The sequence below is a fragment of the Phlebotomus papatasi genome, chromosome 3, assembly GCF_024763615.1.
Source record: "Phlebotomus papatasi isolate M1 chromosome 3, Ppap_2.1, whole genome shotgun sequence".
Taxonomy (NCBI): domain Eukaryota; kingdom Metazoa; phylum Arthropoda; class Insecta; order Diptera; family Psychodidae; genus Phlebotomus; species Phlebotomus papatasi.
The window spans coordinates 25282298-25566881 of record NC_077224.1 but is presented as its reverse complement, the minus strand read 5'-3'; the positions used below and the strand labels follow the sequence as shown (position 1 = coordinate 25566881).

Genomic DNA, 284584 nt, shown 5'->3' with positions numbered 1-284584 from the left:
AATATTATTTATGGCTATAGCACATTGGACTTTTTTTCAATAAAACAAACATAAAATTTTTAATCATAGTAAATATTAATGCATAAAAGAGATAGCAAAGCATCCCAGCTTCGCGGAATGCTCGAACTCACAAGATAGAGCTCATCGTGAATTAGTTTCTCACATAATCTTTTGGTGCGTTTTGGCCTACTAGACCTAGTTGATTCATTAACCACAAAAGCATTTAAAAATTAAAAAAAAAATCAGCAATTTCCTGACCGAAGACTGATGCAGCCGTGTTTGAAACAGCAATACTTTTTCAAAATATCCAAATTTAACCAAATCGATTCAAATATGAGCCTTCCAAAGTGGTTGACCAATAATTTAAAATTGACTCAAAATGGCGAATTTTCCGGTCATTAGGTTTGTTTGGGCGAAATACTCGCCTGGACTACACTATCGTTCAAAACATTAAATACACCCTTCGTAAGTTTAAATACACCTGGTTTGAACCGGGAAAACGCTGTAATATCCAGTTCTATTGACCGAAATAGTTTCATATATAAACCTAAGAACAGTTTTAAACAAGATTTGAGATAATAAAAAGTAATTTGAAAAGTAATAAAAAATATATGAAAAAGTAGAATTTGGGCTGAAAATTTCAATATTCAAAGAAGAAACCCCTTTCAGAACACATCACACCGGAAACCGACCACAATCCGTACCAAAAATATTCCCTCGGCATTATTTTCAGTTTTTCTGACTCTTAATAATATTTACAAATAGTGTTTAGCTTGTATTAAATGATTATTAAAAGATTAGACCAGTTTTAGAATGTGGGGCTACTTTTGCATTTTTGTCCAAAAAGCTAATTTTTGACTGATCTTCAAATTACAAATTTTTTAGCTCATGTATTTTTTCAAATCTTGTTTAAAACTGTTCTTAGGTTTATATAAGAAACTATTTCGGTCAATAGAACTGGATATTACAGCATTTTCCCGGTCCAAACCAGGTGTATTTAAACTTACGAAGGGTGTATTTAATGTTTTGAACGTTACTGTAGCTCTAAAACATATCCGAAAATCATTGAAAAAGCTTGGGCTAATTTTGAGAAAAACCAAAAAAAACATGGTTTTTGTGGGGATAGAGGGGGGTGGATGGGGAGGGGAAAGAAAAAACGTCTAGAGATATTGTTTTTTATTGGGGGTCATCGAAGACTGGAAGTCGTTATCTCTTACCGTTTACACTCAAGAACGGTGAGAAGTTAAAAAAAGACGATTATATAACTGCTCTCTCTTTGAGTTCGAGCGGTAAAATAGTGGAACATACATATTCTCGTCCAAGAAAAACTAAGAAGTTATGAAAACATTTTGGTGATTTCATTTAAGGACTAGACTTTCCTTTAGCTAGATTTTTAGAAGAATTGGTCAAAATTATTTTCAAAAATTCTTCAACTGATCAAAAATGTTTATTTAATTTCTTATTTACCAAAATATCATCAACTATGAAATTTAAATCAAGATTTAAATAGTAAAGTCATATGGTTATTCTTCAGCTGCACTACACTTGCTCGTGAAAATCTAGTAAAATTCCAGTGGAAATCCAGTGGAATTTCTGTGGAAATCCAGTGCAAATCCAGTGAAAATTCCTTATCAATCCAGTGATAATCCAGTGGAATTAACGTGAAATTCAGTGGAAACCCAGTCGAATTCCCGTGGAAATTCCGTGGAAATCCCAAAAACCAGTAGAAATCTAGTGGTAGAGCAGTAATCAGCCCAGATAAGCTTATGGTAGCTGAAATTCTTTACAAGCAACTTCGAAGTGCTTGCAAATAAGGCTGTTTGCAATCCGGAATGCTTGAAAATTCGATGGTGAGATGAATTTTGGGGGTCAAGAATCGCGTCAATCAAACTGTTCTTGGAGGATGAAATAAATGAAATAAAAAAACGCGATTCTTTACTTTTATTTCTTTCGATTTCGATTTTCGAGAAGGTCCTGTTCGTTCCGTCCATCCCGTCTGGAGTACAAACTCTTCTGGAGAGAGAACGGAAAGAGATATCGATAAGCGGTTTTCGGATAAGGCTAAATATCGATAGATAGCTAAAAGTTGATGATGTTAAATCTACCCCCACCCTCGGCCTCTTTCCGCCATTTTGGAACACCCTCAAATTTTGTTTCCTCAATAACTCAGCCCCTATGGCATCGATCAGGCTTAAGTTTTAGTATGCTATAGCTGGGCTTAAGAGCATTCGATTTAAAAAATTTAAGTCCTTCCGTCCGCCCTGACCCGAGCTATAAGGGTTTAAAAATTGAATTTTCAAATGGTTATATCTCCGATCCCAATTGACAGAATTTGAAAATTTGTAGTGTTTAGTTAAGGTCTCGTGGAGCATTACCACCATTTTGACACCACAACGTTAGATACAATTTAATCAAAGGTCCGATTAATCGAAAAATTGATTTTCGAAATTTCGCTCTCAAGTATTTCGAAAACTAGATCTTTCGAACGATGGTCGTAGTCCTCACTCAATGTTCCCTGACCTGAGCTATAGGGTAAGTGTGCCAAATTTCGGCATAGTTTCATGCAAGTGTCAAAGTCTCAAGTTTGAAATGTAATATTTTTAATAAAAATTGATTTTTTATTCTTTCTTCTTAAGGAGTGTTGTTTGGAACCTTGAAGACAGTTTATCGTTTTTATTTACTCTAAAAACATTCTTAATACATTTTAAAATGAATAAAAATGTAGATATGGCTTTGATGTCCTATTTCGGCCACCTTCATTCTCATTGTTCTTTGTCATTCGGGAATTCTTCCAATGTCTTTTTCACGTCATCTCGTTTGTCGAAGCTACATTTTTTGTTATTCTTTTGCATTGTATAATCTCTAGAGTATGTAAAAACTAAAAATTCATGGAACTTCGAGGAACAAAAAAAGTGGCCGAAATTGCAAACTGGCCAGAATTTGGCACACTTACCCTAATCAAAAAAGGACAGATAATCCTAACCGGCTTATGTAGGTGAGATTCTTAACGTGAGCTAACTCGGAGTGCATGCAAATTCGATTTGATGCTGAAGTAGGGAGACGCCATTCAGTTATCTTGAATCAAATTCGTGAAATTATACAAGTTTTGTATTTGAACCAAAATATCAAGGATTTGGATGAACTGACAGAAAAGTGATATATGGGTGAAATGTAGACCAGAATGTTCTCTATAATTTTGCCGTAGAACTTGAACTCATCGATTACTCAGAAGCCAAGATAAGCGAGGTTTTTTGTTTCTTAACTCGTTTTTTCATCCAGAGTGCCCCAAGTGTTCATTTGTTGAACTTCAACTAAATCAAAGAATTGTTGTATTTTGCGGGACTTTCCATTTAAACCCCTATTTTAAGTGTCTTGGTGGAGTAGAGGCAGTCAAATTGGCATCTGAGTGATTTCAAAGCGTTATTATGGGAAAAATCAATTTTTTCACACTTAAACGGCAAAATCGGAGTGATAGAGTAGTCTGAGCGGAAAATGATGTATGCACGAAATGTAGAGACAAATGTGCTCTACAATTATGTTGAAGTAATCATCAAAATCGGTTCAGCGACAGTCGAGATAATTGAGGTTATGTGATATTGAAATTGGTTTCTCGACTGTGGCGCCCCTGGTGTTGGTCCCACAAAGTTCAAATATTCTAGAAAGTTGTAGCATTTGGTGAGATCTTTCGTTTAAGCCCTCATTCATCAAAATCGGTCACATAGAACCGGAGATATGATTTTTTGAATTTCGTGAACTTTGACCCCTCATATCTCCGGTTCTATTGAAACCACAGCGCGCATACGCACCATTTTGGAAACGTCCTAGACTGGACTACAACATACTAAAATTTCATTAACTTGCACAATGCCGTTTTTGAGAAAAGTGACTTTGAATTTCGATGAATTTTGACGCTATCACAGCGCCACCTATGGTGACTTTTTGAACTTCCATCTGAAAGTGCTCATCGAGACGAAACCAAAAAGGTAAAATTTAGGTCGCTATGTTAATTAGAACCGGAGATAGAGGCCGGTCAATGTTCGAACTTTGACCCCTTATAGCTCGGGTCAGGGGTTATGGATCGACTTAAGGTTTTTTTTGTTTGATAGGTATAATCAACGGCTACAACATACTAAATTTTCAGCCCGATGCACAATGGAATTTTTGAGTTATTTAACTTTTAAGATTTAAAAATTTTCTTTTTAAAAAAAGCGCCCCTAGCGGTGGTTTTATGAACTTGCGATGTTAGAAGGGGAAGTGGCATTTCACGAGAGCTTTCGAAAAAGCCCTCACTTTTTAAATTCTGACAATTAGAACCGGAGTTATGGCCATTTTAAGAAATTTTTTTTGGACCCTTATAGCTCGGGTCAGGGGGGTCGGGGGACCTTAAGTTTGGTATTGATGGAAAGCTCTAAGGCCTAGCTATAACATACTAAAATTTGAGTCCGCTGAATGCCATAGGGGCGGAGCTATTGAGAAAACAAAAAAAGGGGGGTCTTCAAAATGGCGGAAGGAGGGGTGGGGGGTGGGGGGTCTATGCACCAAGTTGCAATTTTCACCCGATATATAACCTTTGCCGAAAACCGCAAGTCGATATCTTTTTTAGTTTAGGAGCTATTAAGCTCCAAAGAGCGGCCGGCCGGCCGGCCGGGAACGTAAATTAGCCACATATATATTCGTGATCAGGAAGTGCTGAAACGCATTTTGGCCAAATTTGAGGTCGATCGGACGACATGAAATTTTGTTAGGATTATAGTAGGTGAGATTGTTAAGAATCTCACCTAATATGTAGGCTTTTTATTTACTTCACTTCCATCTTAATCACAAAATTATGCGACAGATATAAGAATTATTGGTAAAAGAAGATTGTATGAGGTCAGAAGAGTGCAAGAAAATACTTCACAAGTCAAAATGCAGAGTCAAAGGAACCACCCTCTTGAAGGCAAACAATCCAACCCTCACAGGAAGATGATTTTCTGATTAATTACAGCATGAGAGTTAAATTTTATTGCACAACACACAAGAGACAATTTAGAGCCATAAAATCAGATGAGAAATGATCATAAAATCCATTCACCCTCGAGATTTTCCCATCTAACCACTCCAGAAGAGACCCTTTTTTGCCTGTCTTTTCCCTCTAAAAGCATCCCCCTCCACCCTCTAAAAGTCCCAACAATGCCTGGAAAAGCAGGAGAAAAAAAAACATATTTGACATAGCAAAGTAGAAAATTAAATGAAAATCACCCACAACGCGAGCAATTGAAAATTTATTCAAGGGTGAGATGGGTTGATTTTGAAGAAGTTGTGCGTGGTATGAGCATCAAGTTTATTTAGATGCGCACAAATTGACAATTTTGAGATCATTTGCATGGAATCCCAGAGTTTCTGAGGGGAGGAGGGTGAAAAATTTGTATTCTCCCTGTCATTGGGCTCGGGGGTGGGATTCTGTGTGTGTTGGAGGGTGAATTTTGTGGTTTTTCGCACAGTAAAATGTTAACGAGGTCGAACATCAACTCGACAATTCCGAGATATGGAAATTATATGCGAAATTTTTGCTGGATTGAATGATGAGATGCTAGGACAATTTTGTCGTTTTAATCAAGAGACTTTTCAGGGATATAAAGAGAGCAAATGGAAGTGATTTTTATGTTTCCTGCAGAAAAAGGAACTGGGAAATTTTCATTAACCAGAAGTTTGGCTTTCATTACAATCCAAAATATTCTTACCATAAAATTTCTGGCGCTATTGCAATGATTTGGCGAAGTTTATTATACAAATTTTGGTTTTAAATTGAATTGGAAAATTAAATTATGGGCTGGACATCAGGAAAATTCTTATAAATATAATAATAATATAATAAATATAATTAATTCACACATTCATATTATAATAACAGTTCTATACAGACTTTTGTACTCTGGGAATGATGGAAAGAAAATTAAATTCAATTCGATTCTTCGACAAATAATTGAAAATTATCGGAAGCCACAGAAAAGTAAAAGTTTTTACCAAGTAAGACACTAAAAGAATTTAAATATTTTGCCATTTTAAGATAGCTAGACTTTTTTTTAAAGATTGTTTTGAACTACTTCAATATGATGGATAGAAATAAACCAAACTGTAAAAGTGAATACGCGATTTAGAACAATAAAGTCCTCCTTATAGCTCATTATTTCTAACATTAAAATTTTTATTTAATATTAAGAATATTTAAAAATATTTTATTGCTATACATCACCACTCAAAACCTAATTTATATATATATATTAAATCCTTAAATTTTTTAGGACGATTTCAAAACTTTTAAAATGTTAAATTTTTTACCAAAAATATTCAAAATAGTTTAAATATTATTATGTGATTTTTAAAATTAATTTTTTATATCTTTTACTTTATAAGAATATGGAGAACTTGTGCAGTTTCGTACGCAAAATAATGTTCAAGATTAAAGATTTTTTACTGAATGCCACAAACCGAATCAATTATACCACTATGTAAAAAATGTCTTAATTATTGGGTTCATAATTTCACCTCAACAAATTCCTGTAAATCTTTAGATTTTCTTCTAGAGGAAAGTAGAAATTTAGTGGCACGTTTTACGAAACTACTCCAGTTTACTCAGCTTCGTACAATTTTTTTTCACCTACGTACGCCTTATTTTCACCGACAACATTACACCGGGCATAAAAAATTGTACATCCTTGTTCAGATGCAGCTTTTGTCTACTTGCTTTAACCGTTTGTTGGAGTTACTATGAGTTTTAAAGTCAATTTAATGCTATTATTCTGACACATGTTTTTGTGACACTTAGAAATGCACTTTTCACAGCATTCTGACAGTCAGTCAGGTATGAAAAGGCCTACCCCATAGCAAAAGAAACAAGTGAAAAATTCCTCGGAATTTTCCAGTATTTTTCCTTGAAAAATTCCATAGGAATTTTCTATAATAGGTTCCAAGGAAATTTCATGGATTTATACAGGAATTTTTCTGTGGAATGCATCCATGGAAACGTTCGTGGAATTTATTGTTTTGTGTTATCCATGGAAACGTTCGTGAAAGCGTTCGTGGCAGACGCAAAAAATGGAGATTGGCAATAAATTATTATTATTATATATTATTATTATGTGGAGCCTTCCACATAAATAAAATGGAAAAAAATTAAGCTGTCACATACACCTCATGCTTTAATTTCCGAATTTTAAAGAAATAGCAAAGATTCCGAAGATTATAATATATTTTACTAAACCAGCAATAATGAATTAACACTTATAAAACAATATTTTATAAAAAAAATATTTTTTTCTAAAATATATATTAAATTACATAAAAAAGTCTTATTTTATGTTGGCGACCTATTTAATGTAATCACTTCACTATTATCTACACGAAACGCAGTATCGCATAATTAATTTATATTATAATTGTCACATGAATAACTAAAAATGTTTGCGGAAGGTTTGGAAACAAATAATCCATATTGTCACAACTCCATTTTATTTGCTTGACATTCGAGAAAAATAGTGGAAAAAACTATGTAAAACCCTGTGGAAAGATAGTGGAATCTTCCATAGGATTTCTCCAGCTTATCCTGCGGACGTTCCACGTGTGAGTTTCCATATAAATGTTCCGCGGAGCTCCGAGGAATTCAACGCTGGAATTCCAGTGGATCCTACTTGAAATTTCATGGAGAGCTATTATTCCAAAGGAATTTCCGACTCCAAATTCCATGGAAAGCTTATTGGAATTTTTGCGTCAAATCACGCGGATTATTGCAATTTGGACGCTATTTTTTTACTGGAATTTCCGCGGAATTTTGCTTTGGGGTAGGGACCCAACCCCATAGCAAAAGAAAGCGGAATAAGGAATCACAATGAAAAATTCTTCGGAATTCTCCAGTATTTTTCCTTGGTAAATTCCACGGGAATTCTCCATAGTATATTTCCAAGGAAAGTCCCATGGATTTATAGTGGATTTTTTGTGTGGAATATTTCCCAGAAAATTTATGTGGATTGAATATGGATTTTTCCACCAAAGAAAATGGAGAACAAATTAAGCTGTCACATGCATCTCATATTTTCATTTCCCTATATTAAAAAAAAAGTAAATTTCACGAGGATTTAAATATGTTATCAGCGATAACGAATTTACAATTTACAATTTAACCAAATCGATTGAAAAATGGGCCTTCCAAAGTGGTTGACCTTTGCGGTTATAGGTATGTTTTGACGAAATGTTCACCTGGACTACCTCTAAAACATATCCGACATCTCATAACATATAGGTTATGAGATAACCCAAGAAAATATGGTTCTGAATAGATTAGACGAGGGGGAGGGGTGGGAAGGAAAAAAAAACGTCTAGAGATTTTGTTATTTTTATTGGGGGTCATCGAAGACTGGAAATCGATATCTCTTACCGTTTAAGCTCCAGGACGGTGACAAGTTGAATAAAAAGACGGTTATAACTGCTTTCTCTTTGAGTTCGAGCAGTAATAGAAAAAAAGCCCTATTTGAAAGGTATCCCAAATCAAAGGTGTCCCACTTCTCCTTATAGTGAGTTTCAGAGTTTTTAACTAAAATCCATTTTGATTTTGAACCTTGAATATTGAACCTTGATTTATTCTGAAATTTAATCTTTTCTTTCAGGGCTAAAACCTGTAACCTAAAGAGGTCATTGGTATAAACTTTCATATGTTTAGCCCCTAATGACATTTTCTATTAATGCTGTTCTATGCTAATGCTTTCTCTTTAGTACTCCTTGTACCAATTTTTCCTAAACTCCTTATCTGTAAGTTATTTGTGCAAGTTAAATATGTTTTATTCAGTCATTCATGAACATCCCAACTCTTATTGCTTCCACCTCATTCCTTTGCCAATCCCATCACGTTTGGCAATTCCTCCCGGATGGAGCTCATTGGATATTCGGGAGCTTCTCTCTTGCATATTTTGAAGTCGTTTTTGGCAAAAGAGACGGTTAAATTCACTTTGATGATGGCAGCATTTGCATTTATGAGTTTTCCCCCTTTGATTGACGAACAATTTGAATTTCCAATTTCGAGAAATGGATTTTACCCAACGAACATCGCAGCATGAACAAAACCGTTCAATATTATATTGAATGTCTCTTGACATGGTCCAAAAGAGGTAAATTTATTCAATAATCACATTCAATTACGCCAAAACAATGTGTATGTCTTTGAGTCACGCCTTATCAATTAATTCACCAGAACCGTGGCATTTTGTGGTGTTTTGAAAGAATATGCAATCCTTTGAAATAAGGACTTATTGAAGGATTGTTCTTGTGGACTGAAAAGACGCATAACAATGAGAGTTGGGAATTAGTGATACTCCAATGGATGTTTTGATGAAAATATTGACAGAAAATTGAATTATTGAAATAACCCTTTTTCTCTTCCAAGAGGTTATTGTTTAGGCAGCATTTATTTCTCAATACAACACCTCTGGGGTGGTCTTCGTCTCAAGATTTAGCATGTGAATCGATGAGGTTTAATTCAATTGAGGGATTGATCCTTCCACCCATTCCAAACAACACCCTATCGTGCTTTCTGCGGGTGCCTTTTCACAGGGCAAACTTCCCACTGAGTTGCTCACTCTTGGGGGTGACATTTGTGGCTGGGATTTCCCTCCCATCCACGAGAATGTTCTCAATAGCACAGAAATTTAATCAAATGATTTGGATTTTTTTTGTACTCCGTCAAAGGAGGGGTTGGAAGCACTTACCAGCAACACAAGAACCACGAAAACACTCCACAGGAAAAACATCATGAAAAACTTCTTCTCAGTGTATTAAGCTGCTCGATGCGCGCGTGGTAATATTTTATTATTTATTTACCACCCAAAGAAGAAGAAAAAAAACAACACCAAGAATCGAGAACACAATAAAAAATGCGGTTGATTCTATTTTCCTCTCGCACATACGCTCTTTTTCCATCAATTTCCAATGTTTAATGTAAGTTTATTCCCTCAGCAAGAAGTCAAATTTTAATAATTCACAGCACATAAAGTTAAGTGGATGGCAATAAATAGAAGGACAAAATTGTTCAGTGAAAATTTATTGATTTTCATTCTATTGATAGCTATTTCAATGGAAAAAGTAATCCCAAAAGAAAATTCATCTACAGGAAAAATTCCACACCGCATTCATCTTAATTATGATTAATTTCTTTTTATAGGGTGTCAAATGGAAGAGTTGAGGAGATTTTTCATGCTCAACTTGAAATATTCATTTGATATTCGTTCCAGACGTGATATTTTCTGCTGCATTAGTTTCGTTTTCATTTTGGGTGAGAAATGTTTTTGGTAATTTGAGGATAAATATGTCGAAACCTCGTTTTTCACCAATTAATAATACACAATTCATCAGGAAATTAAGTAATGAAAGAAAGTTCTGAAGAAAGTTATGCAGAGGAAGGGGTTGAGTAATAAAAGTTGTTTTGGAAAATATGATAATTTATCTATTTATTCGACGTTTTTTTTAGAACTTACCCCTTAGACTCGAATAAAATAAAAGAATTTTCCATGTTAATTGTTTAAAAATAGTGTGTATGTAACACTACACAGAAAAAAATATTTTATAAAAATGTTCGTAAATGTTTGTGAATTCCGATGGGGGAGTTACAAAATGCTCGTGAATCGTATAACCCACAAACAAGTTCGTAAAAGTTTGTAATTTTTTCACAAACATTGTTCGTAACATGATCATTTGACGAACATTTTTTAAACTTTGACAAACATTTGTTCGTAAATGTTCGTAAACACACAAAAAATGTTCGTAAAATTTTGTCATTTGTTCGTAAATGTTCGTAAAATGTTCGACAGGAAAACAAACATTTACGAACAATTACTAAATTTTACGAACATTTTTTGTGTGTTTACGAACACTTACAAACAAATGTTTGTAAAAGTACAAAAAATGCTCGTCAAGTGATCATGTTACGAACGATGTTTGTGAAAAATGCACATACCTTAACGAACTTGTTTGTGGGTTATACGATTCACGAGCATTTTGTAACCCCCCATAGGAATTCACAAACATTTACGAACATTTTTACAAAATATTTTTTTCTGTGTATCTATTTTTTATGGAACATGATTCATTTTGGATGCAAACCAGCCTTGGATAGATACAATAGTTTACTCTACACACAAAAAATATTTTATACAGTTGTTGGTAATTGTTTGTGAATTCCAACTGGGGTTCACGAAATGCTCATAAATCGTATAACCTACAAACAAGTTCGTAAATGTTGTTTCACAAACATTGGGCGTAACTGGCAACTTACCGAACATTTCCTGTTCTTTTAAAAACATTTGTTCGTAAATGTTGGTAAACACACAAAAAATGTTCGTAAGATTTTGTCGTTTGTTTGTAAAGTTTTTTTTTCAGACAAACAAAAATGTACGAACAAGTATTTGCAAAAGAACAAAAAAAATTCTCGTCAAGTGACCATTTTACGAATAATGTTTCTAAGCGAAAAGTACAATTTTTTTGAACTTGTTTGTGGGTTATACGATTTACGAACATTATAAAGTCCCCAGTCGTTATTAACAAACATTTACAAACAATTTTACAAGATATTTTTGCCTATGTAAAGTAAGCAAAATTTTTAGACGTGGATAGGAGTTATGTTCTCTATTCCTAATGCCATTGTTTAAAATAATTTTAATCTCACAAAAATTCTTGGTGACCTTAAAAAAATTTGACTAGTAAAAAAGAAATATTTTACTCAATAAAATTCAAACATTAAATTTTGATCAGTAAAGAAAGAGAAAAGTGATTAAGAAACAAAAGAAATATTTAGTTTCTTAAATTTCACTACTAATTATTAATTAACAATTTGCTATTTTCACATTAGTTAATATACAGACGAAATTTAATTTTTTACTCACCATTTTTACCATAATACTGCCTAAGGAATATTTTTTACGCACCTTAAGGAACCCTGAAAGATTTTTAAATCTTTTAGGACGAGAGGCTTTAAGATTGGGGGCAAAAGATCACTTTTTTATACTTTGTATTTTGACTTTTTTTTAGAGAAAAACGTAACTGTACTGTACATGACCAAAGGAAAAAGCTTCTTTTGGGATACCGATGTTGCAATCGTTCTTAAAAGGTTAATTAGAGTGTCCTTATGAAAATTTATCTGTCTATCTCTATATAGCTTAACCCAAAACATTTTTCTCTATTTTTAATTTCTATGAGAAATAGTTCAGTAAATCCATTTGTAAAAATTTTTGTCCTACCCCTTTCTAACCTAGCTTCTTAAGGTCTTAGGCCATGAAACCGATTTTGAGAATATCCTGACAAATGAAGATCCTTTATAAAACTCAACCCTTTTAGCAGAATAAATAACTAAAATCATATCTTCAAGGCATTTAACATATTAGTTACCTATTTTATAAAAAAAATGAACAGAGAACATTGACACAAAATCCCAAGACATTATTAGCTGTACTCGTGGTTTTTTGTGTCCATTGCGATTCGTTTTATCATGAATAGGTAACATAAATGGATCCCGGTCAAATTCCCGGATGCAAAGATCTCAAAACCCTAGATGAAATCACCGCCAAAATTCCGAAAACTTAAATCCAGAAATCCTCAAAGTGTCATAGCCTCTTTCACGATTGCATTCGCGCTTGCTGAAAAGCAAAGGGGTGCCTTGGAAAATTTTCCAAATTATGGTTTCCATACTTTCTGTATTTTGACCACAATTTGGTTGCCACCGAACATAAATATACAGTTAATATATTTATATAGAAACTCTACTATTTTATCAAAATTTATTTATTAGTGTTTTTCTTAGAAATGTGGTTTTCTAAAATATTGAAAAGTATATACCCTGATCTGATTTATAAAAACGCAGCAAAGGTAATGCTTTAGTATAGTGGTTTAACCATTATTCCGAAAGTATTGAAATTATGAAAATAAAATATTTTTAGTGAGTCTCAGAACTAAATGGATCATTTTTTCAAATTAATCAAATTAATATCTAATTCTAAGTAAAAATGACATCAGACTGAAAGTATAAACATGTTCCCTAAGTTATATTAAATGTGTAAATAACTAGCAGTTGCAGTGATCTATTAAAATCTAATAGAGCAATTGCCCTTATCAAGTAATTCTGAATTATTATTTTTCCAAAAATTATGCATTTTATGAGAATGATGCTTTAGTGACTAATCATTTAAAAAAAATCATGTCTGAAAAAAATTTCTTTGAAAAATCTTAAACAGACACAAATTCCTGTCCAGTCGATCGAACTCATTCTAAAAATAGTCCTAAACTTAAAAATTTTGTAAAATAACTTGGTAAAAAAAATTAACATTTTTCTTTTAGAAAATTTTTCAAAAATGAAACCGCTAATTTCAATATTTGCCGTATTTTTTATCAAATTGAACTAAATAAAAATTGGAAAACCAGGTATTGTTGCAAATCACGAATATCTCCGGTATTAGTTAGCGAATTCAATTATCACCCTAGAAGAAAACATTTTTTTGGGCATGTCCAGAGCGGTTTCGATATGGACGTTTTTCAGTGGTCGACTGAATTGTGTTTTCCGGATTTTCTCGGAGATCGGTAGAATTTTGTTGGTCAGGATCAGGAAGATCATCATCACAAGTGATGAAAAAGTGTATCACTGTATGGGGTTTTCCTTTTATGGAAATTTTTTTCACAGCTAATTATAACAAAAAATTGGAAAATTCTGATGCGACTTCCTGACGGTTTCTATCCATCACCTTTTGTTTTATTGATCAATATGTTCCTTTTATTGACAAAAATGCAAATTTATTGATCTGAAAATATGTACTGTTGTTATTCATAGTTATAATTATTTTTTTTAAAGAGTTTTACTTATGCATTAGGGTGAGATGGGGCTACTTTGAGCTGTGGGGCTAGATTTTTATGCGACTTTTTCGCTTATTTCTAAATGAAGCTGGTTTTTACAATTATTTTATTCAGATCCACAATTATTTTGTCTATTCATATTACATTATATTAAAACCCAGGTTCTATTAGAAATACGTGAAGAAAATCGTATAGCAATGCAGCTCAAAGTAGCCCAACCTCCCCCTATATGTCCCTAAAATCGAATAGGGAAGGTATACGAAAAAAGAACAAGGAAGCGACAAAAAAAGTAGTTTAAGAATGAGAAATTCAAATGTGAATATTTGAAGGCATCTGTTAAACATCTTGTGGTCAAAAGACGACTGTCGCATATGTCGATGATTGTTGGTAATATTCTTATAATTATTTACTCCCAATTGTACATGGTAGGAAGATAAATACCCTTTAAAGTGGGGTAACATGCAACAGACATTGATAAATTAATGCAAAATTACACAGTGTCATCTTCAGTGTCATCATCAGATGACAATGAATGGGTGAAGTGCGTGGCCCAATAATCACATACATCTCCTTGGCATCTCAAATCTCAGTCCAGGAAACTGAGAGCATCCCAGGAAGCGTTCGATGAAAGTAATTAAATGCCTTTTATTCATTTGCCCTCAATTTGGCGGCAGAACAAAGACTCATCCTGGCTAAAAGGGGACTTTGCAATTGTTTAGCAGAGATGCAGCAAAAAGATATGCGGATGGTGTTGAGCAAATAATCTGAGCTGGATGGTTTCAAATGATGTCCCTTGATTTAGAACCCATAGAGAGGGTGGAAATTGATACTTGGATGGAATTTCACCGAGAAGACATCATCCATAAATTGCATGGGATAAACAAGCAAGGGTGAGCGTTCTTCCATGTGACTCATAATGAGATTTCGTTTCGATTTAACAACAATTTCACTAACTGAATTTAATGCAATGGCAACAATTGAGGGTTGATTGTCTCTCAATTGAGATTTATCGCACCCAACAGTCAAAAGTCCCCGTATAAATGGTGGAAATTATTTGCAGCACATTTCCCGCGCACCCAAAAATTTTGTGCAGGGAATTTTGATTAGGGATTTTGAGGTTTTATCCGGAAAATTTTACATTTTCCAGCTTCATATTTTGCTGCCGCAGTATTTTTTCTGCCATGGAAAATAATTTACTCGTTTAATGTCGTGTAACATTATGAACTGCGTAATCTGGATGATTTTGCAATTTGTGTTAATTTTCCAAATAACAGGTTTTGTGGATTTCGGAAATCTAATTTATAGCAATTTGTTAATATTTTATTTCTAAATTTAGAATGAGGACATTTTCAGCTGGAATTTTGGCAAAATGCTCTACTTTAGACTTTAAAATATAAGCTGAATACTTTTTTTTTAATGAGATCTAGAATTTGCTAACAAATATTGTCCAAGGGCAAGCAAATATTTTAGTGCTTTCTCAATCTTTGATTGGCTGAAGTTGCGGATGTCTTAACTTCCAGCCAATCAGAGCACGCGTTGGTACTAATATTTAAATAAAGTTTTCGGTTTAGTAAATTAGCATCTTGATCAGTAAAGACAAACATTTTATAAGATTAAAAAAATTAAAATTAGTGAAAATATTCCATTCTGATTACTAAAATTTAAAAGTAAAGTAATAATTCGTAAGACCGTCTTCAGACTAGAGGTTTAGCCTAGTTTCCGAAGGTCTCAAAATCCTAAAGAGCAATCAATTTAATTTTTTCTTCTAATTCAAATAGATTAATTCCCTTTAATAGTCCATTTATAAGTCAAAATTTCCCAAAAATTTTCGACTGATAAGAATCTAGAGAAGTTAAGCCTTATGGCTAAGACTTAGGTCAGAAGCCCGTATAACGGTCGTTCCTTCAATGCAAGAAAAACCAGAAAAAGCTCAAGATTCACTCAGTATAATTAAATATTCACTGAAAGGTATTACTTCCGTTCCTACTTATTAATTTGATTTCCATGGAAATAAGGGAAGATATTCTCAGAGATAGACAACTCCATAAATCCAGGATGAAAATTGACCATCCATTTATTCAATTCCATTCAATGGAAATGGTAGAGCAATTTTCCAACATAGTTGAAACAATTGACGAATGGGAAAAGTTAAGCTATGCAGAGTGAGAGAAAAAAGTTCAATATATTGCAGTGTGATTGCGCGTAAGAGAAAACAAATGGTAGTAGAAATGGTAGTAAAAATGCATTGGAGAAAAATACTGAGCAAAGAGAGAAAATTGTATGGTCTGGATATTTACCAACCACCGGAAAGTGACGCCCCCTTTTCTCCATAGTCGCAGAGTTGGGTATAGAAAAAAAAGTATATCCACGTATTAATTCACTTCTGCATTGAAATATATCCGAATCCATGACCATTCTTCAGTTTTTTATTATCAACCTCGTTCTTTTATTGTTCCTTTCTATTCTCATGGGATCACAGAAAATGCCGAGGTGCACGAAATACTGAGAAGGTGGCATAAGAAATGCCAAGGAGACATTTTGGCTCAAACCAATTAAACAAATACGATATGTACAAAGTACAGAACATTCATAACATTGTTTGTAAGTATTGGTAGCTGCCTCTAAATAGCTAGAAATATTAATAAAAGTAAAAAAAAAGAAGAAATTATCCCACCTTGAGGTACTTGTACTTCTAAGCGGTACCGGCCGAAATCGCTAATAAGTCGAAACCCCAAAATTCAAAGTCCTGAATACGTCAAAATCTCAAATGAGCCAAAAATTCCGAATGATCAAAATCTTGAAAGGGACGAAATTACATGAAGGATCATAAATATAATATGTAGAATAATTTTCCACAACACAGAAATTTTCCTTTTCCTCTAGCAAGAAGGGGTGCAATCGCAGGAGTAGCTATGAGCTATGACCCTACTAAGGTCCTTGATACACTTAGGACTTAAGCCGGGAGACGGCTTAGAGGAAAATGATAGAATAGAAATGTAGTTTGTAGTTGCAGCCAAAATCCCGAAAGCCAAAATTAATTTTCGAAATCCTGTAAGGGATGAAATTATATGGAGGAAAATGTGTAGAATAATTTCCTATGACACAGAAGATTTCCCTTTGCCTCCAGCAAGCTCGGATACAATCGTGATAGGAGCTGTGACACTTTTAAGAATTCGGGATTTTGGCTTTCGGGATTTTGGCGTTCGGGATTTTGACCGGGACCCTTTCAAATATGATTACGTTAAGCCGTCTCTCGGCTAATCCTTAGGTTTGTGAAGGATTTAAGAATTCAGGATTTTGGCTTTCGGCATTTTGGCCATTTCGGATTTTGCCGTTTCGGATTTTGGCGTTAGGGACATTGGTTTTTTGGGATTGCAACTTTCGAGATTTTGGCTTTTTCGGGGTATTGGTTTTTCTGGATTTTGGCTTTTGGGATTTCGGCATTCGGAATTTTAGCTTTCAGGATTTTGGTGTTATTCTAGAAATTTTCAAAATTCGGAATTTTGATTTCGGTGACTTTTCAGGATTTTATCTTTTCGTGATTTTGAATTTCGGAATATGGGATTTTTGTTTTTTTTTTGGTCGTATATGTTGTTTTTTTTTGGAATTTTGGCTCTTTCAGAATCTTAGCTCATTCAGTATTTTGAGGCTTTCGGGATTTTGGCGTTCGAAATTTTGGCGTTCGAAATTTTGGCTTTTAGAACTATGGCTTTCGCTCTTTTGAACATAACCCAATTTTAAATGATAATAATAATGTTATTCAAAAACCATCAATGCAATTAAATATATTATGACGTGCAAGGGAATCCAAGCTAGAACACTAGCATCATGTGACATGCACTAGGCACTACTATACCACTCTTGCGCGCGCGTTAGGATAAACAATTTTCTTGCAAGCTTTACACCTTTTATGTTTACTTTAAATGCAATAAATATTAGATTACTAGTTATTTAAAAAGATGAATTTAAACATATTTTTGAGGGAGATAAATTAAATGAGAATTGTTAGGATGGTCTAACGATCCATGCATTTATTGTAGAAAATCCCAATTATGATATAAGAGGAACTGCGAATAATATATGCACGATATAAAATAATAAAATATGAATATTAAAGAATGAGCAGGAAAAAATTAAATTTAGTCAAACCTAGACAAATTTTAGCAAAGAGAATATAATGAGTTTAAATTACATCTGCAACTGACTTAAATGTTAATTATATAAATAAGACCAATTTTTATGAAGATTTCTGTATTTTACTGACCCAAAAAAAAAACTTATAAACATAACAGCTCTCTCCCTTTAAGTATAGCAAATAAAATGGTTTTGGAACTATCTAAAAGAGCAGTAAGAAATTAAATTTGGTCAGAAAAAATTAAATTTAATTAGTTCAATCTGTTTCATCTGTTCAATCACTTTCAAATAAATTTAATTAGTACCCATATTAGAGCTTTGAAAGCAGAAAACTACTCAATACAGGTTGTATAGAATTTCCATTGATTGGAGATCTCTTAAAAATAGGAGACAAAAGACGGTTGGATTTTGAACATGTATGGAGGGAGAGAGAAGAAGGAAAAAGTGGTGAAAAAGATCAGCTGGAAAGAAAGTAGGGGAATGAGCGGGAACCAGTCTGGGCATTACGTAAGAGACTTGATGAAAAAGAGACGTGAGGAGAAGTGTATTAGATTTGTGTAATTATTATCAAAAATATTAACTTTAAAATACAGAAAAACGACAGTGACGTAGAGTTAAACTGTGTTCAGTCTAGTAGTGGAGAAATTGGTGTAAATAAATAATTGGTGAAGGTGATAATTGTGTTTCACTGCCTCAGTGGATTTGGAGAAGGGCATTTGGCGGTCATCGAGGAAACGTCTTCTGGAAAATCCAGCCGCCTACGTTCCGGATCACTGTTGAAGACATTTACTAAAGGAATATATATTTCCAGGTACGTGAATATCACAAACGGTAGAAGGAAGCCCAAGAAACACACAGTCCCTGACAGATTTATAACACCACAATATATTTATAGGTAAACTGGGCAGGAAGAAGAGGGTATTAGATATCACAGAATCCTATCACAGAGAAATTATTGTTTACCACAGGTAATTCTCCACACAGGTTCTTGGAAAACGAAAATAAAAAGGTTATCATATCAATTGCTAATTATCACCTTAAATACTAGTAACGTAAATTTTACCCGTTTTTGTAAAGATTCAAGTATTTTATTGATCAAATTTAATATAATGCTGACCTAACTAATTTTTATTCCTCATTTATATTTTGCTAAGTGTTTTTTTAATAAGCTTCAACAGCTGTCTTAATAAAAAACGAATTGCTTAAACCTAGTACAATTGTGATTTATAAATAACTAATTATTTTAAAATCAAATGTAGATACAGGAATATTTTCGTGAGGTTTAAAAATAACAAAAAAAAAAATTAAAAAACAATTAAAAATATCTTTCTAAAATGAAAATCAAGTCAAGAACTTTTCAAATATTTCAATATAAGAAATTTTCTAAAATAATAAATTATTTTGAGTTATAATTTTATCCTTTCCTAGGTTTTTATTTAATCTTTTAGGGGATGTACTTAAATTTTCCAGCTACGGGCACGTTTACTGGTATTTGTATTCTTAGTGAGAGAACAGTCTTCTGTTGGTGTTATTAAGTTTAACATAAAATTTAAATTGGAGCTGCAACGGAGTTGCAAGAGGCATCGAGCACGACAGTTGAAGAAACGACAAAGTTTCGCACAATTTGAAGTGCTTGAGGAATTCCTGGAACTTATTAATCCACCAGCCAACACCATTTCCTTCACCCATCGCCAATGACTCTTCCCTCCTCCTTCTTGCGCTTTATTTATTCGTGTCTTGTGGCACCTTCTTCTCCACCGACAATTCCATCATGTTCTTCTTGGAGCAGCAATGGCCGCGTAAGAAGAAAATTCCCTGAGACAATTATTGCGCGGCTGAAGATGGCATCATCACATCACCCAGAGGGCGGAATTCCTTAGATCTTCATCGCAGAAAATGGCACAAATTGGTCCTCATCAGATCATCAGACCCCATCAAGTTACTTTCCTCACAAATTCATCTTGACAGGTGCCTCCGAGGTTAGTTCTCAGGAGGATAAAATTAGCCAGGATTGAAACGCGATATCGCTCATGAACCTCCCACTGAGGCTTCTTTTTTTCAGCATCTCTGGGATCGATTGAGGAAATCCCAGGGGATATAATTCCTTTACAAAATTCGGGACAAAAGAAAAGGTTTTGAGGATCAAAAGTCGAAAGCAATCCCAAGTGTTCTCACACAGTAAGCAGTCTTCAAGCTGAGAATGTTTGTTTAAGAAGAATAAATAAATTTTAGAAGGGATATATCATCGGAATTGCAAAAGACTATCCCAGGAAGCAAAAATGCTCTCGTATCTTAAGCCAAATAAATGGTTGTAAAGCCATTTTTTTACTTTAAATTTCTAATGTAAAAAATGACAAATTTTTATTCAACAAACGTTACTTAGTAGCTTTTCGGATTTCTAATAAAATTCTTTACCCGAGGTTTTGACGAGCAGCCTTGGAAACATTCAATTTCAGAGAAGGGAATACTGGGGTAAAATTTGACAAACCGAAAAGTTCTAAATTTTAATATGCTGTAAAATAAAAGAGATTGAGGCTATAATTTTTTTTACTACAGATAGCTTTCACGTATCTTTTTCAAACGTTGCAAGGTTTTAAGGGATTTGAAAAGTGATATGGAAAAAGTTGAAATAATAAGGTCTATTTTTGGAATATTTTGATTTCAGAAAATATCAATACTTATTAACATAATTAAAGCACATTTCTGTTTAAGGGGTCCTGGGATAAATTCCAAAATTCAAAATTTCGAAAGCCAAAATCCCGAAAAGGCCAAAATTCTGAAAGCAAAAATCCCAAAAGCCAAAATCCCGAAAGGACCAAAATCCTGTAAAATAAAAATCTCGAAAGCAAATATTCTGAAAGCAAAAGCCAAAAGATCCCGAAAACTGAAATTCCGAAAATCCAAAATCCTTAACCCCAAAATCCAGAAAAAAAACAAATGCCCAAATTCCGAAAAGGTCCCAGAATCCCGAAAACAAAAATTTCGAAAGACAAAATCCCTAAAACCAAAATCCTGTAAAGATCAAAATCCCGAAAAGCAAAAATCTTAGAAAACAAAATCCCGAAAGCCAAAATCTTGAAGCCAAAATTCCGGACGCCAAAATCCCGCAGTTAAAATTCCGAACATCGCAATACCGAATTATCCAAAATTTCAAGAGCCAAAATTTTAAATTCTTAAAAAATGTTTCTTGGGTCGCTGCAAGGTTAATAAACCCATCTTTCACATGAGAAAAATTTTCAAAGGAAAATTGAACACCTGAAATCAGGATCAAATATTCAAACAACCCCCAAAACTATCGCAATCCGCATAAAAATTCCCTCAAAATGTCATGTTTGTGGTGCACGTTAATATAATAACAATAGAGAAAGAAGTAAAAAGTTAAATGGCAGTTTCCATTGTGACTTTCCTACTTGACTGCCTCTAAATGTGGGTATTTAGAAAAACTTAATTATACCAATAGGTACATGTTTTGTCGATTTTTCCGGTAATTTGCTCAAATTACAGCGTATAGATGTTTTGGGATTCGGTTGCAAGACATACTACTTGACAATGATACATTGTTAATAATACCAGAAAATATTAAATGAGACACTGGACTCAGTGGACGCGGGTCAGTAGTTTATTTCATAGCCATTCCTAACCTCAATGAGTTGCTTATTAAATTGTTTATTCTTGCCGTGTGCCGGGAATGTCTTTTTTATCGTAGTTAAAAAGCACAGATGATGAAGAATTCCGCATTGATAAGTGGCTGGGAATTCTAAGTTCTTGCTATTTTTCCCACAATTCTGCACAATTTGTTCGGTAGGTTATTTTCTCGCCAAAATCTCCAGTGAGATTTGAAGGGAGGGTCTCTGCATAAAAATATCCAAAAGATGTTACATAATAATGATGAAGCAGTTTTGTGGATTTTAATCAAATTTACATAATAATACCAAACATGAAAAAAAAATGTTCTATATACAAACAAGGTTACTTTAATTAAGCAAATTCAGCAACAATTAATTTGTTCCATTGCATTCGAAATAGAATAATTTTATAACATCTAAACAAATATACATGACATTTTGATATTTCATTAAACATAATATGAGTTTGACTTTACTCTGAAATCTGACCATTTCTAACTATATCACTGAGTGAGAGAAATCCGAAAAAGTTAAAATAACATTCTGGAAATGTTAATTTTACCCTGCAGTGTTGATCCAAAATCGGTGCAAATATTAGCCATTTTAGGTGTATTAGGGGTTAAAGGTACCCTTATTCATGTTAATTTTACCCTTAATAAGGTGTAAAATTAACATTAAAAAATATTGATATATTTTGTATATTTTTACACCTAAAAAGTGTCAAATTTCTGAGGAAAAAATGTTAATCGCTTCCTCTTTTTTTCTCAGTGATCAAGAAAAACGTTGCAGATACCGAGAAACAATGAAATAATTATTAATTATTTTTAGCAAATTGCCATTGTTCCTCAAATTTAGCGGTTATTTTAATTTTGAGTTATACAGTAGAACTCAAATAGTGTTGGCAAGTTTATTCTTTTTATTTTGCATTTTTTTAAATTTATTAGGCATAGCAGTTAATAGTTCACTTGTTAACAAATACTTAACAAAAGTAAGCTTGAAGGTGGAACATTGTCCAAGGAATTTTACATATTTTTCAATGATATTTAATTTTTTGTTAAAATTGACACATTTGAAATCGTACTGTACTATTCATTAATTTTTTAATTGAATCCAAAATCAATCCAAAATACTTCTAGAACTTAAGGATGGTTTTTACCAATAAGATCTCCCATGCCTGATCTGTGAGAACCGTTGTTAAAAATTGGATTTAAAGAAAAACTTACGAACCAAAGCCACTCGCAGGGGACAAAGTCACCCGTACTTACGGTACGCAGAAAAATCTAAAAATTTTCTAATCATAAATCAATAAACATCAGACAGCACAGTTTCGTCAACTGTAAACAAGTTCATGTATTTTAAATTGCTAAACTAAACGAGCATAGTTAACTGAAAAAGCATCGTAGTCAGCATATTTTTTTCTGATTCGATCAGCAAAAATGTGCTGACCGGTCAGCAGTTCTCGAATAAAAAGAGCTAAACAAAAGTATGGAAAAGACTCTGTTTCACGAATGTCGTTTTAATGTTAGCAGAATTCAGCTGAAAATATATATGTTTCCAGCTGCATTGAAATCGGTTATCAATTAACGTGCCCTGGGAACCCGTCTGACCAAGTAAGAGTGGATTATAGCCTCAATTAACCCCTATCTTTCATATCTTACTTTTAAGAAACTCTCATACAAAATAATTCTTACTAAATATATGTGAAGGACACTGTTTTGCGTTCATGGTGGTGAGCAGCGGAACTACGAAAATTATGTTGCCGGTCTTGTTGCTCAGCCGTCAGTGACAAGATGGAATATTTTCCAATCATTTTATTTGTTTTTAAAATTCTCGCAAAGATTCTCAGTGATTTTAGTGGTTTTTTTTATTAATAATAAATGTGCGTGGGTGAGTTTAGTCTAGAGAAAAGTGTCGTGGTAACTATAAACAAATTTTCAATGTTGAAATACGTGTTTTTATTTCCTTTCGGGGGTATTTTTTAGGAGACAATTTTTTTCAGAATAGTTTTTGCTTTTTAAAGTCTTAAATCGTTCATCCTCGTTAAATAAAACATATCCCTATCTTTGTGTAAACTTCCGGTCGGATTCTTAGGTTGGAAGGATTGATAGGAAATGGGCTCTCTTAAGCAACTAGCCGCCACACCTTCTAGTACCCAGCCAGATTCCCTCGAGAGACCCAAGTCCACACGTCCTTCTTCTCTGACGTTCTAGACCGGACTGACTCTCTCGGCTCTCCAGCTTATAGGTACAGTGACAAAGACCCTGAAGGCAATGACACCGCAACGGCTTAGAAGCGGCCCAGGGACGGATTTGAATAGTAACGTTTATAACTGCCAGGATTTTTGCAACGTTCACCATTCATTGGAAATAATAGGTTTACATTTGTAGCTTCTAATTAATATAAAATTTGAAGGTGAAATCAGGATGTGAAATTGACAGTTTAATTCCACCGCCATTGATATACGTGGCAAGATTCAGACCCTAATTTGTGCCTATCACTCGGATCTTGCCTATGAGGACTAAATATTATATTATAAAATAGTGCCTAAAGCTGGGTGTTAATTAATGGCTCGAGGCTGGGCCCCCTTATCCTGTGTCAGACGGGAAGTGTCGTTGTTGTTCGAAAATTAAAACTGAATTTTCGTATGAGGATAAATTTTACATAACAAGAACAAACTAGACGTGTTTCGCAATTAAATAGGGGTAAAATATGATGTAACCATCTGCTTATTCAATTTTACTTATTTTGATTTTTTTAATATTTATTTTATTTATTTATATTTTATTTTATTATTTTTCGTTTATTTATTTCATATTTTTTATTTTTTTGATTTCTTATGTATTTTAGATCTATGTTTTCTATATTTTGTTTATTTTATATTATTTTTTTTATTTTATTCGCAAAAGTGAAGAGATTACCATTTACATTTTGTTTACAATTTTCGGTAGATTACTGACGGAAATTCGTGTAAGAAGGTCAAGGAGATGAACTCCCTCCGGATGCGTCAGGGGGTGCAATCCTTTCAGGACAGGAAAACACAAAATTCTTTGCCAAAGCTTTCGACACTTCAACGCGTCTTCCTCAGTGGCTAAAAAGGCGGGAAATTTTTTATTTAGACAATGTTCTTACATTTCCTTGTCTTATAACTCACTCAAATCTGTGATTTGTCTCTGAAATTTTGTCCGCACTGTCTGTCTACTACTCCAAATGAGGATTTACTAAACATTAAAAATATATACATAACATAAATAATAATAATGTGCACGACTTTCTACAAATACTCTAATTTTTCACTACAATTACCAGGGAAAATCGGGAATTCGTCGCGGGTACTCCTTCTTGGACATTGATCTGAGGCCAACTGTTTTCTGTATGAATTAATTTAACAACTATTTTTCAAGCCTTTGTGGCAGTTGTTGACCTTCTTCAATTTTTATAATTCCCCTAGATCATAGGCAACCGTCTCAGCAACCATTCTCTCCTTGTCATTCGATCATCTGAGCAATCCTGCATATGCATTATGTACCCCAGAGATGTCGGAGCGTTTGTTTACAGTATCTGGGAGATGCCTTTTTATATGCAGTGATTCTAACATCATCCTCTTTGCATAGCATTTGTGGGAGTCAATGATTTTGACTTCATTAAAGTCAAAAGAGCGTCCGGTGTCGGCTACATGGGCATTTTGTTTTCAATTTTAAAACTTCGAAATTCGAAATTCGAACTGTTTTTTTGTTTACAATTTTGTTTACAATTTTAAAACTTCGAAATTCGAAATTCGAACTGGATATTATACAAGAGACATCGTGGGAACCCAACGAGAAATAAAAATATCTTTTTATCTAATTGGGAACTGATATTCTAGTAGGGGAATGTGGGGTACTTTGAGCTGTGGAGCTACATTGTTATATGATTTTTTAATAAAATAATTGTAAGGACCAGTTTCGTTTAGAAATAGGCCAAAAAAATCAGAGGTGACCTGATAACTTATTTTCGATACTATCGATTGTCGATTCTGAAAATTTAAACGATACCTGCACTTCCTGTAACTAATATAAATGTTTATCAACAGTCTCATTCTTTTAAGAATATCGCAATGAATGGCCCAACAATCCGTCAAAAGTCGACATTCACTTAATCTAATGGATATAGATTTATCAATACTATCGATTCGATAGTGTCGAGAAGTTATCATCCCACCCCAGATATCAATGTAGCCCCACCTCCCCCTACATTTATTTTGGGGTAAATGATATTTGAGAATAGGTCATGACTGACAATTTGTTAATACTGAGGACTTTTCGAAATTAGAGTATAAAATTATTATAAACCTACATAACATACATTAGAATGAAACGAAAAATTAAAAGAATTTAGATTTTTTAAAATCTTTTTTTAAAGGATTAACGTTGCTTGTAACAAGACGACATTGAAAATCTGTGCAATTTGTTGTATTTAGAAAAAGAGTTTTTTAGGATATACAATTGCATTTTTTGGATACAAAAGAGGCTTCGTGACATTTCGAAATTCGAAATTTGAACACAAAATCACAAGAACCATCATTCGAATTAAACTAAACCTAAATGATGAATACCTTTTCCTTCCATTTTAGAATCAGTCTCCGAATGTACGATATTTTACTTTGGAGAAAACAAATCCTCTTAATAAAAATACTTATTGGGGTAAAATGGTACAAGTTGAACCGTGGTCAAGTTGGACGGGTTTTTTTTTCTTGATAAATTTAGTACTTCATTTTTATTTGTATATTTTTAATGCTTTAGTTTTATAACTTGGTTCCTTGTGCTAAAAAAATTAGTACTGTATTTATCAAGAAAAAATCCCTTTCCAACTTGTACCGGCGAATTGTCCAACTCAGACCAACTTTACTCTATTTAGAAAATGAATTTGTAAATATCGCTTTTCATTTTTAAATTAATTCAAGCAAGATCACCGGATTGCGTGCAACCAAAGAGATCCTCCCACGTTCACCTGGAAAAGGTTGAACTTCCAGGGATAATTCAAAGAGTTGAAAAGGAAGCCAGAAGAGACAATTGTTGAATGTTCATCCTTTCTTTTCCCTTCCTCCTGCTCAATTTAGTCTCATTAATATTGTCTCACCCTATAATTGTGGGTACTTCTTTAACTGATCATCTGCCCGAACCCACAACTTCCATCCCACTTTTTTTTCCTCTTCTTGGACCCTTCTTGGCTTTTTTCCAAAACCGAAAGGGTTGCGCCTTTCTCAGGACACCCACTTGATGGTACGTTGGAGGATTGACATATGTCAAGTGGATGATGTCTCGCTGACTAGATTGCAGTAATTAATAAGTCATTACAATATGTTGCTAATCATAGGCATTTGTTCTTGGGAAAATTCCTGGTGCACCAGTTGAAGAACAGAAGCACCAGCGGCAGACTTGAGGATGCCGATTGTGGAATGTAATTGCTCTTGAGACAATGTTGCTGATGCACGTCCTCTGAATCTTCAGATGGTCAACTTTGGATCAAGGGATGGTTGCTGCACAGAGGTGATGGAGAGAAAATTGCTGGCAATGGAAAATTCTTGGCAGCATGGTCAAAAAATGCGACTACAAAAATCGTATTTAAAGTGGATGATGATGGGTTGGAGGTTGTGCAATTTAATTTTATAGTTGCTCAGTGCGTCGAATAATGATGCACAAATTATTTGAATTACTGCCACAAATTCACCTCAAGCCACACTTTTCAGTCCAGGGCTTCACTCCTTGAATCTCGCGTCTTGATGCTTGAGGCGGGAATCTTCATATACCCAGAGTATCTTGCTCCTCACGATCCTCAAATCTGTCTGGACTATTTTTTTCGCTGCCGCAAAATTGATTGCAGATCGATGATTTTGGGATGATTTCTAGGCAATGACCAATGGACGAGTTGGTGAAAGATGTTGAGGAACCGCGTGTCTGAGACAATAAAAGACAATCCCTGTATAACGGAAAACTTTCAAAAGAAATCGATCGCATCGATTTGGTGCAATTTTGCCAAATTAGACAAGATTACTCATCCACTCTCATCAAATTACCCCAAGATTTCAGGCCATGGAGTGGAGCAAAAGGGGGATAATTTCACAGATAATGATGCGAGGGTAGATCTCTGTCGTCGTCACTTTTCTCCCATCCCATCAATCACAGACTTTTTCTGGGTTACACGAAATTTGATGCCCATTTCTTCCAAAACTCGTAATACACCCTCTCACCCGAAAAATCCCATTCAATTATATCAATTTTCTTGGCTGAAGAAAGAGTCCTAACATCCTAACTTAATTTGAGAGATGCGAATCAAACATCTCACCTATTAATTCTTTTTGATAGAAAACCTACGATTTAGCCCCAATTTCAGTGAGTGGCTTTTTCTTATCCACCCGTAAATTGTCCTCTGAATTGCCAATATGTTTGACCTCGTGCCTCCCACTTTAGTTTAATGGGATCAATTTTTGATTCTTATGAATCGATAATATTAATCTCAAATAATAAAATTTTATCACCATAATTTTCGTGTGTTTGGAAAAGTCCCTCTGGGAGAGTATAACCTGATGATTATGCGTGCATAATACAAGTTCAACCATCTCTAAGAGACGATAAAAAATCCTAAGTTATGAAATAATAATCTTAATCCAACTGCAGGTTTATTTTAAAGATTTTTCGCAAGAATAAAAATATTATGTTTATTAGCAAAACTAATATGGCATGACTCAGCCTTCACACTAAGTACTTAATTAAGTTATTTCTATAAAAACCCTCAATTAAGTAGTTTGTATTAAGGGCATGAAAAGTATTTTCACTAAGTACTTAATTAAGGACTTTTGACTAAGAACTTTTTAAGTAGTTACCCTAATACTCATAAAACGCACATACGAATTGTGACATAATATCACATGCTCATTAGGATCTTTAAAGAAACGCCCTTACTACAGAAAATACTTTTGATTTTTTTTAAGTATATTCACTCCAATTTTATCAGGGTGAGGGTTATGTTAATGAGAAGCATCCTGGCTAACACAAGACAAGTTGTTACTTGCACAATACTATAATTAGTGGCATTGTCCATGCTCTTAAAAAAGAGCTTTGTGAAAGTGCATAAAATAAGTACTTATTAAGTCCTCACTTAAGGCATTTATTTGACCGAAAGTAGTGACATCTGGCGGCTACAAGTGACAACTGGAAGTTAGGGCCAAAATATACTTATACGGGCTTCAGACCTAAGGCTTAGCCATATAGATCAACTGTTCTAATTTCTTGTCAATAACGATTTTTTGGAAAATTTTTTACTTAGAATTGGATTATTAAAGATAAATGACCTTTTAGACTCACGAGAAGCAATAAAAAATTCTCGCTATTTTGGATTTTGAGATCCTCGGGAACTGGGCTAAACTTCTAGCCTGAAGATCGCTTTAGGCTGATCCTTGAGAATATTTAGCCTGTAAAATTTGGAGGCAAAGGATTAGGTAAAGGAAGTTTATGTAAAGGACCTCTAATTGATGATCCTAAGTCCTCAGTGTATGACAGTTTGGGATAAATCTTTCCTGTTAAATTTTACAAGCTAAATACTCTCGAAGATTAGCCTGAGTCTATTTGGGTCATTACGCATGAAATTCCCAATTTGATTGAATCTTATCGTCAGTCCCACCAGCATGTAATCCGGAAGCAGGGAGTGCATGACTTTCCTTGAATCCCATAAACTTGTGTTTTAGGAGTTTATATTTTATAAAATTTTTAATATTTTAGACTGGTAATCGATGGTCCTACCCAAGTGGCAAAAATTTACTATAGGGCAAAAATGAGGTAAAAGAAACGTTTGTTGCACGTCACTCAAGTTACTTCAAGTTGCAAAGAGCCGAGGAAACCTTATGACCTAAATATAACGTTTTAGCTACTTAAAATATTAACGTCAGACTTGCTGTGTTATAGTAACGTAATTTTTTCGTCGTTTTTTTCTCAAAATATTACGTAACTGTTTGTAAGAAAATTTACGTGCAGATAACGTAATTTTGTCACCTTTCTCTTTCAATACTCTCAGCCCTATAAATAGAATATCTGCAGCTTTTTAAACGTTTAGAAATGACAATACAAAAATATTAGGTTATGGAATAGCTTAAAAAAATAAAATGTAATATTTGATTGTCTTGAATTTAATAAATGTGTGATAAAATTTTTCGTTCTTGCAAATAATTTGCAAACGAATTATTTAGACTATTTTTACTTTTATATTAAAAATTAAAATTTTATTAAAAATTATTGTTTGCATTTAAATGAAATTTAAATAGATGATCTTACTTAAACATAACCTAATAATAGGAGATTTTAAAATTCAGTGATAAAATAATTATTCGAAATACGTTTAAAATGAATGATTTCAGATTTTTTCTAACTTACAATCTCTAAGGTAAAAAAATCGTGTTTGTCTGAATGTGTTGAAAAAATATTTTTCTTATTCTTAAATATAACGATACGATTTTTACCGATTTTTTCGATAATTTTCATTTCTTTAAATTGCTTAATTGACTTAAAGATGAACAAGTTTAAGTTTTCGATGTATTTGTCCTATTTATCGGTCACTTCATGTGAAATTTATGATCTTTTGGGATGAAAATCGAGAAATACATTCTTTTAGAGCGAAGCGTGTTATACACTCATGTGCATAAAGTATTTCTGAGATTTGAATTTGAAGTCAATTTAATATCTTTACTACAAAGCATCGACGACAATAATGCCATCTATTGGTCCACAAAAAAATAGTCTGAATATTTGAAGTCAACTACCATTTGGCCACTCCCTTAACAGACTGTATTGTTCAAAAAGTATAATATAATCTGACAATTTTCAATAATGACACTACGTTGTTTATTCGAGCAGCGGTATGTTTTAACCTAAGAAGTTAGAGATAGTGACCTGGGGCTCTAGGAGGACCCTCATAAAGTCGATTCAAGCATTGTAGATATTACAAAATATTCCAGAAGTTTAATTTAAAGTACATTTTTTGTAGAAAACTAAAAGATTTTTTTTCACAAAAATGTAAGTAGTTTCTTTTGCAAGTTTTGTTTTTAGAGTTTGTGGACAAATTGCTCTCAAAACAACGCTTTTTAGTTTTCGGAAATGGCATTCCATTACGTTTCTGGACGAAAGCGTGTTCTTAGCCTTTCACTAACGAAGAAAAATTTAAAATAAATTTAAAAGATAGCAATTGTTTTCTTAAAAATCGAGAAAAAATTAAATTGATACAACAAAAAAAATATTTTTAACATTTTAAAAAATCGATCATATTTATTTTGTATAGTGGTTTTAATAATTTAACACAAAATTGTGAAAATTTATTCTTATTTTAATTTATTTAGAAAGAAAATAGGACAACCTGTCCTGTCTATTTAGGTTTCTTCCAAACATTTATGATTGTGATGTTGGATTTGAGGACTAAATGTACGCCACATGATTCAAGCGGAGGCAGCCAAAATCTCGAAAGCCAAAATCCCGAAAATCTAAATCCCGAACGCCAAAATCCTGAAATGGGATGAAATTATATGGAGGATAATGTGTAGAATAATTTTCCAAGACACAGAAAATTTTCCTTTGTCTCCACCATGCGCGAGTGCAATAGTGGAAGTAATGAAAAATTAAATAATTAAAAATTTGGGATTTTGGCTTTCAGGATTTTGACCGGGACCCGATTCAAGATAATCCCTTCAAAATAAAATATAAATTAATGTATATAAATTTTCCCGTTTTCATTAAAATTTTTTATAATCATAACGTAATTTCCAGAAATTATCCTTATCTGCAAGTGCCCAAAAATTATTTTATAAAAATCTATCTTATTATACTATGAGCGTTAAAAGAATCCGTCTTTGGAATTCAATAGATGTCGTATGACTATCCGCGGACGCGAACACACTTTTATTGGGATGAGGGCGCCATAAGATTTTGTTGCGCGCGAATTCAAAATTTTCACACTAACTTTAAATTCTGTTTTTCATGAAATCTAATTCCTTATGAAATTTATTTTTATGACCAAGAAGTTGTAACAATATGTCAGAAATTATAGGGAATAGTTAAAAAAAAATTCAGAAAATTTTTAGAATTATTCCATTGAAAAAATATCAAATATCAGTTTTTTTGCTGGTCGGGAGATATTTTAAATCGATACTTGATAATATCTCTATCGGTAAACGGCATCGGCATTTTCAATATAATAAATAAAATCAATGAAATCCCGCGATATTTGCGCGCTGATTATTGAAATATTTTCAGTGAGAGATTTCATGATAGAATTATGCGTCATGGAAATAAAAAGAGAACGAAGAAAAAGAATGCGGTGTAGAAAGAGACAAATAGAAAAGAGGTAAGAAGCGACGTTCAACTAACGTGTCACTATCGTTAGTGAACTTACCAAAATGGTAAGTTGTGTCGCTTCGCTTACCTCTTTATAACGTGGAGGTTATTCCCCACTTCGAAAGTATGACGTGCGGGTGCACCAAATAATTACTATTACCATACGATAACTACAACGTCATACTGACACATTTTTGCCACTTGGGTATGGATTTCTTCTTCCAGTTGCATCTGAAATACTTCATCTGAGGGATTTTAGGACAACAACACTTCCGTCCGGCAACAGCTGCAGCTTGCGAAAAAAATGCATATTCGAACAACTCAACAGATTTGGTAACAACGTATTCATCTAAATAATTAGTCAGAAGTGTTATTTTCTTTTCAAAAAATAAAAATATGTGGACATAAAAACGCGTTTTATCAGAATTAGGGTAACCACTTAAAAAGTTCTTAGTCAAAAGTTCTTCAATAAGTACTTAGTGAAAATACATTTCATGCTCTTAATGAAAACTACTTAAATAAAGACTTTTAGAAACGACTTAATTAAATACCTAATATAAAGACTGAATGATGTTATATTAATTTTGCTATTCACCACAAAGCGTTAGCGTTTATCTTATTTTCATTAATTTTTAAGTTGTTGAATGTTCCACAACTCGATTTATAAACAAGACAAAGGTGAAGTTGTAATTAATATGATGAATAAAAAAAAACCAATAGACTGTGTTTCGAAATACATAAAAAAAGGAAATGGCAGTGAGGAAAAAATAAACTCTTCAAAAAACGTTTTAATGAAATTTTGTGCATGGAAAAGTGATTTTTTAGGAACTATTCATACGACTTAATAGGAATATCATTACAAATTTTAAGTGGAATCAGAAAATTCAAGCACAGTAAAAAATAAACTAAACCCCACAAAAATGAAAACATTAAGCACATTAAGCATCACATGTTAATTTGGTAAGAAAAATTTGGTAAGATACAAAAAAGAACGGAAATAATAAATTGTATATGCCTAAAAACAGTGCAATACTCTTGGTAAAAGGAAAATGAAGGACTTAAGGTACTTTTCCAATGGAAAATTAACATTTTTTTTTAGTACTTTACCCTTCGCAATTCCTTCTGCATTCCCAACAGCTGAATTTTAAAATTTTAATATAAAAATTTTAGAGTATATAGTTTAAATGTTGTACTTTTGTATATGCTTAAGATATTGATTTTTCATTATGAAAAAAATTAAAGAAAATATGGTGCTTCAGTCTTCGTAACCCGTAATACAGTAAGGGGTTACATGGGTCTCTCAGGTCAAAAAATAGACCTTTTTTCTGATAATAATTTATTGTGTCAAAAATATTTTAGAAATTCCAACTTTTGGGATATGAAAGAGTAACTTTAGAACAAAATTTAAAAAAAAAAGTGAAAAATTTTGAAAATTCGACCGGTAGTAGCTGATTTTCGGAATCATTCCTCAAAAAAACAGACCTTGCGGTAGGCAGGGTTTCTGATAGTAGGCAGGATTGATTTTTTGACATGAGAGATACATGTAACCCCTTAAGAAAATAAAAATCCATAAAAATCTTTTAAGGAGGCTTCGGAAGTTCCTATCAAGCATACGTTTAAATTGTCACAAATTTAAATTATTTACATTAAACCCTTACAAACACCATTTATTAATAAAGTGTGACTATCTAAGAGATGCATTCGCTACTCATAATTTAAATTAGGAAAAGGAATTAAGGAAAATATTATAAAAATCAACGCGATGTCAAACTTTTCGTGTACCATTTAGTGATCTAAACTTTGCATGATTTTCTGCAAAGCGAAAAAAGAGCAACACAACGTATTTCTATTTCCGTCAGGCTATTTTTCTGATGCGATTGAAGGTCAAAAGCAAATAAAAATCCTTTTCAAACATCAATTCAGGTATCAATTAAACGGAAATAAATTAAACCAAAATGCGATGGTCTCTAATGGGTTAATGAGAATCTAATAGTAGGTGTGCTTTATTTAGAACTTCTAGAAATAAAGTTAAATAACTCAATTGTCAATGGAGTTGGATGCTTTTCAATTTTTAAAAATTTTAAAATTGAAAAATTCCAACTTAGGGGAGGCCGGAGCAGTTAGTCAGAGGTAAATTAGACAGTGGGGTGTTATTATAGTGTTCCTTAAAAAATAATATTAAACAAATTATTATATTTATTTAGAGTAATTAACTCCCTTTTTTAATTGAAATCTATAATGCTGTCTGATTCGAATATGTTTTTTTTAATAAATTATAGGCAATGAAAAATTGCATTTTCTGGCTAATCCTGCCCCAATTTCCCTCAATTAAACGCTTTCCAGTTTCAGTTTCCAGTTTCAATTAAACCCTTTCCTTTATTTCAAAACTATGTCACACTTTGTAAATAATCTCTTGAAACACTTCCACTTTGTTCAAATTTTATTCTACTAATTCAAAAATTAACTAATTATCATGGAATACGAAAAGGATTTTGCAAAAAAATATTCTAAACTTTAATAATAAGAATTTGAGTGTAATTTTAGTAAATTTTGAAACATTTACTTTTGTCACAGAAAATGTATTAAAAATCCCAGCTAGAGATTACTGAGTGTCTGTTGAATTTAATAGAGTTCCAATAATATTATTCAAAAGGAGCAGCTGTTGGATTTGTGTGAGATTTCTGGGCGCGAAATATCCTGGGATGGAGGGTACTAGGACTGAGCCTTTGGAAGGGAATGGTCTGGGATGCAATACTGGGCGTGACGAGTCATTTGCAACAATAAAAAATCTATTATTCGCCAGTGGAAGACCCACCGAATAAATGTTACAGGGAGAGAGGTTCATTGTGTTATTTAATAAATTAACATGAAGCTAGAGGAATGACTAGGTACACAACGAGACAAACACCGAAAGAAAGGGAATCCTTGTGCATCAGATGTCAGAGATCGAGAGGCGGGAACCAGAAGTTGTTAATCACAATCATAAATTTTATATGGTTTTATCCGCTGCCTGTGTCGATTCCATTGACTATGGAAAAGTGGGAAAAATTGTTGGGTTTATAGGAAATGTATTTGAGGTAATATTGATGGAACAAAAAAAAATCACTTCTTTTTTGCACCATTTTTAGCTCGCTTTCAGTCTTCAAAATTGGCCAATTTCGTTGCAGTTTCCTCCGTATTCCCGGGAATTTCTCACAGAGGCCAAATTACTGGCCTCAAATATGCACAAAAATGCTGCAGCACAAGAATATTTCCTTTCTCGGCAACCCCATTTGACCAAAAATAAAAAGCCATGGGTCGAGGGGAAAAATCCGGTCAGCCATTTTGCATGTCGAGAAATTTGCATAAATCGTTTTATTTTACATACCCGGCTGACCACGAAACTCTTTTAAGATTAACCAGGTACTAACTCTTCGTCATCAGTTCTCTTCAAAAGAAAAAGATGTATTCTTTTCTAAAATCTTAAGAATATGTTTTTGAATGTGTTATTTTCACTAAAATGAACATATTTTCTTTAATCTTTTTTGACATTTGAACTTCAATGTTCCTAAACGTTTTGTTTTATCCTTATATAGGGAGTTCCGGCTTAAGTGAAAACGGATTGAAAGCATTTGACATGGATTGCCTACTATTGGGAGCTCATCTATAAAAGAAATTTTGAAATTCTCCCAAATGTATGCAAATATTTTTCACGCAGTAAATTTGAAATACATTTCTTATGAATCGTTGGGGCTGCAAATAGGCTGAAAAATTGGCGCCGAAAATATATGAATACATCACGGCGTTTCCGTAACAAATTCTAAAGACCTCTCCTGTAGGTATGCAATTTTTCTGGGCCACTGGAGTGAATTCGCGGTTTTTTTTTCATTCTCGAGAGTTTCTTTGAAAGCGGAACTCCCTGTATTCGGTACACTTTAGTGATAGAGTAAATCCAATAAGAATATTCCAATTTTTGGTAAACCTAATACAATATTCTCAGAAAAAAAATAATTTCATTTCACTTGAAATGGAAACGTTTTTTTTGCTGTATGAGGGCGCTTCTTTCTCACGCGGGTGGCGCTGGCAGCTGTTCACAATTTTTAAGCTAACCAATTCACAGATAAAATTTGCAGAATTATTATTTCAAAATAATTCAAAATTGAAATAAATACAGAGTATTAGCCATTATGCTTTTATAAAATCTTAATAAAAATTTTAGAACATTGTAGTAACAGAAAATTAGAATAGGGTCGAAGGAATACCCGTTCGATAGTGAACATTTAATGGCAATTTCGTCAAAATTTTGAAATTTATTAAATGTATAAATAAAATATAAGAAATATTGCAGCAAGATTGCTACAGGTCTCACACCAGAACATGCTGGAGCACCCTTCATCGTTAGCCTCCCGGAATTAAGCACAATTGTCCATTCCAAGACAGCCACGAATCTGGTGTCCTCCTCGCTTCGCTGGTGAAGACCGATTCAGGAGCCTATTCGATTGTGCCTTCTGAATAACACTTCGAGCACTCATAACCCTATCTAGATAACCTATAGCGATATCGTAACTTGAGGTTAGTCGCCGTTGTAGCACCACCACAGAATTACTACCCCAGTTGAATAGTGATTGGTACCGTTGGCTTAGAAGAGTCTTCGTCAAGACGAGCTTTCTCCCTCCAACTTCTTTTAGCTCAACAGTCCTACTACAATATGACGTTTTTCCATTAATCTTACTTCTTTCTACGAGGATAGCGGCTAAAATTTCATATCATAGCGAGGACCAAATGCTAACCAATTTCAATTTAGCTGTAAACATATGCAGGGGAAATTGGGGCACCACCAAACACGGGGTAGCACCAAACACTAATTTTTATTTCTAGACTATTTGGACTATATCGTATCGACCATTTCTTCAGTGGAGAAGCATCCCTATAATGCTTATAATTTTCTATAAGTCTTGTCCTCTGAAGTCAAATACCTGATTAAAAGATCACAGTGTTTGGCGCTACCCCTGTTTGGTGGTGCCCCAGGTTCCCCTATATATTCAGCTAAATTCTGCTAACCTTAAAACAGGACTCGCGAAGCAGTGCCATTTCCATATATTTGGTTAGCACTTTTCATTCGAAAACTGCAGACGGGTCAGCATATTTTTGCTGACCGACTCAACAAAAATATACTGAAAACGTTGATTTTTAGTGTAAATTTCGTATAAACGATGACCCCAAATGGTACAAAGGTAGGTACGATACGATTTCTTAAAGTGCCTTAAAGAGGTGTTCTTTCGAACCTAAGCTAAATTAAATCAGATATGATATAATAATGCATTTAAAACTAGTTTAAATCGACAATTCTACTTTTTGTTGTGAATTATTCAAACAAACGAAACGTACAGTGATACTCCTTTAATATAAACTCATTGACAGATTTATGTTTCTAGAGAAACATAAATCATGCTTAGAAGAGTGTACAAAAGTATTCTCAGGCGTTTAGTTAATAAAATTAGTTGATTAATTGTATACTTTTAATAGGTTTTAAATTTTATTTTGTAATTTATAATTGAGAAATTCTCTAACACTCTGGGACCACCATATTCCAAATTGCGTTACAATCTCAGGAAAGTTTTTTTTTTTCAAAAGAAGAGTGATTCTGTAATCGTGAGATTGTCACGTGGCATTGCCCGATGTCATATTTGAGACTTTTGGTAATTCAAATGACAATAATTTTTATTAACCAAATTAACCAGAAGGGACTGTATTTGCAAAATATTACTAATTTGAAGGATTTCATTAAAAATCAATTAATTACATTTACGAACTAATGTGATATCACAAAAAAGCTTTATTAGAATTGTTGAACTCATTTGTGGCAATGCTAAGACATTTGAGTCAATAAGTAATTACAAATTTTAAAAAATTACAAAAATGCTTAGTACAGTTTCGAAATATTCAATATATATTTTTCGAAAATCAATTTTACGAATTATGAGCCACTAACGATGCTCATAGGAGGTTTCGATGTTTTCAAATATGACATTTCCCAAGACCTCTTATTTTCATAAGTCAATTGCCCATGTCCAGCCGGGTAGCTGCAGTCCGAAAAAATTGCTTCTGCCCAAGAGGTTGGGTAAGAAAGCGAAAAAAGAGTGGTCAAGTGAAGAGAATCCCTGGAAGAAAATTCGCCATCATCTCACTTATATTCCAAATTACTGTCGATTTAATATGCAAATTAATCGTGAGTTTTTATTGTTGTTTCGCGTGATTTTTCGTATGGGTTTTGAAGTTGGTTAAAAAAAAGGCCAAAGCAACGATGAGGACCAATTTAATGTTATTCACAAAATTGCTTGGAATAGTCCCCCCTTTCACTCTCCGTTTTTTCGGAATACTCCTTATCTATATAATACATCTTGTGCATATGGAATTCATGCGATTTGCTTATTCCACGAACCAATTATATGCTCAGCAGCGGTGCACTCTATTAGTTAGCCGTTGCAGAGAAGCCAACTGAAAAGTCTTTTGTAAGCATTTTTCCATCTCCCAAGCCATCATCAATTGGAGAATCTGTAGATCTGCAATAACTCATTATTCCCCTCTTTTTTTTTGTAATGATTTTGCATTGCACAATCGTATCATTTTCATTATAACTTCTATTGCTAATTAATTTCTTTAAATGCTTCACGACCAATCGTGGCATTGGTTAATGCACCATATAGGCCTCTATTGCAGAGACACCAATGGCTCAACTGATCAATTTTAATTAAAACAATCTCATGGAATTCCAAGAATTCAATTAAGTACTGCATTTAGTTTGGGGTCAAGTTATGGGAGCTCGTATGAGATGAAAGTGGCCAGAAGAATTGCATCTGGGCAGATACCACTGAAAATTTAAATGCTCCCAATTGATGCTTATTTAATAATAATCGCAAGTATTTTCCATTGCTTGAGGGAGTATATACTTTCAAACTACTAAACAACTACTTTCAAAGGCAATGATTTGGAAAATGCGCGTTACTTCCACCACCAGGCTTAATTTTCTACGATAGATACATATTATCATTACACTATTTTAAAAAATTCTACTTTAAAGTATCATTGTTTAAATTCTTAATTAAAAATGGAAATAAACATATTTCTCTAAAAATTAAATCACTACGGAGCAAGGGCTATGAAAGGCCTTAAAAGGCTCCCGGAAAGGCCAGGGAATGAGCGCATCCGCGAGTACTTGGATTACCGAAGTCAACTCACTTTAATGAATGATTTGGGAAGTTTCCGGGCTTCTTGTGACATTCTACGTATCCCTTACATGAATAGGAAGAGGACTTGGTAAGATTTGTTTATGAAATGAAGCACAATGGGCATCCTGTTGAGGCGGATTAGCTGTCCAAATTTACAGCCAAGTTGTCCAAATTAATAACCAAGATGTCCAAAATAAGAGATAAGAGATAAGAGATAAGAGATTCATTTTTAAACGTATTAAGACTAATTTTAGTAAAAAGGAAGACAATAAACCCTTGCCAAGTTTCTAAACAACCCTTCTGAAAAGAGAGTAACAAAAAAAGTCAATTAGTATTGAAAATATCGCACTTCAAACTTGGAACATCGATGCTTATAAGCAGACTGTACAAAATTATGAGCCTTTACCCTAATCATACTCTGGTCAGTTAAAAAAAAACAATTTTGCTCAGTAAAAAAATTACCCAAAATAATATTTTGACTGCCCAGAATTATATTTTTATATTGAGTAAATATTTTTTTTTTAAATAAAAAATTAAAAAATTTAAATAAAAAATATTAAATAAAATTAAAATAAAAGAAATTAAATAATTAACTAGTCAATAAATAAGTAAAACATCATATAGTTCATTTTCGATTAAGCCTGTATTTAAATAAATTAGATGAGATTCTTAACAATCTAATCTATTTTTTTTAAGTTGAAGGGTCTAATATATTCTTGCTACTAAAATAATGTAGCTGTTCTAAAAATTCTTAAAGGAATTAAAAAACAAGTAGGGGAGACCGGGGTAGAATTAGCTACCAAATGAAATTTTTGATTGCGTATAATTTATATAAAAAAATGTTTGTATGAGGTTGATAAATATTTCAATGAATGGTAAGAGAAGTGTATAAAGGATAGTTTCCTCAATATTCCTTCGAAGGCAAACTATAAGATACCACTATCTAATAACTATACGTGGCTAAATCTACCCCAGACTTCCCTAATATTCTGTAATGTTCTTCTTAATTCCGATTTTTTTCTTGTTCATCATCTCATTTTGAGAGAAAGAACCACTAAAATGACATTTTGCAATTCTCGGGTAATGCTGATGCAACTCATGTTTGTTATTTGGGACGGCTTATAATTTTGGACACTTTGAGGGTAAAGTTGGACACTACAATAAATTGACTAAAATTTTAAAATTTTCTTCGAATATTTAATGAATAGTGAATTCCATCAAATAAATTCCTTTAATTTTAAATATAATTTATTTAAAGATTGTTTTGTTCAAGCTTTATTTTGAACAGGTCTTACGAGAGATATGACAGATCTTTGTATTTAGGGGGAAGTGGGGCACCTTTGAAAGTGGGGTACCTTTGAAATTGGGATTTTTCTCCTAAGTTTAAGTGGAACTAAACCATATCAAAATGTAATTTAGCTTCTTAATCTGTTCGTGCAGCTAAATCATATCACAATAAGGCTCAGTTTTATTTAAAAATAGGTGAAAAATCCCAATTTCAAAGGTGCCCCACTTTCCCCTACACTCAATCTGTTTTAGTTTTCGAGAACTATTAATAATTTTTCTCTGATGTTTCTAAGAGTTATTATGAAATATTCATTTAATATTGTGCAAATTCATGTTAACACTGATTTGTTTATTAGACTTGAAGTGAAATATTTAATTCAAATCAATTCAATTTAGTTAAATAATCAAATAAGATAATCTGTCCTGTGTACAATAAATGATGTCCCTATACAATTGATTGTCTGAGAATTAAAGAGTACGTGACATTCACAAATCTGAGGATAAGCTCCTTCTTTCGCTCCTTGCCTTGAGGATATACCTTGAAATATGCCTTACGAATTACATTTTCCATGTGAAAAACAAATAATTTTGTCAGACGTTGTCCAGTGACATGTTGCTTATTTCGGTCAGTTATTTGTTTCTTGAAACATCCTACAATTCTTTCTCATAGGAAGATAACTTAGTAAGTTGGATTCTTGAAATAGACGGCACTGGGCATTCTATTGAGGCAGATTAGCTGTCCAAAATTACAAGCAAGGTGTCCAAAATTACGGACAAATTCATGTCTATATTTTTATTCATTTTTAAGGTATCATTTTTATGTTTTTAGAATCGTACAAAAGTGCACAAAATTGTTTCACTAACTAGACTTTAAAATCAGCTTCAAAATTTATATACTTAGATAGAAGTTCTTGTATATCGAGGAATTATCAAAAATCACGAAATGTAATCGCATGAAATCCTCTGAGATGTATTAAATGCTTGTCCTTAGTAATGCCACCCCTTTTTCAAAGAGGAAGCGTAAGTATTTGCTGGCAAGAAGGGGATTGAATGTGAATTCTACATGAAACACTGAATATTTCATCCAAAGAGAGCATTCAATTTTTTGCATGAATAAATTAAGAGTCTATCATTAATTGGGGTTCATTAGCAGCAATTTCTCAGCACAGAAGCCTTCAATTGCACCACCTTTTGCAACATAATTACTTTGGCGTATTCAACATTAATTCTTTGGCTTTTTCATTGACATTGACCATGCGTAGAGAGAAGTTTTATGCCGATCCATCTGGGGCGGTGCTATTTAATGCTGTTTTTTTTCCTCTTTTTAATTTCACATTTTGCAAGAGGCTTAAACAAATAAAACATCATGTTAAAGACATTAATAGGGCTGATTGAGACGTTAAGAAATATTCCTTAGGACTCCTAATAGATAATTTCAATTTGTTGGATGCTCAAAGAACTGTTGCTAATTGCGGTGTAACCCTTTTGTAAAAACTTGCTGATTTCCTTGACTTCTTCGGGGAATGTTGGACAAGAATTTTTTGGTGTGAAATAGCATGTTTTTCAGCAATTTAATGCGTAATTGAGGAGTCAATTAGAGAGCGGCTTAATTGAATATTCCAGGAGGATTAACAGGGGCGGAAGAGGACCTGAGGAAGGGTGCTAAGGGTGTGTCTGTTGGTACGAGAGGGTATAACTTCCAAACCGCCCATTTGAATTCAAATTGTTGAGGGATGAAAATCAAAATTAACCGCCTCCAACGAGCAAATGTTACACAATCTCTCTGTCTTTGAACATTTCTCATTTCTCTCACATTTAATTTATCTCTGAAGACGAAATGTACAGACAGAGGAATATGGGTTAAAATATGAAGTGTACGAATCCAGAGTATGTGTGAAGCCTGAAAATCTTCCCCTATAAAAGACAAATTATTCCAAAACGAAAAGACTTATAGAGACGAAATACAGCAAAAACGAAAAGTTTATAACAAATACTAAATACGAAAGGTTGAGGACAAAGCTGAAATGTTAAATATTAGACCTAAACCCAAATGCACCAAAAGCGAAAAGTTTGGAACAAGGTATTCCCAAGACGAAATATTCAAATACGAAAAATTTAGAACAACGCCGAAATGCGATATATTTCAAGCTGAAAAACTCAAAAGAAAAATCAAAAAAGAGATCTCCAACACGCAAAGTAACCAATTCGGAAGGATTAAAGGTCAAATTTCCATCTTCGTTGGCGATCTTTTGGTTTCAAGAGCCATTTCTATCAGCATACAAATTAACAAGAAGAATAAAATTAGGAAAAGAGCGCAAAGTGATAATAATGTTGTGTGGCAAAAGTAAATCTGTGAGACTTTATGGTTTCCACATGTCAATGAGGCCATCGTGTGAGGTCCCAGGGAATATTTGCTCCACTTGTAGTACATTAAAAGCCACTTGAAACAATTATGAACAGATACTCAATCCACAAATCTCTAAACAGCAACAACAAAAAAAATCCCAAAGACCAAAAGCATAAAATTCCTCTAAACCATCCCCTCTTTGATCTTTTCCCACCCAACATTTATGTTCCATGTCATCGTAATTTGTCACATTTTCACAAAAGAAAGGAAGGCGATGGGTAAAAAAAAAGTCCCAACTAGAGTAATAAAAATTCACATTTTTGCTAATTCTGCTCAATTCATTACATTTTTCATCCAAATGGAATATCTTTAGTACTAGCAAATGGATATTAATGATAGATTTTTATGGCTTTGACGGTGCTTTTTTCTGGCACATTGACATCAAACCGACATCCTTCCTCCATCCATTTCGTCCCCTAATAAAAATTCATTGAAAAGATATTACTTCTGATTCGGTGAGTCTTTTCTCAATTAAAATAAACCCGGACACCAACAAGAGATTTGACTTGAATTGCCGGCCTAATCAGATGCCATTTGATGGATCTAAGGACAAGAGGTTGCTCAAGTGGTGTACACTTCAGTTTTATTTAAATAATTTTATGATAATTATGAAGAATAAGTGATAAATAATACTAAAGGAAATATAAAGAATATAGAGAAAATAATAAAAAATATATATTTTAAGTTTTTTCGAACATTGTTTTCTAGGAGCTCTTTTATTCATTATTGAAAATAACTTTAAAAAAAACCAACCCCTAGGGAAAGCATGACCAAAAATTAATTTAAAGTTTAATTTACCTAATATCTGTGAAAATTGGGTTTTATTAAAGGAGAAGGAATTGAGAGGAAATTTTTGAAAGCAATACTCCAAAGGTTCTTTTCGAAATTGAGAAATATCAATATTGAAAATTCGAAAGCTAAAATTTGAAATCCTTTAAAAAAAACACCTTAGATCTGCTGGCTCTTCGAATACTTTATCTTATAATAAATCTTATCTTATATGGAAAATCTTTTTTAATATTCACCGTTACATTTTAAACAGTTTTTTTTTAAATTTAGATTCAACCTCCTGCGTGTAATCCTACTACAGGTCTTAAGCTAAAGTCAAAAAATTGAAAATCCTGAAAGTTCTATAAAATCAAAAGTTCCAAAATCCTGAATGCCAAAAATTCAAACGTGTTAAAATTTCGAAAAGCCAAAATCTGATATCGTATATAGATAGATGTATATAAACAAAACGGAAATTTTGAATTCAAAATGCCTAGACCAAGTGAAGTATTTTTGACCAAGGGAAATTTAAGAAATTATCAAGAATCTAGGCATATTTTCGTTTGATTTAGAACAATATATTTTTTTTTAATTTTCAGATTAAAGGGATTTTGTCCCAACAGAAACCACTCCAAAGCTCTTTCTGTTCTTCGCATTTTCTAATTTTCGGTATTATTTATATTTAATCATCGAAAACGTAGAATTTCAAGATGACACATATATTGAAATATAAATTTCATTAAAATAATTGTCCTTTTCATGAACTTATTCACTTTTTTACAATTTGCCAGTTTAAATTTTTGAACTTCCAACGGATTTTTAAGTACGCTCTCTCTCTGATATACCTTCGAATCGGTACAGTATAAACCCCAACCGGAGAGAGCTCTCAAATAGGGAAGATTATTGATACTGACCGTAAGGATTCGAGATTTCAAACCCTTTGGGATTTTGACCCAACCGGTGTTTTGTTCACTTTGGGATTTTGGCTTTTCGGGATATTAATCTTCTGGATTTCGATTTCGAATCATTTGGGATTTTGCGTTTTAGTATTGTGACCTTTAAGTATATTGATTCATTAGAGATTTTGTCAGTTCAGGATTTTGATTTTCTGGATGTTTTGACCCATTCGGGGTTTTATCTCTTCGGTATTTTGGCGATCAGGATGATAGTTTCTGGGACTTTAGATTTCAGAATTTGGCACCGAATTCTACTATACGTTGATTGATCTAACAAACGTTAATCCTACCCATCCTACCACTGGCAGATCTACTAACCATCAAAACGTGACGCTCACTGCGACAACTTTCGTTTGCGGTCGTATGTTGGTGGTCATGTGCTGGGGATCATTCAGCTATCTTTTAAATAGACCAATACTTTTTTTTTAATCTTGTTCCCTAGAACCAAAACTATAACGGATAATATGAATATTGCAAAGCAGAAAAAACACAAAAAATCATTTTAAAATCATGTAACGTTATTAAGCGAAACCAGAACCATATTCCCAATCAAAGGACTTAACTCTGAACATATAATACGAATTACAAATTTACAAATTCAAAAATATTTAGAACATGCATGTACTAAATGTATAAACTCAGAAAATTCTTTTATTTCAAATTTTAATGCTCACTTTTTTAATTTTCTGTGATTTTTTATCAAGTAGATACCAAAAATATTAAATATGCGAAAATGAGACAATTCCAGTAGCTTTGAAAAATATAAAAATCGGTTGCAAGAACAGCCAAGAACTTTTTGACTTTGGACTTTTAATTCATGCGATTTTTAATTTCGAAATCGTGTTTTATGTGTTAATATCGTCACTATGTACTTGGTTCAAAGATCCAACGAAGATCCTGATTTACATATCTGAGTAACTCTTTTATCAACTTTTTAGTTAGTGTTTCATAAATTATTACAACTTTGCACGAAAATTTAGTGTGCAATGCAAATTCGAAATTCACTTTGAGTTTTTCGAACATCAACAACATTTTGTGTACATAGAGTGTATTTAGTTTTTCGGCCGACAAATTTTTAAGCAACAAAACTCCGGATGTGAACAATAAGATTCGTACGGCACGAATGGGTGTACCTTCTATTAACTAGCACACTTCCCCTTGCGCTTTGCTCTGTATTTCCCATGGACAGTAGCTAAAGTTGAAGATAAAAATTTCCGTGGAGTGGGTGAAAATTTAAAAGTTTGCACAGCGTTGAAATGAGAATGATTACCATGGTCTTTCATCTTGGGCTCAGGCAGAAACATTAACACTATCAATTTGTCACCCCATCGTTGTCGATGCCATTGTCGATCTCGACAAATAGTTGCTTGATTTATTGCACACTCCAGCATCAAACTGCTGGGAACTTCTTTGTTGTGACCTCTTGCTGTGCACACTCCTTACACATTTTTGCCGAAATGTCGGGGGATGTTTTGTGCCATTGTACGTAATGCATCCCTTTGACCGACAAATACATCCCTCAACGGTCAGACCACATACCAGAAATTAATTTATTTATTAATGGAAATTGCCGCCAAAGTGACTCTCTCGCAAGGAAAGTCATCTCGATGAATTAAAGGAAAATATAGCATAATTGCACAATTTGCATATCTTGCGATAAGACGTGGTCTCCTTATTTTGTGGAGGTGGTTCAAGAGTGACTCTTTGCTTTTATTTTCGGTAGAACTTCTAATTTCAACCATAATTATTCTAATTTCAAATTTATGCCACTTTTAGTGTAGCTAAATAGCCTATGATTATAGTGTTTTGTATGGATTTAATTCACTCTCACAATTATATAGGTTTTTTTTTACCTACTTTAACTTCTTGGAGCATAAATTGCTCATTCTACACCATCATTGCTATAATTAACGTGTGACAGGTGTGGTTTCTATTTATTTATTTCTATTCAGATGTCATAGAAGAAAAAAAATATAAAACACCCAACGCATTTTCAAGCTTCCTATAGTGCTCTTACATTGGAAATTAAAAATTAAAAATCAATTAGTACATACCTGTGCTAAATGAACTAATAAGGGAAATTTGTTACTTTTTAATTCAAAAGAGGATCTAAAAAGGAATTAAAATAATTTGTTCAGGTTACAACTTAATTCTCAATTTTGCTTGTTCATGGATTATCTGTAATTATAAAATATAAAATTATTTTGCATATACATGTACTAAAAAGTTTATTTGAATAAATTGTGTGACTGATGGTATATATACAATTTGTCTGTATAAAAGATCAATAAACTCTCAAATTTAAAATTTTAAATTAACGTACTTCTTATACTTGACAAATTAAAATTAATTGAACTTTTAGCATATGTTACTACTCATTTGTACTAAAACTACCCATGTCAAATTGGTTCAATTTATCCGTTCAAGAAAATTTTTAAAAAATTTTCAAAATACCAACCTGATTCATAAATTTGAAGTTATATGTAATACATAAATTTAGAAAAAGCATTTAGCACACACAACCTAAAAAAATCTTAAACTTAAAATGTTTTCAAAGTGTTAAAAAATTATATTAAAATAGTAACAATAGGAGTTAAAAACTAGTTCAAAGGCCAACTTTATTCTTAATTTTAGTATTCCATGTGTTATAGATTATGTTTCTTGAAATAGAAATTTAAAACTCAAAAATATTTAGTACAGACTTGTACTAAATCAACTATTCGTAAAATTTATTTATTCGGCTGAATAAACTAATGAATACCTGAATTTAAATAGCAAGTTTCTACCTGTTGATGTTTTAGTACATGCATGTACTAACATAAATAAATGTGAGGAATATGTGATATTTTAGTAAAATACTTCATGAGAAAAAGATGAATGGTGAATCTATTTGATAAATATCGATGGCCCATATTCATGATGTCCTTCAAACAAAGATATAAAATCCTTGATTTCTTTTTTTCTAAAGAAAGTAATACACTTATTTCAAGACTAGAGCCATGAAGGGATGAGAAGTTGGTGAGACGTCTGACTTTGGAAAAGAAAAACCTTATTAAAAATTCACTGCGCGTGTTCGGTCACGGACTCTGAGACTGTCCAGTGAGCAGCCTGGGGCCCCAATTCGCCCAAATGCCCAGCAATCATTTAATTTTTTCCCGATTTTTCCTCCTAATTAAATCGTTAAAGTGACTCTGTGGTGCTCGCCCATCCAATGGACGCCATGGAACTCCAGATGCCCCGAGGGTTTGGACTTGTATGCGGATGTGCATGCAATTCTGGGAGCCCCTCTTTGCCCTTTTCTTTTTTTACTGCCCGCCGCACCATTTCTTGAGGCTGTGGCGGCGGCAATCGCCAAAACGGAGGCGGAGTATATTGTATTTTGTGGTCTCCTCGCGCCAATGAAATCGACGCCGCAGAATAGGGCCAAACAAATAGCCAGGTAAGTTGGAGGCAAAAAAAACACGCGATTATCTCACGATTTTATCATGCAACAGTGGCTTTTGCGAGGTGGAACATCGACAAGTGCTTCGGCGCAGATCAAGGGGCTCATCTTCCCTCAATGGAGATCTTCTGTCTGACCAAGAGACACCTTCTTTTTGCACCTTCCTTTTCTGACTTCTTTTTAACTATAAAAATTCGCCATTTTTCGCGCGCTTCTTGCGCCCATGTAAAGTATCCCAGGGCACCCACTTGGCTTAGTCATGGCGGACACCGAATTACTCTTTAGAAGTTTTTTTTGGAGGGAAATTTACTAAGCCCTTGCAGTCTAAATATTCTAGTAAAAGTGCATGATCTTTACCCAAATAGCAAATATTAATTACAGACTCAAGTATGATAAGTACGTATGGTCCTAATATTGAGCTGCCATATATTCCTTAAATCGTTTTCTAATCACTTTATTAGAAGATAGATAAAATCAGAATTTATTGTGTAGGATGGATTGTAATTGTATTAATAGAGGGGATGGGGAAATTTTGTACATTTATGTTCAAATAGTATGCAAATATGCTCTAAATATTGCTTTCTTATCGAGCAGTTCCTGAAATACACATAAGGGAACTTTTCAGGGTATATTTTCAGATAACCCATAATTAAGTAACACAAATAGGTCATAGTTAAATTGAATATACTTCGTATTTATATAAAAACAATCCATAAAAATTTTGAAGTAGGTGAAACTGTCCGATTGTCTCCCATCGATGCATGTATCGACACGTGCATTTATGCATTCTACTGGACATGATAATATTTTTAATCTAATTTTTTTCCTAAAAATTAATCTAATTTGCAATGACTATTTCTTTAATTAATTAAATAAATAAATAAATAAGAATACCAAAGTGAAAAAAAAACATAGGGAAAAGTGCCCATGCTTTGCACGGTTGCAAGCTTCATAATAACTAAATTTTTCCTATGTTTTTCAACAAATGTAACTCATAGCATCCGATAACATACATATTTTAAAAACTAGGGCAAAGTGTTATTTATTCATAAACGAAAAATTTGGTCACTATGGAGCTTGGAACCGTGCAAAGCATGGGCACTTTCCCCTAATGGCTCAAGATGAAGCATTTTGCAAAGAAATAGTGTGACGATTGTTAATACTATACAGAAGAACTTAGAATTTTTGAAAATTTTTATAATATTTTTTTCGTTGAAAAATTTGATTTCGTGATTAAAATCTTAGTAGAATTCTAAGCCGGAAGGAATTATAGATAGAATTTATGAAAGAAAGAAACTTTTTTAAAGTTATATATGAGGAGCTCAAAGCAAAAAACGCTATTTTTCTGTTTTGAGCTTTTTTGCGCTATTTTATACGACTTAGAGTTTTTTTTGCTCTGAGCGTCTCATATAAAAGACTATCTTATTATTATTCTCTTTTCATTTGTTTGTCTAAATGATAAAATTCATCTATTTTTTGGAATATTTTTTGGCCCTGTTTGAAACAACTTAGAACGCTTTTTTCTTAAGTAGGGGAAGTGCTCATAATTTTGGACAGTCTATGCTTATAAGCATCGAAGTTCCAAGTTTGAAGTGCGATATTTTCTATACTAATTGACATTTCTTGTTACTCTCTTTTCAGAAGGGTTGTTTAGAAACTTAGCAAGCTATTTATCGACTTATTTTTATTAAAATTAGTTTTAATACGTTTAAAAATGAATTGATAAGTAGAGGTGACACTGGCTCTTATTTTGGACAACTTGTTCATTAATTTGTCCAACTTGGCTGTAAATTTGGACAGCTAATCCGCCTCAATATGATGCCCATTGTTCTTCATTTGATGAACCAATCTTACCAAGTCCTCTTCCTGTTCATGTAAGGGAAACGTAGAATGTCACAAGAAGCCCGGAAACTTTCCATATCATTCATTAAAGTGAGTTGACTTCGGTGCTCCAAGTACGTGCGGATTCGCTCATTCCCTGAGCTTTCCGGGAGCCTTTCAAGGCATTTCTCACTGCATCTCTTTCGTAGAGATGATGCTCCTTTGTTTCTCCAGGCATTTGTCCAACCTAGTCATCACAAAAGCTAAAACTTCACGAAATTTCGTGAGAAAAACACCTGTCCAAAATAAGGAGTATCACCTCACTGGTAAATGTTTTAAAGAAATTCCCAGTTTTCACACGAAAAATATAATTCACAAGGCAAATCTCACTTCAGGTCAAATGTACAAATCATCAGTAACGTGAATCAACACAATATTCAATGAATATTCAATAATATCACTCAAAAACAGCGAACAAACTTTGTTAGTACTTCACCAAAACTAAATAAGACTGAAGTAAGCCACGAAGTTCTGTCATATTTCTCGTAAGCAATTGCTCACACTGAATTTTCAACAAAGCAATTTCAACTCAAATCATATTCAAATTTTAACGTATTTAGTGTTAAAATCTTCCAAAAAGAACAAATATTTAGATAGAATTCATTATTCATCAAATATTGGAATAAAAATCCATCATTTTAATCGATTTATTTTTTGTGTCCAATGTTATCCTCAAAGTGTCCAAAATAAGAAACTGGACAAAATTATAAGCATTTCCCCTACTTATTTTGAAAATGCCTGATGATAATTTTTCAAAAATAAATAAAACACAGATCTTTTGATATTTCTCATATTCCTTCTAGATAAGATTGATCAGTATAATAAACCAGGTGCACCTAAAAAATAGTTAATTAATTAAAATAATACTATGTCTTTTTTCAAAGGAATCTCCGGATCTTCTAATGGCAAAATTTTATTAACCCGAAATACTATTTTAGAACATATCTTTTTAAATCTTGGTCTTTAACATGGTTTTTTAGAGTTTCACTAATCATACATTTATGAAAATAAAAATAGTGGAAATATGTTAGTTAGTTTCCAAAACTCATTTATTACCCTTAGGGCCCAAATAGACTCAGGCTGATCCTCGAGAATATTTAGTATGCAAAATCTGGCAATGAAGGATCCGGTAAAGGAACTTTATGCAAAGAAGTTGTAATTTATGATCCTAAGCCCACAGTGTATGACACTTTGGAATAGATCTTTACTGCTGAATTTTACAGGTTAAATATTCTCAAGGATCAGCCTGAGTCTCTTTAGGCCTTTACACTGGTTTTATATTAGAGGTTTAGCCTGAAACCAGAACGTTTTAGATTTCTTTATAAAAAGTTGTTCTTAAAAAAATATGCCTGTTAATGTTAAGAAATTTAAGTATTCTAATATTGAATATCAACTTAATTAAAAAAATGTTTGGGTTCACTTCTGACTGAACCCGCTTAACCGATCACAAAATTTTAGTACACAAATGTTTGGAAATTCTCTTCAATTTTATTGCGTTCTTGATTGTTTTTCTAGATTTTCTAAATAATCTAGATTTCTTTTAAATATGTATTTTTATGTCTTTCGAAATTCAAAATCTTATATCTATGGTCTTAATTATCCAGTAAATTATCTTTAGTCAAACAATGGCATAACTTCATCCTCTACAACTCTTTCAAAATATCAAAGACACGACTAATTTAAAATACATTTATTTTTTATTTTTTTCAATGACCGTCCTGAAGTGTGTTCTTTTTTTTTGGTTTCATCGATCCATTTTTTAATAATTCTTCTGATGAATAAATCGTTTTATATGCACATTTTAGGGTGCATTTTATTAAAATAAAAAATAATCTTTGTAAATATATTCTTTAATTTCATCATAAGTCCTTGACATGTTCAAAACCTTAGATACAGTTGTAAAGGGTGAATTTGCGCGTGTTTTCGACTAAGGATAATTAAAATCGGATTTAAGTCTTTAAGTCTTTAAAAGGGCCAAAGGCGATCTGTTGATCTTTGGCTCCAGATAGGCACTATTTTCCGATCGCCGCTCATGGTTCACTTTGAGAGCCACTTATTCATCCCTTGACCGAAGATAATAAAATTTAGAATTTTGAAAAATATCAGAAAACTAAAAATCCATTTAAAAAAAAACTGCGCTTGACCGCGATGAACAAATTTGAGATATTTGAATCACAGTCTAACATGTTTTAGCACTCTTGTTTAACCCTTTAACGACGAGACAGTTTTCGCAGACCGAAAATTAGCAATAAAAATGAAACCGATAAACAAAACTTGTGAAGCGTTTTACGTCTAAACTTTGCAAAGTCAACAGAGTTTGATTTGGTATAGGTTTTGTCTCTATGAACAATAGGGACAAAAATAGCTCCAAAATTTAAATAATTTTTCTGACGATATCAATGACAGATAATTTTCACTTTAATTAAAAATATAATGTTTGAGTATTGTAGTTTTCTATTCCAAAACGGTTTTACTTTAAAAAAATTGGAAGTATAAAAAATAATTAAAATAAATTCTCTATATGAGAATTTAAAAATTCGTAATTTTTTAGCTTAAAAAATTACTATATAGCAAATAGTTGTAGACTTTCAAGAAATATCCTAGATTCCGTCACTCTTCTACTTTGCAATTACGTGTAAATAGAAGAAAAAAAATAACTTTAGGTAGTCAGGAAAATTTATTTTCTTTATGGGACACCGGTGTTCCAATCGTCCTTAAAGGGTTAATACACCTACCCTACAACGTGTCACATTGCCCTACAACGTGTATAGGTAAAGTGTCCTGGATTAAAAGGAAATGGTGTATAGTACATGATAATTGATATAATCGATTATTGCTATTTTTGTTTCTTTCTAACCAGATAATTACAGGATTTAATAGTATACAAAACACGACAAAATTTTTAATAAATCAATTCGTTAATTTAACGTCTTGTTTAAATATTGTTACGAAAGAAGGGGAGTGGGTACCCCTTCTTCATAAGAAAACACCCTGACCATAGATTCTCCTAATCGAAACAGTCAATGGGGGCTAAGTGGAAGGGAGCGCCGAAGTCCTCTGTGTGACTAAAACACCCAACTTGTTCTCTAGAGGGGATCCATTTATTTCTTTACCAAGTACAGACATCTCTTTTCGAACCATAGCAGCTTCATTCTCGTTACTCTTTCAACTTCTTCTCGGCAGCAGCTTTCTCTTTCATTCGGCAGCTTTCATCCTCTAGCCTGTCTCGGTTGCTCCACCCATTTCCTTTACTCTGGGGGGGGGGCTTAGGCCCGTATTGAGATCGTTCCATGGGGGGGGGGGGCAGATGGAGAGGCGTCTGCCAGCCTAGGGCGTCTGGAAAGTCTTCGTGTGGATTCGGCAGTCTTCGGGGGCCATGCGTTGATGATTTCTACTTCGGTACTGGCTTCTCCCTCTCGCTTCCTCCGCATCAGCATGCATTGACATTGCGTCCAAACGTCTGGAGATCCTCGCGTGAGTTCGGCGGTCATCGGGGTCCATCGGCTGGAGTTTGACTACAGTCCGGAATTCCCCTCTTCGCTGTAAAACTCGTGGAACGCTTTTAGCGGCTGGTCTCGACGTTTGATTCACCTTCGGTTAACCTCGGTGGTCTTCGGGCACCTTCGGATGGCATTATGGCTCTGTCCGGAATCTCCCTCTCACTAAGGTTTACGCTGCATGACATCTTGTGGCGGCTTCCGACGCTGTGCGGGCCCTCGGATGTCTTCGGCTGTCTTCGGGCAACGGGCTGTATACATGTCCCAGCGCGGACATCACCCTCGAGCGTTGACACAGGCTGTGAGCGTCGATCTTGGCCACCATCCTCTCCCTTGGTACGTGACGTCCCCAAGCTCGGCTGTTGTCTTTGTCTCTCCTGGGGCACAAGTTAGTGCGAGGAATGGTCCCTCTCGCACTAATGCGGTTGTCCTGCTTCCTCCTGTGGCGAAGATGGTGCGAGGAATCGTTCCTTCCCTCTCGCACTGCTGCACTTTGCAGGTCCCTTTCGGCAGCATTCCTTCTTGAGTCAGTCGAGCAGCCTCCCGGCGTAGCAACAGCTATTTCCCACGATGATTGCTGCTGCTGGAGTTGGTCTTCTTGGCTGCTGGCTGGTGGCTGCTCCTAGTCCTGGGTGCTGATGCTGGCTGTTTCTGCTGCTGGTTCCTCCTGGAGATCCCCCTCGGCCTGTTGGCCGGCGACGACTCCCTTCTGGAGCTCTGGAGTGCTGCTTATATAGCCCGATTCTAACGGGATCCTTTTGCACACGTCCCCACTCTGCACTTGGTGCGCTTGTTGCGCCACAACTTCGGGACGGGAAGACTGGTATTTTGCGCAGCACCACCGTGCGGTGAACACATACATTGTTTTTGGCGCGTAATTTTGGCGCGTGATTTTAAATTTCCTCCAGTCTGTGAAATGTGCTCATTTTTACCGCCTTGAGAGAGCCAATTTCGTTACAATATCTTAAAAAATATATAGAAGGGAAAGGCTTTCAGACATTCGTATTTACTATGGTTTCGAACACCATATTTTTTCCATATTCCTTTAATGAAACTGACCTAATGGCCCTAATGGCAATAACAGTCAGTTTTAAGTCACACATTTTTTAAAAAATAGGTCGGATTCATTAAAGGACCATGAAAGAAATATTAAATGTTCGAAGCCATGTGCGAATCCGTAAAGCATTCCACTACTATTCTACTATAAACACTCATAATATTTCTGGGAGTCTATCTTTATGAATTCACTTCTCATCTTCTAAAATTATTTAAGTTACTGAGAAATAATTATTAGGTAAATTTCAATACATAAGAATAAGAAATAATCAGAGGCCATATCTCATCTCCAAGTCAAATAGCAAATCATAAGCCCCCATTGTAGAGTCTTCATGTGTATCATTCGTACACCAACCAATGGCAAGAAGGCATTTATTTCCGGTTAAATTAAAATGCGAAAATGCACTTGTAGAAATGGCGTTTCTGTAATTGCGATCATGCGTAGATTTCCTCAGAACTCATTTAGCAGATCGATCTCTCTGAGCTTCTGGCGCATTGAAGTAGCTGATTGATCTGCCTTACGCGAGATCATATGTGTGTCCCATAGCATTTTCGTATCTCGCATGAATTCTTTTTTATCTCATAGTTTTTTTTTCACTCTTCACATCGGAATATCATAATAATTGATGCAAGAGAGAGCCCATGGTGAGTAAACCGCTACATATTCCACTTTTGCGCAATAAATTCAATCAATATTGGATGTGTTTTAATTCAGCAAATTCAACATTCGACCATCTGCATAATGAGCTTTGATTGCCCAAGTCCATTTAAATTATACTCTGCTGCTGAAGGCCCCTTTAGCTCGATTTTCATGTGCAAATGGAATTAGAAGAAACTCCAATGTGAGCCTACCAATTATCCCAGCCGAATTAAAGTTGATCCGGCTGGAAGAGGAAGTGAGACTACCAGTCATTTCTTGTTCCCATTTCGATTGCAATCTCAACGTGCAATTTACCACTCTGGGAAACATGTTGATATCTCTTGCAGTACCCCAAAATTGGCCAGGTTTAAGGTGTCGAGAGCCATGTTTGGAATCGAGGAAATGAGAAAGTTGCCCTAAAAAGTGATACACCTACCCTCACATCTGCCCCCATTAAGTGATCGTAAGTGCTCTACGAGGAATGAATCAATGAGGATCTCGGGCACACGCGGACACAAATAGGAGTTCTCTCTTGAATCCCAAAAAAGATAATTACAGTCATAAACTCAACGGGGATTTCTGGAAATCACCGTGGCAGCAGACAAATGTGCCAGGGATGGAAATTATCACCCACTGAGTGTCTAATAAGAGGGCTTCAGGGAAGGTTTTAGCCATCAACCCCTATGGATGGAGGGTCTCTCTGGATTTTGTCGCCTCATCTGCTCTGTCGCAAACGTCCTCGCGCAAATAACATGGAATTATCTCATCAATCCTAAACAATTCACAGAGAATAACCGATTTTTACTCTTTTATACTCACTTAAGAGTGAAAAAAAAACTGCCTCGAGAGTAATCTGATGCACGACTTCCGTTTTTAGATTTCTGTTGCAAAAACCATGAGGGAAGGGGAATAGAAAGGTTTACTGGAATCCTTTCAGTTACAAATTCTACAATAAAGTGTACGTGTTTGCTATATTACTTAAGATATGGCTTCACTACAATAAAATTACGCTAAATTTTATTGGAAATATAGCAAGAATAATTGCAGCCATTCTTGGTATTTCATTAAAGTTCTTTTAGGATCATTTTGTTTCGAGTGTAATGGTGCTTTTCCAATGAAAAATTAAAAGGGGAAATCTTTTTCCTTAACATATTTTGAACGGGTCCCGGTCAATATCCCGAACGCCAAAATCCCGAAAGCCAAAATCCCGAAAGCCAAAATCCCGAATGGGCCAAAATCCCGAAAGCCAAAATACCGAAAGCCAAAATACCGAAAGCCAGAATCCCGAATTCTTAAAAGTGTCAGAGCTACTCCCACGATTGTATTCGCGCTTGCTGGGGGCAAAGGGAAATCTTCTGTGTCTTAGGAAATTATTCTAAAGATTTTCCTCCATATAATTTCATTCCTTTCAGGATTTTGAAAATTCGGGATTTTGACTTTCGGGATTTTGGCCATTTCGGGATTTTGGCGTTCGAGATTTTGTCTTTCGGGATTTTGGCTTTCGGGATTTCGGCTGCCACCGATTTTTAACACATGACCGTTCTCAAGTGCTTCTGCATTATCGACTTTTCTTTGAGTTGATGCCTGTCGCGACTATTTACCCCAAACTTTGTCGTGCTCGAAAACCATTAAATAGTCCAGACAGAAACCAACACAAAAAAGTCGATAAAGCAGATGCACCTGGGATTTGTATACTGATAAAAGAAATGTTAGCGGGCCAGATTTTCATTTTTCGTTTTTCCTTGGAATAGAACCATAATCCGATATATGTGGATATCAAAGAACTTCCAGATCGTGCGATGTTTTTTTTTCATTTTTGGATATGTTTTAGAGATTACCCAGGCGGACCATTGACCATGTGCGAAAATGCCGTTGAATCATTTCTAATAACGGTTTTTCAAGGTTAAAGGTTAAAAAAGGTTAAAGGTTTTGGAATTTATGATCAAACTGAACTGGTTCCAATAGGTTCTCAACCGGTAATGAACCGGTTTATAGCCGATAACTAATTTTTATCTGAAAAACAATTATATTAGTCGTGAGTTATTTTGGGAAATGTTTTGAGTGATTCATAAATCTCAAATCGGTTGTGAACCGGTAATGAACTGGTTATGAAGCGATAAGTAATGTTTGTCCAAAAATCAATTTTATTACTCTTTTTTAAACTATTTTGTGGAATCTTTTGAGTTTAATCGGTTTAAATCGGTTGTGAACCGGTAAACGGTAAATGAAGCGAAAGTACTTTTGAGGGATAGCATAGTCACGAGTTGAGAGATAGTCACGAGTTCGAGCACTTCGCAAAGCTTAAGATGTTTTGCCACCCCTTTTTTGATAATTTAATTAAATTCTGACAAATAAAAATGATCATTTAATCATTATCATAAAATTAAAGTTCTTCCAATTTTAAATCTGTTTAAGATTTTAAAGTAAAGGGATTGTAAGGGTCGAAGTTTTCATATCGAATGAATAGAGCTGAGATGAGCAACAACGATTTCAAACTGAGAAAACGTCAAAATAAAATTGTACGTCAATCAATGGTCAAAACGGTACCTGGACAAACTTACTATGCCGTTTATTCGTTTTCAAACGGTTCTTGCTCACCCCTGTAGAGGAATTCTGTAATTTTAGTGGCATTGTCACACGTGAGTACGAAACCTGACAATGCCAATCGACCTTTTTTTGTCATATCACATGAGTTCAAAAATGCAATCAATTAATTTTTTTAATAAAATCTCTTTACTTAATGATATTATCCAACTTTAATTCGTCTTGGTTGATGCGTTTAATAAAATTCATTGTCCTTTGAATTGCCAGAAATATCAAATATGTGATTTTTGACAATGCCACGTGAGCTCAAATGGCTATGTCACGACTACAGAATCGTATTTTCGAAAATGAGATTCGAACACAATTTGCCATATGGCATTGTCAGAGTGTTACAGAATTCCCCTATGGAATAAAGGATTAAGGATGGATCCAACATTACCAATTTCTAAATATCTCTTGAAAGTAATCCTTTACCAACCTGTAAACTTACCATCCACTCGAATGTAACCGAATATCCTATTTTTAAGCAAATACAATTTTTTTCAGACATTGGCCTCAATTCTGAGACCAAGATCAAAATCAAGAAAATTTTAAGATTTTTGGTATTCTTAAATCAAAAAATCAAGATCAAGATGTCAAATCTGTCAAATGCCTTAGAATCTTCGAATCCAAGACACAAACGGTATGGATATCAAAATTTGCAATTCTGGAACCATTATTTCAAGATTCAAGACGTCAAATTTCTTGTTTTCTTGAAATACAGTGGTGTCTCTCTATATGCATATGCATAACGTGTCGATGCACAGCTTTTGTGTCGGTAGCATTCAAAATCAATTTGTTTACATTTTGACAAAGTAAATAAAGTAAATTATTTTCTTGGTAACAAATTTTTCTCGTTTTTAATTTTATTAATTTTATTTTTTCTGTCTCATATTATAGTTAAAATAACACAGAAAATTCTAAAAAAAAAATAGAAAAAAAATTTATTAAAAGAAAGAGAAAACCGTTAGGAATTTCAAAAAAATAGTTGTGTATATTCAGAGATCGGAACTGTTAAAAAAGTACCCAAACTATGCATATAGAGAGACACCACTGTAATTCCAAGAACCTTTCGGAGGTTCTTGGAATTTTCAAGAATTTGAAGAGTGTTATATGGAAATTGGAAATGGCTATTGATGAGGAATATTTCTATAAGAGATGGTACAAAAAGAGAATTACTTTGAAAAATACTCTATTTGACATTGTAATTAAATCGAAATGGTACGTATTTCTAGATGTACATATCGAAGTACACTACCCTGAGGATACCTGCAAAATAATCACGTCTTGCATAAGTATTTCTTGGTTTATCACAAGTCACAAGTTTGGTTTGCACTTCCTGCACTTCCGTTTATGGCCTCTCATTTATTCTTCAGTACGTCCTTAACTAATTTTCCTATTTTATATGATGAAATTTCAACAAATTCAACAGAGAAATGATGATATTTGTCAGAAGCAACGTTTCGTTGAGTGTGGAAAATCTTGAAATCTTTGCTCTAAGCTAAGACATTTTAAGTTCCATAAATAGGGGAAAGGCTCATAATTTTGTCCACTTTCTTATTTTGGACACTTTGAGGATAAAATTGGACACTAAAAATAAATTGATTAAAATCATGGATTTTTATTCCAATATTTGATGAATAATGAATTCTATCTAAATATTTGTTCTTTTCGGAAGATTTTAACACTAAATACGTTAAATTTTGAATATGATTTGAGTTAAAATTGCTTTATTGAAAATTCAGTGTGAGCAATTCCTTACGAGAAATATGATAGAAATTCGTGTTTACTTTAGTCTTATTTAGCTGTAGTGAAGTACTGTACTAACAATGTTTCTTCGCTTTTTTTGAGTGATATTATTGAATATTCATTGAATATTGTCTTGATTCACGTTAGTGGTGATTTGCACATTTGACCAGAAGTGAGATATGCCTTGTGAATTAGATTTTTCGTGTGAAACATGGGAATTTTTTTAAGACATTTACCAGTGAGGTGATACTCCTTATTTTGGACAGGTGTTTTTCTCACGAAATTTCGTGAAGTTTTGGCTTTTGTGATGACTAGGTTGGACAAATGCCTGGAGAAATGAAGGAGCATCATCTCTACGAAAGAGATGTAGCGAGAAATGCCTTGAAAGGCTCCCGGAAAGTCCAGGGAATGAGCGAATCCGCACGTACTTGGAGTACCGAAGTCAACTTACTTTAATGAATGATATGGAAAGTTTCTGGGCTTCTTGTGACATTCTACGGTTGCCTTACATGAACAGGAAGAGGACTTGGTAAGATTGGTTTATGAAATGAAGAACAATGGGCATCCTGTTGAGGTGGATTAGCTGTCCAAATTTACAGCCAAGTTGTCCAAATTAATAACCAAGTTGTCCAAAATAAGAGTCAAATTCACCTCTACATATCAATTTATTTTTAAACGTATTAAAACTAATTTTAGTAAAAACAAAGACAATAAACCCTTTCCAAGTTTCTAAACAACCCTTCTGAAAAGAGAGTAACAAAAAAGTCAATTAGTATTGAAAATTTCACACTTCAAACTTGGAACATCGATGCTTATAAGCAGACTGTCCAAAATTATGAGCCCTTGCCCTACATCGCGTCAGAATACGAAATCTTGATTTTGGAAATATTTGACAGCTTGAAATTTTGATCTCGATTTTGGTCTCAGAATTGAGGCCAATTTATCATAAAAATACCCATTACTCTGCAAAATGGATCTATCAATAAAATTATCACACACCTTACTTCATCTTTTACAAACTGACATAAAAAAAATAAACAGAAACAATATAAAACTTTTAGTGAATAACATAATCGTGGCAAGATAACGACCAATCCGTGAACAAGTTGAAATAATTTCTAACAGTGTACCAAAAAGTCGCACGCAACTACGGCAACTTCATAGCGCAACCAAATTATTCGATTGAACTTTTTCTCCATGAGGTTTGTGTCTTGGCTGTTTTCGTTGAAATTTTCCCTCCAAAAGTAAGCTTTTATCAGAAGCTAATCTTAAAAGAAAGCTCTTTAACAGATGAGTATATAAAAGTTTAACCTCCCACACCACCCATAACGCGCACCCCGTGGACTCTTGGCGGGTGTTCAACAATAAAAATCGAGAAAAGGCGCTAAACGAATGGTTTTTATTGAAGCAAAGTCCAATGAGGGACAATCAATAAATTGCCATGAAATTGATGATTAATCTAATTGAATAATTTCCAATTATTCTATTATTCTATTTTTCTGCCACGCTCCATGGGTTTTCCCGCTGGATGGGGATGATTATTTTCACACTTGCGGCAGCCGAGTCGTGAGAGAAAATCAATTGATGGAGAATGTTCTGAAGAGGATCTTGTGAGTTTTTGTCAACTCTCGAGGATTTCTCTTGGATGGGGGAGAATCCTTTGTGGCGGGAAATTGTGTTGTTTGCACCTGTTGCATGGGGTAGAAGCACCAAACTTTCGGCCAGTTTTCCCATCGAACTCTCTCTGGGAAATCTGTGGAGACTTGCGCAGGAGTTTTCCCACACTTTTTCACACGCACACCCTCATAAATTTCCACATTAGACTCTAGTGTCCAATATAAAACCATTATCGAGTGAACTTTCAAATTTAGTCTGAGCTTGACTGGCGCACCATTCACATTTCAATTCTGTGGTGTATTGAGAACCCAAGAGCTTTTCCACCTGAAGCACTTTCCCACTCGAGGTGGAAGGTTTTTCTTTCCCCTTCAATGACTGCAAAAGGGTTCGCCTGACAAACAGTGTAAAATTCTCTTTTGTGATAGCATTTCAATATCAAATTTATCGGTGAGTTTATGGAAAGAAACAAATCCTGTGGACTTAAGAAAAGGACTTTTTCAGGGAAAGATAGATTACAAGTGAGTGAGAAGGATGTGAAAAGTAAGTGTTGAGTGTGTGATAAGAGAGCTTTGAGTGATGTTGTGGATTTTCCTTAAAAATTGCAAACAGGTGGTCTTTTGCGGTGAAAAAATCTCCAATTGACAATTTCCACTTGGGATAGCAACAACATAAAGTCCCAACAAATGGAAATTGAGTGAAAGGATTTAATTGGAGAAGGAAGAAAAAAATATATAGAAGAGAATCCTCGAAATGAGAAAACTTATCTCGAGGCTTCGTGTTTAGAGAAATGTCCAAAAATTCTGTTCCTTGAAGGCACAAAAGGAATATTGTCTGTGAGAGTCACAAGAAAAAGCTACAGGAAAAATAATACAGCAGAGGATTCACCAAAAAAAAAAAACATTGTGTGAAGGAAAAGAAAATCAGGAATCACGCCCAACTCTTGAACTTTTTTATTCCGAAAAGAAAAGAGGGATACAATTGGTAAATACTCAGTGTGATGTTGTCTTTCATTTCCCACTCACCCCCTTTACACTACTCTCACGACTTTCACTTTTTCTCATGCCCAAGAAAATTCACACAAGATTAATGTAGTGGCACTTTGTAATTCTTAGAAAAGGGTTTCTAAAAAACTAAAGTGTAGAGAGTACTTATCAAAAGCTTATATCAACTTATTGTAAGCGATCAAAATGTTTATGGGAGCTTTTAAACTTTACAACCCAAAAAACCGAGAATTAAAAGTTGTATAAATCAATAATATTCATTGTAGATGTAATATTTTTATTAATATAACATCGCTTTTAGGAGACATTTTATTCACTTTTATCATTTTTTAGTGTTAAATAAATCCTAAAGGCAAGGTATTTCGAATTATAAATACTGAAATAATTTACACATAAGACGATAAGAAGCGCATATAATCTCGATAAAGTGCACTTAAGATGTTCTTAAAAGTTTCATCATTTAGTAACTTCTTTCAGTTGAGCTATATTTATTTTCAGTTGAGATGTTTATTTGAGCATTGTCATCGATGAGTTTCTAAGTGAGAAAAGTCAGATGAAAATCTGATTTAGTAAAAGAGAGAATATCCATAATAAATTTCGAAACCTACTCGTGGAAAAAACTAGGGAACTTTCTATAGTAAAGCATGAGTAAATATTTTGTTCTTAAACACTTCTAACTCTTTTGCCACTAAAGAGTATTGTCATGAAATTTATCACTTGTAGCAGAATCGCAATTTCAAAAACCTTTTATATGCACTGTCACTAAAAGTTCTTTTACGATAGTTCTTAATGGTTAATATATTTTATAAAAAATTGTCTCATTGCTTAAAAGAAGGGAAAGTTTCTCGGATTAATATAAGATGGAGTGTTGTACGAGCTAGGGTAAGTGTGCCAAATTCCGGCCAGCTTGTAATTTCTGCCACCTGTCTTGTTCCTCGAATTTCTATGAACTTTTATATTTTACGTACTCTAGAGATTATACAATGCAAGAATAACACAAAATATAGCTTCGACAAACGAGATGACGTGAAATAGATATTGGAAGAATTCCCGAAGGGCAAGGAACTATGAGAATGAAGGTGGCCGAAATAGGGCACCAAAGCTATGTCTATATTTTAATTCATTTTAAAATGTATTAAGAATAATCTTCCAGATGGACCCCTAATTAAAAAAAAAATTAGAGTAAATAAAGACGGTATACTCTTCACAGCTTCCCAGGAACACTGTTTCAGAAGAAAGAATAAAAATATCAATTTGTATTTAAAATATTACATTTCAAACTTGAGACTTTGACGCTTGCATGCAACTATGCCGAAATTTGGTACACTTACCCTAATTAGTTTTGGTCATAGCTAACTTTCCGATTAACCAGGCAATCGACAAACGAAATAGACAGTGACCACTAACCAGTTTTAACTGGTTGTTTTCAAAAATTTGACCTCTGGTATGAGAAAATCCTGGAAGAAGTTTTTTTTTCAATTTTATAAACCACTAAATCCATTCTGAAAGGTATTTCGGTTTAATCAATGATAAAGAACTGGCGCAATGTACTTTGAGAGGGACTTTCCGGTGTTCGCCAGTGGAAAAAAGGTCACCCTAAGATGAAAACACTATTTTCGTGACAGACAAACAAAGTAGTTATTGAAACAGACGCCAAAGTTTCACATCAAATTTTCCTTCCTAAAATTCGCGAAAATTAGTTGAAAAAATTAGTGAAAAAGTTCTCCTAAAAGCAAAAAACTAAACCCACATTGACATCCTGATAGTGATGAGTGATATGTACCACTTGAACGTTACGAACCCTAAGAGTAATTACGAGTCGTATACTAGTCGACCACTGAAGAAGGTCCACATCGGGACCGAGCTCTGGGCAAGACGAAAAAAGTGTTTTCATCTTAGGGTGACATTTTTTTCACTGGCGAACACCGGAAAGACCCTCTCAAAGGTATTTCGGTTTTTTATTATATCACTTCGTCACATAATACAGTAATATAACAAACTCATTAGCAAATTAAAAACCAGCAAAATCTTACTAAAGATATGATGTTCTTAAATTCTTGTAATTGATTTTACCAATCCCTGAAACTAAATAACATTAGGGGAAAGCGCTCTACTTTCGGACGACTCAAGCTTCGGATAATTCAATTTTTTCTCTATGTTCCTTATGGAATTCATCTATAGCTCTTTTCTGAAATTTTAAGGCATTTGGACTAGCTATTAAAGTATAATATTATAATTAGCCATATTCATTCATAACATATCGAAAATAATGATTTGTGCGAAGTATAAATTGTCCGAAGGTAGCGTTATTTCCCCTAGATATTATACATTCGGAGATAATTGCAATTTGTGATACGATAATATTTGATGTTACATTAAACAATCAAAATCACTAACTAAGACCCATTCAAAAATACAACATTTTGTGATTATATTTAGGAATTAGCACGACATAACTCTGAAATTATTGAATCTTTTCTGGGAGAAAACTGCCGTACAAAATCGTATGAAGAATAAAAATTGTCTAGGGGAATGTCGGCATGGTTCGCACAGAGTGAACCTTCAAACGATGCGGATTTTCTCTCTGTTTGCAAAGAGCTGACTTACCATTTCTCATCTAGTCCCATGAGGTTAATAATTGTCTATCTTATGACTTAGAAATGACGAACTAGCTCTTTGCAAACAAAGAGAAAATTTGCGATGTTTGAAGGTTCACTCTGTGCGAACCATTCCAACATTCCCATATATCGAACAAAGTTCCTTTCACTGAAACCTTTATAAATCTCGTGAATTAAGATCCATTCGGAAAGATTTTTTTATTCATATCAGTCTTTGTCATGCAAAAAAGTTATATGACAAACTTAACAATTAGGGGAGACTGAGGCAAAAAGTCACAAAACGGATATTTTATTTTTTTACAAACTATACCGTTCTGAAATATACCGTTCTGTGAAAGTCATTTTTCTCTATTTAGTAAGGAAATACATAGAGCCGTTGTCTTAAAAGTAATTTTGTGATTATTCTCAAAAATGCTGGGGCAAATAGTACCAGGCATGGGGTATTATCACATTTTCATTCGCTTTATTAGGGGCTTCCGTAAATTAAAAAAAAAATCCTAGATAACTTACTTTCATAGCAAATTTATTCCTCTACACCTTTATAGAACGGCATTTTCTCAATATTAACGAGAAAAGCGCTTTTCAAGCTATTTTAGAAAAAACCATAGGGGAAGTGTGCCAAATTTCGCCCAGCTTCTAATTTCGGCCATTTTGAGTGTAATTTCGGCCATGCAAATTAATTAATTAAGATTAAATATAATATTTAAAGAAAAATCTAATAGTCAATGAATTCATATTGCTGTTAAATATTTATTCATTTTAGAATGTATTAACACAGAGACCGTTAAATAATTTGAATTTAAATTCCGTTGTAAAAACTCAATGTGGAAAGTCTTACAAAAAAAAAACGTGACAGGTCGATTGTGTTTCTAGCAGTCTTTCTTGTGATTTGTGGTGAAGTGCAGAAGGTTTTCCTTCAGTGTTTTTTATGAAAATTGATTAGTTTTTATTAAATATCGTTTCTGTTTATGTTAATAGTGAATCAATCTTTAAATTTCGGGTGAAATTTCTCAGCTAGATCCTGTATTTCACGTAAAAAATTATATACTTTGTGAGCGACTTTCCGGTGAGGTAGTGTTGCCTATTCTGGCAACATCTTTTGCTTTCCTAAATTTCTTATTCATTTTGTGTTTTTTTTTCAATTTCTGAGTTCTACAATGTCCAGTGAAAAAAAACATTGCTTCTATGAAAAAGATGATGTGGAAAAGGCCTTGGAAGAGTTCAGAAAGGGCAAATTGCTACGGTAATCTGTGAGTAAATTTGAGATGCTACTCTTTAGGTCTTCAGGACAAATTACACGGAAGATCTCAGGGCTTGTGGGTCATATAAACGTATTAAACTAAATATTAAACTCATTCTGTTTGACGTTTTGAAATTTTCTATCCTTTGCGTTACAAAAGGTGATAAAAAAAAAGGTGGCCGGTATTTCACTCAAAGTGGCCGGAATACTACCCAAAGCAATGTCCATATTTTTATTAATTTTTCAATATTTTTGGAAGTGATTTAAAGAAAACAAAGATGATAAACTAATTTTCAAGGTTCCGCACAACCTTCCCAAAAAGGATGTAACAAAAAATATAAATATGAATTAAAAATATTGCATTTGAAGCTTAGGACTTCTGTGCTTATATGCAACTATGCCGAAATTTGGCACACTTACCCTAAACCATTTTCAAGAAACAAAAAGTCAAAATTGTGAATTTTCATGTGGATATCGTTAATTTTCCAAGGACCGTCAGTCCTTTTGCTTTTTTTTTTAAAGTTGTAAGCCAATACCTAAAAAATGGACCTAGTCCCATCTGTCACAAAAGGTTGGACCATCTCAAAAACATTTTTGCCCAATGTCCTTTTTAAAGAATCATATCTAAAGCCTTGTTTAATCAGTAGGAGAATTCTGTAACAGTGTGACAAGTTTTCAAAAATTTTATAAGATAAATTAAGATAAATTATTGAAAGTCAGATTCATATCAGTTACTTAAGGCTTCATGGAGGTCTTGGCAATGGTCATTCAATGCTCACAGGGCTTTAACATCATCCTGCCCCAAATGTACTACGAAAATTTGTCATATGACATTGTAATCGTTACAGAATTTAGGCATGAAATTAACTACGCTTAAAACTAACTTGAATTAAATGATATTAAACTCTTATGCAAAATTTTAATCCAATTTCCAATAAAACCAATAATTATTCAAGTAGGGTAGAGTCAGTACTTTTCGCCACCATTAAGCTTTAGGGGCCTGGTAAGGTGTGATATTTTTGTCAGACAAAAATTAATTTTTGTATAAAGATACTTTGAAGCAATATCTATCTATATATCTAGGATTACGTCTCGAGAATTTTAGAGAATCTCATTGAAAAATATGCATTTTCCCCAATTATGCTTGTTTCAGTACTTTTCGCCACCTGTTTTAAAACGAATTTCAATTAATTAAGAGACGTAATAACGTATTGGGATATTAGAATAGAACATATTATGAGTGCTAAAATGCTACTTATTCTTAAATGCCTTAAATTAGTTGTTTTATATTAGGTGGCGAAAAAGTGCTTACATGGCGAAAAGGGCTGACTCTACCCTATAATAGGTCAGAAGTTTTTAAACTTTATTCTTCCAAACTTAGGGTCAAGGATTTCAATTTGAGTTTAGTTTTGTCTTATTGAATATTCTATAAATGAAGTTTCAATTCAAATTTGGCAATTTACGATTCAACTTTACCTACTCTAAAGGAATATTCAATGACCTCCGATATTTTGAAATTCAAATTTATGGGATATAAAGGCTCTGTACAGAATATTCATAATTGAATGCATAGTTTAAAGTTTTTCATTGACCTCTCTGAAATACTAACTAATACTTTGGAAAATTTTGTATCCAATTTGAGAATACGAAAGTCTGTAACAACAATAGTACAGCAGATTATGGAGAATTTAACTTAATATCACTTAGAGCAAAATCCAATCGATTGCTCGTAAATATTTTCGCAAAATCCGAATTTATCCTCAATCCCATCATCCTTTATTGTCGCAATCTTGCACAAAACACTCGGCAACCCATCGAGGGCAATGTACAAGGCAATGTATGTGATAATTATCAAATAAGTCCAAAGTTATGAGGACTCAAGAAAAAAATGCTGACATGATCGATTAGGAGCCCATTCTTCTGCCACGAGACAGAAGGGTAGAAAAATAGTTTGGGGAAATTGTTGTAGTTAAAGCCCTACGGAATACAGGAGGGGGGCTGGAAATATTTTTAGGGTGTGTTTTCTGAAAGGTCTGCATTTTTCACCACTCCCTTAGAATCCATCCCAAACCATTGCTCTACATCAATAAATAATAACACTGAAATCTTTTACTCCCAAAAACAGTCATTTTTCGCCCCTATATACCCTTTTTAGCCATTCCCAAGTGATACTCTTCCCAGAGGTTGCCTGTAACTAATGGTCATGGTGCCGCAGGAGTTCCACATTTTCCCCTTTTCTGAGCTTTTCTGAATAACTTATTGGGGAATAGTGAAGAGCTTTTACCTTTCCCACACTCTAATTTTCTAAGAACTTTCACAAAACTTTTCTCACTAAATATAGTTTATGTCCCTTTCTGCATTGAATTACAACAAATAAATTGAAAAAAAATCAGTTTGTCTATATTAAAATTATGTGCATCGGAATTAAATACTAATATTTGTACAAGTGAATTGTTTTGTTACGAAGCTTACATGTATTCAAATAAATAGCTTTCATTAAAATACTTTCATTCAAGCACTCAAATCCGTTCATTTCTGTATTCTAAAGAGTAAATAAAATTTTTGTTTACCCTCATCACCCTTACGGATTTTTTTTAAATTAATTCATGTACACATACACCATGAATTTAAAAACAATTTTGAAGAAACATTAAAACAAATTTAAAATAAAGAAAGCTTTCAAGCTATCTTTATTAATGTGATTTGTGATATAATTTCAAGAATTCTTCAGTAATTTTAAAAATAAAATAATAAAATAAATGTCAGAATAATTTAATCAAGTGATGAAATATAAATAACTAAAACAAATTTAAAATAATTAAATTAAAATCCTTAATTAAATAGTGAAAATTCCACTTAGTGCCATATCGCTATAATGAAATTCAGAATTCAGATACGGTGGTATATATCGGAAATTCAACGTATTTTAATTAAATACACTCTCTTTTGTATCACTTCGATTTTTAATATTTGTAGAACAATTAAACAAAAAACAGTATTCAGTTCATTGATATCAAAAACACTCATGTATAAATCCTCCAGTTGAAAAGATATAAAATTTAAACAAATCAGAAGCTTTGCAAAGCAATAGTACTTTGCAAAACATGCACAAAAAATACACTTTTTGAGGATCTTTCTTTAAAAATCCGGCTAACCGGCTTATGTGGGTGAGATTCTTAACATGACCTAACTCGGAATTCATGCAAATTCGATTAAGAGCTAAAGTTGGGTGACGCTACTCAATTATCTTGAATCACATTCGTTAAATTATACATTTTTTTTTATTTAAACCAAAATATCAAGGTTTTGGATGGACTGACAGAAAAGTGATATATGGATGAAATGTAGACCAGAATGTTCTCTATAATTTTGCCGTAGAACTTGATCTCATCGATTAATCAGAAGCCGAGACAATCGACGTTGTTTGTTTCTGAACTCGTTTTTTCGACCAGAGCGCCCCAAGTGTTCATTTGATGAACTTCAACTATATGAAAGAATTGTTGTATTTTGTGAAATTTTCCATTTAAAACCCTATTTCAAGTGTCTTGGTTGAGTAGAAGCAGTCAAAATGGCATCTGAGTGGTTTCAAAGCGTTATTATGGGAAAAATCAATTTTTTCACACTTAAACGGCAAATTCGGACAGATCGCATTGTCTGATCAAAAAATGATGTATGGACGAAATATAGATATAAATGTCCTCTACAATTATGTCGAAGTAATCATCAAAATCGGTTCAGCAACAGTCAAGATAATTCAGGTTATGTGATATTTAAATTGGTTTTTCAACTGTGTCGCCCCTGGTGTTGGTCCCACAAAGTTCACATATTTTGGAAAGTTGTAGCATTTAGTGAGATCTTTCGTTTAAGCCCTCATTCATCAAAATCGGTCAAATAGAACCGCAGATATGATTTTTTGAATTACGTGAACTTTGACGTGGACTTTACGTGGACTTTGAACGTCCTAGACTGGACTACAACACTCTAAAATTTGATTAACTTGCACAAAGGAATTTTTGAGAAAATGAGTTTGAATTTTGACGGTATCGCAGCGCCAACTGTAGTGACTTTTTGAACTTCCATCAGAAAGTGCTCATCGAGACGAAACCAAAAACCCAAAATTCAGCTCAAAATGTTAATTAGAACCGGAGATTTGACCCCTCATAGCTCGGGTCAGAGGTTATGGATCGACTGAAGTATTTTTTTGTTTGATAGGTGTAATCAAGGGCTACAACATACTAAAATTTCAGCCCTATGCACAAAGGAATTTTTGAGTTATTTGACTTAGAAAATTGAAAAATCTTCTTTTTAAAAATAGCGCCCCTAGCGGTGGTTTTATGAACTTGTGATGTTAGAAGGAGAAGTGTCATTTCACGAGAGCTTTCCAAAAAGCCCTCACTTTTTAAATTCTGATAATTAGAACAGGAGTTATGGCCATTTTAATAATTGTGTTTTGGACCCTTATTGCTCGGGTCAGGGGGGTCGGGGGACCTTAAGTTTGGTATTGATCGAAAGCTCTAAGGCTCAGCTATAACATACTAAAATTTGAGCCCGATCGATGCCATAGGGGCGGAGCCATTAAGAAAACAAACAAATGAGGGTATTCAAAATGGCGGACGGAGGGGTGGGGGGTGGGGGGTCAATGCACCAAGTTGCAATTTTTATCCGATATATAACCTTTACCGAAAACCGCAAGTCAATATCTTTCTTAGTTTGGGAGGTATTAAGCTCCAAAGTGCGGCCGGCCGACCGGACGGCCGGGAACGTAACTTAGCCCCCCATATATTCGTGATCAGGAAGTACTCAAACAGATTTTGGCAAAGTTTGGGCCGATCGGACGACATGAATTTTTGTTAGGATTATAGTAGGTGAGATTATTAAGAATCTCACCTAATAATAATGGATGTCCCGAACTCCCCTTGTGGGAAGGCCTAGTTCCTCTATGGAACGTTGTGCCCCCATTATTATTATTATTAGATCCTCGATAGTAGCCTGTAGAATATGGCTGTAAAGGATTAGATTAGGGAAATGAAGCAAAAGACCTCTGATCAATGATTCTAAGGCCTCAGTGTATGACAGTTTGGGATAAATATTTATAAGACTAGTCTGAGCCTATTTGGTGGACCCTTAAGCCCAAAATAGACACAGGGATCGGCTTAGGGATCAGCCCGAAAAATGAGGATTGGTGTCGATACACTCACGGATCAGCCCATAATTTGGAGGATCAGATCTTTTAAATTCATGAGGTCTAGTGAAATTACGGGGATTAGGCGATATTAACGCCAGTGCTGAAAAGCTTCACTTTGGGGGTTTTTGGGTGCTTTTCGAAATGTCAATTGGGTGAAAAACATGGAGAGTAATGGTACGCAATATTGCAAAATCTTAAAATGCATTAAGATTGGAGTAAAGAGAAGATCAGAATGGTCCTTACTGTGCGAAAAATCCATTGATGTTGCACTTAAGAAGCCTTTCAGCAATAAAAATGTAGTGATTTAATAGAAATTTACGCTGAAAACGCTAATTCTCAGTGTATGATAGTTTGGGCTGATCCTTTACCGTCAAATATAACGAGCTGAGTATTCTCTAGGACCAGCCTGTGTCTATTCTCGGCATTACGCTCTAAAGTACTTCTTCGTAACTAGTCTTTTACCTGCTCAAAACAGAGATTAATTTTCAATATTCCAATCTATATTCGATTCCATTTTGGCCCACTACTGCAACCTACTCTGAATTTTCGCAGAATATTGAATTTTAAACAAATAATTACGATATTCTGTGATAACGTAGATTATATCTCTAAATCCTCAGTGATAAATCAACGCTGAAAAGCATCTGTTTTAGCACAATAAATCACCGTGCACAACATTTTATGAAAAGTTTTGCAAGATCTCAGATAAATAGGAAAGATTATTAAGAATCTCATCTAATATTCGGAAGATATTTAAATGAGAATTCCACTTAACATTTGAATTTAACTCCCACAGTATTTGATCATTTTTCACCTGACTGTGGCGGTGGGAAAAATTGCCCTTTTCCATCATCCGACAGGATGCTTAAGATAATAATTGGTGTGTTGAGTGAAAATTCTCAAGAATGGAGCTTTTCCCCATTAATCCGTCTTTTCACCCAACCTGTCTGACTCAATTCTTTTTTTCCCTCCACAACCTACACCAGAAAATCCATGCAACAGGGTTATAAAAGAAAATTTTTACAGTCTTTTAATTACACCCGAAACACGTTTTACTCCAAGAAATTTTTCATTTATTCTTACTAACTCCCAATGGCATTTAGAACGCAGATATAGCACTTGTTACACACGAAGGACGGAAGTATTGTAATTAATGCTCCTGGGACTCTAGAAAAAAAATCAATAAAATCTGAAATCTTCTGCTGGAGATGTAAATGAAGTTAGGGGGCAAAACTCCATTAAAACACAATGAAATAAATTCATAAAAATCATGTTTTCATCATTTACAACTGGGGCGGTGTGAGGGAGAAGGTGATATCAGAGATTATGAAAATCAATTTCCGATTGATATGCATGATTGATGGGCTTTTCTGTAGAGAGCTTTTTTTTATTTCCATTTCTAGAGCTTTGTCTGCAAAACTTTTTCAAACTTTTTTCACTGTAATATTGTGTGTGACATGAAATATCTTTTGTTCACAAGTGTTAAAATTACATTAATCTAGGTGAAATTAAATGAAGCACACATGGACAGAGATGAAGAAATTACCCTCAATGGAGGTCCCTCAACCGTGTCACTTAAGTGGCTTATAAATAGAATTTCACCTGTAAACGTATTAATTAGTTTAACTCAATCTCGTACCATGTATGGTTGACAATAATTTCGCATTCTATATAGATGGAATTTGCTCAAAGAGTTGAAGCGCTTCTAGATTGGAGATTTTATTTAATTCACTTAAAAGTCTCTTCTGAACGCTTCTATAAGCTACTTCAGTGAATTATTTCAATTATACAGCACAAGGATACTTTGAATTTTTCATAGGGTACAAAACCTTCAAAATTTCTCAAGCAGAGGCACACCTACCTAATGTTTGCTATATATAGATAATAAGTTATTGTGTTATAAAGAAAATTAGAGAAAGGCTTTCAAGCTTCGCACATATTACTTCAATGAATCTGTCCTATTTTTTCAGGATATGTTGTGACTTAGAACTAGCAATTAAAATACGCCATTGATATGTCAAATTCATTAAATGAATATGGAAAAAAATAAGCGTTCGAAGCTAGAGTATATGTGCGAAGCCTGAAAAGCCTCTCCGTTCTCGTTGAGAGCTAAGTTAAAAAATTAGTGAACAAAATATTAACATTCAAGAAGTTATTGGTTATTGCTACCTGGTGGGCATTTGACCATTTAACATCCTTCAAAGTCACCTATTCATCCATAGAGATGACCTACCCCTTGTGCGTTATGATGGTGTATTATGATAATTTTCCTTCCTCTTGCACTCATACGCGATTAGGGTTTGGCATCCCTAGACTATAACGTTTAGGGCCTTGACAGACTTGAGGATAAGTCGAGAGACTGCTTATCGTAATTATATTCGAAATAATGGTTAAACTTAATTTCCTTCATTTTCCACTAAGTCGTCTCTCGGCTTAAGTCGTAAGTGTGTCTAGGGCATTAAACGAGTAAAGACGTGCGCGCATTCATACGACAGGGAGGACTTGGTTAAAAAAGGAAAATAGAATGTAGGTTTAGATTTAGATCTCATCCCTGACACCCTTTCTAAGAGCTTACAGATTCTAATAAATCCTTTGGTACTCGGGTAAATTATTCTTATGGAAATAAAGTTAATATTTGTGAAGCCGACATAGAGATGGTGCCACTACTGACAAATCTATATAAGTTTTATAAAGCACCAAATGATTAATCTGTATCAACTTTTAATATTTTCAAATTAGTGATTTCGAAATTATATGTTGATTTATCATTAATTTTACTGCTCGAACTCAAACAGAGAGCTGTTATATAACCGTCTTTTTTTCACCGTCCTGGAGCTTAAACGGTAAACGATATCGACTTCCGGTTCTCGATGATCCGCAATAAAATGAGAATATCTCCCCCTCTAACTCCTCCAAAACCGTATTAATTTAGTTTTTCTCAAAATTTGTCCAAGTTTCTTCAATTATTTTCGGATATGTTTTAGAGGTAGTCCAGGCGAATATTTCGTCCAAACATGCCCATGACCGGAAAATTCGCCATTTTGAATTATTGAAAGTCAAAGGTCAAAAACGTTAGAGAGCCCATTTTTCAACCGGTTTAGTTAAATTTGGATTTTTTGGAAATGTTTTGAAATTTCCAACCAGACTGCATCGGACTTCATCGGTCATGAGTCCGGTATTGTACCCGTAATTGATGTATATTTCTCAAATAATTTATCAAAAATACTTTTTATTTGTTCGAAAGCTTGTGACACACGGCTAGAGGCCAAACAGTAAGAGATATCGACTTCCGGTATTCGACGAACCTCCCTTCCCCAAAAGTCAATTTCTTATTTTGAAACGGTTTTCTTTTTATTTCTCAATCAATTTAATCGTTAGTAATGCGGTATGTACTCAAAAAGTATGCAAAAAGATAGTACACTGATAGCTCTTACTCGTGAGTTCGAGCACTCCGCAAAGCTGGGATGCTTTGCGATCTCTTTTTATGGATAATACCGTCACAGCAAAAACTTGGATTGGTGTCATCCAGACATTGTCTCCTAAAAAAAAAAGCCTTATAGGGTTGATATGTAGACACTAAATTTTTTACAAAAATTGCCAGTACGAGGATAAAATAAACTGTTAGTGACACATTTGTATTACGCCTTGCAAAGAAGATACAGAATTTTTCTAGTAGAAAAACCTAACTCTCCTCCGCTTCTTAATAAAAATTATATCATTTACGACTACTTTACTGATTCATCACCGATTAAGACCAATACAACCGAATTGGAAATTTTAAGGCCTTTGGAAGTTATCCAAATTCAAGCAAATCAGTTGAAAAATAGGTCCTCCAGAGTGCTAGAATATTAACCTTCAAGAATTCAAAATGGCGAATATCCAGGTTATGGTATGGGAAAATGCATATGCTTCGTACGATCCCAAGATTCATAATGACTAAATTTTTCCTAGTAAAAACTAGAAGAAAGTGCCCAGTTTTTACAATATATTACGAAATCACAGTTATTAAGAAATTATAGGAAAAATTAGTCATTTGAGATCACAAAAACCATGGGCACTTCCCCTTTTGTTGTTTATGTATTGTACTTTCTATGAGTTCGAGAAGCGAAAAGTTGTCTCATTTTCTAAAGAAAAACTCAAAAAATTTTCGTCAACTTAATTGCAAGGCCCTTGGTGACGCTTTTAGAAGAAAAAAGAATAAAATTTAAATGTTCTTCTTTATCAATTCCCACTAAACCTAGCCCTCACCTGATATCCCATAATTAGAAAAAAAACAATTGGAATAAATGGGATTATTAGTCGACATATCAAAACCCGGATTCGGAAATAGGGGAGACTGGGGCAAAATTTGTCAAAAAGAAAATTTCAATATTCACTATTTTCTAAAATAAAAGTGACTGAAATTTTTAGCCTTCTGGAACGTTTTTAAACTTACAACATTTGAAGGGATTCGAGGAAGGATTATGGAAAATAAAAAATAATGAAATTTTGAGCCCTATTTTTGGAATATTTGACTTACAGAAAATATCAATACTGATTAGCTCAATTTAAGTACATTTCTCGTTAAGATAGAGAAAAATTATCTTCAACAAAGTTGTAGAGGAATAAATTTCCTATAAAAATATGTCTATTTGATATTTTTAACGTTTCCGAGAGTAAAACGTCACAAATTATCCGAAGACTGACAAAATTTGTCCCAGCAATTTTGAGAATCTCCACAAAATCAACTTTTAGAAAATGATTCGAAAATCACATTTCTTTCAAAATAGAGGTAAATAATTTTCTGCAATGTTGTAGAGCAGTAAATTTCCTATAAGAATATGCTCATTATAACACGTTTAAGCTTTCTCAGAGCTCGTGAAAGAATTAAATATGCGTTTTGACGAGTTTTGCCCCAATTTCCCCTACTAACGATGACAATACAGCGCGAAAGTTTTTCGATAATTCAGTTCTTTCATTACCAATCACGGGATTGGATCTCGAAATTTTAGAGAGGTTTACCATCATTTTACAAGTAATATCTTGCCCAGAAGAAATTAATAGTCAGAAGTTTCGTGAGTATACCATTCAAACCGCTCAGTTGCTTATTGACAAATACCCTTGGTACCCTATGTCCCCCACAGTCCACAAAATTCTTGTACATGGAAAGAAATAATAGTAAATGCACTGGTGAAATTGGGCAACTGAACGAAGAAGCGCAAGAAGTACTAAACAAAGAGTTTCGAAGGTTGAAATAGAACCATTCCCAAAAACTTTCCAGAATAGTCACAAACGAGGATCTTCTAAATAATCTCTTGATATCGACAGATCCTTTAATTACAACCCTTAGGATGTAAATTTAAAAATTATATACCTTTCTAGATTTTATCATTTCTAACAAAACCTAACCTTGCACCTGATATTTTTCATAACCCAAAATATTTCATATCTTGATTTCAAAAGCATCAAATTGAAATAATTATGCAATAAAAATTTGTCCTTTGAAGTTAGGTTGTCTTAAAACCAACTTTTTATGTTATTTTGAGGTTATCTTCCGACATAACCTAATTTTTCATTAAAACTTCTTTACGCTCTTTATGAAATTCCCTCCCAATTCTGTTTTTCCTCCAACAACTCTGTCAATACTGGCTTCATATTGCTCACAGTTTGATTGCTGGGGCGGATAATGCTGTGTTGAAAGTGGATGGGGTCAAGATGAACAAGAGCTTTTGATTGTTGCAGAACGACCCTCAGCACTCAGTCCCCAACTTGCTACACTTGATGTGCGCCATAATTGAATAAAGTCACTCGATATTCTTGCAACTAGAGTAATTTCATTTCTCAAGTGCACCTCCTCATCTCCATCATAAAATTGTGGCATATGCTTTAATTAAATATCGTCTAAATATCATTTTGGCTCATACAGACCCCCAGAGAGGATGAGAAAGGTTAATGTCACCGATGTCACCAATTTCTAGTGCTATATACATATCAAAGGTTCTGAAATATGCGGAATTTCATCTCTTGCATGTATTTTTAGTTAGGGTGTAAATTCCAGACAATCCGCCTATATTCAAATGTCACCCTCAGGAAAAGACAACACCTCCCGGAAACCCCCCCACAAGACCCCACAAAGCTTCTTTATGCCAAAATTTTCATCCTGTATTTCATTAAAATGCGTGTAGCTCGGTTATTATGAATATGACCTGACTTTGGTTAAAGTTGCTCACATCAATTTTCATTTCTTCGAGTCTGAAGGGAAAAAAGCTCGATATGAGAAAATTTTTATTTTAGGACTTTGCCCCCTATCTGATAAATTATTTATAAGCTTCTTTCATTTTTACCCCACCAAAAAAAGTTCCCAGAGAAACTAATATAAGGTGGTTGATGTTCTCACCATTTGAATTATAGACCAACAAAATCATTCATTCAATCACTCTTCACCCCCACAAACTATATACATTACCCTCTTTTCGTGAGAGATGAGCTTTTGGAGACAGAGAAAAATTGGGGTCAATGTAAGGGTGCCCCCTCATTCACACAAGTCACCCCCAAATGGGTAATTTTCATGAAAAGAGAAACTTCAACAGTTGCTGAAATCACATTTATCGATGAGTTGAAGAGAACCTCTTCACACATTGCTGCCTAATTAGGGTGGAAATTTATTTCCTAATAAGAAGAGGCAGTGGTGAGTACTTTCCATGGAAAAATTGCGTCATATTTGGCCCTTTTACGGAAGCCACATGTGAACCCCATTCTGCTATTAAGCACGGAAATATGAGGAAACCTCAGTCATGGGAAAATTGTGAAACAGATGCATAGTTTAAATTAGATTCCAAAAGGGTGGCACATTAACAAGTCCCTGTCCTAAAGTACTCCACAAAAAAGTTTAGCTTAAAAGCTTGTTAAGTACTTTGGAAAAAAATTCTTTTTTCGTTGATGCCTCAAAATTTTTGGGATTGTGGATTCAAGGATATCTTGTGATCTGTATCAGAAGTTAAACAGGATTTAGCCTTTAGGAAGGTTCATATTTTAAAGTAGATGGAACATAAATTAGTCTTACATGAATATACAATATTTTCCATTAAAGTACCGTCGTTGCGGGTGACTTTGCACGTTTTTTCGCTATTTTTCAACTTTGCTCTCTAAAAGTGGATAGTTAAAGTGAAGGGATGGGGGTTTTTGAGTAAAATTATTTGTATTCAGTTGTTAATGAATGGATTTTGTGCCACTAGCATTAATTTTATTAAATTTTACTATGTTTAAAAAAATCAAGAAAAAAGGCTTGCACTGGGGATAAGGTGCGGGTGACTTTGCACTTTTTAATAAATACTAAAAAATCAACAATTTCTGATAATAAACGACAATGAAGATCTTTACATCTAAGGGTAAGATGCACGAGATCTACAAGATGGCATGATCGCCATCTTGATTTGACGTTTCTGTCCGCCGTTTTGAATAACTGTCAAAACCTAAAACTGGTCCGATTGAGTTGAAATTTTAGTATGTTGTAGCTGATGTCAAGACCTTTTCAGAACGTATCTATGTCCCAGTCTACGTCAAGTATTTACCTAGATACAGAGGCTCAAATTTTAAAATTTTTTAAATCATCATATTTTGGCGATCTTTATTTACTAATCCTTAATTTTAAAATCTAAATGAAATGCCTCAGTAACCATTAAAAATGGTTGAGGCTTTTATTTTATATATTTATTTACTCTTACATAATTAAAAAAAATAAATGAAAAGTGCATTTATAATTTTTTTTATTTTTTCATTTTTGCAAAAACAGTTTTTCAGATCTTCAAATAATATGCTGTTATAAAGAAAAACATTACTTTTCTTTTTGTTTGTTATTTAGATCTCATCGCCTAACGATAGTACTGTCTTTTTTGTGATGATTTCGATAAAAGAAGCTCTCCGTAGTTCTGTATTAATGAAAATGACAAAATTTTTAACTTAGAACCCCAGTATCCAGACAATCGCTTGACCTAGGTCGGATTTTATATATGTTCTGAAAAGGTCTTGAGGTCAGCCAGAACATACTAAAATTTCAGCCCAATCGGATAAGTTTTTTGTTTTGACAGTTATTCAAAATGGCGGACAGAAACGTCAAATCAAGATGGCGACCACACCATCTTGTAGATCTCGGTCACTTTATCTTAAATTATCAAAAAAATTGGATAATTTTTAGCCAAATACTTTTATAATAAAGCTTTAAAAAGACCATTACATGCAATTTTATAACATAAATCATGCGTTCTTAGAAAGATAATAGGGAAAAAAAATATTTTAATAAAAATAATCAACAAAATCGAAGTGGATTATTCTAGCCAGATAAATTTAGAATAGATTTGGGCAATTTACTACTCTGAAATCGATTTTAAAATTGCACCTTCAGATAACTTTTTCACGGAGCCGTTTTTTGACAAAATACCTATATTAGCATTTCATTAACTATTACTGAAACCACAAGAATCCTTTTGAGGATCATTGTACCTTACTTGGTACTTAACATATCCCTATATACTTTGACATGGTAGACCGGATCGGCGAAGACTATCAATAAGTGCTAGAATTATTCAAAGTCTCACGAACAGCAGAGTGCAAAGTCACCCCCCGAGTGCAAAGTCACCCGCAACGACGGTATAAGCATGTGTAAATTTATATTAATTGGATTAATTAAATATAAATCTAATTTAAAAGTTGTTTTCATTAAAATTTTATTTAAACCGAGAACTTGAAATATTTTTTGAGAATTAAATTATTAATCACATGAGATTAAAAAATTGAGACTTAAAAATTAAGAGCAGTTGACAGCGCCTCTCACGGGAGAGAACAGCGCCCTCACGCGAAGAAAACAAGTTACCAACTTCACAAAATTTCCAAATAAATAATTGAAAATATTTTTTTGTACAATCAAAATAAGTTAAAATTTTCAAGTTGAATTTGCAAATAAAAGTAAAATTCGTTTTTCAATTGAATAATGAAACACTAAAAAATAAATATCCTGCTATTCTATTGCCTCATTTTTAACTGATTCATGTTTCATCTTTTTCTTTCAATATTTGGGAATGAAACAAAGAAATTTCAACTCATTTTTACTACGCACACATTTTCTACCAATTAATATCGACAAATAAATCCTACGAGAGATTGTAATATCAAAGATATAGTTGAACTTAGTTCAAATGTGAGCTTTTATGTAAGAAATTATAAATTTAGAATTTAAAATAAAAAAAAATAATTTTAGAAACTGATTATGATAGCAGCCATAGATCCACAGAATATTTTATACAAAAGAATAGTGATGATGCAAATCGAAATTTTCATACTTGACATATTTTCTTTTAATAATTTGACAGAAAAAAAAATATTTTGTAAAATTTTTCGCAAATATTTGTATTTTTTTTTACAAAAATCATTCGTAAAATGACCACTTAACAAGCATATTTTGTTATTTTACAAATATTTTTCTGTTAGTGTTCATAAAGAAGCAGCGAACAGTTCGTAAAATTTTGTTACTTTTTCGTTAAATTTTGTTAAAATTAACAAAAATGTAATGTACAAATGTTTGTAAAAGGACATAAAATGGTCTCTAAGTGATCACGTTACGATCAACTTTTGTGAAAGAGACAGATAATCCTAACCGGCTTATGTAGGTGAGATTCTTAACGTGAGCTAACTCGGAGTGCATGCAAATTCGATTTGGAGCTGAAGTTGGGAGACGTCATTCAGTTATCTTGAATCAAATTCGTGAAATTATACAAATTTTGTATTTAAACCAAAATATCAAGGATTGGGATGAACTGGCACAAAAGTGATATATGGGTGAGTGAAATGTAGACCAGAATGTTCTCTATAATTTTCCTATAGAACATGATCTCATCGATTACTCAGAAGCCAAGATAAGCGAGGTTTTTTGTTTGTTAACTCGTTTTTTCATCGAGAGTGCCCCAAGTAGTCATTTGTTGAACTTCAACTATATCAAAGAATTGTTGTATTTTGCGGGACTTTCCATTTAAACCCCTATTTTAAGTGTCTTGGTGGAGTAGAGGCAGTCAAATTGGCATCTGAGTGATTTCAAAGCGTTATTATTGGAAAAATCAATTTTTTCACACTTAAACGGCAAAATCGAAGTGATAGCGTAGTCTGAGTGGAAAATGATGTATGGACGAAATATAGAGACAAATGTGCTCTATAATTATGTTGAAGTAATCATCAAAATCGGTTTAGCGACAGTCGAGATAATTGAGGTTATGTGATATTGAAATTGGTTTTTTGACTGTGGCGCCCATGGTGTTGGTCCCACGAAGTTCAAATATTCTAGAAAGTTGTAGCATTTGGTGAGATCTTTCGTTTAAGCCCTCATTCATCAAAATCGGTCACATAGAACCGGAGATATGATTTTTTGAATTTCGTGAACTTTGATCCCTCATATCTCCGGTTCTGTTTTAACCACAGCGCACATTTGCACCATTTTGGAAACGTTCTAGACTGGACTACAACATACTGAAATTTCATTAACTTGCACAATGCCGTTTTTGAGAAAAGTGACTTTGAATTTCGATGAATTTTGACGCTATCACAGCGCCACCTGTGGTGACTTTTTGAACTTCCATCTGAAAGTGCTCATTGAGACGAAACCAAAAAGGTAAAATTTAGGTCGCTATGTTAGTTAGAACCGGAGATAGAGGCCGGTCAATGTTCGAACTTTGACCCCTTATAGCTCGGGTCAGGGGTTTTAGATCGACTTAAGGTTTTTTTTGTTTGATAGGTATAATCAACGGCTACAACATACTAAAATTTCAGCCCGATGCATAATGGAATTTTTGAGTTATTTAACTTTTAAGATTTAAAAATTTTCTTTTTAATAATAGCGCCCCTAGCGGTGGTTTTATGAACTTGCGATGTTAGAAGGGGAAGTGGCATTTCACGAGAGCTTTCCAAAAAGCCCTCACTTTTTAAATTCTGACAATTAGGATCGGAGTTATGGCCATTTTAAGAAATTTTTTTTGGACCCTTATAGCTCGGGTCAGGGGGGTCGGGGGACCTTAAGTTTGGTATTGATGGAAAGCTCTAAGGCCCAGCTATAACATACTAAAATTTGAGCCCGCTCGATGCCATAGGGGCGGAGCTATTGAGAAAACAAAAAAGGGGGGTCTTCAAAATGGCGGAAGGAGGGGTGGGGGGTGGGGGGTCTATGCACCAAGTTGCAATTTTCACCCGATATATAACCTTTGCCGAAAACCGCAAGTCGATATCTTTTTTAGTTTAGGAGCTATTAAGCTCCAAAGAGCGGCCGGCCGGCCGGCCGGGAACGTAAAATAGCCACATATATATTCGTGATCAGGAAGTGCTGAAACACATTTTGGCCAAGTTTGAGGTCGATCGGACGACATGAAATTTTGTTAGGATTATAGTAGGTGAGATTGCTAAGAATCTCACCTAATATAGTATCAAAATCCCTATGGGTCTAATAAAAATGAGACCCCTTAGAGATCTTATAGAATTAAAAAATTAAAGTCCTTAAAAAAACAAAAAGGGACAGATAATCCTAACCGGCTTATGTAGGTGAGATTCTTAACGTGAGCTAACTCGTAGTGCATGCAAATTCGATTTGATGCTGAAGTAGGGAGACGCCATTCAGTTATCTTGAACCAAATTCGTGAAATTATACAAGTTTTGTATTTGAACCAAAATGTCAAGGATTTGGATGAACTGACAGAAAAGTGTTATATGGGTGAAATGTAGACCAGAATGTTCTCTATAATTTTCCCATAGAACATGATCTCATCGATTACTCAGAAGCCAAGATAAGCGAGGTTTTTTGTTTCTTAACTCGTTTTTTCATCCAGAGTGCCCCAAATGTTCATTTGTTGAACTTCAACTAAATCAAAGAATTGTTGTATTTTGCGGGACTTTCCATTTAAACCCCTATTTTAAGTGGCTTGGTGGAGTAGAGGCAGTCAAATTGGCATCTGAGTGATTTCAAAGCGTTATTATGGGAAAATCAATTTTTTCACACTTAAACGGCAAAATCGGAGTGATAGCGTAGCCTGAGCGGAAAATGATGTATGGACGAAATGTAGAGACAAATATGCTCTACAATTATGTTGAAGTAATCATCAAAATCGGTTCAGCGACAGTCGAGATAATTGAGGTTATGTGATATTGAAATTGGTTTTTCGACTGTGGCGCCCCTGGTGTTGGTCCCACGAAGTTCAAACATTCTAGAAAGTTGTAGCATTTGGTGAGATCTTTCGTTTAAGCCCTCATTCATCAAAATCGGTCACATAGAACCGGAGATATGATTTTTTGAATTTCGTGAACTTTGACCCCTCATATCTCCGGTTCTATTGAAACCACAGCGCGCATACGCACCATTTTGGAAACGCCCTAGACTGGACTACAACATACTAAAATTTCATTAACTTGCACAATGCCGTTTTTGAGAAAAGTGACTTTGAATTTCGATGAATTTTGACGCTATCACAGCGCCACCTGTGGTGACTTTTTGAACTTCCATCTGAAAGTGCTCATCGAGACGAAACCAAAAAGGTAAAATTTAGGTCGCTATGTTAATTAGAACCGGAGATAGAGGCCGGTCAATGTTCGAACTTTGACCCCTTATAGCTCGGGTCAGGGGTTATGGATCGACTTAAGGTTTTTTTTGTTTGATAGGTATAATCAACGGCTACAACATACTAAATTTTCAGCCCGATGCACAATGGAATTTTTGAGTTATTTAACTTTTAAGATTTAAAAATTTTCTTTTTAAAAAAAGCGCCCCTAGCGGTGGTTTTATGAACTTGCGATGTTAGAAGGGGAAGTGGCATTTCACGAGAGCTTTCCAAAAAGCCCTCACTTTTTAAATTCTGACAATTAGAACCGGAGTTATGGCCATTTTAAGAAATTTTTTTTGGACCCTTATAGCTCGGGTCAGGGGGGTCGGGGGACCTTAAGTTTGGTATTGATGGAAAGCTCTAAGGCTCAGCTATAACATACTAAAATTTGAGTCCGCTGAATGCCATAGGGGCGGAGCTATTGAGAAAACAAAAAAAGGGGGTCTTCAAAATGGCGGAAGGAGGGGTGGGGGGTGGGGGGTCTATGCACGAAGTTGCAATTTTCACCCGATATATAACCTTTGCCGAAAACCGCAAGTCGATATCTTTTTTAGTTTAGGAGCTATTAAGCTCCAAAGAGCGGCCGGCCGGCCGGCCGGCCGGGAACGTAAATTAGCCACATATATATTCGTGATCAGGAAGTGCTGAAACACATTTTGGCCAAATTTGAGGTCGATCGGACGACATGAAATTTTGTTAGGATTATAGTAGGTGAGATTGTTAAGAATCTCACCTAATATTACAAACTTATATGAACTTTTTTTGTAAGTCATATGAATTACAAACGCTTCGTAAGTTCTCTGTAGAAATTCACAAACATTTACAAACCATTTTACAAAATATTAGGTGAGATTCTTAACAATCTCACCTACTATAATCCTAACAAAATTTCATGTCGTCCGATCGACCTCAAATTTGGCCAAAATGTGTTTCAGCCTCAGAGTAAATAGGGAGAGGACGCCCGAACAAAAATTTTGTGCCAGTTTTCATATAAAATGATTTTTCCCTCACTCAGTGTAAACTGAGTGAGCACGCCACTGGGTATTTGGGAGATGCTCGATCTCCTAAAATCGCCTTGGGGCTAATATTGTATTTAACTTGAAATACAAAATAGACGATTTTTCATGTCTTACGTTTTCTTAGCAAACTTTTTTTTCGAATCCATGGGTTGTTTTTTACGATAATCGGAATTAATTACAGTATTAATTGATATTAATTTCTAAATTCTAAATTTCTCGATAAGTCAAATTCTGAAATAATTTAATATTAATTCTTTCTAGTTTTTTCGTCCGAATCATAATCAGGTGACTATAAAATTTAAAATGTCGATAAAGAAAATTGATAATCCTAAGCCTAAATCAGCTTATTGGTTGGTGGTGAAATTTTGATGATGAAATAATAATAATTTTCTTGTCCTGAGAAGATAAACAACCCTGACGCAACCGAAGGAAGTGTTCGTCTTCCTATTTTCATTACCATTTCTCACGTCAGTACCTATACAATTGATGAAATAATGTACACCAACTCGGCATAATTTAGTTAGATAATATTTATTTAGTTATAAAAAAATAGTGAATTTTCGTTTTAATAGATTTTATTGCAAATAGTAATTGATGTTAAGTTTTTTCACATAATTTCAAAATGCAAATTTATGATAAATTTAACTTATGATTTAATTTATGATAACAACTCTTGTGAAGTTTCTAAAATTATCGACATTTTTAATAAAATCCATAATTTGATATTTTTCCCCTATATAATGTAGAGCACTCCTAACAGTTTCGTCGAGGTTCCTGAGCGTTGTTGAAATACACAATTTCTCATTCCTTCCCAAAAACTGGTCCATCCATTTCTTCTGCAGCGTCTGACTCCGCCGAAAAAATTTGATCTTTGATTGACCTAAAATATATTCAAATTTTTGCAAATTAAATTTCTTTAAAAGGTTTTAAAAGCCAAAATTGACGGTTTTTATGTGTTTTTGTGTGACTTTTCTAATAAATTGATTTACTTGAAATTTTTAGGGGTTATTACATATGGCTTGAGTAACACAAAAATATTTTTTATTTCAATTTTGAATGCAAAATGGCGGCGCGGCAATGTTCGCATTGAGGGTAGAATTTTTTACGTTTTCCGCGACAAACAGTAGAACTGTAGTAGTAGTAATTTTCATCCAATTGACTAGAAATTGTTGAGGTACCTACCTAGATATATAGCCTAGTACATTGAATTTTTAAGATTGATAAACAATTACATTTATTATAAATAATTAAGTAATTTTTTTAGATGAAAAACTATGAGTTTTTTTTTAAAGGTTCTGCCAAAACTGCAAAAAACAGTATTTCTGAATTATTCTATGTACTTCACTAGAGAATCTGTCTAAGCAGCTACAGATCTGTATAAGCAGATTTATTAGAAAAATCACTAAAATCACAAAACACACGTTTCTATTAAGCGTTCTCCTAGATATAACGCGTTAATTCATAATTTATTATTTATTTATTTAATAAAATTATTAATATGAAATATTGTAGCAAAGGATAAAAACAATAATATTATTTATTATTCCCTCCATTCCGAATAGTTTCAGATAATGTTTTTGTTACTGGTAAATATCTTATGTATGAACTGTCCTCCATGTTCAGGGATAATATGTTCCCACGATGGTAAGTTGAGGAGTCGATGTGTTGAAGATATCCTTTTTCGCTTTTTTTATGATCTCCGGTAGATAGTCCATTACTAAAAATGGACTGTGATTAGCATTACAGGATAAAATTTGTTCTAAATTTTTGGAAAGCGCAAATAGAACTCAACTGTTATTACCGATATTATATTTTTATTGCTCAAATTTTGCAGAATGAGCAATAAAAAGAACATTCTTTTTTATATGTTTGAATATCTGGGTGCTAAATCATTAAAGATAGGAACTTGGGACCTTCGGCGGACCCTCCCATAACTTGACCCTGGGACCAGTAATATGTTCCTTATTTTCCCCCACCACCAATGTTTTTTTTTGGGATTGCTCGAAAACATGTCGTGCGATTTTTTTTTTCAATTTTGGATTACTTTTAGAGATTACCCAGGCGGACATTCTACCATATACCGTTGAATTATTCCTAATATCGATTTTTCAAGGTCAAAAGTTAAAGAGAGTCTAAAGAGCGCATTTATCAACCGAATGGGGTCATGTTTAGACTCTTTGGAAAGGTCTTGAACTTTCTGAGAAGACTGAATCGGTTCCAACCGGTTATGAACCGGGTTATATACCGATAACTAATTTTTATGAGAAAATCAATTGTATTAATCCTAAAATATTTTGCCCGATCTTGTATAAATGAAGTTCTTCACCCTAAAATAGTTTTGCTTCATTTATCTGTAATTAATAAAGTAATTCAAATATCCAAGTTATAAGGAACATTTTCATGCCTATAAATTTCAGGATTTCACAACGTTTTTTTTATTTGATCCATATTTGAAATCTCACAACCGATTTAAATCACACAAGATCGCCCAAAATAACTCAGGAGTAATGCAATTGATTTTCTAATATAAATTAGTTATGGTTTATAAACCGGTTCCTAACCGAACCAGTTTAGTCTTGTCAGAAATTCCAAGACCTTTCCAACAAGCTCAAACATGACAACATTATGTTCATAAATACGCTCTCTAAAGCTTGATCCTGCAAATTCGTTATTAGGAATGATTCAACTGTATTTTCGTACATGGTCAAATTTCCGCCCGGGTAATATATAACATATCCAAAATTAAAAAAATCATACGTTGTGTTTTCGAGCAATCCCCAAAAGAAGGGGGAGAGGAGAGGGGGAAATGAAGAGCGTATTAATGGTCCCAGGGTCAATTTACAGGGGTCCCTCGAAGGTCCCAAGTCTCTATCTTTCACCATTTACCATCTAATTTCGATTGACAATAAAACGCGAAAAATAAGAATTTTTTAAGACATGCGTTCCTCAACTTATAAAAGACTAGACCTCAATTTTAGTTCTGAACATTAACAAGAAGTCTTTACAAGAAATAATTGTGGTACATAAAATATTTGCCAATAAACTTTCTCTTAATTCCAATTTTTTTCCCAAACGGCTTCATTCGGAACGGAGTATTATTTTTGGTTTTATAAGAATAGTTCTTGTCATTCTTATTGTTAACTAAAAAAAATCATCTGAACTGAAATGTTCCGAAGAAATTTCAGAATTAGTTATCAGAAATCAGAAAACTTTGCTAAAGAAATAAATTAAAATCTATAAATAATCTACTGAATGCTCATTCAAAGACTATAGTGTTATTTTTCTATTTGCAGACAAAAGAAACAATTAAAAAATGCATCTACCAATGGGATTGTGCCTTTTCTGTATGTAGTATCTTTTTCTGCCTTTTCTGGATTTTGCAAAAATTAAATCTTTTATATCAAAGTGCATGTTGCAGATTCGGCTTTTACCTATGTCTTTCGAAAAAGCCAATTTGAGAATGGTAATTCACAATTTTTTTTTTTTTTTAAATTTTTGGGTAGCTGAAAAATCAAAAAACTTTCAGCAATAATTTAAAAAAAAATAATATATAAAATCAAATAAACAATATTATTCAAATTAATAAAGCCAATATTATTACTGGAATTAAGATTCTAATACCAATAATACATAACTAGAAAGAATCTTGTGAAGCACACTGTTGAATCACACAAAAGTTATGTTGCTCAGGTATCACCAAAAATTGAAAATTTTCGTGACTACGTTACTGGATCACTTCACGGTATTTTTCACCGATAACTCGTTAAAAAATAGAATTCCGGTCCTGAGAGCCTACCATTTAATAGAGGATTATATCCTCTTCTTATTGTGGAAGAACTTTTTTTTTATGGCGGCCTTGGGTGGGCGGACAATTAAAAAGAATCTTCTTGAGGTACTCACCTGGGAACACTCTCATATATCCCAACACACGAGCTATTTTCACAATTTTTCACACAGCACTTCATTCTAGACTATAGAACAAGAATTCTAACTCTTGTTCTATGGTTCTAGGAGAATTATTCACTGATATTAAACCACACACCAACACGACAAGACAAAGAAAAACAATGAAAAATTCATTGCTTCAGAACACTTGATTTCATTTCAGTTTTTGAGGTCGCTTCACTGGCTCCTTAGGAAAATGCTCAACTTGTCCCATCCGTAGTATTATATCTATGGTTTCAGCACTTCCTGATCACGAATATATATGTGGCTAATTTACGTTCCCGGCCGGCCGGCCGGCCGGCCGGCCGCTCTTTGGAGCTTAATAGCTCCTAAACTAAAAAAGATATCGACTTGCGGTTTTCGGCAAAGGTTATATATCGGGTGAAAATTGCAACTTGGTGCATAGACCCCCCACCCCCCACTCCTCCTTCCGCCAATTTGAAGACCCCCCTTTTTTTGTTTTCTCAATAGCTCCGCCCCTATGGCATTCAGCGGACTCAAATTTTAGTATGTTATAGCTGGGCCTTAGAGCTTTCCATCAATACCAAACTTAAGGTCCCCCGACCCCCTGACCCGAGCTATAAGGGTCCAAAAAAAATTTCTTAAAATGGCCATAACTCCGGTTCTAATTGTCAGAATTTAAAAAGTGAGGGCTTTTTGGAAAGCTCTCGTGAAATGCCACTTCCCCTTCTAACATCGCAAGTTCATAAAACCACCGCTAGGGGCGCTTTTTTTAAAAAGAAAATTTTTAAATCTTAAAAGTTAAATAACTCAAAAATTCCATTGTGCATCGGGCTGAAAATTTAGTATGTTGTAGCCGTTGATTATACCTATCAAACAAAAAAAACCTTAAGTCGATCCATAACCCCTGACCCGAGCTATAAGGGGTCAAAGTTCGAACATTGACCGGCCTCTATCTCCGGTTCTAATTAACATAGCGACCTAAATTTTACCTTTTTGGTTTCGTCTCGATGAGCACTTTCAGATGGAAGTTCAAAAAGTCACCACAGGTGGCGCTGTGATAGCGTCAAAATTCATCGAAATTCAAAGTCACTTTTCTCAAAAACGGCATTGTGCAAGTTAATGAAATTTTAGTATGTTGTAGTCCAGTCTAGGACGTTTCCAAAATGGTGCGTATGCGCGCTGTGGTTTCAATAGAACCGGAGATATGAGGGGTCAAAGTTCACGAAATTCAAAAAATCATATCTCCGGTTATATGTGACCGATTTTGATGAATGAGGGCTTAAACGAAAGATCTCACCAAATGCTACAACTTTCTAGAATATTTGAACTTCGTGGGACCAATACCAGGGGCGCCACAGTCGAAAAACCAATTTCAATATCACATAACCTCAATTATCTCGACTGTCGCTTAACCGATTTTGATGATTACTTCAACATAATTGTAGAGCACATTTGTCTCTACATTTCGTCCATACATCATTTTCCGCTCAGACTACGCTATCACTCCGATTTTGCCGTTTAAGTGTGAAAAAATTGATTTTTCCCATAATAACGCTTTGAAATCACTCAGATGCCAATTTGACTGCCTCTACTCCACCAAGACACTTAAAATAGGGGTTTAAATGGAAAGTCCCGCAAAATACAACAATTCTTTGATTTAGTTGAAGTTCAACAAATGAACACTTGGGGCACTCTCGATGAAAAAACGAGTTAAGAAACAAAAAACCTCGCTTATCTTGACTTCTGAGTAATCGATGAGATCATGTTCTATGGGAAAATTATAGAGAACATTCTGGTCTACATTTCACCCATATAACACTTTTCTGTCAGTTCATCCAAATCCTTGACATTTTGGTTCAAATACAAAACTTGTATAATTTCACGAATTTGGTTCAAGATAACTGAATGGCGTCCCCCAACTTCAGCTCTAAATCGAATTTGCATGCACTCCGAGTTAGCTCACGTTAAGAATCTCACCTACATAAGCCGGTTAGGATTATCTGTCCCTTTTCTTTGTTGAGTGATTTTTCCTTCTGAAATTAGCAAAATATTGAGTTTATGGATATAATTCTATTTTCCAACGTCATTAAGATTTTTTTTTGATGAATACACAAGTAAATTCCAAGCTCTCGTATTGAGATATTTAACATTTTAAACTTGCTTCTTAGCTCAAAATCCCAAGTGGCACTATAGAATCCAAGGCACGAAATTATATTCCGAAGAAGTCACTTTAGCACAGTGACTAAAATTTTACTAGTTTCACACTATAAGAATAATGAAAGAGAAGTTGAATGTCGTTATTTTCCCTTCAAGTCTATTTATTCCTTATTTTTCAAATTTTAACACGTTCATGTGTAATTATTACGCCACTCAGAAAAATAATCGAGTAAAACTTACTCGAATCGATGTTGATTACTACAAGAAAACTACATTATAGCTACAAGAAAAATAACATTATGTTGTTCGTTATTCTGCAGAAAAACTATGTATAAGCCATTGTTAGGAGGCGTCGACCCCGAGGCAGACTTAGGACAAGGTAACTGAATCACATTCAGAATCTTGTCTTGGAGTGCCTTGGGATCGAACCCAAACATCTTCCTGAAGTGACGAAGGATCGTCAAGCATGGGTTATTAATTTACACTGAGAAAAATCCGAAAAAGTTAAAATAACATTCCGGAAATACTAAAATTACCCTGCATTATTGAACCGAAATCGGTGTAAATATTACCATTTTTAGATGTATTAGGGGTTAAAGTTACCCTTGTTCATGTTAATTTTACACTTAAAAGGGTGTAAAATTAACATTAAAAAATGTTGATATATTTTTACACCTAAAAAGTGGTAAAGTTACGAGGAAAAAAGTTAATCGCATCCTCTTTTATTTCTCAGTGTAGATATTATGGGCCTGTGACCCCAATAAGGATAAGCAGTTGAAAATGATAATGATGTTGTTCGTCTGATCTTTTATTTGTCTCTTATCGATTAAGAGAGCAAACGATTAGAGATATTGATGGTACATTGAAGACCCTCTCTTAATAAGGTCTTCATTCTTTATACTTTATTAATAAGATTGCGCGCTATTGACAGTGAATCTCATGAAAACACATAGAGTATCATGAACGATTAAAGAAACAGTGTCTACCGCCGTCTTAGCATTTGTGAGCAATCTGCAGAATCAAACCGTGGAAAGGCTCCTTCACATGTTATATATTTGCCGTCTGAGCCAATCAAGTTAAAAAGTATAAATTACACAAATTGAAGGAATAATTAATAGATAGAAACAGAAAAAACGCATTCAATAGGGGGAAGTGGGGCACCTTTAAAATTGGTATTTTTCTCCATATCATAATGTAATTTAGCTTCTCAATCTGTTTGTGCAGCTAAAATGTATCACGATTAGGCTCAATTTTATTTAAAAGTAGGTGAAAAGTCCCAATTTCAATGGTGTCCCACTATCAAAAGTGCCCCACTTCCCCCTATAATAAAGAAGGATTAAGAGAATTAACTTTAGCAAATTTGCAATAAAATGTTTCATATTTTAAATTTTATTGAACATAGTATTCTCTCTCTGTAATGAATATTCTGATCTGAATCAAAACAACAAACACCAAAATCTCTTTAAAATACGAAAACAATAAAATTGATTAACCCCTTGGGTAAAATATACACCAAAAAAAGCACAGGAAAATATTATATTTAATATGTGCTGTGTTGTGTTGCTGTGAATATGTTAACGCTTCAAAAGTTGACCAACTGACTCCATCCCATTCAACCTCTATTCAAAACTGAAAACTTTTGCATTTAGCACATTGTGAGGACTGTTGGTAAAATGTCAAATGCTATATGTGTATCCCACAGAATCCATTTAAGGGAGATGCGCGAATTAAAATGACTTGCAAATGGCACACAATATGTTAGCATTGTTGCTAAATTATATTACATTCACTTTCAAGGCAAAATGGATGTTTGTTGCTGATAAAATGTTGCGCACCATAATTGAATTCTATCTGGGATAAACATTATTGTAAGTAATATTTTTCAACATGTATCTGCCACTTGACAAATTGCAAATTGCAAATACATATCATTTCAAGTAGTAACTTGTAATGAAGTAGCACTTGCACCTGAATTGCACATACCTGGAATTTTATATCAATTTTGGAATATAGAGTATGCAGATGAGACCAATTTATTCTGTTGTAATTGCAAAAAAAATCATGGGAAATCCCACTATTCTTGGAAAAATTGCTTCGTAGTAACGCAATCTGTGTCAACATGAAATATGCTTAATTTTATTTCATGTAGAGCTTTCGAATTAAACCCCTTCCATTTCGGCACGGAGAACATGGAAATTCTTGATATATTGCATTGTAATTAACACACAATTCTGGCTAAAATACCGTGAGATAGCAAGAGATAATGAAATATTTCGGGTGGTGATTATTCACCAGGCGCCTCCATTGACAGTGGGGACGCCTGGTGACACATCTACTTTTCAGCTTTTCCTCTTATTTGGTCGCGATATTTAGCTCATTCATGATAAAAATCATACAAATTTAGATTACACGGTTAATATTCCACGATTTTAGATTAAGCTTGGAAGAAATTTCCTGCCTTTTAAATTTGCAAATATCAATTTTCCATTGTAAATCTCGTCTGTGTCAAGAATACTTTCAATCGACAAATATTACTCAAGGGTAGTGTAAACACAATCCCTCTGATGGAAAATAAAAGAAAATGTGAGAAAAATGAAGGTTTTATCATACCCCAAGTGTATCATTTCCATTTACCCATCCCAAATTTGGCTAAATGTTTTCCATCAACTCCTCAACAAGAAAACTTGTACATATAACCCAATGCAGGCTAATTTATTCACTTGAAACAACTATTTGATGTCGCTTTTGAGTTTTTTTTTGTAATCCTCACAGTATCATTTTCTCAACTCTAAAAAACGAGAAAAGTGTTGAAGGGAAACCCTTAGAATAGGAAAACATGATATATCCAAATATACAAACGTTACTCTCTATGCGACTCTAAAGCAAATAATCTGTCACCGATGGCACTGTTGGATTTCTATTGAGTTCCATTTAAAAGTTAATCCCCCAATGGATTAGAATACACACTTTGGTGGAGGCGTTTTTGGTTTGGGGCTTTACACACGCCGCGATTTTTGGGCGTGTGTCATCGAGCCGCGTGGAAATCAATATTGCCAGCTCGCACCAAACAATCATCTATCTACATAATGTAGTCATGGGTGGAATTTGGTACACTCAGAAAAGTTATCTGATATGGCTAGTTTTGACATAAGTGCAAAAAACTATAATTTTTGAGCTAAGTGGTAAAGAAAGGTTCATGTGAATGCCAGTTAGTCTATTAAAGTGATTAGAACGGCAAACCTGTGTCGATCAGTAAATAAAAATGACAGATCGGCATCGGTCAGTTGATCAGAATGACAGATCGGCATCGATCAACCAATCACAGTGACTGATTAGCACGGACTAGCCAATAGACCATATACAGTGCACTCGCCAAACAATTGACTGCAAAAGTACTTCGGCTTGAGTGCAAAGATCTACGAGATTGAGACCATTAAACTTACATCTTTATCCACGATTATTATTATTAATCGTGCCGAGGCATAAATTTTAACATGTCTTGCCCAATAACGAAATCGGGAACCGTAGAATGTCACAAGAACTCCGGAAACTTTCCATGTCATTCATTAAAGTGAGTTGAGTTCGGTACTTCAAATGCGCGGATTCGCGCATTTGAATATTCTAATGTTCGAATTCGAATATTTAATAATATTGCTCAAAAAAGCGAGGAAAAAATTGACAGTACTTCGCATCAGCTGAATAAGAATGAAATACACACGAAGTTCTGTCATATTTCTCGTAAGCAATTGCTTACACTGAATTTTCAATAAAGCAATTTTAACTCAAATGATATCCAAAATTTAACGTATTTAGTATTAAAATCTTCCAAAAAGAACAAATATTTATATAGAATTCATTATTCATCAAATATTCGAATAAAAATCCATCATTTTAATGAATTTATTTTTAGTGTCCAATTTTATCCTCAAAGTGTCCAAAATAAGAAACTGGTCAAAATTATGAGCCTTTCCCCTATAGAATTCATTATTCATTATTCATCAAATATTGGAATAAAAATCCATAATATTAATCAATTTATTTTTAGTGTCCAATTTTTCTCTCACAGTGTCCAAATTTAGAAACCGTCCAAACTAATGAGCTCTTCCACTATGTTATTTCTGTCCGATTTTTAGACTCATCGCAGAATATTCAGGAGACGAAAATGAAGCATTAGAATTGGTTGTCTAAGCCGTATACAAAAGAAAATATTTCTTTAAATATAATTTACAAATATTTGCGAATTCCTGGTGAGGACTTAGGGAATGCTCATAAATCGCATAACCCACTAAAATGTTCGTAAATGTTTGTACATTTTCTGCAAACATTGTTCATAACATGATTACTTGAGGATTCTGTTCTGTTAGAGACATTTGTTCATAATTGTTAGCAAACGAAGAGAGAAATGTTCGTAAAATTTCGTCATTTGTTCGTAAAGTTTTGAAAGACAAACAAAAATGCACAAACAAATGTGCAAAAAGAACAGAAAATGCTCGTCAAGAGATCATCTTTCGAACAATTTTTACGAACTTTTTTCAGGATTATACGATTTACAATAATTTCGTAAATTCCCAGTAGGAATTTACAAAACACTTACCAATAATTAACCGAAATTCATTTTTCGGATTAAATAAGGCATATCATCATAACATTGAAACCAAAATTTTGATCCTAAAAAGGTTAAAAGTAAATATTTAATTGACGAAATATATAGAAATTGGTGTTAAAACAAACCCTACTTCGTACACATTTTACACCTGCATTTTTCTCGATATACTCTGCATACGCAGTCATGAATGGAATTCATTAGATTGTTTAGCTGGAATGTAGAGGTGAATGAGACTTTGCAATCGAATCGAATACTACGTATCTCTTTGTTTTGAGGAATTGTATTAAATTGTTTTTCCACCAACTTTTTCCACACCCCGTTTGAATACCTATAATCCCTAATTTGCTTATATCACCTTTGATAAAAAATAATTTTGCATGAAAAAGAATTTCTATAACAGTATATAAAGAGGACAGATTAACAAATTGTTAGTCATAATAGTGATAAATAAGTTTGAAAGTTTTAAGCTTCACTCTATCTCCAAACTAATTTATTTTATTTTAATTGCAAAAATTCATGGAAAATACCACTATTCGTAAAACTGTGTTATTGCTGGGAAAATTGCCTCCCACAGTCGGTCGCAACCTGTGTCAACATGAAATATGCTTAATTATGTTCCACGCGAAAGGCTCGAGATAAAACACCCCCTTCCATTTAGTCACCAAAAACACGGGAAATTCCTGATATATTGCATTGTAATTAACACACAATTCTTGCTAAAATACCATGCGAGATATTTTTGGTAGTATTTATTCACCAGGCGCCTCCATTGACAGTGGAGACGCCTGGTGACTCATCTACTTTTCAGCTTTTCCTCTTATTTGGTCGCGATATTTAGCTCGTGTGTGATAAACATCATACAAATTTAGATTACATGGTTAATATTCTACGAGATTGGGAGAAATATACTGGTTATTTAATTCGCAAATATCAAATTTTCCATGTGGGCGATTGCCAGTGGAGACGCCTAGTGACTTATGCACAATTCAGCAAAGAAAGCTAAAGAATAAGAGAACGGTTGACAACAAACGTTCTGTAAATGAATTCTGTATCGTTTTTATCTTTTAAATAATAAATAAACTAGTGGAAAACTTTGAAAGATTCTTGTGCTCAGTGGCACGATACTTTACCTTGATTTTGAGCAATTTTTAGGACTCAATATAGAACTCTTGTCTTAAGAACCTTATGAGAAAGATTAAACAAATTAATATTTGAAAATTGGGAAATATAAAGTCTGCTTAAGGCTAATTTTGAGCCGATTATTCGCTTAAAAATTGACATAATTAAATGAACAACTTTGAGTGGGTTAAGTGTACGAAATATCATTATAATGACTATTTTCCACTACAAAATGTTCAATTTCGCTTCTAATTTTAATCATGCGAGTAGGAAATTCTGCAAACCTCAATCCTTTTTCAAGAAGTACTTTGAGGCTGTTTTTCAAATAAAAACCGTGATTTCTAATAAAGGTTGTTGTTGTATACTTCAGACAGAATACAATCCTTTCCCGAAAATTAATTAGTAATTGGGAACATTTAATAGACCTGAAAACATCACTCGAAACCATACATTCCTGGTAATCTCCTTGTTATGCCATAAGAATAGCTTTCTTGTTTTTGAAGCTTCCCCAGAAGTAAATAAAAAAAACTTCTTCTTCAGCTAATAGCATCCTCCTCAAATATATGACAAGTGTGTGCTTCCCTATGGCATTCGGGATTGATAAAAAATGGATAAATAAGTACAATCACCCTGAGGGAGGTACAGAGTGAAATAAAGAAAAATATCCCAGGAGACGGATTCTTGGCACGATAAGCCCAACCTATTATGAAATATTCATGGAAGCCTCGGGAATATTTGAAGAAGGGACATGAGAGAACAAGAAAAAATGCTCCGAAATCCAGCTCCCTCAACTTCCACTTCAAATGGTAAATGAATTCAGTGAATTGTGTGTCAAGTGTTTAGTTAGAAGGGACGTGAATGTATCTCAAAGGAATGAAAGAGTTGTGGTAGGAATGCAAGTGAAGACGAAAAGCACAGAGAGTGTCTTTTCTCAGGCATCTCGTGCTCCAAATGGAATCTTTGTACTTCCATTTGAGACTTCTAAACTGCTACGTGACAATGCTTCAGCATCTTACATTACTTATTCTATCTAATGCAGCTGCCTTTGGCTTCATCCATTGGGGGAAAGCGTTTCGTTGCTTAGAGAGATAAACCCAGTTGCAGTTAAGGGGGAAGGTAATGTGATGACATAGAATAATACGTGATTTTTCATAAATTTCGAAAGCCATTAAGAGCATCAAAGGATTTACATTAAATCTCTCCAGGTTGTTACAATAATATTTGAAAACCAAACAAAACAAGAGCTTAGGAACAGAGACGGCATTCTCTCAAGGGATTGTATAAGTCACGAAAACTAAACAACGGCATATTTTCTTTAAATATTTTTTTAACATATTTGAAGGAATAATAAATTCAAGATGTTAGGCATAAGTACAAAAGAACAATATTTAAACTATATATTTTCTGAAATTTTCATTTAAATATTTTGAATTTGAGCCTTTGGAAACCGATTTTCGGAGCAATTTTTGAAAAAATTACTTTACGATATTCCCGATTACTCATAATTGCTTCATCAGAAGGCAAATTCAAAATATTAGATGAGATCATATATTCTGTCACTAGAAGAGGTTGAAAGTTTGGAGTGGTATATCTCAGCTCCTGATGAATATAATTGGATGAATGAACTATTGTTGGAAAGCTTGGTTTATTAGCTTTTAGAATCTGGTATACTTAATCTGCTATGGATAAACCATGGTCATCCAGAACCATTTATGTCGAGGAAGACACATTTTGCAACGTCTTTTTTGGCCATCTACTTCTGGGACCAGGAGTGACCCACTTTTTTCGCACAAGGACTATTTGTTAGAGGAACTCAAATGGTACAATTTGTGGTAGAAACTTTTTTTCTGGACATCTTACTTTTTTTTATTCATCGACTTTTGCAAGAATTTTGAAGTGTTAAACGCAAGGAAAAAATTACTGAAATCCTAAAAGAGTGGTTTCTGGAGGGGAAGGATAGACGTGGGGATGAAATTGATATGATATTTGGATTCCTTGGATCAACTTATGGGGGAGTACTTAGAACATTCCAAGTCGATATCTTCATTAGTTTGTCCAGAAAATGAGATAGAAGGATTTCTGTCATTTTTTTCTATGCGTGTAAAATGTTAAAATTCTTGCAAAAGTGGATGAATAAAAAAAAGTAAGATGTCCAAAAAAAAGTTTCTTCCACAAATTGTACCATTTAAGTTCCTCTAACGAACAGTCCATGTGTTAGAATCGTTGGTCACTCCTGGTCCCAGCAGTAGATGGCCAAAAAAGACGCTGCAAAAAGTGTCTTCTTCGACATAAATGGTTCTGGATGACCATGGTTTATCCATAGCAGAATAAGTATACCAGATTCTAAAAGGTAATGAACCAAGCTTTCCAACAATAGTTATTGAGAAAAATCTTTCATTCCTCCCTTCAATTCCCTCCGTTCCTTCCTTCCTTCAGTTCCCACGTTCGGGGCAAGGACTATGTCCCACACTCCCCTGTGTTCTCCGGTGAGAACACTCCCACGGAGGTTGAGATGGGAATTTGGGAGAGGTGGATGTGGCAGAGGTTACTCCGGAAAGCTCAGCACTGGGCTTGGTGTTCTTGGGGGCTCCCGGTGGCTTCAGTGGCTTCAATGCTTGGTGGTGATGATGGTGTTGCTGCTGGGGATTGGGCTGGTGGAGATGGGCGAGGTGATTGATGTTGCCTCCTCGGCGGTCAGTGGTGAAAGAGACCGATTGGCGCTCTTTTTCTTATCAGCTGCTACTGATTTTTCTACCTCCTCTCCTCGTCGCTAGCGCCCTCGTCGCCTCAGCAGGGCAACACACTCCACAGTTTTAAATTTAAATATGTTGCGCTCGCAACACACACCCCGGGGTCACCAAAAAAAAAGAGAAAAAAAAAGATTTCGAACCCCCCAGGGGGCAATAAGCCACAATCTCAAAAAAAAACAAAATATAACAAATCTCATTAATAACAATAACAATTAATAAGTAGTAGAGCAAAACAAAATGAGTAGTATTAGAGAGTAACAATTTCGAGAGAAAAAAGTAAAATTTAGAATTAATAGTTATAAGTCAAAAATGTTAAGGATTTCGCATCGATAGGCCGACCTAATTATTAGCGCCAGCGAAATAACTTAACTATAAGTTTAAAGTGTGTGTAAATACTTTCAAAAGAATAAGATATTATTACTAAGGACCACCCCATTTCGATCACCAAGGCGGATCATTAATATACATGATCTAATAGGGAATTACTCTACACGAATGGTCACGATTTTATCCCCCCAAATCTCCCGCCTCAGCACCATTATAATCCGATCAGGATTTCAGCTATTCCGCTGAAGAGCATTCCGCGTAAAAATGTAGAAGCGGGAAGGAGAGTCTCAGCCGAATTACAATGTTGGGGAAAGAGAAATCCTGAAGGGCAAAGAGAAAACCCCTTCTTCCACCGACACTGCCCTATTGCCTCGAATATTGAACATGATAAAATTTTACTCGAGAAACTACATCCCGATCAGAAAAATGTGGCTGCCTCTAACTGCAGAGAAATGGGAAACAAATCGCGACCGAATTCAGTGCATCCCAATCGAAAAAAAAAAGTAAAATAAAATAGATAATCGAATTAAGGTGTCCGAAATTATATGTGACGTCAAAACTGACGAAGGAGAAAAATAATTAAAGTATTGGCCAATAAAAATTGATTGGTTTTGTCGTCTTGACGAAATACCGAATCAAAATACTAGTGACAGCAAGAAGTGCTACTCACTTTAAATTCCCAAGGGACACTGCTAGCAATGTGTCTTAAAAGGGGATAACAGTTTGATGATTGAAATAGCCGAACATAGTTCGCTTCAGCATAAGGCTGGGCTATATCTGTATCAATCATCTCGATCAAAATGAACACCTAAAGGCGAACGACCATAATTTTAATTTAGGTCTATCCATAATGAACGATGGCCTACTTATGAATTTCTCCGTTCACAAGAAATAGAAATTAAATAAAATTAATAATATGGTCTCTCTACGTTACCCGCTCATACACCCGTACAAAAATCAAGTTACGTTAGATACAAAAGAAAGTTCCAGTGACGATGCCGATATTGTTGCCAAAAAAATAATCCGTCCTGCTGGCAAAAATCCCTTAACCTGGCTTGATGTCCTTACGGTGGAATACTGCCTTGCGATGAGTGTTCAGGTCTTCCAACTCGTAAGTTTGTCCGTGAACGGACAACACCTTGCTCTTCACCCATGGACAAAATTTCGCCTGAATCTTTTTATTGGCATCAGACAACACAAAGGATCGCCTGTAGACCACGTCACCCACGGAAAATCTACCCGGCTTCTTACGTAAATCGTATCGCTTTTTAGACGACTCATGGCATTTCTTCGACCTATCCATGGCCTTCTGTCTGGCCAATTTTAACTCCTTTATCCTCTCTTCGATCGATGGAATCGTATTAGCATCGGAATGCGTATACTCATCCCCATGTGAAATCATATTTTGCCCAAAATTTAAATAATACGGAGAAAATTGTGTAGTGTCGTGTACCGAGGATCGCATAGCCATCCCTATTTCGGCTAAATATTTTGGCCAATTTGTGTGTTTAGACCCTATATACGACCTGATAGCAGTAACAATAGTCCTATTTGCTCTCTCAGTAGGATTGGCTTGTGGGGTATACCCTGAGGTAAACCATTGGGCAACACCGAGATTTCTCAAAAAGGACTGAAGTTGAGCGGATTTGAAACTACTACCATTATCGGTCAGAAGGACACGAGGGACTCCGAACTGTGGGAAGACATTTTGAGACAAAATTTTGATAACAGAGTTTGCAGTAGAATTTCTAAGAGGATATAAAAGGACATACTTGGTCAGCTTGTCGATCAAGACCAAGATAAAGCGATGGCCCATAGTACTAGGTACTAAAGGTCCGATAAAATCGGCTGATAGATGTTCCCAGGGACGTGATGCAACTACATGATTACCCATCGGAGGTGTTAAATCATAATTCGGGGCCTTAGATTTCTTACAAGTTTCGCATTTACGGATATAATTGCGCACGTCTGTGCGAAGGCAAGGCCAATAAAAATATTCCGTAATTCTGCGGAAGGTTTTAAAGAACCCGAAATGTGCCGAAGTGGGATCATCATGGTATTTCTGCAAAATGGCCTGACGTTCACCCTTAGGGACACAGCATCTCCACCTAAAACTATAAGTTCCTAAAGGAGTTTTATAGCGGATATACTTGTAAAGCCGGCCGTCTTCTAATTTATACTCCGGAAGGCTGCTCGGGGATTTCGAGACTTGGTCATATAGGGACGCATACCATTTATCTTCCCGGGTCGAAATGGTATTAACGTTCCGTGAAAGGAAATCAGCTATCACGTTACTTTTACCGGGACGGTGGACTATGTCAAAGTCAAATTGCTGAAATTCCAACAACCATCTTCCTATACGACCACGGGCTTGCTTCTGGGATAAGATCCACTGGAGTGCAGAATGATCTGTCTCCAAAGTGAACTTGGTATGAAGCAAGAATTGCGAAAACCTTCGAAGACAAAATAGACAAGCCAAGGCTTCTTTTTCCGTAGTAGAGTACTTCTGCTCAGCCGCCGTGAACTTTCGAGAAATATAGCAAATAACTCCTTCCTCATTACCTACTCCCTGAACAAGGACTCCCCCCGCCCCAACATCACTAGCGTCAGCACGCACTATGAAGGGTTGAGAATAGTCGGGAAGTTTTAAAATAGGGGCAGATACAAGGAGCTGCTTCAATTCCGAAAAGCCACGGTCGGCCTCCGGAGACCATTCAATCCTTAAAGGATTACCTTTTAAAAGGTCGGTTAAAGGAGCCGAAATACTCGCAAAATTTGGGATGAAACGCCTGAACCATCCTGCCATACCGAGAAACTGACGTAATGCCTTGGGTGTTTTAGGGACAGGAATATTGCAGATGGCTTGGACTTTACCATCGTTTGTACTTAGACCCTGAGTGCTTAAAGTGTACCCCAGATAGTCTAACTCTGACATACAGAATTTAGACTTCTCCAGGTTGATGGAAAGATTGGCTTTTTTCAAACGACCAGCGACCTCATTTAAAATTTTCAAATGGGATTCAAAATCTTGAGTGAGAACAATGATATCGTCCAGAAAACAAAAGACATTGGGCTCTAAGTCGCATCCAATAACTATATCCATCAGTCTCGCCATCGTCATAGGACTATTTACTAAGCCAAAAGGCATTCTTCTGTAGCAGTACATCTTTCGTCCTGGGATAGCGAAACTAGTTTTGATCTGAGATTCTTCATCGAGCGGAATTTGCAAGAATGCGTCACTCAGATCAATGGATGATAGATATTTGGAGCTTTCTATACGATTAATAATGCTTTCAAGATTTGGAATAGCATAAGCATCTCTTATTGTTACTTTATTTAAACCTCGAGCATCAATGCAAATTCTAATTTTGCCCGATTTCTTCATTTGAATATTAGGAGGTGAGTTCCATGGAGAAAAAGAAACTTCCCGAAGTACCCCCATCCTAACCAGTCTCTGAATTTCAATATCCACTGCGGGAAGAAGATGATATGGGACAGGATAAGATGGTTTCCTTACGGGAGGGTTGTCACCAGTATCTATCGTGTGCTTTAAAATATCCGTGCAACCGAAAAAGTCCTCAGTAGTGATTAAAAAGTTTTTGATGGATTTTTCTAACTCCAGTCGTTCTGACTGGGAGAGCAGGATTTGATTATCCTGGGAATCAGGGACTGTTGAAAGTGCATTCAACAAAACTGGTTGTATGCCAAAGGCATGCCAAAAATCCATCCCCAAAGTAAAGGGTATGGAAATTTCAGGGACTAATAGGGTGGGAATCAATTCTGTTCTACCATTGAAAGTTATCATTAAATCGACTACTTTGGTGGATAAATAAGTTGAACCATCGGCTACACGCACAACGATATTCGAAGTTCTTGGGACTAATTTTAGAATTTTTACTAAGTTCATGCAACCACATCCTAATATACTCTGAGACGCTCCACTGTCCAATAAAGCCATAGCCTCCTCAATGTCAAAAATTTTAACTTTAATATAGGGACGATTTTCCCCGTTAGGGTATATAATAAAGGATTCTACCTCTGAGGGAGGGACAGAATCATCAGAAATTAAGGACTCATTGTCTGACTCAAATTGTATTAAATCTCCCACTGTATTTGAATTTACATTAATGGTATCAACAAAAGAAATGAGATCTTGGTCATTGGAATCATCCATAGAGAGGTTTTTTGGAGATTCCGCGACCTCAGACTCTCTGTCTACTACTGGGTCGCATTGGGTTCCCCCTGTTGAGGGTTACAAACTGGACAAAGTCCATAAATAGTGCCGATCTTACCACACTTGAAACAAAGGTATTTGGGTCTTGTTGGGCAACTTCTAACATTATGGGAATTGCTCTTACAATGTATACAAGAATTTTTTCTGGATTGTGAATTGGGGTTGGAATTGGAATTGAGATTGGAATTAGGATTGGAATTAGAAGATTGAGAAGTACCCTCAGCACCATTGGATGAGTTACTCCCCCCACCCTGTCTCTGAATTGAGGAAGAATTGGTGTTTCGCCCCCCATTCCGCCCATTATCACGTGAAGAGGAATTTCTCCCCCCACCCTGTCTCTGAATTGAGGAAGAATTGGTGTTTCGCCCCCCATTCCGCCCATTATCACGTGAAGAGGAATTTCTCCCCCCACCCTGTCTCTGAATTGAGGAAGAATTGGTGTTTCGCCCCCCATTCCGCCCATTATCACGTGAAGAGGAATTTCTCCCCCCACCCCTTCCAGATTGCCTGGAATTGCCCCAGGATGAGGAATTGTTCCCCCCACTTCGCCCCCTTTGATCAGAAGTCCTGGCCAGGGACTCTGAATTATTTGTGGATGATTCCTGAAAACTCCCTATCTCATTAAATCGCACATTTCTGGGACGATCGAGAAAAGCATAGGAGCGGTTCCTCTCAATAAGTTTTAATTTTTGGGATAGCTCCGCTAATGTTGGGATTTCATATAGAAGAAGAGCATTAGACAGAGAGTAATGGAGATTTCTACGGATGAGACGAACTTTCTCGACTTCCGAAATTTCTTCATCCAACTCCTCGAAGAGAGCTAACATGGATGCAAGAAAGACTTCTGCATTCTCCCCCACCCCCTGCTTTCGATCCTCAATTTTCTTCCTAATAGCGAAATCGCTCTCAAGATTGCAAAAAGCACTTAGAAATTTCTCGCGGAACTCCTCCCACGTACAACTTAAAAGATATTCCGAAAAGGAATCATACCACGTTTCAGCCCCATCGGAAAGTAAGAGTCTTATAGACCAAACCACCTCCTGCAGAGAAACGCCCTGGATCATGGCCATTCTCTCAACATCCCGCAAGAAGATTTTGGCCTTTTTCCCCTTGCGGTCACCAGAGAACCTAATTCCCCAGTCCTTTAACTGCAGGGGTTTTAATCTACGTGGAGCTGGTGTAGGAAACGGGTAGTGGCGTGACAAATTTTGGGGTTGAGAATCCCTAAATTCCCCAGAATGGACAGAACTGGATCTGCTGGAGGATCGAGATCTTCTACCAGCACATGAGAGTCTCAATTGCTCCATCGAATCCTGAATATTTTTCAGGATATTCTCAAGACCTTTTATTTGAGCATTCTGAACATTAAATTGCTCAACCGTAACAAATTGGGATTGGGGCCTATCTTGAGGCTGAGACACCGTGGATCCAATATTTGGGATGTCGAAAGTATCCCTACGGTCTTGCGAAAGGTTCAGATGTGGGTGCTTAAGAAATTCTGGGACAAGGGACTCACTGGAGGCAGAAAGTTTAGATGTGGGCTTCTCAAATGGTACCTTCTTCCTCTCCTGGACATAACAGTCCGAAAATAGGGACTTTTTTGGGCTTTTAAGACGTTTAGTCTTTTGGACAGGTGAAGCAGGACGAGGAATAGCACCCCCCACTTTTCCCGAGGCAGCATAATTCTTCAACTGTTCCCTGAACTGTTGCCTAAAATTTGCAAGTTCAGCAAGAGCAGGACCATAAAGGGCATTTTTGGGATCTCGAGGGTCTGATGTGAATTTTAATTTATTTTCGATGTGCTGAAACATTGTGAAAATCTCAGCTTGCTTCGAAAAAAGGACCTCGATATTCCCTACTTGCTCTCTAAATTTTTTAATAACTTGTAAGGTGTCATCCCTAATTTTTTTAGCATCGCCTTCAACGGGAAATAAAGGGTTTCCGCCAGCAATAGCAACCTTTAAAAGATCGCGGGCTTCTTCTAATGAAGCTGGCCATTTAATTCCCCTGGCCTGTAATTCCCAATCCAGTTGTTCTTCTGAGAGAAATTTTGGATTGAAATCCTCCATTTCTAACAGAGAACTCCCCAAAAGGGGGTAAAAATAGCCGAAAAAAGAAAAAAAAAATCTCCCAAAAAGGGAAAAAAAGAAAGAAAAATATCCTAATACCCTCCTATTCCAGAGAAAATGGATGAAAAATCCAGAAAACTACACCCAATGGAGATATAAATCACGAAAGAAAAAAAAATCTCCAACGGAAAATCACAAAGAATATTATACGGAATAAATTACACGACGACAAGTAACAAATTAACATTCTCTTCCACGCGCCAAATTTTTTATTACCCCACCGTTAAGTCAATCGCATTCACTCCTAATGAGTTGCAAAAATCACCAAAAATGCACTGATAAGAGGTCAATGAACTCTGGGGAACCGGCAAATTAACCATGGGATAAACTTGAAAATCTACTCACGATTTCCTTTTGCGTCGGGCGCCAAAATATTGAGAAAAATCTTTCATTCCTCCCTTCAATTCCCTCCGTTCCTTCCTTCCTTCAGTTCCCACGTTCGGGGCAAGGACTATGTCCCACACTCCCCTGTGTTCTCCGGTGAGAACACTCCCACGGAGGTTGAGATGGGAATTTGGGAGAGGTGGATGTGGCAGAGGTTACTCCGGAAAGCTCAGCACTGGGCTTGGTGTTCTTGGGGGCTCCCGGTGGCTTCAGTGGCTTCAATGCTTGGTGGTGATGATGGTGTTGCTGCTGGGGATTGGGCTGGTGGAGATGGGCGAGGTGATTGATGTTGCCTCCTCGGCGGTCAGTGGTGAAAGAGACCGATTGGCGCTCTTTTTCTTATCAGCTGCTACTGATTTTTCTACCTCCTCTCCTCGTCGCTAGCGCCCTCGTCGCCTCAGCAGGGCAACACACTCCACAGTTTTAAATTTAAATATGTTGCGCTCGCAACATAGTTCACTCATCCAATTATATTCATCAGGAGCTGAGATATACCACTCCAAACTTTCAACCTCTTCTACTGACAGAATATATGTGCTCATCTAATATTTTGTAAATGATAGGAACCTTGTCTTAAGGTGTCTACACATTGGAGCTGATTTCATCAAGAATTATTTCAAGAATTTTTTAAAGAAAAATTCATATTTTTGAAGGAATTTTTGAAGAAAAATGCCTCCACACTGGGTTTTTTATTTTCCATCAAAAATTTTTTTGACAGATAGCCATCATTTCCAAGTCTCTTGCTCTTCTGACTGTTTTTCACGGAAATTTGTTGTTTCACTGCTGGAAAAAGTGAGAAAAGCGTTTGGTGAAGTTCCTTGGGATAGTATTTAGTGAATTTCTGAAGAAAATCTTCTAAATATGCAAGGGAATAGTGTTTTTCTGGAGATATCGTTCCTGGTGGAATCCAACCCAGCCTTTGAAGGAATATTTCCTGTGATTTTCCTCCAGAAATTGCCGGAAGTTAATCCATTTGTGTATTCTTGAGGTGTTCCACAGTACAGTGGCCTCGTACTCCATGGATTGCAAGATGGATGGAAAGGAGAAAATTTACGGGCACTTTGGAATCTCTATATGCCTTGATTACCAATTAAAACAAGAGCTAACCAGAGCCACCGAGGAGATCTCAATGCAAACGAGAGCTGTCCGGAGCTACCAGAAGCCATCACTTGAACCCCCAGAAGAACATCAGAATGATCTTTTATATCATTCACTTTCTCAACCACTAGGAATTATGTGGGATTGCTTCCTTTCGGGAACACCAGAACTGGATAACCACAGGCCTTCGATTCCTCCGTGGGACTCCCAGTTTGAGTAGTAGTGCATGAAAAGATGGTGAGAAATAAAAAAAAAACTAAAGTAAAATCCTTAAAACCTTAAAACCTTGGTAACCAAGGCATATAGAGATTCCAAAGTGCCCGTGAATTTTCTCCTTTCCATCCATCTTGCAAACCATGGAGTACGAGGCCACTGTACTGTGGAACACCTCAAGAATACACAAATGGATTATCTTCCGGCAATTTCTGGAGGAAAATCACAGGAAATATTCCTTCAAAGGCTGGGTTGGATTCCACCAGGAACGACATCTCCAGAAAAATACTATTCCCTTGCATATTTAGAAGATTTTCTTCAGAAATTCACTAAATACTATCCCAAGGAACTTCACCAAACGTTTTTCTCACTTTTTCCAGCAGAAAATAACAAATTTTCGTGAAAAACAATCTTGAATCGTGATGGTTTCTGTCAAGAATTCTGTCAAGAATGACTTTGATGAATTTTATTCCAATGTGTAGCGGGTAATTTCTTTCAAAAATTTTTGATGGAAATTCCCTTCAATTGGATATGATTTTTGAAGAAATTTGTCTACACATTAGACAAATTTTCTTCAAAAATCCATCTTTTTGTCAAAAATTCTCACCAATGTGTAGGCAATTTTCTTGAAGAACACTTCTTGAAGCTCATTTTTGATAGAAATTTCTTATAATGTGTAGACACCTTTATGTCGAAAACATATAATTTTGTGTATTTTGAGGCAAGAGAAATGCAACTTTCTTACTAGAATAGAAGGAATATCTGTTCAACAGGGAATATTAATTGGCAATTTCATCAAAACATTAAATTTTATTGAAGAATTTTATTCGTATCCAAAATAGTACAAAATGGTTCTGCTCAGTAATAACCTTTAGAAGAGACAAAGCCACTCCAAAACCATGCCGAACCTATTCGAAAGTCTACCGAAAGCCTAAGGGCCTTGACAGACCTGAGCATTAGCCGAGAAACGGCTTAGCGCAATTGTATTCGAAATAATGATTAAACTACATTTCCATAATTTTCAACTATGTCGTCTCTCGACTTAAGTCGTAAGTGTGTCTAGGGCATAAAGTTTAAGTTCATATACTCGCCGTTGATTATTCTGCCATTTCGTATTTCGGTATTCTTGACACTTCAATCGTTAACAATGTCAACAATAGTGCGTAAACGTAAACTTTTCCTGCAAAAAGTGAATTTTTGCACAGTTTTGTCGAAATTCCAGATGGCAGATCGCTTGAACTGCAATTTCAGTAAAATAAATGTCCTTTTCATGAACTTGCATGTGTAATTCTTCGGTTTAAACTTTGGAACTTCTAACGAGTTTTTAGGTAAGTTCTCTGTGATATCCCTTCGAATCGGTGCATAAACTACCCCAAACGGAGAAAGCTCTCAAATCGGGAAGGTTTTGTTACTAAACGAGAGAAATAAAGTGCGAATACGTCACGATACGATTTCTCAAAGTGCCAAAAGGTGTTTAAATAATTTTACTTAGATTAACTGTATCGCTTGTATTTTTCAGTTCCAAATATCTAAAACAAGGATGGAAAAGCATCTCAACTTTGTGGAATACTCACTTAGACATTATACCTTAAAAGTACTTTGGCATCCTTTACAGTTTACCGGTTCACAATCGATATACTAAACCAATTAAATCACTCAAAAAAATCGCCCAAAATAGCTTAGGAATAATACAACTGCTTTTATGATAAAAATTACTTTACGGTTATAAATCAATTTATTATCGGTTTATATAACTGATTAGAATTGGTTCAGTCTTGTCAAGAATTCCAAGACCTTTCCAGTGAGTCCAAATATAATTTCCAAATACCTTTCAGTTGAGAAATACGCTCCCTAGATAATTTTTAACCCTTGACCTTGAAAAACCGTCATTAGGAATGATTCAATGATATTTTCGTCTACGACAGAAGTGTCCATCTGAGTAATTCATAAAGTCCAAAATTAAAAAAAAGATCGCACTATGCATATTTGAGCGATTCCAAAAAAAACTTAGTTTCGAACGGGAAGGGGAATGGTGATGGTAAAATTAGGGGCATGTTTGTGATCTTATTTTATTTCATATTAGACTTCTTGTACTATGTACTATTGTACAATCAATTTTTTATCGCCAACACTTCGATCCTTGGTTGGGACCCTCTACAGGGAATCAAAAACAAGGAGAAAAATTGTGACACAACATTTTATTTTTGCTTTATCTCCACGGGAAATGAAAGATCGAGTCTGTCTTTAGAATTTATAGATTGAGTCAGTATTCCATCAAATTGTCATGTAAAGTTCATGGTAATGAAATTTTATGTCAAAATTGTTGTCCTAGTTTTGGATGCCCTGAGTAAGGTCCTACTCGAGGACCGAAAGCTGTCCATAAAAAATCTGATTGTAAAACGAAAAATCTATATTCGGTTTTCCGACTTTGACATCGTACATATCCTAATATTTGAAAGAGTGAGATAAAACATTTGCATATTTTCATTTCTATCAAATTAAGGGATCTATCCTTCAATTTAGTATAAGATTGCTTCAGAACAGTAATAGAAGAAAAGCTACTTAACCCAATAAAAAAGTATATTTTCTCAACCATCACATGACCTTCCCCCTTAAGTGCCAATGGAAAATCTTAAAGTAATGGCACAATTTCTTTGTCGCAGCTGCATAAACATTGGATGGGGTCGCATTTTGCTAGCTTTTGTCATAAAATCACAACACTAAACATAACATACATTTAGTACTGATACAATGCTCAAGACACCGAAGGTTACCATTGTGTCGGATGTAATTCATTTGAGACGGAGATTCCAGAGATATACCAGCAACTTGTATCCTTGGTGAAGGAGATTCTCGAGGAAAAGCATACAACCATCAGTGTTAGGGGGATAAATTTGATTTTCCACATGACTAGGAGGATATGGAGGATAATAGATATATGTGGGTCGATGAACTTGCGAAAGAAATGAACGCAAAAACAGGCGCTCCTCTTAGCACGAAACTCATTGAAATTGACATTCATATCGCCTCTCCTGGGAAATTCTTGAGAGTCACAATGGGCCAAGTAGGGGGATTTCTATATCCATCAAGGATACGTCCTCATGACAAATTGCAAGTGAAACATCTTGAGTTGCTCTCAGGAGATTGATTGATCAATTTTTTTATTTGTGCTAAAAAGGCACTTTGTAACTTTCCACGAGTCACCGGTAGTCCACGCAATTTCCTGGAACTGCACCATCTCTTACCTTACTTCAATCGTTATATGCCAATGTTTCATTACCACCCACAATCCTACACAATGCTCACCATCAGCACAAATATGCATTGCTAACAATGGAAACTTCAAAAGCTCTTCTTCACTACCCCTCAACACCGTTTATTGAATTGCCTTGAACTGCTGGCAGAAAGGGAGATATACATTCCTCCATTTCTCCTGTATGCCATACTCAAATCTTTGTGGCTATAGGATGAAGAGGATGCTCTAAAATTATACTATCCACATTCCATAATTCTATCAATGGTTCTCACATGTGTGATTTACGTCGTGAAGCCTCAAACTCGCTCATCTATACCACTCCTGTTAATTACTTTTTCCACCATGCTAAAGGTGCAAACACACCGAGCATCGATTATTTATCATTTATCGAAAAGAAATTACAAATACAGAGCTTGTATGATCTACCAAACTTATGGATAGGAATAAGATAAAAACCTTAGATCACACAACCAAAATAGCAGAAAGTATTGCAGAATAAAATGTTCACAGTAAGCCAAGACACATACCAAAGCATCAGATTAATTACGCTCTCGATAATGACCTTATTTTATTCTTTAAAAACTACCAAACTCACATGATAAACTTTCAAAAATACACAAAGAAGCATTATATTTATCAATTGAGGGATAAAATAGAAACTTGATGCTTGTACATAAGAGTTTTTATTCACTTACGGTATGTGTCTCCACTAATCATTTTGTCATTCTGATGTTCAAAGTGTTCCGAATCTTTCAATTGGGGCCCCATCATTTTGACAAAACTTACAACACACTTTATCGAAATTCTTAAACAAATTCGAACATTATAATTTTGTCAAAAAAACACATTCCGATAATAGAATTTTGCAGATTATAAATAAAAATGTCGATAAACTTTTTTCAAATTTAACTGCCGCCCGAATTAAAAAGTAGTCTGATCTTAAAAGAGCCCAAATTAGCGAGAGTCTACTGTAAATTTCTCTAGTATGTGTAAACGTCACTAAAAGTGTGATTTTTATTACAAAATTTTCACAATATAACGGTCAGTATGTTTAAACCTTTACTCAATATATGAGGTTATCGGAGAGCTTGTTTGGAAATGTAAATCAATGCGTAACATAATTTTGATAGTATCCGAATTATTGATAAGAGTTTCTCTATCCTGAAAAATAATAATTTCGGTAATTTCATTAATTAAGCTTGAAATTCAAATAAATTCAAAAATAAATATAAAAATTACACGTTTCAACGATATTTAATTTTTGTGAGATGATGAGCAAATTCATTAAAATTTTAATAACTTCAAATTTCAGTTACCGAAATATGAATATGTTTTTTTTTTTAAATTTTAATTAACAAATTATATCATTCAGATATTTCTCATAGTGGTTTTGGGTGCTTTTCTCTGACAGGATTTTTTTTAGCATATCAGTAATTTCATTAGAAGATTTCATTATAACTGGTTTATTTATTTATATACAGTGAGGTACGGCTATGAGTTGGGGCTCTATTGAATACCCTATTATTGCGCATTTTTTTAAGAAAGCTGTGCTTTAATAAAATGTGATTTAGTTAGGCAAAACTATTGTGAATGTAAATCAAATTAGAGTAACTGTACGAAATTTCGTCCAGCTTGCAATTTCGGCCACTTCTTTTGTTCCTCAAATTTCCATGATTTTTTAGTTCTTGCATGCTCTAGAGATTGTACAATGTAAAAACGCAAACAAAAAGTATCGCTTCGATAAACGAGATGATATGAAAAAGACATTTAAGAATTCCAGGAGGGCAAGGAACTATGAGAATAAGGTGGCCGAAATATTACTCAAAGCTATGTCTATATTTTATTCATTTTAAAAAGTATCAACAATAATTTTAAAGAAAACAAAGCTTTTTTTGACAAGCTTTCAATTGCGGCACTCTTTAAAAAGAAGTAAAAAAAAAACAATTTATATTAAAAATATTACATTTCAAACTTAAGACTTTGGCGCTTTGCCGAAATCTGGTACAGTTACCCTATGACTAGGTCCAGCTTCATTTAGAAATACAAAAAAAGCGTTTTCAATGAAGCCCCATATCTTCCCCTAATAGAAATTAAATACGAAATTTTGATCTGGTATTTTTCCTTTTCTATTCTTTGGAAAGATAAGGTTGAATCTTCAAAAGTGGAAATAGATTAATGAGAAAGATGGGAAAACTTTGAGTACTAATTTTTCAGAAATGGATGATAATAGAAAATTGTCATGAATTCTAAGAGGCCAATGGACGCATAATATGGAAGGGAACCTGTGAAACTTTATTTAAAAAAAATTAGTAATTAGAACTTTAAGTTTTACTGTCAAATAAGATTGTTGAATTAGTGGTATTTTCATGAAAAGTCCCCATAAATACTAATGAAGGCTTTACAGATAGAGAACTATAAGCTCTTTGTGTATTATTTATATAGCTTTTGATGGTTCTTGTTGAAGAGGTCAGAATGTCCTTTCAATGAAAATTTCACAGCAGTCTCCCAACCTCAACATTCGGCCTTTTGAATTAAATGACAAGAAACATCCAGCCAATATTCATTTGATTCATTCATTCCACTAGGATTGTCTAGCTCTGAATTTCCTAGTAACTTATACTTGAGGTATCATACATCTAAACCCTTGTCTAGATTTTGGGTTCAAAGGCCGTCATGCCACCCTCGCACTTCTCAAGGACTAACATAACAATAGAGCGAGCATGATGAGCTTCGAACACTAATCAAAGTCTTTCCATAAATAAATTACTTTCCCTTGCAAAATATTGTGCACTATACCATGAATATGTAATATTTTTGAGCACGTACAACTTCCCACATTAGCTACATATGCAAATTTTCTTTATAAATAGCTTCCAATATGGCAAAGAAACATTACTTGTCTAGATTAAACTATTTAGCATTATATATTGCAATATTTGAGCAATAGCTTTAATTGCATAATATATTCATTTCTGTCATAGCATTTTCCAAGAAGCAGACACCCTAGGTTGAAGAAATTTCAATGAAAAGTTACAAATATCACCATCCATCTTACACTTAAGCATTTAATCTCCTCTACACTTTTGGAATTTTAAGTGGAAAACTTTTGTTGGACATTTTACAGCAAAAGAGCATTTCTTGCTCCAGGGGAAAAATAATACAAAAGTCTTACATGCATCTTGGAAGGATTTCCATGTCAATATATTTCAATGCAAGTGAAAAGTTTCTAAAAGTAATTTTACACTAAACTTCCTTACGAATTACTACGCATTAAAATTCACAATGCAACAGCACAAAGGACAAGCTGCTGCATAAAGGAAATATAATATTTACGAAATTAACAAAATTGAAATAGTCGCAGTGAATTTACGCTCTTAGAATTTAAATTGAAATTTTCCAATATCACATTATTGAGTAAATTTGTCAAAGAAATAATTAATTAAAAATAATAAGCAAAAAATATAAAATTTCCAAAAAAAATCGATAGGGGAAAGTGCCCATGCTTGATACCATTAAAAGCTTCGTAATGACTAAATTTTTCCTATGTTTCTCAATAAACGTAGCTCCGTAATATATTTTAAAAACTGGCCATTTTCCCATAATTTTTAAAATATGGTTGCGATGAGTCACATAATATATTGTGACACATAGAAAATTTAGTCATTACGAAGCTTTAAATGGCATCAAGCATGGGCACTTTCGCCTATTGCTTTTAATATCTTCTCTTTGCAAAACTGCTCTGGTTCTTAAGTACTTAAATGCAGTAGTCCTTTGAAGAGAAACCCAATTTAATAAAATAATGCATTTACAACATAAATGATTGCTTTTTATTTAAATATTTAAAAACTTGATTAAAGATAGGGTAAATGTGCCAAATATCGGCCAACTTTAAATTTCGGACACTTTGAGTCTAACTTCGGCCAGGCAACTAAATTAATTAAAATTATGTTAATCTTCGAAGGCTACGAACAATCAATGGATTTTTATTCTTATAAATATTAACCTTTCTAGAATATAATGACACAAAAAACCGTTGAAATTTTGGGTATAATTTGAATTAAAATTGTAGTATTTTATAGAAACTTTAGTGTAAAAAGAGTCTTACTAGAAATGTGACAGATCGCTTATGTTGCTAGTATAGGGAGTTCTGGCTTAAGTGAAAACGGGTTGAAAGAATTTAATATTAATTGCCTACTATTGGGAGTTAATTTATAAAATAATTTTCGAAACCCTCCTAAATATATGCAAATTTTTTTTCACGCAGTAAATTTGAAAAACAATTTATATGAACCATTGGCGCTGAAAATAGGCTGAAAAATTGGTGCCGAAAACGTTTTGCATACATCACAGCGTTTCCGTAACAAATTCTAAAGACCTATCTTGTGGGTATGCAATTTTTCTGTGTCACTGGAGTGAATTCGCGGGCTTTTTTCCGGTCCTAAGAATTTCTTTGAAAGCGGAACTTCTTGTAGTCCTATGATTTGTAATGAAGACCAAATAATTTTCATTCGAGGTTTTTCATTAAAATAGATTAGTAGTCAATTAAGATTGTTTCTCTTTATGTTATTTAGTGAATCGTTCTTTAAATCTCGGGTGAAATTTTCCAACTGAATTATGTATTTCGTTTAAGAAATGGACATTTTGTGAACGTTTCTTTAATGAGGTAATGTTTACTATTTCGGCCACAGGCCGCGCTTTTCTTAAATTCTTATTTATTTTAGACTTTTTACAATTCCTAAGTAGTAAAATGCCCAAAAAAAGAATAAATGTTATTAAACTAAATATTAAATTTATTCCGTATGAAGTTTTGAAATTTTCTATCCATTTTTTCACACAAGGTAATCAACAGACAAAGGTGGCCTAAAATCCACTCAAAGTGGCCGGAATTCTACTCCAAACAATCTCTATAATATTATTCATTTTAAAATGTATTAAGAATGATTTTATAGAAAAAAAACGATAAAATTTTTACAAGGTTATAAGCAACACTCCTTAAAAATAGTTAATCCTAGAAGGCAATTCTGTAAAGATATGACAATGTCATATGACAAATTTAAATATCATTATGTGGTATATTCGAAAATATTAATCGAAAATCTGATTTATGTCAGTTACCAAGAGCTTCAGAGACTCTCTTGTAATGACCATTCGATGCTCACTGGCCTTTAGTGTTATTCTGTTCTCGAATTTACTACGAACATTTGTCATATGACATTGTCATATCGTTACAGAATTCCCCTACTGGATAGTCTAATTAGAACAGAGATGAGCTAAAAGAAAGGCCTAAAGGCTCAAATAGACACAGGCTGATCCTCGAGAGTATTTAGCTTTCAAAATTCGATAATAAAGGATTAGGTAAATGAAATTTATGGAAGGAACTTCTAACTGATGATCCTAAGACCTAAGTAAATGACAGTTTGCGATAAATCTTTATTGTTAAATTTTACAGGCTAAATATTCTCGAGGACCAGCCTGAGTCTATTAGGGTCCTAAGACAACGTCTCAGAAAAAGATAAATGCTTTAAAAACTTAACATTTTATGTGAAAAAGGTAGCAAATTGTCATATCTTTCAGGAATGCTTTTAATTTGATGTTCACTAATTTTTGAGTTATCGATTTACAACCAATCGAAAACTTCACAGTATTAAAGATCTGAAGACTTTTCAAATGAAGTAAAACCTGTCAAAATCGCTTCAAAAATATGATTTCTAAAGTCTTTTCAATTTTAAAATTTGAGGAATCCGTTATTAGAAATATTTCTACGGTATATGAACGAAATGTTGCACAACGAGATTTTGGGAATAATGGCTCCGTTCAGTGTTATCTTTTCAAATAGACAGAGCTAAGCCAAACCTATTCGAAAATCTACCGGAAGCCTAAAATGCAAGTTCATGTACTCACCGCTTTAGCGATGATTGTTCTGCCTCTTCAAATTTCAATATTCTTGACACTTCAATCTAATCGTCAATAAAGTCAACAACGTTTGCTGCATAAAGTGATTTTTTGTATATTTTTTGTGGAATTTCATGATAGCAGAACGTTTAAATTGCATTTTTTAATAAATGGCCTGTTGATGAACTTGCCCACTTTTGTGTAACTCGTCGGTTCAAACGTTCGAACTTCCAATGGGTTTTCAGGTAAGTTCTGTCTGATATACCTTCGAATCGGTACGGAAAAAACCTCATCCTGAGAGAGCTTTCAAATCGAGAAGGTTATTACTGAACGAGAGGAATAAGTCTATCTCCTTTCTGTTCATTATTAATTCAAACAATAACCGAAAACAAATTAACTTATGAAGTACCGTCGTTGCGGGTGACTTTGCACGTTTTTTCGCTGTTTTTCAACTTTACCTTCTAAAAGTGGATAGTTAAAGTGAAGGGAGGGGGGATTTTGAATAAAATTATTTGTATTCAGTTGTTAACGAATGGATTTTGTTCCACTAGCATTAATTTTATAAAATTTTACTATGTTTAAAAAAATCAAGAAAAAAGGCTTGCACGTGGGATGAGGTGCGGGTGACTTTGCACTTTTTAATAAATACTAAAAAATCAACAATTTCTGATAATAAACGACTATGAAGATCTTCACATCTAAGGGTAAGATGCACGAGATCTACAAGATGACATAATTGCCATCTTGATTTGACGTTTCTGTCTGCCATTTTGAATAACTGTCAAAACCTAAAACTGGTCCGATTGGGTTGAAATTTTAGTATGTTGTAGATTATGTCAAGACCTTTTCAGAACGTATCTGAGTTCCAGTCTACGTCAAGTATTTACCTATATACAGAGGCTCAAAGTTTAAAATTTTGAAATGTTCATATTTTGGCGATATCCATTTTCTAATTCTGAATTTTAAAACCTAAACGAAATGCCTCAGTAACCATTAAAAATGGTTGAGAGTTTAATTTTATATATTTATTTACTCTTACATAATTAAAAAAAAATGAAAGCACATTTATTTACTTTTTTATTTTTTCATCTTTGTAAAACCAGTTTGTTCAGACCTTCAAATAAGACGCTGTAAAACATTACTGAAGAAAAACATTACTTCTCTTTTTGTTTGTTATTTAGATCTCATCTCATTTGTGTTGGTTTCGATAAAAGAAGCTCTCCGTAGTTCTGTATTCATGAAAATGTCAAAATTTTGATTTTATAGCTCCAGTATCCAGACAATCGCTTGACCTAGGTCAGATTTCATATATGATCTGAAAAGGTTTTGATATCAGGTAAAACATACTAAAATTTCAGCTCAATCGGATGAGTTTTTTGTTTTGACAGTTATTCAAAATGGCGGACAGAAACGTCAAATCAAAATGGCGACCCCACCATCTTGTAGATCTTGGTCATTTTATCTTAAATTACCAAAAAATTGGATAATTTTTAACCAAATACTTCTATAATAAAGCTTTAGAAAGACCATTATATGCAATTTTATAATGCAAATCATGCGGTCTTAGGAAAATTGTAGTGAAAAAAAGTATTTTAATAAAAATAATGAACAAAATCGAAGTGGATTATTCTAGCCAGATAAATTTAGAATAGATTTGGACAATTTACTACTCTGAAATCGATTTTGGAATTGCAGCTTCAGATAACTTTTTCACGGAGTCGTTTTTTGGCAAAATACCTTTACCTAGATTTCATCGACTATTACTGAAACTACAAGAATCCTTTTGAGGATCATTGTACCTTATTTGGTACTTAACATATCCCTATATACTTTGACATAGTAGACCGGATCGGCGAAGACTATCAATAAGTGCTAGATTTATTCAAAGTCTCACGAACAGCAAAGTGCAAAGTCACCCCACGAGTGCAAAGTCACCCGCAACGACGGTACTTATATCTACTTGTCCGTTGACTTATCCGTCCGTCTGGATTTAACCACAACTAGATGCCAAACGGTTAGGGATAACGACTTCCGGTTTTTCTGGAGAGCCTCATATAAATAGGCTTTCGAATCATTTTACCAAAACCTTTATATTAACACGACCTTTCTCTTTTTATCTTAAAAACAAGTTTTTTGAAAAAAAAACCTTTTTATTTATCCAATAGCTTATTACAAGGCTAGAAGCCATATGGTAAGAAATATTGACTTCCGATCTTCGATAACCATTCTATTTAGTAAGTCTATATTATCTTTAGGATAGACTTAATTTCTTCCCCTATGTGCCCCTGCTAAACCCTATTTTTCTATATATCGAAAACGGCTCTCCGACTTTTTTAATTTTCGGACATAAGTCAAAACGAATATTTCGTCCATTACCGAAAAACTATTCAATATAGAATTTTAAAATTACACCAGTCGTCAGGAGAACTTATTTCTCAATCAATCTGATAAATTTTATTTTTTGAAAAGTATTAAGTTTTTAAATAAATCGTAAAACCTCTTACAATTTCTTTTCATTTTCAAATATTTTAAAATGCTCTTGAAATATTCCTCAAACTCGCTATTCAAGGTAAAAGATTTAAATAACTCGAGGGATCGTATTTCTCAGCTAAAAAAAGGACGGGTTTTGATTCGTTGAAAAAGTCTTTCAATTCTTGACAAATCTATCTGTTCTAATATATATTATATATATATATATATATGGACCAGTATTGAATTGATAGCAATTTTTCTTCGAATTTCAGTTTATTTTATATTTTTTGCTGACAGTATGCCATTATTGTGACTTTCTCTCTGTGATTTTTATTAATTAAATAGAATATTACTAAAATAAATTTTCCGCTGAAAATATTTTGAAGTGGAAAGTAAAATATTCTATATATATATTAAGAAGAATTCAACATATTTGATGCAATATGAAATTCTGCTATTTCAGAGCATATGATATTCCTTTCTTTGCCGTAAATGATGATGTTATTTTGGAAAAATGTTTGCAGCAGATACGAATAAATATTTATGAATAATTTCTGTGTGCAAAATAATTTACAACCACTCTGCATGGCGAAAATGGATCTCTCCATATACTTAGAACTATTTATAAAAGCATAGTAGATAACAAAGAGCACAAAAGCTAATGTAGTTCTGTAGCACTAGTTGCAAAATGTAGGTGGTAAGTCAATAGAGTTATTCTAAAGAGGACAATATTAAATTGCGATTTGATGTCTAAATTCAACCTTTTCTCTCCTTCTCTCGATGTGACTTTCCTTCCGGATGATGGTGACGAAGATAGTTGGAGTCTGAAAAAGCCCTCAAGCCAGGTTAATGTCAGTCATACATCCGTCTACATTACATATTCCAGGTATGTTTAATACATTGGATGCCCTTTTGCAACAAAATCACCAACATTTACATATCGAAGGGAAAACTTGAGACTTATCGTTACCCAGGGAGACTCATTCATTTCAACCTTTCACCCATTTCATCCCCCCCTCTATGCATTACTTTCTATAGATCACGTCGAAACACTTCCATGGAAGTTATCCACCCACTCATGCAACAAATCACATCAAAACCGAGATTATTTCGTGTTAAAACCACAATCAAATTCTAATGCCAATTCATGTTGTTGGATAGCAATATATTTTGGAACAAATCCCATCTCTGGCGTAGATCTCCATGAAGTCATTAATTGTAAACATAATTTCCGTTGGTTTTTTCTTGTTCCATCTTTTACACTGTCACTGTTAGAACTCTACCAATTTAGGTTTCAAACTCATTGACTTGCTATTTGCTATCTTAATCCTACAAGGGACACTCGTTTATATAGAAATTGTGTACAACCACTTATTTTGTTGCTCGAAATCTTGGCAGTTCCCAAAGCATTAGCACTCTTTCTACAGAAGCGTTATAAGTCAAACGATTTGAGATAGAAATTTGGTTAAACTTTCATTTACATATTTTTGAAAATTTAATTTTCATGTTTGAAACACCATAAAATGAAATATCATTTAAGAAAGAATGTTGAGATTTAATAATTGCAAATCAGGCAGTAGCTTAAGAGAATACCCAAGCAATAAATTTTGACTGTGAACAGTTCTGACTCTATATAATGATACATTTCAGGAAGAAAAGAATGGTCAGAATACTTTCTTGGATTGGAATCGTCAAACCATGCCATAAACATTCTCATAATATTTAATTTTTTCAATGTTTTTCATCGAAAAATTTTACTAATTTTCAAATCGAAGGGTCACAATTGTATTTTTATTGCTCGAGCTCCACAGAGAGAGCAGTAATCCCTCTGTCACGCTGTTTGTCCGTCTGTCCGTCCGGCAGTCGTCAGATCTAGAGGCCGAACGGTTAGAGATAGCGACTTGAGACCTAAGGGGGACCCCCCCATAAGTTGACCCAAGAATCATTAACACGTATCTAATTTTCCCCCCACCCCTCTTCTTCCCATACAAAACTATGTTTTTTGGGATTGCTCAAAAATACGTCGTGCGATTTTTTTTCATTTTTGAATATGATTTTGTGGTTAACGGACGGGACGGACAATACTTAGAATAATTGCCGCGAGAGGACGATTAGAACAGACGAAGACGGACGAAAAAACGAAGAACAGACAGACTTGGACTGGACGCCTAAGAGAGCAGACGTAAAATAAATGTTCATAAAATTTATTCTGGGTGTTTAATTTAAAAATTGATGGAGTCTACATTTTAGAGATTACCCAGGTGAACAATTGACCATAAAATACCATTGAACCATTACTAATAATGGGTTTTCAAGGTCAAAAGTTAAAAAAGGCTCCAGAGAGCGCATTTATCAGACAAATGGGTTCATGCTTGAGCTCATTGGAAACGTCTTTGAATTTTCGACAAAACTCAACCGGTTCCAATCGATTATGAACCGTTAATAAACCTAAACTATTTTTATTTAGAGTCAAGTAACACGATATAGACTTTTTTTTAAAAAAAACTTCTCTACTTCCTCCTCTTACGACGTTTCGGAGATTTGTTGTCTCCTTCCTCAGGTATGGGTAGGTATGGGGTAGTTCTTATCAGGTTTTCGGGAATTCACTTGGACAATTACATACACTTGGACTTCATAAATCACTTTCTGGGACGATGACACCATTTGGACGGTTTGACTCCTGCGTTTGATTTCTGTGTCAAACCGTCCAAATGGTGTCATCGCCCCAGAAAGTGATTTATGAAGTCCAAGTGTATGTAATTGTCCAAGTGATTCCCCAGAAACCTAATAAGAACTTCCCCATACCTATCCATACCTGAGGAAGGGGACAACCAATCTCCGAAACGTCGTAAGAGGAAGAAATAGAGAATTTTTAAAAAGGGTCTATATCGTGTTTCTTGACTCCAAATTATCCACAAAAGACCGAGAATACAATTCAATATTTTTATTTAATTCGAAATTCAATTAGGGTAAAGTGGTGCAATCTGGACAGTGGTATAATTTGGACAATGGTACAATTTGGACAGGGCTTTTTGTCTTGATAAATTTAGTACTTCATTTTTATTTTTATATTTTTAATGCTTCAGTTTTATAATTTGGTTCCTTGTGAAAAAAAAACGAATTTTGTACTGTATTTATCAAGAACAAAGCCATGTCCAACTTGTACCGGCGAATTGTCCAACTTGTAACACTAATTCCAAATTATATCACTTTACCCTATATTAGACCTAAGTTATTTTAGGCAATATTTTGAGTAATTTATAAATCCATTCAAATCGGTTGTGAACTGGTAATGAACTGGTTATGAACCGATAAGTAATTTTCGTCCAAAAATCAATTTTATTACTCTTAAAATTATTTTGTGGGATCTTCCGAGTGATTTACAAATCGGTTTAAATCAGTTCAGAACCGGAAAACGGTAAATGATGCTAAAGTAATTTTTAGATTTGGCAGCTAAGTCACGAGTTCGAGCATTTTGCAAAGCCTGGGAGGTTTGCCACCCCTTTTCAATATATTCTTAATGGATTTCACCCATTATAATGTTATATTTTAATAGCTAGTCCAATGACACAAATTTTCAGAAAAGAGCCATAGTTTAAATTTATTAGGAACAGTTGTTTAAAGCCTGAGTCATCCGAAAGTAGCGCACTTTCCTCTAGTATCAGTGTAAACCTCTCAATTTCCGTGGCACGTTATTTGTATTGAATATTCTTCTGGTTTTTAACATTCGAATCTTTTGAAAGCCTTATATTTCACTAAGAAGTGATTCAGGTGAATAAATAATTACTTTCCTGATATGTGCGGCGTAACATTTTTACAACAAGATAAATGTTGACTTAGAAATTAGTTTTTTGCCTATCTATTAGTAACCTATAGAGGTCACGCGGTAAGAGATATAGACTTCTAATTTTCAGTGACCCTCCCCATAATATATTTCCGGAGCACTTACAATGGTAATTTATATTTCATCTACAAATAGCTTTTTGTAATAATCTTAATTAATTGGTGCCTTGGAGTGTTAAACCCCCTTCAAATAAATGCCTTCAAATTTATAGATGACCCGTGAAGATTTTAATCAATCTCTCAAAATTGATATTCATACTCAATTCTCGTACACAACCCTAACACAAAGCTCTCACCTTGTTTATCTACCTCCGCCGCGATTTTAGAATTTTCCACCGTCATTACTCCGTGCCTTCCTCGGTGAGATACCAAGGAGAAGGGACAAAATTAGATCGTAATGGAATCTCAAAGTGTCATGTATAATGGGTATATCGAAGTGAAAGGGGATTAGGAAAAAGCCAAAGAGATGGTGAAGAGGTGATGCGTTTCACTCTTCGGAGCTTGATTTACAACAAAATAAAAAACTTTTGCGCCAGCAAAAAAAAGCTCGAAAGAATAGAGAGAAAAAAGGGACCTTTGACATGGAAATTTTTAATAAGGTTGAGCTTTTGAAATGATCAGCAGGAGGAGGGAATTTATTGATATTTTCTCGCACATATATACAATCTTCCAGTTGCTGATTTTCATTAATTTTGAAGAGAGGGCTCATCCCTTCGACGGCATAATTGAAGTCTGTCTGTGGCATTTTGCTATATACACCTGAAGAGATAATCTTGTAATTAGATTAGGTACATCACATCGCATATCGTAAGACAGACGAAGAGTTGTTATTGTTCACAGCACTTTCTCACGGAGAGATCTCTTCTTGATGCTCTTGGTTATCAATTTACCCTTCTGAAATAGTCTCTGACATACCAATCGACTCTGAGATTCAAACCTTCATTCTCAATTCAACTCGCGAAAATGACGAACCTAACCAAACTCTTCCCATTCATCCATAAATTCGCAATATTTTCTCCTGGCAGACACATCAAATTCCAAAAGGTAATTTCCAAATAGTCGGTTTCCTCTTGAAGTCATGTGTTTTCACTCCCCAAAATTTGCTGCAACCGCCACTCAAACAAAATCTTGAGGTACGGGTGGAAATTTTTGGTGAAAAAGAATTTTCCATATCCACCCATCAGCGCCAGACATATTTGGGTCTGATTCCTTTTTTAACCTCCCGTCAGAAACAGTCTTCTTTTTCCGAGCTATTCTTGGCAAGTTGGCACACACAATAAGTAAAATGCACAAAAGAGTAACGTCTTTAAAGTTTATATAAAAAAGTCATGGTGATTTAATGCAATATAAAAGCTTTCGCCACATTATAAAAGTTTATTATAGTTGTACGGTGGGTTCAAGAATACATGTCCCCATAAATGGTTTACAGGAGGTTGGGGGATTTTCTCATGCTAAGCATGACTTTCGTAAATAATATTCCAAAATGGGTCTCTGTCAAAATCCCGAAAGCCAAATTACCGAATGCCAAAATCCCAAAAAGGTCAAAATCTCGAATAGCAATTAACCTGAAAAGCCAAAATCCTGAAAGGGTCGAAATCCCAGCTTTTAGTGATTTTGATTTTTCGGGTTTTTGAGCAATTGGATATTTTGACTTATTCGAGATTTCGACCCATTCTGGATTTTGGCTTTTCGGGAATTTGGCGTTCGGGATTTTGACCCATTCGAGATTTCGGCTTTCAGGTTATCGATCCATTCGGGATTTTAGCTTTTTGGGATTTTGGCGTTTGGGGAATTTGGCGTTCGGGATTTTGACCAATTCCATTTTTCGACTCATTTGAGCTTTTGATTTTCAGGATTTCGACCCATTCGGGATTTTAGCTTTTCGGGATTTTGGCGTTTCGGGAGTTTAGCGTTCAGGATTTTGACCAATTCGGTATTTCGACCCATTCAAGATTTTGGCTTCCAGGATTTCGACTCATTCGGAATTTTAGCTTTTCGGAATTTTGGCGTTTGGGGAGATAACGTTCAGGATTTTGACCAATTCGGTATTTCGACCCATTCAAAATTTTGGCTTTCAGAATTTCGACCCATTCAGGATTTTGGATTTTCGGGGTTTAGGCATATCAGGAGTTTGGAGTTCGGGATTTTGTCTTTCGAGATTTTCGCTTTTAGGGATGTTTGTCGGCACCGAAAACCGTTTAAGGTTATTTTCGGTTTAAGAAGTTAAACACTTGGATTTCAATCAACTTGCCAGAGATCTTACATGAGTCGGACTACCGCTCCACAAATAACTCTTTCCCTCCAGTTTAAGTTGAAGCGGTGCTACGCACCTTAAAGTGGATCCTGCTCACCGGAGCACAGTTTCCTGTCACATGGATCACTCTACGCCTCGCAAGAGAACCTCAGGACCATTTAACTGCGCCACTGAACCGATTTCTTGAAATGTAAAAGGAATAGCAAAACGACTCATACTTTGTGCAATGTTCGAACTCTTGACTTAGATTCTATAAACATCTTATTTATAAATCGTACAAAAGATCACCCAAATAAATTTGAAGCAATATAAATAATTTACGGATAAAAATTACTCATATTGGTTCACTATCGGTTCATCACCAATTGAAAGCAGTCAGATTTGTCCGAAATTCTAAGGCCTATGCAATGAGCACAAAGTTTGAAAAATTAGTTAAGAAATACATGTCTAAAGCGTATAAAGGTTTTGACTTTGAAAACCGTCATTAGAATAAAAATTGTTATATGAAAAAAGAATCATATAAAAGAATATGATTTTGGATAGGAAAAGGAGGGGTCCGGGAAAATTAAGGGCATATTAATGTTGCACAAGCCGATTTATGGAGGGGGTCCCCCAAGGGTCAGAAGTCTCCATCTCAGACCGTTTGATTTATAGACCTGTCCGACGGGCAGAAGGACAAACAGCGTAACTTAAAAAATCCAAATTTCAGATTTCCAAAATTCTTCCTAAATACGACCCCTTAGGAGGTAAGGAATAGGAATATAAATACACTTCAAAGTTAAGGGATTAAATACACAGCTGTCTCTGTAGAGCTCTGTTTGTTTGTGCGTCTGTCCGTCCGGCTGTCGTCAGCTGTAGAGGCGAAATGGTTAGAGATAGAGACTTCGGACCTTCGAACGACCCTCCATAAGTCGACCTAAGGATCGTTAACATAGCCCTCATTTTAACCCCAACCCCTTCCAAAATCATATTTTTGGGATTGCTGGAAAACGCGTCGTGCAATTTTTTCCATTTATGTATATGTTTTAGACATTGCCCAGGCTGACAATTCGTTCTTATACCAAAATACCGTTGAATCATTCCTGAAAACGGGTTTTCAAAGTTATAGATTAAAAAGGCTCAAGAAATCGCATTTATCGATCGAATTGCATCATATTTTGGCTCGATGGAAAGGTCTTGGAATTTCTGACAAGTCTGAACTGGTTGTAACCGGTGGTTTTGAACCAGTAATGAACAGGTTCATAACCTGGATAACCAGTAAATAATTTTTACTCCTAAGCTGTTTTGAACGATCTCTCAAGTGATTCAATCGGTTCTATAAATCATTTGTGAACCAGTAAACAGTAAAGGATGTGAAAGTACTTTTGATGTATACCATCTATGTCATGAGTTCGAGCATTTCGCAAAGTATCTGAGTATGGTATCTTGAGCTGTAGTCAGGACTGTAAAGTAATTAACTTAAGTTGGTGAATTAACATCACCCTCCGTAATAAATAAATTATATTGACCATATACTTGACTATACTCATGGGACACATTATGTTAAGCACAGTGTACTAATGGTTATTCATACAAGAACCAAGGGAGGAGATTTCCCCTAAAGCTTAAAAATTTAACCACACATTTTAATGCACTTACATAGCCGTAAAAATTGACTTAAGTGCCCCATTTTCCGAAAGCAATTTTTCAATCACATCATAATGAAAAATCTCTCCCATAGAGACGCTTATTGAAGTATAAATCTCTTACTTAATAATCCTCTTATAATACAAGTTTTGCTCAAGAGTTTTCATATCAATTTTACGATTTGGACAATTTTACTGCAACCAATTATGGTGTACTTTTGAGCTTTCCCAGATGATGCATCATTTACCAACTAAAATGTTTTTTTTATCGAATGCATACATTTTCTCATGCAATTCATCGTAAAAACTTCAACATTAGAACTTTACAATTCATTTGGGAGACGAAATGCTTGGTGATGATAAAATATAAAGATGAATGCCTCAGGGAAGAGTATATGACTGTGATATGAGTTTAAGGGGGTGATAAAATAAAATAACCCTGAAAAAGGAGGTGAAGAAATATTTTTCGGGAGCGAATGTGTATGTTTTATCCAGCAAATCGTATCAATACCTTCTATATAATTCAAATCTCCGTGATATTGCTTCCTTCAGCAATTTGTCATAATTTTCTTTCAGACTCAATTCAGCACAGAGATTTTTTTTTTACTTATTTATCAAATCACCGGGTTGTTAGAGAAATTCTTGAGCTTTTGTTGAAGTTTAAGAAAAAAAAAGAGTTCAAATCCAAAAAATGTTCTAATTGAAACAACTTTGTATAACAAGTCCCTCCAGCGCACCGAGGCTCAATTAATAGAAATTTTCTTTCCTGCTAAACTTTTTTATTTCCTGATAATAGTCGCACTAACTTTTCATGAAACTTGGGGAGTTGTGTGGCCGCCGAGGAAATTCACTTCACAAGACTCTTCCGCATCTCGTATGTGATGACACAGAAAGAAAAGGTGGGAAAGGTATATGAAAATAGAGGGGAATGTTTTGAAAGATGAGCATTTTCTCTGAGAGGAAAAACTCTGTCAACTTGTCACAAAGAATGCTTAATAGCAAGACTTACTTTTATGCCTTGAGATATATTTTCAGCAAAGAGGATATTCAAGGAAGAACATTCCCTATGCAAGACACCTTTTTAGTCTCACATACTCAGCGTCTGTTTACTTTATAATGTATATATATAGAACTTTATTTGATTAAGATGGAAGTCGAGGAATTTTTCTCATTTTTTCTTCCTCACCAACTCCATCCATCACGTGCACACCCAAGAAACATCTTCAGTTCCATGTTCCCTTGAAAAAATCTAAAAGTACGATTTATTAAAGACCAGTAAATTTCTTAAAGCTTCTTTGTATAAGTTCTTAATTGAGAATGTTACCCTTTGAGAGTAAAAGTGACAGACTTGTAAGAGATTTAAGATACTTACAAATAAGCCAAGTCTAACTTTCTATAGGACTTGAACTTGTCTTGCTTTGAATTTAGACCTTATTTTTGTAAAACAGAACAATTGGAATCTGACTTGACATGGGAAGAATCCCATCAGACAAAAGATCTCGGGTGAGTCAAGTGATACCAAATGCCAGACAAAATACTCACAGTGCAACGGATTAAGAGTTGATCAAAAGTTAATAAACCACCAATAGGGTAAGGGCTCATAATTTTGCCCAGTCTGCTTATAAGCATCGATGTTCCAAGTTTGAAGTGCGATATTTTCAACACTAATTTACTTTTTTTGTTACTCTCTTTTCAGAAGGGTTGTTTAGAAACTTGGCAAGGATTTATTGCCTTTGTTTTTACTAAAATTAGTTTTAATACGTTTAAAAATTAATTGATATGTAGAGGTGAATTTGGCTTTTATTTTGGACAACTTGGTTATTAATTTGGACAGCTTAGCTGTAAATTTGAACAGCTTATCCGCCTCAACAGGATGCCGATTGTTCTTCATTTCATGAACCAATATTACCAAGTCCTCTTCCTGTTCATGTAAGGGAAACGTAGAATATCACAAGAAGCCCGGAAACTTTCCATATCATTCATTAAAGTGAGTTGACTTCGGTACTCCAAATACGTGCGGATTCGCTCATTCCCTGGACTTTCCGGGAGCCTTTCAAGGCATTTCTTGATACATCTCTTTCGTGGAGATGATGCTCCTTTGTTTCTCCAGGCATTTGTCCAACCTAGTCATCACAAAACCAAAAACTTCACAAAATTTCGTGAGAAAAAGACCTGTCCAAAATAAAAAGTATCACCTCACTGGTGAATGTCTTAAAAACTTTCCCATTTTTCACACGAAAAATGTAATTCACAAGGCAAATCTCACTTCAGGTCAAATGTACAAATCACCACTAACGTGAATCAACACAATATTCAATAATATCACTCAAAAAAAGCGAAGAAACATTGTTAGTACTTCACCACAGCTAAATAAGACTGAAGTAAACACGAAGTTCTGTCATATTTCTCGTAAGCAATTGCTCACACTGAATTTTCAACAAAGCAATTTCAACTCAAACCATATTAAAAATTTAACGTATTCAGTGTTAAAATCTTCCAAAAAGAAGAAATATTTATATAGAATTCATTATTCATCAAATATTGAAATAAAAATCCATCACTTAAGTCAATTTATTTTTAGTGTCCAATTTTATCCTCAAAGTGTCCAAAATAAGAAACTGAACAAAATTATGAGCCTTTCCCCTAGTTGATGAAATATTTATCAACAGTATAGTCAGTCGATCAACAGTTGATCATAAGTTGGGAATCTAGCAACGTTTGGTCAGACGTTTATCAACAGTTGATCAACTGTTAGTCGCCCAACAATTAATCGGGATTTATCAAACGATGTTTGAAAGTTGACAATGAGCCAACAATTGCCTAAAACCTAGTTATCTATTAACAACAAGTTAATCTAAATGTGATCAATAACTGATTAATAATCTGCCAATAGTTGATTCGAAGTTGATCAAAAGTCGATAAGCTCAGTTCACTCAGTTTCGATAACAGTTCACTTAGTCGATCAACGGTTAATCAGAAGTAGATCAAACGTTGATAATCAACCAACGTTGGACTTACCAATTTTTCATCAACTTATAGTTGATCAACAGTTGATATGAAGTTGATTATTTGCTAGCGGACTACGAATTAATCAATAGTTTATCAAACGCTTATTAAAAGTTGACAACCAGCCAACAGTTGGTCAAAAGTCAAGTGATTATTAACAAGAAGTTGATTTAAACTTGAACAAACTTAAGCAATACTTGATCAGAAGTTACTCAAAAGTTGATAAGCTACCAACGGTTGGTCAGAATTTTATCAACAGTTGATCAATTGATAGTCGACCAAGAATTAATCAGTAGTTTCGCAAACACTTATTAAAATTCGATAAGTGATAACCGTCTATCCTAAGAACCGGGTTATTTGGAATCACTTATTAAGTGAAAAGTTGTAATAATTTGATAAGTTGATCAAAAGTTGATAAGCTACCAAGTCTTATTAAATTTTAGGTGTCGTACTGGTATTTATAAATTAAGAAATAACATGAATTATAATAAGTTCTCTATAAATATATACTTGTAGAGCGTACGGCGTATTCGACGCATGTCAACCCTGTCGATAGCTGTAACCCACCAATCCAAATCCTTTATTCCTTTTACACGGCCAACCCCTACCATCCCAAGGCGGGTGCTGAAGGTTGTTATATGGTGCCCTTGCTGCTTATAGCAATTAACATCAGTACTTCAGTGAGTGAGAATCAGTCGCCGTGGACAGTTCACTCTCAGGAAGTTGAAATAAGGGTGGTAACCTCAGTTCACCATTTTCCCTCTATAAGTTTGTAATTCTATTTAGGTGAGCCCCATCTGAGCTTACATACTTCATTATAAGAAATTCTAATAGAATATATTACCAAACTTCTTATAAGTTTTCATTTATACATCCCAAAACATCCTACAATTCTTATTTATTAAATTTTCACTAGATACCTAAAGGACAATTTGATATTTTTTTCCACTGTAACCCAGGTTTTTGTTTCTTGGGCATTCCTCTCGGGGATAAATAGAGATGGTAAAGAAAAAAAATAATGACAAAATTGAGGGTTAAAAAAGTATACGATGGGACCTTGCCAACGGCCTGATGAATACTTATCCCATGTCAGGGTATGTGATAAAATAAAACCAACTGTTGCTCCGCTAGAACTTACAATCCAACCCCCTTTTTTCCGAGAAAACGATCTTGTTACACACAAACTGAAATGTAATTCCATTTCCCCTCATTATTATTGACAATTAAGCTTTAGCCCACATTTTTCCACCCCTCTTGTCTTCCCCATCAAATTAGATTGGAAACATTAACGACTTTGAAGCTTTTTTCCTTCTTACCTCTCCCAGAGAAAGCTGCCTTGCGTGCTCAAGCTCCACCAGAAACATTTCACCCTCTGCCACTCAACTTTTGCGTCTCCAACAGCTTTCGATTCTTGGGGTAGAAGTCTTGTGACAGGAGAGACGCAAATAATTATCTCTGTCGGTATCCATTTCGGTTAGGTGTGCTGAAAACTTTCCGAGGAAGACAAAAGAAAGACGATATTTCGCCACCCCAAAAGCCACCAAATTCTATTCCCCTTCAGTCTTTTTTTTTCAAGTTAATAGCAATAGAATACAGAAAGAACATTTAAGAACAAGCCATTAAAATTTAAGTATTAAGAGATAAGGACTTATGGGTATTGTAGAGATTTCTTCTTGGGATAATACACGGAAAATAGATATGCAAAAATTTTATTACATGTGTCCATGACATGCATAGCATATCCGTGTAATTTATGTAGAATAATTTATTTATTTACAGTGTTTCTTTTGTAATTCTAAAATACTTAGAATACTTAAAATAGTAGAAAGCTAGTAAATAAATGCACATTTTAGAATGTTTTCGTATGAATTACAAACATACAGAGAAACACAAAATGTATTTACAAGAAGATACTTACCGATACTTTACTTATTCATTACCGAGTTCAAGACCTTTCCAAATAATCCAAATTTAACCAAATCGATTGAAAAATAAGCCATTCAGAATGGTTCAAACTTTGACTTCCAAAAATTCAAAATGGCGATTTTTTGGGCCATTGATATGGCCGAAATGTTCATCTGGACCACATCAGAACTCATAGGAGACATTTTCACAATAAACCCAAAAACATGGTATTCGAGGGGTTAGATGAGAGCAGGAGAAAAAGAAAAAACTTCTGTTCTTTTATTGGGGGGTCACCGGATGCTGGAAGTTGATATCTTTTACCGTTGAAGCTCCAAATCGGTGATAAGTGGAAAAAAATGGGATAAATATACTGCTCTATCTTTGAGTTCCAGTAGCTAAACAATTATCTGAGCCATGTAAAATCGATAATTTCATGTAGGGAGTGCTCATGCTTCGTACGACCTCAAGCTTCGTAATGACTACATTTTTCCTGTGTTTCTCAATAAATGTGACTCATTGCACCCATGTTTTAAAAACTAGGACAAAGTGCCCAGTTTTTAAAGTATATTTGTAGGCCTAACACCGGAACATGCTGGAGCACCCTTCGTCGCAATCTCCCGGAATAGAGCATCCGTTGCTCTTTCTCGAGAGCTCACGAATACGGCTTCATCTCAGCTTCACCGGTGAAGGTCGACTGAGGAAGTAGATTCGTCGGGAGCCCTCGGGATAATATCGGACGGCCGCTCTTACTCCGTAATACTAGCTAGTGCCTCTCAGTTATAGCACCCCTAGGAGTCACCACCCCAAATGAACAGTGACTGGTACCGTTGGTTTAAAAGTCTTCGTCAGGACGCGCTTTCTCCCTCCGACTCCTCTAGGCTCAACAGTCCAACTACATATTGCGGAGCCACATTTATTCAGAAACATAGGAAGAATTTAGTCGTTAAGAAACTTGGGATCTTGTACAAAGTATGGGCACTTTCCTCTAGTCATCAAAAACTGTAGTTTACAATCTAAAAATAGCATGGAAAATCGGGATTATACTTTGAATTTTCTATTTGTTTCCATTTATTTTCTTGTAGGGTAAAGTTAAAATTCCGGACTGAGCGAAATTTCGGACAAATCAATTTTGAATCCGGGCAACTCTCTCAAAGTTTAATCAAAATTCAAAAAAAAAATCTTTAAAGTATATATTTTAATTTCATAATTACTAAATTATTGCTAGAATATCAAATCTGGATATTTAAATTGGTTGTCCGAAATTTTCCGCTCTGTCCGGAATTTCAGACGACAGCATAGAATAATTCATTTTATGCAGATAAATATATATTTTTTTTCAGATTATATTTTAAATATTCCAACAATCATTTAAAAGTGACATGATTACTTAGAACTTAGAATAATAATAGTAATAGTTTTTAATGACATAAATATTCTCTACGTAAAATTTAAAGTTTGAGTAATTTATCATCACTGCTGCACTATAATTCCTTTCTGTGGCTTTTTAATTTCCCTTAAAGTTCATGAACAAAAATTTGAATGAAAAAGAGCTTTGCAAGAGGTTTTTAGAATTCAGGATAATTAAAACTCTCGTGGTTTGAATTAAATATAGTTGCTTTTTGCGTTTCTTTTTTGCTCCGTTCATCCCTGAAGAGAATTCCTAAATATTTAATATAGAAGAGAATTATACTAACAATTTTTCTGATTGCATTTGTTCCATCCCATACAATTGTTGCTTATTTGGACAACAAGAATTGGCCTATTTTTATCCCTTCAATTACTTAGTGCACAACCTCTTTATTTATAAATAAGTAAAAGTGTGGGCAGAGAAATGGAAAATATAATAAAATAATATATTTGACTCCGTTTGTCACAGTCAAATGTTCATATAATAGTCACGCAATTTACCATTTCTCTTAAATATTGTATTTTGTCTCTCTATATTCTGACTTTTGCACGCACTTTTTCCTTTCAATTCAATATGTGAACTCCTTGGGAGAATAATAGGGACATTTTTCAGCCACCCACCTCCCAAGTGATGTCACTTTGTTGAAGATATAGGGAATTGTGTCACATAAATTGCCCCAGGTTGGATAAAAAATGTATGAAAATTAAGTCAGTAGCTGAGTAAACTTGGTAAAATTTACCAGGTAAAAAAATGGGATCATTTCCCTGGGAAGGACAATTAAATAAATTGAGTTGGTGACTTCTTGTGCATTAATTTTCATGGATGAGTTTTTTTTTTGGGGTATCTACTTCTAAAATGATTCAAAATGAGTTTGTGCAAAAAGTTATCTGGACGAATACTTCATCCGTATACATAAATGACTTTCAATAACTCCTTTTAATAGGTTTTCAAGGTTAAGTGTTAAACACCTCTAAAGAGCATATTTCCTAAAAGTTTAGAGCAAAATTGGATACGTTGGAAAGGCTTTGAAATCCCTAAGAAACTTGAACTAGTTTCAATTGATAATAATTCTGTTATTGAACTTTATTGAAAAATTAAAATTATTATTTAATTCACAGTTTCGTACTAGTGAAAAGCTTTCAGGCTTTGCACATACTCTGGATTCAAACACTTCATATTTTTGCCATATATATTGCTTTAATGAATCTAATCTAAACTATTTTTCACAAAGAAAATGTGTGACTTAACACTCCATTAAATATATATTACCATAGATAAGTAAGATTCATTAAAGCAATATGGGACAAATATGAAGGTATTCGAAGCCAGAGCCTGAATCCCTTCCCCTAGTCTAACATTACCAAGATTTTTGAATTTTTCACACAGAAAATCCCACTCTTTCTCTGAAGGTGGAAAATGATGTGATCATGAAAGGAGAGTAACCTCATAATTATTTCTCCACTCACGCACATTCACTTGAAATTGTGGCGGAGGTGATTTCTGCAAAGGTGTTGAGTGATTTTGGAACGAGCAAAAACACGATACACCTTCAACATTGTTGGTTCATAAGGTGCTAAAGTCACATGAGAAGATAATACTTGGCACCCATATGGAGCACATGATACACTCTCGCGCACTTCATTTAATGATTTCTCACGCCAGGATATCACCACATAACATTTATCACCATCGTTGGTCTTTGGCACCAGAATAGCCTCACCTCTATCAGATTTTTAGGTTATTTATAGAGTTTCCGGCTTTAATAGACTACTTTTTGTTCTCTGGCTGCTTTTAATCTATGGGCTTACCTATTCATTTCGATAGCATTGACATGAACATAAAGTAGACAGAGGTATTAATTTACAATACTTCAAAGTTTTATTAGAAAATAAAAAAAAAACATTATATAAATGGAGGTTTACAGGAAAGAATTTTTTTATGAATTCAATAAAAATTCTTAATAAATTTCGAAAAAGGATGTTACAAAAATTATGGAAATAGGTATTAATAGCTCTTTAACGGTGATATCTGCAAAAAATCTATTTCCACTTAAAACAATAAGGAAAAATAAAAAAAAGAAACAAAATAAAACAAAACAAATCGTTGTCCTAAGCAATTATATAACTGAGGCTCTATCAAAACCCGGGTAACATCGAACAGTGCGCTTTTTTAATCAGATATTAATATTAGACTTCAGAGAACAAGATCTAGAACATTTATAGGCATTATAGAGATGCTTGTCCATAAAATTAGTGTTCAGTACTACCACATGGTGCTCCTGTTTCCTCTCTAAATAGAATAATTACATATTTAGAGGTAAAATGAATACGTGTTAAGAGATTACTGTAGGTGCGGGTTATTTTTAAACCCTGCTTTTTGTGAGCTTTTTTTTTAATTCTAGCGCTTAATGATGATTTTTAGACCATCCTTAACCCTTAAGGACGATAGGGACACCGGTTTGCGGAATCATTGTTTTTCTTTATTTTGGGAAGTTTTTGGTTTCGTCCTTTTGGACAAAGGGAAATTTTCTGAGAAAAAGGAAATTTTTGGAAAGTTATAAAATATACCTGTGGAGAATTACCTGCGGTAAACAATAAACTCTTTGTGATAGGATTCTGTGATATTTAATACCCTCTTCTTCCTGCCCAGTTTACCTATAAATATATTGTGGTGTTATAAATATGTCAGGGACTGTGTGCTTCTTGGGCTTTCTTCTACCGTCTGTGATATTCAAATACCTGGAAATATGTATTCCTTTAGTAAATGTCTTCAACAGTGATTCGGAACGTAGGCGGCTGGCTTTTCCAGAAGACGTTTCCTCGATGACCGCCAAATGCCCTTCACCAAATCCACTGAGGCAGTGAAACACTATTTTCACCTTCACCAATTATTTATTTCCACCAATTTCTCCACTACTAGACTGAACACAGTTTAACTCTACGTCACTGTCGTTTTTCTGTATTTTTAATTTAAGATTTTTTATAAAAATTCACTAAATAAACTAATAACTTTTCTTTCCTCACGTCTCTTCGATTTTTCAAGTCTTCTTACGTAATGCCCAGACTGGTTCCCGCTCATTCCCCTACTTTCTTTCCAGCTGATCTTATTCACCACTTTTTCCTCCTTCTCTCTCCCTCCATGCATGTTCAAAATCCAACCGTCTTTTGTCTCTTATTTTTAAGAGATCTTATATAGAATGGAAATTCTATACAATACCAATAGAATAACTGAAGAAGAATAAGTATTACGCAATACGGAGATGACGTACTTCCGGGTGCGTCAGGGATGCTGATCCTTTTAGAGACCAAACAGCAATGTTTTTTCTCCAAAGCTTTCGACGCTACAGTGCGCCTTCTTCAGTGGTCAAAACAGTGAATCTTTGTCTCTAAAATTTGTCAGTTGGTTTGTGTTGAATGTGCAAGTCCAAAGTGCTCCCAAAGAAAATCCTAAAATTTCCCTGTTGTCTCTCAGTAGGAATAGATGAGTGCAGGAGGACAAATTTTAGAGACAAAGAATCACGGTTTTGACCACTGAAGAAAGCGCACTGTAGCGTCGAAAGCTTTAGCAAAAAAACATTGCTGTTTGATCTCTGAAAGGATCAGCATCCCTGACGCACCGGGAAGGAGGTCATCTCCCTAGTGCGTTATAAAATATATTTGTACAAAATGTGTTACACACAAAATTGACGAAAATTGTGCAAAATGTATTAAAGACAAGATTTCCAAAGACAAAGTTTCCAAAAAAATAAAAATGACCGAAGACAAAGATTCCAAAGACAAATTGGGAAAAACAAAATGTAAAAAACAAGATGGAAAAAACGAAGATTCCCGATCCCAGGAGCACCGGTGTCCTAATTTTTTTCCTACGGCATCCTAAAGTTGTGTTTTGCTCTAAGAAGTCAGGAAAAGTGATTCTTTCTGACCCTCAATTTTTGACCCTCTCGTATTTAAAGGGTTAAAGTATCCTTAGTATCCTTGGGTGCTTGAATTAAAGAAAAGCTTACGAAAAGCAAGGCTACAAAGTCACCAGGATTCACGGTACGTTGATTCGAAAGCTCAAAAAACAAACGTATTTTCTCACATTTCTTTCAACAAAAAAAAGTACTTAATTCAACAATTACCCTAAATTTTATAAAATTTTCATTGGAAATTTTTAAAAATTCAACCGTTTGAACCTAATTTTCGGAGATCCCTTTGAATAACCACACTTTTCGGTGGATACGATACGATTGCTCCAAATAGATTCATCGGAAGTTAAGATGCCATTTTCTGTTATCAAACGAATAATGCTCGTATTAAAGCAAGACAATAAAAAAAAAATAAAACTTGGACATTTAAGTGTAATTTACAAAAAGATAAAACGCACAGTTTTAGGCATATTTTACATAACGTTTTGTCTCGTAGTTTTATCAACGAAAAATAAAATACTTCATTCAAATGCCAAATTTTAATTAAAGCGATCCATTTTCAGGAAATTTTATCTACTGTTTTCAAAAATTTAGTTTTGAGTATAAAAACGATTAAAGTTAATGCTTCTCACTGATAACACATAATGCCAGAAATGTTTTAAATTTCAACCTGCTAGAGTGTTATTCTGAATGACTTGAAACCTTAAGAAAATGTTCTTGTCATGTGGTTTCTTCACAAATCGAATGACCCAAGCAACTCGTTAATTAACCCAAAATAACAAGAAAAAATGTGTTCATATTTTTGATTAAGGCAATGAAAATTTATGCAAAGGACGTCTAATCCATAGCTTTAAATCCTAAGGCGGTTTTCAAACTAGAGGATTAGCCTAGTTCTAGAAGATCTGAAAATCCCAAATGACAACTAATTTTATTGGATTTTAAAATCTTAATAGGTCATTTGCCTATAATAATCCAATCCTAATTCAGAATTTCCCAAAAAAAATTAATTAATAAAGAAATAGAGAAGTTAAGCCATATGGCTAAGCCTTAGGTCTGAAACCCATATAAGTGTATAATTGTTTGGGCAAATTCTTTACACCAAATTTTACCCTTACTGCCAAATTTTACAGTATTGAGTTTTTGAATTTTTGAGTCTATTTGGGGCTTTAGGTGAAAAGAATCAACCAATCTTTCGGTGCTTTTGCAATACCAGTTGTCTTTTTGAACCACCAAATTAACTCCTTTTATTCTCTGAGTAGAGTTTTGGTTTAAAGCAATAAAATGAATAGTTCTATGCAGAACAAGTTCACAGTTTCCCTAATTTTTGAAATGGTCTCTATACTCAACAACGTATAGTCTATGTTTGTTGAACAATATGCTTAACAAATATTTTACATAATTATTTTGCATATTTTACAGACAGAAAATCGATATTCGCAAAGGTAGAGAGGGAGATTGGATTAAATTGCTATAGAGGTTTCCCTCAATCTTCCCTCAAGGATTTCACAGGATACCACACCTTGCACGTCTTGAGAGTATACAGTGAAAAACAAGATGACTATCACATAAACTCTTTGACCTTTGTAATGTTTGTAATGTTACAATGTAATGTAATCTTTGTCACAAAAATACCTATCTTTTGTGTACAAAGTGTTATGAAGAGTAGGAGGAAGTGGGGCACATTTGAATTAGGATACCTTTGAAATGGACTGTTCTTTTACTTATTTTTAAAAGGAATTAAAACTTATCATAATATAAATTAGCTTCACAATGGGTTTGTAAAACTAAATAATGTAACGGTCAGGTTCAGTTCCGTTTAAAAGTATAATTAAGAGCCTATTTTCAAAGGTGCCCCAATTCATTTACACCAAATTACGTTTCTCCGTAATTCAAGTGGTAGAGTATTTACGTAGATGGAGAGTGGTCCGCAGTTTAATCCCATGGCTTGAGTCAAGTTTCCTTGTTTCTATTTCGGTGAGAATTTAGGAATTGAGTAACACTCGCCTTGATTAATAGTTCCTTTTGCTTTTTATACACAAACACAACAAATTTTAAAATTACTTCGAAAAAAACACCCAAAATACAATTTAAATCATAAACGTTTTCTGCGTCCACCACCGTCTTAACATTGGTTACTATCCTCCAAAGCAAGAAAGCTATTTTTGCATACCACAAATATTTGAGACACTTGTTTTTGTTTACAATTTAAATGCGCTCAAATTAAGTTAAAAGAATAATTTTATTAGGGGAAGGTCGTCTGCCTTTGAACGCGGCAGCCTTTGAATGTTTCAATTTTTCTCTTATTTCCCAAATTCTAATTCTATTTTGTGAACTATGTTAATACTAATAACTATTTTCTATTAAGTTCAATAAACAAAATGGAATTTTAGCTTTGGGAAATAAGACAAAAATTGAAGCATTAAAGGCAGGCCACTTTCCCTATTATTATTATTTGGCTGCGACTTTTTGGTCAGTAAAAAAATAAAATTTGGTCAGTAAAAAATTTAATTTGGTTTGTAAAAAATAAAATTTGGTTGGTGAAAAGTTAAATTTGATCAGTAAAAACTAAAATTTGGTCAGTAATAAATAAAATTTGGTCAGTAATAAATAAAATTTGGTCAGTATGAAATAAAAATTTAGTCAGTAAAAAATCAAATTCGGTCGGAGAAAAGTCAAATTTGGTCGGTATGAAGTCAAATTTGGTCAGTAAATTTTTTTTAAATCAGTAAAATGTGAAATTTAATTTGTGGAAAATTAAATATGATCAGTGAATAGTCAATAAAAAACTAAAAGGAAGTCAATAAAAGTTGAAACTTTGCGTATCCGGATAAAAAGTATTGCACATTTCGTATTGCGGAAACTTCGTATTTTAGTACATTTCGTTTCATTTTAGTTTTTCACTTACGTACTTTTTTTTCATTTTAGTACACTTTGCCGTATTATTTCAGGCTTCGCACACACTATGGCATGAAACACTTCATATTTTTCCTATGTTCCTTTAATGAATCTGACTCAATTTTTTTCAGGAAACGCATGATTTAAGTAAGACTAGCCATTAAAATACATTGTCATAGGTTCAGATTCATTAAAAGACTATGAGAAAAATATAAAGTGTTCAAAGCCAGAGAATGAGCGAGCAAACGTTCTTGGTCTAAATGCATTTCAGTGCAACGTTGCTATGATAATGATAGTGCAAAAGATGAACCAAGGATTTAAATTTCAAATTCATTTTACAGTGTACCATTTGGAAGTGTCTAACACTCTGGAAATGCATCATCTCTGTAGCACAGGTCATTGAGCAATTTGTTTGAAACTTGTTCTTGTCGAACAGAGATAAATATGCCAAGTGAAAAGGATTTAGTATACTGATTTGTCTGCCAGTGCAAAATCATCCCCTCAATCCCAGCAATATGTTTTCCACCAGAGGAAATTGATTTCAAAGTTACATGCATATAGTTTATCTTACAAATTTACGAACAAATGTATTCTTTTTTTTTTCAAAATTGAAAAGCACTAGAAAATTCTAGAATGATAGTCTCTCCAGACATATTGTACATTGAAAAGTCAAGTATATTCGACGGAAAGAATTTTCATTTAATGCTTTTTGTACCCTATCTGTACTTCCCATGTTGTGTACTTTAGTTTTTCCATATCTCATGTCTGTCTGTGACGCATCTCTTTTACTTTTCTCAACTGTAGACAGATATCATATGAGAAAATTTCTCGCATATTCTCTGCATTCAATTGTATGAATGTGGTTTGAGAGTACTTCAATTTATCAAATAAATCTCATGTGAGAAATTGCGGTAGGATTCCATGTGTTCTCGGTACCCTGGAGTTAAAGTTATAGGTATTATGTATAGATGCTCCAGGTAATCTACTTTCAAGAAGAGTCTTATGACAAGATCCATGAAACAGTGCTGGAAAGTTGTTAATACACATTTCCAAAAGACTGAATACACCAAGTAGCTCTTTTTCTCACAAAGTTTCCTCGAATTAATGTTTTAATTAGTAATCATGCAAAGTACATATCATGAACATACTCAATTGTGTGACAGCTTCAATGAGATTTCAACAATGATTATAAAGAGCAAACTTTTCGCTTATCAATTTTCATCCATCATTAAAAATTCTTGTGTGTGGTATGGAAAATTTGCTTAATTCACTTTTATTGAATAAAAATTTAACAAAAACTTCCTCCAAAAATAAATTTTTAATATGGCTTGCTAAAGTTTGACAAATCAAGAAAGTGAATTAAATTTGTTATGAGATCAATAAATCATTGGTAATTGCTAATAATAATCTTTTGTAAAATATAAATTGTTTTTAGGAAAGTTCAAGAAATAAATTTATTAGCACCATAAATACGTACTGAAAAAATAAACGAAAACAATTTAAAGGCAACAAATCATTTGTTAATAGCTGCGATTGTAAAAGAATCATGGCTAAAAGAGGCACCTTAACAATTGAACGTTGCGATCTTTTAATTGTATAGGGTGAATTTACTCTTATTACCGTAGAGATGCGTGACTTTAAGGATGGTCTTCAATCATCTTCCTGTCTATCATATACTATCGGTAAAGACCATCCCTAAGTGGTAGAATTAAGGAAAAGCTAACCAAACGCAGGAAAACAATGTCCCCAAAAACAATTTTTTCTTAATATAGACTTGTAGGATTCCCTAAGCAAGGCATTATAGAACCAAAAATCTTTTTATTTTCTTATAACGCTCTTGGTTCCATCACTGAGATTAATATAAGTAAAGTGGCTCTTAAGGATCTTAAGAGCTTCTATAGGAATTTCAACAGAAAATTCTCAAGTCTTTTAAAAGTGCACTAAAAGACTGGGAAAAAAATACAGAAGTTAAAAAAATATAAGCTTTGCAAACTAATTCTATTATTTTGGCCGCCACTGTACTTCTTACGAAAATTTGTAAACTTAAAAGAATATACAAAATAACAAAAAAGCCCGGTACATCAATATAAATAAAATAAATAAATAGTTCTAAGAACATCGTTTGGAGACATCATTCTCAAAAGTTTAATATGCAATTTCCTCCAATGAAAAGCCACCCAATCCCATGAGAACGTTTTGCGTACCCATTATCTAAACCGAACGAAATTTTCGCAAAAATGGAGTAATGAAACAGAATTTAATTTTAAAACATCTTCTAATCTAAAGGGTATTTCTTTTCTGAAGCTCCAAATAAGAATTGTGCTTTTTTCTAGAAAACTCTTGTTTTTTGCTTTCGAAAAATTCTTTCTTTTGGGAATAATCCTCCAATTTGGCTCCCCTCTTACTCAAGCCCTGGCTACACTCTTGACACTAAATAGAGCCTATCAATCTTGAATGATGGGCGTCGCATTTTATGTAGGGGAAACTGCGCACCTTCGGACGTCTCAAGCTACTTACAACTCAATTTTTTCCATGTTTTTGATGGATTTTACAAATGATTCTTTTCTAGAAATTTGAGCCATTGTTCTACTTATTGAAATAAAATATCATTTTTGATCAAATTAATTAAAAACATATTGAAAGAACTGAGTTATTCAAAGCTTGAATCATCCGATGGTAAGACGCTTTCTCTTATACAATATTGCAGCACGTATGCTTCAGGCCCCGCACCAGAACATGCTGGAGCACCCTTCATCACTTGTCTCCAGGAGTAAGTCCCTATTGCCCATTTCAAGAGAGCCACGAATCCAGCGTACTCCTCCCCTTTACTGGTGAGGACCGACTGAGGAGTCGATTCGATTGTACCACTCACAACTCCATCTAGCGGAACTACAGCGATATCGTAACTTGAAGTTAGTCGTCGTTATAGCACCCCTTAAAGTTACCACCCCAGCTGAATAGTGATTGGTACCGTTGGCTTAAAAGAGTCTTCGTCAGGATGGGCTTTCTCCCTTCAACTCCTCCAGGCTCAAGAGTCCTACTATAATATCAAGCATAAGACAAGATATAGTGTCCCCGTTCTTAATTTTGTTCTTAGAATTTAGGGAGTCCCCTTAACCATTTTCTGACAGGACCTTTCACCCTGTGTCTACTATTGATTTACCCCTCTACGGTTCAAATACATTTATCGTCTAATTTCACGTTTGACCTTATTAACCTCTAGAATTCGAGAGATTTATTCTTAAAATCATCCACTGGTAAAAATAAATGGTTCAAATTGATTCAAATTTGATCCTTTTGCAAAGAATGGATCAAATTTCAAACTTTGAATGCACATTGATTATAATAGGAAATGTTAATTTGATCCATCCTTTGCAAAAGGATCAAATTTAGTCCAATTTGATCCTTTTATTTTCATCAGTGTCTTTGGGAGTATTCTGTAACTTTTCCAAATCTACAATAATACCTAACTATACTGAGAAGAATTCAACAATTATATTTTGAGGTACTGTACTTAAATTAAGTGATTAAAATATCGATTTAAGAAGTTTATATCGTCGGTTGGATAAACATACGAACTGCAGTTTCGATCACATATTGTGCATCATGCACTGATGCGTCGACATGCAGATACAAATGTATGAAACGCACTTCATTCATTTTATGTAATTTCCATTAACCCATTCCAGATTTTTTGTTAAACAATTTTTCAATTCTATATTAATCCCACCCATATCATGCGTCCGTCGCCGTCTCAGCGTTGGTGACCACCCTCCGAAGCCAAACGACGGAAATACTTCTTCTTAGGCATTTTAGCTTACAAATGTTTTATACCACTATGTACTGTAATATTTTTTATAACTTTTCACCGGAAAGTCGTGTATAGATAGAAGTTTCCTGAAATTCACTTAGGGTAAGTGTGCCAAATTCCGGCCAGTTTGCAATTTCGGCCACCTTTGTTGTTCCTCTAATTTCCATGAACTTTTAGATTTTACGTACTCTAGAGATTATACAATGCAAAAGAATAACAAAAAATGTAGCTTCGACAAACGAGATGACGTGAAAAAGATATTGGAAGAATTCCGGAAGGGCAAGGAACTATGAGAATGAAGGTGGCCGAAATAGGGCACCAAAGCTATGTCTACATTTTTATTCATTTTAAAATGTATTAAGAATGATTTTAGAGTAAATAAAGACGATAAACTGTCTGCAAGGTTTTAAGCAACACTCTTAAAGAGAAGGAATAAAAAAAATCAATTTCTATTAAAGATATTACATTTCAAACTTGAGACTTTGGCGCTTGCATGCAACTATGCCGAAATTTGGCACACTTACCCTACTTAAAATAATTGTTTCAACTATATTTTACTTTACGTGATTGTGACGCACTCGTGTTAAAGGTAAGTTGCGTAATTGTTTCTTGCACTTAACTGAAGACAAATGCACGTGATACCTGTGAAAATAAAGCTCTTGCAAAAGAGACATTCGATTTAAAGGGGAAAACTTTCAAGTTCTTTAAAGACTTTCAAGAGCACATGAATTTAAAATGAGCCAAATCATTATGCTTTCCAATTCCATTAGTGAGAAAGAATGTTAATATTTGTTCCTGTGATTGTTTGAAAAAGGCAAACTTTAAAGCATTGAATTTAATGCTTTATCAGATTCTAATTTATGGAATTGAACGTATTTGAAATGAGAAATGAATTAATGATATATGGAGTATGTGAAATATGAACAACAGCCAATAATCTATAAAAGCTAATGACAAAGTGTTTGACTCACCAATTTGATCGAATGAATGCGCTAGTAAAATGATAATATGGTTAAATTATCCTCGATATCGAGTGAGTGATGCCGAAGAATAGAATATCGAAAGCTTCTTTCTGGAGGGGAGTGGAAAACACGCTGGCCGTTGTTATGAACCAATTCGATGATACGATAATTGATGGTATATTTAATGGATATAGCCATTTCACTATCACTCGTGATTAATTTTTCTGTGGCTGCCACTCGAAGTTGAACTAATGAGTTGAATGGAATAATACATAGTGGAGTATAGCATTGAAATACCGAAAGAATATTCCCGGAAATCAATTAGAAATGATTCAAAAATAACTTTTTCAATAGATCCCTTCGGATATAATGAGGGTGGAAAAATTGCAAATACAATGCAAAAGCTATTGTTGCAACAATCCCAAGACTTATTGCATTTGCCCCAAGAATGAAACAAGTTTCGTATTTTCTCCCATTTCTTTTTTTCTCAATGTCGAAAAAAAAGTAGTTGAAATGGAAAAGATTCTTTTCAAGAAGTGCCTCACACAAACTCTCAACAATAGCATGAAATTTTCATAAATTTTCCGCCATATAGAAAATTCATGATGCTGGTTAGAAGGGGGATGAGTTGGATTCTGAGAGGACAAATTCCGGTGTTTTGTCGCATTGGGGATGTTGAGGAGGAATCAAGGAGTAAAGAAAGATACCCAGGTGGAAAAGCCACGTGAGTCAAAAGAGATTTCCTCTACGCCATATCCTTCCGCCCCATAGACATCCCTTCTATCTGCACACAGTCCAAGTATTTCTCACAATGAGCTGTAGTAAATGTATATATTTCTTCATCCTGTATGAAATTGATTTCATTTTCGCAAGTCAAAATTGCTTTTTTTCCATTCTCGTGTAGCGCACAACATAGGCAATTTCTTCTGATTTCTTTCTGCCACACAAAAGGAGAATTTATTAGAAGGGGATACTCATTAGGCAAGAGGAAGAATAAACGAGAAATGACTCGCAAATTTACTTCTTTGTGGATATTCGTGTCTTGAATAATCAGAAATTAGGATCTGATTCAAAGAGTTTGAAGAAAGGGTTCAAAAATGGTCAACTAAAAGGATCTACATTTCATGAAAATTTCGGTTACAGCCTAAAAGCATTTTATTGTCCGAATTTTTATTTAAGAAAATCACTGAACCCTACTCCAGGGTGTAATATTTTTCAAAAATTTATTACTATTGTCTCTGTGTCGTCTATTTATCTCTTCATGCATTCCCAATCGACAAATATTTATTCGGATACAGTGAATGATTTCCAGAGGACAGGAAGTGGTCAAAATGGGTCGAAAAGTATTCATAATTCAAAATTTTGGTTGCATACGGTTGCATACGGTTGCATACGTTTGAAATTGAGTTAGGGTAAAGGCTCATAATTTTGGACAGTCTGCTTATAAGTATCGATGTTCCAAGTTTGAAGTGCGATATTTTCAATATAAATTGACTTTTTTTGTTACTCTCTTTTCAGAAGGGTTGTTTAGAAACTTGGCAAGGGTTTATTGTCTTTCTTTTTACTAAAATTAGTCTTAATACGTTTAAAAATGAATTGATATGTAGAGGTGAATTTGACTCGAATTTTGGACAACTTGGCTGTAAATTTGAACAGCTAATCCGCCTCAACAGAATGCCCATTGTTCTTCATTTCATGAACCAATCTTACCAAGTCCTCTTCCTGTTCATTTAAGGGAAACGTAGAATGTCACAAGAAGTCCGGAAACTTTCCATATCATTCATTAAAGTGAGTTAACTTCGGTATTCCAAGTACGTGCGGATTTGCTCATTCCCTGGCCTTTCCAAGGGCCTTTTCAGCCTTTTCTCACTACATCTTGTTCGTAGAGATGATGCTCCTTTGTTTCTCCAGGCATACGTCCAACCTAGTCATCACAAAAGCCAAAACTTCACGAAATTTCGTGAGAAAAATACCTGTCCAAAATAAGGAAATTCCCAGTTTTCACACGAAAAATATAATTCACAAGGCCAATCTCACTTCAGGTCAAATGTACAAATCACCACTAAAGTGAATCAATACAATATTCAATGAATATTCAATAATATCACTCAAAAACAGCGAAGAAACATTGTTAGTACTTCACCACAGCTAAACAAGACTGAAGTAAACACGAAGTTCTGTCATATTTCTCGTAAGCAATTGCTCACACTGAATTTTCAACAAAGCAATTTTAACTCAAATCATATTCAAAATATAACGTATTTAGTGTTAAAATCTTCTAAAAAGAACAAGTATTTAGATAGAATTCATTATTCATCAAATATTGGAATAAAAATCCATAATTTTAATCAATTTATTTTTAGTGTCCAATTTTATCCTCAAAGTGTCCAAAATAAGAAACTGGACAAAATTATGAGCCTTTCCCCTAAGGGATATATTGTTAGAGTTATAATAAGGTTCAAAAAATTACTCTGCCACTGAATAATAAAAATAGACTTTAAATGAGAGTTATAAACAAAAAAATGGAACATTCCACAGTACATTTAACATGCTTCTTTGCCGTAATAATACGAAATCGACGTAAGGGTTACGATTTTTACACATTTTTTCTTATTTCTTAGAAAGAAATCTAAAAAACTTTTTATTTTATGAATACCTTAGCCCCATTCTCACAAAAAAAACATTAATTTCGTTCAGCTTCTCTTTTGAATTCTTGAAATAATTTTTATAGAACTTCGTTAAAATGAAACTTTTGGGTTGTCTTAATTCGACCAACTTCTGAACCATTGCACTTATTTATCGAAGTAACACAATCTTACCATTTTCAATTACCATTTGAAAATTTCTAAAACCTATTTTCAAAAGTAAAAAGAGAGACGTTTTTATTAATCTTATATATTTCATTGTCGAGTCATTGTTACTAAAAATTACTTCAATTTATAACTAATATATTATGCTTGATATCTTCCGTAATCCACGACTCTGGTGATCGTTCAAGGAGTCTTTTTTAGATTCATAATACGGACATCAGACATTAATCTTCTTCTAAAACGTTACTTGGGTTTAAAATGCAAATTTTTACCACGCATTTATTTTTCACATGATTGCGTTTTATATTAAAGAAAAAAGTACATAAAATCATGCAAAACATTCTAAAACAATAAGAGCTTCAGTGCTTTAGAGCTGTTTTCTTGTATTTTCGCTAGATGGCGAATACCCTAAGAGAAGAATGTCAAATTTAAATATAAAACAATATAAACTGAATCGCTAAGCCAATATTAATTTACTTATTACTAAAAAAAAAACACAGTGTAATAAGCATCTAATCTGTCTCATTTCAATTTATTCAGCATGCCGTAATTGTTCAATTTAATCTGTCCTTTATAGCCCCCTTTCTCCACAACTCTTGTACTACTATACATATCACAGCACTTATTAACAACTTTAATGAGGTTTAGTTGAAAATCTCTTAGTTGAGAGATATGTACTTCTATGAGCTGACAAATACCAACTTCTAAATTCTGTGTTCTGTTTAATTTAGGTGCATTTTGCGTGTGAAATCCTAAACTTTCACTATCCCATTTAATTAGAAAATCTGTCAAGAGCACGACTAGGACGATGATGACAGTCGGTAGAGCAAAATTCAATTGAATTTCATCAAGTTTCATCTACATTCAGCAAAATGTGCAGTACATCTCCTCAAACCATTCAATATGAAAGTGCTTTGTATGGAAAGCAATTCATTCTATGTATCGGTTATTCGATATTACAGGGGCATAACTCCAGGTACCTGCGTACTTTGGGAAGAATAGCTTAAAATGCTTTTTTAATCCTATTGTTGGGGATCTCAGTGGCGCAATAGGCAAGACCGTTGAGTCTTGGGCGGATGAGATCTCTGTTTCGACTCTCAGAGTTGTGAGTTCGAGTCCCGCCCGGTAGAAGCAACAAAATATTAGAAAAAAGATTTTTTCACTGTGATAAAACGTAATAAAAGGCAAAATCTTTTCGGTCAGTAAAAAATTCAAATTGGTCAGTAAAAAATCAAATTCGGTCAGTAAAAAATAAAATATGGTCAGTAAAAAACTTTTAAAAAATCGGAAAAAATTAAATTTGGGCAGTAAAAACTAAAATTTGGTAGGTGAAAAGTCAGATTTGATCAGTAAAAAATCAAATTTGGTCAGTAAAAAATAAAATTTGGTAGGTGAAAAGTCAGATTTGATCAGTAAAAAATCAAATTTGGTCAGTAAAAAGTAAAATTTAGACAGTAAAAAATAAAATTTCATCAGTAATATATAAAATTTGGTCAGTAATAAATAAAATTTGGTCAGTATAAAATAAAAATTTGGTCAGTAAAAAGTCAAATTCGGTCGGAGAAAAGTCAAATTTGGTCAGTAAATTTTGTTTTAAATCAGTAAAATGTGAAATTTAATCAGTAGGAAATTAAATATGATCAGTGAATAATAATTTAGTCAATAAAAAACTAAAAGGAAATCAATAAAAGTTAAAACTTTGCGTATCCGGATAAAAGGTATTGCACATTTCGTATTGCGGAAACTTCGTATTTTAGTACATTTTGTATTTTACCATTTCGTATTTCATGTGTCGTCTTTCCTAAATTTTGTACAAAAATTAAACAGGTGTTATTGATAACTTTCCAAAGCACAGAAAATTTCTCTTTGCCTCAACGGGCGGTACAAATTATATAATAATAATAATAATAATAAATTTATTCAAGCTCTACATTTCCCCCCTTACCATGCGTCTGCCGCGGTCTTAGCGTTGCTGACCAGCCGTCGAAGCCAAACGGCAGAAATGCTTCTTCATTGGCTGTGTAATCTTTGAAAAAAATAAAAATTACTTCCAAAGGCATGGAAAATTTCCCTTTGCCTCACTCAACAGGCGATACAGATAACTTCCCGAAGCACAGAAAATGTGATTTTTTACTGACCAGGTTCTTTATTTTTTACTGACCATTCTTTATATTTTACCGGTCAAATTTAATTTTTTACTGATCAATTTTGATTTTTCACTGACCAAATTTGATTTTTTACTGACCAAATTTGACTTTTTACCGACCAAATTTGACTTTTCACCGACCGAATTTGATTTTTTACTGACCAAATTTTATTTTTTACTGACCAAATTTAATTTTTTTACTGACCCAATTTGATTTTTTACTGACCAAAATATAGGCTGATAAAATTTGATTTTTTTACTGACAAGGTTCTTTATTTTTTACTGACCATATTTTATTTTTTACTGTCCGTATTTTATTTTTTACTCACCGTATTTGATATTTTACTGACCAAATTTGACTTTTTACTGACCAAATTTAATGTTTTGCCCATTTTTTAAATTTTTTTATTGACCATATTTAATATTTTACTGACCATATTTTATTTTTAACTGACCCCATTTGATTTTTTACTGACCAAATTTTTATTTTATACTGACCACATTTGATTTTTTACTGACCAAATTTAATTTTTTACTGACCAAATTTATTTTTTTACTGACCAAAAAGTCGCAGCCGTAATAAAATGCACTATCTCTGCCCAGAAAACTTCAGGAGCACGGAAGAACCATTCTCCATGGGGAAGGCGTTCGTAGGCGAACTATGATCAGCAAATTCTCCCAATACGAGAACATTGTAATGATTACATTGTAATACAAATGAAGTATCTCGACACGATTAATAATAATCTTATTGTTTTTTAGCCTCTTCTCTTTGTAGTTGTACGTTTAATGCCCAACGCACAATAACATTTGATTTGTAAACATGTTTTCGGAACTGCCTATAATGCCCAACGCACAATAATTTTTGTTTATAAATGTGTTTTCAAAATTTCCTATGAAAGTGAGCGAGATGACTAGATCTAGGTTGCACTAACTCACACTGAAATGTCAAAAACATGTTTACCAACAAAAGTTATTGTGCGTTGGGCATAAATGTACTTCAACTCAAAATAAACTAATAATTATAATAGTTTATTTCTCTTTTTTTATTTTATTTTTACTTTTTTACTTTTATTTTTAAAGCAAAGAGAAAAAAAACATAATATAAAACATATCAAGTACATTAGTGTGTTTAGGTATGTTAAACAAAAGGAAGTGTCAGAGTTAGAGTTATGCCCCTGTAATATCAAATGAACGATATATATATGCATACCTATCATATCTCCCACTTTTGGCATTTTTCATCCATCAAAGGCTCTCAGAGTTTACTATCAAAATGCATGAAATGCAATTTGGGTGCTATGCTATATGTCAAGCATGCTTCACAGTGTGGCCAAATATTCAATATGTGAGATTTTCACAGAAAAGTTATATATCATCAATCGAACATGTGACATCCATATGGTTAACTCGAGGGGAATTACAATTCACCATAACTTTCATTCGACATCTGAACAACCTGAAATGGTTATCTGATACGAATGGTATTGCTACGTTTTATCTTTCATATCAGCTGTGCCCAGAATTCCCACGAAAGCTCTCTGGGAAAATGGAATTTATTGTTAAACCATCCGCCTGGTGAATCATAGACTATTGAGAATTTAATATTCTCGGAAATATTCCCACTGAAAACGATTAAGTGACTTTCCCGGAAGCTTGGATTAGCATGGACCGCCTATTGGCTTTTCAGTCTCTAATGTAGACATTCTAAATAAGCCTTTTCAAGTTGCAAATGCTTATCGTCTTAAGGAGGCAAGGCTATGAAGTAGCTCAAAATTTCGAGGATTTTTTCATTTAGGATTAAGCATCAACTGATTCTCTTCGTTTTATTTTTAATTCATTATCTTAAGAAATTTCTGATCAATTTTTCCTGATGGACAACTTGAAAAAAAATGTAAACTTCTGGTTTATAAGGTATTCGATACTAATCCAAAGTAAAAGAGAATAATACAAATTAAAGCATTATCGATTTATAAAAAAAAATAACTAAAAAAATAGTACGGTAAGTGTCCTAATTCAGAACCATTTTCACTTCATTTAGAGCAAAATTAACTAAATAATGAAACTGTGGTCTAGAAAATTTATAAATATAATAATTTACTACTGTATTTATCATGAAAACAAAGACGTTTCCATTTGAAGTATCGAAAAAATTCCATTTGGAGCAGGTTTTGAATTAACTTAATTTACCCTATAATCCCATAAAAATCTTAAAACTGTAAGACAAAAACTATTCGTATACAGACAAAATCAAAGAACTAGTTTAAATGTACTACAGCAGATTTTTGAAAGTCTACCAATTCATGTAAAATTTATCATTGAATTTCTTTCATGTCGAAACTTGAAGAAGACATCAAAATTTTGAAGCCATCACTTAACCTTCCCTCTTAAGTGTAAAATGTGGTCCATCTTGATGTTATCTTAGATTTTCTTGAGAGCTTAATTCCAAGTACATTTCCCCTGAAATTCCCAGCCAAAAAGCCCTAATCCTATTGCTGTAACTTGTGATGAGGGTGCGAGATTTGATGCGGAGAACATTGGCATTTATGCTCCAGTAAGCTCATTCTTATATCTTCACCAAAACCATTACTCATATCGATCACCGCGAACCGAGGGATGGTCAATAGGAGTTAAGCAGTCCCCCCTATTCTTTTTCCATCACCATTCCCGTCTCGTGAGCTTCGTGGTTGGAATGATTGTGCATCAAATCCAGCTTTCGCCGCATGAACCCTTTAAGAACATGGCAGCTGAAGATATTTTCCATGGGAAAATCCGACAGGAAAATGACTCCCACTCTCTCCCTCAGCCAGTCTGCTAGATGATGTATCCTGAGAGGCGGTGCTGACATTATTTTAATCACTGGCAAGGAGGATTTTCCCCAACCCAGAAGATTCTGCCAAGCACTATCGCCTCATGATAAATTGAAATGGCAGTCACATCTGGCCCAATAAAATATCATTTCATCTCCTCCCTGGGCAGATCATTGTGGCTCAACGAGAGCTTTTTAATGAAAAGGTCACTGTTTTACGATGCCATCATCACCATAATCGCGTTTGTTCGAAAGCTGTTGCAGTGCAAGTGATGAGTTGCTCATCCACAAACAACCTCAGTTCCAAGCCCCTAAAACCCTATCCCATTTAGTTTTGTGGTGGTTTTTAACCCGAGAAACCATCGTTGATGATTTTAATTGAAACACCTTGTACCATTTGGTAATTGGGATGGAACTACGAGGTTTACATGACAGAGAAATTGGCAATTGTCCTAATGTTAATCAGCGTGTTTATTGATTTGGGTATTTCAGGTCAGAGCAATATCAATAAATACCCAAAAAGGGTGTTGTAAGGGTTGGAGTTATTCGGCAGACTAAAATGTGAAAAACAGATAGTAAGGCAGAGTTAGTTACTGGCACAGAGGGTACACCATTCTCTCTTTGTGGTTTTCCTTTAAGAAGATATCCAGTAGGGAAATTCTGTAACAGTATGATAATGTCATATGACGAAATTAAAAATGTTTAAGCAACGAATTCGGAAAAATTAATTAAAAATCATATTAGGGTAAGTGTGCCAAATTTCGGCATTGTTGCATGCAAACGCCAAAGTCTCAAGTTTGAAATGTAATATCTTTAATAGAAATTGATTTTTTTTTATTCCTTCTACTTAAGGAGTGTTGCTTAGAATCTTGCAGACAGTTTATCGTCTTTATTTACTCTAAAATCATTCTTAATACATTTTAAAATGAATAAAAATGTAGACATAGCTTTGGTGCCCTATTTCGGCCACCTTCATTCTCATAGTTCCTTGCCCTTCAGGAATTCTTCCAATGCCTTTTCACGTCATCTCGTTTGTCGAAGCTACATTTTTTGTTATTCTTTTGCATTGTATAATCTCTAGAGTATGTGAAAACTAAAAATTCATGTGAATTCGTGGAACAAAAAAGGTGGCCGAAATTGCAAGCTGGCCGGAATTTGGCACACTTTCCCTATATTAGTTATTAGAAGATTCATAGAGCTCCTTGCAATGGCAATTTGATACTCACTGGGCTTTAACGTTACCCTGCTTTTAAATGGACTGAGAAAGCCATATGACATTATCGCATTGTTACAAAACTCCCCTGGAGTGAGATTTGCCTTGTTAATTACATTTTTCGTGTAAAAAATATAAAATTTTGCAAGAGATTCACCAGCAAAATGATGCTTGCTATTTTGGACAGGTGTCTATTTTCTTGAAATTTTGTAAATTTTTAATATTTGTGATGACTAACTTGTACAAATGCCTGAGGAAACAAAAGAGTATCATCTCTACAAACGAGATGTATTGCAAAAGGCCTAAAAAGAGTCACAGAAAGACCAGGGAATGTACGAATCCACGCGTACTTGGAGTGCCGAAGTTAATTCCCTTTAATGACTTAAGAAGGTAAAGTGCCTCATGCGACCGGGTGCCTCGACCCGACCGGTGGGTCAATTTTTAAATATTTGATGGGTTTGATGGTCAATTTCTATGAAATTGTCACTGATTTGTATTACTTATGCAATAATTGTCCAATTAATGTAAGATCTTACACTAAATATTATAGCAAATATAAATAAATTAAATAAGTAAATTTGCCGGTCGAGACGAGGAATCGGTCGAGCGAGGGCACTTTACCTCGGTTTTCGGACTCCCTAGGACGTTCTACGGTTCCTTCTCATGAACATGACAAGGACTTGGTAAGTTAAGTTCTTGAAATGGAAAGCAATGGGCATTCTATTGAGACGGATGAGCTGTCCAAAATTACAAGCAAAGTGTCCGAAAATACATTCAAATTAATGTTCGCATTTTTATTTATTTTTAAACGTATTAAGATTAATTTTAGAAAAAGCAAAAACGATAAACTGTTTATCGTTTTTACTGTTAACAAAAAACTTGAATTGGCATTAAAAATATTGCACTTCAAACTCAGAAAACTTGGAACCTCGCTCTAAATTATAAGTACTTCCTGTATTTAAATACTTAATAATACTTAATAAGTACTTTCCTGTATTTCCTTTTGTTTCTTTTTCTTATTAAGATTCTTTTCTTTTTTCTTTATTCTGAATTATATTTTGCATTACTTTCTATATGTTCTTTAATCACAATTGTAAGAGGGGTGACCCTATTTTTGTGATTTAAATATATGCATTATTATTATTATTATTATTATTATTATTATTATTATTATTATTATTATTATTATTATTAAATATAGTCAGTCTGAGAAAAATTAGTTCCAAACAGAACCACCGATATATTAACTACTGTCTACTTTTGAAAAAAAAAATCATTCCTCAATTATCAAAAGATATAATCTTTTTATCATAAAATGCTCTATGTATAAGACATGTCAGTAACTATTCCTTTTGATAATACTTTTTGATGATCAGAAGGAATGTTTAGTGGTCACTGTGACGTCAGAATTTCTGCATTGAACTTTCATCCGTTTTGATTGCTTTAAAAATGGTAAAATGTTAGTCATTCTACTAAAGTAGCGTCAAAAACGTTTAAACGACGTCTTCATGACTTAATGTCGTTTTCCTAGTCGTGCTGTGCTACTTGGGTTTCTTCTCTTAACGGCTTAAGGAGTTACATAGATCTTGCATACAAAAAAATAGCATATTTTCTTTACATCTTTTTTGACAAAATAAAAAATAATTATTTAATTCTAGATCTTTTTTTTGCCTCCCTTTAATCCCCTTGCTCAGATCTTAGGCCTTAGGCCTATTTTGACCGATATCCTGCCCAATAAAAAACCTAAAAATGATCAAACTGTCAATAACTTAAAAAATAAATAATCAATAAATAACGGAAACGGACTATAACACGCTTAAAATCCACTCCTATAAGTGAAAATAACTAGACTACTTAATTCGAGATCTTATGCATTACCTTATAAAAATATATCATATAAACCGTATTTTCCAAAATTTTCATTTGAAAATCTTAAAACATTAAGATGTTGGGGTGTGATTGCATTTTTGTATGGACCTGAAAATTGTATCTTTTATTTAAAATTCTGCCAATACACATTTCTATATATAAAAAAATGTACCGTTCAAGTACGTGTGTAACTCATCACCCAACCATAAATATTTAATTTTTTTACTTCAGATGAACATATTTTTAGAGAAATTTTGTCCAAATAAGGTATCCGAAAATCAGGTCCCAACGGCTAAATTTTTAAGATCTTTAAATGAAAATTTTGGAAAATATAGTTTAAATGTTACACTTTTATATGCTTAAGAATTGAAATTAAATTAAAAATTTATTAAATTGAAAAAAATAGAGAAAATATGGAGTTTTCCAGTTTTTTTTTTAATTCACGTAACCCCTATCTACTCGTAATATATTTAAAAAATTCAAATTCAATAAAGTATATTTTTTTCTACGATGATCTGTGAATAAATTGAAGTTTCAGCCTATCACTCCCTTAATTTTCAAATCCGTCTAAAGCTTTCAACCTTGCGATGCTTCAACATACTTGTGATTTTTGTTGGTAAATGACGAAAAAAACAATTTCATGGAATTAGATTTTATTAGTCTCTCTCTGTTTTTCTGTTGCTTTCCCATTCCCCACGGATATTCCACCCACCAAAGATCAGAAGACAGCATTTGTTTCCTCTTGTCATGCCCCAAAAGCTCCATCATCCTTTGGGCTTTTTTCACTCATCCGAATGGAAAACAGCATCAAAACAAGAAGACAAAAGGCACTTTTGCCCAACATATTATGTGGTAAAATTGTGGTAGACAGAGACTTTGTCTGAGGAGACAAAATGTAAAATATAATTAATTCAATTTGTCTTTGCAAAGCAATAACAATAGGATATTAATATGGAAAATTGGATTTCTTCCTAGACATCGGATGATGGAAAATGACACCACTTGAACTACTTTTTTTTATCTCTATCGAATATATAAAAGGCATAAAAATAAAGTTGATTTACCCTCGAAAGCTTCAATGACATGAAAAATATTGAATGAATAGCTTAAAGTTGGATCTCTTGAGCATTCTAAATTTTGGTGGTGTCACTCTGGGAAAGAAATTCAAGAGATAGCAGTCTAGGAAGATACATGAAATGCTATTAAATATTTTATGGCATAAGCTTTCAATACAAATTGCGATCGATCTCATGGAGGCTATAGGGGAAGAGAATTTCCGCCAAGTGTCTCATTTTCCCGCCATTTCCTCCTCCAGCCTCTCAATTGACTGAAATATATATGAAATTTAATAGCAAATTTTGACATTGAAGATGAACATAAAAGAAAATCATCTCTAGCAAGTCGAGGGACAAAACTTTCATTCGATTGAGTAATTTCCTCTTTAAGGGGTTCCTAACTGATGGATGACTAAAGGATGGTGAAACCTCAAGAATTGCTTTCCATTCTGGAACATTTCTATATATCGAACCGATATATAATAGCCCTATTTGGACAAATAACTCTGAGTAAATTCACCCACTTGCTTCTCAATAACAAATCCCTTTTCACACCCATACCACCTTCTCAAAACCCATTTGCAATTCCATTAGAATTTGTGGAATTTTATATTAAAATATTTTAATAATTGATCCGACTCTTTTCACGCTGTCACTCTTCAAAAATCTAGGAAAAGTCACACATTTTATTTCTAAATATCACTTGTTTGTATATGCAAAATCACTTTCAAAATTGGAAAATAAGACGATGAGTAGTCGGAATTTAAAATTCAACTTCAGACTAATTTATCATTTTCCTTCTGCTTTGTTTCAATGTCTCGTAAAAGAAGAATAAATTTGAAAATCAGAGTTGAAGAAAGGGATTAATAATTATTTCTAGATAAGATTCATTTTGAGTTAATTCTGAATCTGCGATTAAAGGTTGAAAATTACTTGAGAAACCTATTTAGGAACTCAATACGTATTATAATGCGACAACTTAAAGATACTAGACTTAAACATTTTCTTGGATTAACACTTTAAACAAATTTTTGGACTAGGGAAAGTCTTTCAGACTTCGCACATACTCTCGATTCAAACCTTTCATATTTCTCTCAAATTCTTTTAATGCATCGGAACTAGTGGAAATATATTTTAATAGCTAGTCACACATTTCCTGAAAGAAAGATAGGTCAATTTTCGATTTATTGAAGGAACATGATAAAATACAAAATGTTCGAAACCATAAAATGTGCGAAAACTGCAAGACTTTGCCTATGTATTAATTTCACAAAAGTGGAAAAAATAAAGCGCATGATAATTTTCAAAGATTCTATTCTTAATACTTGAAAAATAAATTTATTAGCTCTGTCTTCGGCAAAAAATCGTGAAATTATAAACAACACATGATACGCTTTTTTTTGATAAATTGAAGAAAAACAAATTCTCTGTATTGCCCAGAGCTTTCAGTCTGGATGTGGATCTTCTTCAGTGTACGACTAGACTATGTTTATTGATTTCCTAATGTTGAATTTGAAATATAACGAGCTTCAAGAAATCAAGAAACATGGTCTAGTCGACCACTTCATTGGCGATCACCGGAGATGTCATCATAGAAAAAATTATACTTTCATAAAGATTCAAAATCACTAATTTAGCAACCGATTGAAACCTTGTGAAAAGGTCTTTTATATTAATTCCTACAAAAGCATAAATCAATTTTTAAGATAATTAAAATAAAAGAACTTTTCTAACATAATTGAAACCGGAGAAATTTCAATTTTCACATCTGGTATTTTTTAGTGTGCAAAAACTACAGGTTCTTCACATAAAATTAAATATATTTTTGTTTCCAAGATTTTCGGCCCCTTGTATAGGTCGTTCTCACGAGATCAATTAAAAACATTTAAGTAACTATTAGAAAATGTGTTGGATAAAAATTTCTTACGATCTAAATGGGATTTTAACCCGATACACTCGCATCACAAACGAGACCTCTATAATAAAAGCTTTTGCGTGTCTAAGAAAATAAGTAAAATAATAAAAAGTTAAGTTTTTTTTAACAAAAATGAAATTGAAGTTAACTTATTATGGTTAACGTAGTTTTATGTTACCTAAAATACAGGATCACGGCTGACCCAATCGTCCTTAAAGGGTTAAATAAAACTTGGTGTTCTTTGCTTAATTTACTTAAAAGTTATACACAGAAAAAAATATTTTGTAAAATTGTTCGTAAATGTTTGTGGATTCTTATTGGGGACTTACGATATACTCGTAAATCGTATAACTCATTAAAAAGTTCGTAAAGGTTTGTACTTTTTCACAAACATTATTCGTACACTGTTCATTTGAGGAGCATTTTTCTGTTCTGACATAACTTTACGCACAAATGACAAAATGTTGCTAACATTTTCTGTGTGTTTACGAACATTTACGAAGTGTTTGTGAAAGAAGGAAAAATGTTCGTTAAGTAATGATATTACCGTAAGTGCGGGTAACCTTGCGGGTAACTTTGATACCCTCCTGTTCTTAAACTCTTATTTACTTCTAAAACTTAAGAATGGTCTTTACCAATCCGATCTACCATGTCTAATCGGTAAGAACCGGTCTTAAACACTAGAATTAAAGAAAAGCTTACGAACAGGAGGGAGCCAAAGTCCCCCGCATCTACGGTACGATCAATGTTTGTGAAAAAAGTACAAATGTTTACGAACTTGTTTGCGGATTATACGATTTACAAGCATTTCCTAAGTCTCCAATAGGAATTCAAAAACAAACAATTTTATAAAATATTGTTTTCTGTGTAGGGTAAAGTCAGTACTTTTTCGCCACTACTGAGCACTTTTTCGCCACCTAAATTAAAATCACATTTTAATTTAATTTAAACAAATAAGAAAACTATATCTGGTGCTTCCCCGACTAGATTATTTGCAAGTTAATTAAAGAAATTCTTGAGAAAGTGAACAGTCACCAAAAAAATATGGAGTTCTAGAGAAACTTGTCAACGCTTAGAAAAACTGTCTTACATTATTTTATGTTTTTGCGGTACAGTATTCGATATTTTTTCACTGAAAGTCAATCTGTTATTAACTAAGCTTTGTTCTAATATCATTTTTTAATAATGTTTTCCAAAAAAAAAAATAAAAAACTCGGATGTGGTGAAATAGGCCTTACTTTTTCGGCTGTGTAAGTACTTTTCGCCACTCATTTTTCCAAGCATTTTACAAGTGGCGCACCTTGCGGCATTTAGTTAAGCATAATTTTCAATTGATTTTTATCGCAAATAAAAAATGTGCAAATAATCATTCGAAATACTCTTATAATTGTTTGGTATCGGTGTTAAATAAGAAAAGTACTGTGTCGTGTACTTTTTGGAGTTTTTGAAAGCTGCTGTTTCTCTAAAATTCAATTAAAAACAAATGGCGAAAAAGTGCTTACAGAATGGCGAAAAATTGTTTACAAGGTGGCGAAAAGTACTAAAACATGCATTATTGCAGGAAATGTATTTTTTCAAATAGATGCTCAAAAATTCCCGTGAAGTCTACTGGTTCAATAGAGAGACAATGCTTCAAAGCAAAATTTCACACACCAGTACACAAAATTTCATTTTATTTTGACAAAAAGTATAGGAATTATAAGGGTGTCAACCCTTAAGGGGGCGAAAAGTACTTACTCTACCCTAGAACAAGTTAAACAAAATCTGAGTGATATTTTAGCCGATTTGTCAATTTCTCTAAAAAATCATGCAAATCCTCCGATGACTCGTATGCCATTCTCCACGAGAATTATTTATACACCCCTCCATTAATTTTCTTATCAATTTAATCTTTTATCTATGACATTTTCAACTCTGTCTTATACCGGATGTGGCGATATTGGAAAAAAAGGATATTGAAAGCCTCCTCTTGTGTTCACCTGCTTTCCATTTTTCCACATTCCCCGTATCCGATTGAACGGAAATCACACAATGCGACAGGTCGGTAAGAAAATAGATATTTTGACCGCCTATAATCCCATTCTTCTGGACAGAAGAACAAGAGATCGACGCTGAGGAAAATGTGAAGAATCTCAGCTAACAAATCACACATGTTTGGCAACTTCAGTGTCTGTTTTGCACCTCACGTTCACTAACTTGTAAATAACATTTCCTTGTTATATTTTTTTTACTCATCCCAACATTTTAAGCTTCTTAGTAAGTATGTTATATTAAATTTACAACAAAAAGAAGAGAACATAGTGAAGCTCTATAAATTGCTCATAAAACCCAAGCACATGTCTGAAATGCTATATTGAGTGTGAAAGAAAATTAATATAATTTCCTCTATAATGTGTAGTTTTCCTCTAGCGCACTTTTCACCATAACCCACCCACTTTCCATCCTTACTTGCGTTATACTTTTCCCAAAGGAGAGTATGAGGGTCATCCAGGAACCGCATCACCTATGTATGTTGTAAAATGATAAAATATGATGGGGAAAACGTGATGTTGGAAAAATGATGGATTTTTCAATGGAAGTAAATTCAATTCAATAGCATTTTATTAATGTGCTTACTCTCGTACTGAAGATGAATGGTCCACTCTTGACTCCCTCCCGCAAAAAAAGAACCTTCACCTTTCGTCCCACATCAATTTTTCCCCACGGAGCTCCGATTCAGAATTTTTGTGGAGGATTCTCAATGATTATAATGTGAAGCTTTGTCACGCCAAAATACTCAAAAGGTGAAAGAATACCCACGGGGTTGAAAATATTGACCTCCAACCGTGATTGGATGTGGTCGATGAATATAAATTGATATTAAAAACTGAAGTATACTTCTTAAGCTCTCCCATATTGCCAGCTGGGAGAAGAAATTTCATATTTATGACACAAACTTTCTCAAGTGGAAGTCTCTTGATAAAATGACCAGACATCACCAAAGCAATGATGTTAAAATACATTTTATAGATATAGATTTATGTGTAATTAAGTATCAAGTAATAAAATGCTCAGAGTTACAGTGAAATGTCTTTGTCTTTGACACATAGATAGCGCTGATGTTTACGCCGCTAGTGACACCTTGACAAACCTTAAATTAAACTGAAAAATTATGTGCAGCTTTGAAAACAAAAAAAAAAACAAGTGCAATTTTATCCCACTCTCTGACACTTTTATTCTCACAAATATGTTAACAAAAATAAACCTGAAATTTTTAGACCAAAATAGTGAAAAATTAGATGTTTAAACAGATAATCAAATAGAATTTATACTCCAGGGATTTTGAATTTTTATAACATATATTTTTCCTGTTTAGAAGCCAAACAGTGAAAGATATCGGTTTCAAGTCCTTCGAGACCCCCCACAATAAGTTTTAAGAAATAAATCGAATATAAATCATATTTTTTTATTTCGAAAACAGCTTGAACGATTTTGTGTCTGTACTACAATGAATGTCGTAAATAGAAATTAATGATTTCAATTCATTACATCTAACGATTTTTGAAAAACGTACACTAAAAACTTTAAATTTCGAGATAGTTTTCTAATGATAAATATTATTACGTTTTCAATACGTTATGGATCCAAAAACGGTGAGAAAAAATAATTCACAAAAAAGTCGATCTTGCAAGTCCAAGCCTTCTGGAAAGCCGAAAGCTTTGTCATCTCTTTTATAAAATGCCTTGATGACCGTTGTGTCGTATGCAATATTCTTTGTGAATATACATATTATTATTATTAATATTTTGATTTTATTTAATTATTGTATATGTTAAGGTAAATTAAACGACCAAACGTTGAACTGAAGGTTAAACCATCACCTCTAAATAAAATTACATTTTGAAAATTATTCGTTGCTTTTCATTTATAGTTTTTTTTGTAAAACGTCTTGCATTAGTTACAAATGGAACATGTTTTGCAAAAAATAGTTTGTTAGAAAAATTTTCAAAAAAAAACTATTTTATTTTGAAGTGACGACCCAACCTTCACTTAGCTTAATAGAAAAACAATAAATTAACAAGGAAAAGTCAATAGTTGAACGGTTATATAGAGATCATTACACTACTGTGCAACAATTTTCAACTTTTTTTTTGTCCCTGGGTTGTCATGCTATTTTTTCTATTGCTAGGGTCAAATGATTTACGAAAATACTTATCATTTGGAATCATCTGGAATCTAGGCAAAACCGTTTTTGCCGTTTTTTGATACTTGGGTTCCTATATCTCCGATTCTGATGAACTGATTTATTTCTTACTTTAGAACAGTTTGTTGTCCTTCACATGCCCGATAAATCCTCTGAACCGATGAAGTTCGTACAACTGACACCAGGGACACTGTAGTCTCAAATATGTCAGAAAACAAGGAAAAATCGAACTTTTCAGCAACTTTAATCAAAAATATCTCGAAAAATAGGACTGTCCCTAACAATCTATTTTGTGGGTTTGATAGAGAATTTAATCAGCTACATTTTCGTTCATGTACAACTTTTCTCTCAGATTATTTTTTAACCTCGATATTGAGGTTCATACGAAAAACGAGCACTCAGCCAACTAAAGAAAAACTTAACTATTAACTATAACAAAAATTTAGTACATTTATCCCTCCATACGGAAAGGTATCTTATAATACGGAAAAACTTCTCATTTTTTTTAAATATTTAGCATAACGATCACGAGTGCAGAAAAATTCCCATACGCATTTGTATGTGAAGGTAAGAAATTGGCTTCAACTTTGAAGGCCACTCGCCGGGGACTAGATTAGATGTAAAACGTTTGACAAGTTTTGTTTATCGGTTTCACTTTTATTGGTGATTTTCGATCAGCGAAAACTATCTCGTCGTTAAAGGGTTAAAAATAGAAGAAAAAGACCAATTGCAAAGGTACCCCAATTCAAAGGTGCCACACTTCCAATAATGTACAAAAACTGCAGATATGATAAACGATAAAGAATACGACAATAATCGATGCAACCAAAGAAAAATACAGACACCATACATTTATCAAGAGAAATCATTGCCCAACGCACAATAAATTTTATTTTGTAAAAAGCATTTTTTTAAGTTTTGTAAGATTCTCTAGATATTCAAAATTTTTATAATATTCTTATAGTGGTCTTAGTTATGCTGATAACTACTAACAGAAAAGTAGCCAATAAAGTGCTATTTTTTAAGAGGATTAAGAGTTTCTACGGGAATTTCAATGTCAAATTCCCATTTTAAATCTTTTAAAGGTGCATTAAAAGACTTTAAAAATTCTTGGTTCTATAAGGCAGCTATTTTGCTTTTTTAAGTATTCAAATAATTTATTATTTACGTACCTACCTAATAGGCAAAGCAGTGAATTTGTGTAACTAAACATTGACACTTTATGCTCAAGGACGCATTAAAATATTTTTGAAGCAATTTAAAGACAAGGTCCTTCACATCAAAATTAAAATTGGGTATTTCGTCCAAAATTGGTTTAAAGCTATGTACATTTCACAGGTTCATGTGAACTCAATTACATTCCTATTATTCCTCTGTTATGATCCCTGTAAAATAACTCTACATTCGGTGTTTGTTGTTCCCCCAAAAGAAAATTTATCTGACTGTTTAGGATGCCTAAATAAATATCCCTTCGTCCCTTCGTCAATCCTTGCCTCGTTCATTGAACACGGGGTAGTTTTTTTCAACCCATGAAGAGGTGTACAAACACTTGAATAAATTCCATGGGAAAGGACAATTCAAATGCTCATTGTCGGTCGATGACTTTGAATATATATTTTTTTTTGCTGGGCATGAAAATGAGAAAGTGCGTGTCTCCCATAATATTCCAACCCTCACCCCCCTCCTCCCCCCTTAAAGTCGCTGTATATACAATATCCGGTGATATTAGAGAGACCTAACGTGACAAAACTGAACAAATAGGTGCTGAGGCATGGACACCAAGTTTGAGCAGAGGCAGTATCAGGGTCAAATTCCGCCATCATTTCCGGAAACCTTTAAGGACTTCTTCTCCATGCTCAACGAAGATGAGGACCATGTGGAGCTCATCTCGAACATTCTGGAAGATAAAGTAGGGTTGCCATTTGGTTCTCTCTCTCTCTTTCTCTCTGTGAGATTCTTGAAGCTAAATCAGGGCGCTTTCCATATAGGTTATTCCGAGGTCAAAGTGTCGATATCGATGCGGAAGTTTACGGTGTTGCCACAATCTACCCTCAGTACCTACAGCTCCAGGCAGTGGGGATGTACTCCAGAGAACCAGGACTCTATCCATGTCGAATTCAACCGCAATGAGAATGGCATCCGGGACCAATTCTTCGAATTTTGGTCGGTCGAGCTCCTTCCGAGTAGCTCGACCAACATCCACAGCCACTGAGTACTGCAAGCACATGAAATACTGCTGCCTCCATCAAAATCAAACGCACAGAGGCTTCCATTCTGGTCGCAATCTCCAGCCACATTTGGATTTTGCCGACTTTACTTCCAGTGATGACGAAAAGTTCACCAGCACAGGCAAAAAACTCCCCAAACTCTACGGGAATGTATCCCAGGGATCTGCCCAAGAGACCAATATCAAGCGGACTGCACCACTCTACGGTGAGTGTCTTTCAAGACCATCTCTCAACTCCCACACTATCCAATTAAATAAGTTAGGACAGATCTATTGTAGCTGATACCAAATATGAAATTCATTGGAGTCGTCTTAAATTAAAGAGGAGGACATATCAGGTCCTTTAGATCATAGAAACGATAACCGGTAATAAGGCCTGGTCGTCTGTATTACAATTGCTTCTGGAGAGAGAACAGTAACAGACAAATACTTTCGGATTTTCGTACGGATCGTTTATCAACCAGATTTTAAAGGATGCGGTTGTATAAAACCTACCTTTCCCGCACTTCCCCATTTTCTTTACCGACAGGCTTATCAAGACGGTTTCTTATAGTGACTTAAGCGGTCTTCAGAGATCTAGCCCTGTTCCCATAGGCAGGGCTTAAAATCGTAAATAGCAAGAAATTCTATTGGTTCTTCAGAATCTAATGGATTATTTTCCTTTAATAATATAATCCTGATTTTTTTCCAAAAAAATCTTAACTGATAAGAAATTAGACCAGTTAAGCCATATGGCTAAGTCTTCTCTCTGAAACCCATATTGCAATTGTAGAACAAGAGAGCTTGATCTTTCCAATTTCCCAAAAGTTCAGTTCCGGTTTTTTGGGAACGGATTTAAACCTCCAGTATGAAACGCATTTTAGGACTTACTCCTCTCGTTCAGTAATAACCTTCCCGATTTGAGAGCTCCCTCCGGTTGAGGTTTTTCCTTTACCGATTCGAAAGTATATCAGAGAGAACTTACCTAAAAACCCGTTGCAAGTTCGAACATTTAAACCGAAGAGTTACACAAAAGTGTACAAGTTCATCAAAAGGACATTTCTTTGAATGAAATAGCATTTAAGGCATTCTTTTATCCTGAATTTCCACAAAACTATACAAAAATTCAATTTTCGTAGCAAATTTTTGGACACTGTTGTTGAGATTGTTGACGATTGAAGTATTAAGAATATCGAAATTCGAAATGGCAGAACAATTAGCGCTAAAGCGGCGGGTATATGAACTAGAACTTTAGGCTTCCGGTATATTTTCGAATAGGTTTGGCTTGGCTTTGGAGTGGCTTTGCCTCTTCGAAAGGTTATTACTGAACGGAGCCACTATCTAACTAAGAAGACCTTCTTCACCCAAGATGTGAACCTAGATTTTTTCTTAAAATAGCTATGCTATAATTCTGATACTACTTGTACAGTCGCTGACTGGGTAGGGGGAGGTGGGGCAACTTTGATCTGTGGGGCTAGATTATTATACGACTTTTGCGCCTATTTCTAAAACAAAGCTGCTACTTATTTAGATTCACAATTACTTTGTGTATCCAAATTACATCAGGTTAAAACTCAGTTTCCATTAGAAATATGCGAAAATCGTATAACAGTGTAACCCCACAGCTCAAAGTAGTCCCACCTCCCCCTAAGTGAAAGGCATTTAGATATTCTACAACTCAGTTCTTAAAATATTCTTAAAAAGAAATCTAAATTTAAATGCCAAGAAAATTTGAATTTGGCAAAAACCGAAAAGCCATATCTCCTGGTTGCATCCGAGCAATTTTAGTAATAGGGGAGACCGGGGCAGAATTTGCCATGTATAGTATTATATAGTGGTATGTTATAGTTTGCCTTCGAATGAGTATTGAGAGAACCATTCTTTATTTTAAATATATACTTCCCTTACTATTCATTACTGACGTTTTCTTACGATAATAGTAATCAAAGAACGTATCAGAAGCCATGATAATATTTATTAAATTAAACCGAATTTTTCGCATCTTTCAAATCGTTCCACAATGAGAATCAAATGTACCATGGGTCAAAACAAGCTTATGGATTTTCGAACAAAGAAGAGGTGCAGGAATGCTAACCATTGGATGATTTTTTAATTGATTATCGATCCACTTAGGTTCAATTACAAACATATTTCACATAAAGGGAAATGAATTTTCCCAAATGGTAAACTTCACTACAATTTTGGACACTTGTCAAGACTTTGGAGAATTTGACTTGTCCACTCCATGGCTAAATGGTCATTTGCTGAAGATTTAAGTGCATCCATATACTTCAACCTGAACTCACAACTTTAATTGGTCACATTCAATTGGCTTTCATTGGAGCACCGAGAGAGCTTTTGTAGATAATAAAGTGGAAAGAAAATTTTATTTATAAGCGTTTTTTAAATTAATAGGGGTTACAAATTAATTATTTATCATAAAACCTCATTCTTTTACTTGAAGAATTAATTTTTTAGAAAAACAATCGTTAGTTTTTTGTGTGTTTGGGCAATTTTTGATTGCTTCTAATCCTAATTTAAACCTTCAAAAGTTCCCGTATTGTAACACTCGCAGTTCGATTTCAGAGCTAAGAATTTATTTAAATAAACAATGTAAAGATTATCAAAGTGCTATATATTATCTCATGTTGAACAATAATAATTTATTGAAAAGTAAATATTTATAAACCACAATTAAACTTGGTTATTTATAATAGTCACATCATAAACTCACAATCTTAATATAACCTCCAATGCACGTGGAAACGAGGCAAAATAGCCCATTCTTTAATAAAATCGCTATGAGTGTTTTAGTAAATATATTGTTTCATAGACTGAAACTGTGAGTAATCTTTTGGTGTAAGAAATACAAAAAACTCTGTTTCTTATTTTGCTTAAAAAATCAAAATGTATAAGGTTGGGGCAATCATCTTCCAGATGAACCCCTAATAAAAAAAAGTAAGGTTATGAAATTGCGAATATTTTTCTTTGATGGAATTTCTAAAAATTTTTGCATCAATCCGTAGCGGAACGAAATTAAACCTGTAGGGGAGACCGGGACAGAATTAGCCACAGATAGAAAAAGACAGTAGTGGAGTATTATAGTCTTTCTTAGAAAGAATATTGAGCAAACCATTATTTATTCAGAGTATTTGACTCTCTTACTATTAATTGAATTTATCATTTTAATTTAAACAAAGTTTTTCACAAATAACAAGCAAAAAAATTTCATTTGCTGGCTAGTGTTGGCCCGGCCTCCCCTATAGTTTGCTATACACTTTTTTTGCTTTCAAATAACAAATAACAAGTAATAAATTTCAAAAAAAAAAAAACAAATCGTCGAATAAAAAATCATATTAATCTATTCAAGGTTTTGTACAAAAAATAGTTCAAATCAAATCGCATATATTCTCTACTGTTATAATTTTAATAATGAATAAAGTGAAATTATCTACTAGAAAGCTTATCCAGTCTGATACAGGGTATAAGGGGGCCGAACACTAAAGCTTTAAATAATATCCAGCTTTAAGCATTATTCAGAGCATTAAAGATAAGATTCTCTACACATAGGGGGAGGTGGGGCTACATTGAGCTGTGGGGCTAGATTGTTATACGACTTTTTCGCGTATTTCTAAATGAAATTGGTCCTTGCAATTATTTTATTTAGATGCACAATTATTTTGTCTATTAAAATTACATCATGTTAAAACCCAGTTTCATTTAGAAATATGCGAAAAAATCGTATAACAATGTAGCCCCACAGCTCAATGTAGCCCCACCTCCCCCTAGTACACTCGTATAATTCATATTATTAACAAAAAACACGCGAATTTTATTGAAATGACTGAAATTTTTTTCATTGATTTTAAAAACAAATAAAACCTCTTGGAAAATATTCCATCTTGTTAGTGAAAGCTGACCAACACGGCCGCCAATACAATTTCTGTAGTTCCAATGCTCACCGCTACGAGCGTAAACCAGTGTTCTTCACATAGATTTTCTAAGGGCTATTTTTCTATAGAAACTTCTGGAAAGTAAGATATGAAATACAGAGGTTATTTTAGGCTATAATTCATGCATATCTGGTCTGACGAAAATTATGAATAAACATTTTTGATATTCCAATTGAATCACTGGGTCGTTGGCTGCTAGAAAATCAATTTATAAAAACAAAGCCAAACAATTTATGAAAAGTTTAACGTAAATACTTTCTTTCTATTTTTACTGATCTATTTAAATTCCTATATATTACGTATAGGTAACCAAGAATGATGATGCTATTCTAATTAAATTAAATAAGGGGAATTCCTTCTGCTTAACATTTTTTAGTTCATGGTTGTTTTCAGTGCTTCTGCGTTACCGAATTTTCTTTGTATTGGTTCCTGTCACGACTGTTTTACCCAATCCTTGTCGTGTTCCATCCAAACCATCAAAAAGCCGTGACAGGGACCAAGCCAAAGAATAGTTGATAACACAGAAGTGCATGAGAACTGCTATGTACTAAAAAAATGTTCAAGAGAAGGATTTAACATGATATTTTTTTTTATAAAACGAAAGATTTTCTAGAGACCGTCCCGGGAAAAATGAATACTCCCGGGAAAACTTACCGAAGCCTCTCCCGACTGGACCGAAGCCTCTCTTTCCAACTTTTCAGAAGTATCCCGTGCCCCGTGTCATGACTTCTCACGCGATAAGTCACCTAAAGGCTATCAAATAACAGCGCCATGTGATATCAAATATCAGATAGCGCTGCAATCAAGTTCAGCAGAAACATATCGAATTCGAATTTTAGTCAAAGAATTTTATAACAAGTAAATATACCCCTATCTAACCAAATTGGCACATTCATTGTCGTTAAAGTTACTGCTGAGCATTCCAAGGGTTATACTTATGCAACTATTAAAGTTATGGGATTAATGTTTCTATTCTAGAAAAAACGTAGGGGAGACCGGGGCAGAATTAGCCACGTATAGTATTAGATAGTGGTATCATATAGTTTGCTTGCGAAGGAATATTGAGGAAACTACTCTTCATTCTAAATATATACTTCCCTTCCTATTCATTGAAATATTTATCAGCCTCACACAAACTTTTTTTCTATAAATTATACGCAATTAAAAATCTCATTTGGTGGCTGATTCTACCCCAGTCTCCCCTAATATAAAATTCATATTACTGTTTCCAATTTCCAATACCGTTTAGTAATTGAATCATCAACAGATTGACTCAAACTCTTTGAATTCGTTTAACATAAAGTAAATCAATAGGATTTGAAGAGAAAATCAAAAGAAATGTTCCAAAGGTAATACTTATCAAGGACCCCTTACACACCATCCGAAATCCCTCTCAGCATTTTCAACAAATTTTTGTCTGAGTATATTACTCTATGGCAAGGTCATAAAATTTTAAAAGCTCAGCACTTTCACGAAGAGTCAAAAGAAAATCATCATAATTATCTCTCTGTTCCTCAAGTAAAATTCTGTATTTGCTAATCCTCCCTAAATCCACCCCATTACAGAGCTTGAACCAGAACATCATTTGTCAGAATAGAAAAAAAAAGTGAGCCTTAAGAGGGTGTTTAAACATTGTCGTTAGGTACTTCGAAATTAATTAAGAAAATGAATACTCCATGACATAATTGTGTTTAGATCCTTTTGATTCACATAACATGTGTCTCCACGCCTTTCTCATCGTGTTCAATATTTTGCCCAGAAGTATTATTTGTCAAGATGAGACAGAAACCATGAATATTCCACATTGTACCCTCTGGAAAAATTCTCCGACACCATCAAACCAGAGATTTCCTCTGCCATTTAATGGATAAGAAAATATGCCAATCTTCCGCCCGAGAATATCCTCATACTAGTTCAAACATTTCCCTCAAAAGAAGCTCCAAAAAAAATATTCAAGACAGCAAATATTTAATTTTGAAAAGTACACAGACATTTTTCTTAATGGAAAAAATATCCAATTCATTGACATTCCGAAAAGCGAGAAGATGTACCTATAGAGAGGAGAGTGGGGCAATTTCTGCGAGATATTAGTGAAATGAGTGAAATAGTATACTTCTATAGCGATATTTACATAGGTTCAGAAAATGTAGAACATTTTAATTTAAGAGAGAGACTTTAAGATGTGCCACATTCTACATGACTTGAAATAAGAAAAATTAACATCGCAAAAACCTCTCTTTGAAAATGATTTTCATCATTTATGAAAGCACCTAATATGGGGAGGTAGAGCTGCATTAAATAGCTATTTTTAGCATATTTTATAAGAAAGCTGAACCCAGCTTAATTTAATTTAGATCCACAATTGCTTTGTCTATCTAAATTACATCACGTTAAAGCCCAGATTTCTTTTTAGAAATATCCGAGAAAATATCATACTCAATGTAGCCCCACCTCTCCCTATTGTTTTTTAATCAATAAGTAATCAATATAATGCAAAATTGCACGGTGTATCTTTTTATATTTTATTATATCTCAATATTTCGCTGGTTCATCATTTGCCTTCAGTAAACAGTTTTCATTAATTTCTTGCTACATTATCCTCAAATAAATAGCCATGAACTAAATACTATAGCCTCAATCTGGGTCTCGAAAAGTTTTAGCATTGGAAAGTCTAATCCCACGAAATGATTAAATGAAAATACATTTTGGGATGGAATTTTCAAAATTTAAATCCAATTCATTAAATTTTTGAATAATAGAAATGTCTTCAATCATTTGTTTGATTGCTCGAACTCAAATAAAAAGCAGTGCAACAGCTTTTTCAAAAAAAAAACAGTAAAAAATATTGATTTCCGGTCTTCGGTGACCCCTCCAAAAAAAAGCATCCTCTGGAAAGTCATTTTTTGCTTCTTTTCAATGAATTTTTCTGAGAGCTTTTTAAAAACCTTTATTCCTAAATAAATAGCTACAAACAGCTGTAGATGTATTTAAAGTTTCGAAAATTCTTTGGGATTGAAAAGTCTCCAATCCCACTAGTTAAATGAACTAAAATACATTTTAAAATTTAATTAAAGGAATTTAAAGGAAAAAGTCACATTATACCCAAATAAATCTGAACAAAATTAGCAAAATCCAGTTCCAGATATTTTGGGATTGAAAAGACTCCAATCCCACAATATCAATAAATTAAAACACATTTTGGGATTGTACTATATATTTTACAAATGACTAAAATAAGCAGTATGTGATTCAGTTTATTCAGAAAAATGTAAAATTGAGATAGCGAAGATTAAAAATTAAATTTTCAAATAATTTATTTTTAATAATTATCTTTAGGACAAATTTCAGTCCCATACATACATTTTTGGATCCATTGTATACAACTATGTGGGATTGGATTTAAGATATATTGGGATTGATTCCCGAAAGATCGAATTGGGATTGGGAATCTAATCCTAATCGATTCGATATTTCCTCAGTTTCCCCTATTTCAGATAATTTTGGATTGACATATTCCTATTTGATGGCCTATAAAATTAATATTAAATTGTGTATGTCCTTTTGTAAAATAAGTTTCAATAGCAAATTCCGATAACCATTTTCTACGCACGCAATAAATTCGATATCCGATGGCACAAGGATGTATCCGATGGCGAATTGCGCCAATATCCCCTATGTTGAGTTTATGCACACATAAACGAAAACTGCCATTACTTTTCCTATGAAATATAGAGTTGTTTGTTCACCAAAACTGAGTTGAATACACTGAAGACGTCCTTTGAGCACTTTTGTGGGATCTAACGAAAGCTTTTAATGGTTTGAGGTGAAAAAGCGAAACTTTTTCGACACTTTTGTGAAGATAAACAAGTCAAATCGACCACCCTTTCTCCAACTTCTGAAGCTCTGCAAACACCAAGTGAAGAGTCTATTTGAGTCTGTTTGTCCATAAATTTACTTTTAAAAAACTAAATCAGTCAAAATATTTCTTTCGCGGTTTTCATAAAATACTAATGAACGTGTCAATGACCTAAATTTGCGGCTATACAAAAGTGGATGTAGCCTCAGGTGAAACCTCATCTTGCGGAATCAGAAATTGTTGACAGAACGTGAACATTTTCAAATGGACCTTTTTTGCATATCTCACTGGAAAATTCCCTCCTTAAAATGAAAATGTTACAATGCATTGAATTTGGCAAGTAGATTTGTTTACTTGCCCAAACATCCATCAAAAACAGGATAATGAGATTTATGAAAGCCACAATAAAGCACAGAGAGTCTTCCTTAATTGAATTACTTGGTGGAAAGACCACCTTTGCAACCTTTAATAATAATATTGATTTACGAGAGGTGAAGTGATTTTGAAAAACCTTCGATGCAGCGGTGTTTTGTTTCATTTAACACCGTGTTTGTTAATTAACATTATATCTAATTAATTTTATGAAGGATATTTTGTAAAAGCATAAAATGTATTGAATTGTTGGATAGCTTATTTACAAACACATATTTCTATTTTAACAAATTCAAGCCTTAGGTCGTTTCACCAAAATTTAAACAATTTCGCTCCGATAACATTAACAAAGGCTGTACTGAAACCCAACACACTATACATAATTTTAACTGGAGGGAATTCCTACAACTAAAGCATGACACATTTCATATTACCGCTGTACTACGAACATTTATTCTCAGAATTTCATGCGGCACTATGAAATGTTTAAGATCCTTCTGCTTGAACGTAGAATATAATAGATTTAAGTTTAAGGCACTAACCTGACTTAAATTTGAACTGTTTCCAATAATAATCCAAGATTGATAATAGGAACTTTCTTCTGAATAACCCTAATTCTAGCAGTTTGAAGAATACTACGACTTTGTTACAATCGCTATGGATAATTCTAGCAGTTCTTACAATAATTCCAAATTTCTAATATAAGAATACAATACCTTACTTTCAGTAATTTAAAATACAAAGACTGCATTCCAGTGTTCAGATTAATTCAATACTGAATTAATTGTGACATGTACTTCATATCTTTTAATTGATAGGATGAAACTTTTCTGACGAGATTCTCCTTCTAGCAGTATCGCAATTTATCAATTATTTTGGCAAGTTATTAAAGATATACATTTGGAAATCATTTAGATCACTTTTCATAGAATCAGTTCAGGTAGGCGACTTTATATCCTACTATTTGAAAAGGAAATGTCACACTCTACGCTCCATAGCAAAAGGAAGCGGAATAGGAATAACAAGCGAAAAATTCTATGAAAAAATCCATGGAAATTTTCCATAATAGGTTCCAAGGAATATTTGATGGATTTATGCTGGATTTTAGCTGAGATTCTTTACAATCTCAGCTTTTGTAGTCATAGGTGAAATACGACCTCGCCAGATCGGGCCCAAATTTTAGATATACACGTTTCGACACTCATAGATCATAAATATCATATGCGCCAAAAATCGATTTTCGTGGCCGTCCCGTCCCGTCCGTCCGTTCGTCCGTCGTATAACCACTTCTGAAGAGAGAACGGAAAGAGTTATCGACAAGCAGTTTTCGGCAAAGGTTAAATGTTGATAAATGTGGATGGGCGGCTAGAAGTAGGTGATGTCAGATCCACCCCCCACCTCCTCCTTCCATCATTTTGAAACACCCCTTAATTTTGTTTAACCAATCATTCAGCCCCTATGGCATGAAATTCGGTCTATTTTTTTTGTTCTTCAATTTGACTTTATTTTGCCAACGTTTCGATCCTGGATGGGATCTTCTTCAGGGCCTGTTATATAGCCTGTTATATAATAAATATAGCACTAGATTCGATCTTAACCCCCTCCGTCCCCGTGACCCGAGCTATTGGGGGTCAAAAGTTCAATTTTCAAATGGCCATATCTCTGCTTTAATTATCGGATTTGGAAAAATTTCAGTGTTTTGGAAAGCTCTCGTTGAGTACTACAAGCCCTGTGACACTCCAATTTCATCCGATTCAATCGAAAAACCCATTTTCGATTAATCGATATCGAATATTTCGAAAACTAGACGATGCTTTTTCTTTTTGGCATTTGACTATCATGGTGTTCATGTGCTCTGAGTGTTGTAAAGTGGTAGTATCAGAAATCCCTTGTGACCCGATTTACCCCAATTATCTCCATGCAAGTGTTAATATAAATGTAATGTGAAAAAATCTTTGCTATTTAATGTTTTTAAATTGTTCTTATACTAAATTTGTAGACCTGAAGAAGGAGACAAACATCTCCGAAACGTCGTGTGAAGTTACAATTGAATAAATCCAAACATAGGTCATAATCCGTGTTTTAAATCATCATCGATACTTTTTCTTTAAATTTTAATATGTTGTAGCTGAGGTCGAGGCCTTTCCAACGGTGGGTCGCACTCCTCCCTTGATGTTCCCTGACCCGAGCTATAATCAAAAATGTCTTGACCGGACTGCATTTTTAGTGTTTCTGAAGCGATTTCTATGAAATTTTAGTATATATTGTATATGAGATCGAGATCTTTCTGACGATGGGTCCCATTCGTCCCTACTCAAACCCACTGTACCCCGACCCTTACCATATCCATATAGACCGAACTCTATCTCCAATGTTTATTAACCGATTTCAATGAACTTTTCTTTCTTTTGTTGGCCTTTCCCACTCAGACTATTTAAAATAGAAAATGACCAGTGATAAGCCCAGATAAGCTTATGGTAGCTGAGATTCTTTACAGGAGACCTCGATAAGCGTGCAACACGGACGGAATGCGTGAAAATTCGATTGTGAGTTGAATTTTGGGGGTAAAGAATCGCATCAAGTCAATTTTATCCATTTCGAGGGCCGAGAACGGTTTGCTCGACGCGATTCTTTACCCCCAAAATTCAACTCACAATCGAATTTTCACGCATTCAGAGTTGCAAACACCCCGAGTTGCACGCATTTCGACGTCACCTGTAAAGAATCTCAGCTACCATGCTTTTTGGGCAGCGGTTTTACTGTCGAGGAATCGAAGAATCACCCTCCGGACGGTCTGGCGTGAGGTATTTGTGAGTTTTCCAAGGTTCGCGTAATTGATTCCAGGATTTTTTTTAGATAATTGTATACAATCAGTTCCCTTTTCTTTTTTTATTATTATTTCGTATCTCAGTGAAAAACGAACAGAATTTGATGTGAATTTCACCAAAAGAAAGGTAAAAACACATGTTACAATGTTTATATACAACGAAAATGCAGAGCTAGTGACATCTGTCGTAAAAATATCAAATCATTCGGAACCGCCTGAAATTTGAAGCCACTTTCTCATACTTCCATTTAAATTTATATGGGATTCTTTTTGCACTCGCGACCGCTATGCTAAATATCTAAAAATTCAGAAGTTTTTTCGTATTTTAAGATGCCTTACCGCGTCGAGGGATAAATATACTAAATTTTTGCTTAAATACATTTTTTCCTCGGAGCACTGTGAGCTGAGTTCGAGATCAATTTAGGGAATTGGCTTCAAATAGCTCCATATAAAAAAGTCAACTTGCCACGTGCTTGTTTGAAACAATCTTATCGTAGACACGCCTTTATTCATAACACATAATTAATAACACAATAATTCATAACATACATGCTTTAAAATGTTTCATGACTATAATTTATTTTGAAATTTGCGTTAAGGTTTCCTGAAGACTCTACTGTTTCAGAATTCTAGCAGTTTTGATGTGTGATTCCTCAGTTCGTTACAAAATAGCAAATTGATCAAAAAGGTTTCGCGAATACATTTCGACGGTTCCATTCCATACTATTCTATCTCAGAATGACAACTTTTCAGGATAGCCATTTGAAGTAGGCGATTTCCTATGATGCCCGTGTAATTTTTTTTTTCGAAAAAATTGAATATCTCGTTACCCGAACGTCGGATGACCACCAGATTTTCACCAGATATAGATCTCGGTTCCATGAACACCATATCTCTCGGAGTAATATAATTCTAAGTCGACTTAGAATAGTATGGAATGAAGCCGTCGAATTAACCTTGCAATGATTCTTAAAACTGCTAGAATATAGGTTGTTTACTATTCATGAAGGTCATTATAACATTTCAAATAAATTACTTACTTTTGAAATGTTTAATTCCAAGAAATGTCGTCTCTCTCCGAAAAGGATACTTCAAACAATGCACAATATGTCCTCGTTCCTTTACGAAAAACTTAATTTAATTACAAAATCACGTAAAAAGATGAAACAATTCCTGAGAAAAACTCGTCTAAGATGCAATTTGGTGTGAACAGCGCGACAAAGATCTCGAAAGCACTTTTTTTTTAAATAATAATTTTCTCTTCACAGCATGATTCTAGTTTATTGACAAATAGCGTCTTGCCCAGAATTCACAACAATAGCAACAAAAACAATAACAAAAGGTCAGGTGGATGATAAAGTGTGGGGATATCTCTGCAAAAGATGGGGCAAATCTGTTTTGCCTTTGATTGAAAAGGGGTGGAAAAGTCTGTGAGGACTGAGGACAATGGATGAGACGGGAAAAAAGCTCTGAGCATCTGCTCTTGACGACCAATTCAATGATGGTTGGAAAAGTTTAAATATTAAAAACACTCACATTCAGCAAAGGAATTTGTCTCGAAAATTCCTCAAAAAATGGGCGGGAAAAAACTGAATGAAATTCTTTAGTGCTTTTGCTGCAAGTTGAATTAAAATTCCAGAAGGAATTTAAGCTGAGGATGTTTCCTCAGAGTGTCCAAGTGTGTAAAATTTTCCCAGAGCAGCGACTGCAAGAAATGGCGCGTAATGAGGGTTTGGGAAATTTATGTGAACGCTCGCCTTTTCAGGCGACACACCAAAAGCTCCCAAAATAGCAATTGAAAGCTTTGGTGTCTCATGCTGGAAAAATCAGAGGGACGAGTGGTGTGGGGTTTAAATTCTCAGGGTAATTTTGTAATTGGCCCTCCTGCCCTTCCATCTAAAAGATGGAATTCCCATAAGAAGTTGAAGCACGTGGAAGGATCAAATTTGTACGATTTTCCTCATCTCACCAGCACGTTCTTTATTCTCATAGAACACCCACACATTTACGCATGCTTTCACTCGATTCAGTCATATGGCATGAACAAAATTAGTTAAAAGTTAATCTGCAGACGACGAAATTAGATAAATTTCCATCGGGAAAAATAATAGGTATATAAAATTTATATAGAACATAAATAGGGGGAATGTTTGAAAGAAAATTCGGAGTTTTACAAAAAAAAACAAGTAAAGCTGAAAATTTTCTACAAAATAGAAAATTTTGTAAGAAAATTCATTTTCTCTTTACTTGAGTTTTCTTTGCTCGGTCATATTGTCCTATTAGGTTTCTTTCAACATGTTTCCTTTTATTGTCTCTTATTTTCTTTTGTTTGTAATTACATAAGAGATGACCTTACTGTTATGAAAAAGTAATTTAATTATTAAAATGTTAAGTAGAGTTTCACTTGGGATAAGAGGTTTCTAGCACTATTCAAAAACCGAAAGAAAAATTTTACTATTATTTATTTTTAACTCGAAAAAAAAGTCTATCAGAGGTGGTATAACTTTAGCATAAAATAATTTTCTTTTTCTTTGTTTTGCTTTTAAGTTATTCCTAAATTCCTTTTATTGTATTTGCAAAGCTCCAGACTATAGTTAAGTAATTGATTTATTTTTTGATATAGTTATCTCTTAACAAGCAATCACAATAGGGGAGACTGGGGCAAAAAGTCACAAATCGAAAATATTAAAATTCAATATCTTCCAAGATAAATAAGATAGCTGCTTAAAATTTTTTCCATAGATAGCCTCCATAGGTCTTCTTCAATGTCGTAAGTTTGTTAGAATTTAAACAAGGAATTTAGAAAATAAATTATATTGAAATTTTTAAAGCGAAACCGTAATAAAGCGAATCAAAATGTGATAGTATCTTATGCCTGATACTATTTGCTCCAGCATTTTTGAGAATGATCACAAAATTACCTTTTAGAAGACGGCGCGATAAATATATTTCCTTAAAAAATAGAAGAAAATGACTTTCACAGAGTTGTAAAGCGGTATATTTACTATAAAACTGTGCTAATTAGAAATTTTGGAGGTGTTCGGTTAGCTTGTAAAAAAATAAAATATCTGTTTTGTGACTTTTTGCCCCAGTCTCCCCTACTAAAATTCATCGCAACTCAAAAATTCTAAAAACGAGGATGTTGATTTTAGTGATATAACTTCAGAAAAAAAATCAAAAAAGCACGTCATTTTGTTAGAAGCCTACAAAGAACATGCATCATCGAAAACCACTTACAAAAATTAATTAAAATGCTTCATAAATGGTGATTTCAACGCAGAGGATAGAAAGACTAGAAACATTTCATGACACCCATCTCTAAACGCTATTGTAGGAAAGTGATAACATTAGTTTTGGAAGACGTGACTCGATAACGTATTTTCAAGCATTTACGTGTCATTAGAAAAATCTAAATTAAGGAAAATGAGTGTCGCATGAGTCAACTGAAAGGAAGACAAAAATTCAAAAAAAAATTACTTTAGAAATTTTTCTTTTGAGAAACGGGTATGGTTTGAATGCCACAAACCCAAACATTGTACTTTTTATTTAGCGAAGCATCAAAAGTGATAGCACAGTCAAATCTCTCGGAAAGAAGACAGAGCATTAGGTGGGACTAACGGGGATTAATACTTTATAAACTGCTAAACCTAAGGGAAACTGTCAATGGGCATTAATACTAATAATATTGACAACAGCTAGGGTAAGTGTGCCAAATTTCAGCATAGTTTCATGCAAGCGTCAAAGTCTTCCTCTATGACTGTCTCCCGTTTTCCTTGCCGGCCAATATTTACTACTTTTATATATATATTTAATCATGTATGTTCACATAGATAGATTGATCTGCACTCGATTGTATGAGTTGGCATACACGGCCTGCCACCCAGGGTTTCTGCCGTTTACCTGGTGAGGCCGGTAATGGTAAGACGGCGGCAGACGCAACCACAAAATAGAATAATGGGATAATAAAAATCTTATCTTATCTTATCTTATCTTAAGTTTGAAATGTTATATTTTAAATTCAAATTGATTTTTTTTATTCTTTCTTCTGAAAGAGTGTTGCTTGGAACCTTGTAAAGTGTTTACCGTCTTTATTTACTCTAAAATCATTCTTAATACATTTTAAAATGAATAAGAATACAGACATAATTTGGTGCCCTATTTCGGCCACCTTCATTCTCATAGTTCCTTGCCCTTCGGGAATAAATGAGCAGTAAAAAGTTAAAATTGATCAGTATCAAAGAAATTTGAAACAATGATATTGTCGTCCACATTTTGGCAAAGGGAAAATAAAGGGCATTTCCCTCTATATGGAACTATTTTAAATGTTAAATATATAAATTAGACCCATTTTTGTAAAGATTTAAGTTTTTTACTGACCATAATTAGATATTTTACCGCTCATTTTTAATTTTTTACTGATCATTTAGAATTTTTTACTGCTCGTTTGTTTTTTGCCTTATATAATCTCTAGAGTACGTAAAATCTAAAAGTTCATGGAAATTCGAGGAACAAAAAAGGTGGCCGAAATTGCAAGTTGGCACTATTCTCACGGTGCTGTATTTGATGAGACAAGAAGGTTTTTCTTCGACGACCATATGATCAGACCCTGTTTAGAGGTGACTGAACGACCCTCTCTATAGAAGAATTTTCCGATTTTACATTACAAAACTTTCTTATCTCATCATGCAGAGCACCCTGAGTATAGTGCAAAATAATTTATTTCTTTATTGAAACACCCTAATGGGTAGCTAAGTAGGACCGGATACTTTGAATAATTTTTTTTTCAAGGTTAAAGGTTCAAAAGGCTCTAGACAGCGTATTTTTTCGACCGAATATTCTCATATTTGGTATCGTTGGAAAGGTCTTAGAATTTCTGACAAACCTGGACCGATTTTAATGGGATATAATTCGGTAATGAACCAGTTCAAAACCGATAAGTAATTTTTATCATTTTTATCACAAATTTAATGACATTACTTCTTGGGTAGTTTGGGCAATGCTTCAGCTCATTTATAAATGAGCTCAAACTCAAATCGGTTAAATCGATTGAAACCGATAAATAATTTTCGTCTAAAAATCAAGTATTACTTTTAAATATTTAGGGCAGGGGATCTTTTCAATTATTTATAAAACATTTCAAATCTGTTGGGAACCGGTAAATGATGCAAGAGTACCTTTGAGGCATAGAATCTAAAACGGGCTTCAAGCCTAAAGCTTCGGCATATGGCTCAATTTCTCTAATTTCTTATCATGCGAGTTTTTTTTGAAAATTTTGACCAATAAAATTGTTTGGTAATTATGATTTTAAGACATTCGGGAACTGCGCTAAACCTCAATCTGAAGACTGTTTAAGTCAAGTTCGAGTACTTTGCAAAGCCTCGAACGCTTTGCCACCCCTTTTTGCTTAGTGTTTAATAAAATGGTAGATAAAGTAGTTCGAAATATATATTGAATGACTTCATTATCCGCCCAAAGAATCTCTCAAGAGTTTAACTTGGTCAAAACAACAAGATACATTTTACTAAATTTTTTCTTCGAGTAAAAATAATAAGAATATGATTGTGTATTGTGGAAATCACTTAATATTTAACTGTAAAATCCCTCTGTAATCAAGTAGAATGATTCTTAGAAAATATCGTTCAAGAAGTATTTCAAAAGCACATTATGAAAACTTTTCACTGTGAATAATTTTCATTTCAAGTCCCTCTTGTAAAATTCCATTTATATTTAAATTTGAGTGTAATTTCATTATTGGATCACTGTTAGTTGAAATTGTTCATTTTGGTCAAATGAGAAAGTTTAAAAGCAAATGACTTAGCAATTTAGATGACTGCATTTGGGGTTTGGAATATCTCATTTGGTAGGGAAAATGCTTGGGCACTTACTTAATGGAAATTGGGAGTTTCTGCAATTTTACTGCTCAATTGCCCTGAATAAAATTATGCAAATTAAATAAAAGTGAGAAAAATGTAGCATTGAAAGTTGCAAGGACTGTTGAGTGTTCTCGTCAGTCCATATCAGTCTTCAGAAGTGATAGGAAATAACATAAGTTGGCATGCAAACTTCCTTCCCAAGAACTTTCTGTGAGACATATATCTTGTTTTTTGTCTTCCGCAGAAAGTTGCGATGAGTCTGAGGCTGTAAGCAGCACGTGCTCCTCCAGTAACAACAACAGCAGCATCCCTGGAGGATATTCCGTGTCTGCTCGACCCAGTCCAATGAGTTCTGGACCTCACGGGCGCGGAAGCATTACCCGCGCCACTTCTGGCCTCCCTCCAACGCCCGACTCCAGTCACTTTCTGCTCCCCACGCAGCAAGTCACTCCGGGGACACCCACCTCTAGCGCCACAACACCATCAGCCCCACCCGGAAGTCTCCCCGGACCACCTACGGCCGGAAGTGCCCTCAACTCACCAGCAGCCAAAGCTTTAGGCGATAAGAGCACCTACAAGACGCCGGTGAGTTGCATTTGTGCCAAGGAGAGCATAATAGAGACCATGACGAGTGGTGCGAGTGGTATAAAGAAGACATAGTTGAGAATGGGAGTTGATTTGGTTGGATTGCGAAGGTGTGACACATGATAAAGGTGAAAATTCAAACGTGACAGAGTTGAACAGATTTTTGAAAGATAGATTAATGACAAACCCCTCTAAATTACACTGCAAAACCATAACGTTTTTTTTAGAAAAATAAACAAAGCTCAAGCCTGAACTTAAAAATTGATAAATTTATGGTCGAAGAATATAAAACCATTGAGTTAATCAGTATAAACGCAGGCTGATATCATAACTCTTTTGATAACTTTTCTTATTTTGCAGATGTAACATTTACCAAAGATACATCCAAATGTATTTTAATAACATAATTTGTATGTAGTATTCACCGAGAAAAATGTGGATGGTAAAATTTACCATCCTCCATACAAAATTCTAATGGCCGGATAGTAAAAAAGTCACCCAGCAAACGCGATATTAAATTGGACTGTCAAAAATTGTAGAATATATTGCATGGATAGTAAATTCTAATAGCCGGATGGTAAATTCTAATATCCCCCGGATGTTAGATTTTACTAGCCGGATATTAGAATGAAAAATGTCGGAAAAATTTATTTTTCCTTATTTTCATTGATTTTTGGCCATTGTTTGAGGGCTTGGGGCCCTTCCTGGATGACATTCTCTGTATTTCAAGCCATTTTGATGCGTGAAAATCTTTTTCCAACATTGACGACTCAGCCGAGATTTGAACACGCGACCTTTGTGATGACAGTCCAGCATCTTCCAGCTGCGCCACGAATTGCTATAATGTATTCAAAGCATATCGGGAACCGTTGCATCAGCACCCACGATATTCCAAAATGACATTCTAACAGCAGGATGGCAAATTTTATTGGCTTGGATAGTAATTTCAATCCAAATTACTATCCTCCGTTAATATTTACTGTCTTCCAGTTAAATTTTAACATCAAATATGCGGCCAGTAAAATTTACTTCCCGGATATTAGAATCTAAGAGAGGTCAATGTAAAATCTAAAGGAGGATAGTAGATTTTACCATCCGGCTGTTAGAATTTACTATCCATAGGATAGTAAATTTTAAAATGTCAAGATGGTAGATTCTAAAGGAAAGTATCTATGGAGGATGGTATTTTCTACTATCTTTTGAGGCAGTAGAATTTAAAGACACGATTTGTAGAAAATACCATCCAAATTTTTCTCGGTGTTTATAATAAGGATACTACAACATACCGCACGAAAACCACTTCCACCATTGAGAGTTACGAAGGGATCCAAAAGCCACGCCTACGAAATATAAACCGCGCCCTGTTCAAAAACTTTAATAGATAAACATGGATTTTTTACCGATTCGTTGATACTGCTCGAACTCAGAGAGAGAGCAGTATTGGAATACGCAAGGGGGAGATATTAGGGTTGGAAGTGGTGTACAGCTGTAAATGAAGTACCTGGAAGTCTTTGGAAATGGGAGTGCCAGAAAATAAAGTCTTCTCTGTCTAATTCCGAATTTTGTAGACTATAACGCTACGTTTAGCTCAGATTTTTAATTCGAACGACAGTATAATTCGAAAATTTTGTTGGCATTTTACAAAAGCTGGGTTATGATAATAAAACGGAGTAAATAACGCAAAAATTTATTAAAGCTTAATCTGTATTTATGAAAAAATGTGTCGTTCATTACAATATAATTTTCCAAATAAGTCAATATGTCCTTTGAAGGATTTTTACAAAATACATAAGGAAAAAAAGGTGCCTTAGTAGTATTTTAATGCTAGTCGAATTTTCAGAAAGGCCTAATGGACTTCCACAAAAAAGCATTTTGGGGGTTTATTAAGTTCGTGTTTAAATGATAGAAAAGTGTCTTGGAAAATTTCAATACAGGGATTTATTCTTGAAAACATCAACTTTACTTTAAACGGTCTCTAACATTAATTGCAATATTCTAAGTATTTGATTTTAAGAAAATTTATCGATAAATTGAAGAGATTATTAAGATTTTGGAAAACAATAATTCGATCGTATTTTGGATATGTTTAAAAGCTCGATACATGGGTGTTACATCTTTTCAATGGAAGGAATAAGGGGAACTGTACGAACTATGAATTGTATTTCGGGTTATTATGTTACTTTTTGTTGGTAATCTTTGAATCCCTTTTGGTTAATCTCTATTCAGTTCCGGGATGTACAGGATTTTCCGGATCCTGTGCTGTGTTTGAACGGATATGAAGTCTTTGGTGTTAACGGCACTGAAGTAATAGTGTGTTGGAGCATGGGATTTTGAGAGTAACTTTAAAAAACATCTCACTGATCTGACCTCAATCCTGTCGGATGATCTATTTTTTAGAGTAACTTAAGTAACTTTTTCAAATGTGGCAAGAAAGTTTGAGCCGCTAAAAAATGATCAACTTTTGGAAAACAATTATCTTTGACACGATATTAAATAAACCTTGTCAAGAAATTTTTGGCTGATACTGTACTTCTGAAGATCTGAAGTGCTAAATTTATTGTTGCACTCGTACTTTGAGTCTCTCACGAACTTTTCAACACAATTTCAATTAATTAGAAACGACAATAATTTTTTTTAAGAGACTCACTTTTCCAAAAGTAGAAAAATAGAAATTCTAGAAATTCAAAGTATAAGCAATAGGGGAATGTAGGCATGGTTCGCACAGAGTGAACCTTCAAACTATGTGACTTTTCTCTTTGTTTGCAAAGAGCTGACCTACCATTTCTCACCTCGTTCCATGAGCTTCATAATTATCTATCTTATGGCTAAGAAATGACGAACTACCTCTTTGCACACAAACAGAAAATTTGCGTTGTTTGAAGGTTCACTCTGTGCGAACCATGCCAACATTCCCCTATATTAAATATTATACGTAAAAATATTTTTTTGAGAATTTTTTAAGTTTTCGAAGGTCAAGGAGATGAACTCCCTCCGGATGCGTCAGGGGGTGCAATCCTTTCAGGACAGGAAAACACAAAATTCTTTGCCAAAGCTTTCGACGCTTCAACGCGTCTTCCTCAGTGGTCAAATCTGTGATTTGTCTCTGAAATTTTGTCCGCACTGTCTGTCTACTACTCCAAATGAGGATTTACAGGGAAAATTGGGAATTCGTCGCGGGTACTCCTTATTGGACATTGATATGAGGCCAAGTTGGCCTCATATCAATGTCCAATAAGGAGTACCCGCGACGAATTCCCAATTTTCCCTGTAAATCCTCATTTGGAGTAGTAGACAGACAGTGCGGACAAAATTTCAGAGACAAATCACAGATTTGACCACTGAGGAAGACGCGTTGAAGCGTCGAAAGCTTTGGCAAAGAATTTTGTGTTTTCCTGTCCTGAAAGGATTGCACCCCCTGACGCATCCGGAGGGAGTTCATCTCCTTGACCTTCGTATATGAATTGCCGTCAGTAATCTACCGAAAATTTTTAAGTTTTCTTAATTAGACTTTTCATTTGAATAAATAAATTATTGATTCCCAAGTATGAGAAGTGCATGGGAGTGCAAGAAGTGCTGGAAGTATTGCAGCTTTTTCGGGAATCATCCGAAATTCTAAAAGTGCAATAGGCTCTTCAATACAAATTGTCGAAGTGTCTGGAAGTGGTGTACATATTTTCACCCTATTATCTCCCCCTTGAGAATACGCTTTTCCAAAAGATATCAACTTCCTATCTTTGGTGACCGTCAATAAAAATAACAATATCTTCCAGATGAAATTTCCAATATCTTCCAGATGAAAGATAGAAATTGAAATCTAAATTTGAAAAAATTAATTTTCTGTAGAAGAAGGCTTTCAGGCTTCGGACACACTCTGCCTTCAAACACTTCATATTTTTCCCATATTCCTTTAATGCATCTAGCCTGGTTGTTTGGGAATCTGTCTTAAGGCTAGCTATTACAATACAATTCTATAAATAGGTCAGATTCATTAAAGGGATATGGGAAAAAAAACTGTTCGAAGCCAGAGTGTGTTCGAAGTCTGAAAGCTTTCCCCTATATGCTTTCTTTTATCTTCAAAGTTTAGTAACTCTGTGACGAATGAATGAGTAAGCGAAGAAAAACCATCTATGACATGAATTGATTAAATTAGTCCTGAGATTTTTTTCGCTTCTCCTTTCTCATGCGAATCAGTCTCCGCATAATCCGAATGTCTGTATGGCAAAAGAATTCTACAGGTTCAAGAAAGATTTTGCTATATACATCCCATTCCGATGGTATTTTTTGCCATTCTCTACAAGCTCCTTTCTCACGTTCGTCTATCGCTCTAGGATATCAAATCACAGAAATCACCAGTATTCAATCGGAGACGTTCTTCGTCTGTCACCCTGGCCCAACCCACCCCGGATCTGCACAGGTTTAGCAGCGTTCGCGGCACCGAGGACGTAACGGCGTGGCGAGGTGAATCGGGCGGCGGCGGAAGTGGAAATTCCACAGGATATTCACGGTGAGTTGTAGTGACGAACGATTCCTCAAGCACACAATTTCCTCCCACGACATGTTTATCTCACTAAGGTACACTCCCTCCTCCTCTCAAGACTGAGCTTTTACGGTTGATTGCGGAAAAGCACGACAGGTGGAAGGTTTTGGCGCAATTGTTATCACACGATTGCTATCTTGTTATTGCGGAATGATATCACAAAGTTATACAATTAGGAAATAGTGCAAATTGGGTGTATTCTTGACAGGAAATTGTGTAATACACAATATGAATAACACTTGATTTACATTTTGTATGTAAAGTAATCTTCAGTTCAAGGAAAATGTTTTTTTTTACATTTAAAGCAATCATCAAATAAGGCTAACTAGGGGAAAGTGCCCATGCTTGATACGATCCAAGCTTGATAATAACTATTTTTTTCCTACGTTAATTAATAATTATGACTCATAACAATATATTTTAATAGCTGATCCTAAACCTCACATTTCCTAAAAAAAATTTGGATCCCAGCTCTTTTTTTCCTAGTTTCAGGAAGCAAAAATCAAAAATAGGTCCAAAGCTATAATTTTGATACATGATATTTCATAACTTTTTTCTTAATTAATGTCGCTGTTCAGGAAAACTACTATCATAGGCACATAGAGGGTTCATCAGTTTTAATATTTATGTAAAAATATTTTTACTTGGGGACACTGTTTTAGTGGTTGGTGACAAATTCATAAATTCTACTTGTGTCCATCCTATATTTTAAGAAGGGCCCATGAATGATAATTTACATGTGGCAACTCTATCATTAGATGGGATTCTTTCATAATTACACCTATTGTAATCCTCCAATTTTATCGACAATTGACATAACCTTCAACCCTGTTGCCTGAATTTTAAGGTTGCAGAGTGACATTGTCATGGACTCAAAGTGAAAAAATGGTTTTCGCTAGCGCCCTAATGTCATAAAAACATGGTTTAGAAAAATTACATAAGAGTGATTTTAAAACTAATATAATCAGTCTTACAAACGATTTAAGCAGATAAGCAGATAACTTCCGTCTAAATAGTGATGTGCAATTTTTTGTATCCGGTGAAATTTTTACAGTAAAAATGGGCCTCCGAATTGTCGAATCAATTATTATACAGGAAGGCCCCGGACCCAACTTGTATAAAAATCGCCACTGAATTTCCATTTTCTTCTTGAGGAAAATCTAAGGTTTTTCAAGAACTATTTGAGGTGGGAACTTGAACCTAATAAGTGAGACATTTTTTTGTCATAGTGGAAGAATCGCTCCGGTTTGTGTGGTAATCAGAAAATAATCACAAACCTTGGAAATCATTTTACAGTATCAAGCATGGGCATTTTCCCCTACTTGGGAATTTTAGATTTGAATTATGAACACAGATATACCGAAATGCCGTATTTAAAACACCTTTACTTTATTGCAGCTTTTATGATTTTCTGGAGCTTCATAATATTCAAAGCTTTAAGGGGTTACACCTACCAGATATTTTTTTGTTGAACCTTATTTTATTTTTGCTTAAATGATGTAAAAGTATGTTAGATCTGATGAAGAACATGATCTATTGTTTAAAAAATCATATTAATCGATTCACAGGAAAAGGTACAAAAGATTCACAAAAAAACTCATTAATTTTTTGCATTCTGATAGATGCTACCCCTTATCCAATCAGAGAACGCTAAAAGATTCAAATATTTTATGGAATTATTATTCAAGTCTTATCACATTCTCTGATTGGCTGAAGCCTGAAAACATTCAAAACTAAAGCCAATTCTAAGTAACCTGAATTGTCTAAATTAAATAATTTAAAAAAAACAAGAGCAATTCTGTGATATGTTATAGGACTGACAAACCATTATCGCCAAAAATTTGACAATTAATTTATAAATTAATATTTCCACGTGAAGTTTACTTTATTCACACTAAAATTAACTTCATTAATTTATCAAACCAACTATGCATTATGAAAATAAATGATGACTTCTTTTTGCGAGAAATCTCTTCTTCCAGCATTACTATAATTTTCCTTTTCCTGTATTCACCCACAAATTGTGGGAAAACATTTTGAATAATTCAAGAGTTATCCGATGTACTTCCTCAGAATTTTTCACCTTTGAAGAGATGAGAGAAGAATATTATAAATTATTCACTGAATCTACTTGAAAAAGCTCCTCAAAATGTGCACTGAAATATTTCGATAGAAGACGCCTTGGTCATATGATATAAAGCCTTTTCTCATTCACATTTTCCACTGTTTTTCTCGCATTTTCCACATTGAACCTTCTCTACCAAAAGAGTATCATTACATAGGATTTTCTAGAAGAGATTTGAATTGATGGCACAAAAGTTATATGTGTGAACAGAAGAAAACGTGGTGCAAAAAGAAGAGTTTCAAATCCAATTTGTGAAGCATCATTCAGATGTGCCAGGATGAATGTTATAAGAAAATGATGATATACACGCTTTCCTCTACAAAAGATGGATGGAAAAATTTTTCCTCTTCATCTTTCACCATCCTTCTCTCTGTATTCACATTAACATCAAAAGCAATTTTGCAAAAGTTTGCTGTAATAGAAATTAAAATACCCCATCTCAATGCATATTGAATCTTTTGCGCACAATTGCTACGAACTTCGGTTTAGAGATGATGAGAATTTTAATATAATGACAAAGATGAGATGCTTGAGGGTGAGAAAAGTGTCTAACCGCCTTTGCTTTTTGGGGGGGAGGAAGAACTTGGTGAACATCATTTCAAACTACCAGCAGACACATCCCATTTTACTTATTCATTGTTTATAGAGATATATTTTGCATGTTGTTTAGCAAAATAAGCGAGAAACATTGCGGAAGCCATCCCTGAATTTCCATCTGCAAATTCATTTCGCTAAAGCTCCTCAGGATGAGGTTCAATTGTATGGAGCTTTTTGGGTTGGTAGAATAGTCCTACACTGAGAAAAAACACTTATCTTTTCTACAATTTATGTATTTAGATTTTTTTCTGATTCAAAATGAATAAATTGAAAATATTTTCAAAACTGTTTTCTAAATGTATGTCAACAGAATTTCCTTTAAAAAGTTTTACATTTTTCTTTAATATTCTGCATGGGAGTAAAGAATTTTCGGGGCAGTTTTACGATGCTATCACAATAGGATTTTCATAATTTAATTTTAAATTCAATTGAGCCAATTGAGCATTATAAGATTTCCAGAATTTACTTGAAAATTCTCACAGCCAGGACACATTTTGCAAGAAATTTGCTCAATTTTAAATAGTACCGCAAGATTTTTGATTGTGAATTACTCCGGAAAATATGTAATAGTACTTAAAATGTCTTATAAGTCACTTATCTGTTATGCAAAAGAATCCTCAAAGCAAGAAGAAAGGGTGGTAGGCAAGGGGGCTCATGAAGAGACTTTCATACAGTTGAAAATCTGAATGAAGTCATCCCAACTGCAATTTCTTGACACAACAATTTCCTTCGAATTTCTTTAGAGGAGCTCAGCAAATTACTCCCGATACTGAAGCTTCACTAGCGTACAAATTTATCACTAATCACTGTACTTATTTTATTTTTTTTGGCCACAAATAATAATTAATTACAAGTGAATAGATTTAAGAACAATTTGGTTCAAAATGCTACTTGTTTATCTGCAATAAAATTGAAATTAATGAGCAATTTTAATTTGCTGAATTCAAATTTAATTGAGCAACCACATTTATGCCATTTTAGCATAATTAAACATATTTTGGTGGGCATCATTTCAATAAATAAGCAAAAATCTATCAAATCAAATGATTTTTAATGCAAAATAACGCATAGGAATGATTCGTCTGAAAATTAAATTGAATTTATAAATTGAAAAAGTCCTAGTGTGATAGCACCGTTAGACAGCTGAAGTTTTTTAAAGGATCATTTGCGAAATATTTATGAACTAGACAAGCTAAATAGTAAGTCCAACGAGATTCCCTTGGATAGGTATTTTTGAAAATATATAGCATTCCACAAATTATTTTACTAACCTTTACTTTTATATTTTCGAAAGTTATGCATGTTTGAAAGTGCCTCATTTTGTATATCTTTCGATAGCATCCCGGTCAAAATCAGGAAAGTCAAAATCCCGAAAACCAAATTCCGAACGTGAAAATCCCGAAAGCCAAAATTCCGCATGGGTCAAAATTCAAAATCCAGAAAACGAAAATCTCGAATTGTTAAAAGTGATTGCACTGAGCGCTTTCTGGAGGCAAAAAGAAATTTTCTGTGTCTTGGAAAATTATTCTACACCTTATTCTCCATATAATTTCATCCTTTTCGGGATTTTGAACATACAAGATTTTGGCTTTCGGGATTTTGGCTTTAGGGATTTTGGCTATCGGGGTTTTTCTTTCAGAAATTTGGCTTTCGGGATTTTGGGTGCTTCCGCTTTCGATAATAACGTTTTCTTTTTTAGCTTATTGGAAAGATCTTGGAAATTCTGACAAGTCTAAACAGGTTATAATTAGTTCTAAATCGCTAATGAACCACTTCATAACCGGTAACTATTTTTAAATCTTTTGAATAATCTATCAAGCAGTTAAAATCGGTTATGGATTCGTGAACGGTAATTGTTGCGAAAGTACCTTTAAAGTATAGCATCTAATTATAATCATATTATAATCATATAGCATCTAATAATCTAAACCGAGAGACGATTTTACTTAATTATAATCATAATAATAATCATATTACATTTCCATCAGTTCCTGACAAATTGTATCTCGGCTTAAGCCAAGAATTTAGTTAAATCATTATTTTGATTATTATAATTACGTTACGCCGTCTCTTGGCTTAAGTCGTTAATGTGTCTACAGCAAGCACCAAAATTCAATTTGCAATTATTTTAACTAAACACTACTAGTCTTTTTATTTTAAAAATTTTATTTTAGCCTTATTCTCTTTAATATGAAAAATGATTAAAATAATGAAAAAGAGCGTAATAATTTAAAAAATAAATAAATAAATAAATAAAGTTAGGACAATTCAATTTACAACTTTGTTACATATTTTTAAAAGGTGGTCTAAGATCTTCTGTTGAATTTAAAAATTAATTTAAAAATTCTTTTAATGCCTGAAAATTTCAAATACAGTTTTAAAAATGTTTTCAAAATTATTTAAGAACAAAAATCGGTATTTCCTTCCGTATTTTAGGGATTGTCTATACACTTATCCTTATTATGTTTCCTCTTCTGAAAAAAAAACAAGTTTAAAAGAATTTAGATTATTTTTATATTTTGGAGTGTTTTAAAGTTTTATAAAAAGGATTCATTTTTGTTTAAAGTTATTAAATTCCAGTACTTTAAACGTGTTTTCGGTCAAGGAAATAGTTTAAGGAAGTTATACACGGTGACAACTTTTGTACTTTCTTCTCCTTTATTCTCTCATACAACGTTTCCGAGGCAAATTTCCTCCTTCCTCAGATACGGAAAATTCGGGGGGAAAATGTCACAATTCTTTTACCACAACTGTTCCCACAGTGGGAAAGCGAATGAAAAAGTTCCTGGAGACGTTTGTAGTGCAAGTTGTGATAACAAAGTATTGTGACATTTTTTCCCGAATATTCCGTACCTGAGGAAGGAGGAAATTTGCCTCCGAAACGTTGTTATGAGAGAATAAAGGAGTAGAAAGTACAAAGGCCATCAGCGTTGTATAACTTCCTTAAATTCCAGTACTTTTATTTTATTTTTGAAAAGTCTATTATTTTAGCAAAATCATATATTTATTTTCGTTAATCTTAGATTGCCTATTAACTTAATTCAAAATTATTCTAGTATTTCAGATTTAAAAAAGGTATTATTTCTTTTCGAAAATTTCGTATTTACACATGAAGCGAAGTAAATAAGTTTAGCATTAAGAATCGACCCCTGCTGGGTTCGACCTGACAATGTTAACGATTTGTCCTTTTATCTTATTGATCCCTGATTATCCGAAGTATGAGCATGAAGTTTCCCTTCTAAAAAAAAATTAATTCATGGCTCCGGTACTAGATCAGGAAAATTTCACAAAAGTCAAAATTCACGTTCTTTTCTTTCTTAAAAGTTTTTCATATTTCTCTCTCACTCTTTTGCACTCTTCTTCTTCTTTTAAACATCAAATCAAATTAAATTTAGTTCAGTCCAAATTTTGAGATCGAAAGAATAAATTAGATTTATGTAAATCTTTTGAGAAAGAAAGGATCGCGAATTTTGTCTCTATGAAATTATACCGAGCTAAAAGGTGTAGCGAAGGCATAATGTTCTAATATTGAAATTCTAAATTAAAATTGTTAACGTAGAAAAATTATTGAAATTGATGGGCGTTCACATATCAATATTCATAAAATAACATTATTATTAAATATTATTCCGTCTAAAATATGACGTTTATCTCTTTAAAACTAATTAAATTTATCTATTAATATACAGTCATACTAAATAAATTATATTTCTTTCAAAAATTATGATATTAATACCAAAATCAAGGTGCTGTGCTTTGCAATTTTACTTAGGATAGTAAAACTTACCACAGTAGTTGGTAATTTTGACTATATGTTCCTTTTTCTCTCTCACTCAGTGTATGATATTTCTAGGCAAAAAGGATTTCTCTGTTTCAAAATCCACTTTGCCAATGTAACTTCCCATGCAAAATCCATTTAATGTCTAACCAATTTCCATGATATTGCCGTCCAATCTTACGCAGGGAACGCTACTGCAAGTCACCAGTTAACAGACCTCCACCAGATTGTGCCACCCCCAGCTCTTCACAGAGACCCACCAAACAGAAACAGAGGATGAGGACGGCGAGTATGCCTGCAGAAAATAGGAAAGTAAGTGAATTTCATTAACAAATACCATATCCAACAATCTTCCAATTGAAAGCCCCACAAGAATTTTCCCAACAAGAGCAATACCGATAGAGGAAGTAGTTTTAGCCAAGTTTAAGTGACGATGTGGAGATCAGTACAACTATAATTAAATTTGAGTGTTGAATATTTGATAATTGCTCAAATAGTTCAAAACAAATCCCAAGTTACAAGTTAGAACCCTTATACGGATTGCTAAAATTAAATTAAGCTCATAAGTTTCGTCCTCGAGTCTAAATTAAAATTTATAGTTATACTAATACCGAGTATCACTATTTCTACTACAGTATGCAAACGCAAAAGAGAATATCAAGTATGAATTTAATTTACTATTTAAAATAATTATACTCATACGTCAAGGGAAAAGTTCAAGTTGTAATCCACTTTCTGACATCTTAATTAATAAATGCCTTTAGACCAAACTCAATTTACATTCATGGGATTTAAAGTCATATTATGAGACGATGAATGCTGCGTTCCAGAAGCATCAGTAATAAATCAAAATTTAATTTACAACGTTAAATATATTTAGAAATGCTATCAAGTTACTTTCAAACTTTTAGAATATGGGAATTTAAAAAAAAAAAGACAACGTCCCTATATATTTATAGAAATTAGATAATCGAAAAAAACACAGTTTGCTTTTATCGTAATTTCATAGAGACGAATTGAGAAATAGTAAGTCAACTCTTTGCTAACAATGAAAAAATTCGCATCGTTTGAAGGTTCACTCTGTGCGGACCATGCCTACATTCCCCTATATTGTCGATTTGATCAGCAACTGTGCTAATTACATTTGCTTTGTGTAAATTTAATGCAAAAGTCATGCAACGATAAATAGAACGAGTGCAGACACAAAATAAATGCACTTAGTACAGTTGCTAATCCAACCGACAACATTTAGATTTTGGAAGTTACGACTTCCAAAATCTACGACCTCTACGACGAAGATATGATTTTTTTGACATCTATTGCATAAATTTCAAGTATCGTGTCGATTATCTCATTTTGATTTACCGACAGAAAGGCAAAGGCAATGTAAATGTATGCATTTTTTCTTACAAATATTTAGTTGAGAATATTTACTAGCACATTATTCACGGTGTATTTTAGATTATTTTTTGAAAAAGTATAATGAATGGTTAATTAAAATGTTTATATTAAAAAAATTAAATGTAAATATCCCAGCGAGAACAGTTGTCTGAAAAAGACAGTGTTTTCAGCATATTTTTACTCAGTTGATCAGCAAAAATATACTGACCGGTCATCAGTTCTCAAACAAAAAGTGCTAACCAAATGTATGGAAATGGCAGGGCCTCACGGGTGTCGATTTAACGGCGTTATCATACTTGCACATTAAAATTTTAATGTGATTCACATTAATTGTCGCTTGTGAGCGTCCAAATATGTTATTTGTGTCTTTGAGTCACTTAATATTTGGGGTTTTTCTAATTATTTATAAAGAAGTGGACTTGGCCTGCAAAAATAAGTTTAAATTTACCTAAAGCCTAAATATTTTTCACATTGAAAAATTAAAGAGAAAATCGCATTAATTTTTCGCATTAATGTTATAAATCAATTTATATCAAATTTTTATCAAGTCTACCTTATTTTCAACAAATAGATCACATTTCGAATATAAAATGATTAAAATACACAAATTACAAATTTGGACTCTCACCAGCGACAATTAATGTGAATCATATTAAAATTTTAATGTGCAAGTGTGATAACAGAGTATGGTTAGTAGAATTCAGCTGAAAATACATATGTTTTCATCTGAATTGAAATTGGTTAGTGCTGGGATTTATAAAATATTTAAATATTTATACAATTTAAAATCCAAAAGCAAGAAAGTTAATAAAGAAGTTACGACAACTGCTGATTAGAAATAATTTTGTATGGAATTTTTTTCATAACTTCACCAATTACGACAAATAGGAGAATATGCCAAATTTCGACCAGCTTTAAATTTTGGCCCCCTTGCGTGTAACTTCGACCAAGCAACTAAATTAATGAAAATTATGGATTTAGTTTTTGAATAGACAATGGAATTTTTTTCTTTTGGATATTTATAAATTTCAGAATGTTTTAATGCAAAAATCGTTAAATTTTAGGTGTTACAGTAAAGGCTTATAATTTTGGACAGTCTGTTTATGAGCATCGATATTTTCAATACTAATTGATTTCTTTTTGTTACTCTCTTTTCACAAAGGTTGTTTAGAAACTTGGCAAGCAGTTTATTGTATATGTTTTCACTAAAATTAGTCTAAATGCTTTTAAAAATGAATTGATTAGAAGTGAATTTGACTCAAATTTTGGACACTGGTTGCAATTTTGGACAGCTAATCCACCTCAATATGTTGCCCATTGTTCTCCATTTTAAAACCTATCTTACCAAATCCTCTTCCTGTTTATGTAAGGGAACCATAGAATATCACTAAAAGCCCGGAAACTTTCCATATCATTCATTACAGTGAGTTAACTTCGGTAATAGAAGTAATCGCGGATTCGCTCATTCCCTGGCCTTTCCAGGAGCCGTTTAAGGCTTTTATCACTACATCTCGTTCGTAGAGATGCTGTTCCTTTGTTTCTCCAGGCATTTATACAACCTAGTCATCACAAAAACTAAAACTTCACGAAATTTCGAGGAAAAAACACCTGTCCAAAATTAGGACTATCACCTCACTCAGGGAGGTAACATTAGCTCTGAAAAATGCGACCGGTTTCAGTGTAAATTTTTCCCTGTTTTCGTACACATTTTACGAGATATCTCCGAAAAGTACGTAATGTTGCTAATATGGAGTTTTTGTTGCCCATTCCATATTAAATTGTTTTTTAGATTGTATTAGCATTTTTTACTAATTCATTCCGCAATGACAGAAAACACCGTATAAACTCCAAAGTTTTTTCGGCTCGCCAGAAACATATGGGAAACATAGGAAATGTCATGGCCCTGACCTCACTGGTGAATCTTTTAGAAAATTTCCCATTTTTCACACGAAAAACGTAATTCAAAAGGCAAATCTCACTTCAGGTCAAATGTACAAATGACCACTAACGTGAATCAACACAATATTCAATGAATATTTAATAATATCACTGAAAAATAGCGAGGAAAAATTGTTAGTATACTTCACTACAGCTAAATAAGACTGAAGCAAACATAAAGTTCTCTCATATTTCTCGTAAGCAATTGCTCACACTCAATTTTCAACAAAGTAATTTTAAGTAAAATCATATTCAAAATTTAACGTATTCAGTGTTATAATCTTCCGAAAAGACTAAATATTTAGATAGAATTCGTTATTCATCAAATATTGGAATAAAAATCCATAATTTAAGTCAATTTATTTTTAGTGTCCAATTTTACCCACATAGTGTCGAAATTTAGAAACTGTCCAAAATTATGAGCCTTTCCCCTATATACATTTCAGTGTAGAGAGTCTTCCAAAAACAATGTGACAGATCGCTTGTGTTGTTAGTAGTCTAGTGGTTTGGGGTGAAGTGAAAACGATTTTCAAACGAGAATTTGCATTAAAATTAGATTGACTACCTTCGGACGAGGCGAGCTTCGAACAACTCAATTATTATATAATGTATTTTTAATGGATTTAACCAATGGCTCTTTTCACGAACTTTTAAGTGTTGGACTATAGCTATTAAAATAAAATATTATAATGGCTCAAATTCAATAAAAATTTATTGAAAAACAATTATTTGTACGAAGATTCAGTCGTTCGAAGGTAGCGCGCTTTCCCCTAGTGTTCATTAAAGATTGCTTTTGTTTTGAAATTTTCTGTGCTTTGTTTCACAAACGAAGTGGCCAAAATTTCACTCAAAGTGCCCGGAAAACTACTCAGAGCAATTATTGTCTTTATTTTTTAATTAATTTTTCAAATTTTAGGAATTGATTTAAAGAAAAAAATTAATGATGAGCTTTTTCTTCAAGGACCCAATTATTACTCCGGCCAAATAAATAACAAGAAATTTCAATTATGTATTAAAGATTGTGGAAACTGGAGTTCGAGGAGTTAAAGATATAGACTTTTTAAAATTTAGACTTTGCTGCTTATTTGCAAGTATGCCGAAATTTGGCACACTTACCCTACTGAAAAATTTTCGTTAATTAATGGTACTAAGATAATTTTTATTTTACATGCTTTTTACATATTTAAAATTTTCCTTTTATCAAGTGATCTTGATAAAAGGAATATATCAAATACGAATACCTCAAAATATGCTGAAAACGCTGTCTTTTTTAACTAACTGTGCTCGCTGGGGTACGACACTAATTTAACTGACCATTTAAGTCCAATGCCTAATTGGTGAAAGCCTTACAATATTCCTTAGCAATTAGGACAAGATAAGATTATTTTAGGGGTTATTTTCATGATTAATCTTATTAAATATTTAATCTCATAAAATATCTTAATCGTAACGTTCTCTAATTGGCTCGTGCTCAAGAGTATTCGAAAATTTCAAAGCTTTAGACTTAGAGGCTTTAGAGACAATCAGATTCTGCGGTGAAAGAAAAGTGAGTTTTTAACATAGTACTTATTTCACCCCAATAAAAATTCTCAAAATTCTATATACTTAAATATCCATAAAAAATTCATCACTATATTTGCCTTCGTTACCGATATATTTCCGCTTTTGTTGAAAAATGTTAGGCTGTAATAAATCAACTCTGCCGTCTGTATGCTTTTCATGCAGAAAATGGAAAATGAAGTTGATTGGCGGTCGTTTTCCAACTGTTTTTTTCCTGTTGGTTAAAAAACGAGCACGAAAAAATTCTTCCATAGTTGCATTACATACTCCAACTCTTCACATCAACCCATATTTCACAGTAATTCAATTTTTGCAGAATTTGTTTTCGACCCAGAAAAAAGTACTGTAATTCACATAGTGTGTTTGCAATGGTTTGCAAACTTTAAATTCCAGAAAAAATTGAAGGAAGGCTCCTGCTGTCATTTTTGACATTTATTAATTTGTCAGTGTCAAAAGAAGTATCAATAGTTTAAATTCAATTTCCGTGAAAATTCATGAAGCTTTCACTGCACTTTTCTCCTTTAATAACAAATATATATAGTTCTTTTTTTTTTAATAACACCATGCCATGATGGGAGTTTAGTTTCAGATGTAGATGCCCCAAATATCCATCCATTAAATTCATATCAGATAATTACACTGCACATTAGGTGACGTAGAAAAAGTGCCAAGGGACTTATTTTACATGCAACACTGAATTTACTGGTATGCTCAGGAGATGCCTTAATTAATTTAGAGAAGGTGAGTTTATAACGTGTCACTTTCGACACGCTTATACGCTATATCCGTTCGCGGTTGAACCTCTCGTGAGAAAAGCTCATTTAATATCCGTTTGCACTGTGCTCAAACAAGGCGCAATCTTCAAGTTTTAGAATTGAGCATCAATCTCTTATGTGCGAACTTTCTATGCAATTCCCACATCTGTGGGAAAACTTGCGGAAATTCAATATGGCAAGTGCCTTGTGGTGAGACGTAGTGCATGGGGAAAATATTCTATTTGATAAATTACATTTAGGGTATGTAACGTTCAAAGTATTTAGTCGAATCACTACACTGAACTTTACGAGTTCTTTTTTTTTTCATCCAACAAACTAGCGTATTTTCATGCCTTTTTTTCTTCCCAAAAGACTTTCCCAACATTTTACATTTAGGACAAATAGATAAGGGTTGGTGACAAGAGATAAATGTTCTTCCGGCTGCTGGAGTAACTTGGAACGAAGCCAGGGGTTCCACGACGAAAGGGTGATGACAAAGATAGTTTTTTTTAGTCTATTATTTTAGAAAATAATGGCAAGTCAAATACATCATAATAATCATATTATTTCTTTCACTCTTGTTGTGTTTGATGGAAAGTTATTTATAAAAATTAGGTAAATGACTTGGCAAATAAATAAGATAAAGGACCACTTTTTAGGTGTAAAAATATATCAACATTTTTAATGGTAATTTTACACCTTTTAAGGGTAAAATTAACATGAAAAAGGGTAACTTTAACCCCTAATATACCTAAAAAGGGTAATATTTACACCGATATCGGATCAATACTTCAAGGTAAAATTAACATTTCCGGAATTTTAACTTTTTCGGATTTCTCTCAGTGCATGAATGAATATGATTTAATTCCGTAAATATTATTTAAAATTTTAAAACCTATTTCTTGAATATAGAACAATTCTAAAGTCTACTAAAAAGTTCAAATCCAGTATAAAAAAAATGATTACAAAGCGTCCAAAGTTTGTAGAATATTTGAAGTACAATTTGACGTCTTTAGCAGTTTTGTAAATTATAATTGTACTATATTCAAGAATTGGTTTTAAAATTTTAATTAATGATTACGGATTTGCATCTAAATCATTCACTGAATACCAAAAATCATACTCTCCCTTCGAACGTTCATACCTTCGAATAATGTGAATTTTCTTTAAGTTTTCCTAATAAATTTAAACATTTCTATTAAATATTAGTTAACCTGTTATCAATTATTGATAATTATATGACAATCATGTGGAAATCTCTTAAGAGAAGTAAAAGAAATTCACATTATTCGAAGGCATGAACGTTCGAAGGGAGAGTACTTTCCCCTATCTAAAACAGTGAGGAAAATTCCAATTTAGGTCCAATTCCCAATTACATCCATTAACCGAAATTAGAACGAGAGTTATGGGTGCACGATTTTATTACTTAACGATTATGTTATTTTCCAATTACAAAATGAATTATCGAATATAATCGAATAATCGAATTAAATAGAATACACTATTATTAACATCATATAGATTTTAGAGCAACACAATGTAAATAATGCATTTAAAATTATGCTACTGAAGTTTTTCTATGGCTCTAGCTTTTGTCGTCCCATTTAGGGGAAACTGGGGCACCATCAAACACGGGGTACCGCACTGTGATTTTTTAATCGGATATTCGACTTCAGAGGATAAGACCTACAGAAATTTATAGGCATTATAGGGATTATTGTCCACTGAAGAAATGGTCAAGATAAACTATGTAGTTTAGCAATAAAAATTAGTGTTTGGTATTACCCCGTGTTTGGTGGTGCCCCAGTTTCCTCTATTCTTATTAAAAGTCGTTTCAAGTTCCTTGGTAAATCATTGTAAGTTTTGGTATTTGTCCTGCAATTTTACATATTTTAGAACTATTAGGAAATTATAATATTTGTCTGTATATAGGGGAAGGCTTTCAAACTTCGCACACATTCTGCCTTCGAACACTTCATATTTTCCCCATATTCCTTTAATAAATCTGACCTAATTTGTTCAGGAAATATATGACTAAAAAGACTAAGTATTAAGATTTGCCATAGGTAGGTCAAAATTACTAAAGGAATATGGAAAAAATATTAAATTTTCGGAGCCAGAATGTGTGTGAAGCCTGAAAGCCTTCCCCTACTATTATTGGACAGTTAATCAAAGATAGTTTATGTTAAAACACTCATTATTCCTGTAGTAAAACTTTTGAGGTTAGTAACTCAAAATTGGATTTAAATATCAGTAATATATTATATAAAATTATTTAATGGAGTTATAAGCCCACTGAGAGAAATCCGAAAAAGTTAAAATAACATTCCGGAAATGTTAATTTTACCCTGCAGTATTGATCGGAAAACGGTGTAAATATTACCCTTTTTAGGTGTATTATGTGTTAAAATTACTCTTCTTTCATGTTGATTTTACCCTTAAAGGGTGTAAAATGAACATTAAAAAATGTTGATATATTTTTACACCGAAAAAGTGTTAAAGTTTTGACGAAAAATAGTTAATCGCACCCTCTTTTTTTCTCAGTGCTCCTACCATATTATGTACTGAACTTCCTACCGGATCGAATAAATCCTAACTACGCCACTGCTTCCTTGAAAAAAAAATATGTCACAATATCTGGAAGCCACAAAAGGGGTTAGATAACAAAATTTCCCAATTGATTTTCCCCACAGTAAAAAAAAGAGAAAACATATTCTTCGTGATATTGTCATATTTTTATGGGAAACTTGCCTTTTGGCGGGAAAATTTAATCATCAAGTAGCGTTCGACGAAAATTGTGGTTGAAGTGAAATCATTACAAGATAATGGCGCTATTTCATGGTAAATAGTCATTTATGGTGAGGCAATATGAGCAATTTTGTGGTGCACAACATTGGTTATTCATTGAATGTGACACAGGTAAAATGTAATTGAAGTTTTTGGTGGGAGTGTTGGTTGTGACACATCTTGTTATTCCTCAAGTGTGATTACACATTTAAACAACACCCCTCTCTCCCTCATCCCGCGCCCAATTACTATTTACAAGTATAAATCTAACCATTTAGAGAGACTGTCATCTGTGAAAATGACTAGCAACACCCATCTCTTCAACTTATGGGCTTCCACCTTCTGCGACAAGATTTATTAGTCTTTCAAATTAGTACCCAAGCTTTTCCCACTGAAAGACACATTTCGCTGGAAAAGCTCACTGAATTAATCCAAACACACTCTCTTGGCTTGTAATTAAGCATATTCAAATGAATTTATGGGAGTTCATATGGAAAGAAGACACTGATAAGTCACGAAAAGCGGGTGGTTTCTTTCACACGGTCAATTAGATCTTTTGTAACAAAGTTGGGACATTCTAAGCTCTATATAAATTCAGCATTGTGTATGGTGGAGCTTTTACACAAACGTACATTGACAAAGTTTTCATATCTTAATTTCAAATCATTAAACGGAATAATTTTGTTCTCTCTCAAACTAAATTTAGGGCAATCACCATGATTGTGCGATTTCTCAATTGATAGGAAAAGCTTTCACGTCTTTTACATACAACAATTTTACAAAGTATGTCTGTACACGCACATTTGCATGCAATTTTTATTTAATCTAAAACATCTCAATTTGTTAGCTTACTAATCAGCTCCATGATACAATCAAAATTTGAGAATTTATGCAAAAAACTACAGCATTTTAACCATAGCAATATATGCTCTTAAAACCCTAATGATAAACTTAATTTTAGAACAACTTTATTTAAATTACGATACAGCTATTTATGCAACTCTTCTACTACATTAAACTTGATTTCCATTTATAAACATCGCATCAATATCAGCTCAAAGAGGAATTTATTAGAATTTAAAATGATATGTACATAACTTTCCGTGTGTCAAATGGATTGTTATCCAGTGAACAAACATTGACATAAGCGACAACTTTAATCGCGAAAAAGCCTTTCTCATTAAGGAGAGTTTTAGTATAGCTCAAACTCACAAGAGAGAGTAATAGACGTAATAGACAATATCTTTTTTTACAAAAACTTTGAAAATTTAAAAAACGGTATATAGAAATGTGTATTGGGAGATGGGGCTACTTTTAGCTGCGTGGGACTACATTGATATACATTTTTTCGCATATTTCTAATAGAAACTGGGTTTTAACATGATGTCATTTGGATAAACAAGATAATTGTGGATCTGAATAAAGTAATTGTAAGGACCAGTTTCATTTAGAAATAGGCGGAAAAGTCGTATAACAATCTAGCCCCACCTCTCCCTAATAAAAATTGATCACCAATTAATTCATGATATATCCGCAAAGATTTTTTTTCAATTTTGCACTTTTCTATTCACCGCTCAATAATCGCTCGATTCTGATTTATTAACTCTTTCGCGTCATTAGGGTCATATATGACCCGGGGAAAAAACAATTTCTTTTGACTATTTACATTAATTGAAATTATCGGTTTGTGCACGACATCATAATAGAATGATGTAAGATTCTTGGCTAATTTTCTCAAGACTCCAGATATTCAGGAAAAGAAAATATTTGAGATCAAAAATCACGAATTTCGAACTTTGTGAAATGACTTTTCTTTTTCAAAATTTTTTATATTCATTTATTTTTTTCAGCAAAAAGTTCTTTAGAAATACAAAATAGAATATCCAAAGATTGTATATTGCATATTTTGATATAATAAATTACTCTCAATTTTCCAGAAAACCATGTAGAATTTTCCGGGTCATATATGACCCTATTGTCCCCAAGGGTAACAGTGTTTTCGTCCCAAACCTATAGCGAAATGTAGTTGGGACATTGTTTTTCTTTGTGAAATGCAGGTGGGACATCTTGCTCCTGGACATTTTATCTTATATCTGATGAATTATAACATATTTTGCAATATTTTAGAGTATTCTGCAAGCGTCTCATGTTGTGCAATTGTATTGTGTGTGAATAAATATGTGGATAAGTTTATTTTTGCCAAATACCACTCAAAATATTGTGACAGTGACTGTTCAAGGGATTACCAGGAAGATTCCTTGAACACCAGGAGTACAGTGTTCATCACAACAATCCAGTTTGCCATGGTTTTGGCCAAATTAATAACTTCAAACAAAAAAAACTCTTAAAACGCCCGTGATATAGATTTTGAAAATGGTAAATACACTTCCCTTGAGGACAACAGGGTCATATATGACCCGGGGTTTTTCCGATTTTTCACGCAATGGAAAATTTTTTTCCTCTCTGAACTATTATATTTGATCATAAAGCATTAGGAAAAACTCAATTTTGCATGAATTCATCTGCTGAATAAAAGTGGGACGCGAAAGAGTTAAGGAATACAAAACCTTTCAAATGAGATTATTCTCGATTGATTGGATAGATAGTTAGATTGTATAGGGAGCATGGTGTGATTTGTGGCTTGCAGACACCTAGGCTCTATACGAGGCCCTTATGTCAACTCAACAAACCTTATGCTCTAGATAGACTTACGACTTGAGCTAAAAGACAGTGATAAACTGATGGGAGTGTGGTCTAATCATTTTTATTTATTTATTTATTTATTTTGATGTAGGGAATACTGGGGCAAAATTTGTCAAAACGAAAATTTCAATATTCACTATTTTCTATAATAAAAGAGACTGAGGCTTGAAATTTTTATTATTTTTATTATTTTTTGAGAGCTTTATAATCCCAATAATGTATGGTTTTAGTAAAAGTTATAAAAAGAATGCATAAAATAATAACTAATAAGCCCTAAAGCTGCGTTCAAAATGAAAAAAAAAATAAAAAGTTTCTAAAGGAAAAATATCGTTTATTTAATATTAATATTTTCAAATCCTTTGGGTTAGTATAATCCATAGTTATAATTACCCTCAAGTGCTTCCTGTTAAGGAGTTGAGATTTATTTAAATATTAGATGAGCACATATATTCTGTCAGTAGAAGACGTCGAAAGTTTGGAGTGATATATCTCAACTCCTGATGAACATAATTGAATGAGTAAACTATTGTTGGAAAGCTTGGCTCATTGGCTTAATCCATCTATTACGGATTTCGTGAAACTACAGCCTTTTATTGTATTTCAAAGTACTGTATGTAAAGAAAAATTAACTCTATCGGGGTAAATTTGGATCCAAGTTGACACTATCGCAGTCCGTAGAGTAAGAAAAATGTTGACTCAATTGGAGATTGATCTTGAGATTGGCTATGTCGGGGGTGGACTCTATCGAGGTCCCACTGTATTATTATTCAGTACTAATCTGAAAAGATTAGTCCTGATCTTCTTAACAATTTTAGATGTTCGAATATCCTGATTTCGCGCAGAAAGCACCTTTTTGCTTTCAGAGACCAAATAAATATTTTCCAGTGGGTTTTTCGTTCAGAGAAATAAAATTCCATTCCTGTACCCAGTCGAAATAAATCTTCTCCAGCTCTCTCTCCTTGTACTGATCCGTCAGTAGAGATTTTAATATCAAGATATATCAAGATCACATAATCTTAAAGTCTTTGCAATTTCCATTTCAATTAAAAGTGGAAGAAGAGGTAAAGCCCTGATGAATTAGGAAATTTGCTTTATAAAGTTATTTAATTTTTATTCTTGAACATTTTTCATCAGGAATGAAACATACAAAAGAGCTTCTAAAATAACTCAGAAAAAACACACATTGCATTGTGAATTTACAAATTCATAATCAATGCTGATCTTTGAGAACATTTAGCCTGTAAAATTTAATTGTAAGTGATTAGCTTAATTTACCATACAATTGAGGATTTAAGATTAGGGATTAGAGTGTCTTTCATAAATTTTCTTTATCTGATTCTTTATTGCCTAATTTTATAGAATTAATATTTCCGAGACTCAGCTTGAGCCTATTTGGACTTTAAAGAAGGGGTCACCGGTCAATTTCAAGTCGCAAAACCTATAACCGTTTGGCCTCTAGCTCTGGTGATACAGTAGACTCTCGCAAATTCGGCTCTTTTAAGATCGAGCTACTTTTTAATTCGGGCAGCGGTTACATTTGAAAAAAGTTTGTTGTCATTTTTCAAGTTTGATTATGATTATTAAATGAATCAAATATGCTCAAATTTGGCATGGTTTGTCTTAGTTTTGATGTGTTTTTGCATTATTGAGGGATTATCATGCAATTTCCGTTATATTTGAGTGTGTAGTGTAAGCTCAATATCTATATGCACATGTATAAAAAATCGTTTCATTTCAAAAAGTTTGTCGTCCGAATTTCTATCTAATTCGGCTGACATTTCGGTCCCATTTGCCCGAATTTGAGAGAGTCTACTGTAGATGAACAGACAGATAAGTATTGAGACATATTTTTCTGTAAAATTCAAATAATTGTGATCTTTTCGATGTGAAAGTTTGAAATATTCAAAATGGAGGTCTTTATATTGCATTTATTGTTTTTTTTGTGTAATGAAATTTGATAAGGAAGTATACAACATTATTTCTCAATATTTAGACTGTGATAAGTCCACTGATAAGAAGGCAGTAAATCCGGAGAATATAGAGTCTCAAAATACTACAATACGGGCACCCTGAAAATTCCTTATTTTTCCATGGCATTGTTACGAAAGTAACCTGGCAAAAGAGAAGGTTCCCGTGGGGATTTCGTGGAAAAGAGTACTTAAACAAAATGAAAATAAGTTTGATGAGGATGAAAGTCACAAAGTTCAAAGTTCTCTTTTACATGGTATTGTTATGGTGCCGATTCTGAAAGAAATGGTTTGTAAGGCTGTTTGTGAAAAGTTTGTTGAAAGAATGTCCTTCCACGTGAAATATGAAAAATCACCAACCATTTCTTACACTCCCTTTCTGTGTTTATCGAAAAATAGAGTTACATAACAAAAGTTGCCAAAAGTTTATATGAAATTTATATAGAATATCCCTTTTTATAGAAATCCATCAAACAGAATTAAGAAGTGAAATAAAAATAGCGAGACTTTAAAAATAGATTTTCAGTAAACTGCAGACTTCAATTGAACATGGTAAAGAGGAAAAAGCGTCAAAAGAAAAGGCAATTGAAAAAGTTAAGGTACTCAATTGAATTATTCTTATTTAATATCTTGCCATTCACCCATCGTAATTGCAAAACTTTCTACATTTCTTTTCGATTTTCTGCGGAAGAAAAAAAATCCCTGGAGCTTATCAAAGTAAAATTTTCTCTCACTCTCCCTTCGCGCTTTTACACCGAACTTTTGTTACTTCAGCAATGTAATAAGAAGAATTTCACCGCAACATTTTTCCAATCTTGTTAAACAACGTGTAATTTACCAAGAAACAATGCAAGAGCAGCCTGAAGAATGCTTTTGCTCATAACTTTATTAAATTAAAACATTGGTGAAAAATTAATTTTTCAGCACCACTTGTGAGTAAAATTTTCATCTTTAGTATCTTTAGTATAGTATATCTTTAGTTTAGCATGCTATAATTTCCTAATTCTACTAGATTATGTGTGCAAGACTTATAGACTTTAGTTTAGCTTTACAATACTGAGCTACCCTAAAAGAGTGACAAAGGAAAAATTTAAACAAAAAGATGCAATATTTTTTTCCAAATAATAACACATCCAACTTTTCATTTAATTTCCTCGAAATTAAATGTATGAGATAATTTCAGGAAAATAAATTAACCAGAATTATAATTATGCAAAGTCCCAGATTAAAAAATCATTCCCAAAGAAAAATTACTACTTTTTTTCGATGCACAAAAGAACCCACTAATTAATGGTGGAAAAATTTTGGTTGAAATGAAAATTATCCCATCGAGCACTTTTTAATCGCATTTTGTGATAGTAATGCAAATCGTATTATTCCGCATTATGACTCTTCAGTCTGATGATTGGCAATCAATTCAACCAGATAATTTGTTTTTTGAAAAGTCTTAACGTGATTCAGATTTAATTTAATGCTGATTTGACTCTAAATTTCATTGAGCAATTATTGAAATATGCATAATTGCAGTGATATACACAAGATATTCTACACATTTTATAGTAAAGAAATATCGACTGTGTAAAAGGGTATATGAAAGTTTTTTCTTTACACGTGCGAAATTCATAAAATTATTATTTATCGACTGATTGGGCACACCTGAATTTTGTGGTACTTCTGATATTCTTTGACAAACTCTAATAAATCATCGTCGTAATTTACACACCTTAACTCAAGTCACGTTCCTAACTGAATATTTCGAAATTGGTGATCATTTATAATTCAAAAAATACTCCAAAAATGAAATGTCTTTCAAAATTACTAATAAGAGAATGTTCGATACATTTGACAAATATAGGAAGTAAGGCACAGGCGCCCTACCCGTGTACTTGTTTTAATTCTAACAATTAAAAAAAACAATAAGTAAATGCCAATTGTTCAATTTGTCTATTCATATTGTTCTGAACTCATCTAATAATTCCTTCAGAGCTAAGAATGTAAAGACGATTTCATTTAAACACAAGTTTTGTTCTAGTTTTATACCGAATTAGTACAAATGCTAGCCTACATTAATAACGCATTTCTGATGATTTCTCTCTGAAAATGAAAAATAATGAACAATAAAAGAAATATATTACTCCCGTTATACTTAAAAACCTCAGTACAGACAAGTATATTTTTTTAGTACAAGTACTAAGTATTTATATTACATTTAAAGTATTTCTTATGCAAGTACTTGATTGTGTACATAAGATCAGGAACTAATATATAAAAATCATAAATAAGAACAGAAAAGTTGAATTTCTGAATATTAATTTAGTACAAAACTCAAGCAATGTTAGTAATCAAACATTGGAATGCTCTATTTAGAAAGGACATTTTATTGATAAAACTAAAGAAATATTTGCAAAGGAAAAATGCACATGTTGCATCTAATTACAATTTATAAGTTTTTTTTTGACAAAATTACTCAGACGTTTCATAATAATTAGCACTAACGTGTGCTAAATTCGTATCTCTCTTAAAGGATCATTTTAAAAATATTATTTAATCTAATAAGCTGTATTATATATTTCCTACTAGGCTGTAAAATTTCGAAAGCCCTTGAAAAGACGAAAAAACGTTATGATTATTTTTTTTATTTGCACTAAACTAATACAAAGGGACAGATAATCCTAACCGGCTTATGTAGGTGAGATTCTTAACGTGAGCTAACTCGGAGTGCATGCAAATTCGATTTAGAGCTGAAATTGTGAGTCGCCATTCAGTTATCTTGAATCAAATTCGTGAAATTATACAAGTTTTGTATTTGAACCAAAATGTCAAGGATTTGGATGAACTGACAGAAAAGTGTTATATGGGTGAAATGTAGACCAGAATGTTCTCTATAATTTTGCCGTAGAACTTGAACTCATCGATTACTCAGAAGCCAAGATAAGCGAGGTTTTTTGTTTCTTAACTCGTTTTTTCATCCAGAGTGCCCCAAGTAGTCATTTGTTGAACTTCAACTATATCAAAGAATTGTTGTATTTTGTGGGACTTTCCATTTAAAACCCTATTTTAAGTGTCTTGCTGGAGTAGAGGCAGTCAAATTGGCATCTGAGTGATTTCAAAGCGTTATTATGGGAAAAATCAATTTTTTCACACTTAAACGGCAAAATCGAAGTGATAGCGTAGTCTGAGTGGAAAATGATGTATGGACAAAATGTAGAGACAAATGTGCTCTACAATTATGTCGAAGTAATCATCAAAATTGGTTCAGCGACAGTCGAGATAATTGAGGTTATGTGATATTGAAATTGGTTTTTCGACTGTGGCGCCCCTGGTGTTGGTCCCACAAAGTTCAAATGTTCTAGAAAGTTGTAGCATTTGGTGAGATCTTTCGTTTAAGCCCTCATTCATCAAAATCGGTCACATAGAACCGGAGATATGATTTTTTGAATTTTGTGAACTTTGACCCCTCATATCTCCGGTTCTATTGAAACCACAGCGCACGTACGCCCCATTTTGGAAACGTCCTAGACTGGACTATAACATACTAAAATTTCATTAACTTGCACAATGCCGTTTTTGAGAAAAGTGACTTTGAATTTCGATGAATTTTGACGCTATCACAGCGCCACCTGTGGTGACTTTTTGAACTTCCATCTGAAAGTGCTCATCGAGACGAAACCAAAAAGGTAAAATTTAGGTCGCTATGTTAATTAAAACCGGAGATAGAGGCCGGTCAATGTTCGAACTTTGACCCCTTATAGCTCGGGTCAGGGGTTATGGATCGACTTAAGGTTTTTTTTGTTTGATAGGTATAATCAACGGCTACAACATACTAAAATTTCAGCCCGATGCACAATGGAATTTTTGAGTTATTTAACTTTTAAGATTTAAAAATTTTCTTTTTAATAATAGCGCCCCTAGCGGTGGTTTTATGAACTTGCGATGTTAGAAGGGGAAGTGGAATTTCACGAGAGCTTTCCAAAACGCCCTCACTTTTTAAATTCTGACAATTAGAACCGGAGTTATGGCCATTTTAAGAAATTTTTTTGGACCCTTATAGCTCGGGTCTGGGGGGTCAGGGCACCTTAAGTTTGGTATTGATGGAAAGCTCTAAGGCCCAGCTATAACATACTAAAATTTGAGCCCGCTCGATGCCATAGGGGCGGAGCTATTGAGAAAACAAAAAAAGGGGGGTCTTCAAAATGGCGGAAGGAGGGGTGGGGGGTGGGGGGCCAATGCACTAAGTTGCAATTTTCACCCGATATATAACCTTTGCCGAAAACCGCAAGTCGATATCTTTTTTAGTTTAGGAGCTATTAAGCTCCAAAGAGCGGCCGGCCGGCCAGCCGGCCGGCCGGCCGGGAACGTAAATTAGCCACATATATATTCGTGATCAGGAAGTGCTGAAACACATTTTGGCCAAATTTGAGGTCGATCGGACGACATGAAATTTTGTTAGGATTATAGTAGGTGAGATTGTTAAGAATCTCACCTAATATGGGCTATAATATTTACTTGTACTTTATCCCGAAGAACATAACATTATCTCCTAAGTTTTCCTGTTAATTTTCTCGATGAATATTCATATTTATAACATCATTATGATTAGTACATACATGTACTAAAAGGGAAATCCGATATAATGGTGCTATTTCAATGAAAAAATAACATATATTTTAGCATTTTACTGTTCACAAGTGCTTCTGTATTGTCGCTTTTCTTTTGTGTTGGTTCCTATCTCGACTGTTCTTTTTAGTCCTCTTCGTGTTCTAAAACTACGAAACAGTCGTAACTGGAACCAACACGAAGAGAAATCGATTATGTAGAAGCATATAAGAACAGGAAAGTACTAAAAAACGTGATCATTTTTTTCACTGTAATAGCACCATAAATAAAACTTTAATCATTTATATTATTGCTATTTTATATAAGATTTTCAGCAAGAAAGCAATTTTTCACTTTAAGCTATAATTCTTACGAGCAACGCTTATACAATTTGTTCCAACTATAAAAGAGTGCAATATTTCACTATGGAAGACCAAAAAAAACAATTCAAAATCTAGCACAAATAACAAATGCCACAAATGTTGTTCTTAAAGAGAAAAATGTTTTAAGAACAGAACTATAGGGGAAAGCGCTCTACCTTCGGATGATTCAAGCTTCGGACAATTCAATTTTTTCTCTATGTTCCTCATGGATTTCACCTGTAGATCTTTTCTGAAAATTTGAGGCATTGAACTAGCTATTAAAATATAATATTAATAGGCCAAATTCATTTAAAACACATTGAAAAAAATGAATTGTACGAAGCATAAATCGTTCGAAGGTAACGCGCTTTCCCCTACATTTTTGAAATTTGTCAAGAAAAATCACTCGTAAGTTTAAGATAATTTAGAGAAAATTTTGAAGTTTTGGATGCTGAAACTATGGAGATCTGCCCCAGTTCTCCCGTGGGCTATCTGTGAAAGATCCACTCCGGTTTGTTCTAAGATGATCTTGTAGGGGAGATCCCCTTACCCTTGATCTCTGGCTCTACACATTGGGAATAATTTTTTGCAAAAAAAATGCCTTTTTAAGAAAATCTCCCCTATCAGAAACGTCAACATTTTTTAGGGTAATTTTGAATAGCATAAAGGCCTCATAGTGACCCACCTTGTCCACAGGAATTAAAATCTTGTTTATGGGGTGGTCCATCTGGTCCACAGAATATCAAGTAAATATATTGCTGAAGTGAACAAAAGTCTTCAAGAGAAATTCTGGTGTTTTCCCTGGACCTAGGAGTTCGTCCCTCCTTCTCTTCCGTCGTGACTCATTTTGAGGGTGGTTGCGAGTGGGAGAGCTTCGACTCTACCCCCAGAATCGTATCAATATATAATAAATTCATCATATTTTTATGTACGTTATAAAATCAAAATTAATTCAGAGAATAAAAAAAAGATTAATTGCTTTACATTATTTTATCACGCGTAGTACTAAATTAATACAAAATCAGCGTGATATAAATAACGAAAAATTTTCTACTTTGAAAAAAAAATCACAAACAAAGGATAGAGAGGATAGAGAGGGTATCGAATGTAGAGGAGACCGGGGCAGAATTCGCCACGAATAGCATTAGATAGTGGGATGTTATAGTTTTTAATAGTAAAAATATTGATCAAACTAGAGAAAAGTTCTCTACCTTCGAACGTTCATGCCTTCGAATAATGTGAATTTTCTTTTATTTTTTTTTCTGAGAGACTTACACATTTCTGTTTATTAGTTAGTTTATCATCAATTATTGATAATTACGTGATAATTATGCGTAGTTTCTTAGGAAAAATAAAAGAAAATTCATATTATTCGAAGGCATGAACGTTCAAAGGGAGGGTGTACTTTCCCTTACTATTTATTCAGAGTAATTCACTACATTCCTATCAATTGATATAGGAGAAACTGGGGCATCACCGAACACTCCGATTTGTATGATTTCATAAATACTAGGGATGTTTGACCACTGAAGAAATGGTCGTGATAGCCCAAGTTGCTTAGAAATAAAAATCAGTGCTCGGTGCTATCCCATGTTCGGTAATACCCCAATTTCCTCTATTTATCAATCTAATTTAAAGATATTTTCTCTTCTATGTGTTTTTCAACACGTTTAAAATTAGTACAGGCGTGTACTAAAGGATCAAACTGATTAAGTTTTTCTCTGTTTTTTTGGATATAACATGTTAAATTCTGGTCTTCAAAGAGAAAGAAAAACATCTTAAGAAATTCGCAGAAAAAGGTATTCAGATACGAAGTTTAGTCCAGTCCCTGAAGGTCTCAAATTATAAATAAAAAGGAATTTTATTATTTTTTTTTTAGAATCTAATTGGTAAATTTTGCCTTTAATAATCCAAATCCGAGGTATAATTTTCCAAAAACAATCTTGTCTGATTAGAAATTAAAAAGTGAAGCCCACTGACTGAGAGAAATCCGAAAAAGTTAAAATAGCATTCCGGAAATGTTAATTTTACCCTGCAATTTTGATCCGAAATTGGTGTAAATATTATGCTTTTTAGGTATATTCACTGAGAAAAAAAGAGGGTGCGATTAACATTTTTTCCTCATAAAATTAACACTTTTTAGGTGTAAAATATATCAACATTTTTAAATGTTAATTTTACATCTTATTAAGGGTAAAATTAACATGAAAAAGAGTACCTTTTACCCCTAATTAATACACCTAAAAAGGGTAATATTTACACCGATTTCGGATCAATACTGCATGGGAAAATTAACATTTCCGGAATGTTATTTTAACTTTTTCAGATTTCTCTCACTCAGTGTTATGGGTTAAAGTTACCCTTTTTCATGTTAATTTTACACTTAAAAAGGTGTAAAATTTAACATTAAAAATGTTGATACATTTTTACACCTAAATAATGTTAAAGTTACGAGAAAGAAAAGTTAATCGCACCCCGTTTTTTCTCAATGTAGGTCTGAACCCCGTATAAGAAATTAAAGGAAAGGGTGTAATCAAAACAAAGATTTTAAAGAAAGTGAGCACATAAAATCAATATTATTTTGAGGATTTTAAGATAAAATTATACAATATTTAAAAGATAATGTAGACGAATATCCAATGCTAAAAGAAACTCGCTGGAGGGTATTTTCTTTAATTTTCAGGCTCATGTTGAAATATGGAAAAATCTTGTTTGATTTATTGAAAGAGGCTTCGGATGAATAAACTTTCTGGAGAGTTTGCGAAGTAGCATGTGTTTGAGGAGGAAGCCACTCAAAAATAGAGACCGAAAAAGAATACAATCAAATGGAAATTGTTGCAAAAATATCACAGAGATGTTATGTACAATTTTCCAGTCGGAAGTGAGTGTCCTATTCGGGCGTAAAAGGAGGAGAATGTCGCATCTGGTGGAAAAGATCAAAAGTCAATCTCCTTTCCTCAATCAAACAAACACACGAGAAAACGAATCAATAATTCCTCGAGTGGGAATTGAATTAGATAAATTCTCTTAGGGTAGAAAGTACGCAAGAGAGAGATGATATAAACCGAGGCACTTTGTGATATGAAGTGCGGGGAAAATTGGAAGAAAATTGTGCCAGAGATGGAAAATAATTTGTGTGCTTTTCCTCTTGTTTGCAGCCCCGATTATCGGAACTCAGACGTTCAGCCATCCACTGTGCCGACGTGGACATTGAATACTATCGACTGAGGAGTTTTAGCATCACATCCCATGGGATTTGTAACTTGGGTGACTCAATGAGGTGAGAATGAGTAGGAAATCCCCAACACAGAATATCTCTGCACGTCATATTTCTAGCCTCACACCATTTCCACCCCAGACACTCTGTCCCCATTATTTAATACCCTCAACTTATACATTTGGATTACATCGGAAGAATATCTCGGAAATATCTCGTATGTGTCCTCTTTTTATCCCATTCCCAACATTCAACCACCCAAGAAGTTAATCCCCTTTCTTCTATTTCCTTGACACTTACATTTCAGTGCTCCAGCTACGATATCGCATGGGACTTACAAAATGACAACACAAGGAAAGCGCCCTCGTAAAAATTCAGTTTTGTTGAATTTCTCGATGCTAAAAAGACATTTAAAAGAAAAATGTGGAAAAAGTTTCAAAAACTTCTACAAAATTTACTTCGGAGAAATTCTAATATTTCTTACCGCATTGATTAATTATTTTAAAAAAGAAACCGTTGGGATCATGCATGATACATAAGAAAATAATTTATTTTTTCCATATTTTTTCCATATTTTTTCATAGGATGAAGTTAGGCCTATTGGCCATAATAAGCATTTCTCTCAAATTAGGAACTACGTAAATCTAGTTTTGATTTAATTTCGTTAAATTCTAGGATTTATCTTTAAGATTTAAATCTTTTAATTCAGTATTTTAAAAGGTGATTCGTAAAATAAAATGAAACTAAGCCGAGTAAAAAGTTCTAAAGCCTTTTTACTTAAAATTTCAAAGGGCAATGGGCAAAAATGTATGGGAGTTGGTCTATGTGGCGACCACAGATGGGACTAGGTGCATTTTATAGGTAATGGTGTAGGATGAAAAACTACCTAAACCCAGGACGATATTCTCCGGGAGTCCTTGTAAAAACGACTTTATCTTTTCGAAAAAAATACTATTTTGACATCGAATTGCTCAACATCATCCAAAGGGATCTTCATAAAATTCGGTATGGAGTCAATGTATAACTTAAGCAATTTATCTATGGATACTACCCCCTTTCCCCACCCTTCCTTCCAGTAGCTTCCATACAAAATGTGAACTTTTTTCATTTTAACTTTCCTCTGAGAAGAAGTAGAAAGCTAAAACTTGGTATGAGGTCAAAGTTTATGAAAGGTTCTTTAACCATGCATATAGGCTCCTCGCATCACCACTCCTTCTTGTAGCCCCCATACAAAATAATGACTTTTTCCACTATAACTCCTCTGTGAAAAGAAATCGTCAGTTAAATCAGCACTTGTCGTAACTTCCTTTTGACAACTTTTCAGGAGACGAAATTTTCAGTTCAATACTATTTTTCTTAAAAATGAGCCCCGAATGCGATACTTTTGAGTCAAAATAATAAAAGTGGCACTAATAAACTGTAAGTTAACTCGAGAAAATCCTTATAAAATTTTTTAAAAGCTTCAATATTGAGGAATATGTTAGAAGAAACACAATAATATTTTATCGTAACTTCCATCGTTTATAAAGCCATAACTTCCAATGTATGGAGATTCTGGAAGTTACGACAATTTTCTAAAATGCATTATATCAATTTGAATTGTTCAAATGTGTGTGGAATGTATCTTAAAGTTGTAAATTTGTCATAAAAAGGCATTTTTATTAGAAAATCAAAAAAAAAATTTCAAAAACGGGAAATCGAAAAATTTTGATTTTTCAACTGTTTATAAGTATTGTGGATGTGGAGTACTGTATTCCCTGATAAATTGAACTCAAAATTTTGAGTTTAACTGGTATTTTTCCTTTTTTGAAAATGTTGTTAAAATTTGAATATTTTTTTAAAAAAATAAGCGCAAATGTGGAAGCTCGCCTTTTCAGGGAATGTAGTACTCAATGTTACTGATCAACAGTAAAAAAATGAAAATTTTTGAGAATGGGGTTTTTGAGAAAAATTAATTTTTAAATTTTTTCAAAAAAAAATTAAAAGACGGTTACAAAAAAACTTGAGCAGATAATACGGAAACTAGTATATCGTTTTAAAGAGTATAAAATTATCTTTTAAATGAAAGAAAGAGTAAGAAGAAATCTCAACCCGTTCGCGAGATAGAGCATTTTGAAATATTTGCCAAAAATCTGAATTGACGAATGAAGCGCGAGACGCCATCTTTGACGCCATGTGTCTCCGGCCAGGAATTTTTTTGGGCGAAAAAAATAGGGGTATATTATTTTATCGTGTACTTTAACATATGTAAAATTCAAAAACATCTAAGACCATGAACCCGCGATTTGCGATTTTCTCGGTCGTCTTGAGATGGATCGGTCCAAATATATAAATAAATAAATCACAGTTAGAAAAATAAGTCAAAATATGTAATGATTCTACTGAAATCGATGAATACAATGAGGCTATATCTCTCTATAACACAATAAAAGTATCAGACATATGTATACATATTATAAAATCATTAAAATCGGTTGAATAGTTTCGGAACTTAACACATTTCTTATTAATTGAAAATTTTGATAACTTGGAGCGCTTGCGGTCGACTTGTAAAGTTATATATACCGTCATTTTGCAGAATTTTTCGAGAACTTTCGATTAAGTATCCAGTGATCTAATTCGGTTGATAAATCTCTAAGATATAAGATTTAAAGTTTTGACTTTGAGCCATCATGTTTCAGTGTCCTTCTACGCATGTTATGCATTGTAAATACATATCGCACATTGAATATTACAACGGCGGATCTCGGTTTTTGTCAATTTTGAGTTATTGCTGTTTTCTGATAGGAAATTTATTAAATATTCATTATATTTAATAATCTCAACAACTTTGTTAGAAATATTTTTCATAATTTTGAGTATTTGTCAAGCTTGCAGAACAAAAATAGTATAAAAGTGGCGTATAATTATTTCCCTGAGTGTTTTTAGTGTTACAATGGCGTTATCTGAGGAATCATACGCCACTATTCCACTGACCATGAATCCTACGCTACGGTATCACTAAACGGCATTCATTTTTTGACATTTTGAGGAATAAAGTGACAACATAACCTAGTTCGCTCGTGCAGTGCAGTAGTGGATTGTTTTGTAGAGAGTAATTGCATGATGGAAACGGTTTACAATGGACCACTGTCTCTAAAAAACTCAAAGAAACGTGATCTTATTTCTTTGTGTGAGGGAAATCTTATTCCAAAAAAAAACACCAAACATTTTATCAAAATCTTGACTATATTGTAAAAGTAAATATTCGAAACTTGACTTTTTTATATAAAAAATGTCAATTGTATATAGAGTACAAAGAGATCTGAAGAAATGAAATGGATTCATGGACAAATAAAATAAAATATAAATAAAATACACTACTTTTCATTATTTATTTTTAATTTCAATGGGTCTATGATTTTCAAAATTAATTTATGGTCGAACAACAAAAGAAATATTGTTGAAATCCAATAAAAAATAATTCTATTAAAATTAAAATTACTAAACAAGAGGCGTATCTTAAAATCATTGTCTGGATTTTTAGTATTACAGTGACGTACAATTTTGGCAATTTTGCCGCATAAGTGTAAAAGTGACGGATCATTTTTTAATTTTTTAAATAACTATATTTTTGGGTAATAAAAGTCCAATATTTCGAGTTCCACATATGTGCTCTATCCAGTGGAATCATATACAAACAATCTTTAAAATTTGTAAATGAAAATAAGAAAATATTATGAAATTTAGTTTTTGAGGCCGTCTCCTGAAAAATGCTGAAATCTGACATCCGCCATTGTAATATTCAATGTGCGATATGCTTTTATCTCAATTTTGAGAATATGCAGTCCTTTAATATATTTTATGTTACAATTTATTCTTTCCCTTAAAAAAGACATTATAAATGCGCTCATTTCATATAAGAGATTATTTTTCTTCTGCGAAAATAGTTTCTTTGCTCTAGAAATTTTTCTCCGTGGTTTAGAACTTTGGTCCCGGAACAAAGGTTGTTATGTTACCTATACCATCATGGCCCATTCAATGATATAGGTCTCATTGGTGGTCGCACCATAGACAACTTTTGCCCATTGTCCTTTAGATAAATTATTCCTTTTCTTCAAACTTTTTTTCTGAGTACCAGGATAAAGAACTTAAATGTAAAAGTCTTTTATAAGACCTTTAGAGTGCACCAATTATGAAGTTCATTTATTACCGAATAAGAATTGATTCAGTTTCAATTGTAGAGCGTATGACCTATTCGACACATTTCAACCCAGTCGACAGCCATAATCCACCAATCCTAATCCTTCAGTTTTCCAATTTTCCTCTATAAGTTTGTACTTCTACGTCATGTGAGCCCCATCAGGGCTTACATAATGGTGTCACTATTAATCGCTCTACAATTCTACAAAACAATATAAAAGAGGTTTGGTTCTTGGAGTATGAGTGCTCAGACTTTGATGTTACAGTGGACTCTCTCTCAATCGGGCATATGAGGTAAAATGTCATCCAAAATATCGATAGATTTGGGCGTCAAAATCCTTGTAAATTCCACAAAAAGTGCTCAATTATAAAGAATCATGATAAAATAAGAGGAACTACAGCGAATTTGAGCAAAATTGCTTCGCAATTAAACGTGAAAATTATCAACAAAATTTTGCACCCGATTGAAAAGGAGCCGATTGAGCGAGAGGCTACTGTATACTAATTTGAAAATAATTTTTCATTAATCCTTATCAAACTCAAAAAAAGTATTGTAATAAAATTTGCGTTTTAAAAAAGAGAAAAAGAGAGAGAAGTAAAAAAAAGAATAAGCTTTTATTTTTGCAATTCTTGCAAAATTATGATGAAGAAGTCCTTATATTTGATGACTCTAAATTTAACTGGAATCATCCTCCAATTTCTAGAATAGGAGAACTGTTCAAGCACCGTAAATATCTACTTGATATTGTAGGATAAAAACAACTTGAGTAGAAGAGAAAGAAAGGGTCATGGGAATAACAGAAAAGAGAAAATCCATCGAGATGATATTTCTGTGACATTAACATTGTGACAATGGGAATGGGAATTAGAAATAGTCCCTGACAAACTAATAAATGTCAATATTTGAGTCCCAACACTCTCCAAACGATAATATTTACACTCATTCTCTCTTGTCCTGCAGAAGTCGCAGATCTCGCTCCATAAATTCCGTCACCTCATCCAATAGCGGTAGGGATCGACACAACAGGTGAGGGAAGCTAACAAAATCCCCTCTTACCCTTAACCCCAGATAACCCCCCAACAAAGGCTTCAATGTTGATTTAACTTGCCTCTTTGTAGCAATGCTTCGCAGACAACAACAAATGACCTGGCCATGGACACGGAGCAGGGAGATGGAGCAACGGCCTACAAAGTGGCCATGCTCGGTGCCTCGGGCGTCGGAAAGACAGCCCTCACGTACCAATTCACCACATCAGAATATATCTGTGCATATGACCTCAGCCTGGACGACGATTATGGCCAGAAGACGGTCTCTGTGCTGCTGGACGGACAGGAGACGGACCTAGAGATCATTGACCACCCCGCATGTGAAATGTCTGTGAGTATCACAAAAACCAAAACCCCTATAAAAAATCATAGGATAGAGAATCTTGCCACAATCAGAAAATTTTGGTTATGAACATTACAAAATTTGTAGATTAAAGGTTTTAGGTTATGTAATTTGAGGTTAGAACTTCACAAAAAAATTCCCCATTAAATTTGAAAATAATGCTTGAAAGCACATTTTCTTAGAACTTCCAATCGATTCCCAAAAATTTCCTTCAGTGAATCTTTTGAATGTAACGCAAAGTTAACACCTTTCATCAATGTGATCTTCTTGTCATAGAAAGTTTCTACAGAAATTTCAAGTTACACAGCTTCTTAAATTAACCCTTTGCTTTGAATTGAAGCTCCACGGTACCATAAAACTTCAGCTTCCCCCTGGAATAAACATTCGGGTTATTTCCCAACAGAAATTCAATCTCGTTCAATACCTATGAGGAACTTCTAAATATATAGCAGAAAGTTTAAAAGTTTGATGAAAAAAATAAAGGAGAAATTGGGTGCACAACTTAAGGGGGAAGGTTTTGAAAAACTATACTACTATTTTATAAAGATATAAATAAATAAGCAGTAAATTAGATATTTAAGCAGTAATAAAATAATTTTCATTTGTAGATCATTTAAAACGACCTGTTAAATATTTTATTATGTCCTAGAAAATAGCTTAAAATTTTCAAGAAAGATTACTATTTTTTATTATTTAGAAATTTATTGTAAATTCGAGAAAGGTAAACCATTTACGGGTAGGGGACCGTGTCCATGCTAGTAGGATCCCAAGCTTAGTAATGACTAAATTTTTCCAATGTTTCTAAATAAATGTGACTCCGCAATATATTTTTAGTTTTTAAAATATGGGTGCGATAAGTAACATTTATTGGGGCACATAGGAAAAATTTAGTCATTACGTAGCTTGGGATCGTACGAAGCATGAGCACTTTTCCCTACTTTACCGATTCATTAACAATTGAAAGCGATGCAATAGGGTGAAAAATTTGAAAACCTTTCCAAAATATCAAAATTTAAGCAATTCCCTTGCAAAATAAACCCTTTGGGGTAATTGAGCCTAAACCTTCGATAATTAGAAATGTCGAATTTTTCGGTTACAGTTATCTAAGAACGAAATATTCAGCTGGAATACCTCCAAAACATATCCAAAAATTAATGAAATCGCTAAGTTACAAAAATTCCAGTGATTACAAGTGAGATTCTTCTTCACCTCAAGACTAAAAACACCTTTTTAGTCTTGCCCAGAGCTTTCGGTCCAGATATGGACCTTCTTCAGTGGTCAACTAAGACTATGTATGATTAAGTCTACCACTGAAGAAGGTCCATATCTGGACCCAAATGACCCGCCCACCCCTTCTAACACCTCCAAAAACATGTTTTTTTAAATTTGCAAAAAATTGGCCCTGGCGATTTCGTTCATTTTTGGATATGTGTTAGAGATAGTCTACCTAAATATTTCTTCCTTCGACACCTATCACCGGAAAAATCGCCATCTTGAATTATTGAAGGTCAAAGGTCAATCACCCTGGAGCGCCTAATTTTCAACGGATTTGGACAAATTTGGACATTTTTGAAAGATCTTTTAATTCTGAATCCGACTGCATCAGTCACAATCGGTGATGGATCGGGAAAGTAATGATAATAGCCCTATTTAAAAAAATACTGGTTCTCGCACTTTTTCAGTCTTTTCACCCATATAAAATTCAAACAGTAAAAGATATCAACTTCCGGTTTTCGATGACCCCTCCTCCAATGACGTTATCTCTAACCCATCCTCTTTAGTGTTTCCCTCACCCTTTTCGTACGTTCCCTAAACCCCAACACTAGGCAAAAAATAAGGTTTTTTAATTTTGAAAAAAATGGCCCTGGCGATTTCGTTCATTTTTGGAAATGTTTTGGAGGTAGTCCAGCTGAACATTTCGTCCTTAGACACCTTTTACCGGAAAAAATCTCCATCTTGAATTATTGAAGGTCGAAAGCCTAATTTTCATCCGATTTGTTCAATTATTTAATTAAAAAGTTATGATTTTTTTAAACCTTTTTCTTGTAAAATTTTCAACATCAAGATGGTTTTGTGGTGATTTATAGACAAATTAAATTCGACAATAATTATGCACCATAAAAAATTGCGAAAAGGTATATAAGGCAGAACTCTTTCTCGGGAGTTTGAGCATTTCGTAAAGCCTGGGACGCTTTGCCACCCCTTTTTAAACAGTTATCCGTATCGGGATCCCGGATCTAGAATAGCCAGGTTAACAGCCCAAGCTTGTAGATTCTCCGCCATTTTATGAAGATGTTCGCGGTCGATCCCAAGGCGATTCAGGCAAAGATCCTGAATTTGATTCAAACACCTTATCCTAGGTCTGCCCTCAGGTCGACGCCTCTTCGCAACGGTTTGCATAGCCTTTCTGGTCCTGGTCATGATCCGTCTTGGTCTACCTGTCCCGCCTGTCCTTATGGCAAACCAATTATCCACTGATGGATTTTTGGGCAAACAGTATTGCCGATGCATTTTGCAAATGAGAGATGCAATCTGTGACATAAGCACAGCGGTTCCTACTTAAGGAATCTTTTACGACCATGGACAGATTATTTCGAAATATTTCTTGGATAAATTTCTGTTGAGGAATTTATTCTCTAATGGCATTTTTGCCGAAGAGAATTCGAACTAGACTCTTCAGCTACACGGAGCCGTTACACAAACCTATTTCGCGAGTAACGGAATTTTACTGTATCACAAAATCTCAACATTTCTCTGCCCTCAATACCACAATATTTTAACCTGGAATAGTCAGAACAGGCGAAAAAATAACATCAGTCTGTTGAAAATTTTCCTTGGAATACTTGTAAAATTTTATCGAGGTAAAATTTGCGTCAGTAAAACGTTAGTTTTCCTATCGTGATTGCTATTAGATGGAACATTGTATGCCACTGCAATATCATTTTTCTGTGTGCGAATTCGACTACTTGGTTACTTGAATCATAAAACTTATGCTGTAGGGTAAGTGTGCCAAATTTCCGTATAGTTGCATGCAAGCGACAAAGTCTCGAGTTTGAAATGTAATATTTTAAAATTGTAAAATGTAATAAAAATTGAATATTTGTGTTACTCTTTTATAAGGAGTATTGCTTGAAACCTTGCAGACAGTTTACCATCTCTATTTTCTCTAAAATCATTCTTAACACATTTTAAAATGAATAAAAATGTAGACATAGCATTTGTGGCCTATTTCGGCCACCTTCATTCTCATAATTCCTTGCCCTTCCAGAACTCTTTCAATGTTTTTTTCAGATCATCTTGCTCGTCGAAGCGACATTTTTTGTTATTTTTTTTGCATTGTACAATCTCAAGAGTATCCAAAAACTAAAAATTCATGGAAATTAGAGGAACAAAAAATATGGCCGAAATTGCAAGCTGGCCGGAATTTGGCACACTTACTCTATCCTTTTATCTACTTAAGCAACTTTCTGTTGCTAGATTCTACATTATTCAAGATAAGAAAAAGTAAAAGAGTTTAAAGTAATTTATTTTTACGGTCATCAGTGATAACCTTCCTCCTTTAATTCATCGAAATATCTTTTGAATGTCTAACAGTTAATTAAAGATCTCTAGAAATCAATCAAGCAAAATAAAAGTCTGGACTGAGTTATTCATTTGTATTCAAGAGAGTAACTCTTCAAGTTCCTAACTTCGACCTACTTTAACTGATGGTTTGGGAAGATTTGATGAGTGATTGAATGAACTTATTATCTTGCAGACAGAGGCCTTCTGCTCAACATACAACATTGATATCTTCGTGGTTGTGTACTCAGTCGTAGACAGGAAGACCTTTAAGGCGGCCGAGAAGGTCCTTCACTATCTGCGAGACAATGAGATGCTGCTCACCCGTGGAGCCATTTTGGTTGGGAACAAAACGGACCTCGAGAGGCATCGAGAAGTGCCCACGCAAGGGGGAAGACGCCTGGCCAAGGATGTCAGCTGTAAATTCATTGAAACATCAAGTGGACTGGATCACAATGTGGATGAACTCTTGGTGGGTATCGTGGCCCAAGTTAAACTCAATCCACAGCGACTGAGCAATTTGACTGAGGAACAGAGGCAAGGACTGAGGCTATCCGGGGGTCCTGGAAGTTCAGCAGCAATGGCCCGGGCAAAGGAAGAGGAAGCAACTAAGAAACTCATCAGAAAGCGTCAAGGAGCTCACTCGAGCGGACCACTGAATGCTGTGGATTTGCACACCTTGAAAAATTCCTTCGAGAATAAGGAGAACATCCCTAAAAGGACAAGGAATCGACAGAGACAACAAACATCCCAGAAAAGTGGACTCAATGAGGAAGATGAAGACAACAAATCCACCAGTTCAAGTGTCTCCTCGGCCAGCTCATCATCTATTGACGAAAATGAGATGAATCTGCTGTCACAGGGTTCCACAAGTTGCTCCTCAACGCCAACAAAGCATCCCTCAAACACCTGCGAGACCAAGTCCGGCAAGAAAAAGAACTTAGCAGCCGAAAAGGCCGTTGCTAGGTTCTCAAATCGCACAAAACTCTTTTTAACGTCATTCTTGAAATTCAAGAAGAACTTGAGAGTCAAGAGACGAAATTCCAACAGTTGCAGTGATTTATTCGTCATTTAAACCCGAGATGTAAGCCGTGGCGGCGACAAAAAGCGGCAACTTATAAGACGTACTGCACTTAAGAATTCCAAAAAAAATGAATAAAATGGTTTTCATTTAAAACGGTTTGAAAATCTTGCGAAATTGAGAAAAAAATCTTAAGAAAATTTTACAGCAATCGAAAGAAAAAACGTACTATTTTTGTATTGATCGTCATTTTAAAAATTAAAAACAAAGAAAAACGTAGCATAAAAAACAAACAAATGAAATAATAAGCTACCAAATCCCAAGGTTTCATGCGCGATAATAAATCATCAGAACGTTAAAACCTCAATTTGACCAAAAAAGTAATAGGTTAATAAAACCAGAAAAAGAATATCTTGATAAATACGACTAACCAAGATTAAATCCACAGAGAGCCTATTTTGAAAAAATAGCCTCAAATCGATTTAATAAATTTTTATTTTCCAAAACATTCCGAAACCTATCTAGGTTAGGTTAATACTCTTTCTGATGGTAACCTTTCCTTTAAAAAAAAATTGTAATAAAAAACATTAAGAACGTTTATTTTTTCATAAATTGTCTTAATTTTCAGTGTTTTATGAATTTTTTTATGTCTTTTTCTTGTTTTATAAATCTATTTGATGAGGATTTACCTATAATTTATAGAAGAACCACCGAAAATATCAATCACCAGCCCTTCTACTTCTGCAGATAGTCTCTCACCTATTAAATTACAAGACAAAAACCGCTGGTAACTTGTTATGATGCCCTTTGGCCACCTCAGTGACGTGCTCACCTATTAAAAACACAGAAACTATTACAATCCGATCGAGTAGGATCAAAGTTTCTTTCCTCTGCTGCTGCAACTCTCCAAGGATTTCACTGGACAATTTCCGGAATTAAAAACACTTTTATTTTCACAGAAATTATAATTTTATTCTTCACCTCGTGGATCACTTGTCTACTCACATGGAATTTTTGCCAAAGACTGGTCAAACTGTATTTTTTATACGGAAGTACCGATTGCGGTATTCAATGAGAGAGTGAAGATGATCTACAGGTTTTTGATAAATGCAATATTACCCAAGGGAACTTCAAAAAAGCCTAAAGTTATACAATCATGTAAATTTAAATTTCAAATTCTTAACATCACTCCCCCTTTTTGAAGTTTACGTTTAGAATAATAAATTTTAGACCTTTTTTGTTTAACCTAAGAAAATGCAAAGACGCAATTTAATTTATTTCATTATCACGAACTGGTAATTTTATTAATTTTGTAATGGGTCTTGAAAAAGATTTGCCCTTGACTTTTACCTGTGCCACTCTCACCCTATTATCCTTGCCAGGAAAAACTTTCTCCACTAGACCCATTGGCCAATCCAAATTAGGTGCAATGTCTGATTTAACCAAAACAACGTCTCCTGGTTCGATATTGGGAGAGTCTCGGTTCCAGCAATGTCTCTGTTGCAACGTATGAAGATAGTCTCTCTTCCATCGGGTCATGAAATCGTGTTGCAGCTTGGTACATAATTCCCATCTATGCAAACGATCCGTCCTCTCTAGATCTTGTTGAACAACTGGTAGCTGTGTGAGAGCTCCCCCTGTAAGGAAGTCTCCAGGTGTCAAACTGGTTGGGTCTTGTGGGTCATCTGTGAGAGCAACTAGGGGTCTGCTGTTCAATACTGCTTCGATCTGGATGATCACAGTGTTCAGCTCCTCGTAAGTCAAAGACACATTTCCAACAATTCGTGAGAGATGATATTTGAAGGATTTAACGGCAGCCTCCCACAAGCCACCTTGATGTGGGGCACCCGGAGTGTTGAAGTGCCACTGAACGTGTAGCTTTGATGCGAAGTCTGACAGCTCTTGTTGAGCCTGACGATTCCTGAGCAACCTTCGTAACTCCTTCTCTCCCCCGACAAGGTTAGTGCCATTGTCGCTATAGATATGTGCTGGTAGACCCCGTCGTGCGACAAATCGTTTGAATGCAGCAATAAAGGCGTGCGTTGTTAACGAAGTAATGAGTTCGAGATGAACGGCCTTGACTGTCATGCAGACAAAGACTGCCACATATGACTTTTCTTGCACACCACCTCTGGGGGCCCTTTTGATCATAATATGGCCCGTAAAATCGATCCCCGTATAACGGAATGGGCGAGTAAAAGATACTCTCGAAGGTGGAAGGTCACCCATCAACTGCTGAGATTTTGGAGGCTTTAATCGTATGCATTTCACGCAAGAATGAATGATGCGCTTCACAGTATTTCTCCCGTTTAAAGGCCAATATCTTCTTCTCAGCGACGCTAGCGTGAGCTGTGGCCCAGCATGTAGAAGCCGTTGATGTTCACGTAGCGCGAGTAAATCCGAAAGTTTTCCTTTTGGCAAAATTATGGGATGTCGAAGATCAAAATCCTCCGAAGACAGGCTTAATCGTCCACCAACTCGTAAGATTCCTTGAGGATCCATAAAGGGACGCAGTTTTCGCATAGGGCTAGGCAACGAATTCAGGCGGTTAGCCTTGACCAAATCACGAACATTTTTCAAGTGCCTTTTCTGATCCCACTTTAATATGCGAACTTCCGCTTCTTCTAACTCTGTGACCTGCAAATTCTCAGGAAAAATCATAACAGAATTTCGGGTTCGGCGTATTCTCATGCTCTTGAAAATGGCAACTGCTCGAAAAATCCATGCAAGAACTCTACTGATCCTCAAAAATGAACCATGGTGTTCCAACAGACGATCGTAAACAATCATGTCTGGATCCACTGTAGTTGATAATCCCATACCCGCCAAAGTCTCCGAACAACACAGGTTGGGTTTTCCCGGACAAAATTCTTGAGGCCAATTTTCTTCCGTCTTCAGCAACCACTCAGGTCCACTCCACCACAACTTATTAGAGGCAAGTGCCTTGACTCTGCTACCACGTGAAAGGACATCTGCGGGATTATGCGACGTAGGCACATGTCGCCATTGGGATGCTGTTGACAAACTCAGAATTTTGGATACCCGATGCCGTACAAATACCTCTCTTGGACGATTTGGCGAATGTATTTGATGCAGGATAACCATTGCATCAGTCCAAAAGAAACATCTTTCTATTCCCAATGATTTTGAGACAGCGTTCATTACTTGCGTGGCTAATTCTGCTCCACTGAGTTCTGCCTTTGGTATCGTCAATGTAATTTTTGTAGGAGTCGCACCCTTCTTTGATGGGATTGGCATGAGCCTGGACTTCGAAACCAATAAACTTGACGACCGAGAGGTATGAGTATCTTCGCAGACCAAATAAATTGAGACTCCATAAGCGGTTTTCGAAGCATCGCAAAATGCGTGGAGCTCACGATGACTTGGATTACTGATTGTGGATATCCATCTTGTGATTTGGATTTGTTCAATATCTGCTAAGTCCGCAACAAACATTTGCCACCTTTTTTCCAACACATTAGGGATTGGAGTGTCCCAATCAGCCTCAGTCTCCCATACGTCTTGCAGAATGATTTTTGCTATTGTGACAATCGGTCCGATTAGTCCACACGGATCAAAGATTCTTGCAATCGTTGAAAGAATATAGCGTTTCGTAGGATTTTCTCCGCTTGGTTGGTTGGTCACTCGAAAATGGAAAGCGTCTGTCTTTGGATTCCATAGGATACCCAAAGTTTTGGCTTCTTCATCTAAGACGAGTTCAGTGGAATTTGGAGTAATATCATCTTCTGGCTGTAGAACTTCTAACCTGTTAGTTCTGAATTTGGATAGCTTCATCCCTGCACCACCTAGAACATTTTCTAATTGATTTTTAGCATCTATGGCTTCGCCTATGGTTGGGGCAGAGAACAGGCAGTCATCCACATAGAAATTTTGAGTCAGGATTGAACAAGCCAAAGGAAATTCCGTTTTATTATCTGTGGCAATTTGATTTAGAACTCTAGTTGCTAAGTATGGAGATGCTGCTACACCAAAGCAAACGGTTCTGAACCGATAATCCACCATTTCTGAATTTTCAAACCAAACGAACCGATGGTAGTCTCGGTGTGAGGGATTCATGAGAACCTGTAGGTACATCTTAACAATATCACAGGTTAAGACGACCTCATGCAATCGAAATCTCCACAAGATTGACACCAGCGTTGGTTGAACCACTGGACAGGCCATCATACAATCATTCAAACTCCTCCCAGACTTTGTGCGTGAGCTAGCATTAAACACTATCCGTATCTTGGTAGTTGAGGAATCATTCTTGATCACGCCATGGTGAGGAAAGTAGTAAGATGGCTTCTGTAATTCATCGAAAGGAACTTTCTCAATAATATTGAGGCTCAAATATTCTTTGAATATCCCATCATACTGGTTCAGCAATGATGGGTTTTTTACCAATCTTCTATTCAAGTAGTTAAGCTGACGCACAGCAGCCACACGATTGTTATCTAGACCTTTCACATCATCTCTAAGTGGAAGTGACACTACATATCTTCCCTCTGGGTCCTGAAAGGTTGTGTCTTGGAAGTGTGCTTCAACTTCTTCATGTTCTGATTGAGCACCGAACTCTTTGGGGACATCCTCGATTTCCCAGAACCTTTTGAGTGTCCGATCTATGCTAGTCAATGTGGTAATGTTGCAAGAACCTACTACTGTATAATCTGTGGAATAGCACGGACCCACTACCAACCAGCCAAAAACACTGTGCTGGAGCATGGGAAGACCTTCTCCTAGAACGTGTTTTTCAAGCCCCAGGAATTGCCACGCATGGCTACCACCGATCAGCAAATCTACTTTCTGTCGCTTGAACCAGAGGGGGTCAGCTAACTGAAATTGTGGGGGTATTTGGATCCTACTGACATCTATCTCCCAATTCGGCTGCTCCCCAATGACTTTCATCATCACAAGACAATCCAATATATGGGTCTGGATTTCAGATTTGTCCTTGATCTGCAATCGAACCTGAGTTTCCTGTTGCGAGACTTGTGAAATTGACCCTACTCCGTCAACAATAAAATTTGTTCGGGTAAGTGGCAATTGTAACTTTTCGCACATGAAAGTGGAGATGATATTAATCTGGGATCCGGGGTCCAAGATAATTCGACAATATTCTTGGGTATTATTGTTGCCCAAAAGTTTTACAACAGCAGTTGCGAACAATACATGGGATCGCACCCCTCGTGATTTTCCCGCACAATTCAAACTAGTGGATGTTGAGGGACAGGGATTAGTACCAGTATCAGATGGGGTAGGGTTATCCAGTATTGAGAGTGGCACTGCAGTGGGATTTGGGCTTGTAAATGCATCATGAATCAAATGATTGTGTCTTTGCTTACAAACTTTACATGACTGATATGAACAATTTTTGATTTCATGACAATCGATAAGACAATTTTGGCAGAGCTTAAGATTTTTAACTGTTTCAAGTCTTTTCTTGGGTTGAAGACCCAAAAACTTCTTGCATTTATACAATCTATGTGGATTGACATTACAGTATTTGCAATTTTCGCGTTTCTGGTTTTCGGTTACATGAGAAGACACATGCTTTGACTTACTTGAGGACTGCTGCGGTGGACAGGACTCCATGTTCCGACACCTGGTGTTCAAGAAGTCATCAAAGTCCGCCCATGTAGGTGTAGACTGGGGCTTCTTTTCACTCCACAGTGTCCTGGTCTGATGGTCCACATGATTGAGAGTCCAGTGGATGAGCCAAGGGTCTCTTTCCGTGACTTGCAAAGCATTAATGGCCTCCAATGCTTGATTAGTAGATGATTGGAGTTTCCTTAGGGCTGAAGCATTCGGCTTAGAGATCACTTGTTGGCTTAAAAATGCATCCATATGTGCAGCGACTATCAACATTTTGTCATCATACCTCTTCACCAGGCGATTCCATGCAATATCGTAGTTCTCATCAGAGAACGGGAGTTTACTGAAGAGAGCCAAAGCCTCCCCATTGGTGTTACTCACAAGATATTGCATTTTTTGTGACTTTGTGAGCCGTGGGTTTTTATCGACAGAGGAGAGAAAAAGATTTTTGAAAGATTGCCAATCACAATATGAGCCCCCAAAAGAAGGAATTTTAATAGGCTCAAGTTTTGCCGATGACTCAGTAAAAAGAAGGTCAGTTTCGCTAAGAGAAGTATTAAGTTCCCTACGAGTCTCCAGCATTTTACTGAACTCCTCTCGCTGAACATCAAGAATTTCCTTAAGTCTAGACTCATCACTCAAGCGTTGCTGGCGCTGTTCTTTCAATTGTTTGCTCATTAAATTAAGCAAAGTCTCCAGACCTGAGCTTCCGGGGCCCGCTCCTTCTAAGCAAATAGAATCATCAGCGAGTGACCGTGGAGATTGCGATGAGATGGTTGCCAATAGCTTCGTAAATGCCATCTCAGTGACCATGCAGTCATCCAGAAAGCTCATCAATTCCTTTTGCTCTCTCTCTTTATCCTCCGGAGTGGTCGTGTCCTTGATAATTTCCATTTGGATTAATTGAAACTTTTGCTCCACCCGTCCAACCATATCACGGTGTGATACAATTTGCATCTCTGCATTATCTCTTTCAAGGAGGGTTGGATCATTCTGGAACTTCTCAAGCACCTTCTTGATGCTAGTAAGTTGTCCCTTGTAGGCACGTCTACTTAGTTCCTTTTCAGGCATCGTGAAATCAAATTGTTCCCTGAAGGCGACGTCGGACCAAATGATGAGGATTTACCTATAATTTATAGAAGAACCACCGAAAATATCAATCACCAGCCCTTCTACTTCTGCAGATAGTCTCTCACCTATTAAATTACAAGACAAAAACCGCTGGTAACTTGTTATGATGCCCTTTGGCCACCTCAGTGACGTGCTCACCTATTAAAAACACAGAAACTATTACAATCCGGCTCGAAGGACCAAATGATGAGGATTTACCTATAATTTATAGAAGAACCACCGAAAATATCAATCACCAGCCCTTCTACTTCTGCAGATAGTCTCTCACCTATTAAATTACAAGACAAAAACCGCTGGTAACTTGTTATGATGCCCTTTGACCACCTCAGTGACGTGCTCACCTATTAAAAACACAGAAACTATTACAATCCGATCGAGTAGGATCAAAGTTTCTTTCCTCTGCTGCTGCAACTCTCCAAGGATTTCACTGGACAATTTCCGGAATTAAAAACACTTTTATTTTCACAGAAATTATAATTTTATTCTTCACCTCGTGGATCACTTGTCTACTCACATGGAATTTTTGCCAAAGACTGGTCAAACTGTATTTTTTATACGGAAGTACCGATTGCGGTATTCAATGAGAGAGTGAAGATGATCTACAGGTTTTTGATAAATGCAATATTACCCAAGGGAACTTCAAAAAAGCCTAAAGTTATACAATCATGTAAATTTAAATTTCAAATTCTTAACACTATTCACAAGTAATTTTAACAAATGTGAGAGAATTATTCCGATTATACTTCAGAGATTCCACGAAAATTCAGAAATAATTCATTACTCAGCCATTACATGTTCCAAACTTTAAAAAAAAATACTCAAAAATCATTTTCTCACATTAAAAAAGTATGAAATCTCATGAAAGAGTAATGAGATTTGTTTAATTGAAAACTTTAGGTTATTTGTCGGAGAAATCGAATTTTCTAAAATACCACAACAACGCTCTGAACTATTAAACGGTAGGTGTGGATTTTGTTTCAGTGAAAACAAATAAATTTTTTCAATATTTGTAGGAAGTCTAATAATTTTGATTTTATCGATGATGGAAAAATTGGTAAGGAATTTAGCCCTTAGTGAAGGGCTTATTCGGCTCATTCTACAAAACGATCCTATTGAAAATACTATCCGATGGGTTATATACTAATAGTGGGAACCGGTAAACGTCAGAAAATTCTGATTAGGTACTCCTAAAGCTTTAGAGAGAGTCTGATTAGAGAGATAGAAAAGATTCATAAATTTTTAAGCCAACCGATAGATAGATACACTAAGAAAAAAAAGAGGCTACGATTAACTTTTTTTCGTCATAACTTTAACACTTTTCGAGTATAAAAATATATCAACATTTTTTAATGTTAATTTTACACCTTTTTAAGGGTAAAATCAACATGAAAAAAGGGTAACTTTAACCCATAATACACCTAAAAAGGATAATATTTACACCGATTTCGGATCAATACTGCAGGGTAAAATTAACATTTCCGGAATGTTATTTTAACTTTTTCGGATTTCTCTCAGTGTAGTGATTCCCAACCCACAAATTTAACCCAAATAAAGACAGGAAAATTTCCTGCTTCCACCCATGCTTGAACTAGGGGCTTTTCGCTGTCTAGGCGAATGTCCTACCAACTGAGCTATGGGGCTACTGGCTCGGATTGTCGTTGCCACTGATCTCAACCAATTGCCATGTGCACTTCAACTCGTTTTCGACTCACTATGAGTCTTGAGAAACGGTATCATGCATAGAATTGAACCAGCAGCCCATGTTTTCCATGGAAAATTAATTTATTGTTAAAGTCACTGAAAGTTGGTCGAAAACGCGTTGAAGTGCACATGGCAATTGACTGAGATCAATGGCCAAGGCAATCAAACCCAGTGCCTTCTAAGCTAACCCTTCTTTTTCCGACGTTCAACGGTACACCCAATATTAGTATAAAACGATCGAAACAATTTGAAGTATCAGAGCTTATACAGAGGAACCACCACTAATGGAAAGGTCATTATTACATTCTAATCTGGTAACACTAAAAAGCGTCGCTCATTTTCCTTTAAATTTGGAAAGTTTTTAGAATTTGAAGATATTCTTGTGGGCTATTTGTAACCAAATGCTGATAAAAGAAGACTAATTACAATTGTTATTGAAATTTTATTAATTTAGCTCCACAAATTGACTTTAAAAAGTAATCTTGGCGACCGTATTTTTTTCAAATCCTGGCGATTACCACTGGAAATGGAAAAAATGTATATTTCTTAAATGATGGTACCTCTGTCTTCTATTAAAATTTATTTAAGCTATACTTGAAAGAATTTTTACATGACAATTAAAGAATATAAATGTCAAAAATTCGACATGGCAGAACAATCAACGCTAAAGCGGCGAGTATGTGAACTTGAACTTTAGGCTTCCGATAGGTTTTCGAATAGGTTTGGCTGGGCTTTGGAGTGGCTTTGTCTCTTCGAAAGGCTATTACTGAATGGAGCCAATGTCTCCTTTCTGGGCCAGTATCTCTGTTAGATGCATAAGCCGGCCATTTTCGATAATTTTAGAACAGATTTTATTTAGAATTTTATTGTGGAACTCCTCTGAAGAGATAGGTTTGTAACTTTATTTTGTTTAATGAATATTCCTTTTGCGCTCGAGAGATTTTCCACCTGATAGCGATAAAGAACCCGGCTTGTGGATTCCCTTCCCTGTTCGCGGGAAATTCATATTTCCCACCACTCGCTCTAAGTAAGGCCTTTTACCGACGGTATAGTTCTGTTGCCCGCTATGTGAGAGATTGTCTGACCGGAGGCACTGTCAGTCAGTCGGTGACATGGCTTAGAAGAGTTCGGATGGGGGCACAGAGCCTGGGTCGCTGCCGGGCAATTGGCCGCGATAAGCCTTGGTCTCCCTAAGGAGTCTCTCAGGACAAAAGCCCGGCTTATACTCTACAAATGACAGTGAAAAATATTATCGAAACATCTCATCACCCACGTCACCCACTTAGGTTTCGATGTATGTTCATTACAGAGATGGTCCCTTATATAAAATTAAAGAAAAAAAATCCAATTCGGAAAGAAACAGCCTTTTACAAATTTTTAATAAAATCCTGTTTGGCCACCTATCAAATTTTTCGTATCAGAGGAATAGGCTTTATCAATGATAATTTCAAATCAGATAGATATTCAGATGAAAAAGTAAAAGTAAAACGTATCGAATTCGATATCGAATGGACACTCCAGCTGACTGAGTTTTTTTCCATTATTTTAAACTTTCAATTTATTTATTTTTTAATTTAGTCCGAAACGTTGTATTTTCCAAGGAAAACTTTATTAAATCATCGATCTATCCTATCAAATTTACTTTTCATCTTGACTATAGGGGGAAGTGGGGCACTTTTGAAAGTGGGGTACCTTTGAAATTGGAATTTTTCATTTATTTTTAAATAAAATTGAGCCTTATCGTGATATAATTTAGCTGCACAAACATATTGAGAAGCTAAATTATATCACGATAAAGCCCAATTTTATTTAAAAATAGGTGAAAAATCCCAATTTCAAAGTTGCCCCACCTTCAAAGGTGCCCCGCTTCCCCCTAATTGAGTTTATATAGAATTTTTCATTTATTTTTAGAACATTAATTAGGGTCTTGTAAAAAATTTCTAAATGAACAAATGTTAAATGAAGAACCCATACGTCGTAGCCGCCGCTTAGGCCCACGGCTTACATCAAAGTGATCTTCTGCAATGGAATATAATCAAAGAAAAAGGAACCAATACTGTATATCAAAAAAGGATATCCCATTATATACGAAGGGATAAATTATCACTGTGTTTTCCTTCACTTCCCACTTGATGGTTTCACTGCAATAAGAATTTTCTCTTCCATTCGTTTTCCTTCAAATTTATCTGTGAGAAGACTTAATGACCAAACTTTTTTTAGCTAAAGAAAAACCAAATGCAATCAAAAGAAAAATAAATAAAATCAAAATTAATTGTATTTGATTTTGAAAAAAGAAAAAAATGGAAAATGTAACCCGGAGAATAAAATGAAAAGAAGGAATTGTACTTAGTCTTCTCCTGGGGGAGAGTGTTTCAAAAATATTTGTGAAAAAAAGACATGTATATATTTACTCTTGAAATAAGACTTTTTCTTCAGTGTAAATATCAACAAAAGTGAACTTATAAATAAATGAAAGAATAAGAAATGAAAGATGATGATATTTCCAACTAAAGGATACTTTTGATGATTCTTTTTTCCCTTCGAAAAAGTTCCTCTTTTGGAATATGCCTCAAACTAATTAATATCGCAATTCTATCCTTTTTTTTCCCACAACTTTTCCTCCTCCGCAGTGGAAGTTTATCGAGGGTTTTTCACCAGGAGAACCAGCAATTCTTTTTCCATGGACTTTTTTTTCTCCAACTAAGGCAGAAACCAAAGAAGCGGAAGAAGAATGAGGATGGGGTAAGCATAGAAATCATCTTTTAAATAATTCATCGACAGACCATCGATGCGAAGAAGCGGAAATGATGGGTGGATTTCAGGAGATGCTGAGAATCAACCGAAAGAAACATTTCTCATACAATTCCATTGATGTTATTTTAATGGTAAAGACTTTCAATGCATAGCAAAGCTTTAACTCGTTGATTGTGTTTATATATTATTCAAGTGAAGAAAAACTGAAAATAGCATTAATCCATTAATCATTGAGCTGCTTTTGAACAATGATTATCGCTTAATTTTAAAAATTTACGCAGATGCTTTGTTGCTGGTCTATTTCTTCTCATTAACTTAATGGACGAGCTTTCAGAAGATTTTCGTATTTGAGAAAAACATCCGATTATTGAGCTTTTGTCACGATGAAGTTTGTATCCTCATTAAAAATTTAAGCATGAATAGATTTCTTGAAAAATTTTGGTGCATTGAACAAAAAATATCCACTGAAGCTTCGCAAAATGCTGATATTGTGGTCTCTTATCAAACTTTTCGACCAGATTTGAAAGAAAACTTTGTTCTATAATAAACTAAAGGTTGACTCACACTGACCGTCATATAATTACCGTCACTGTCTGAACTACGCCGTATTTTTCAAAGTTAATAATTTTATCTCAATTGTCAGACAACAGTAATAAACCAATAAAGAATTATTATATAAATCACAGACACAAACCCCGATTTTCGTTTACACCTTTTCGAAAAATTGAGTTCGCAGCAAAGTTTGAAAATTTCGAAAAACGGCTTCAAAAGTCGATTGAAAAACATTTTGGCTATAATTTCGCAAGAGGTGGCTTATGTGATTTCCTGTTCGAATTTCGAAACGACTCGATGCGATGTCAACCTGTGTCCCAGTTCACTTTTTTGTAAGGAAAATCAAAGCAAGGAGATTCATAACGCTCCTTGGAAATTAAAAAACGTCAACTCACTTTTTGCGATTTTGAAATTTTAATGCACTTAGAAAGACAACTTAATTTGTAATTTCCAAGGAGCGATAATATTAACCACTTTCATTTTAACTCCCTTTATGATCATTGAGTAACTTCTTTTAACAGTTCTTTAGTGTGAAATTTCATAAATTTTCACAACCTTCCATGTAAGTTTATTTTAAAAATTCGAAATTCAGTTTGAATGTTACGAAAATGAACGAAATTTTGTGCAAATAGGCGTCTTCTATACGGGGGGATTTCGAAATGCACCCCACTGTGCTATGCACCGATAAGTTTCGGGAAATCTCCCCTAGTGGTTCATGCCTGAGATAAATTTTCTCCATCCTCTGTTATACATTCTCCAATTGTGCTTTAACTAAAAAAAGATAGTCTGGAAGACTTTCTATTTTATTTCGAAACGTTTCAAACGTCAATCACACAGTGTTTTACAATCAAAGAATTTGTGAAAAAGTGGTAAAGTTAATATTTATGCCTGGTGACGAACACTTCATAAGGAAGAGGAGATGAGGCACCCATCCTCTATCCCAAAACATGGGTATTTTCGGAGTCCTTGGTGTGTCTTCAACATATCTCCCGAAGAAACTTATTGACTATTACGTCAATTGTCTAAGATAATGTAAGTGTTCCTAGGAAATTGGTAGAATTATTTTTATGAAGCTTGCTTTTATTCTCGATAACGGTATACTGTAAGTCGTAGTTGTCAAAGAATGATTTCTAAAGGAGAAGTTAAGGAACATTTTCCTAAAAGAAACCATATTCCTATCTCTCAATTTTCTTTGTAATTATCCTAATTTCCCTCAAATATCCTGGAATATCTTATAATTCCATTAAAAGTATTGCGTCCTTTTGTCTCCCTTACGGAAATATTCTCATTAAAACAGGAGCTAAAGTAGGTGAAGATCATAAAATTTAAAAATATCGTTACCAAAGGAATTTTAATAAAACGTTCAGATTCTTCAGAAACGTTCTGAACATATTATTCAAAGTTTTGGATAACGGTAACTTTTAGGGCCTTGGGATCTTCAGAAGTTTTAACCCTTTTGTCAAGGGGAATATTTGTGCACAGGAGACATTTCCCTAGAATCATTTTTATGAATTTGAAGATTAGTCAAGGATTTATTAGGTAAATCTGGAAAATTGCAATGAAAATGAAGAGATAAAGATATGGTTTGTAATTGAAAAGTCTTCCTTGAGCTCTTCTTTGAATTTTTTTCTCTGAAATGACCAACATAAGATAAACCGTTATTGTATAAAAGGAGTTTTGTAAAAAAATCGTCACACTTCTTAATAATTTGTTTTATGTTCTAGTGCTTTTCCTACATACTTTTGTGGTTAGTCCTGGAACAAAAGTCGTTACCTTTGCCAATACCTATTCGATGGTATAGATCTCATTCGTGGCGAAAGGTTGGACCATTTTGCCCATTGTCCTTTCTAACTAAATTTTCGCATAAGGTTTTAAACATTTATAAAATACCACACTAAGAAGCTGCTAAAAGATCTACTCAACGATTATGTGAGGAATCGTAATGGAACAGGAACACTTTTAACTTCGTTGGTTATTTTTCCTTGCAATGTGAAAACAGACACAAGTTAACACTCGAGACTCTTCGAAATTTAAACAGAAAATTACAAACAACCTTGCCGAATTATCAAGATGGCTAAATGTCTCGCTTTGGAACTCAAACATGGAATTATCAAAACATACACTCACATACTCTGCGATCAAATTCGGAATTTAGTTCCCCAAAAATGTCTTGGATAAAAGGTACATAGAATGCATAGCTTTAATATGTACAAAATGTCGTTGATGTTCGAAGTGTTCGAAAATCTCAAACTGAATTGAGAATTTTCAGAATATGGGATGGATAAGTATGTTTTAATTCAAAAATAATGTGAACATTGCGATTAAAATGCGTAAATTTAGGAAGAGATCATGACAAATTGGCATAAACGGTAAAGAATGAAGTCGGTCTTTAAACTGGAGTTTTAGCCCAGTTCCTCAGTGTTTTGAAATCTTAAATAACAAATCATGTTATCACTTTTTGAAAATTAAATCAACCATTTGCCAATGCCCAGTCCTAAGTTAAAATTTCCTAAAAAATCTTGCTTTATCAGAAATTAGAGGAGTTAAGCCATATGACTTAACCTTATGCCCTATACACACTTACGATTTAAGCCGACAGACGGCTTGCTTAATGTAATTATAATCAAAATAATGATCATATTACACGCTACATAATTTTCGGCCAGTAAATTGGATATCAGGGATAATAAAACATGGCAAAGACTTTCTGCACTTTCAAAAACGTCAGCTTGAGAAATTAAAAGGGAAAAGGAGCCTAAGGTCGTTATCGTGTTTTAGACTGTCCTCAGACTAGAGGTTTAGCCCATTTACAGAAAGTCTAAAAATCTTAAAGAACAACCAATTGATTTGGTTCTTTATACTGTATAGACTCTAATAGATTATTTGGGTTCTTTTTACTAAGTCAAAATTTTATCAAAAATCTTGATTGATAAGAAGTTAGAAAAGTTAAGCCATATGTCTAAGCCTTAGATCTGAAGCCCGTGTTACTGTCCGTGATCATATTACATTTCCATCAGTGTCTGACTAATCCGTCTCTCGGATTAAGCAAATTATTATTTTGTTTATAATTACGTTCAGCCGTCTCTCGGTTTAAGTCGTAAGTGTGTCTAGGGCATTAGGCCTGAAGCCTGTATTATAACGGTTAATATGACTCTACCCTACACTTCTTCGCAAAACGTGTAAATATGACGAAAAAATAATTCTTAATTAGTTAATATTTAATTTAAAAGGATTTTCCATTAAATCAGAATAAACGTTACACAAAAAATGAGTTAAAATTATAACATATGTTTTCAAAAATTTGCTTCAGACAAATTGCTTTTCTTTTCTTAAACTAATTACTTTACTAAATTATGTTTAGCAAAGTTTTTTGACTACCCCGAACTTCTATCTCTTGATACAGAATTTCAAAATTTTCATCTTGTACATTTTGTCTGCTCCATGTTGCACTATCATTTTGTTTTATAAAACTTTGCACTATTTAATTGGCTTGAAGATTGACATTTCCCATTAATTCCTTGGAGAAAAACAACTTAACTACTGTAGACATTTTCCATGAAGACATAAACTCCAATTGATACAATTAATTGGTTTTTGTCTTTTGTTGCAAGTCTCTCAGTTCAACAAACTCTTGAAACAGTGTTACGGGAAGTCTTCCGTGGCCAATTACTTAATGAAATTGTACGTGTTACATGTTAGGAAACACATGGCTGGGTGACAATGAAATTAGGTGAATACATCACAAGGTGAGAATGTCCCTTATTGTTGTATATCCTTCAACAATGATTGCCTTGTTCCGTGAGAATACCTTTCATCATCTGCAACAACCCAAGAGAGATTCGACGCAAATTCAGCCGCAGAGACAATGCTTTATGAACTTGAGGCTAAAGGGATGGAGGCTGTTTGGAGTACATAATCATCCCATGAGGCTAATTAATCCGACGACAGTGAAAATCCCCTCGAGAGCAAATCATTTCACGAGTTGCTCCCCTGAAGCCATCTAAAGTGATTTAGTATTATGAATGACGCCACGAAATTGATAAAGATTGTATTAAATTGCTTCAATAGTATATTTAGTTGGAAGTATTCTTGATATAGTGTTCATCAATTTACGACAAGGTCATTTTGAGTCAAATGGATCACAATTTTTAAAACTTTACCAACACAACTTATTGCATTCTCTGAAAGTCTCTCTGCTTTTTAGTACAAGTCATCTTATAAAGTGAGTCAAACGCGTTTTTTTACTGAATTACTGCAAGAATTTTTATTTTGATTAGTTTGCGGAATTAATTGTTGTGGAATGCTGCAATTGTACATCATCCTGGGCATTGTGGCCATTTATCTCTACTTCAAATGGCACCTGAGTTTCTTTATTCGTCGAGGAATTGCTGGACCAAAACCTCTGCCCTTCGTAGGCAATTTATGGAATTATGTTAGTTACAAGAAGCACTTTGGACAAATCTATGATGAAATGTACTTGTAAGTACCTACAATAATTAAAAGGATTATTATATCATCACTGTATAGTGTTGCACTCCCTATAAAGGTTCATTCAAATTGAGGAATTTCTAATTGTACACCATTTCACTCACCTCTGTGTCTTGGAAAATCTCCCTAGTGGTTCGTTTATGAGATAACATTTCCCTTCTATTAAATACAATCCCCTCAAATGTGTCTCAGCTAAAATATAAGTAAAGCCTGTAGGGGAATTCTGTAATAATCTGGCAATACCATATGACAAATTGCGTTCGAGTCTCAGGAGAGCTTTTTCGAAAATGTGATTCTGTAGCTGTGACATTGCAATTGAGCTCAAATGGAATTCCAAAAACTTATATATTTGAGATTTCTGGCAATTCAAATGACAATGAATTTTCTTAAATAAATCAATCAAGGCGAACTGTATTTGCAAAATATCACTAAAAGTAAAGTCATTTCATTAAAAATCAATTAATTGTACTTTAGAACTAATGCCAAACTCAACTTAGTTTGGCATTGTTCGAGTTCGAACTCTCTAGTGATATTGCCACAAAAAATCACAGAATTCCCCAACAGGACTTTTTATTTAATTTCGAATAATTGTGAAATCATGGGAAGGAGATATTCGAAGTTTTCATTGACAAACATTTTTATAAAAAGAAGGCAGAAAAATAGACAGAAAATTGAAATTCCATCCTTTGTAGAAAAAATGTATTCCACCAAAAGATATACAATGAAAGTGATGACATATAGGACATTTAATAAATTCTGAAAATTTCATGCATTGTTGAACTTTTAAGCTTTTAATTAAATCAATTCCTGCAAAATCGATCGATTTTTTGTTCAATTTACACTTCATAAATTGAAATAAGTAGCGCATAAACAGCTTAAATGGAGACAAAAGTATAATTACACAAAACAATTAAAACACGGAAGAATTGCTCGTTATGAATTTTTCAATTACTTCACTGAAAATATAGTTCATTTTCCAACCATACTAGTTTCATAATGAGTGAATGTAATAAATGCAGATTTTCGAACATATTTCGAAATTTCGAAAAAAATATTTCGAACATATAAAACTTTTCAGAGAAATTTAATCCACCTAAAGATAGCAAAAATTAATCGGTGTAAAGTTTATTCAGAGATTTAATTTCGAAAAAGAGATTTCGGAAACCTCTCAGCTCAACGGTAATTCCTCGAGTTGTGTGATCTATACTTCCCGAAAATTTCATTTGTTTAATGAATTTACTGCTCGGACACAAAGAGAGAACCGTTTTATAATTCGTTTTCTTTCTCAACTTGTCACCGGCCTGGAACTTAAAGAGTAAGAGATATCTCGTTAAATGCAATGCGACTGCATTGCACTTAACCAGTAATGAATCGGTAAAGTTCTCGAAATTTATTTATCTTTCTCGAATATTTTTTTTTAATCTGTTTTATTTGTTAAAAAATCTTGTAACACAGCTAAAGGTCAAATGGTAAGATATACCGAATTTTGGTCTTCGATGACCCCCTCTCCCATAAGTCATTACTATCTAAGGATAGTGTTTTTCTTTTTACGCTCACCCTCTCCATCCCCTGATCCCCTCCAAAAAAAATGTTTTTTGGTTTATTTCGAAAACTGCTCCTAAAATTTTTAAATTTTCGAATATGTTTTGGAAATAGCCAAGGTCAATATTTCGTATATAGGCATACATATGAGGCCGGAAAACATTTCGATTCGAATTTTCGAACCACATTCAATAGCATATTTCTCAATCGATTTGTCTTAATTCTCCAATCCGGCAGCATCCGTTCGAACCGGTAATGAATCGATTAAGTACCCTTAACTCTTGACTAGAGTGTCAAAAATTCGGGGTCAAAAAAAATTACCTTTTCTGGATTTTTAGGGCAAAACATAACTTTGAAAGGCCGTTCATTCGAAATTAATTTTTAGGTCACCAGTGACCCGATTGTTCTTAAAGGGTTAAAGGAGATACCGTTTTCGAATTTACTTTTTTAGTATTCCGTGCATGATACTCATGTTAAAACATTCTAAAATGCGCACTTATTTGTCAATTTTTGATTTTGAAATGTTTTTATGATTATGAATTAATTTAATCGGTAGTTAACCTATATTTAGGGGGAAGTGGGGCACCTTTCAAAGTGGGGTACCTTTGAAATTGAGATTTTTCACCTACTTTTAAATAAAATTGAGCCTTATTGTGATATAATTTAGCTGCACAAAGAGATTGAGAAGCTAAATAACATTATGATATGGCTCACTTCCACTTAAACATAGGAGAAAAATCCCAATTTCAAAGGTTCCCCACTTTCAAAAGTACCCCACTTCCCCCTACCCAAAAACCATAATTCAGGGAGAGGTCTTTTTTGTGAGTTTGAGCACTCAGCAAGGGTGAGACGCTTTGCCATCTCTTTTATGCTTAAATTAAAATTCAAAATATTTCAAGCAATTCGCTTACCGTAGATGCTGGCGACTTTTTACTTTGCATTTCTACTTTTCGTAAGCTTTTCTTTAATTCTAGCACATAAATAAGGTCCTTAGATTATCCTTAAATGCTACGGACACTAAATTAAGGTCCAAAGATTTTTCTTAAATGTTAGAATTAAAGAAAAGCTTACGAAGAGCAGAAATGCCAGTCATCTCTATTTACGGTATTAAATAGCAAGGCGTCCTAAAGAACTCCAAGAAGTGGTTACAAGTGGACAAAAAGGATACAAAAATATAATTTATCAAATTTTCTCGACCAATTCAAACATTTTTAGTCAACAATTTGAAATTATTTTCATTGATAGGTCTTATCCAAAGGCCAATTACGTTGGCTTCTTCAAGATGTCCCAACCAGCAGTTCTTGTAAGGGACTTGGATATCGTGAAGAACGTCCTGGCAGGAGATTTTTCCTCATTTCACGAAAATGACTTCACAGTGGATCCAAAGTTAGATCCTCTTGCCATCAACAATGTCTTTATCGCAGCTGGGGATCGATGGAAAATGATCCGAAGTCAAGTATCACCCCTCTTCACCTATCCGAAAATTAAGGCATGTTTCCCAATAATAGACGTTGTAAGGCAATCTCTTGTTAAATACATTGAAAGTGGTCCTGAATCGACCAATCCAGATGGGATTGAAACTAAATCAGTAAGTCTACTCTCAAAACTTACTTTAAATTATTTTAATAATTTGTTTTTTAAATAATTTTCTTAAAGCTTGGAGAGAGATTTACTACAGATGTAGTTGCTTCTGTAGCCTTCGGGGTCGAAGGCATGGCCTTTACGGATCCTAATTCAGATTTTAAGCGTATGGCTACAAGTATATTTGCGCCAAATCCTGGAAACTTTATTAAATCCCTCACTTCACTATTCATACCACAAATAGCATCACTTTTTAGCGTGAGCTTCATCTCTAAGGATTTGGACACTTGGCTGAGATCCATCATTAATCAAATAATCAAAAGAAGGGAGGAAACTGGGGAGATTCGTCAGGATTTTCTCCAAGCTTTCATTGAAATGCGAAAGAAGGATACTCAGAATAGTAAGGCGTTCGAGTTCAAGGTCCTAAGGATAGGAATTAAGTTTTCTTTTAAACATTTACAGTCCTTGACGAAAATTTAATAGTTGGACAATCACTGACTTTCATCACTGATGGGATTGAGACCTCTAGCACTCTAATTTCCTTTGCTCTGTACGAACTGGCCCAACATCCTGAAATCACGAGGCTTGTTCAAGAGGAAATTGACGTAGTTTACGAACGTCATGGTGGCAGAATGACTGAAGAAGGAGTCATGCAGTTGGAGTATCTCGAGCAAGTTCTCTTTGAGACCTTGCGATTGCATTCAGCTGTCTTTAGTCTGGCCAAAGTAGCCACCAAGGACTACACCTTCCCATCCCAATTTCCAGGATCAAACCAATGTCTGGCCATTCCCAAAGGAACTACAGTCATCATTCCAGTCAATGCCATTCATCACGATCCTGCCCACTACCCAAATCCCTACATGTTTGATCCAAGCCGCTTCTCAGAAAATGAACGCAAACTCCGACATAGGTACGCCTATTTGGGCTTTGGAGAAGGACCACGAATCTGCCTTGGTCAGAAGTTTGGCCTTTATCAAACCAAATGTGCCCTCTCGGCCATTCTACGTCACTTCAACCTCACCCTCTCCCCCAAGACCATAGTACCTCCGCCAGTGTCAAAGAAAAGTTTCCTGCTCGCGTGTGAAGAAGGTATTTGGGTGAAGTTTAAGAAGAGGAATACATGAATTTATCTCGGAAGCTTTACATTCTCTCCAGGGAGACATTTCGTGTCTCTCACCAATGATACATGACAAGTGCCAATTTATTAAATACTAATTGTTACCATTGAAACTTGATCTCTTACTCTTACTGTCTCAATTGCTTTTGAAGTGGAAATTAACACGCCAAGAATTTAAGAACAATCACGTGAACTCGTGAACCAATTAATTTTCACAAGGAAACGCTTTGGATTTTTACAGGAATTTTCTGTTGAAAGACGAACAGAAATTTGGGCAAGCCGTCAAGGAATTTCTGAATTTTTTTTAATCCATTTTTCGAAGTTTCCACTTTTTTCAAATGATTTTAAAACGCTCATTAAGTATAAATACTTATAGGGGAAAGTACTCTCCTTTCGAACGTCCATGAATTCGAATAATGTGAATTTTCTTTCATTTTTCCTAAGAGACTTACACATTTCTCTTAAATATTGTTTAGCTTATTATCAATTATTGATAATTACGTGAAATTATGTGTAAGTTTCTTAGGAAAAGCAAGAGAAAAATCACATTATTCGAAGGCATGAACGTTCGAAAGGAGAGTACTTTCCCCTATACCCTTTAAGTGACCCTCACTATTGGATAGATCCTGTCGTGAGGCTTTTTATTATACTATTCCAATGAAATTTTTTTTTCAATGTGATATGATTTTTTTAGTACATGTCTGCCATGTCTGCCTTTATATGTTTCTGCGTTATCGACTTTTCTTTCGGTTGGTTTGTGTAAAAACTGTTTTTCTTAGTCTTCATCGTATTCCAAAACCACCAAATAGTCGTGACAGAAAGCAATACTAAGATAAGTCGATTATGCAGAAGCACATGAGGACAATCATGTACTAAAAAAATCTTCAGGTGAGATTTTCTCTTTTAATTTTTCACTGGAATATCACCATTAAAAGTATTGAAATTGGTAAGTATCACCATTGAAAGTACTAAATTAATGAAAAAAAATCCATGGAATATTCAAAATTCTAAATGCTTTTGTATGTAATTAGAAACAAAATCGTAATAATAACTAAAAAAAAATATCTTAATGGTAAAAAAAAAACTTGTAATAAATATATAGTCCCGATCCCGAGTGGTACGTTTCTGAGAAAAAATCCTCTTGCTGTGTTTATTACTCCCTCCGTTCCGAAATAAGTCGTACGTCTGGAAAAAATAAAACGCAAAAAATAAGACATTTTTAAGACATTCGTTCCTCAACTTTCCATGAAGACTGAACCCCAATTTTAGTGCTGAACATTAAGAATAGCTCTTTACAAGAGATAATTGTTGATATACAAAACATTTACCAACAAACTTTCCCTTAATCCCATTCTTTTCCCAAATGTATGACTTATTTCGGAACAAGAATTTTTCCCAAACGTACGACTTATTTCGGAACGGAGGGAGTATTACTCAAGATGTGTCTCGGATTAAACAAGAGGTCAGGAAATAATAAGTGTCTCTCGAAGAAGGAACAGAGAGGAGCCACTGCCCTATACCATATTCAAAAATAAAATTTATAAAAAAGCATAACACTAAACATAATTTAGAAATCTACTAAAATTTAGCTTTGAGCATTGTCTAAGAAGAAAAGCTTCTTTACTGGGCTAGAAAGCTCTTTCGTTGAATCTTATGATTATGGCATTCCTAAAAAGCTCAAAATCATTCAATTTGGAATAAAAACGGATTTGTGGTAAATTTTCTAAAAAATATTTCCACACAGTTGGGCTTTGGGGAAGCTTTTAGTCAACTTTTCTCAAAGAAAGATGCAATGACGTTCTAGAATAGCTTTTATTTTTTTTTACATCTAGCCCTAAAATAATCAAAATCGGTACAGTACTAAATTTTTGGTAATTTTTTAAATAAATTTTACAGAAAAAATTTAAGATTTAAGAGAACACTTTCCATTCATTTTTTGATCAGTTTCCCGATATTTTCTTCAAGGAAAAGTTTTCACCATACCTTTAGCAAGCTTTCAGCTCACGAAATTCACCAAGATTCATCAAGATTAAGTTTAAATTAAAGATAGAAGAATATGAAGAAAAGACCATCTTTTAGAAACGTTTTAATAAATTTTAGGTGGTAACTATAACAGGTCAACTCTAAACAGGTAAATTTTAAGGCAAAATCACATTGAAAATCAAATGCTCACCGTACGTAACCGTTTTTTCCTTAATTTACTCATTTTCATTGCAAGTCTTACGCATATTCTCATTTACCGTATCACATTATCTTATACTCTGTGGCACTAAAAGTAAAAATAATACAAGAAAATTGAAGTAATAAAACGAAAATGCGATAAACGGTGAGCAAAAAATCTGTACGGTTAATCACTCGTAGTTTTTTTGCTCACCGTTAATAGCATTTTTGTTTTATTTCTTCAATTTTCTTATATTATTTTCGCCTTGTGCCACCGAGCATAAGATAAGGTAATACGACGGTAATTGAGAATTTCCGTAAGAATTACAATGAAAATGCGTAAAATAAGGAAAAACGGTAAGCATGTCAATGTGATTCTGCCCTTAAGCCAACAGCTGGTAATTTTCCTTGGGAAGGAAACTTCAAAGGAAAATTCAAGCTATTACTTCTGATAAATTTCCTTAAGTTAGAAAAAAAATAATATTCACTTTTGAAAAAACTAATGAAAAATTTTACAACTATCCGAACCATTGCATTGTAAATATAATTAAATAAAATCGAAACTAAAATAAAATTTATCCCGAAATTTTAAGTCTAAAGATAAATTACAAAACAAGCAAAAATGATAAAAATTTATAATAGAGAGGGAAAATATTTATTGTTTAATCGATTTCAACAAATTATTTTTTCTCAGAATATTTTTCACGAGATTTTGTTTTATTTAGTGCAGAAGAGTATTGCATTCGGATTATTGTGATTGCTTGTCAATAAATTACAATAAATTTTCAATGCCAATCAAAAACGTGTTTTAAGATAAAATGAATTTAAATAACATGGTTTTCTTTTAATTTCACAATCATTAAACAAAAATTCGTGGTCAATTTTAGCAAAAACAAAGATAAACAGCAAAAACTCAATTTGGTCAGTAAAAAAATGATTAGTAAAGTAGTTAAATTTTGGTTAGCTGAAAACCTAAATATTTACAAAAATAGATATAATTTAAATAATAAATATTTAAAATGTTTATAGATAGAATGAAAAAAAAAACTTTATTTTCCCTTTGCCTAACAATTCATAAAAATTTCATTGTTTTCAAAATTTCATCTTGAGCTACAGATCACAGTAATTTTTTGACAGCTGACAATGCTGAAAATTTTTAATTTGAGACTTTTAGGTTGATCCTGAACTTAAAATGGCAGAAGTTTCTGATTCATAGCCTCAATTACAATGACTCGAATGAAAATTACAAATCATTTCTCTTACCTGTTTTCAAAAATTCTCCTTAAATTGATTTTTCTCATATCTTTACTTACGTGATAAGCAACTGTACTGTATAGTATATAAATTCCAGATAAACCTTCTGGGAAAACGAAGATTCTCTCAGAACAACGCCTCCGTCAGAACAACTTTTATCTCAAAAGAATATTCGTTAGAGCAGATCATCATATCCCTTTAGCCCTTACGGCGCTCAATAGTTCTACCGGTTCTACCCAAGATGACCTAGACTGATGATAACAGGCACTTTTTGAGATGATGAAAAGAGCAACATGCTGATCATGGCGATAAAATGCTCGAGTTCACATTCTCTATTTGAGAGCTCTTTTCGGTAAAAAGAACAGTGGGCAAAATGGTCCAACCTTTCGCCACGAATGAGACCCATACCATCGAATAGGTCTTGGCAAAGGTAACAACTTTTGTTTCGGGACCAACTCCAAAAGTATGTAGGAAAAGCACTAGAGTATAAAACATATAATTAAGAAAAACGACGAATTTTTTTTACAAAACCCCTTTATAAAATAACAGTTTATCATATGTTTGTCATTTCAAAGAACAATTTGTAAAGAAGGGCTCAAACAAGATTTTTCTAGAAGAAACTACATCTTTATCTCTTCATTTTCTCTGCAATTTTCCAGATTTACCTAATAAATCCTTGAATATTCTTCAAATTCATAAAAACGGATTGTATGTAGGGAAATTTCTGCTCAGTAAATATTCTCCTTGAAAGAAAAAAAGTTAGCCTCTGAAGATCACATGCTCCTAAAAGTTACCGTTATTCAAAAACTTTGAATAATAATTCTATAGCAAAAATATTTTAATTTAACCATTATACTCTGAGCCTTTTATTAAAATTCCTTTGGTAACGGTACCTTTCCAACCCTATGATCTTCAGCAACCCTAGCACCTTTTTTGAGGGGAATATTTCTTTATTAAATTAATATTTCTTTATTGAATTAAAGGACATTCGAGAATATTTGAGGAAAATCTGGATAACTACAAGGAAAACGGAGATATAGGGGTTGGTTTCTTCTACGAAAATATTCTTTGAGTTCTCCTTTAGAAATAGTTCTTTGGCACTGACAACTTACTATATACCGTATATTTTAGGATATCACAGAAACTTGACGCGACGGACTATAAGTTTCTTCGAGAGATATGTTAAAGACACTCCAAGGACTCCTAAATTACCAATGGTTTCCCGTCATACGATTTTTTTCTTCATATCCTGGTCCTGTAATATTCGAAGGCTTTAAAACGCGATTAGTTTGTATGGGAGCCACCAGATAGAGCAATCAAAGATAAAATCTAAAAATATATATTTAAAGCTTAGGTCACTCTTTAACTTTGACCCGAATTTCAAAAAGATCGGTTAAGCCGTTTTCAAGAAATAAACTGTCAAACTTGTGAATTTTCAGAAGGATATCGCCAATTTCTCAAGGACTGACAGTCCTTTCTGATACGGGTCTCGGCAATTTTTAAGTCATATACCAATTCCAATGAACCGGTTCATAACCGATAACTAATTTTTATTCGAAATTTAATTATATTACTCCTAAGTTATTTTGGGCAATGTTTTGAGTGATTTATAAACTCGTTCAAATCGGATGTGAATCGGTAATGAACTGGTTATGAACGGATAAGTAATTTCTGTTCGAAAGTCAAATTTATTACTCTTAAAATTATTTTGTGGGATCTTTCGATTGATCTACAAAACGGTTAAGAACCGGTAAACGTTGAATAATGCGAAAGTACTTTTAAGGGATAGCATCTAAGTCACGAGTTCGAGTTCGCAAAGCCTGGGATACTTTGCCACTCCTTTGTTTAAGAATGGTAAAGTTTAACGAGATTTTCAACTAAAAGTTGAGCAACAAAGTTTGCTATTCTGAAATTGACATAAAACAAGTGACGAATGAATTTTACTTAATTCAAGCTTAAATTTACTAAAATGAAAAGAGTACGGCATTAGTTTTGAAAAGACAACCTTTACAAAACCATTTTTGGAAAGTTATACCCAATACGAGAAATTTGGATTAGTTTGTTGTTGTATTGAATTTATTATTTGTGTCGCATTTCCTTTCAAATATATATCACAATCAGATTGCATTATATACATGTGATATATGTAAACTTTACCTATTCATTTAGTTTGAGAGTTGCAGAGCACACACCAAATCACCACATATCAAACATAAGTAATCAGTTCAAATATCTGAAACAATCCATTCACTTTGATTATTAAGTCATGTACATTAAAGGGTTGCTCAGCATTATTTCGACTATACTCCTAATGTAAGTACTGTTACTTTAATTAATATTAAAAGGTGGAGGACAGATGGGAAATTTGAGGGACCTTTTATTATGCAAGCTAAAAACATTTTATTAAGGTGCAATGACGTAATTCGGAATCGGCTTAGGGATCAGCCCGAAAAATGAGAATTGGTGTCGATACACTCACGGATCAGCCCATAATTTGGAGGATCAGACTGATCTTCTAAATTCATGAGGTCTAGTGAAATTACGGGGATCAGGCGACATCAGCGCCAGTGCTGAAAATAAAAAGCTTCACTTTGGGGTTTTTTGGGTGCTTTTCGAAATGTCAATTGGGTGAAAAAACATGGAGAGTAATGGTACGCAATGTCGCAAAATGCTAAAATGCATTAGGATTGGAGTAATGGGAAGGTCACAGTGCACCTTTATGTACGAAAAATCCATTGATTTTTAAGAAGAAAAACCACTTAAGAAGCCTTTCAGCAATCCAAGTGTGGAGATTTAATAGAAATTTACGCTGGAAACATTAATCCTTGATCCTAAATCCTCAGTGTATGACAGTTTGGGCTGATCCTTTACCGCCAAATTTTTCGACCTGAGTATTCTCTAGGATCAGCCTGTGTCTATTTTCGGCACAAGCCTCCATACAGAAGCCTTACTAAGACGAGTGTTTGATACCGTCACCTTGCCCTCTTTTGATTTTTCTCTTTTCACAATAATCATCCAAACGTAACGAACTTGGGGAACATGCCTAGCCCATGCTTCGTACTATTCCAAGCTTCGTAATGACTAAAGTTTTCCTATGTTTCTCAATAAATATGATTTATTGCATTCATATTCTAAAAACTAAGGGAAAGTGCCCAGTTTTTAAAATATATTGCGAAGTCATATTTATTAAGAAACAGAAAAAAATAATCTTTACGAAGTTTGGGATCGTACGAAACATAAATACTTTTCCGTAATTCCATGAGATAAATCAAACTCCGAATTTCGTCTAGGAGGCGTATTTCTTGATCAATTTAAACCAGATATAATTAAATGAAAAGGTCTTGAAATTTTCAATAAATCAAAAATAGTTTTAACCTTTTAATGAATCAGTAAGAGGGGAACGTTGCTTTAAAAAGATAGTGTATAATTCCCGACCCTCCTCTATAAAGAATTTCGCTTAATTGTGAATTGAGCTACAAGGTCTTCCCTCAATCAGTCTTTGAGAGAACTCTGTGGAGATCACACAGCTGTTGTCCAGACGCTTTTGCAATAGTGATAACATTGACCTCAGCAAAGAGATTAGAATTTCAGGTTCAGTGCGTGAGACGTAAATAGTAAAAAGAATGTTACAATTTTACGTGATCCTAGTTATTCTGGCCATTTATCTCTACTTCAAGTGGCACCTGAGTTTCTTTGTTCGTCGAGGAATTGCTGGACCTAAACCTCTGCCCTTTGTGGGCAATCTGTGGGATTATGTCAGTTATAGGAAGCATTTTGGACAAATCTACGATCAGATGTATCAGTAAGAAATTAAAATAAACTTTAACAAAAAACTCCCTTTTACAAGAAACTTTTACATAGATCCTATCCAAATGCCAATTACGTGGGATTCTACAAACTCAATCAGCCAGCAGTTCTCGTAAGAGATCTGGACATTGTGAAGGACGTTGTTGCCGGAGATTTTTCCTCATTTCACGATAATGACATTGTGTTGGACCCAAAGCTCGATCCGCTGTTTATATTGGATCCATTCTTCTCAAGAGGGGATCAATGGAAAGCACTGAGGAATCTGCTATCGCCGACTTTTTCCTACGCCAAAGTTAAGGCGTATTTTCCACTGATGGAAGAAGTTTGCAAGAATCTCGTGGAATGGATTGAAAATGGACCGGAATCCAAAAGTGCCGATGGAATCGAAACGAAATCGGTGAGATTATTCTAAGAGATTTGGATTTGAAACAGGATGGGGGCAATTGAAGCATAATTGGTAGATTAGTATAGATTTATTTCTTTCTTCAGATACACTGAAGAATATTTTGGAATGGTCGTTTCATAGAAAACTAGGAAACCTTATACAAAAGTCGAATAGTTTTTCTTACGGGATTGAATAAATAATTACACTACAGTAGACTAAACGAACGACAAGACAGTCTATCAAAGGAAATATTTTTCACAATTTTTGTTAAAAAGAAAATTTGCATTTTCATATATAAATTATAAGTAATAAATATCCGTGTTATAACTGGAACATAATCATAATTTAGTGAAAAATGATACACTATTCAACGATGATTTTGTCTTTCTCTACTTTTCTTTTAATTGGGTACAATAACGTACGAAAATGCTTATCACTTTGATTTCTACAAGTTGCGTGTAAAGTTTGTTGAATGAAAATGCAAAAAAAAAATAGGGGAGAGCGAGAATATTTCAGACACTCCAAAGCCTTCAAAAAAGTTTGATCAGTAAATTAGCATATCAATTAGTAAACTATTTAAAATAGTTAATTAATGACTCCGGTAGACCTTTTAGATCAAGAACATTTCATAAGGTCAAAATTCAGATCCCTTTCTTTTTCAAAAGTTCTGCATATGTCTATCCTGCTCTTTCGCACTCTTCTTCTTCTTTTGAGCAAATTTAATTTAGTTCAATCCAATTTTTGTGATTATATAAGATACACTTATAAAAGTATTTTTAGAAAAAAATGAACACGAATTTTGATTTCATGAATTTTTACCGATCTAAAAGTTGTGTCGGAAACATAAATAATTCAAAATGATAAAACTACCGGAGTGGTATAAATTAATAATAATAATATTTCAAAATAGTCAGTAATAGGCCTGATACACCTTTTTCATCAGAAAAAGTTCGTAACAACGAAGATCACCTTTCTTTCTCAAACGATTTCCATGTCTATTCTACTCTTTCCTACTTAAAATTGGATTGAACTAAATTGAATTCATTGTGTAATAAAACTATAAAAAATTGCATTAACTTAAAGTTTTTACTATTATTTAAAACTATGAAGTCAATTTATAAAAATATTTCGTAAACGAAAATCCTAAATTTTTACAAAAATGAAAGTACGCCATTTAGGGGAAATGCTTATAATTTTGTCCAGTTTCTTATTTTGGACACTTTGAGGATAACATTGGACACTAAAAATAAATTGATTAAAATGATGGATTTTTGTTCCAATATTTGATGAATAATGAATTCTATCTAAATATTTGTTCTTTTTGGAAGATTTTAACACTAAATACGTTAAAATTTGAATATGATTTGAGTTGAAATTGCTTTGTTGAAAATTCAGTGTGAGCAATTGCTTACGAGAAATATGACAGAACTTCGTGGCTTACTTCAGTCTTATTTAGTTTTGGTGAAGTACTAACAAAGTTTGTTCGCTGTTTTTGAGTGATATTATTGAATATTCATTGAATATTGTGTTGATTCACGTTACTGATGATTTGTACATTTGACCTGAAGTGAGATTTGCCTTGTGAATTATATTTTTCGTGTGAAAAATGGGAAATTTTTTAAGACATTCACCAGTGAGGTGATGAGTCTTATTTTGGACAGGTGTTTTTCTCACGAAATTTCGTGAAGTTTTAGCTTTTGTGATGACTAGGTTGGACAAATGCCTGGAGAAACAAAGGAGCATCATCTCTACGAAAGAGATGTAGCTAGAAATGCCTTGAAAGGCTCCCGGAAAGGGCAGGGAATGAGCGAATCCGCACGTACTTGGAGCACCGAAGTCAACTCACTTTAATGAATGATATGGAAAGTTTCCGGGCTTCTTGTGACATTCTACGTTTCCCTTACATGAACAGGAAGAGGACTTGGTAAGATTGGTTCATTAATGAAGAACAATGGGCATCCTATTGAGGCGGATTAGCTGTCCAAATTTACAGCCAAGTTGGACAAATTAATAAACAAGTTGTCCAAAATAAGAGCCAAGGTCACCTCTACTGATCAATTCATTTTTAAACGTATTAAAACTAATTCTAATAAAAATAAGACGATAAATAGCTTGCTAAGTTTCTAAACAACCCTTCTGAAAAGAGAGTAACAAGAAATGTCAATTAGTATAGAAAATATCGCACTTCAAACTTGGAACTTCGATGCTTATAAGCAGACTGTCCAAAATTATAAGCACTTCCCCTACTTTAGAATGGTAAAAACAAACTGGTGGGAACAAAGAAAACAACTCATATGAAATCGTAATATTTGCTAAGCTCAATCAGTTAAAAGTTACGTTGGAATTAGAGGTTATGTGGACATTTATTAAGAACATAACCTCAAACAAGTCAAAGTATATCCCGTCAAATCATTGCTCTACCTGCCGATTTTATTCGGAGGTTTTTTTGAATTTTAACGGTATATTCTAGTACATTCAGAGAAAATCTGTAGATTTTCGGCAGAATTTCTGCGTAGAAAATCTACAGATTCTCGGCAGAATTTCTCCCTAGAAAATCTGCATAACCTCCATTACTTCACAAATATATTGTTGATTTATGAAGAAACTGTAGAAGTTATAAAGAAAATGGTATGCTCTGCTTAACAAGCATTACCGAGTACACATTTTAGATAAGTAAACAGTTGCGAGCAAAAATACTAATTTCTTATAAATCGCCAATTGAATGATACAAAAACACGAAATTTAGGTTGACATTCTGCTTAAAGTTTTCACTTCACTATTCTCTACTTATAACACGGCGTCGCAGAATTCTTTATTTTATATAAACGCTGTGATATCACTAAGAATAACTCTATAGAATTTTGCAAACTTCAGTGAAAAATATTCCATCTTTTCTGACACATCTGGACAGTCTGGAATGTAGAAAAATCAACAGAAAATCGGCAAAATATCTACAAGAATTCGTCAGAGTATGCACCAGGATTCGTCAGAAAATCTGCAAAAATTTCTGACGAATTTTGTCCCAAGCCCAAATAAAATTCGTAGAAATATCTACAGATTTCTCGGCAGATTTTCAGCAGAGGTGTAGATATTTTCTGCAGAAAACTTAAAGATATCTGACGAAATTATTTGACGGGATTTAACCTTTGAATGAATTCCGATTCAATTGCTCGATATTATTGTTGGAATAAATATGGTTAATATTTTTGAAAATTCAAATGTTTTTAATTCGTAAAAGCGTTATGTTTTCAAGGTTAGAATTTAATAGAATTTTTCAAATAGAAGAAAATGCAAAACAAAAGGACGAAAAAAAATATTTTGAATTCCTTTTATTGAATATGAGCTTCACACATTCTAATTGTCCCTAAAATATGCCCTAATTTAGGTTAAAGATAATATAAACTCATTTTTCAAAATAACTCGACAATGTTTTATAAGAAAAGCTCTGAAACGTAAACAAAAATTGTCTTTAATTAAATTTAATATGCTGAATACACGAATGAAGTATTTATTCGTCAGATTTCTAACATATACACCAACCGCAATTTGTATTGAGAAATGCCACAGCACTTCTTTAAGTAAACTTTGCTTCTCTTTGAAGATTGGCGAAATGTACACCGTCGACGTGGTGGCGTCTTGTGGTTTTGGTGTGGAAGGAAAAAGTTTCACAAACATAGAATCACCCTTCCGTAAATTAATCGGCGAAATCATCAGTCCAACAGCTTCCAACATCATAAAGTTCTTTGTGACACTTTTTATGCCAAAAATTGCACCAATTCTGGGCATTCCCTTCCTCTCCAAGGACCATGACGCATGGGTTCGTTCTTTCGTGGACGAAGTCATTAAGAGACGAATAGAGAGGGGAGAGAAGAGGCAGGATTTCTTGCAGGCTTTCATGGATTTGCAGAAAAAGAAAGAAAATGGTTCGAGACTAAAATATTTTTTCCGTTAGGGAATTTTTCAAGTGAATTTTTCTATTTGCAGCGGCCTATGCTAAGGATTTGCTTCCTGCCATGGCAATAACCTTCTTAACAGAAGGAACAGAGACTTCAAGCAGTCTGATCTGCTTTGCTCTGTACGAGCTGTCAAAGAATCCTGACGTTGTCAGGAGGGCTCAGGAAGAAGTAGACGCAGTTTACGAAAAATACGGGAAAATTACCGAAGAAGGAATGATAGAACTTGAATATTTGGAACAGATTCTCTACGAAACCATGCGACTTCATTCAGCTGTCTTCAGTCTGAACAAAATAGCCACTAAGGACTACACTTTCCCTTCCCAATTTCCGGAATCAAACCAATGCCTGACCATCCCAAAGGGAACTCCAGTTATCATTCCAGTCAATGCCATTCATCATGATCCTGCTCAATACCCGGATCCCTACACCTTCGATCCCAGCCACTTCTCAGAATCCGGTCGGAAGGAACGCCACAAGTATTCCTTCCTGGCTTTTGGAGAAGGACCACGAATCTGTCTCGGTCAGAAATTTGCCATGTTCCAGGTGAAAGGTGCAATTGCAGCGCTTCTTCGCAATTTCAACTTTTCCTTGAACAAGAAAACGCATCAACCGTTGATAATATCCAAAGCAACCTTCATGTTGGCAGCTGAAGGAGGTATTTGGGTAAACTTTGAGAAGAGAAAACCCCAATCAATTTAAGGATTGTTCTTCAACAATTGTTTCAAAATGCTTTTTTTTATCGTTAAAAATTATTAATAAATTTTTCATTGGGCTTTGAAAGGAATTTCGGATGAAATTACTCTACAATTTTGGGGTAAAACTCAACGCTGTCGTCCAAATGTTTGATTATTTTTCTCCGTTGTTCAATCGTTTCTACAGAGAGAAAAGTAAGAGATATCGGCTTCGGGTTTTCGACGAAGCTAAAATATCGAGGAGATGCCAGAAGAATGGTTATGTTAAACTCATTACTACAAACTTTTTTCACTTTGACTTTCTTTGAAAGTAACCCTGCAAGAACCAATCATACTGACAACTCACTACTCCATCGAGTTATTTCGGAGGTCAGTTTCGCTGTTAAGACGGGGGTAGTCGATATAAGGTAAAGTTAAAATAAATGGACGATATATTTAATTCAACTATTGCTGAATTTTATAGTTTCTGTTTTTACCAAAAAATAGACATTCTCGTTAAATCGATTATTCAAGTTTATCACCTAGTAACAAACATACGAAGACTTAGGTTTCCAGGTTCCCTGAAAAATTTATGGCTTCTCTCCTTTCCCTATGGGTCTCTTAAATTCTTCGAACTCCCTAAAAAAATGTCTGAGTTATCCAAGTTCCCTGAAAAATTTATAGGTTCCTTGGTTACTCTAAAAAAAAACGTTTAGGTTCTCCGTGTTTCCTGAAAAATGTATAAGTTCCCCGGGTTCCTTGAAAAAGCTATACATTACGGGTTCCTCAAATTCCCCTATTTCCCTGAAATGTATCAGTTCCCCGGGTCAGCTGAAAAATTTCTAGGTTCATCGGGTTTCCTGTGAGTTCCCCAATTCCCCGGTTTCTCTGAAAATTTTATGGGTTCCCACGGGTCACTAAAAAAAAAATGGATTCTCTAGGTTCCTTTTGAGTTCCCCAAATTTCTCTGTTTCCCTGAAAAATCCATAAGTTCCATGGGTTTCCTGAAAAATGTATAGGTTCTTCGGGTTCCCTGTGGGTCTCTCAAATTCCCTGATGTCCCTAAAAACTGTATTCCCTGAGTCCCCTAAAAAATTTAAAGGTTCCTTGGTTTCTCTAAAAAAAAACGTTTAGGTTCTCCAAGTTCCCCGAAAAAATGTATAAGTTCCCCGGATTCCTTGAAAAAATTATAGATTCCTTAGATTCCCCATGGGTTCCCCAAATTCCCCTGTTTCCCTGAAATGTATCAGTTCCCCGGGTCAACTGAAAAAATTTCTAGGTTCATCGATTTCCTGTGAGGTCCCCAAGTTCCCCAGTTTCTCCGAAAAATTTATGGGTTCCCACAGGTCACTTAAAAAATTTATAGATTCTCTAGGTTCCCTATGGGTTCCGCAAATTTCCCTGTTTCCCTGAAAAATCCATAAGTTCCACGGGTTTCCTGAAAAATGTATAGGTTCTTCGGGTTACCTCAAATTCACCGATCTCCCTAAAATAACGTTTCGATTCTCCAGGCTCCCTGAAAAAATATATAAGTTCCCAGGGTCACTAAAATATTTATGGATTCTCTAGGTTCTCGAAACTCCCCCGTTTCCCTGAAAACTGTATAAATTCTCTGGGTTTCTTGAAAAATTTACGTGTTTCTCCGGTTCCGATTCCCTAAAAAAAAAAGTACCCTGGTTTCTCTGTAAGTTCCCCAAAATATATAAGATCCCTGGGTTCCCTAAAAAAAAAAATATGGGTTCCCTGTGGAATGTGGATTCAGATTGACCCCAGTTCCCCGAAAAGAGTTACGCGTAGTTTTCCAATTTTGATTTCCATGAAACTTAAGAAGCTTTAAAAGAATGTCCTATCTTGTCCCTTCCTGGCCTAGGCCATGAAGGTAGATGTTCATAACATAACATTTGGCCTACACTAACGGCCAAAACATTAAATACACCCTTCGTAAGCTTAAATACACGTGATTTGGATCGGAAAAACGCTGTAATATCCAGTTCTATTGACTGAAATAGTGTCATATATAAACCTAAGAACAGTTTTAAACAAGATTTAAGAAAATACATGAGCTACAAAATTTATAATTTGAGGATCAGTCAAAAATTAGCTTTTTGGAAAAAAATGCAAAAGTAGCCCCACATTCTAAAACTGATCTAATCTTTTAATAATCATTTAATATAAGCTAAATACTATTAGTAAATATATTTACTAATAGTATTTAGCTTATATTAAATTAGTAACTATTAGTTACTATTACTAACTAAATACTATTAGTAAATATATTTACTAATAGTATTTAGCTTATATTAAATTAGTAACTATTAGTAACTATTACTAACTAAATACTATTAGTAAATATATTTACTAATAGTATTTAGCTTATATTAAATGATTATTAAAAGATTAGATCAGTTTTAGAATGTGGGGCTACTTTTGCATTTTTTTCCAAAAAGCTAATTTTTGACTGATCCTCAAATTATAAATTTTGTAGCTCATGTATTTTCTCAAATCTTGTTTAAAACTGTTCTTAGGTTTATATATGACACTATTTCAGTCAATAGAACTGGATATTACAGCGTTTTCCCGGTTCAAATCATGTGTATTTAAGCTTACGAAGGGTGTATTTAATGTTTTGGCCGTTAGTGTATATGTCCAAATTAACCGATTTCAAAGAACTCTTTTGTAATAAGATATCAATGCGAAATCTTTTAATTTTGACCTTAACTTCCAACATTGTAAAAGCAGCTTTTTTGATACTAACCAAAATTTAGGTAAGAAGGAATTCAGCTTAAGAAAAAGTTGAAGACTTTTCACAGTCGATTCTCTTAGAAGCTAAAAGAGATACAGACCTAAAATTTTAAGTCTTTGTAACCTTTCTATAGACTATAGACTTTGATTATGGTACATTTGGGACATGGGACTCTTGGGACACTTGGAATTGTATCAAACTTTAAAGTTAAATACTATAAGTTCAGTTATCTCATAAATGAAAAGATATAGACTCTACTACAGCCTTTTCAAGCTTGCTATTGACAACGATTGTGGGACACTTAAAATATTGTTAAACTTTGCGAAGTAAAGCATTTAGGACGCTTGGGACAGTGTCAACTTTAAAGCTTAAAATTTTAAACAATTCGCTTATCTGCTAAAATTATTAAAAACGCTTAATCTTTTCAGCCTTTTCAAGCTGGCTATAAGCTTTGCGTGGGACACTTAGAACATTACTGAAATTTGGGACATAGAACACTGGAGACACGGTCTGTTTTGAAGTTGAGAAATAGTAATCCAATATCTAACAAATTAAGTAAGATAGAGGCTTAAAACTCTGTAGAACTTTTAACCAACTTAAAACTTTACAAATCAGGTTATTTGGGACACTTGGGACTTTCAGTGTCAGCTTTAAAATTAAGAATTTTAAATTCGTTTATCTGTTAAACTGGATATAGAAGTCTAAAACTTCAGCCTTTAAAAGTTTGTTACAGGCTTTGAGTGGGACACTTAGCACATTCCAAATATTTGGGACATAGAGCACTTGGGACAGTGTTAATTTCAAAGTTGAGAAATGAAAATTCGATTATCTCACAAAATAAGTGAGATAGAGGCCTAAAACTCTGCAGGTGTACTTAGGCTTCCTATAGGCTTTAATTGTGGGACACTTACAATATTTTGGATATTTGGGACATTTAGGATTACGTCAGCTTTATAGAAAACTTCAAAGTCGATTATCTCAGAAACCAAAAGAGATCGAATACTAAAATTTTATAGGTTTTTTTTTACATTGCAATAGGCTTTAATTTACCAGAAATTTCCTGTCATGGAGCAACCATTCATTAACTAGAAAATTTTCCTCTTGAAAGCTCAGTTGGACAATAAAAAGTTATTCCTTCACTTCAATCATTTCTTTTTTTTTCATTCACAATAATTTATTTTACAGTAATTAGCTTATGATCGAATTATGAGTTTGGAAGAATTTATAAAAAGAATCCTCTGGGTTGGGAAGTAATCTCAAAGAGTTGGGATGCGATTGAAGAAAAATCAAACTCACCTACGTCTTCCGTGAACCTCTCCGACGCATCGATGATGTGCACTGAGGGCAGTACCACTTTCCCTTGGGCGATTGCGTGATCCCTACGCAAGGATAGTGGAACCATTCAAAGGGACACTGCAAGAAAAACCTAGTTAGGAACCTACTCCCGGAGAAACCTTCTAAAAACGGACTTACGTCTTCATTGTCGCAAGCAACCATGTCTCCGTAGGAAACTTGGTTGCAGATGCAGTAGCGAGGCTCGTTGGGGTCATAGGTCCATTCCCCTTCCGGAGTCTGCTCCACTACCATCCCATTCTCATTGATCATCACCGTAGGCGTTGTAGGTTCTACAAGGGGAACCTGCACCGTCGTCGGTGTTGCCGGAAGTGACGATTGGCTGTTTTGCGATAAGCTAGATGTCAGCTTCCTGCAATTTTCAACACGATATTAGGTGAGACTCTTAATAATCTCACCTACTATAATGCTCACAACGTTTCATGTCCTCCGATCGCGTTCGAACTTTGCCAAAGTGTTTCTCGTAACTCCCTGACCACGAATACGTATAAAAGCTTTCGCGGCCGTCCATTCGTCTGTTCCTTCGACCTTGATAACTCCCAAACTAACAGAGATATCGACATACGGTTTTCGGCAAAGGTTATATTTCCGGTAAAAATCGCAACTTGATTTAGTAACTTCCCACATCTCAACCCTTCCTCCCGACATTTAGGATACCCACCTTTTTTGTTTCCTCAATAGTTCGGCCCCTATGGCATCAATCGGGCTAAAATTTTAGGATGATACAATTTGTCTTAAGACCTTTCGATTACAAAAAATTAGGGCCCCGTCCCCTGACCCGAGCTAGAAGGGGCCCATTTTGAAGGCACCGCTACTAGTGGCGCCACTATTAAAATGAAAATTTTCTCATTTTTTGAATCAATTAGCAGCGGCCCTATGGCATCAATCGGGCTGAAATTTTAGTATGTTGTAGCTGCATTTTATATCTATCAAACAATAACAAAAACTTAAGTGGGTCAGACACCCCTGACCCGAGCTATAAGGGGTCAAAGTTGGAAAATTGACCGGCCTATATCTCCGGTTCTAATTAACATACTGACCTAAATTTTGGTTTGTGGATTCGTCTCGGTGAGCACTTTCAGATAGAAGTTCAAAAAGTCACCACAGATGGCGCTGCGATAGCGTCAAAATTCAAACTCATTATTCTCAAAAATGCCATTGCGCTTTTTGATCAAATTTTAGATACACTGAGAGAAACCCGAAAAAGTTAAAATAACATTCCGGAAATGTTAATTTTACCCTGAATTGTTAATCCGAAATCGGTGTAAATATTACCCTTTTAAGGTGTATTAGGGGTTAAATTAACCCTTTTTCATATTAATTTTACCCTTAAAAAGGTGTAAAATTAACATTAAAAAATGTTGATATATTTTTACACCTAAAAAGTGTTAAATTTACAAGAAAAAAAGTTAATCGCACCCTCTTTTTTTCTCAGTGTAGGCTACGAAGTCTCCAAAAACTGGCGTGTGTTCGCTATTAGGTGAGATTCTTAACAATCTCACCTACTATAATCCTAACAAAATTTCATGTCGTCCGATCGACCTCAAACTTGGCCAAAATGTGTTTCGCCACTTCCTGATCACGAATATATATGTGGCTATTTTACGTTCCCGGCCGGCCGGCCGGCCGCTCTTTGGAGCTTAATAGCTCCTAAACTAAAAAAGATATCGACTTGCGGTTTTCGGCAAAGGTTATATATCGGGTGAAAATTGCAACTTGGTGCATTGACCCCCCACCCCCCACCCCTCCTTCCGCCATTTTGAAGACCCCCCTTTTTTTGTTTTCTCAATAGCTCTGCCCCTGTGGCATCGAGCGGGCTCAAATTTTAGTATGTTATAGCTGGGCCTTAGAGCTTTCCATCAATGCCAAACTTAAGGTCCCTCGACCCCCCTGACCCGAGCTATAAGGGTCCAAAAAAAATTTCTTAAAATGGCCATAACTCCGGTTCTAATTGTCAGAATTTAAAAAGTGAGGGCTTTTTGGAAAGCTCTCGTGAAATGCCATTTCCCCTTCTAACATCACAAGTTCATAAAACCACCGCTAGGGGCGCTATTATTAAAAAGAAAATTTTTAAATCTTAAAAGTTAAATAACTCAAAAATTCCATTGTGCATCGGGCTGAAATTTTAGTATGTTGTAGCCGTTGATTATACCTATCAAACAAAAAAAACCTTAAGTCGATCTAAAACCCCTGACCCGAGCTATAAGGGGTCAAAGTTCGAACATTGACCGGCCTCTATCTCCGGTTCTAATTAACATAGCGACCTAAATTTTACCTTTTTGGTTTCGTCTCGATGAGCACTTTCAGATGGAAGTTCAAAAAGTCACCACAGGTGGCGCTGTGATAGCGTCAAAATTCATCGAAATTCAAAGTCACTGTTCTCAAAAACGGCATTGTGCAAGTTAATGAAATTTTAGTATGTTATAGTCCAGTCTAGGACGTTTCCAAAATGGTGCGTATGTGCGCTGTGGTTAAAACAGAACCGGAGATATGAGGGGTCAAAGTTCACGAAATTCAAAAAATCATATCTCCGGTTCTATGTGACCGATTTTGATGAATGAGGGCTTAAACGAAAGATCTCACCAAATGCTACAACTTTCTAGAATATTTGAACTTCGTGGGACCAACACCAGGGGCGCCACAGTCGAAAAACCATTTTCAATATCACATAACCTCAATTATCTCGACTGTCGCTGAACAGATTTTAATGATTACTTCGACATAATCGTAGAGGACATTTGTCTCTACATTTCGTTCATACATCATTTTCCGCTCAGACTACGTTATCACTCCGATTTTGCCGTTTAAGTGTGAAAAAATTGATTTTTCCCATAATAACGCTTTGAAATCACTCAGATGCCAATTTGACTGCCTCTACTTCACAAAGACACTTAAAATATGGTTTTAAATGGAAAGTCCCACAAAATACAACAATTCTTTGATATAATTGAAGTTCAACAAATGACTACTTGGGGCACTCTGGATGAAAAAACAAGTTAAGAAACAAAAAACCTCGCTTATCTTGGCTTCTGAGTAATCGATGAGATCATGTTCTATAAGAAAATTATAGAGAACATTCTGGTCTACATTTCACCCATATATCACTTTTGTGCCAGTTCATCCAAATCCTTGATATTTTGGTTTAAATACAAAATTTGTATAATTTCACGAATTTGATTCAAGATAACTGAATGGCGACTCACAATTTCAGCTCTAAATCGAATTTGCATGCACTCCGAGTTAGCTCACGTTAAGAATCTCACCTACATAAGCCGGTTAGGATTATCTGTCCCTTTTTGATCAAATTTCACAAAATTCAAAAAGCCAAATTTCCAGTTCTATTTGACCGAATTTAATGAATGAGAGCGCAAATGAAAGGTCTCAAACACACTTTCTGGAACATTGAAACTTCATGGGATCATCGCTATGGCCACCACAACCGGAAAACCAATTTCCATAACACATAACCTCATTTATCTCAAAACCCGCTTAATCGATTTTGAGGATTACTTCGGTATAATTGTAGTACACTCAGTCCCGGCATTATGCACTTCGGGATTATGCACATACAATTATGCAACTTTGCCTACTTTTGGGAGTCAATTTATGAAATCAATTTTGTAATACGCCTGAATATATACTATTCTGTGACGCGGGAAATTTGAAGACATTATGCTTATTTTTCAAATTAAAATTTTAATTTCTTTAATTAAGGTAAAATTTTTAAGTATTCTGACAATTTATTAAAGAAATCTGGTCAAAGAGTTCTGGTTTATGGATGAATTTCTTTTAACTCTTTCGTCTCCTTTGGGACACTGGGTACCCATGGAAACAAAATTTTTTTTTAGACTATCTAGAATCGATAAAAATCCGATTCTTCTGGATGATTACAAACTATAAGGATGTCCAAATCTAGGATATTTTTTGCAGGATCCCAATTAACTCCTGAGCTAAGATATTTTTGGTCAAAAATCGTGAATTTTCGATTTTCTGCTTCCTTGCAGATATTGTGACTTTTTAGATATTTCTATACCAGAATAAGGAAAAACGTCTCAGGGTCAATAAGTATGATAACTAACAATTACAGATTACATAAATTCGAAAAACAATTCATTCTTAAATTTTCAAAAAACTTGTTCAAACTTTATGGGAACTCTCATCCGCAAAAATATAGAGGTCAAATGTAAGGTTATCCCGCCAATGCCCGCCATTTGCTTTTTGACACCAACCTTGTAAGAAAATTCCAAGCGGGAGCGACATTTTTGCCAATATGGCCGATAATTTTGACATTTGGCAGCAAGGGAGATTGGTTTCAGTGAAGTTTTTCCTATTCTTCCTGATTTTGGTGAATTCTGATTGTCCAGGAACTGTCTTTTATGCTTTTGAGAAAGCTTAATGTGTCTACAATAACATCGTGTTGAAAGAAATGTGTTTTAAAGTGTTACGTGCAAAATATTATGAGGAATCTGTTTACAAGAAGGAGCTAGGTGTCTTTTTTAGCACTTCCTGAACATCCCACAAGATACTGGTCAATAATTCACCTTGTTTTAGTTATCAACATCGTACAGGAGTCCTTTGACACGCACAAATAGTTTACAAAATCGATAATATTGGCTTTGGGAAAATTGAAGTTTGTCTCCATTTCGTTCTTTTGGGGACGAGAGTTCCCATGAGTTTTCCAATTTCCCAGAGGAGGAAAAAATTCTTTCTCTGTAAAAGTATCATATTTGACCACTAAGAGTTACAATAAAGTGAGTTTTACTGAAATTCGTTCGCTGGATATGTTGTGGTCGGGAAAGAGTTAACCGCTTTTATGATTGAACTGTGCGTGTTTTCAGCGCAATCTTAACCCTTTTATACTTCATCTATGCGTATTTTTATCACAATTTTAACGAAATTAATTTAATTTTAATGACATAACATGCTGAATTTGATCAAAAATATGAGTATTGGTCAATTTGAATAGTCAGATATTAATGGACTATACAACAGCTGGTCTACTTTCATATATTTATCAGTGAATTACATTTTTAATTCAATAAAAGTCAGTTTTCTAATAATTCAGAAGATCTTTTATGGCAAGAGTAAATTTGAGCTTATTTTTATGAGAAAATGTTTCAAGGATATAATTTAACAAATTATACTCATGAACAAGTCTAAGAATTCATAATAAAAAATAATATTGTCGCTTTATTAAATATCAGAAAATATAGTTTTGGGGTAGAAGTCCGATCGTGGTAGACTTAAAAAGAAATTCGAAAAATTATCTTGCTATCTTTATCTCAGGAATATGCACATTTTCGAGCCCGAAAAATAGAGGGAAATGGTATTATGCACATAGAGGTGATTGCGTTTGATTAAGTCTAGAAGAGCTGTATTTAAAAAAAGGACTTTTTGGTTTTTACTCGGAGTTCTTCGAAAAATTGTAAGAATATTCAAAAATTTTACCTTAATAAAAGAAATTTAAATTTTTTTTAAAAAATAACCATGAAGTGTTTTTAAATTTCGCGCTTCACAAAATAGTATCTATATATGAGACGCTCAGGGCAAAAGTACACCGTTTTAATAGGGAAATGCATACAAAGGAGACCACTCTTGCTCTGAACGTCTCATATTAAGGTGTAATTCAAAAATAGTATCACAAATTGATTTCCAATGGTTGAGAAACATGCATAATTGTATGAGCATGTTTTTAATGAGCATAATAGCATAATCCCGTGAGTTCCGTAATTATTGGATCTAATGAAATTATTATTTGTTTTCGTCAGACCACTTTATTACTGTTTTAAGTTCATATCCTCTTCCGATCACATAAATTGTTTTCTCATTATCATATCTTTTTCTATGTTTATGTATAGTTCGCCACAGTTTAATAAATTAAAAAAAAAATATGTTTTTTTAAAAAATCCTTGAAATCGGGTTGGATAAATATTTGAGTAATACCCGACAATTTGAAGGGTTATATCCGTGACCCGCCCGACCCGCAGAAAATAAGATAAAACCCACCCGAGCATACACACTATAGTGCAATAATACAAACAGAATCAGTAATATGAACTTTGCAACCACAAAACCATCTCGCCCGAAGTATAAGCTTAACATTTAAAGAATTTCCCCCAGGATTTCCCCTGAACTCCCTGAATTTTCCCCTTCCCAGAAGAATTTTCCCCTCGATTTCACTGGGATATCTTTGAGAATGGTCTGGAGAATTCGAAGATTACCTCGGAAAATTTGGAGGAATCCTCTAGAAATGGCCAGGGAATTTTTCCAATTGACTAGGAGGAAATTTTCCCTTTAAATCCTCAAGAATGCCAATAGAAGCTTCCTCAAAAAATTTCTCTTTGAATTCATCGAGAATTCACTGGTTTTCCGAGGGAAATTTTGAGGAAAAATTTTCCAAAGCAATTTAAACCGAAATCCGAAAAAGTTAAAATAACATTCCGGAAATGTTAATTTTACCCTGCAGTATTGATCCAAAATCGGTGTAAATATTACCCTTTTTAGGTGTATTAGGGGTTAAATTAACCCTTTTTCATGTTAATTTTACCCTTAATAAGGTGTAAAATTAACATTAAAAAATGTTGATATATTTTTACACTTAAAGTGTTAAATTTCGGAAGAAAAAATGTTAATCGCATCCTCTTTTTTCTCAGTGAAGGGATCTCTTTGGAAAATGTCGACACTTCATCGGGGTAATTTTTCCAAAGATTCCACTCTAATTCTCGTTTCTGAAATTAGAGTTAATGCTGAGATTTTAAGGAGAAAAACCCTGACGTAAATATCGAAATTTCGGTGGGAAATCCCAGAGAAGGATAATGGAAATTGCACATAGAAATTTCTCTAGGAAGTCCATTGGAATTCCCTAGGAAGTTACCATGTTTTCCGAAAGAAGAAATTTCCGATGATCTACTTGGGAAATTTCCACTCTTTTTAGTGGGTAATTTCTCGAGCAATTCCACTCGGAGTCCCATGATGGGTAATCTTGGAAATTTCTTTTGGTACCCCATAGCAAAATTCCGCGGAAATTCCAGTGGAAAAATAGCGTCCAAATTGCAAAAATTCGCGGAATTTGACGCAAAAATTCCACTAAGTTTTCCATGGAATTTGGATCCGGAAATTCCCTTGGAATCATAGCTCTCCATTGAATTTCAAGTACGAACGACTAGAATTCCAGCGTTGAATTCCGCGGAATATAAAATAGAAGAAGAAGAATATCGGACAGTTCTATTTTCTCTTTGTCCATCTGAAACACTGAGAAAATCTCTGATGCTTCAAAATGGAAATGGTTCCAAATTGACCCATTTTTATCCTATATTGGCTTTGATTTCCATCAAAGTGATCCACAAAATTCGCGAATTTGATCGCTTAGTTATCGTGAGTTTCCGATTCTGTGGAACTCTGAAAACGACCATCGCGTAGACAATCTCCGCGACATTCCATGGAATTTTCCGCACGTTCCACGGCTTACCCGGAATTTTATCAGGAAACTCTGCAGAACTTTTTTATAGGGTCACCTGCGGTATGCCTTGCAACCTTTACAATTTTTCAAGGTCAGAGAATTATAAAAGCTTTTTAAAGCGCATTTTCCAACCGATTGGAGCCAATATGGGTTCGTTTGAAAGGTCTTCGAATTCCGGACAAGCCTAAACGAATTGACCGATTTTTTTTCAGTAGTTCATCGTTTATTTCATTTTGCACTTTAGCTGAAAAATTTTTGGTACTGGAAAGAGAAGGCATCAAAATCGTTTCTAACTTACTTCTTGTGCCTCCTCTGGCTGGAATTGTACGAGCTGCCTTCGCGTTCAACTGCCCTGAGAGCTGAATGCGTGACACCTGTCAGATCCGTCCCAAGGAGCAGTTCATGAGCTCCGCTGCCCGATGAACTGTGGATGGCTTCGTAGGAGGCTTTCAGGCTGGCCGTTCTCCTTCCCTGCTGCATCTGTTGCGTGGCTGCGATGGCTTGACTCGCGGCTGCTGCAATGGCATTCCCGGCTCCAATGCTGTGCAGAGTGTAGGCCACGGAGGAATTGGGCGTGCTCGTCAGGGGCTGATGGACACTGCTAGTGGCCATATTCGGTGTAACGGGTCGCACTGCAGTCTGGGAATTCGTTATGCTCAGTGCCTGACGCTTTTCAACGCCCAAACTTGCTCCACTTCCACTATCTCGCCTCTTCTCTGTCTTGTGCCGATAGCGAGTCTCTGCCCTCTGATTCTGCCCAGCTGGAACGCTCCCACTGGCCAAAAGGCCAAAGTATCGGTTTTCCTTCTGATGATTGCTCCCTGCGCTTCCAATACTGTTACTTGTTCCATCCAGCTCGAGGGATCTCTTCTCGAGGATCTCCGTGATCCCATTGTGATCCGCCTCGAGTTCACACTTGAATTTGTACAATTCACTGTCCAGGCGACGCAAATACCGATCAACTAAATCATACATTTGACTAGCAAGTTGCACCTTCTCATCCGCATCCTCCAGGACTTTGTAATAGTCCTTTCGCAGAGACTGAAATTCCGCCTCAGCCTGACTCGATTGCAGTTCATTCCGGCGACACTGGGAGAAGAACAGGCGCACTCTCTTCTCCAGTGAATCCATGTTATCTTCAAAAGAAAACCCAAAACAAACCATTTCACGGGACTTTTCTCTGACCTGAGGACAATGTCAACTCACTCTGTACAGATAAGTCCATTTCTCTCATCTCAGTAAACCTATCCCTCAACTCCTGTGGCAAATGTTCAATCACTGCAATTGGAAAATTGCAAAAAACATCTTCAAGAATATCCTCCCAAAAACATTTTTAATTTTCCCGCGCATTTCTATTGCAAAACAAACTGTCAAATGTTTTCAGTTCGGCCATCAGTTTGACAAGCCAACCAAGCCTTTCAGTAAATTTTTCACCACAGAAAAATCCCATTTCTCCAGGATAATACTCACTTTCCAGGTAATCCTCTAAGTACAGCATGTTTGTTAATACCTAAATTCACTATTCAGCACGGATTCTGTATCACTAATGTCACAAAAATACCTTTTTTTCACGATAAAGCCACAAATCAATTGTCTGGGTGTTTGACAGTTCGGAATGTGCGATTGTCAAACATTCGCCGACTGAGCAACTAACGCAACTCAACGAAAAATTGAGCAACTTCCCGCCTATTTTTTCACACATTCAAATATCTAACGGTCAGGATGAGGAGGAGGAAAATCCAGGAAATCACGCTGAATCTCAATGATCTCAAGGAGTATGAGGTGGCAAGGCAGGAGAGAGCAGCCACTCGACAAGCTCAAAATGTTAATAAATGAAATTTTCTCCAATTTCCCGCAAAAAACTCCAATTCCAATTTTATTCCAGGCATCTTCGGGTTCAGCAACTTCTTCCGGACAACCATCGACATCCACAGGAGCCCCAATGAAGCCACCAGCAAAGTCCAAAATACAAGAAATTCACGAACGCATTGGGTTGTAAGAATTACAGTGGTTAATAAATATTTTTTTTACTATTCCCTATGAATTTCTTTGCAAATTTATAAAATAAATTCATTTTGGAAACAATTCGGAGAAAGTTTTCCAGACTGTCCACTCCATTTTCTGCAAAGGAGATTCTAAGACAGCTTCTTTGTGAGATATTCTTACAATTTTTGATACTAATCCTCATTTTCTTCGAATAAAACAAATCCAAAAAATGTTAGGTTACGTTAGGCCTAACCTGAAAAATTCAAAAAATTGGTTATGGAATTTCCTAATCTGTTTTTAAGGTTAAGTTTTGATTAGGTAATTTCATTTTAAAAAACAGGAAATAATTTTGAAATTAAGTTTTAGGTTATGTTGGGCCTAACCTAAAAATTTAAAAATATTTTGTATGGAAGGAAATTTTTAAGCGGAATTTAGAAAGAAGTTTTTCGAATATTTTACTCGAATAAAAGAAAAAATACTCCAAATACAATTTAGTTTAGTGTTAGCTATTTTCTTCTATAAAAAATTGCAGTTTTTTTTATTTATTGAGTTTCATTCTCTTATTTATTCAACCAATAAAATTATTTATTTATTTTTTAGGTTATCTAAGGGCCATTTTTAAAAATTCAAGAATTAGTTAAAGTGGTAGAATTTTCTAATTTTCCTTTGAGAGAAGGTTTTAATCTAGAATTTAGCTACAAAAAACTGATCTGTAGATTCTTTGTATTTTAAGTTTAAATTTATATAAGGGAAATATAGCCTAACGCAAGAGATATTGGATATTTTTCTAGTGTTTATTGGATCTAATTCTTTTGCTAAAAGATTAAGTTTAGAGGTTATGTTGTATATAACCTCAAAATACAGGCTCTGTAAATGTAAACTTTTAAAGTGAATTTTGAAAATCCAAAAGATAAATTGACTGCCTGGTCATGATTTTTGGTTGAAAACTTAAATCTCAGAAATTTGAAAGATTCCAACCTCACGGCACTTTCCGATTTGACGACCGAATTTAGATTTTAATTCATTTTACGTTTGTTACAAAAGTAGATCAAAACATTTTTATTTGACTTTGGAAAGATTAAATTAGAAAAAACAAAATACTTACGTGTTTTAGGTATTTAATTTATACATCATACATGAGAAACATTTAAGGTTATTCTTTAAGGACGATTGCTGTCTTGCTTCAAAAGGTTAGAAAAAGGATTTTTTCTGACCCTTATTTTTTGACCTTCTCATCCTTAAAGGGTTAAACTCACCAGGTAATTTTGCTCTAAAAAAAGATTATTATTATTAGCCTACAAAATATTTTTTTTAGGTTATATTATAAATCTCATCTTAATCAAATGTTTAAAGGTAATGTATGGATATTTTTCTAGCGTTAATTGGACCTCGTTTTCTTTCTATTCCAGAAGATTGGAGGTTGTTGTATATAACCTCAAAATTTTAGGCGATATTCTGGTAAATGAAAGGTCCTAAATTAAAATTTTAAAGCGAATTTTGACAATTGAGTTGAGAATTTTATCATGATTTGTTTTAAAACAGAGGCGTGCAAGAACCGTTAAAACCGAATAAACGTCAAATAAAACATGCATGTCAATGGTCAAAACGCTACCAGAACAAACTTATTTTGACGTTTATTCGGTTTCCAACGGTTCTTGCACACCTCTGTTTTAAAACATCAATCCTCGAAATTGGAGATTTTAAGCTCAAAACGCGAATGAGTTAATTTAATAAATTAAAATTTCCTTTAATTTTTTCTTTAGCATTAATTTTACAAAAAATGGAAAATTAGAATCTGAAACGATTTTTTCTTAAATAACCTAACAAAAAAGTTTTTGAAGTAGGATTTATTGATTTATTTGTCTCAAAAATTGACAAATTAATGAGAAATATTAATGCTGTTAATTCTTAAAATAAGATATTTATTTTATTCGAAGTCCTAGTCTTTTCGAGGTTATGTCTGTCATAACCTCACATTGCAAAGAAACTCCTTGTGTTAAATATGAAAATATTGACTTTTATTGCAAATTTGTGTGTTTTTTACGCTTTAATTTTTGCACTAATTTTTCTTAGCTTAGTTAGTCTTAGCATAACCTAAAAATTAAGCCATTTTGAAGGGATTTAGGGAATTTTCTCAACTGTTTCTAGTCACGAACCATTTTCATTTGCAAATAGAACTGTTCACTGATTAAAACAACCTTAGATTTGACATTAGCAAAACCTTTTCTAAAAAATGATTTTGAGGTTATAACCTCCAAAAGCGTCAAACGGTAAACTTTTTAAGGTTAAGATTATCCTAACCTATTAAAATACCATTGACCAAAAGATTTCTCGCAGTTTTTATCTGAAAAAAAAAGAGATGAATGGGACAACCTGTCATTTTTTCAAATTTGTTCAAATTCAAGCCACGCCCAGTAAAAGACATTTTCATTGAGACACATGCCTTTCTATTGACACATTGAGATACTACAGCGATAGTTGTAAAATTGAGATAGACAGAGACTCATGTCCAGGCTTCAAACACTTCTGCACAAATAAAAAAGTTTATAAGTATTATAGGCGGGGCATCATTTCTAGTCCCCTCCCCCCTTAGAGAGGACAGTCATTCATCAAAATCATCTTGCAGCCAGAGAAATGTGATGCAACGTTCCGCTGGCAACTCCTCATGCCTCGGCATCTACTGCGGCGGCTGATAGCCATACCCGTAGGCCCCTTGCGGCCCCGGGGGCGGCATCTGTCCGGCGGGCCTCTGATACTGATACCCCTGAGGCCCTGGGTATTGACCCTGGGGCATCGGAGTGGGCGGATACGCTTGCTGATGGTACCCATGAGGCGGATACTGACCCGGAGCCCCGGCTGGACCCGAATAGGGCTGAGCCCCGGGCGGTGGGGCATAGGGCTGGGACACGGGAGGCTGGTAGGCGCCCGTGGGAGCTGGAGATGAGGAAGTGCTGGGCGGGGCCTGGGAGTACGTGGTTTGCGTCACGGAAGACGGAGGGGAGGAGTAGGGCTGATTGGGAGGAGTCCCGGACACTGGGGGCGGAGGGTAGTTCTGCTGCGGAGCTGGGGCTGCAATGGGGCCGGGATGAGTTGTTGGCGGGGCTGCTCCGTTGGAATTGGGCGAAGGGGTCTGGCCAGGACTCGGCTGGTTGGAGTAGCTGCCGCCAGGTGGCGCTGGAGGGGCTCCTGAGGGCGGAGCTGCTGATTGTGGCGGCGGAGGCCCTTGATTCCCAGCCGACGCCTGAGGGTGCCCCATTGGGGGCTGTGGAGCCGGATATCCAGCCGGGGGTTGATACTGCTGCTGCGGAGGATAGGATTGTTGACCAGGAGCTGGAGGATAGGCTCCTTGAGCCGGTGGCATTTGTCCCTGGGCCCCGGGCTGTCCGTAGGACGTGGCGCTCGGGCTTTGGCCGCCGTAGGAGTAGGCGCCCATCGGGGGCGGCGGTCCACTGGAAGCCGGCGGAGGATACTGTCCAGGAGGAGCTTGAGACACCGGCGGCCCATACAGAGGTTGCTGCTGCCCCGATGGTTGGCTATTGGGCGGCGGCGGATACCCTCCTGGTCCTGCCTGATGCTGCGATGAGCTGTGATAAGCACTGACCGGCGGCGGAGCCCCTGCAGACGTGACAGTCGGCGGCAGAGCCCCATGATGGTACCCTCCAGGAGCTCCGCTATTGGGAGGATAGTTCTGGCCAGGAGGCCCGTATGACATGGGTCCTGGATACCCCTGAGCCGGATAGGGCTGCCCCTGAGGCGGATATCCAGGGTAATGAGCATGCTGCTGATACGCCCCGGCCCGAGGATAAGCCTGCGGCGGCGGAGGCTGTTGCTGGGGCTGCTGAGGACCCTGCTGAGGCTGCTGTCCTTGCCCCTGAGGCTGTGGAGGAGCCCCAGGACGTCCTCCAGGCGTGGCAGATTGCTGTGTCGTGGGAGGTTGATGCGGTGGCTGCTGAGGCGGCGGCTGATTCTGCTGCGGCGGTTGATTCTGCTGCGGAGGCTGCTGAGCACCAGTCGGCGGAGCCGGAGCATGATGTGGCTGCTGTGGTTGGCCCTGTTGGGCCTGAGGCTGCGGTCCAGGTGGTGGAATTTGCCCACCTGGAGGAGCATTGTAATTAGGACCTGGCTGACTTACCGGCTGATTGGCTTCCACAGCATGTCCAGGAGCAGGAATCGGACCGCCAATTGACGGTGGAGCATTTGCAGGCGGCACCGGATGCATTCCCGGACCAGGAGGAAGGGATTGCAGAATATGCGGTGGCTGAGAAAAAAAAATCCTCCGTTATTTTTTTTGCTCCGTTCATCGAGACAATGGAAACGTACCGGAAGAATTTGCGGGATGTTCTGCGTGGAATCAGCCAAGTTGGCGAGGTACACGAGATTCCGGTGGAGTGCCTGCTGGTAGGACATGCATTCCTGATGCTTCCCCTCATTCTGGTAGGCTTGAATGCTCTGGATGAGGCTGCAATTTTCATCGAGAATCTTCTGAATGGTCGCCGTGCTCGGTGGCTGGGGCTGAACAACGCGATTTGGGGCGCCTGGAGGGCCTCTCTGGGGCGGTGGCGGTTGCTGCTGCTGCTGTGTGTATATTGCCGACATTTTGCCAACACACCCAGGTCACTCACTTGCACACAAATCCACTCAAAATGCAAAAAAATGTTACTCAACCGCAAAAACCTCAGGCAGGAAATGTCAAAAAGGCGACGCCATTGGCAGTTTACACGAGTTTTCTGCTAGGTGGCGGGTCAAGCGCATACTTGGGAGTTTTTTATTGTTTTTTTTTGCACTTTTTGTGGCAAAAAATGCGAAAAGAATATGATTTCTCAATGAAAAATATTCCAAATATATTACAAATTTTATATAAATCAATTTGAGAGAACGAAAGAATATAGTAAAAGTTTTTTGGAAGATTTTAGCGCGCGTGAAATTTGGCGGCGAAATGAGTTCCGGAGTCCGAAATTTAAATTTAAATCTAGATACGTTAGACAGGAAGCAGTACGAATGAAGGACAAAATCCCACAAAATTGAATATTTTTTCCTAAATTTTATATAAATTAGGAGAAATAAATATTAAAAATCAAAATTAAAATATTTCAAATTTAAATTCAAAGCTAGAACAATTTTTAAATTTAAGGCCTGAAACTTAAAGGCTTCTACAGAATAAAAGCATGTTTTCATCAAAAATTATGTCAAAAGGTTTTTGAAGAAAAAAAAATAGAAAAATGCCTCAACGTTTGTGGTAGTTTTTGTTTAGGGATTGTTGTGAGAAATTTTCCAAAAATCCAGAGTATTTTCTGGAAATGTGTCCTTGTAGAATTCAAATACAGAAACAAATGGAAGTTATTCCATCTGTGTATTCGTAAGTTCTTTATTGAAGTGACCTTGTATTCTAAATCACAAGATGTATGGTGTCTCTACTAACTCTTTCGTCTCCTTTGGAACTCTGGGTACCCATGGAAACAGCAATTTTTTTTTAGACTATCTATAATTGATAAAAATCCGATTCTTCTGGATAAGTACAAACTATAAGGATGTTCAAATATAGGATATTTTTTGCAAGATCCCAATTAACTCCTGAGCTAAGATATTCTTGGTCAAAAATCGTGAATTTACGATTTTCTGCTTCCTTGCAGATATTGTGACTTTTTTGATATTTCTAGACCAGAATAAGGAAAAACCTCTCGGGGTCAATAAGTATGATAACTAACAATTACAGATTACATAAATTCGAAAAACAATTCTTTCTTAAATTTTCAAAAAACTTGTTCAAACTTTATGGGAACTCTCATCCGCAAAAATATAGAGGTCAAATGTAAGGTTATCCCGCCAATGCACGCCATTTGCTTTTTGACACCAACCTTGTAAGAAAATTCCAAGCGGGAGCGACATTTTTGCTAATATGGCCGATAATTTTGACATTTGGCAGCGAGGGAGATTGCTTTGAAGGAAGTTTTTCCTATTCTTCCTAATTTTGGTAAATTCTGATTGTCCAGGAAGTGTCTTTTATGTTTTTGAGAAAGCTTAATGTGTCTACAATAACATCGTGTTGAAAGAAATGTGTTTTAAAGTGTTTTTGTGTGAAATATTTTGAGGAATCTGTTGGCAAGCAGGAATTTGGCGTCTTCTTGACCACTTCCTGGACATCTCAGAAGATACTTGTCAATTATTCTTCTTGTTTTAGTGATCAACATTGTGAAAGAGTCATTTGACACCCAAAAATAATTCACAAATGGATATTATTGGCTTTTGGAAAATTCAAGTTTGTCTCCTTTTCGTTCTTTTGGGGACGAGAGTACCCATGAGTTTTCCAATTTCCCAGAGGCGGAGAAAATTCTTTCTCTACAAAAGTATCATATTTGACCACTAAGACTTACAATAAAGTGAGTTTTACTGAAATTCGTTCGCTGGATATGTTGTGGTCCGGAAAGAGTTAAGCCGACCCATAGACAAATCTTAATTTTACATCTGCAAGAAAGAACTTCTCACATTTTACTTTTTGAAGACAGCGTTCCAACACTTCATCAGAGTGACTAGTATCTTTTAGTGCGAGAACTGCTTGTTCGTGCTTGAAGGTTAATTGTGACGCTTTGAAGTAACTTTTAGCAACTTTCATTGTATGTAATCGTCGGTCTTATGACCACATTTTCTTCTTTCACTAACTTTATTTAGGACAATCCTTACCACACTTTATAGAATTACGTGCCATTAAATTCGTTTGTCGCATTTTAAGAATTAAACAATGCAAATATTTGGCCGAGTTTCACGTGCCTGACTTTTCCACGAGGTCTCCCCTGATTCACCGAGCCGTTATCTAGAATGCGCTACTTAGAGAAAACAGCAATTGATCCAAGCCTTTTTAATGCTTTGAGTGTCTTTCTTCTGTTGTCTCTAGTTAGCTGAGATTCTTTACAATTTCATCTTTTGTGGTTACGGGTGAAATCTCAGATCACGATAATATCATATGTGCTAAAAAACGATGTTCGTGGACGGCAGTCCCGTCCGTATTATTTTTCTTTTGTTCTTTAATTATATTATATTGTCTTCTCCTTGGATTATACAGCCTCACAAAGAGCATTTCCACCGTATGCCTCCGGAGTAGGGTGGCTACCAATGCTAAGGCGGCAGCTGATGTATAAACGAATAAGAGTCGAATAAGAATATTCTAGAATTGCAGATTATGCTCCTCAGTGGCTCAGGTTAGATATATTGTCTTGATTGATAATCGAATCAACAAAGATGCCGAAGAGTCTGTCAACTTCCTCTTTTCCTTCCATGTTGTAAATGTAATCTATGAATACGAGGACTCTATTGAAGAAATCCTCAAGAATACATAGATAAAAATCAAAATAATTGTTCCTTCAACGCTGCATTGGATTCCACCAGAAATAACGTCTCCCAAAAAATACTCTTTCTTTGTATTATTGTAAAACTTTCCACAAAAATTCACCAAACACTGTGTTCACCAAATCAAGGAACTTCCATTAGCACTTCTCTCACTTTTCCAGCAGTCAAACAACAAATTTTCATGACAAAAAATCTCAAATCGTGTGGATTCTCTTAATTTTTAATTATTTTTATGTGTAGCAAATAATTTTTTAAGTATAATTTTTGAAGAAAAATAGATTAATTTTAATATGATTTTCTTCAAAATATATATATTTTGATATTTTCTTCAAAAATTTACTTTTTTGTCAAAAATTTTTCCCAAAGGTAAATTTTTGAAATCAATTTTTGACAGAATTTTCTTATAATATGTAATCACCTTAAAACAGAATTAAAGTTTTTTGTAATTTCAAGATAATTCACTGGATTTTTATTAGAGATTGATATTCAGAAGTGAATCTTCTTTTGTACAATTTAATTGTAAAGCGGATGATAGGAAATTGTTTTTCTTTTTTTTTTATATATAATTCAGTATAGAATGTTAAGGCCTCTACACATTGGGAGCAATTTTCGTCAAAAATTGCATTTTTGACAGAATTTTGACAAAATTTTGACGTTTCCACGTACAGTATTGCAAGCAATTTTCTTCAAAAAGGTGATTTTTGATGAAAATTGCTCCCAATGTGTAGAGGCCTTTAAGCGAAAAGCTTTATATATTTAGAGAATTTATGGAATAATTCACAGAGATTCATAGGATGGAATTCCTATTTTTTTTTTTACAATTCAGGAAAAGTTAAGTAGATGTAGGAAAATAAATTTGATCTACAAATTAGAAAATTAGGATTTTTTTCTTCAATTTTTTGCCAGAGAAATGCTAGCGATCTCATGGCTCCCATCCTTGGTATGCAATTGAACTTTCTTGAGCTTGCTCAATTCCAGGAGGGACATGAAGGTCCTAGCGGCGCTTTTCTTACAGGTTACCTGATCCAAGAGGCACTCCATGGTAACAGGCTCTTTCTGCTTCTGCCAGAGCACCTGGAGCTTAGCCAGAACTGGTTCCTTTGTGAATTCCTGCAAATTTGTCTGCTCCGGAGGGATTTCTTGAAAATCCCTGGGAACAGGTGGAGGTGGCATCTCAAGGGGTGGAATTTCAGGTGGAAGAATTCCTGCAGTATCAGCTTTGCGCTTCCTGGTTGCTCTTTTGTTCCCGAAATCATTGAAATCTTTCAGAATGGTGTCAATGTCCTGCATATTGTTATTTGCCTCGTTGCCTTTGGTGAGAATATCGGTTAGAATGTCCTCAAATTCTTCCTCAACTCGTCGACTTTTGCAATTTCTGTTGTATAGGTCATTGAGAGGATCACCGAGTCTCTTGCGACTGGGCTTCCAAAGGAGATTTCTGTCGGCGGTACGGAAGTCGTAAATGTCCTCTTTAGACTTGCTGCAACGCATGGTATCTGCGTAGTTTTCCAATTGATGCCTAATCTTGGCATTAGGGATGACGATGACATCGTCAATGGCGAGAGTCTTCTTCCTCTTCTTAGCAGCTGGAGGATCTGTGCGATCCTCAATGTCTGGAATTGATCCAGACGGTTCTACTTGACCTTCTTCTGGGGCTCTTTGACCAATTTCTGGAATCTCCTCGGGACGATGAGCATCCTGAACATTTGGCATGGCGAAATCGAGGGATCGAATGGAAGAAACTTCCTGGTTGGAAGGAGAAGTCTTTACTTGAAAGGGAATTGGCGAAGATGTAGCAAGAGGAGATCTAGGCATGAGAAAATCCCTAGAAGTCCCTTCACCGAGAGCAACGTCAACATTTGGATGAACATGATCCCGATCCACAACGTCTTCAATAAAATTCAGGATATCATTGGCTTGTTGAGTGTTCAGCTCCCCGAAAGATTCATCCGGATCTAGTTCAATGAGACTCTGCGTCGGAAGTTCAATTTCGTGAAGACTTATGAGTTCATTGGCTAAAGTCTGATCCACTACTGGAAGATCGCAGAGTTCCTCTGGATGAGGAGTAATTGAGCATATGAAATTGTTGATTTCATCAATGAGGAAATCATTCTTTTCTTCTTCGCTCATCTGCTTTTTTGGTGCATTTGATTTCTTCTTAGGTGTCTTTTGTGGCTTTTCCTTCGGAATCTGGAAGATGTTGCTAGAGCTAATATTCTGCGCAATAGCTGCATCCTCTGGAAATGGCAACATTTTAGTCAGAAGAAGCTAAGGAGAAAGGATTGCCAAGAATGCTTACTCAAAATGTTATCCGCCAATTTACTGTGGACCTTAATAATCCCAAACGCAAGATCTGACGCCATACGCATTGATATTTTCTTATCATTGCTTAGCTTCATGAGTTCCTCACTGGAAAAAGCATCTCAGATAATTGGAAGAACTCCAAGAAACAGGAAATGACTTACCAAATCAGCGAAACATCCACCGACTCAAGATGCCCCTTTTTCACATAATTCTCAAAAGCTCTGGGATTCTTAGCTGCTAGCCAGCTCAGGGCAAATCTCCCATTGCTGCGCATATCAATCAGCTGCCGATACTCAGCCATTTTGCTCCACAAATCCTCAAGAAGCAAAAATTGCGGAAAAGAAATAAAATCCGACGCCACGGAGCGAGGCTACTACGATTTGGCGCAAAAAATATGGCGGGGCTCTTTGTCGGCGAAATCCGGCGAAATATTCCGAAATTCCGAATTCCAACCGACGCTCCGCTGTCAGCTTGTCCAATATTCAAACAAATAAACCTGCTGCGTGATTCATCGGCATTTGTGGCTTGTCCTCCTGAAGAAAACTCTCAAAGTCGTGTTCAAGTTCAAAGATTTCACAGTAAAGTGCCCAAAGAAGCAGCTTCAGTGAGTGAAAATGTCCAGCACATCGCAAAAACACAGGAATTTCGTGGCGGAGCCCATGGGGCAGAAGCCTGTGACGGATCTGGCGGGTATTGGAGATGTTCTTGGCAAGCGTCTTGAGGACAAGGGATTTGACAAGGTAAGACTGAATTATACTTACAGCAAGACTTTATGGGTTAACGGGATTTGGATATTCCCTCCGGGGAAATGCATAAATAAGGATTTTCATAAAAGTTAGGTTATGGCCAATCTGGCCAATGTTTCCGGGTGAGCAAAATTCAAGGGGCTTGCAACTGCTAAGAAAAAGTGCAATTGGTACATTGAATAATACATTGAACTTTTTAAAAAAAAATCTATTTTAATTATTATTTGATTAAATAAATAAAAATCATTATCGGTAATTTTTAGGATTTTTCAGAAAATGAAAAAAAAATCATTAAAAAATTGTAATTATTATTTAAAAAGATAAAAAAGTCTTTAAAGATAATAATGTTAATGAATGAGGTAACATTTATTTTTTATTTGATTAGGAGAGAACCGAGTTATTTCTTGCATGCAAATTAATTTCAAAGCTTTACTGTGTTATCACACTTGCACATTAAAATTTTAATGTGATTCACATTAATTGTTGCTGGTGGGAGTCCAAATGTGTTATTTGTGTGTTTGAATCATTTTATATTCAAAATTTTGATCTATTTGTTGATAAAAAGGTAGACTTGGCCCGCAAAATTTGATATAAATTGATTTATAGCATTAATGCGAAAAATTAATGCGATTTTCTCTTTAATTTTTCAATGTGAAAAATATTTATGCTTCAGGTAAATTTAAACTTATTTTTGCAGGCCAAGTCCACGTCTTTATCAATAAATAGAAAAACCCCAAATATTAAGTGACTCAAAGACACAAATAACATATTTGGATGCTCGCAAGCGACAATTAAAATTAACATTAAAATTTTAATGTGCAAGTGTGATAACGCCGTTATACAAAATTAATAAAATCAGTTAATTAATAAATTTATAAAATTACTTGTAACAGAAATAAAAAGAAACGTGAAAAGTTGATCAACAATAACAAAAAATTGATATTCATTTTAAAAGTGATCGATACGTCAATTCTGATTAGGTAAGTATTGTCCGAATACATAAAAATGATCCGAAAGATCATCCATAGAATACATAAAAATGATCCGAAACACTTGCTCCTAATAAGATTTTAAAATAGTTAAGAAATTAAAAAAGATAAACATTATAAAAATCACTTTTGTAAATAGAAAGCTAAATAAATTTGTTGTTTCTACACGTTCTATATTATATTTTCAAAATATTTGAGTAATTTGACGTAAATAATACGCAATTTTTGCGCAAGTAACTCTACTGACGTAAATATGACGTTCCTTTTTAAGTTTAAATAGGCTTTACGTTTTTATATTAAAAAAATACATTTTTAAAGAGATTAAAAAAATTTCAGTATTAATACCTTAAAGAAAAACCGTAGCAATTTATTTTGCTCTAATTTCGGAATATTTCTCATGAAATTAACAAATTTTCTATTCTTTTTCTTATTTTTTTCTGGTAAGACAAGAAAATAATCATGATTTTAATTCACGAAGACAAATCATATTTGTCAGAATACAGAAAATTATGAAAAAATGAGACAAAATCTTTTCTACCCAAGTAGCAAAATGTAGTAATTTTTACTTTAGTTTATCATCAGGTTATAATAGCTTAATTATGTACTTGGACGTGTTTTTTCGTACTTTCGTAGACAATAGTATTATGACATACAGTGCAGTAAAATACATGTCACTCACATGAACAAATTATTTAAAAAAAAGTTAAGGTAAACTTTGAGTAATAAGTAACGCAAACTTCCCCTCAATTGTGATTTCAAATTTTCTGAATTTAAATTTGAATCTATAAGTGATATTTGTCTGCCAAATTTCGTGGCTCAGAATTGCTTCTACAATTAGACTGACCTTAATTTTCCTTCATGAAAAAAACGACTTAGTGATTAAATTTGCATAAAAAATCTTTTTTCTTCATTCTATTGCAATTTTACGAACTCGTTTCACAGCTGTTGCTTGAAACACAATTGCAATTGACTGAATTTTACAGTAATGTATAATTTTAATTTCACTTTAGTTTTTCTGAAGCTTATTGTGTTTCAATAGTTTTAACCCTTTAACGACGAGACAGTTTTCGCGGATCGAAAATCAGCAATAAAAAGGAAAACGATGTACAAAATCAGTAAAATGTTTACCATCTGGCCTTAGAAAATCCAACAGAGTCTTATTCGGTGTGCTTTTTACATCTATGAGCGATAGGAACAAAAATAGCCCAAAAAATTTAGTAATTTTTCTGACAATACCAGTGAATAATATTTTTCGCTTTAATGAAAAATGTTATTTTTGAGTATTGTAGTTTCTTTTTAAAAACGGGCTTGCATATAAAAAATTGGAAGTATAAAAAATCATTAAAATTAATTTTCATTATGACAATTTAAAAATTCGTCAATTTTTAAGCATAAAAATTACTATATAGCAAATAGCTGGAGACTATCAAAAAATACCCTAGATTCCTTCAACCTTCTATTTTGCAATTACACCTCATGAATTTAGAAGATCAGCCTGATCCTCCAAATTTTGGGCTGATCCCTGAGTGTATCGACACCAATCCTCTTTTTTCGGGCTGATCCCTAAGCCGATCCCTGTGTCTATTTTGGGCTTTAGGCCCTGAAAAAGATCCCACTCAGGATCGAAACCTCGTCGGCAAAATAAAGTAAATTACAGCGTAAAAATTAGAATTAGACCAAAATCCTGCCTTTGACTTTATTCTGTCATACATATCTTTCATTTATGAGATTATACTGAACTTAACATAAAATTTTTCGAGTTAACATATTTGACCAAATAAGCGGAAAGGCAATGCTTAACAAATTAATTTTAAAAAAAAACAATAAATTAGTAAATATGCACATTATCTAATTTGGTAAGCGTTTTGGTAAATTAAAATGTAAGGTTGTGTGAAACTTAACCTAAAAAATCAGGGCAAATTTT

The 284584-nt window shown here is 34.4% G+C and overlaps 6 protein-coding genes and 1 long non-coding RNA gene across 8 annotated transcripts; 2 read left to right on the top strand and 5 right to left on the bottom strand.

The window, feature by feature from the left end:
* Nucleotides 1-24599: 24599 nt before the first annotated feature.
* Nucleotides 24600-24985, bottom strand: LOC129805773 (uncharacterized). The gene is made up of 3 exons (XR_008752121.1): nucleotides 24927-24985; nucleotides 24775-24841; nucleotides 24600-24711 (listed from the first exon to the last, which is right to left on the bottom strand). It is a non-coding gene; the product is annotated as an uncharacterized LOC129805773 (long non-coding RNA).
* A 36333-nt stretch (nucleotides 24986-61318) lies between these two features.
* On the top strand, nucleotides 61319-225342 carry LOC129808331 (uncharacterized). 2 transcript variants are annotated; one of them, XM_055858180.1, is made up of 10 exons: nucleotides 61319-62047; nucleotides 164658-164805; nucleotides 164885-165329; nucleotides 182228-182568; nucleotides 186897-187072; nucleotides 193791-193917; nucleotides 214833-214954; nucleotides 220035-220100; nucleotides 220193-220451; nucleotides 224221-225342. In XM_055858180.1, exons 2-10 carry the CDS (start codon nucleotides 164668-164670, stop codon nucleotides 225097-225099), a joined length of 2553 nt encoding a protein of 850 aa, XP_055714155.1. In that variant the 5' UTR covers nucleotides 61319-62047; nucleotides 164658-164667; the 3' UTR covers nucleotides 225100-225342. The 2 variants fall into 2 exon arrangements, with proteins under 2 accessions (XP_055714155.1, XP_055714156.1); XM_055858181.1 differs by lacking the exon at nucleotides 61319-62047 and adding an exon at nucleotides 120127-120166.
* Nucleotides 225343-225780: 438 nt separating this feature from the next.
* Nucleotides 225781-231711, bottom strand: LOC129805225 (uncharacterized). The gene is made up of 3 exons (XM_055852998.1): nucleotides 230610-231711; nucleotides 226396-230330; nucleotides 225781-225804 (listed from the first exon to the last, which is right to left on the bottom strand). Exons 1-3 carry the CDS (start codon nucleotides 231709-231711, stop codon nucleotides 225781-225783), a joined length of 5061 nt encoding a protein of 1686 aa, XP_055708973.1.
* Nucleotides 231712-240937: 9226 nt separating this feature from the next.
* Nucleotides 240938-257767, top strand: LOC129805224 (uncharacterized). Its single transcript, XM_055852997.1, has 8 exons — nucleotides 240938-241257; nucleotides 244054-244396; nucleotides 244465-244789; nucleotides 244852-245510; nucleotides 252535-252722; nucleotides 252782-253124; nucleotides 256714-257035; nucleotides 257097-257767. The coding sequence occupies exons 1-8, from the start codon at nucleotides 241079-241081 to the stop codon at nucleotides 257765-257767; spliced, it is 3030 nt and encodes a 1009-aa protein (XP_055708972.1). The 5' UTR covers nucleotides 240938-241078.
* A 3850-nt stretch (nucleotides 257768-261617) lies between these two features.
* LOC129808330 (inhibitor of growth protein 3) lies at nucleotides 261618-270931 on the bottom strand. The gene is made up of 5 exons (XM_055858179.1): nucleotides 270765-270931; nucleotides 270501-270572; nucleotides 269593-270430; nucleotides 261956-262187; nucleotides 261618-261895 (listed from the first exon to the last, which is right to left on the bottom strand). Exons 1-5 carry the CDS (start codon nucleotides 270790-270792, stop codon nucleotides 261779-261781), a joined length of 1287 nt encoding a protein of 428 aa, XP_055714154.1. The 5' UTR covers nucleotides 270793-270931; the 3' UTR covers nucleotides 261618-261778.
* A 2773-nt stretch (nucleotides 270932-273704) lies between these two features.
* On the bottom strand, nucleotides 273705-276008 carry LOC129808329 (uncharacterized). Its single transcript, XM_055858178.1, has 2 exons — nucleotides 275601-276008; nucleotides 273705-275538 (listed from the first exon to the last, which is right to left on the bottom strand). Exons 1-2 carry the CDS (start codon nucleotides 275874-275876, stop codon nucleotides 273958-273960), a joined length of 1857 nt encoding a protein of 618 aa, XP_055714153.1. The 5' UTR covers nucleotides 275877-276008; the 3' UTR covers nucleotides 273705-273957.
* Nucleotides 276009-279048: 3040 nt separating this feature from the next.
* On the bottom strand, nucleotides 279049-281713 carry LOC129808328 (uncharacterized). The gene is made up of 3 exons (XM_055858177.1): nucleotides 281087-281713; nucleotides 280921-281030; nucleotides 279049-280858 (listed from the first exon to the last, which is right to left on the bottom strand). The coding sequence occupies exons 1-3, from the start codon at nucleotides 281224-281226 to the stop codon at nucleotides 279513-279515; spliced, it is 1596 nt and encodes a 531-aa protein (XP_055714152.1). The 5' UTR covers nucleotides 281227-281713; the 3' UTR covers nucleotides 279049-279512.
* Between the last annotated feature and the right edge of the window lie 2871 nt (nucleotides 281714-284584).

Coding starts and splice junctions, on each gene's coding strand:
- LOC129808330 (XM_055858179.1), bottom strand. CDS start 270,792: ATGCTGTACTTAGAGGATTACCTGGAAA. Junction 270,573..270,764: donor CTTAGAGGATTACCTGGAAA/GTGAGTATTATC, acceptor TTCCAATTGCAG/TGATTGAACATTTGCCACAG. Junction 270,431..270,500: donor AATGGACTTATCTGTACAGA/GTGAGTTGACAT, acceptor TTTCTTTTGAAG/ATAACATGGATTCACTGGAG.
- LOC129805224 (XM_055852997.1), top strand. CDS start 241,079: ATGCTGCAATTGTACATCATCCTGGGCATTGTGGCCATTTATCTCTAC. Junction 244,790..244,851: donor AAAGAAGGATACTCAGAATA/GTAAGGCGTTCG, acceptor AAACATTTACAG/TCCTTGACGAAAATTTAATA. Junction 252,723..252,781: donor ATCTACGATCAGATGTATCA/GTAAGAAATTAA, acceptor ACTTTTACATAG/ATCCTATCCAAATGCCAATT.
- LOC129808331 (XM_055858180.1), top strand. CDS start 164,668: ATGGACACCAAGTTTGAGCAGAGGCAGTATCAGGGTCAAATTCCGCCA. Junction 193,918..214,832: donor TGCCTGCAGAAAATAGGAAA/GTAAGTGAATTT, acceptor TCTTGTTTGCAG/CCCCGATTATCGGAACTCAG. Junction 214,955..220,034: donor AACTTGGGTGACTCAATGAG/GTGAGAATGAGT, acceptor CTTGTCCTGCAG/AAGTCGCAGATCTCGCTCCA.
- LOC129805225 (XM_055852998.1), bottom strand. CDS start 231,711: ATGCCTGAAAAGGAACTAAGTAGACGTGCCTACAAGGGACAACTTACT. Junction 230,331..230,609: donor TCCACCGCAGCAGTCCTCAA/GTAAGTCAAAGC, acceptor ATCCCACTGCAG/TGCCACTCTCAATACTGGAT. Junction 225,805..226,395: donor ATAGGGTGAGAGTGGCACAG/GTAAAAGTCAAG, acceptor GTAATTTAATAG/GTGAGAGACTATCTGCAGAA.
- LOC129808328 (XM_055858177.1), bottom strand. CDS start 281,226: ATGGCTGAGTATCGGCAGCTGATTGATATGCGCAGCAATGGGAGATTT. Junction 281,031..281,086: donor GTGGATGTTTCGCTGATTTG/GTAAGTCATTTC, acceptor TGCTTTTTCCAG/TGAGGAACTCATGAAGCTAA. Junction 280,859..280,920: donor ATTGGCGGATAACATTTTGA/GTAAGCATTCTT, acceptor TGCCATTTCCAG/AGGATGCAGCTATTGCGCAG.
- LOC129808329 (XM_055858178.1), bottom strand. CDS start 275,876: ATGTCGGCAATATACACACAGCAGCAGCAGCAACCGCCACCGCCCCAG. Junction 275,539..275,600: donor ACATCCCGCAAATTCTTCCG/GTACGTTTCCAT, acceptor TTTTTTTCTCAG/CCACCGCATATTCTGCAATC.